Source organism: Triturus cristatus, chromosome 2_1 (assembly GCF_964204655.1).
Source record: "Triturus cristatus chromosome 2_1, aTriCri1.1, whole genome shotgun sequence".
Taxonomy (NCBI): Eukaryota; Metazoa; Chordata; class Amphibia; order Caudata; family Salamandridae; genus Triturus; species Triturus cristatus.
The window spans coordinates 423,059,866-423,303,658 of NC_140581.1; the positions used below are offsets into that span (position 1 = coordinate 423,059,866).

At 44.5% G+C, this 243,793-nt stretch overlaps 1 protein-coding gene across 1 annotated transcript; it reads right to left on the bottom strand.

The window, feature by feature from the left end:
• Window positions 1-80,118: 80,118 nt before the first annotated feature.
• SGTB (small glutamine rich tetratricopeptide repeat co-chaperone beta) lies at window positions 80,119-223,447 on the bottom strand. The gene is made up of 12 exons (XM_085631826.1): window positions 223,319-223,447; window positions 219,322-219,443; window positions 211,098-211,201; window positions 171,955-172,012; window positions 164,621-164,720; window positions 159,754-159,858; window positions 126,832-126,970; window positions 126,689-126,751; window positions 118,033-118,070; window positions 117,848-117,931; window positions 83,264-83,412; window positions 80,119-82,124 (listed from the first exon to the last, which is right to left on the bottom strand). The coding sequence occupies exons 2-11, from the start codon at window positions 219,419-219,421 to the stop codon at window positions 83,301-83,303; spliced, it is 903 nt and encodes a 300-aa protein (XP_085487952.1). The 5' UTR covers window positions 219,422-219,443; window positions 223,319-223,447; the 3' UTR covers window positions 80,119-82,124; window positions 83,264-83,300.
• Window positions 223,448-243,793: the final 20,346 nt, after the last annotated feature.

Consider the following 243,793-nt stretch of genomic DNA (forward strand, 5'->3'; position numbering starts at 1 on the left):
ATTTAGGGAGGTTAATTATGAGACTGGCTACCCACTCAAACAGAGTCAGCTCCTCTTGTACTGCAGACACTGAGCGCAGGGTGTCCGACAGTGTCAGCGAACGTCGTAGGTGAACAAAGATATCTCATGTTCATCAGAACCAAAGGGTACCCCTCTAATCTCCGGTGATTCCCTAATACTTACCGCCCAGTGGTCCAATACTGAGCGCAAAGAGGAGTGGGGACAATGGGCAACCTTGACTCGTTCCCCTCCCCAGCAAGACAGGGTCTGATGCCACCCTATTAACCAGGATCCTGGCACTCGGGCTGCGATGTTAGCTTGTATCATGTTAATGAAAGTGTCGCAGAAACCAAACCCCTGGAGGACCCGGAAGAGAAAGGACCAGTCCACCCGGTCGAACGATTTCTCGGCAGCTAACCCTAGGAGAACTGCGAGAATCTGTTTCTTATGTGTTTTCTCCATTAAGTGGATTACCCTGCGTGCATTGTCGCGTGTTTGTCTGCCACCAATAAAACCAGATTGGTCCGGGTGTATAAGATCCGGAATCAATTTGTCCAACCGTGAGGCCAGTATCTTAGAGTAGAGTTTAGCATCCAGATTAAGAAGCGCGATGGGGCGGTAAGAACCACACTGCTGGGGGTCCTTCCCGGCCTTAGGGATCACAGTGTGTAATGATTCGCTAATGGTGCGAGCCACCTGGGTAGCGGTCACTATGTGGTTAAAAAGAAGAGTCAATTGGGGTATGAGTTCCGCGCTAAAGCTTTTGTAAAATTGCGCAGTTAGACCATCCGGCCCAGGGGCTTTGTGCAACTTAAGAGTTTAAGGGCCTCCTGGACCTCCCCTTCCGAAATAGGTTCCCCAAGTTGTTCATTCTGGGAGCGTGTCACTTGAGGGAACAACACTGAGTTCAAGTAGTTTGCTTGAGCGTGTAAGTTGGCTGGGTCGAGAGTATAGAGGGTATCATAAAAGTCTTTGAACAGTCGCGCTTTCCCTGGTTCCTCCCAAATCTGGGCGCCTGTGGGATCCTTTATGCTTACGATATACTTCCTTTCCCTTTTTACTCTCAGTTGTCGCGCCAGGTGCGCCCCTATTTTGTTACCCTGAGCGTATGACGTCTGCTGAAGGCGAAGCTAGGTCAATTCCGCCCTATTCAAGTAAATTGCGTGCAGTTAAAAAAAATATGTTAAACAATATTGCCAATTTCTTTTCTCAAAGTTCTTTTTTTGTCCTAACCACTGTGCAAGGGAACAATTTCTGCATCCCAAGAGTACTGGATTTAAACCTTTTAGAAACTGCTGCAAACAGATGTCTGTGAGGGACCACCACAACATATGCCTGTGGTGTTTGGGTACAACTGCAAGCCATGCGAGGAGTGTGCCCTTATAAATTCAAAGGCAATCTAGAAACATAAAGCAAAGCTATATGTGCTGAACACACTAAAAAAAAGTCATGCAAGTCCCACTCCTGTTGAGGGTGTGGACCCATTTCCACTATCAGGCCATTCCCACATCAGGTCCCGATTGTGTTACAAATATTCCAGTAAGTTGTAGTGGAAGCACAGAAAAGCCAAACAGATGTCCTCCCCGACCAGCCAGTCTGCCTGAGAAATCACAATGAAATCAGGGTGCCTCTCTGTCTTTCTAGGTCCCCTGTCGCAAAGCTGATTCTGTAATTGGGGGGAGATGATGTAGCCTCTGGGCTAGAGAGGCCGACGTCGAAGCTGGGGAACCGGGTTCGAGTCTCGGCAATGTGCTCAACATGCTGTGATTCTGGGCAAATCACTTAATCCCCCGTGCCTAACAAAAATGATTGTGTCCTTGTGTGATGAAACTGGTGCTATGTAAAGCACTCTGATACCCGATATCTTCGGGTCTAGTTCGCGCTATATAAAACAAAGAAATACAACAAAAAAAACTGATCCTGATGCACCCAAGTTTCCTGGTCCATCGGCATCCTTGCAACAGATCAAGGCTTTTAAAGAAGAAATTTTGCGATTCTTTGGCACTCTTCTGGCTCCCAAGGGTCCACAGAGGCCTCCAGTCAGATTACCTCTGGTGGATCCATCTTCTGTGGCATCTGTGCCTCCTGAACCAGACTTGGATTCCGCTCTGGTTTTGGATCCAGCTTCCAGTCCGGGGCCTAAATCTATACGGTCCATTTGATATCAATGCCTGCCCCAACGTAGCCAGTACCAGAGGAGGACTTTGCCTCAACAGTCATGTCGGACTTTGAGCTGAACTTGCCTCAGCCTCAACCAAAGTTGTGTCCCGAATACACAACGATGCACCTGGTCCAAAGCTGTCCTTAAGCACTCCAACAACATTTTGGTTCTGCCTCTCACCAGAGTCAACAAGCTTTCGGAGATGACAGTGGAGATTATGGGGATGAATTGTCCCTCCACTATGATAATGACAATCTGTGCATGCATTACAGGATGCCAGTGAGTTGGACACTCCTGACATGTGGTTGGGTTTTCCAACTGGACCATTAACAGGAGATCATGCTTCCTTTGCTGTGGTCATAAAACATGCAATTGAGATTTGAGATTTAAAGTTAGCTTCTATGGAAGTTAAAACTAATGTTCTGACAAGTTTTACTACCTGGGAAGGCTTCCTCTGAGCATTTATTGTCATTGAATGGAGCCCTGACCAACATATTAATGGTCAACTGAGTTAAACCCCGTACTTAGGCAGCCAGGTAGCTAGGCGACCCTGACTTCTTGACGCATTACCCTACTCCAGAAAGTCAAGCTTCATCCAATAGGGGAAGCCCCTATTCATTTCCTATGACCTCTCCCCTCATTTCCTATGACCTCCCCTCCCCTCTCCTCCAGACAGAGAATAGAAGAGAATTGAGGCATTCAGGAAACAAATGTTTTTATCGGTCAATTTAGCCCTCTGGTCGGTCAGTGTCAGTTGTTTGCTGGGTAGATATGCCCACACTTTATGGCACCAGGTAAGCATGATGTTGCTGTCAATCCCAGAGGAATTTCGGCCCAACTTGACCTTAACCATCCACGATGGTCAAGATGTTGCTTAATATGTAATCCAGTCTGGACTGGACACTACCAATAGTTTGGGCACAGAGGGTGGCACTAGCATGGTGTCTCGCATCAATGATATCCACTTGCTTGTTTGACAATGTGCAGGTTTTACCTATAGATATGATTTTTGACAAATCTCACCTGTTTAGTGAGAAGGCAGATTCAGCAGTAAAGAACACTTAAAAGAAAGCCAGGCCACAGCCCGTTCTTTGGGACTCTCCACTCATGCACAAGAGTATGCTCAATGTTTCTCCTCTTTTGAGGCTACTTAAGGGATTTGGCATATCAGCTAAATCAAGGCCCTTTGCCACCCAACAGGCACCCTGGCCCTTTAGGGATTGGGGATAAAGCAGACAACATCTATGCCACCAGGGCCAGTGAACTTCCGAGTCCCACGGCCCTGCAGCATCAGCCTCCAAGCTGCATTATTTTGTCTTTAGTGACACACAACCACTCTGTGGGAGGCAGGATCAGACATTTCCTCCAAGGGTGGTGAAATATAACATCCGACAGGTGGGTCATTCAGATTGTTCAACAGGGCTGTGCCCGGCCATTCCTTTTTCAACACACTTTATCTTCCACTCACAACAGAACAGATACCGGAAGAGCACCTGTATAGCTTTAGGAGATGCAGGCTCTTTTGACCAAAGGAGTCATAGAGAGGGTGTCGCCATTGGAGATAGAGACTCGTCTTCACTCCTGCTATTTCCTCAGGCTGAAGAAGGTTGGAGGCCTTGGTCCTATTATCGATCTTTGTCCTCTGAATGCCTCCCTACAGAAGGACAAATTAAAAATGTTCACAAATTCTCACTGCCCTCGATCCAGGCAACTGATTGGTTACCCTGGCTTTGAAGGACTCGTACTATCATATGGGCAGTTCTGCAGTCCAACAGGAGTTATTATTCTGGCCTCATCAGTGCCCCTTAGGTTCTCACAAAAAGAATAGTAGTGGTTGCTGCCAATCTTTGGAGGTTGGGGATATCAGTTTTTTCCTAACTATACGACTGCCGATTAAATTTGGGCTTGCCACAGTCAGTCATGGACTACCTTCAGACATCTGTGAATCTCCTGACATTCAGTGTAGATTCTGGGCCTTCCCTCCATCCAGGACATTCGGGCTATGATCCAAATGTTCAGCCGCGGTTCTGGGTCTCAGTGAGAGCGGCTGTGAGTCCTCTGGGCTTTCTGCCATCCTGCTCATCAACTATACCCAGTGGAATATGCAGACTTTGCAGTGAAACCTGAAGCCTCACTGGGCCCAGCACCAAGGGAACCTGTCAAATTCCGTGCAAGTTTCAGAGGAGACTGCAAAAGATCTGGTGTGATGGCTGCTCTGCCACAACTGGACCAGCAACTGACCCCTTTGCTGGAAGCCTTCTTACCATCCATCAAGGGAAGACTGGTTCAAGCTCTCAAGTAACACACCATCTCCAGGTCTCCATCTACAAAGTCTATGTATGCCAGGGACTGGGTCAATTATGTGGCCTGGTGTGGCACCTGCAATACAGACCTGTTACAAGCCAAACTATCAAATGCCTTATTGTTTTATCTTTGGTCCAACACAAGGACTTGCAGTGGGCACTATTAAAGGTTATTCGTTTGCCCTTTTAACGTATTTGCATTCGCAGCCATCCTTGTTTAAATCACTAGTTGTGATGAGGTTTCTAAAAGACTTTACGCAGGATTCCCTTAAAACCCTTTGTAGTGCCACAGTGGGATATTAATTTGTTCCTCAGTTTCCTCATTTGAGCTGATGCACAGCTGCCCTCCACGTCTCCTGACTCTGAAGACTACAATCTTTGTCACATTAACTTCAGCGTGTTGTGTGAATGAGCTTCTCTCAGTGCAGCCACCGTACACCACCTATTTTCCAGACAAACTGGTATAAGTTGTGGCTCCTTTTCACGTCGGACAATCCACTTCCGACATTCTTTGTTCTGCTACACTCCCGAAAAAGGAATAGAGACATCCCATTGTCTAGATCCCAAGAGAGCCTTGAGTTTTTATACTGATTGCACTAAAAGCCATCAGGAGGATGATCAGCTCTTTGTGGTGTTTTTTGGGGGAAAGGAAGGCAAGGCAGTGCAGAAATGGACTTTGTCAACATGAATAGACCTTTGCATGAATATCTGCTATGCACTGGCCAAGAAACAGCCCACAATTGGACTGAGGGCCCATTCCACATTGGCCAAGGCTGCTACAACTGAGTTGGCACAGGGAGTGCCTTTATTTATTTTTTATATTTCAGGCACTTGAATGGGCTTAAGTGCCCATGTTCATGAAGCACTACTGCCATCACAGCCAGGGCCAACAGCAATGGCATTTTGGCTGTTTGGTCCTGGAAGACTTTTTATCTGAACCATTCCACGGGCCCACCATCTTGGAAAGTACTGTTTTGGTAGCTATTCTACTGGTGAGGAATCTGTGGTCTGACGTATTCATCAGAAAAACAAGCTACTTACTCTGGTAATACTCTTTCTGTTGGATACGCTATCTACACGCAGATTCCTCACTGCCTTCTCATTCTGTGGAATAATCTTTTTCATCTAAAAAAAAAAAAGAAGAAAATCTGAGCTACACAATGGCACATCTGACTATGGTTTGACTTTGTGTTTGAGGGCACGGACAAAGTCAAGAAAGAGACTGATGTTGATGTGTGGTGGTGACGCTTATATGCGGCTCCAGCATAACTTACGGGGCAGAACGAAGTTCATGCTGAGCTGCAAGGTGCAACCTTGCAGAGAACTAGAGCAAAACTGTTATAAATCTTGCGGATCACATCTGGCACGTGGAGGTATTCTAAAGGTGAGAAGTCTACAGTTGGATAGAGTATCTACCAGAAAGAACATTACCAAAGGTAAGAAACCTGTCAAGGGTTGTGCTGTTAAGAGGTTCAGAAGTAGCAAAATCCTCCTTTTCAAGTTCTCACTTACCGCAACTCTGATTTAAACTTGCGAGGATCCATTTAATCAGCTGAGAGGCTAAGAAAATTGAAATTGGTGCAATAAAAAGAGTAATTAGTTAACATGACTGGGATTTACATACGTCCTTAATATTTGCTCCACTATTAGTTTTACTCAAACAATATATGTGAATGCTTTTGAGTTATTAACAAGTGTTATCTTGCTTCGTGTTTTTAAATACTACTGTTGGTTTGTCATCAGGCATGCTGTTTCCTGCTTGTGTATCCTGATGTAGGGAAGTCACCAGGTACTCTCAGACCTGTAACTTAAACTAATTATTCCTATTCAAGTGCCTGTTCAATAGAAAGTCTGTATTTTTCTTTCATTTTCCATAACTGAGGTTGGGTTATTTCCCGTTGGATACTTCTAACCACAGATTCCTCACCTTGGAATATCCCCCAGATTGCATTCAAATAATTTTTGCAGCAGGGTTCCCATGTTCTGGTAGGTGGCTTCATGCAGCTTACTGCTTACTCCATGCCTCCTCAGAAGTGAGGTAGCAGATCTGCATACTAGTGCCACCCATGCACACCACCATCAGTTCCTATCTTTCTGCGCCTTTTGACATGGATCTGGAGCTTTGTTCTCAACTTTGTAGGTACTCCAACAACTGCAGAACATTTTGACATTGTGTTACGGAACGATATTCCCTATGTAAAGGGATGGATTCAAGCCTTGCTATCACTGCAGAAAGCAGATATCGGTCACAGACCTGTACAAGAAGTGCCTTTGGTTCCTGAGCTCTGGTCACAACTCTTAAATCGTGTGATAAATGTTACACACTAGAAGGCGATTCATAGACTGGGGCCCGGTGATCCTGATTTTCTCACCAAACACCCTACTCCAGAGAGTCACTCATTTCGAACCAATCTTCCAAAGAATCCAAAAGGATAGTCTGTTGGGCGATACACTTGTGCTCTTTGGGAGATGGCCAGCAAGACCCTGCCGGCAATTCTGGAAGTTATTACATAAAGCTCCCAGTTTTCTGTTTTACTGATTTTTACAGATAAATACATTTAGCAGAAAAAACCTGAAAATTGTGCTTCTTGTGAGTAACTCTCTATGTTGTCTTTCGTGTATTCCAGGACAACAGCTGAGCAGATAGACAGCATGGGGAGTTAAAAAACAGGTTGAGATTTCCCTAAATAAAGGCATATGTTAACATATATTTGTAGTATAATGCGGATATTTACTTGTGGGGGTGGTGTTTTGTTATATGTAGCTGCTTAATTTGCTAAAACGCAACAGGCATCGAAGTATGAGCGCATATTTTGCAGTTAAATAAATATGGAAATATACCATTTTACAACTCCATTTAGTCTCAAAACACAAAATAAAAATGGGTTGAATATTAATAAGATGGGCACAAGATAAATATGGATAAATACAGATGGAAATGTAAAAAAAAGAATAAGAGATACCAATGTACAAGAGGTCAAACGCTTAGACAAGGCATCCCAAAAATATTTTGAGGAAAACGAAACCTCAGTGAGTAGTCCCGTTGCACTGTGGGAGGCATGCGAGACCACAATCAGGGGAGCCATCATCACTGGGGAAAGAGGGGACAGAATGGAGAGACGTGCTGGATTGGCTGCCTTGGAGGGGGGAACTGGCTCTGATGCAGCGGGATCACACGAGGATCCCATCCCTCCCTGGGAAGGCTGCAAAGGATCTAAAGAGGGCCGAGTATAAGGCAGTGGCTGATCATGAGGCCAAAACGTCCTACTTGTCAAAACAAAAAAGGATATATGAAGGGGGAACAAGACAGGTAAATTGTTAACGTGGATTGGAGGCAAGACAAGGGAAAGCATGTTGGTTAGAGAATTAAAGATGGACGCAGGGACCACAGTGAGTGGCAGCGGGGTGATAGCGGAGGAATTTTCCAGACATTTTGAGACCTTTTACAGCACCCACTTGTGGGCCCCTGAACGGGAGGTGTTGGTCTTTATTAATGACTGCCCTATGAGGCGATTGGACAGGGAACACGTGACAGACCTAGAGGCAGACATTACGGTGCAGGAAGTATTTTTTGCCATGGCCAAATGGAATCTAGGAAAACCCTGGGTTCAAACGGTTCCCTGGTTGAAATGGTTCGGACATTGCAGAGGTGGACGGCGGCCTGCTGCATACGGCCTTTGTGAAGGCATTCCAGGTGGGAGAGACATGTGGTAGGCGATATTGGTACTTTTCCCAAAGGCAGGGAAGGCCAGAGATAGATATGAATCATACAGGCCCATATCACTGCTCAACACTGACATCAAGATACTGACAAAACTACTAGCAACCAGGCTTAGGGTGGGGGTGTCAGAGTTGGTGAACCTGGACCAGAATGGGTTTATGCTGGGTCGCTAAACTAGTCTGAATCATGGACGTCTGCATAACAACTTAGTGGTGGCAGGTGGGTAATAGCTTTATTAGATGCAAATAAGGTGTTCGACTCCGTGGAATGGCCATACCTCTTTGGTGTGCTTGATAAGATGGGGTTAGGCCCTAGTTATAGCGAGTGGGTCAAACTGCTCTATGATCGGCCAATGGCCGGAGTACGGGTTAATGGTCGTACTTCGCAGGAAATCCGAGTGCAAAGAGGCACGTATCAGGGATGTTTGCTCTCGCCGATGCTGTTCACTATTGCCATAGGAGCCTTGGCGGAATGGGTGCGAGTAGACGCGCAGATATGGGGCTGGCTGTGAGTACTGAATGGGATGAGTGCACATCACTCTATACTGACAATATCTTATTGTAATAATTTTGGGGCGAACACTACAAGTTACGGGATATCTTTTGCATATTTTAAGACCATTCGGGTTTTGACATTAACTGGGACACTATTTTGTTGTTCCCGCTGGGAGAATGGACCCAGAGGGGGGTCATTCGCTTTACCGCTGCAGATAGAGACAAAACAATTTAAATATTTGGAGATCTGAATTACTAACCGTCCGGATTTATTCTGAGGCAAATCTGGCCCATCTGCTCCAAAGACTGGAGCAAAATGTGAAATTCTGGCTCCGCTTTCGCTACTGGGAAAGGCATCGATGTTTGAAATGATGGCACTCCCCAGGTTTTTGTATGCACTCCAGAATAGCCCTTATATGCTTTCGGATGGGTTCTTTACTAAGGTGAACGCACTTGTGCGGCCACTACTGTGGGTGTGAGGACAGCCTCGTATAGCCCTGAGAGTCCTTCAGAGATCTAAATATGAGGGAGGCATTACCTTACCAAACGTGCAGAAATATTATGAAGCTACGCAAGTAAGTGTAGTAAATGATTGGGCATATGCAGATTGGGCTGATCCAGCCTTTTGACAAGACATGATAGGAATGGGAGACAGGAGTCACTTACACTCGTATGGGGTCAGGCTGTTGCCAGGAGCGAGTCCAGCGACGGGGGATATCTAAAGAAGACTGACCACAGAGATGTGATGGAGCCGCAGGCTGACCCCAAGGACGCCACTGTGGGAGGGCTCCAGGTTGCGACCCATCATGGCTTTGAGAGGATTTCAGGGATGGGATAATATTGGAATTTCCACACTGACAGATGTGTGGGATCCGAATGGGGTAGTTCCCTTTGCCTTCCTGAGAAAGGGGTATCAAATGTCAGAGATACAATGGCTGCACTATGGTCAGTTGAGGCATGCCTTGAGGGCAAGCATGTTGCTAGACGAGGAGATGCAATAAGACTCCCCATTGGAAGGGAGACTCGTAGATGGGAGGGTTGAAAAAAAGTTGATCTCTTTGACATATGGGGTGGTGATGAGAAACACGCAAAACTCCCTTTCGAAATTACAGGCTACATGGAAGCATGACTTATAGGGAATTAGACAAGGATGATTGGTGGGAGCCTCTGGAGTTCTCAGCATAGGTGACCATAAAGGTTTGTTTCTGCATGATCCAACAAAAGGTCTTACATCGGGTCTACTACATGCTATGTAGGATAGGAAGGGTGGGAGTAGCGGATTGCCTCTGGGGCTTCAGCCTGGAAGGCACTTTTCTACATACGCTTTGGAGCTATCCCTGTATTCGATCTTTTTGGGAAGCGGTTGGGAGGTCTCTGGAGGAGGCAACAGGGCTGCCCCTAGACAGTTCACTCCTGCTTTCAGAAACAGTTAGTACATTTGGGATGTATGGTGGCAAAAATGGACATTGCTCAGAAATGGGGCTCTGAAGTTTCCTGTAGACACAGGGACTAGTAGTGTGGAAGGGAATATTGTAGAATAATGGAAAAGGAAATCTACAAAGACGAGGGAGTCAGAGGAAATTTGATCAAATCTGGGGAAGATGGGACACGAATGTGGGCTCAGAGAGGGGAAAGGTGGGTGCACAAGTCCAGTACAGGCCTGTGGGAGTGGCGATTATTTGTCTTAGCAGCCCTTGCACATATGGTTCAAGACAATGAAAGGATCAAGTAGACAGTAGACTGAGGGTGACGACGTAGACTTTGATTCTGTGGTTCTGCAGTGGTCAGACTCTGGGGCAATTGGCCGTTTTAAGGATTTGTTGTGAAGTTTTTGTTAATGTACTTGTCATAATGCATAAAACAAACATATTTCCCAAAATAGATAAATACCATAAAACTGGGAGCCCTAGTTATTAGGGCTTCCCTGGTCCAGATGATCCATAACTGGCAAGATTCGGCCAAGTATGTTAACTTCACCAGTTTGGATACCAGAGACTGCATTGGCAGCGCAGTCAGTACCAGTGTTGTCCTACATATACATGCCTGTATGAGTTCCACTAGATTCTACAGCTGTGTACAAGCTTAACTAATGGATAGGTCCCTTGATGGGTCTCACTTCTTGGGAGAGAAGGTAGACTTAGTTTTGGAATGCTTTGAAGACAGTAGAGCTACAGCCCGTTCCTTGGGGCTGTTGACCCCTGCCAAACAATTTCAGTGCCCGTTCCTGATATGTAGGGCTATTCCCTAGGGCTGGCATATAGGTACAGACATCCCAGTCCTTTTGGGGTTTTGGACACAAAACCAGCAAACAGCAAGCAGGCCATCGGAGTGTCAGTCCTCTAACTCCTCTTCCCCTGCTTCAACAGGCAACAAACTGGTTTTGTTTGCCCTCTGCGGTGCATGCCTAACAAGTAAGAGGCAGGAGCCAGCATTTCCTCTAGTATTGGTGACCCATCACATCCAACAGATGGGTTTTGCAAATTGTTCAAAAGGCTATGCGTTGCCTTTTCTAGCCTTATACACACCACCTTTCCACATCTGAATGAATTTCAGAAGAGCATCTATCTAACCTGCTACAATAAATAGTTTTATAACTCTCCAACAGTGCCATAGAGAGTGTGCCACACTCTGAGAAGGGCAGGGTTCTTATGCTACATACTTGTCCTGAAAAAGGATAGGGGCCTCAGGTCTGTCTTGGATCATAGACCCCTGAATTCCTTTGAATGTCCTTCCTACAGAAGGACAATTCAAAATGCTCATATTGGTTCTGATTATTTCTGCTCAGATCTGTCTTGGATCATAGACCCCTGAATGTCTTTGAATGTCCTCCTACAGAAGGACAAATTCAAAAGGCTCATATTGGTTCAGAATATTTCTACTATGGACCCAGGAGAGTGGATGGTGTCCTTGGACTTTCAGGACATGTATTTTAATGTACCTGTCCTGCAGAGCCACAGGTGTTAAACTGTGATTCAGGCTGGGCCAGGAACATTTTCAGTCTGCTGTGTTCTTTTTCAGCCTCAGCAGCACCCCTTTGGTGTACGTGAAAGTGATGTTGGTAGTTGCTGCCCGTGATAAACAAAAAGGATCTAGACAAGGGAAACCTGGTGGATCTGGAGGATTGAGAGGGCCCTCCGAATACAAAGGGGGTGGAGGGATACGTTCTCCCAATATAACTCAATTCAACAAAAAGGTGACCCACCAGGGTTCATGGGAATTGTGATATATAATGCATGGAATACGGACTAGAGGGGTGGGTCACCCCGCATGGGAATGCTAGCTCCGCATGACTTGTGCGCAGACGGAAAACAATCCTTTTTTATATATAACCCTCACACACTCTAGTAGTGTCATGCTTCATCATCGGGTTCACCCTGACTCCTAAAGGTCAGGGTGGGCTCAACCATGTTTCAGGGAGCATTTAGAAAGAGGGTGACCATGGGGCTTAACTAGAGATTAAAAATCCCTCACCTTCTCCTAGGTTTCCCTTTATTCATGGAGACTGAGTGGAAACTAAAATAAGATTTGTGGGTAATGTGGACTATTATGGTCCTATGACCCTAGATTTTTAGACCAACATGTTTCAGCCCTACTCTAAGGCCTAACAAGGTCCAGGGCTTTCATCGGGGTATCAGATCAATACCTCTCTGGTGATTAGGTCAAAAATATAGCTGGCGGAGTAATGCTATTAGTGCATGGCATTACTCTGCCAGCTATATTTTTCCTGTCAATGGTCTTTGTGGCAAATCACCTGCAATAGAAATAATCCACAGCGGGTATTACATAGAGTTCACATCTGACTTTTGTACAGGGTGAAAGTTCATATTAAACTGTGAGATGTAACAAAGCATGCTGCCCATCTTTAAAGGTCAGAAGTTCCTATATTCCCGTACCTCGACGATTGGCTGCTGAAGGCGAGCTCGCCGTAGTTAGTAGTGGGCCACCTCCAGATTACGGCTGAACTCATAACATTGTTGCGGTTTGCAGTAAACAACCCAAAGTACCAACTGATTCCATCACAGTCACCCATTCAAAGGAGGGAAACTGGACACAATGAAGGTCACAACTTTTCCAACACTGCAATGAGTCTGGGACTTTCGGGCTATGATCCTGATGTTTAAGGCTCATTCTTGGTGTGATTGTCTCTGACTTTTTTTGGCTTCTTAAGCCATTTGCATCCCCCTAATCAACTATGTTCGGTGGTACATGCGAGCCCTGCAGAGGAACCTAAAGTCCTGGTGGGCTCAGCATCAAGGCCGCCTTTATGACACTATTCAGATCTTGGATGAGATAGTCCAATGACCTGTGATTTGCAGTGGCAGCCAACCAGACACAATTTGTTCTGTCCTCCCTTCCCCACCCAGAACTGACAGTGGTCACTGACAAATTGCGGCTGTATTCATGGGGCATGGGGTTCATCTAGAGAAGGTAGAGATAAGAGCATTCTGGCGTCCAGTGGATGGTCTGTTCGACATCAACCATCTGGAACTACAGGCCATTCTTCTGGCCCTGAAGGTCTTCCTGCCATCTATCCAGGAAAGGATGGTGCAGGTTCTCATGGTCCACCCTACAGCCATGTAGTACTCAACAAGCATGTTGGTGTGGTGTCCTGTGCCAAGAGGCTTTGGGTCTCTGGAAGTGGCTAGTGGTCCAAAACATCTTTCTGGTTGCCATCATGTGGCAGGGTCTTTGAATGCCAGAGCGGACAAACTGAGAAAATGTCTGGCAATCATTAGTGACAACTACATCCCGAGGTGACGCAGGGTGTCTACAATTAGTGGAAAGAACCCTGGCAAACACGGTACTTACCTTAGCACCAGACTGGATAGGGAAAACTCAAAAGTAGTGCTCCTGCGCGCTGGTAAGTGGCACTCTGTGACTCCACATCAATGCTACTCCACTCCGGAAAAGATTAACGGAATCACATATATGCACCACCAGTGTGCTCTGACATCAGTTTCTTTCATGAACTTGTCTGCACCCTCAGGTGCTAAGCCCAATGGCAAATTGAATGAACCAGTGTGCAGATTCTTAAATTGGGATCTTTTTAGATGGAAGAGCCCATACCACAGAATTGAGAGGCGGGAGGGCAGTGAGTAAACTGATATTTATCCAGGGTGTGCCAATGTAGTGGTAGCAGCCCTGAGCCCTTACACCTTCTGGATGCTGCGTCTTAGAAAACGTGCAGCAGATTTTTATGCAGAGGACTCTTCATTCTGCACCACTTTACCCTTCTTCACCTCAAAGAACCTCACAAGGAGCTGATAATCCACCCTGCTTCTTTATGTGATCCATGTAAAAGCTGAGTACTCTAAACAATCGAGTCTCTCTTCCTCTTTTGATGGATGAGATAGAGCAAAGTTGGACAGAAAGGTAATTGCTTTCCCAAAATGAAAGTTGTCACCACCTTCGGGAGGAATACAGCTAGAGACCTTAGCACCAGTTTATCCAAAAAAAATGGTGGTATAGAGGCTGGGCTGAAAGGGACTCAAGTTCAATCACACAGCATAGGGATGTTATGGCAACCAGGAAGTGAGTAGATACAATGGACAACTGTGCATTTGTTTCCAAGGTGTTTGTAGTAATCAAGCCAAGATCCAGGAAGTAGTTTCAAGTAGATTTATTGAGGTTGGTTACAAGATGTAGGTTAGAAGTAAATAAGCAGCCATTAGCCCCACCAGGAGCAACCTTCCAGGTGCTCAGCCCTTCTCCAACTGTCCATTCCCACTCCCAAAATTCCATCTATCATCATACTGTCAGCATTCCACTGGCACATCTGAAACCATACCAGACCAGGATACTACAGTGTTGTACATCAAAAAAGGAAGAACCAGATTTATGTCCCACTGTGGCATCAGAAATGATTTAGGTGGAAACATATTCTGTAAGCCTTTTAGGAAAACATCACAACCGGTCAATTGAACAAGATGTCCAAAAAACATGAAAAGGCTTAAAGGGCCAACAGGTAACCTTTAACTGTGCCCAGAGCAAGACCTTGCTGGGCCAAACACAAAGTAAACAATACCACATCCAACAGTTTTGCCTGTAACGGGTCCAACTGGCGGGTACCAGACCATGCCACAAACTTGTCCCAGCTCTCTGCATTCACAGATTTCATTGAACAGTGCCTGGCTGCCAAAATGACATCAATGACCTTGGAAGGAAGATCACAGGGATCAACTGTCATTTTGTTTAATCTCCAAGCATGGAGGGGCAGATTGTACAGGCTTGGGTGAAAGGCCTTGTCCTGCTGCTGCAGCAGAAGGTCTTTCCGAAGTGGCACCCTGATCAGAGGACGAATGCCCAATCCCAGAAGTTCTGGGTACCACACTCACTTGGCCCAATCCGGATCCAGTAGAATAACTTGGGCCCAGTCGTTCCTGATCTTCAGACATCGGGGAAAGTGAGGTAGTAGAATGTGTGTCAGAAAGAGAGTCTTCTTGGGAACCACAGAGTGCAAAAGTGCTGACATTGCGAGTTCTCAGCCATGGTGAAGAGATCTATCCAGGATTCTCCCTATTGTCGGAAGATACCCAATGCCATCTCCTGGTATAACTGGGCTAAGTTAGAGATCCCGCCAAGTAGTGTACCACCAGGGAAATTCCCTGGCTACTCAACCACCTCTAGAGGTGCAGGCCGTTTTAGGATAGGCCCAGGACCCCACCGTGTTCTGCTTGTTGCAGTACCACATGGCAGAGGTAGTATCCTTGAGAACCTGCATCAGCCAGCACAGGAAGGCCTTCAGTGCCAAGCAAACTGATCGTAACCATAACAAATTGATGTGGAGGTGAGTCTCCACCAGAGACCAGAGTCTTCTGATTGCCACCGTTCCCAGATGACCTTCACAATCCAGTAGCGACACATCTGCCACAACTGTCCACTCTGGGTGGGGAAGGAAGAGAGGTCTGCAGCTGGTCCAATTGCAGTAGAACAGCTCCACTACAGATCTTTTGCAGTCTCCATGGTCACCTGGATGGAATCTGACAGGTTCCCATGGTGCTGGGTCCACTTGAGACTTCAGATCTCGCAGCAAAGCTTGCATGTGCCATCTGTCATGGTCGGCAAACAGGAGGAAGGGGGCTAGTAGACCAAAAGGCTTCAAAGTCATCCTTACTGGGACCCAGGACAGAGGTTGAAAGATCAGGATCAAAGTCCTGAATGCCCTGGGCTAATTGGTATGAAGACAGACTCGAAAGCGCACTGTGTCCAGGATTGCTCTGATGAAGGTTAGCCTCTGCAATGGAGTCAGGTGTGACTTTGCCAGGTTTATTGAGAACCCCAATGATGTCAAGATGTTTTCTGTTGTCTGGAGGTAGACTGTGACTAACGGTGGTGAGCGTGCCTTCAACAGCCAGTTGGCATGGTAGGGAAAGATTATTAACCCTGACTTCCGAGGATGGGCAGTGAGTATCGCCATCATCTTTCTGAACACCCAAGGGGTGAGGCCGAAAGGGAGTACGGCAAACTGAAAGTGCTCATGGTCCACCTTGTACTGCAGTTATCATCTGTCAGCCTGCAGGATGGGGATGTGAAAACAAGCATCCTGCAGGTCCAGAACCACCATCCAGTCTCTGAGGTCAAGGGCAGAGTGAATCTAGGCCAGGGTAAGCATTTTGAATTTGAACCTAGGCCAGGGTACGCATTTTAAATGTGTCCTTGTGTAGGAAGGCATAGAGAAGGTGAAGATCTACAATAGAACAGAGATCTCTGCCCTTTAACCATGCAAGAAAGCAGGAATAGCAGTCAGTCACTACTTCTGAGGCTGGCACCCTCGCTATAGCAGACCTCTATTGCTATAAGATAGTTATTTTTTCAAACTATCAGTTTTTCACTTGCTTTTTTAATCTTGGCACTTTTGTTGACACCGAATAAAGTTGGGTGGTGTTATCAGGTAGCCATTTTTAATACACTTCTCTTCTGTTTTGCACTGCATCTCATATCTTTCTCAGTACCACTATGTTTTGAGACTTTTTCTCTGGAAGACTGCAAACTCATTGCATATACACAGTGATGGATCCCCTGAAATAGGGTGCACTGCAATGAGTTGATCCACCTTACTCCCAGATGATTATGTTCTGCCAAAACGGTGGGCTGATGGGATTTGTCTCAACTTAGTGGGCTGAATCTGTCTTCTTCTCTTTGGCTCCCAGTTTCTTTACATTTTGACCGGCTCTCTCCTCTTTTGTTGTTTGTGTAGTTGTTGGGGGTTTGGAGTTTGCCTGGTCGTTAAAGATTATTCCCCTTAGACCCTCCATGAGTGTTTTTTGTTGTTACCCTCTCTATAGCTCCTTTTGCCAACACAGCCTACGCTTCCTGGCGTAAAACAGGCATACGGTGCTCCGAGTCGTGGTCTGATGTCGGTGGCCGGTGGAGTAGGTTGAAAAGGAATAGAAGGGCATAGCCCAGTTAGACAATCTGCAGGACCCATCTATTGGATGTAATGTGTTGCCACTCCTGCAGGAAGTGGCAGATCCTGCCTCCTACAGGAAGGCCGTGTGCAATTAAGGGTGCACTAAAGGGGTTTTGAGGTTGTGGACAGAGGATTGGGATGAACCCTGGGAGGCCTGTTGTGCAGACAGTGGCATCTGACGTTGTTCATATGCCACGCCCATAGTATATCCCTGAAAAGAGTGAAATTGTTGGGGGGATTTCCTTACTGCACTGACTGACCCAAAGAGGATGCTGTGAGTCGGCTCTCCTTAAAAAGCTGTAGGGCTGAGTCCACCTTTTCATCAAACAAGTGGGAGCTGTCAAGAAGAATGTCCATTAACGTCCAGGGGAAGCAGTGGACTTTCTCCATGCATGGTGAGGAAGCACCACTCTGATTCCCATTTCCCTACCCAATTGGGCGGATGATGAATTTTGCTGCTTCCCGACCATCTTGAATGGTTTGGGCTAAGGAAGTCTGTAAGTCATCTGGGAATTGCAGGTAAGCTCTCATCCACCCAGTGCACATGGGTGTAGCAACCATGACCTCAAGGCAAGGTTGGCTGAAGAGAACATATGCTTACCAAATGTAGCCACCTGTTTTGAGTCCCTGTCAGTGGGAGTGGTTGGGAAGGTGTTAGGGTTCACTCTGCTGGTGGACACCTATACCACCAGACTTTCAGGGGTGTGATGCTGACATCTAGATCACCTGGAGCAGGTCTTTAGCAACGGGTAATTTGTTGATTGACATGGGGCGGGGGTGGCAGAACATGATTTAACCCAAATACCCAATAGGATGTCAGTGAGATCTTCATTGAAGGGCAAAAGTGGTTTGGTTGGTGCCTGGCCAGGCTGCATGACCTCTGTTAACACACGTATCTACTACATAGTGGAGAGGTGGAGGTCCAGGACCTCAGCAGCCTTCCTAATCAAAGTGGTGAAAGAAGTACTTTCTTCTGTTCCTGGCTCAGTGGACAACCAAACCAGTATTTTGTGGGATATCCAGTTCACTGGCATCCTTTAGGTCCATGTACCAGTTTTCATCTTCATTGGGTGAGGCGAACTCTTCCCCATGCCCTGCCACTCTTGTCTCCATATGACTGGCTGTGGTCAGTGTCTGAGCCAAAAGGTTGGTGTTATGTCTGTGCGAGACTGAACAGTGGAACAATTGGGCCAGAGTCTGATGCTTGCAGCATAGGCTGCAGCACATCAAGATCTAGATGTGACTTTGGTCGAGGTTGTGACAAAGCTGGCTCATAATCTGACACCACAATGGGTTGCGCTTTCCCTGCCGGCATCGGTGCCAGCGTAGATTTTCGAGGGGCCGGTACTGATTTTTGTCCATTTCCCAAAGCTGGTACAGAATCTAAAACAGGTTTAAGGAGAGTAGATGGTGCAGTGGGCGAACCTGCCAGCTGTATCGGACTGGGGATCCCTGTGGATCTTTGGGGTGCACTAAAGAGAGATGGAACTGTGCTAGGATGTGCAGCATAGTCAACCAAAAGACCGAGACCAGCTGCGACATTGCTGATGTACATGTGAACTCTGGGTGTCTCGAGACAAAGAATGGATTCAGCTCCTCGGTGGAACAAGATCGAAACCGAGAGGCACAATGACACCCTCACAACTTCTCTGGAGCAAAAACAATGGTGGGAAGGGGCCAAGTCCTGCTTGGACTTCTTCTGTTTTTTTTTCTTGTACTTATCTGAATATTTCGACCACAAGGAAGATCTGCCTCAGGAACGACTTTGAGATCAAGTAAGTGTTCTTGACATCGACTTGGGACATGATCGCCACAAAGCCTTCTAGTGCGTAACCATGTAGAGCTTTCCTTTGGGTTTTCGACTGGCCTTTGGAGTCATCTGGGCACTGTTGTTACAGGCCTTGGAGTTGTTCATTGGGATCCGAGCACCAGAGGCACACCTTTTGGGGAGCTGTCAGAGACATCTGCTTGTAACAGTGCCTACAATGTTTAAACCCTGTCATTTAAGGTATGAAATGTCCCTTCCAGGCTGGAAATTTTGAAATAAATCTGCTCCCACTCTTCCCAAAGTGGAGCTCCAGATCTGCGTCTAGAGGCATGAAAATAAAGGAACTGAAGTCGGTGTGCATGAGTGCCACTTATATGTAGTTCTGTTTGTCACTTCCAGAGCGTGACAGCATGTACACAGAGTCACATGGTGTCAGCTACTGGCATGCACGAGCACTGGTTTTGTCTGGAACCTGTCTTTTCCTGATCCACTCTGGCAGAAATTCACAAGCTGGAGAATCTGTGGTTAGATGTATCCCTCAGAATAGAACTTCCAACCACTCTTGAGCTTGTGTAGTGGCACCAATTTTACACATTGGAATTTCTACAAGAGCTTTATTTATGAAACTCATTCCGGCTGGAATAGTAAAAAGGATTCCTGTATGCCTTCCTGATATGTCCGGTACAGTAAACTGAACATATAATCCCATGTGACCCCCTCCAAGAATGTTATTTCCTGGGGTATCTGACTTTCTGTTGCATTAGGTCTAATAATAGGATGATTGTTGTGGTGTATTTTCATACTTCATGAGCCAGTCTAGTATTATGCTTGCCTTATTAACCTCTCATACATCTGTGCCAAATCCACATGATATTCAGTTTCACCCAATGGCTGGCAAGTCTCCTGGTGTGCTGGTTTAATTTATGAGATGTGCTGTAGTTTCACTCATTGCCAGATAGTTTTTACCAAATTTCCTCCTACATCTTAGAACTTCTGGCTTCAAATACTGCATGCATTATTGTTATGTCAATTACTTTAACTGTATTTGGAGTCTCATTATTGATTGAAACCTGCCCTCAGTCAAGTTGACACCTGATATAATCTTCCCATTTTTTCTATTTTTCAGGTTTCCCTCTTTTGAATTATATATGGTCATTTATTTAGGTCTGTGTTTTAAATCACAAACGCTAATGTTGTTATACAATTTGCCTCATTGCTGTGTGATAAATTAGCTTGCTTGAACTTATTCATGTTTTATTTTAGCGTGGCTTCAATTGTTTTTCTAGTTATTGTTTTAAATAATGAACAAAGTTTCATAAAAATTGATATGTTGATTTTTCGGTTATTTTAAACAAAAGCAATGGTTCACATTATATAAGTAGTTTAAAGTCTAGAGGTGCTTCATTATCAATTGTTTACTCTAAAGATGTTTAACAAAGTGCGGATCAAGTATATAAATTGGAATGAAGTATTCGATATAGAGCCACTCCCTCCCGAAACACCTCAGTCAACCTGAGCAGACTGGATTCTGTGTTGTACCACTCAGAGGTGCGATCCCTTACGCAGGCGGCTCTCTTATCGATTTACCTGGAAAAGGCTTTTGACACAACAGTTTGGGACTATTTATTTGAGACCACGGCACGTATGGGTCTTGGAGATGGTTGGGTGAAGTGCGTAAAAGTGTTATACCCATGTCCCACAGCGCGAGTTAGGATAGACAAAACAGTATCCACACAGTATGTTATCTCCCATGGCACTCGGAAGGGATGCCCTCTGTCGCCGCTTTTATTTGCACTGGAAATTGAGCCTTTAGCCGCATTGTTCCGACAGGGAGGTGAGGGGATGGGTCTGATAGTGGATGGCCGAGACCATACCATCTCCTTATACACAGATGATCTCCTAATTTGATGAAAGATGCTGTGGTGGGCTCTGACACAGCACTAGGCATTCTGAGATAGTTTGAGCTCCTGTCAGGATTACGGATCAACAAAAGCAAGATTTACCTATTTCTTGTGGCTGGCGTCCTGCCCAGACCCCCAAATCTCCCTGTGGATCTTAATTGGGCATCCTCTCCCTTCAAACATTTGGGTATTCATATCTTCCACTCTCTTGATGACCTGAGGGAGGGTAATCTAGACAGGGCGCTTCGGTCCCTTAGGTCCTGCGTTCCTTTTTGGTGCTCTGTGCGATTGCCTGCCATGGCCAGAATTTCTCTAGCTAAAATGGTCTTGCTGGAGGTTGGAAGACAAACACTCACAGTGGAACCTTCACTTGGCCAGCACCTAACCTTCTATTACTCTCCCTATCAGGGCCCTGTATATTAGGGAAAGACGTGTGCACACTCTGTGGCACCCACCGTAACAATGCCTATTCCCGTGGGAATCAGAGTATATAACAAAGAACCAAAGGTGCACCACATACACAATATGAGAATGAGAAAGTCCTATGTAATTAACAAATTTCTTCAAAGGTCATTTTTTATGAACATTTTTAATTTTCATTTAAATAGAAATTCCAAAATACATAATCAATCCATTAGTGTGATTTAGTGTACAGTCCAGCCGACGCGTTTCGTCCTGAAACAGGACTTCTTCAGGGCTGTCAAACAATGAACAAAGAGATATATACATATAAATAACATCTATACACAAATACATATACAATTATAAAAACACTGATACATAAATATAAACACCCTAAGAACATGAACAAGACAGAACGACATTTTTACTAAGATATATGGAAAGTAGTTCCAGATATGGAGTATATTCAAATCTATTGATCACTGTATTTTATTAGGACATTGAGCATTCGCTTGAGGTACCCCGAGCAGTGTGTTGGTTCAATTGATTGTCCAAACCAAATTGCACGGTCAATCCAGTGAAAACATTTAGTATTCAAATAATAAAAGAAAAAGAGCGAAAGATGTAGTAAACAAAGAATATATATACACAAAAGAAAGAGGTAAGACGTGAGGAACAAGGAGAGGGACAACGGAAGAGGGAGCCTCACCTACCATAGAGAAAAGACGTAATTCATAAATGGCAGGGTCCTGGTGGGTTATTTCAATCCTTGTGAAGAATAAACAAGGATCCGGTGTATGATTCTGTCAGCTGTGCAGTAAAAAATAAAAGAGAACGGGGCGGGGGGGGGGGGGGGGGGGGGGAAAGGGGAGGGGAAGAGGGAGGGAGGAATGACTAAAATCAGTCATGCACTTAGAATATTAACCAGATAGGGAACAAAAGACAGCTACTAACATTATGATAAATATATACCAATTAAGCTAGAAATGACTTACATATGGGCGTCAAGAGCAAATAAACAGTTCCTCATAGATATGTATCATTCCAAAGACGCTTATATTTGGTGGAAGTGTAGTAATGACGGAACTTGAAATTATAACTGAAATCGAAAAGAGAAGGAAACACCTATATACAATTGTGCAACAAGAAAATGCAACCAGAAAATCAGTCGGACTTGAAAACGTCATCAGAAAAGGTATATACAAGAAAAGAAGCTTAGTACTACTTACAAAAGAGCACCACGTCAAGGTAAGTAATGCAGCTGCCAAAATCTGGGGGATAATAATCCCAGGTGTTCCACAGTCAAAATGATCTCAGACGGACATGATGTTAAGATCAAACATCATCACAAGATTCTAGAATAGAAATGAATTATATATATGTGTAAGACAATAAGATAATGAAAACAATTCAGAGCATAAAATAAATATGTCTGACTGAAGACTGCTTCCTAAATGAAACGTGGAAGCAGAGAGCCGAAAAAATTGACAATACATGTCATGAATACAGAAATACCCAGAGATAATGAGACCCGAGTAAAGAAAAGGGGAAAGCAGACCCCGTGATTATGAAATTGGGAACCTACTTGCAAAATAGTACATGAAAGTAAGAAAACCGAAGCCACCAAACATGTATGTATAATAAATGTATACTAATACCCAAAGAAGGGGGGGGCCCGGGTCCAGGGAAAGGAAGAGCCCGAAGCAATGTACGCGGACGCATCGATAGAAATCTAATAATCTCACCGTATGTTAGCAAAAGCCGATAAGCATAGTTGCAAGCGTCAAACACCGGAAAGGAACAGCGTCCAATAGCGAGTGGGATAACCTTAGCCCTAGAGCCGTAAACTTTAAATAGTATGATGATTCGCGGGTTAAACGAGCCACGTGGATCGTTGCCATAGCAACCAAAGGCACTAAGCTTTGACTGTCAAATACGGCGGCCATTACGGGATAGCTTATACTTGATCTTAAAAGATGTACACAAACAAGAAATGTCAATATATAAGATCGAGATGAGATCAATTATAATAATAGAATATTTTAAAATAAAAGTATAAACCGATAATAGATATCTATGTGTGAACTCAGAAATAGAGAATATATCTCGTAATAATGTGCGAGTCTTCAATAATTAAAAAAGGGGCAATTGGTATATGAGCGTGAACTCAAAATGAGGGATAAATATGTCTCATAAAAATATGATTATGTGTAAAAGTGAAAGCAAGAACGCAACAAGTCACGTATGTGGTTGTCCTGGAAACCAGAAGTTACCAGGACCTGCTCGTTCATTGGTTGGAACGGCCATTTTGACAAAGTCATTGAGAGGATATACCGAGTGTACAATAGGAAAACGGTATGTTTATAGCTGACCAAATTCGAAAAAGTATAAAAAATCAATTCTATGCAGAAGGCACAGCGGGAAGGAGAGATAGTTTATTGTAATTCATGTTTCCACAACCTTCGAATAACGCGAGGGAAACTGGGAACCACATGGTTGGTTACCAAGGAAACATGAGATCTGCTTGTCAATGACAGCATACACAGTATTCATCCCTGCCCTTAAATAAGTAATGTGGGCATCGAAAATTTAACGTCCCAAATGGCGTACTCCAGCGTAATTAAACGAAATCTCAAGGGCAATCACTCACATATGGCAGTGGTCAGTATAGAAATAACTGAGTTCCTATAGATAACAGGAAATGCAAAGAATAATAGTTACAGGCGACAATCTGAAACCATGATCGCCATATAGTTTGTAAAGATCAAATTTGCAATCCAAAGTGTACCTTCACCCTAATTGAGATGTAATTGAAATACACTCAGAGTGCGTAAAGCGTACCTATTAGATAAAAAATTGAAAAAATAAAAAAAGGCTCCGTGTAGTAAGGAATATATATCACTTTATTTAAAGGGAATAAATTAGACCCACAGAAAAGAATATACTACAGTTAAACAATGATAGATGGAGCTCTGCACAAGACAAGGAGAAAGTGAAGGAAAAGAAAGGGTGTGTACATCAACCATGGATTTACGGGGTTTTATAGAGATTTTTTATGTAAAACCTGATCAAAGTTGTTTAATGTCGACGTAACAAACAGAGTGAAATAAAAGCCGTTTGATCTATTAGAAAACAGTAGGGTTAATGAGTGAAGTGAATACAAACATAGGTAAGGGAAAGTATAGAAAAAATAGCGTAAACAAAAAGCAAATGCAGGGTATTTATACATTTGTGCCTAGTAGTCCAGTTAAATTGTTCATTTTGGAGAAACAGAAGCAGATACCATTTAACAGTTTCGTTAATGATCACAGAGAATGATGCCATTGATTAATCAAGAAAGTAATGCATCTCATCATCACTGTTGAACCCAAATTCTAGACTACGCAGTTTACAGATCCATCCTGCCTCATTTCTTCTCAACGAGAGTTCCCGATTCCCACCCCTCGCATTAATAGGTATGTGATCTATTCCCATAAACCATAGTTCCTCTTCATTTGCATGATTTTCCTGCATGTGATATGTGAGTGGGTATTTTAGGTCACCATTTCGACGAGCCCGGACATGTTCCTGCATTCTAATTTTCAAAGCCCTTTTTGTGCTTCCCACATAAATCTTATTGCAGGGGCAACCTGAGGAAATATGAATTTTTATGATCAATTGTGTCCCCTATCTTAGACCCCAACGGCTCCATGTACATGCTACAAGTACATGTATGTTCCCTCCACTTCCAGCTATGAAGACGCAAATACATATGCGTCCAACGTTAACATGTCCCCTTTCAGATCCACCATGAATGGGTCGAATATTCCGTTCCTAAGTATGCCTTGCCACCGTCTTTATATAGAGTACCTTTCACGTTTTTCAGCTCTGGCAAGTTAGGCCCTGAATTCTGCCATCGAGCTTTTCCTGCTTTCTGCCTCTGAATGCTCCAGCCTGGACCTGCATCTGTATCCATGACCTTTGTCTTACTTCCTGTGCGGCTAACGGTGCCTGGCCCGGCCTGTTGCCTGCCAAGACTGTATTCAGCCTTCAAGTTATCTGCTCCGCTCCTCGAGAAATACATTCCTGTCTAGTAGTTTAGGTAAACATCCTCCCAGCTACAGAGCAAAGGGCCCGGCCTTACTGTCTCCGTGCAAGTAACTCATAGCTCCTGTTACCATGATAGGCCCATGCCCCCTCGCATCTCATGTAGACACGTAGACGCTTATACACGCACTAGAAGTCAGTATAGGATAGCCTCTGCCTGAGAGACCTTTCCTTCCAGATAATACAGTTCCTAAAACACAAGATATTAGATATGATTTGGGATTAGGTTGTTCTGACATCCCAGACTTCTGTCTCCTCATGTAGGGCTAAATGTCAAGTCCCCTTCACCCTCCAGTTACACGTCAATCACACGTCATGCTGCCGTGCGCGCACCTCTGCCATGTATTTCTGCTGACTTTACAGGATTCTCTTATGGATCCACCCACCTGTGACATCCTCATAATGACGTTTCTAAGTACACGCCTATTGTAACGCCTTTTTCATTACGTATGTGTATTCTTATCTCTCTTCTCAGCTGTTACGCCTCCTGCATTTGCCTTTACTGTAATGCATTGACTATATATATGACAACCTGTCAATAAAGTATTGCTCGATCCCTTCCCGAACCTTCGTGGTGACGGAATCCGATTGCCTGGTTCGAACCAATTCCTTTGTAAGGAATAAATCCCCTTTTAAGACCTCAAATACCATGGATTCTGCCTCTTATTTTTACTGAGTTATTCTTATTGAACTTTACCGCATAAATTAAGTCTAGGTAATTTAAATTTACCACATAATTGGCGCCCGAACAGGGACACCTCCCCCACCCCACGCGCCGGAGGTGCATTGCAGACCTGGTCTCCTGCCACAGCCGGACGGACAACTACGCGTACCTGCAGGATTTCCTGTACCTCCCTCAGGCCAACGGAGGTGACTGAGGCTGCGATCAACACCCAGACGAGGCGGTGAGGAGTGCGGAGGATCCCGACCAGAGCCTAGCTGAGAGAGCAAGATCCGCGGTATACAGAGGCCCACCAGATTCCGAAGTTCCGAAGTAACTAAGTCACGAGTCGAGTCCAGTCCAGTTTGGTCTAGTCCAGTCCAGACTTTCCGAGGCCTTCTGTTCCGTTCCGTGCTTCCCGGTGAGTACCGTTGCTGGGGACGCATCTAGACGTGCGCATTGGTTTGTGCCGGTCAAGACGGGTTTGGGTACACAGATCCGGTCTGCACTGTTTTAGCAGTGTATCTGTACTGTTTAGCAGTACATCTAGTATTATGCAGTTAGCTAGTTTTATTCTAATTAATTATTGTTCGTTTTAAAATGTTTTAATATGTTTTAAATGTCGTGGTATGAGTGATTGTTCGATCTTCATTACTGTGTTTATTGTATTAATTGTGTTCAAATCCGAGTAAGAATCAAGTAGCAAGGTTTAAGATGCCGTTATTCTCAAAATTAAGACAGATTAGAACTAGAAAAGGGATACTCGAGGAAGCCGTTCCCATTCCACCTAGGGACACTCCAGGGTACTTTATGTACCATAAACATGGCCTAGACGCCGTATTATATCTCGATTTGTGGGTGGACTACACCAAGGATTTAGCAGAGAATCAGAGATGGCCCGCCGCTGGGACATGGGATGCAGATTGCATCATGAGAGTAGAAGAAGCATTATGGAAAAAGAAAGCCAGACAGTCACAGAAAGATGCCATTGAATTATGGCGTAAAGAATCGCATAGACGCACAGAGAAAGCACTCAGAAAAGAAGAGAAAAGTAGGGAGGATTCAGACAAAGCCCGAGAAAACGTATTAATTGAGGAAGGTATCCGAGCAAAAGCAGAACAAGTAGACAGACAACGAAACACTCTTATGAATGGTATGTATCCTCTTCTGGCCGAGGGTTTACCTAAGGCCACCCTGGAAGTACCGAAAGATCTGCCACCTCCATTGCTTCCGACTAAATTGCTCCCCAAGACCGCAAAGGACATTTTCCTTTCTTCCTATTTAGACGATGTAGCCCCCGAATATGTTAATGCTCCGCCGCCACGCACACCACCGGCTAACGGCGCTCGACCCCGAGATAATCTGCCCCCACTTCCGCAGCAACATACTCCTCCTTCCGTTGCAAACCTTCCGCCCGTTCCTTCACTCCTTCCTGCATCTATTCTTCCTACTTTACACCCAACGAATCCTTTTGGACCTAGCACCTCAGGAGGTGCGACAGGAAGTTTTCATACGCCGCCATCAGTGCGTCGATTGACTTATAGGGATTTAGCACACCAACGTACACCTCAAACAGCGAATTATGACATATTCAAAGAGCCTCTTACAGATTGTAGATATGATCCAGTACCCGGTAAAGACGACAGAATGATGCTATCATCAGTACGTTTACGACGAGTTGCGAATTATTTAATGATATTACCAGGAATGATTGATCATCTAGACAAAATATATCACTTTGTCCAAACAGGGCAAGGTCCCGAAAGTATTGGCGAGGCCATGGCATACCAGAAAGTGGACACGCAAAAATTGTTGTTACGCTTCTTCATAAACTGCCTGATAAGACACAGAGATAGGCCAGGTGTAGACCCGGAAGAAATGAAAGCACTTAACAAATGGGGTCAGAATATAGCGGACGGAAAACATGATAAACAGAATAGTATAGAAAGTATGTACCGAAGGATCCGAAAAACAGTAGAACAAATATGTGAAAGAGAACGACCTGAACGAGAAACAGATGCAGATAAGACTGAGTCCTCGGGGGAGGAGGAACAACTAGAAATGACAACAGGACAATTACAATTACCAGCTAGAGAAATGATAGCTTATGTAGGTAAGGGAAGATCCTTTAATAATTCAATACGTCCGATACGTCCAGAAAGTAAGAGAATGTTTCAAGCAGCCATGTCAAATCCAAAGACCCCTGAACACTTATTTCAGGCTACTGATAAAATACTTCAAGAACGAATGGGGTACCATGTACTCGATTCTATGGATGAACAAGAATTAGCCAGGTCAGCAGTACAATGGGTTGACAGTTCTGATAAATATAGTGATGACGCGCTAGTACATACGTTTTTGAATCTTTCACCAGACGAACAGCGTTTAGCTGGTATATACATGATACAACATCTCCTTATATTGTATAAAGGTCAACATTCCGATCCTGGTCCCCTACCTGATATACTGATAGAACTACTCATGAATAAATGGAGAGGTCTAGGTACCGATCTAATTAAAGTAATTCTAGAACATCGGCACAGATACAGTGCCTTCCTGTGTCCACAGCTTGATCCAGCTCCCTCCATGGAAAGAGAAATGTATTACATAGACAGACAGAATCCCTTACGCGAAGTGCACCCAGTTAGAAATGATGATAATACTTTTAGACGCGTGTTTGTGTACACGCCCATAACTAAAATAGAACTATTGGAAATGAAAAAGTTAGTGCCTAGCCATGACAGAGATCCAGCAGGTTTTCACCGAGAAATAAAAGACATGTTACTCATGGGTGATTATACCTATCCTGACATTATGAAAATATTAAAAGTATTATTGCCTACCGGTGTTTACGAGAAACTCAAAGAAAAAGAATGGGAGATGGGAGAGCAAAAGATTGATTGGACAGCATTAGAAAACGAAGAAAATGCCCGAACTGCAGGCCTAGGGCTTGGGGACAAAACTAAAGCATTACCAGGATTATTAGTACAAGTATTGCCACGTTTATTAACCACGAAAAAGGAAGACTGGGGTGCAATCTCAGCTTGCAAACAGAAACCCGATGAAGACACTAGTGATTTTTATTCCCGATTTGAAAAATGTTTTGGTATTAATAGCGGCCTGAAAGCAAGTAGCGATTCATATCCACATCTTTTTGTAACAAAATTAGTCGAGAATTCCTTGCCCCAGGTTAAGAACAGAGTATTGAAAGTAGAGAGCTCTTGGCAAGCTAACACCCCGTCATAAATGTTACAAATGTTACAGTACCATCAGAATAGAATTAGAGAAGAACAAGAACACGAACAAAGACGTATGAAAGACATGAAAATGCTCGTTGCCCAGTCAGTTCCAGCTGACAGTCATAAAAAGGGTGCGACACAGTCCAGTAATTCAGCGGTTCCTGTTAAAGGGACATGTAACTATTGTAAACAGCCAGGTCATTATATAAACGATTGTGCAGTTCTGAAACATAATATCTCTACGGGTAAAAACCAAGGAGAGACCGCGTCCACCTAGACAGGATCAGATCCAACCACAAGTACCTCAGAATGTACAGCCTATGCAAGCTGCACAACAGACCGTAGCGGTACCACAACCACAGCCTAGTGTCGCCACACAAAACACGACACAACAGATGTACCAGTATGCACAAAATGACTATCCCGATTATCAGCGATACACATGAAACAGCCTAGAGAGGGAGGTTGGCTTACCCCTTATTGAGGTTCCTGTAGATCAAGAGGGTCCTTATGTACATAGTCAAGTATTAGGGAAGGACAGAAAGTTTTTAATTGATACAGGGGCAAGCAGAACAACTATAAGTCACGACGAGGTTCCAGGGGCACCCCTCTCAGGCTCACAGAATGTTTCCCTTGGATTTTCAGGAAAGCCTATTGTTAACGAAGTATCGCAACCTCTTCCTCTTGCAGTTGGTCCATTGATACGGACTACAGATTTATTGCTTACAAAATCATGCCCAGAAAACTTGTTAGGTATAAAGACATTGAAAGCTCTAGGAGCTGTAATATGTTGTTCCCCAGAAGGGGTACGATTGTTTTTGCGTGACTTTAAAGGTCACTACGTATTGAAAGACATAGATCACCGGTTACAGAATGTCCCTGCACATTTATGGGCACAAGGCCCCACTGATGTAGGTTGTATGCACATTACACCATATCGAGTCACACTCAAAGCAGGAGTGGTATTACCACGAATTCGACAATACAAGTTACCCCCAGATGCTGTAGTGGCTTTGCTGCAAATCATTGACGAGCTCATAGCACAAGGAGTGGTTGTGGAAACCGACTCCAATGTATGTAATTCTCCTATTATTCCAATTCTTAAACGAACTGATCCAGAAGCACCCCCCGTTTATCGATTAATTATTGATCTGCGCGAATTGAATAAATGCATTGTACCACAGTATCCCGTGGTTCCAGATATCTCTTCATTATTAACAGCTATTGATTCAGAAGCAACGTTCTTTACTGTGATTGACCTCAAGAACGCCTTCTTTAGCGTCCCAATCGATCCGGAAAGCCAATATTTGTTCGGATTCTGTTTAAATGGACGAAGCTTCAAATTTGCACGCGCACCTCAAGGATTCACAGAAAGCCCCAGCATTTACAGCCAAGCACTGAAAAGACAACTTGACAGTATCCACATGCCTGTTAACACTACCCTGCTTCAGTATGTCGATGATCTGCTGATCACCGCCCGAAGCGAGCCCGAATGTGAAAAAGCATCACTGACGGTTTTACATTTCCTGGCCGACAAGGGGCACAAGGTGTCCCCTTCGAAGCTGCAATTCTGTGTTCAGCAAGTTGTGTACCTTGGGCACTTGCTGTCCAAAGGGGGGAGACAGCTCACATCTGACCGCATCCAGTTAATTGTAAACATGCCACCACCCAAGACACAAAAGGAGGTGCGGGCCTTCATAGGTCTCACTTCATACTGTAGGCAATGGATTCCCCAATTTGCATTTCTAGTAAAGCCACTCATTCAGTTGACAACCCAGGAGGCAGCGACTTCGACTGTCCTCCCTTGGACTCAGGAACATACACAAGCTTTTGAAGACTTAAAGAAAGCCTTATGTCAAGCACCTGTTTTAGCGACACCATGTTACAGTAAGCCTTTTACACTTTTTGTTACAGAACGCGAAGGTACTGCCTTGTCAGTACTCACTCAGGAACAAGCAAGTTCACACAAGCCGTGTGCTTACTTTTCTAGCACATTAGATCCAGTAGCCCAGGCTCTGCCTACGTGCCTGAAATCAGTCGCAGCGACAGCTTTAGCGATCAGACAAAGCGATCCCATAGTATTAGGACATCAATTGATAGTGCAAGTTCCACACTCCGTGGAAGTTCTTTTAAACCGAACTCAGACTCAGCACTTGACTATAGCACGACTGACAGGTTATGAATTAACATTGTCCCAGCCACACATAGAAATCAGACGCTGTAGTACATTAAATCCTGCCACACTTTTGCCATTAAGTGGAACAGACCCATTGGCACATGATTGTATTGAAGTCATTATTATTACGACGAAACCCAGACAAGACTTGACAGACATTCCATTACCAGATCCAGACCTGACACTTTATGTGGATGGTTCATGCATGAGAACAAGTACAGGAGAGTTAGTGGCCGCTTACGCAGTCACGACAGACACCGAAATTATTGAAACGAATTGTATTGACACCTTGTCAGCTCAAGCAGCAGAGCTCATCGCTCTGACACAAGCCTGTATTCAAGCCAAAAATAAAAGAGTCAACATATACACAGATTCCCGTTATGCATTCGGAGTTGTACACGACTTCGGAGTCCTTTGGCGAGAGAGAGGTTATTTAACTTCTCACGGTGCCAACATTCAACACGGTCCCCTCATTCAAGCTCTGTTAGATGCAATACATCTGCCTACTTCAATATCCATCATGAAGTGCAAGGCCCATACAAAAATTACCGATATCATTTCCCAGGGTAACGACCTAGCAGACCGAACAGCTAAGCAAACAGCACAGAATCGGACTCATGCAACCGACTTGACAAAGACAATAGTTCCAACATCGACACACTGCATGACAGTAAGGGATCCCGCCCTTGATGTAATCGACATACAGACACATGCTACACCAGAGGAAATCAAGAAATGGACTGAACTAGGAGGGATCCAAACAGATCAGGGATGGATGACGAAGGGAAAATCTACATGGTTTCTCCCCGACTCCATGGTTCAAGTTATCATTAACACAATACATAGTCCAGCGCATCTAGGAGAGAAAGCTATGTTAGACAGTATTCAAAACATTTGGTTTAATAAACACTTACGAGCTGCAGCCAAACAGAAAGTGCGTACTTGCATGATTTGTTGTCAGTTCAACCCAGGTAAAGGCGTTCCTGTAGAACAAGGTGGATTTCAACCTCCCGATCACCCTTTTGAAGTCCTCCAGATGGATTATATCCAGATGGAACGTTGTCGAGGATTCAAATATGTCCTCGTAGTTGTATGCGCACTTTCCCGTTGGACAGAAGCATATCCAGTCCCAGATTACACTGCCCCGACCACTGCCAAGCAGCTGGTTCGTGAATTCTTCCCACGGTATGGTTTGCCCCGTATCGTGTACTCAGATAATGGTCAACCGTTCTCATCCGAGCTAATGAAACACATTTCACTCCTGTTAGGCTATCAATGGAAATTCCACTGTGTCCGGCATCCCGAGGCAGCAGGTCTCGTGGAGCGTCATAATCAGACTTTCTAAAATCTGCAGAGAGAAAGGCGTCGACTGGATAGTAGCTTTACCAGTTGCGCTCTTTTACATGAGAATGATAGCACATTCTCGAACAGGGCTATCCCCGTACGAGGTGGTCTTCGGTAGGCCACCAAATATGTGGGGGACGCCTATACCTCGTAAAATCACTGATGTTGATTGTAATATGCTGACAGATTACCTTGCTTCCTTGATGTCTGCACTACAATCTTGCCGTTCACAGGTAGCTGCAGCCTTTCCCGACAATACCGAGGTGAAGCCCCATGAAGTGGTTCCCGGAGACTTTGTTTTCATAAGAAATTTCGACAGGAGGAGCCCGCTGGAGCCTCGCTGGCAAACGCCGAAATTAGTACTCCTGACCACGAGGACAGTAGTGAAGATTGAGGGTCGCAAGGGTTGGCTACATTCGAGCCATATCAAGAAATTTCATGGACTGCCTTCTGATTTGAACTCTCAGCCCTACCCTCCTCCACAGACTGACTCAAAACTTCCCCTGGTCGAGAAAACTGCTGCCCAAGAATACAAACTGAAACTAAGGTCTAGCAAGTCAGACAATTTGATTGTTTAAGTCCTCTCCTAGGTGAATCGGTTAAATTAGTCTCTGACATGTATCCTCTAGACCGAAATAGAGAGAGAGATAGACAGCAACAGCTCAAGAAACGTGCATATTGTAAATTACTTCATAGTCACTGTATAGTGACATTATTGATTATGTTTTTTCTAAATCTTCTGATTATTGCTGCAAGTATACTGTTGCACATATACTACCCTATTTTCAAGCGTGCACATTCTGCTTCCGATGTTACTGCCGAACACTCTTTTAGCGAATTACCTCCACATGAGTTGCCCTACAGACTTGCGCTGCGCAATAACACATTCATTAGTATGTTACATCACTCCCATTAGGCCAACAACGCTACAAATTGTTGGATATGTGGCCGACTCCCTCCCTACCAGAAATACAAGGGAGTTCTGCCCCTCTTTCCATATCCATTCACACACAATGGTTCCTGTGGTGCATGGTTTAGTTTGATTAATTCTTTAGATTCAAATACCGTAGTTTACCAGAGCAGCTGGGTATGGGGAAACCTGAACTTAGTTTTGCTTAAAGCCTGCTACCCTAACAAGGAGGGACTTCCCAAAAGGACAGGAACTGATCTAGAAAATGAAGTATATGGATTAGGTAATTTTACACTTAACCTCATGATTCTGAATGTTGAATCCGAAGCTGCACCAGTCTTGCCTGCTATGTCCGTATTACCAGCCAAAGGTGAATTATGTGTAAGAAAGAATGGTTCAGTACACTTGGGCCATAGTAAATGTACTACTGTGATCGAATTCAGTGATCAAGGCAAGACTACATTTAGAGCTTCCCGTCATTCCTACTTCATTTGTGGTCATACCGCATATATACGTTTACCTCTAGATTGGGAGGGTACCTGTTACATTGCATTCCTTCTGCCACCTGTTTTCCTAGCCCCTCCGGATTATCATAGAAACACCCATCTAGTACACAATAGACCCCAGAGAGATCTCCCGATTGTCGACTACACTGAAACGGCATGGGAACAATATACAGACTTCAATAAAGGTCTCTTCCCCTACATAGGTGTTGTCTCTAATAGTAAACTGATACGCAGATTAACCAGAACCCTTGAAGCAGTAGTGAATGAAACTACCTCTGCCCTAGGCAACTTAACAGAGGAGCAGTCTGCGATGCGGATCGTCTTGTCCTTGACGTCATCCTGGCCGATAGGGGCGGAGCCTGTAGAGTCATCGGATCGAGTTGCTGTGTTTTCATTCCAGAAAACGCGCCATCAGTATATAAAGCCATAACTCGTCTTCATAAGATTGCAAGTCAGATACACCAGAATCCAGGCACCTGGACGTGGTCCGGTTGGTTCTGGAGCGTGTTGTCAGCCTGGGGATGGAAAGTCCTATCCTTCCTAGGTATTGCCCTTCTCATAGTATTCAGTTGCTGCCTGTGTCTACAATGTGGACCAGCGATTTGCGGCCTGTGTGCCACATCATGTATTCCACACTCAAGTTCTCATTCAAACTCCCGGAAGAAGAAAGAAGAACAAATGATGTTACATGAACAGATTGATGGATTCCTGAGGATCGATATCTCATGAAGGGTCCGTAGGGGACAAGGAGGGAATGAGGAAATATGAATTTTTATGATCAATTGTGTCCCCTATCTTAGACCCCAACGGCTCCATGTACATGCTACAAGTACATGTATGTTCCCTCCACTTCCAGCTATGAAGACGCAAATACATATGCGTCCAACGTTAACATGTCCCCTTTCAGATCCACCATGAATGGGTCGAATATTCCGTTCCTAAGTATGCCTTGCCACCGTCTTTATATAGAGTACCTTTCAAGTTTTTCAGCTCTGGCAAGTTAGGCCCTGAATTCTGCCATCGAGCTTTTCCTGCTTTCTGCCTCTGAATGCTCCAGCCTGGACCTGCATCTGTATCCATGACCTTTGTCTTACTTCCTGTGCGGCTAACGGTGCCTGGCCCGGCCTGTTGCCTGCCAAGACTGTATTCAGCCTTCAAGTTATCTGCTCCGCTCCTCGAGAAATACATTCCTGTCTAGTAGTTTAGGTAAACATCCTCCCAGCTACAGAGCAAAGGGCCCGGCCTTACTGTCTCCGTGCAAGTAACTCATAGCTCCTGTTACCATGATAGGCCCATGCCCCCTCGCATCTCATGTAGACACGTAGACGCTTATACACTCACTAGAAGTCAGTATAGGATAGCCTCTGCCTGAGAGACCTTTCCTTCCAGATAATACAGTTCCTAAAACACAAGATATTAGATATGATTTGGGATTAGGTTGTTCTGACATCCCAGACTTCTGTCTCCTCATGTAGGGCTAAATGTCAAGTCCCCTTCACCCTCCAGTTACACGTCAATCACACGTCATGCTGCCGTGCGCGCACCTCTGCCATGTATTTCTGCTGACTTTACAGGATTCTCTTATGGATCCACCCACCTGTGACATCCTCATAATGACGTTTCTAAGTACACGCCTATTGTAACGCCTTTTTCATTACGTATGTGTATTCTTATCTCTCTTCTCAGCTGTTACGCCTCCTGCATTTGCCTTTACTGTAATGCATTGACTATATATATGACAACCTGTCAATAAAGTATTGCTCGATCCCTTCCCGAACCTTCGTGGTGACGGAATCCGATTGCCTGGTTCGAACCAATTCCTTTGTAAGGAATAAATCCCCTTTTAAAACCTCAAATACCACGGATTCTGCCTCTTATTTTTACTGAGTTATTCTTATTGAACTTTACCGCATAAATTAAGTCTAGGTAATTTAAATTTACCACAAACCTAACACATATGTTACGTATTTGGAGTTACAGTTGATTAAATGGTTTATCGAATAACTTCGTTTGGTATTAAAGCTGAAAAGTTTAGTTTTATTTCTCCCTAGTTTGCACATATTACATTGGTTACATGTGTAAAAACCAACCATCTTAGATTGGAGCCAGGTTTGGGGTTTTTCAGTGGTGACGTAGCTAGGGCACAAGCTGTTACGCAAATTTTGCCCTCTTCTGTATGTTACTTTGGGTTTTGATGGTATAATGTCCTTAAGGTCTGGTATCTCAGTTAATAAGTGCCAGTGTTTCCTTAGGACATTATAAACCCTATTGCTGCGATCATCAAATTGGGTTCCAAAAGCAATAGGAGCTTTTTGGAGTTTCCTCAATGGTTTTGTTGTTAGGGTCTCTCGTCTTGGGATCTTCAATGCCTTAGTGTAAGCTTTCTTCAAAACTGCTTCTGGATATCCTTGACCCCGGAAGCGTTTCTTGGTTTCCTCTAAATTGCGGGCAAAGGTATCATCAGTGCTGCAATTACGGCGCATACGAATCATTTCCCCGTAGGGGATGTTGGAAATAACATGTTGGGGGTGTGAGCTTTGGTAGTGCAGTGTGCTATTGCACGCCGTACTCTTCCTGTGAGTGCGACTGTGTATATGATCATCCTGGATAAAGAAAGTGATGTCCAAAAAATCTATTTCCTGCTGATTGTAATCTATGGTTAATCCTACATTGTAGGGATTATTATTCAAGTAAGCATGGTATTCTGTGAGAGAGGCGATAGGTCCATCCCACAACATAATTACATCGTCGATGTACCTACCCCAAAAAATGACATGTTCCATCCATTTTGCCGCATGTCGGCCCCAGGCATGCTCCCGCTCAAACCAGCCCATTAAGAGCCCGGCATAGGCGGGAGCAAACCTTGAGCCCATGGCCGTACCCTGAACTTGATGAAACCATATCGAACCGTGCAGAAAGAAATTTTTGGAAAGAATGATATCAGTCATTTCCAGTAGTACCTTATTATGGGCATAATGGTCAGCTGTTCTTTGTCCCAAGAAGGATTGAAGTGCTCTCATCCCAAATTCTTTTTTAATACAGGTGTATAGGCTGGCGACGTCCATTGTCACAAAGACAAGGGACTCCGACCACTTGAAACCTTCAAATTTACCCAAAATGTCTTTGGAGTCCTTAATGTATGCGGGCAAGTTCTGCACTAATGGTTGAATAAAGCAATCCACATATTCGGAAAGTCTTTCCGTTGGTGAGTTGACTACAGAGATAATAGGGCGGCCGGGTGGAAACTGGCCGCCCTTATGTATTTTTGGGAGGATGTAAATGCAAGGGAAAGTAGGTTCTGAAACTGTTAAGTATCTGAGTTCTTCCTCACTAAGCAATCCAACTTCACCCCATTCATTGAGTCTCATATTTATATACGTATTAAGGGTGTTAATAGGATTTGTACGTAGTTTAGTATAGCAAGATGTATCAGCCAATTGACGATCTATTTCCTTCAGGTAATCTTGTTTTCCCATAATGACTACGTTTCCCCCTTTATCAGCCTCACGTATAATGATGCTAGTGTCTGATCTGAGATTTTTTAGCGCCACAGTTTCCATGGGGGTGAGATTGAAATTTCTTTGATTGGGAGGTATAGGATGCTCCAAAAGACGATAAAAGCCTTGGGTGACTCTTTGTCTAAAAATGTCTATGTTGGGGTGGGTGCCCGTGGGGATAAATTTGGACTTTGATTTTAAGCCACTGTTGACAGATACATCCTCCACAATTTCAAGCTCTTGTCTGACAAGTTCAATATTTATAGACGTTTCAAGCTCAACAGACATCATGCTTTGAATCGCATTTATTTCATGAACAGTGTGGATAGAGTGTACGGTTTCAACATTAGGCATGTTACAAGTGGACGGATTCCGTACAAAATGATCCTTCAGTTTTAACAAACGAATAAACTTGAACAAGTCAACAAAAATATCAACTTCCCTACACACCTGATTAGGGCAGAAACCAAGTCCCTTACTTAGTACAGAGATTTCATCATTGGATAAAGTCCTGGTTGACAAATTAACAATCATAAGTTCCTTGTCTGTGCTACTCGTTTCATTTTCCAAGTTTGTTAGTTCTCTGGTTTCCGTGATCTCGTTACTCTGTTTACTGTTTCTGGCCTCGTCTTTTTGTTGGTGTTTTTGTTTAGAGTCCTGCCATCTCCTCCCACCCCTTCTGGTTTTTGATCCTTTACTCCTGCTCTTGCACCCAATCTCAGTCTCTCCATCTCCAATAAAAAATTATTGGGCCTGTTTTCAGTTTCTGTTGCTTCCACGGGATCCTCAGTCGCCACTGAGCTAGCCACAGATGACAATGAGTTTATACTACTAGAGGAAGTCAATTCAGAGGTATCCTCCCTTGGTCTTTTACCCTCTCCTGAGATTTTGGCATTATCATACTTATGTGAGAAAGTATACACTCTTCCATCCCTGTAGTCCTTGTCATCTCTTCTGATCTTTTTTACCTTTTTGTCCCTCAAGTATGTTTGATATCCCTCCAAGATCTCATCCAATATTACATAATTTTTCTTTACTGTTTCTTTCAAGTCAGAGTTTGCTATTTCCTTCTCTAGAACTTCAATTTCTTGTTGTAATTTGAGTCCCTTTTTCTCTGCGTTCTTGATCAAGATACGCATCATATTGATCGAGGCATTACGGAGGTTTCCCTCCCAGTCCTCTAGTTGTTCCTTGTCTAAATCCTCAAACGTTGGAAAAATCAGAATTCGCAAACCTCGCGGTATTTTGTCATTTTCAATGTACTTCTCCAAAGTGGTTCCGTCCCACCACCTGGACATCTCATTTTTTTTAACTTTTCCAATCTTTGAAACTTTAATTTTAAGCCCTCTGTTTTAGGGGCATTGGTATCTGAACCTCTCGGTCTTGAACTTGTGGCAAACAGGTCCTGGGCCAATTCCTGTCGTCTGTCTTTAAAGCCAGGCATTGCTCAACTCTAACCGTAATAACAGTGAGTTAGTTTGTGTTGGAAAATTTAGTGAGAGTGGGTTAGTGCTATGGAAGGGTGAACAAACTTGGAAGACAAACACTCACAGTGGAACCTTCACTTGGCCAGCACCTAACCTTCTATTACTCTCCCTATCAGGGCCCTGTATATTAGGGAAAGACGTGTGCACACTCTGTGGCTCCCACCGTAACAATGCCTATTCCCGTGGGAATCAGAGTATATAACAAAGAACCAAAGGTGCACCACATACACAATATGAGAATGAGAAAGTCCTATGTAATTAACAAATTTCTTCAAAGGTCATTTTTTATGAACATTTTTAATTTTCATTTAAATAGAAATTCCAAAATACATAATCAATCCATTAGTGTGATTTAGTGTACAGTCCAGCCGACGTGTTTCGTCCTGAAACAGGACTTCTTCAGGGCTGTCAAACAATGAACAAAGAGATATATACATATAAATAACATCTATACACAAATACATATACAATTATAAAAACACTGATACATAAATATAAACACCCTAAGAACATGAACAAGACAGAACGACATTTTTACTAAGATATATGGAAAGTAGTTCCAGATATGGAGTATATTCAAATCTATTGATCACTGTATTTTATTAGGACATTGAGCATTCGCTTGAGGTACCCCGAGCAGCGTGTTGGTTCAATTGATTGTCCAAACCAAATTGCACGGTCAATCCAGTGAAAACATTTAGTATTCAAATAATAAAAGAAAAAGAGCGAAAGATGTAGTAAACAAAGAATATATATACACAAAAGAAAGAGGTAAGACGTGAGGAACAAGGAGAGGGACAACGGAAGAGGGAGCCTCACCTACCATAGAGAAAAGACGTAATTCATAAATGGCAGGGTCCTGGTGGGTTATTTCAATCCTTGTGAAGAATAAACAAGGATCCGGTGTATGATTCTGTCAGCTGTGCAGTAAAAAATAAAAGAGAACGGGGCGAGGGGGGGGGGAGAAAGGGGAGGGGAAGAGGGAGGGAGGAATGACTAAAATCAGTCATGCACTTAGAATATTAACCAGATAGGGAACAAAAGACAGCTACTAACATTATGATAAATATATACCAATTAAGCTAGAAATGACTTACATATGGGCGTCAAGAGCAAGTAAACAGTTCCTCATAGATATGTATCATTCCAAAGACGCTTATATTTGGTGGAAGTGTAGTAATGACGGAACTTGAAATTATAACTGAAATCGAAAAGAGAAGGAAACACCTATATACAATTGTGCAACAAGAAAATGCAACCAGAAAATCAGTCGGGCTTGAAAACGTCATCAGAAAAGGTATATACAAGAAAAGAAGCTTAGTACTACTTACAAAAGAGCACCACGTCAAGGTAAGTAATGCAGCTGCCAAAATCTGGGGGATAATAATCCCAGGTGTTCCACAGTCAAAATGATCTCAGACGGACATGATGTTAAGATTAAACATCATCACAAGATTCTAGAATAGAAATGAATTATATATATGTGTAAGACAATAAGATAATGAAAACAATTCAGAGCATAAAATAAATATGTCTGACTGAAGACTGCTTCCTAAATGAAACGTGGAAGCAGAGAGCCGAAAAAATTGACAATACATGTCATGAATACAGAAATACCCAGAGATAATGAGACCCGAGTAAAGAAAAGGGGAAAGCAGACCCCGTGATTATGAAATTGGGAACCTACTTGCAAAATAGTACATGAAAGTAAGAAAACCGAAGCCACCAAACATGTATGTATAATAAATGTATACTAATACCCAAAGAAGGGGGGGGCCGGGTCCAGGGAAAGGAAGAGCCCGAAGCAATGTACGCGGACGCATCGATAGAAATCTAATAATCTCACCGTATGTTAGCAAAAGCCGATAAGCATAGTTGCAAGCGTCAAACACCGGAAAGGAACAGCGTCCAATAGCGAGTGGGATAACCTTAGCCCTAGAGCCGTAAACTTTAAATAGTATGATGATTCGCGGGTTAAACGAGCCACGTGGATCGTTGCCATAGCAACCAAAGGCACTAAGCTTTGACTGTCAAATACGGCGGCCATTACGGGATAGCTTATACTTGATCTTAAAAGATGTACACAAGCAAGAAATGTCAATATATAAGATCGAGATGAGATCAATTATAATAATAGAATATTTTAAAATAAAAGTATAAACCGATAATAGATATCTATGTGTGAACTCAGAAATAGACAATATATCTCGTAATAATGTGCGAGTCTTCAATAATTAAAAAAGGGGCAATTGGTATATGAGCGTGAACTCAAAATGAGGGATAAATATGTCTCATAAAAATATGATTATGTGTAAAAGTGAAAGCAAGAACGCAACAAGTCACGTATGTGGTTGTCCTGGAAAACAGAAGTTACCAGGACCTGCTCGTTCATTGGTTGGAACGGCCATTTTGACAAAGTCATTGAGAGGATATACCGAGTGTACAATAGGAAAACGGTATGTTTATAGCTGACCAAATTCGAAAAAGTATAAAAAATCAATTCTATGCAGAAGGCACAGCGGGAAGGAGAGATAGTTTATTGTAATTCATGTTTCCACAACCTTCGAATAACGCGAGGGAAACTGGGAACCACATGGTTGGTTACCAAGCAAACATGAGATCTGCTTGTCAATGACAGCATACACAGTATTCAGCCCTGTCCTTAAATAAGTAATGTGGGCATCGAAAATTTAACGTCCCAAATGGCGTACTCCAGCGTAATTAAACGAAATCTCAAGGGCAATCACTCACATATGGCAGTGGTCAGTATAGAAATAACTGAGTTCCTATAGATAACAGGAAATGCAAAGGTTGCTGGAGGTTGCTACATTTTTTAATCAACCTCCCGATCTTAATGTCTATGGGATGGTTTCAACAGTTGGACTCCTTGTTGTGGGACCTTATACAGCGCCCCATGACAGAAAGGGGCCTTTGGTGCAGAGTTTCAAGCTTTATTTCCTGGCCTCTCAAATGCAATGGCTAGTGCAGTGGTTGGAGGGAGTGAACACAGAGGGAGCATTTTTAATGGAGCCTGGTACACGCCACAGCTTATTACTAGATAAACTGCTCAACCCAACAGTGATAGTCTCTTACCGATCGGTCCTGCAGACCACGGCCCTGCAGTGTTGGAAATGTTGCATGACCAAAATGGCTGGGATCCCTCAATAGGCGCTGGTGTTGTCCTTGGTTGGTTTGCCCCATGGCGACCCACGGTTGATATTTACACGCGAACAAATAATAGCTTGGACAGAGGCGGGGCTGGAGATGGTGGGTGACTGCTACCAGGAGAAAGTTTTAGTCCCCTTTGAGGAGATAGTTGAAGGCTGTGGCCTTCCGACTGCGGTATGAGGCCCTGGTCCGTACTTTTGGGACGCTGTGGGGGAGGGGCCGGGAGGAACCTGAGACACATGTGGTACTGCACTCTACTTACATTAGGATCAACTGGGCATCAGGTAAAATGATTCTATGCTTCACTGATTGGAGCATCCCATACCCAATTGCATACACTGCGGAGGCAATGGGAGACGGTCTGAGACAGAGATCTTACTGACTCAGAATGGGGCAAAATTTTAGCATTCCCCACAGAAGGTTTCTCGTAACACAAGGTTGAAATATATACAATTCAACTTTGTGCATATGACTCATATGATTCCCCACCGCTTTCAAGATGCGTACGGTGGGGGAATGCGTAAATGCCCGAGGTGTAACCACAGTGATGCAGACTTTATACATATGACTTGGGCCTGCACCGTGTTACTTCCATTTTGGGACAAGGTATTAGCAAGGATCAGTCCCACGTTGGGGCGCACGCTTGACTCCAAGATTGAGGTATGCTTGTTGGGGCTTTTTCCCCGACCGTCAAAGCGGGAGGTGGGAAACAGGTTAATTGATGTGGACTTGGCACTAGCCAAAAAGAGGATAGCAATGTCCTGGAGATCTACTAATGGGCCACCGATAGGGATCTCAAAACGGGTGTGAACTTCTGGGCTGGAGCAGAGGGTAGAGTCCTAATAAGGGAGGAATTGAAGGGATTAAGGCGCCGCGACATAACTGAATAGTGGTAGGAGTTATTTGATGCCTAGGAAAACCAGATATAGGCTCATAGCGAAGAAGAGAGGAGCGGGGATGTGAACGAGTCGGAGTAGGAAGATACTGGTATGGCCTAGGACCTTATAATACTTACGACCCTCATGGAGACATCCGGGCATTGGGGAGATTTCGGTGCTGGATACTATGAGATCTAATGGGGAAAGACTGAAGTGAGGTGGGGTACCCCCGCATACCTGTGTTGCTCCCATAGCCCCCTTATGCAAATGCCCACTGCATAGTATATAATATGATTGCCACAGATTTAGCCGGGAATGGCTAGAATCCCCCATCCTTCTCATGAACTGACACCCCCCTAGAATATACTCCTGAACAACAGTGTCTACACTGTTTTAGTTCATCACAAACAGACGGCATTTCATAATACCCTTTCCGAGCTGAGTCGGTTAATCTTGAAAACCGTGAGACTATCTGAAGCTCAAATTGTACGTTACATTGCTACGTCATCTACTGAAAGTATTGGGGAAACCAATTATCACTTTAGCACTGCATAACACGTTTTTAATGTGTTTATGGGTCCATGTTTAGATCGGATTGTACCACACAACGCTTTCCTAAACATTTTGCAATAACTAATGTACAATGCTGGTAACCTGTCTGTTCCCTTGCCTATATGATAAATGCCAATAAAAATGTTTAAAAAAAATAAGATATAGAGGCACTTCGATCTGGGGATTCAAGACGGAGAGCCATCCAGTAGCTGTAAACACCTTTCTTTGATGAAGGCTACAGAGAAGACACATTGAGTCCTCCACTCAGCTCACCTGCCGGCTGTAGAGACCGGAACAGAAGCTGCTGTTTCTTTACTGAACACTACTTCTCTTTTTCAGAGAAGGTATGCTGGCATGTACCATCTATGAAACTTGAGTAAGTACCTTTTGGTGCTATGTTTAGCTTGGTTAGCTGAGAATGGGAGTGGCTAAAGATATTGATGCAGAGAATCCCTAAATTACCGTCATAATGTTATATTTCCTGTTGTTCTGCCTACTGACAAATATAATTGCCACTATCATGATTTTTATAATATCTGCTATATATATTGTGTGAACTAGGATAGGATTTCTTTAAAATACATTTTGAAAATATATTGCTGGCTTCCTTGCATACTTGAGTGTCTAGTCATGATAAAGGAGGGTTTGGAATCCACTAGCCATTCTTGCGAGTCCCACAGGACTGACCCATACCAGAAATGCACAGTGGGTTACAGTCCTTCTCTGTCTCTTGGTGTTACTTGACTAAGTCTTTGGTGCCATAGGGTCTAGAGAACAGTCTCTCTGGTATCACACATTATATTCCAAAGTTCTTGGTTACTGTAAAAGAGCGGATTCATGACCCGGGATCAAGTCGGCCAATCGGAAAGTCCCCCTGTGTGGAAAGCACATTAGTTCCTTAGTGTCACGTTGCAAGCCTCTTGGACTCTTTCACAGTGCCCTCTCCAGTGCCTAGACTAAATGGTGATTGCAAAAGAATAAGATACTTTATAAGTATGTCAACACCCTTTTCAGAAAGCCTAAGTACACTCCAGTCATTGAATGGTGCTGACTGAAGATTTCCTCCAGATTCATTTGTAAATCTGATTAAGCAAAGATCGATCATGGAAGTGTTTCTAAAGCAAATTTCATGACCCTCACGTTGAAGACATGTTTTATGAACATACTGCCAAGGGCACTATAAATCTTTCTATGAAGCGATGCTATGTTCGCTTCCCCACCTCTTACCTGCTCATTTCCACAATACTAGACCTTGTTATCAGAATCCGGGGGCAAACCCCCTCTCACTTCTAACATCAGTGGGGGGAGTTCGTTCACTTATTGCACCAAACTCTTCAGCATTAATGACAGGGGTGCTTGCTGGCACACACAAAGGCCAATACGAAGGTGAGGATGCCCAGGCTTTATTCCACGTTATGCCCACTTTGCGTAATGGAACAAAAGGGAGCAGTTGTCAATGTCAAAATGCACCACAGAAAATGTCAGAAGCTAAAAATCTTTATATTTTCCCTAGTTTGCATAGCATTCAATGCTTGGTGGGGTGGGGGGTAAAACAAGCATTGCCCTCTTCCAGTCACCCAGGTACAGGCAGGTTTTCAATAGAAGAAAGAAGCAGAAGTATAATTTTCCTGTTGAGTTGAAGTGTATCCTCTGCATTAATGAAGGTGTCTTTCTGCTCTCTCCCTTTGATGCAACACAGAGCAGCAATTTCCCTTGCTGCTGGGCGTTGTATGCAAGTTTATCCAAACTGAGCCTAAATTAGTGGGATGAGGAATGCTTCTCTTCTTTTCTCTGGTGCATCCAATATTACCCAACCTACTCACATAAAAAGCCCAGAGAGGTCACATTGCTTCAAAGGTGTATAGGCTCTTAACCCCCCTCCCCCCATCCACATGGAAACTCACTCTAAAGAATCAGGAAAGATGGTATTCCACCATAGCCCTTCTTAAGCTAGCTCTGATATCCTAGGAAGCATGGAATAACATTTGGTGCTAATCGACAGCCACAAAGATCACCCCAGCTTTGTCCCAATGTAGATTTTGGTTTGTGCACAGAGCTTGCTGTAACCGAGACAGACTACATAAGTTATATGGAAGAGTCTGAATACCTTGACCCCCCATCAAGCAGGGTTCCGCCCAGCAGATTCTACAGAGACCGTAATACTGACGGTACTGGATACCCTCTGCAGGGAGGCCGATAGGGGATCCCTGCAGGCCCTGGTACTGCTTGATTTCTGCGCAGCTTTTGACACAGTCGACCATGGCATACTGGTCGATCGTGTCAGAGACGCGAGGATCCAGGGACTAGCCATGGGCTGGCTCAGCTCCTTCTTCGAAAACCGCTCCCAGTCGGTTTGCATTGCCCAATTTACAGCTCCCAAAATGAAAACCACATGTGGAGTCCTGCAAGGCTCTTCACTTTCCCCTCCCCTATTCAATCTCTATCTTCTCCCACTGATTTGGGCCCTGAAAGAGAGGAAAGTCTGTACTTTCAACTATGCTGATGACTTCCAACTAATATTCTCCATCAGCAATTCCCCCGACTCGGTCCGTGAGGTTCTGTCTACCATGCTATTCACCTGAAACTCAATCCAGACAAAACTGAGCTGTTCCTAACAGGGGGAACCCACAACCCTTGGGGCCCACACTTTTGGCTAAAGGAACTGGGCCAATCCCCCTCTCCATCTGCCTTAGGCAAAAGCCTTGGAGTAACGATAAACCGCGCCCTCACTATGAAGTCCCAAATTGGGTCAGTGATATCCACCTGCTTTTTCCAATTGAGGAAAAAAAGAAAGATCAACAGATTTCTCACCCAGGAAGCTTTGATCCAGGTGGTTCTTGCCATGGTTATGTCCCTTGTTGACTACGCAAATTCCCTATACTTTGTCATCCCACTATAACTAACCAAACGTCTGCAGCACCAGGATGCTCCTTGCGGAGTGACAGTTTGCGCTTAATAAATGCATATTTACATTACATTACATTACTTTACAGCGGGTACAGAACCAAGCAGCAAGACTGGTTTTTCAACAACGTAGGTGACATCATATCACCCCCCTCATGAGGAAGCTACACTGGCTCCCTATCACACAGTAATGCGCCTTCAAGGTATGCTGTCTCATCCTTTAATCTCTGAATGGAAAGATCCCTAAATTTGATTCATGGATAACCTCATTCAGAGGCGCCTACCTATGCGCAACCTGCGCTCGGCCCACAAGCACCTTCTATCTACTCCTTCCTTCAAACTTAAGTGCCATGGTGGTGCTAGGTTTTCCGTTCTAGCCCCCAGACTTTGGAGCTCCCTTCCCTCCGAGATCCGATCCTGCACCAACCTCCTTAGCTTTAGGAGGCTCCTCAAGACCTGGCTGTTGAGACAAGCTTAGGAGTAACTCCCTAGGGCTTCGGGACCTGTCAGAGTAGCGCCATGAAACCAATTAGGTGTACGTGCACTTTACTATTTTTTCTAACAAAACATAACCAAGACTATAAGATGCCAGTGGGTAGGAGACCTTGCACAAAATTGGGTTGGTCTACCCTTTGGACCAGCAATTGAGGAAAGTAAATCTTTCACAACTGATTCGAAGTGATGTTAAAGTCCTTGACCTCTACCATCCCACTATCAGTTCTGTCAACCTACAAAACTATTTCACTGTGTGAGAAGGCGTGACCTGGAAGGGGGTAGGGCTTCTTGCCGAGGCCTACCTAACAGGTGCTCTGCCCCCTCCCCCACCAACCTTACTTCTCAAACAAAATATAGAAAAACAAAAAGTTGCTGCGAAGTCCTGGGTTGTTTTTACATCCTTTAATGGACATCGGCAGCCCAGAGTCTCCCAAAATAAGCTGGAAAACCACTCTGTCTTCCCTGCCACCGTGTGATATTGGTTCCTCACCAGCTCACTGTGTGCAGAGAGACAATATCATGTGACACACGGTGGCACCATGAGTTGGCTAGTCTGCACTATAGACACACAAACGAATGTGCTTACAGAGGATCTTCAGCCAGGCCAGGAAAATTTGACCATTTAAATTGCTTTGTCGGGGCGTGGCCAAGATGACGGCATGATAGAACGTGCTTTCCCGTCTCTCCGCTCTCGCCCAGCTGTGCCTCAGTCTATAGCTGCTGATCGAGGGCCATCGGGGACAGACTCCCCCAGTAAAATGTCTCCCGAGTTCTGGTGAAGCCGGTGGAGTGGTTCCAGTTGCCCAGGCGCCCGGATCCGAGAGAGTGGGCTGCCGGAGACAACCGCAGGCACGTGCACCCTGCGGCTGGGAGAAGGTGGCTGCCCAGGTCTGGAGGGACGATAAAGACATCAGGGTAGAGGCACACTGAGAGATCCCTGGGCGGCCTTCAGCAGACGGTGTGGATTGGGCCCGGGGAGAAACTGTGGTCCCGGAGGAGAGCAGAGCGGATGCGGTGACCTGGGGTCGGACCGACGACTGCAGGAACGGAGCGCAGGAGTGCCCATGTGAAGATTCCATGCCGGCGTACACCCCACAGCTGTGCAGAGGTGGCCTGCGTATCCACAGCCGCGAGGCTAAGAAGCGAGGGAAGGTGCCAGGAGTGGAACAAGCGTGGCCTCATACCCCCGGCGTATGGCAGACCGGGCGAGGCCTGCAGCGAGAGGAGAGGGAGTGCGGCGCTCCAGGGCCTAACAACGCTCTAGAAGCAACGGCGAGTGGTAGGGGCCCCAGCCGACAGTCAACAGAACTGGAGCTGGCAGCTTAGACAGTGGGGACACTTGCTGGACGAGCCTGGCCTGCAGAAGATAGTGGGACTTCTTGAGGCCCTGATTTGATGCCTGGAATTATCGCCGAGGTCCCCCTGCTGCCTCTGACAAATGGTAATGACACAGAGAGGTGAGAAGCAGTAGCGGTGGGGGGGCTGAAGCTGGGCCTGGAGCACATGGCAAGGCTTTGAGGCTCAGGACTCACCTGCAGGGGCCCCTGTCCCCCTCTGAAAAGGCCTCCTCCAACACCCAGCAAAGTAAAGGGGTCAAGGGGCAGAGCGCTTTGGTGGTAGGGAGTGATGACGGCCCAAACAGCTGGACAGTGTTATCGGGGGGGTCGTGGGGGAGTTGCAGACTCGCCGAGAAGACAACTAGGGGGCAAGCTCCACGAGCAATCAACTGAAGAAGGGTTGGTCCCCTTGCTGCCCCCTCCTCCCTACCCTTGTCTCCCGATATATAGCCTCCCGCTCTACAGGGACTGCGGGTGCTGGAGGGGGAGAACAGAGATTCCTGGTAGGATTTGCCTGCATAGGCCTGGGGCCCACATCACAGAGACCGAGCCTATGGACTGGAGGCCAGCTTGGTGGACTGGAGAAAGTAACAAGTCAGAGACCCCACGGTGAAGAGCCTGCGGCCATAACGCAACTAGGACCAAGACCCGAGGACTGTACTCACGCCCCCACATGCCCCCGGTGAAGAAAAGCAACCCGCCATCCCGCCACTGCTGGAGACCTGGGGAGCAGCGGGGTAACCTACGGGGAAGACAACGCTGCCCCCTTGGCTCTGCCTGTAGCCGGCCATGGTGAACTGCTGCGAACAGCAAAGAGCAACAATCCAGACATGGCCTCCGGCAAGGGGAGGAAGGACAGATCGGTAAAAGACTTGCTCAAGATGCCTAACTCGCAGTCTGAGGGTCCCACCCCTTAGAAGTCCACAGAGGAGGTAGAGGGAGCGGACAGAGTGGAGGGCCCGGTCAGTCGCTCTTTCCTGGAATCACTCTTCTCCTCCCTCCGGGAGGATCTTTCATCCATGATGCGCGACCTGTCGGCTGACCTCAGGGAGGTCCGCCAAGACCTGGACTCCCTGGGGGACAGGATTAACACCTAGGAGGACCACGAGTCCAGAAGGGACGAGGAGATAGAAGCCCTCCAACAAGATGTAATCCAACTGCGCAAACAGAACCTCAACCTTCAAGCTCACACGGAAGATCTGGAAAAACCGGTCCCGGCGCAATAATATACGCATCCAAGGTATTGCGACTGAGACTGAGGACATGAACATTGAGGCCATGGTGGCCGACCTCTTCCGTGCAATACTGGGTGAGCCAGCAGACTTCCGCATTAAACTTCATCGCACACACAGAGTGGGGCCCCACAGAGTCCCTCTGGCCCCGCTGGCTGATATTCTAACCTCTGTGCATGACTTTCAGTTTAAAGAGCGCATACTCCGCGCTGCCAGAGACGATCCTGCATTCCAGTACAAGGGCAAGAAGCCCACACTATACCAAGACTTAGCGGCATCTATGCTACAAAAACGCAGAGCATTTCGGCCCATCACCAAGACTTAAGGGCAGCTGGCATCTCATATTCCTGGGGTCACCCATTCAGATACATTTTCCCTCTCAATGGGAAACTTTGGCAACTGCGCTCAGTGACCAAGGCCTGCAAGCTCTTGGGTATTGAGCTCCCCTCGGTGGAGGAACCACAAAAGAGCAAGACGAGCAGAAACTGCCGGAGTGGCCATGTATAGACAACAATCAAGCTTCCAACTCACAACTTACGTCCTGATCCGGACACCACGGCCAAAGAAAGACAAGCGGTCCTGGTGACCCTAACCGGGGACTCCCCTAGAGCATCGACGCCATGACAATCGGGGGAAGATAGAGGACGATCTGCTGGTCCCTTTCCTGGTTCTCTCTCTATGAACGCATGGGGCTGAGTATGGGCGGGAACGGGGAGATACTGGACACTGGTACCCATCTTCTAACTCTCTAGGAGCATATGGCTCCGGATTCCAGTCATTCATACGATGTTTGTTCACTGGTTCATAGTTTCACTTGTTGTGTTTTTTGTGTGTTTTTTTTGCTCTCCCTCCCGGGCTCCGCGAATGCTTGGCTTCAAATTCAGGTAGCTGTTTTCTGCCGGGTATACTTACTTGACTACTTGGAGATCCCTGCGGGTGAGGGTTTCCCGGTATGCACTGGCCCCTCATTTAGCTCTCAACCCATATGGTAGCGAACACTAAAATCCTCACATTAAATGTAAAGAGGATGAATAACCAGATTAAAAGAAGGGCTATTTTATCTTACCTAGAGCAGTCAGGCGCACACATATGCCTGTTACAGGAAACTCACCCCCTCGCCAGGGACACACTTAGACTCCGTTTGAGGGCTTTTCCCCACCAATACTTCCCCTCACACACAACCAAAACAACCGGAGTCGCCATTCTCATCTCCTGCACCTGTTGAGGAAAAGTGGGTGAAAAACTGGCTGAAATTAAGGGGCGGCTTTCAGCTATCTCAGTAACTATCAACACACTCACTTTTACTCTTGGCTCTATATATGCGCCCAATGAGGGGCAAGAGGCATTCCTTTGAGCAGTGATGGACTTAACTTCTCCAGATAGGTGAATCATTTTTTTTTTAAATATTTTTTTTTATTATTCGCCATTCACATCTCTACATCTTCTTCATCACATTAGTTGCCTTCCATACACAGATACAATTTGCTCTCTCCTTCCCCCGCACATAGGTGTCATATTGTGCAATCATAAGATTTACATTATTCCCTTTCTTTCGTTTCCGACCTTCCGCAAGCTCCAGCCCTTCAGCACCCCCTCATATCCCCGTCCCCTAAATTTCCCAACCCCAAAACTACTATCCCTTCCCTCCCCCAACTGTACCCTCCCCACCAATGTGCTCCCCCAGCAGTCGTCAATCTCAATGTATCTTGATCTTTAGGTGTATGCCCACTTTGCGCCTTCGCTGTTGCTCTGCCTCTCCCCTCTTGCTACCCCGTGGTCTCTCCTTCAGCTGTATTTGCAGTCCCTGCGTTTTCCCCTGTGCCTTCTATTACCCGTGATCTAGTGGTGGGACGGCTCATCTTCTTGGTCTTCGCCAGACCCGCGCATTGCCTCGACTAGCGCCTCCCAGGCTCGCGCCCCTTCCAACATCGTCTCTTTCTGTTGCCTATGCGCCAGTCGTAGCTTAATCACACTTTCACTCGCTGCCCACTTAAGGAATTCGTGTTTCCACCTCTGCACTCTAGGACCCTGACTATCCTTCCAGTGGCTGGTTATTTCTCGTTTGGCTAGTATCAGTCCCAGTTCTATGAATTTGCTGGTCAACTTGTTGCGCTTCGTGCGTGGGAACCAATGCAACAAGCTCACCGCCATTTATTTATTAAGTGTTCGCTCTGTTGCCAGTTCCAACGCCACAATCACGTTGTCCCAATATGCAGTCAGGTTCGGGCAGGACCACAGCATATGCTGGAAATTCGCCTCATCCGTTCCACATCTAGGGCAGCCAGCCTGTTCCCCCCCAAAGATCTGTTTAATATGCTTCGGGGTCATGTATGCCCTGTGCAGCACATAAAACTGTATTAGCTGGAACCTAGCATTTCTCGTGCTCTTCCACGCTCTTTCTACCAGCTTGGGCCAAGTAGTGTCCGGAATATCCCTTCCTAAATCTCCTTCCGACTTCCCCTTTAGATGATCCAGCGGCTGCCTTCCCTCCTGCTCCATTCTCCTATTAAGGCACGTGACAGCCTTGAAAGTACCAGCCGCCATTCCAGATAGGTGAATCATGCTGGGGGGAGGCACAAACATGGTCTTCCACAATTAATTAGACCGTTCCGCCCAGCGGTAGGGGCACTCGGGGGCCCTTTCTCGGACTGGGAGGGTATGGCTACACCACCTAGGACTGGTGGATATTTGTCGCTCCCTATACCCACAGGCTACAGACTATACGTTTTATTCACATGCGCACAAAACCTACGCAAGAATTGACTATTTCATCGGGTCCCAATCCGTACTCCTATTAACGCTAGAATTGGAGATTAAACCCTGCTTTCTCTCCGATCACACTGCACTGATAATTACACTGACGATCCCCCCGCAGAAAGGCCACCATACCCTTGCCGGCTGTGCAACACACTTTTACATCCCCGGCTGTAGTACAACACCTGGCTAAGACATTAGAGGATTTCCTGGATTTTAATGAAACCCCTGACACTTCAATTACCACCGTATGGGAAACACTTAAACTAGTCACGAGAGGAGAACTTATTGCCACTTTGTCAGCAGGTAATAAGCTCCAAAGGGACAAGAGGGAGAGCCTTACCAAACAAATGCAAGGTTAGAGCGTTTTCAAAAGCGGACGGTGCGCCCCGGGTATGGTGGTAATTAGAGGCGATACATCGCAGGTCGCCAGCCTGGATTTGGATAAAGCGGAATACGCCGCCTTCAGGCTGCAACACCCATTTTATGTAGGGGAGATAGATGTGGGTGCCTTTTGGCCAACAGATTGTACGCCCAACTTTAGGCAGCCACGGTCCACAAAGTCTTGGATGCGACCGGCCTTGAATGCTCAGGTGACGAAGACATAACACGTGCCTTTTTCTATATTTATGCTAAACTTTACACAGCTCAACATCTCTTAGAACAGGCCTCCCTCAATTATCTACAAATGGCAACCCACTCTAAACTGATCCCGGAACAGGCAGCCAGCCTAGACTGCCCAATCCGTATAGAGGAAGTGACTTTTTGCACTATCTCAGCACCCATCTTAACTAGGCTCTTTAATGTGATAGGCACCTCCTCTGACATCCCCCCCACAATGCTTCTAGCATCGGTTGTCGTACTCCCGAAACCAGGCAAAGATTGTCGATACTGTGCCTCTTATCGACCGATATCACTCTTAAATATTGACCTAAACTTTTTAAGGGGATCTTTGTGGCCAGGCTTGGACCGATAATGCCCGGACTGGTGGATCCGGAACAGTCTGGGTTTGTAGCCACTAGGCAATGCAGTGCTAATACGTGGAGACTATTACATCTCCTTGACAAGGTTCAACATCAGAGGGTGGAGCGAGTGGTGTTGTCGGTCAATGCTGAAAAAGCATTCGACCTGGTGCACTGGCCGTATATGGAGGCCACTCTCACGCAGTTCGGGATCAGAGACTGCTTCCTCAAATGGGTATTTAGCAGCTACAGTCACCCCACAGCCACGGTACGGGTGAACGGTCATTCTTCAGACCCCTTCCGATCGCCAAGGCATGAGACAGGGGTGCCCGCTCTCCCCGCTATTACGCGCTCTCCACATGAGCCTAAGGTCCGGAGAGTGGGGGAAAATCCACTGATCTCTGGGGTTCGATTGGGGGGGGAACGCCATCCCATAAGCCTTTACGCAGATGATGTTCGTTACGTGTGTGCTCTAGTTGTCCAAGGGGGCTCATTATAAAAATACGCGCTGCGTGGACGCCTGTGCCTTGTGGGGTTTGTGATTTTTAAACTTCGCATTTTATCGCTGCTCCCTTTTAGTGCAATTATTTTAATGTAGTCCTTAATTCTGCTGCTTATTTCATTGTGTTTGCCTACCTGTGTGAATTTGAATTTGCTCGTTTGCACATGCCTGCAGGGAAGAGTGTGAGCCTGGTCGGCTTCCTTTCTCCCTTCCGGCTTTCCTCCCTGTGGAGACGACTAGAGACGCCATTTGCGTTACGTGTGTGCTCTAGTCGTCCAAGGGGGCTCTTTATGAAAATGTGCGCTGCGCGGACGCCTGTGCCGTGTGGGGTTTGTGATTTTTAAACTCAGCATTTTCTTGCTGCTCTTTTTTAGTGCAATTATTTTAGCGTAATCCTTAATTCTGCTGCTTTCATTGTGTTTGCCTACCTGTGTGAATTTGAATTTGCACACACCAGTAGGGAAGAGTGTGAGCCCGGTTGGCTTCCTTTCTCCCTTCTGGCTTCCCTCCCTGTGGGGTCGACTAGAGACGCCATTTTCGTTATGTGCCTGCTCCAGTCATCCAAGAGGACTCCTTATAAAAATGCGCGCTGCGCCAGAGGTGTGCCTAAGGCAAGCCAGTCTGCGCCTGTCAATGTCCCGGAAGCGGCCAGCGCCAGCCATGCTGCCCGGGTTACCTCCACTTGTAAACCCCTGTTCACTTCCTACAGTAGAGAGTAGCCTTTTCTCTTGAGCTGCCTGAAGTGTGGGGATACTTGCAGGTGGGATGTTGCGGGAAATAGGGTTCCTGTCTGCAACATATGTAAATTTTGCTTTTCACTGGGGCCTCCCTTGTCCTAAACTGCCTAGAAACAGACACAGGGAATACATGGAAAATGCAGCCCTGATCAATGCTCGTTTGGTCTCTAAACATGCTCACAACATCTTTGACTGACTTACTTACCGACGAGCTGCTGGATTTGCTCTTTCTTACCCAAACCTGGCTCACGGAGTATTCCAGCCCAGTTATCGAGATGGTCGTCCCTGATGGCTTCAAAATCTTCAGAGTTGATCGAAAATCTGGACGTGGCGGTGGTGTAGTGGTAGTGAGGGAAGAATGGGAGTGTCAATGGAGCGTACTCACGTAGTTGTGGAGGTCGAAGCCCTTGACTTCTGCATAAAAGTCTCCCCGCAATATTCTCTGGGGGGCATACTGATGTATAGACCTCCCGGTCCTGATGACCTTTTCCTGAAAAAACGCCACAAGGTGATCACTCCTTGGGCACTTCGCTACTCTCACTTTGTGCATCTTGAAGATTTTAATATCCATGTGGATAATGTTGAGTTGGAGGATACATGTGACCTTCTTAATACTTTGCAGTCAGCCCAACTTCAATAATGTGTCACCTCCTCCACGCATCGGGAGGGCCACATTTTGGACCAGATTTGCTCTAGTACCACTCTCGTCATTGCTGCCCCCTTGCCAGTATCATGGTCGGACCACCTTTTGATTTTCTTCTCATGGCGAACCCCTAATAACTATATGCAGCTACGGCCACTCACTAAACAACAGGGTAAAGCTGTGCATAGAATCAATCCATAGGCCTTTAGTCGCGCGTTAGCTGATACTCTTCCGGTGGTTACCGATGGTTTGTATATAGCACTGGAAAATTCCATAACTGGATTGATAGGGTGGTGGTGCTCCTCGCCCTGGAGTCCCGGCCTAGGTGCTTTTAGATACCCCTCACTAAGCCTTGGTTTTCTATGTTATGTTATGTTATTGGTTATTTGTAACGCGCACGGCTACTCAGAAGAGTGTCCTGGCGCGATCCAGCAAAAGAGAACAGTGAATAAGAAGGAAAACAGGCTTAATTGAATAGGAAAGTTTTACGTTTTTTTCCTGAACTGAGAGGGGTTTTGAAGGCTACGGAGCTCCAGGGGGAGGGAGTTCCATGCCTTAGCCGCCAGATAAGACAAAGAGCTTCCACCCTTTCTTTTCAGACTAATTTTGGGTACAGAGGCCAGGCACGAGTTCGAGGAATGCAAGTGTCTGCCCGGGACATAAAACGAGAAAAGTTTCCTCAGATACACTAAAGCCTTGAACAAGACCCTAGCTTTTAACGGCAGTCAGTGCAAATTACGGAGATGTTGCCTCACGCTAGTATGTTTGGGTAGGTCCAGCAGCAACCACACAGCGGCATTCTGCACCACCTGCAATTTATCCATTAGGTAGCCAGGGAGACCTACATACAATGCATTGGCATAATCAAGACGGGAGGTGACCAAGGCCCTGATTACTGTTTCTTTGGTGGAAAGAGGCAACAGAGGCAGAAATTTTCTGAGCATCTTCAAAATGCCGAAACATGTACCTGTCAATTTGCTAATTTGATTACTAAAACTAAGTTTTTTGTCAAACCAGATCCCCAGGCTCTTCACAGGAAGACCCGAAGGGGATGGTCGAGGGGCATCAGCGGGCCAACAGTCATGAAAAAACAGAGAAGGGAAATCCCCCAAAAACATATCTCTGTTTTATCTTAATTGCATTTCAGCTGGGCCGAAGTAAACCAGTTGAACACCGAGAGACAGACAGGTTCTAACGTGGTCCGTACTGGACTCGTGCTTTTTCCAGATGACTAAAAGCTGGGTATCATCAGCATATGCTACTACTTTAGCGCCAAAGTCCTCAGCCTGCTGGTTCAGAGGGGTCATATAAAGATTAAATAACAGAGGACTCAGTATGGATCCCTGAGGGACCCCTGTTTGAACAGCTTGGGTGGTAGATGTGAAATGAGGGATCCACACTTGCTGGGTTCTACCGTCAAGGAAGCCATTCCCATGTGGCACCGATGATACCAAGCCTCTACAATCGGGCCAGGAGGAGAGTGTGGGGGACAGTATCAAAGGCAGCAGATAGGTCCAAAAGGACCAGAACTGCCCTGCCCCCAGCATCTAACGACTCCCGGATGGCCTCTGAGATTTCCACCAAAGCAGACTCAGTGCTGTAAGAAGCACGGAAACCCGATTGAGAAGGGTGCAACAAGCCACATTGTTCAATATAGGAGGTAAGTTGTTTGTTCACAAGTTTCTCACAGACTTTGGCCACGCCCGGCAGCAGAGAGATAGGCCGATAGCTGGAGGGAATATTCGAATCTAGCGTCGGATCTAGCGTCTAGCTCTTTGAGATTACAGAAACAACAAGTAAAACTGCTGGAACAGAAATGGAGACAGAGCTACTGAACCAGGGCTAAAACCGCTCTCAAAGAGGCACAAAAGATTTGCTATGCCACTATTGCTCAAGCTAAAAGCTCGAACTATGCGGAGCGCATTGCTCAATCTGGAAATAATGCCAAAGCTATTTTCAATATAGTTCAAAGCTTTGTAGCCCCCAAAGCAGAGACCAGCAGCCCGCCCGTCTCTTCCCTGTTGTGAAGAACTCTAGCTTCTTTATTAATAGGGTCCGTGCTTTGCAATCCTACTTTGACGACAGGGATAGACGTCCAGTAGCCTTGGTACCTGCCCGGTGGTTGTCTCCTCCCATCCTTGTTAAACTTTCTGCTTTTTAACCAGTTTCGGTTGGGGACTCCTTTGCTGGTCTTTTCACCCTTAAATCTGGCTCTCCCGCAGATCCCTGTCCAGCCAATCTGCAGTAATTAATCTAAGGATAAACTCGCTGATTAATGCATCCTTAGCATCTGCCACTGTTCTCTATCTGTGGAAGCAAGCGAGGATCGCCCCACTATTAAAAAGAATTGTCTCTTGACCCCTAGCTTCCCGCCAACAATCGTCCCAATTCTCTGCTTCCTGCAGTGGCCAAGGTTTGTGAGAAACTGGTCAATAAACAGATGTTTGCCTTTGTGGAAGGGAATGACCTCCTGCACCCATCACAATCGGTTTTCAGAGCCTCTCATAGTATGGAATCCACACTGGTGGAAATCTCTGAGTCGCTATGCAAAACTTTAGACTCAGGGGGCAGGGCAGCTTTGGTCCTCTTAGACCTGTCGGCAGCGTTTGACACCGTGCCTCATGCCCTTCTCTTGTCTCGTCCTCAGGATATTGGCATTAAAGGTTCTGCCTGGGAATGGTTGAAATCTTTCGTTGAAGGTAGAACTCAGCAAGCCTGGATCCCTCCCTTTACGGCCAACCCCCAGAATTTTCTGACTGGGCTTCCGCAGGGGTCGGTCCTGAGCCCTTTACTGTTTAACATCTATATGTCTTCCCTTATTGGAATGGCAGAAGACTTTGGTTCCAAAGTCGTCACTTATGCTGATGACACTTAGCTTCTTTTTACGTAGAAGAAAAATTAGACATCCTCTTCCCACAAGAAAGCTCTCTGACAGCAGTGTTTGACTGGCTCTCTGCGGCCTAGCTAAAATGCAATGAGGAAAAAAACGAGATCCTCCTTTTCGGCACTTTTCCTCCTCAATATTGGCATTCTTTCTGGCCAGATAACCCTCGGGGTTTACCTGTCAAGAACTTGGGGATCTGTTTTGATGGAAAGCTGAGTTTCAACTCGCAGATCAACAAGTTGACTGGAATGTGTTTCAGCATTCTGAAATCATGGAAAAAGTTCCTGTCTTTACTCCCTCTATTGGCAAGTGAAACAGTCATGCATGCTCTGATTACCTCACGTATTGACTATGCCAATGCACTGTACACTGGTCTGCCTGACTACCTTCTGGACAAACTTCAGGTAGTTTAAAATGCCCTCTACGGGCTAGGCCCGGTATATCTTAGGAAACATTTTCTGTTCTATGCGCCTACCAGGCAGCTTCGCTCTTCCTCAATGCTGATGGCCTGTACCCCCAGGTTCCGCCTCAAAAGAGTAGGTGGCAGTTCCCCTGCCTATAGGGCAGTGATGGCCTGGAACCAACTTCCTTTTAATCTACGCTGTCTGCAGGAGCCTAAAAACTTTAGGACGAGACTCAAGACTTTAATTAATAGTCCTTCCTCTTTCCTCACTCCTCACTGGGTTTGCGCCGGGACACTCTTTGAGTAGCTGTGCGCACTACAAATGCTTTAACATAACATTTAACATAACATTATGCCGTTTCAACGCTGGAGGATCCCCAGATCTCCATCTCTGCGTTCTTCGCTAAGCTCGAGAGCTTAGCAGAAGCCTCAGGTTTCCAGGTCAATGTTTCAAAATTGCAAGCCCTTGGGGTTTCCCTTCAGTTCTCCACTAAGGAGGCCTTCAAACAGCTATGCCTGATTCAATGGGCGATGGGATCGATTCCATACCTCGGCATTAGGTTGACAACATCACAGGTCACCGTCGCCTTGAATTAAAAGCACCTCCTTTCCCAAATCCGACGAGACCTGCGTCTCTGGGAGGCCATTCGGCCTCTCATGGCTCAGTCGCGTGGCGGCGCTCAAAATGAACATGTTAACCAAAAATACTATACATCTTTCAGACACCCCCCATCCCACCACCCCCCACGGTTTCATCAAATCGTTTCAGCAGGAATTCCTCTCATTTGTCAGGCAGACAAGAAACCTAGGATGTATAGGGAGCTAAGCTACAGACCCCCTGGGGAGGGTGGGTTGGGAATTCCTAATATAGGCCGTTACTATCAGACTGCTCAGCTTCAAATTTTACTGGAATATTTGTGTAGTGAATCAGAAAAACAATGGCTTTTTATGGAAAGAGCCATCGCTGGCCAGTCTCTGTGGAAGAACCCTTTCCTCCACAAAACCCAACGTCCTGCAGGTCTATATGGATCACCAGTCACTCACACAACATAAAAAACCTGGGATTCAACTGCGGTAAGGTGCGGTCTATCTTCCTTACTGTCACCCCTTATGCCTAAAGTTATATAGGATTGCACTCCGGGCCTCGACCTTGTAGCTTTCCAACACTGGGATAGTGAGCGGTGTAGATCGATAGGACATCTCTTTGATATGGAAGATCCACGGACCCTGGAAGATCTTGGCTCCGACCTCATGCTGCCAGTGACCGAACAATATCACTTCCAACAGGTACGACACTGGGTCATGCATCCCTTGGTACGGCCAGGGGCCCAGAGACCCCTTACCCCATATAAAAAATGGCTTCACACCAAAACAACTAGCACATGCCTCATCCCTGAGCTCTACCATTTATTGCACCTTCCAGAACCAGCGGTCAACTCCGCAGGACAGCGGCGCTGGGAAGCAGAACTGGGGCTTAGGCTTTCACAGAAGGAACGGGGCGACATCTTTTATCGGGCATGCCACACCGCACGGAATATCTCTAGCAGGGAAACGGCGACCAAGATCGCCACATATTGGTATTTCATGCCCTCCAGACTTCACAGAAGCAACCCCACCCGCAAATGAGACTGCTGGAGGAACTGCAGATCAGAAGGCGCGCTAATACACTTGCTATGGGGTAGCCGCATCCTTTCTCCATATTGGAAACAGATTCTAAATGATATAGATAAACACTTTGATACACAGGTACTGCGCTTTTCGGCATAAGTCATCCTAGGCCTGCCCAACACGCTCACATTTCCCCTCAAATCGCGCAAAGGCAGACAAATGGGAAAAGCTCAGGGTGCGGCACTGCAAAACATACTATATCACTGGGGCACAGACCAGATGGACACCCACACACCAGGGAGGGCTATAGAGATTGTGGCACGTTCTGGGTATGGAACGTATAACCCTCTCACTGCAGGGAGATAGTGCCTACTTCACAGATCTATGGCGCCCATTTCTCTCCCTACTTAGCACTGAAATGCGGGAACCCACCTGCCCCAAATACTTGCGTCTTTTACATCTCACGACGACCCCACAGGACACCACTTAATCTGCATGACCAGGCAGTTCAGTTAGAAAGCACTGATTCGCTTCTATTGACTCAGTTCCAAATTGGTCCAGGGAGGGACCGAGGCAGGGGCTGAGTTGAGAGGGCCCCGGGAGGGATGGGAGGGGGGAGGCAATTGCGTTGGGGTTTCTCGTTATGTGCCCTGCTGTACATGTATGATCCATTTGGCTCGTTATTAGCGGCACTGTTTGATGCATAAACTAAACTTATCAATAAAAAGATTTAAACCTAAATTGCTTTGTCAATGCTAGGTTTAAATAGTCATACTTCCTTAATATATTGTTAGGCTTTCTAAAACCCCAGTATTCCTACGTAGATTAGGATCTTTTTTTAGGGCTGTTTATGGAATCCTATGCCTTTCTCCCCTTACAGCTGCTTGGGATTTGAGAATCCACTCGCTGGGTGTTTTCATTAAGAAACAAATAAATATAGGAACAAGATTCAATACAGTCAAAGACACAAAAAGAACAACATCCTGCTTTCGCAGATAAACAAGCCAGTTAACTCGAGAGTGAAAACAGTGTTTATTGTACAGATGATATGAACATTAGATGTGTTCTGAAATGAATTCGATTGTCATTGACATGGCAAATGTAGGCTTCTGTGCAAACTATTTGTATAATTGTATTCATATGTACCTAATTAGCAAAGAGCTGTACATTATGGGATGCAGGTCGATAAATACATGTACATCATATTTAACACTACAAATATTAACAATGAAAGCACCATCTCTCATAATTTTATAGTGCTGGCTCCTAAACAAATACATAGACAAGATAAAAAGGATTCCGGTATTGAAAAAATATTACCAATGACCAACTTCTTCCCAACATGGCATGTCGTACAAACAATACTTTTCCTAACATCTTTGTTCTGATATTTCTCAGTACTTTTACACTGACAGACAATTTTGGGTGGCCCATCAGCCCATAGGTGTGGCCAAAGCTCCCACCGCCGCCAACTTGCCGGAGGTATTGGTGTAACATAGGCACCGGAAATCCGCAGCTCGGGGTGCCCTGAGCTTCAGGGGGCCCCCTCAGCACAGTATCCTGACCTGAGACCTCTTGACTGAGTATGGAGGGGGCCCCTGCCTGTACTTTGCTGGGGGGGGGAGCTGCTCAGGTTTTGTTACGCCACTGTCCGGAGGACCACACACCATAATTGGAGATCGCTGCTATCAATGGAAACAGTTTTGCAAAAGTGCTCCAGCGGGTACGGCGGAAGCACTTTGGTCAAATCAGTCATGCCGGATAATAAAACGTTATGCCAGAACATTGCCATTTTTTGTTTAGCAGAAACAAAGCCTCAGAGCTGGTGTTTATTTCTGGGAAAAAATCAATGGCCCTCACATGCCAGGAAATGTTCCCTTGATAGTGGGGACTAGTGATTGAACTTCCTGCTCAGGATCATTATGCCATGCATGGCAGTCCCTGGTAGGAACAATATACATGATGCCCACACTAAATATACAGGCCCTCTGACTCACTGACCCGGCATTCCTGTGATGGATGGACTCTGGAGTAATAGGTTTACAATGGAAAAGCCAGCTGAGGGACTATAGGAAACCCAGTGGTCCCAACACCATTAAATGATGTGGGGCAGCCTAGGTTTGTGTAGTAGGAGCCCTGCCGATTTGAAGCGGGGCTCCTACGCTTCCAAATCATAAATGAGGTCCTCTGACTTTAATCATTATTATAAATCTAAATGATTTGCTGATGATATTCTTTTTTACTGCTCTGATCCTGTTTCCTCTATTCCCTCTTTTCTCCAGCAGGTGTCTTCCTTCTCCGCGGTCTCTGGTTATCGCCTAAATGCTGATAAGTGCGAGATTCTACCTTTAAACCCTATTTGTCAAAAGCATCTTTTTTCCCAAACGAGTTTCTCCTGGCAACCATCTAGAATCAAATATCTGGGTGTTTGGTTCGCTCCTCTCTTGTCTGATACGCTCAAATTTAATTTTGATTATGTCTTCAAGAAAATGGGCACGGCTATTCAACGCTGGAACCCGCTCTTTCTGTCTTGGTGGGGTCGGCTCAATTCTATAAAAATGATGTTATCCCCTCTTCTTCTTTATACCATTTCCATGCTTCCAGTACACATTCCAGTTTCCTTCTTTAAACGGATTGATTCCTTGTTGCTGAAATTCTTATGGAATGGCAAGCGGTCTCGGATAGCTTTGGCTTCATTGCGCAAGGATAAGGCTCAGTCTGGTGTGCGCTTTCCGGATTTCAGAGAATATCATCGAGCTTTCTCTTTGAAACAATCGACCTGTTGGTTCTCTTCTGATCTTCCGCACTATCCGCCCATCTGGTTAAGTATGGAATCTTCCTTTCTATTCCCCTTTACCATTCGCGAGTTCTTATCCTTCACGTCTTCTTTAGTTCGCTTTCGTACGCCTGTTATTTCTCATTCCCGCACTCTCCTTCTCCCTTACATAATATCATCTTATCCCTCCCTCCTTTCCATTCATGAACAACCGATATGGCACAACTCTCTTTTCAAAATTCGTAATCGCACCATCTTTTGGAAGACATGGCATTCTCGAGGATTGTGTTGGATCTCTCAATTAATTTCCCAAGATACCCCTCTCTCATTCCAGGAACTTCAATCCTCTTTCTCACTGCCCTCTTCTGCTCGATCGCAATACAATGCCCTTCTCCCAGTCCTGATCTTATATCTTCGCTCTTTGGCGCCATCTACCGATATTCCTTTGGACCGCAAAGCTACTTCTTTATTATTGGAGACATCTCCCTCAGCCTCTGCTATTTATAACTCTTTCCGGTACTCCACTGACAGACTAAAATCTAAAATCGAGATTGCATGGGAATTGGATCTTTCTCAGGGTTGGCCAATACCTTTTTGGGACAAAATATGGGCTAAGCTTCATAAAGCCTCTAGAGCTGCTAATACTACCCAAACCTTATATTTCATTTATAACAGAACTTTATGTACTCCACATGCTTTATCCCGTTTTTCACCTGACACATCCCCTATTTGTTGGTCCTGTTCCTGTCCCGTTGCAGATCTCAAACACATGTTGTTTGAATGCCCTCCTATCTCCAAGTTCTGGCACCTAGTATGGACGCAAATACAAAAGATATTCCAACTTCAAATTCCCTTTTCCCCTTCGCAAGTTTTTCTAGGTTCCCTATCACCGACACTCCCGCAATCTCCTTCCCATTATCTACTACTTGACCTTCTAGTTGCTGTGGCTTTCCATACCATTACTTCTAATTGGAAACAGGCTGCAAATGTCTCCTACCAATCTTGGTGGAATGCAGTTTGCTTCCATCATCGCCTAGATACTAATTACGTATCTCCCGTTTCCCTAGCAATTAAACGCGACCTGATTTGGCTCCCTTTGGTATCCTATCTCTCCTCCTTTGCTCCAGTGCACGCCTCTCCAGATCCTAACACAGTTGAGGTGCATAAGCCACCATGATTTTCTTGTTTCTTTAATGCCTTTTTTGTTATGATATCACGTTCTACTATACTATATGGTATTTTTCATTCCTATACGTAGGCTCTGTTCATGTAAGCTTCATGCTTGTTATATTTGCTTTTAATGAGAGTTTCTATTGAATTGCTTATTTTTTGTATATGTTTATCATGATGATTATACCCCGTTCCCCTCCCTTCTCCTTCCCTTCTTTATTTCTTCAATAAACTCAAACTTAAAAAAAAAAAAATCTAAATGATTGATCCATTGTTTTACTAATCTTAAATCCAGCTGACTTCAGGTTCCAATTGTTATAGATCATCAGAATGACTGATTAACAAAACATTTTCAGATGTTTCAGACTTAGGTTGACAAAAAAGACTGAGTCAGAATAGCCAAATCCTGAATATTATTCTGACTACAAACACCACTGGTGACCACCGAAAATCAGTCATACTGGTGAAGTTTCAATTGCTGTATGTATGTTCTTACCGGAAACATGGGTGTTCCCAAGACGGAGGTAGAGGAGTGGCCATTGGGTATGTGGTGAACACCCACATTCTCTCAATTTGTGAACTGTAGTGCGGAAAAGGCTGGAATAAGTGCTGCCACTGGGTGTCAAAGTGCTGCAAACTCCCCCATACTTATAGAGGCAGTAGGTGAGAAATGTTCCAATGGGAAAAAATATATCCATGTGGAGAAAAAAATCGCGCAAGGTGCACTTAAACCCTACCCAAAGGTCATAGATTTACTGTTCTGTTGAAAATCAGAGATTTTAGAGTTAGGCTACCACATGATAATATACAATATGCATATTTTTTTCTTTTTCAAAAAAGCATTGGTAAAGCCTACAGGTCTCACCTTTGGGACATACTGGCTTTGCCAGTGGTTTTAGACATGCTGTACATCTAGTATGCAGTGAAGCATGGCTAAAATAGAGAATTAAAAGTGTAGAACGTGGCCTGCCACGTGATTGTGTTGGTGTGCACAACAACAATGCTAACACTTTTTTTGTCTTTTCCAATCTGGGTTGGATCAGTAAACAAAAAGAAAAAGAAATAGCCAAGCAGGTGGGAGAAGCAACAAGGTGAGTGGTTGGAACCAACATAGGGTTTCAGGTGGCGGGGGGCGGGGGGGGGAGTAAACTGAGATAGCAACAAGGAGAGGGCAGTGGAAGTAAGTGGATGAGACAGCAACATGGAGCTGGTGTTGAGAAGCACACAGGTGAGAACCTGGCCTCTGCTTTGCTCCTGCACCCTTACCTGTGCCTGGTCCTCCTATAGGGTACAACTTCAGTGCTGTCACAAGGCTCCCCCTCTACCTCCTCTCTCACTTCTCAACCTTCCGCTTCTCTCTCTTATTCTTCTGCATTTCACCACTTACTCTGCTCTTTTCCTTTGACCTCCTTTGACGTTTTACGGGATTTTTCTCTTTCCTTTCTTTTTTACTCTCTACCGCTTTCTTGAGCATTTCTCAACCCTTCCTTGCCATTTTCTGTGCAACTTTTATTAATTTCGTGCTCCTTTTTTGTACATTTCGCAGTTTTTCTTTACTTCTACTCCATGCATTCGTCATTGTTTCTTTGCCTTTCTCCCGTTTCACAACTTCCTCTGCCTCTTTGAACTCCTTTGTCCTTTCTTGACTTTTTCTTTTTTTCTCTTCCTTGAGGATTTCTCGCCCTTTCCTTATCGTTTTCTGTGAATCTTTCAATCCTTCTTATTCATTACTTTCCACTATTTGTGTATTTTTCAGTCTTTTTGTGCAGCTTGTCTGTGCATTCCTCATCCTTTCTCACTCATTCTTTGCCTCTCTCCTGTTTTACCACTTTCTCTGCCGTTTTGCCATATGATCTCCTTAGTCCCTTTCTGAGCTTATTCTCTTTTTCCCTTTTATTTTCTGCTTTCTTCAGCGTTTCTCAACATTTCCTTTCTGTGTTCTGTGTATTTCTCATTGTTTCTCATTCATTCTTTACCACTTTTTTGGGCATTTCTCATTTGGTCTTTGCCACTTTTCTGTGCTTCTCTCGTTCTTTCTCACTTACTCTTTGCTGCTTTTTCAGCATTTGTCACTCATTCTCTGTTGCTTTTCTGGGCATCTGTCACTCTTTCGCATTCATTCCTTGCCGCTCTTCTGCGCTGTCTAGTAGGTGAGACCTAAAAATGATAGTACATTTTATATTTAATACACATATTAAGCAATGGATGCTGGGCTACAAGAGCACTTAAATGCGTTCAATGCACTACTTTTGTTTCTACAATTCATATCGTTTTCATGTGTTAAAGCACATGATCTCCAGGGCTCTTTCTCTCAATTTCGCCTGTATAGTTCATAATAATTTTATTTATGGATAACTGTAAATCATATTACTAATGTATGTTTTTATAGCGCTTCATACCGGACTTCTGTCATTTCTAAGAGCTGACAATAACTGGTATTACTATTACACAATTTACCTGGTCTCAATTTACCAACCAGAAAGGTCGGGGACTGAGGTGGCTTGTGCAATTTAAATTTGTTACCTGCAGGTCACATCAGATGTCGGCTGCAAAGTGTTAACTAGCGGACCTATATTGTAAGCTCAATAAGTTAGTTAACCCCAGAATACTCTCTGGTCGACATCTTTCCGACTGATCAGATAAAAAAGATTCTTTGAAAATGTAGACACCCAAAAGAAGATGATCCTTTTCAGATAGTACTCTATGGGGCATATTCAAAAGGATCTATCGCCGAGTCAACGGCACTTCATCTCAGCCAAAGTTGCGATAAAGTTATCGCCCCATTCACAAGCTGGTGTCAACAGCCCACAGCACCAGTTTACCCACGATAGCAGCCGCAAAAAACATCGCCACAGAGGCCCACCACAACAATCGTTAATGAAATGCAGAGTTGGCGTTCCCGTGCCAAAAGCCGCGACAACATCACACCTCAACATTCTCAATGACGAGACAGAACTGCGATAAAAACACAACAGGCAATAAGGCACGTTAGCACCAGGAAATCTACACCTGCTCTGACCTGGTGTAACGTCGGACGGCAGCCTGCACAACAAAAGGGAGCACAGCCCAGGGCCACATCGGAAGGGCAACAGATGCCATGGAGCCTCCCATCATGCGGCCCGGACACCCAAGAGGGTCACAACACCCACCAACACCATCCCTGGACCACAACCCACACCTTGAACGCCCCTCCCCCCCGGACCACCACAGACACAGCGTAGACAAAGACAGCGTACCCCCAGGAAGCGTACCAGCTGCACAGACCCAACCTCTGACACTGTCACCGTCCACCACAGGCTGAAAGGGACAACCATCCCACGCATTCCGACCATCATCGCCCAACAGGCCTACGGCACCAACACAGCAGACAACCAACATCCCACCCCACCCCACACCAAGCTGCTGGCTTGGCTGCACCTCTCGGCCCCTGGCACCCCCCAAACAACACCCGCCAGAGTCGGATGAGTCTCACTGTCAGCCACATACAAGTCCCTCACACTTGTCCTGGACATCATCATCACCCTGGTACCCCAGTCCCCATACGTCCAACACAATGCGCAGGTCACGCTGGAGACCAAGCAAGGACCATACGCCATAGCAGGATGTACGCACGTGTTGGGGGCAATCCACAGCACACATGTCCCACCTGTGCCCCCTGGTGACACAGCACACAATCACCGCAACAGTAAGCACACGTCCCACCCCCAATGTGCAGGCAACAACAGAACACCGTGGAAGCTCCAACAATGTCGCCTTCAAATACACAGCCAGTGTGCATGATTCCTCCATCCTCCGACAGTCCATCGGCAACCAGCGTAGACAGGATGGCAACAAAGGAAATGCACAGCCCGTTGGCAAGTTCCAAACACCCCCCTCACCTCAACTCCACAACCATTTAAATCACAACTCCGGCAATGCACACCTCACAAAATCACAACCAACATGCACAAGAACATGCCCACCCACCAGACACAACAGAACAACTCACAATGGTTACCTGGCCAAGCTGTGAACATGAACCGTCAATGGCATTGGCACCTCAGCCACACAACAGCCGAATGTGGGGAGAGGTGGCAAACAGGCATGTATGAAGGATGCAGTAGTTACATGATTGGGAAAGTACACAATGTCAAGAGTGGTGGAGATGTGCTGGACAGACCACAGTATGCAGCACACACCCATATCCATGGCGACATACACCTCTGGTCTATGGAGTGTATTGGACAGTGGACACAACCATGTCACCACAGCCAGTGGGGGACCTCGCGGAAATCTTGCCTAAGCGTGACCAGAGTGGGATGGCCCGGTGTACGCCACGCCAGTGTATGGGTGTGAATAAGAAGCACGTAACCCAGGGCGTGGCCCTCTTCTGGAAAGCCCAACGTCTCTGCCAGGGCGGCCCCTTCTCACCCCACCACGAGGCCGACGCCATCCTCTAGAGCGGAGTTACCTGCGACGCTGTGCGTCTGCCGACCCGAAACCGTCAGGCCCGTCCCTGCGCAGGCAGGCCTCACTGATCACTTGCCGACACTGGCGTGCCCACCACGTTCCGGCGCAAGCTCCAGGCCCGAGTCCCGCGACCGTGGCAGCCTCCTCAGACCATCACGGCCTCCACAACATGGGCCCGCTTTAGTCCTTTTTCGTTGACGTACTCTACTGCCGCCTCAGGCCTACTCCTCGGCCCAGTAGGTCACATGTGTGAAACTGTGTCCTGAGTCATAAATGGCAGTGATCCCAAACCCGGGCCAGCGGCAACAGCACCCGGCCCCACCCGATCATTGAGGCATAGTTCCATATGGGCTTCTTGCGACACGTGGTGCCACTAACCCTGTTCAATGCCAGCCTGCGACACGTGGTGCCACTAACCCTGTTCAATGCCAGCCAGTGACACATGGTGCCACTAACCCTGTTCAACGCCAGACGGCGACACGTGGTGCCACTAACCCTGTTCAATGCCAGCCTGCGACACGTGGTGCCACTAACCCTGTTCAACGCCAGCTGGCGATACGTGGATGAGGGACCAGGACTCTCCTGCGGACCAGTAGGTCCCACATCCAGCACCTAGGCGCAAATCACTAATGGCAGAGCCCACACCAATGGTCGCACGGAGAAGAGTAAGAGGAAGATGCGCCTCAGTCCGGACGAAACCAGGGTCACATACACAGAGGTGTCCGAACACGTGGTGCCACTGAACCTGAACTACGGAGGCCGGTGGGGCCATCCAACCTATGCTGGCGACACTCGGTGATTGGAACGTGCTGACCGCTGCCTCAGAACTACACCCCGGTCAGGTAGGTCAGACATTTGGAACTGAGTCTTGATTACACCATGGCAGTGAGCACCATTTAAGGCATAGTACAAGTCACTATACTCACCTCGATGTGGTGCCAACAAGTCTGTGCATGGCATCACAATCACACGTGTCTATGGCCCTATGCGGACTACTGCCTTTGGCCTACGCTGCGCACGAGTGGGTCACAGATTTGGAACTGAACATCGGTTATTGAAAAGGCAGAATACATGTCATCGCACGCACAGAGAGGCGTAAGAGGATGATGCATTGCAGTCCGGAGAGAACAAGATCATCTGCCCTTGTGTCACTAACTCTGTGCCTCGCCAGACAACGACACGTGGCTGTGGGCCACTGCTGACCGCTGCCTCCGGCCTACACTGCGGTCCAATAGGTCACAGACTCTTCATTTTGCAATGGCTGAGTTCATATCAGCGTACCGGCATCATCGCAGACAGCATCCCCTCTCAGCCCCGGTGCCACTAAGTCTGTTCCCCGACAATTATGGACACTCTCTGGTCGAACTTTGGTGGCGTCTGAGTCTATGGACTAGGGGGCAGTTTTCATCCTCATGTAGCTGATAACGAATTGGTGGGGGCAACGAGGCTGTCGCATTCCACTCCTCCATTTGCTGCTTTCGGATAAAATCAACCCTTTCGGCGTCATGCCCTGGAGGACACTGTCCCCCAAAACCCTCCGCAACATACACCTCGCACATTGATGAGGACCCGCTCAGCTCGTGTGGCCCAACTGACTGCACCGCAAGTCACCACCCCGTGGCGGGGTGCCTGTGCCAGCCGCTGTGCATCTGGGGCCACTAACTCTGTACTTGTCAGGTCCGGGACCCCTTCCTCTGAGATATTGGATGGCCCCTGAAGCGTTGGCCTTGGGGTCATCGACACCATTTCTCTGTGGCCCTGCGCTATATGCAGCCTCCGGGTCCAACAGCGTCCCACCAGGGCTCACACACCAAATCGAGACCTGATCGGCCCGGACGTGGCATCACCGCAGGAGGCACACGTCACCACCGCAAGGACCACCTCCACCAGCCATCTGCCACAGTCGGCACGGTGGTCCTGACAGACTTACGGAGTTGCTCAGACCTGTCGTGGATGGCATCATCGGCTTGATACCCTGCTCAGCAATCCAGGTGCCAGTGACTCAGTGCACCGCAAGCCATTGTCCATTACTGATTGAGTTTTGAGCTGTGGAGAGGTTGCGCAGCTATGTTACCTCAAACAGTGTGGGGGCCCTGAGACATTGATGGGGAAGATGATGCAGGTATGACACACCCCACTGCATCTGCATCAGGTATCTGTCGGAGGGACACAATCCACAATCCAAGACTTTTTCTTCACATGGGCGCGCTCATCACTAGTGTACCATCCCCAGTGCACTGCAACTCACGGACACTTCTGTTTGCATGTTGGCTGTCCTATGCATGTGTTTTCCGTTTCCTTTGCACTGGTGTCTAATGTTCAAGTGGTTGCCAGCACCAGACATTCCGTGCGGAATGGCTTGCACTCACCCACACACATCCAGCACAGGCATCACTGTACATGTGGCCCTGCCAATAAAGGGGCTGGGCGCATGTGCCCGTAGCCATGTTCAACATGATATCTGCGTGTGTCCCTGTGGTCTTGTTGTATGCATGAGGGCCCTGGGCCCTAAGCCATTACATTGTGCTGTGTACATTGGATGCAGATGTGTCACCACAGGCAGCGGGTTGGAGCTTTGACATGTAGCTTTGTCGTCGCCCACTCAATTCGTAAGGGGAGTGGGCAGGGCCGTCGTACGCAGAGCCAACATGGGTGTGTGACTACTATTTGAGCGCCCCTGCCCGTGGTTCTGTACTGTGAATGTGCATCTGCATGTGTCTCTATGACGGTGTTGGTGGCCCCTGAAGGGTGAGAGACACCTTCGTATGTGTCCTGGTTCGCATTCCATGGGTTCGGCCCCCACCCACACCTGTTGGGCCACCTCCTTTTGGCATGCAGGAACATGGCATTGGGGTGCGATGTGTGGGTGGGTGAAGTGTCGTGAGCCAGCTGTGCTTGCTGGTGATTCCTGCTGTGTGGTCTGTTCTCCTCTGAGTAGCTTGGCTGTCCGGGTCCTGGTGGGGGGTTGCGTGGGATATCCACGTGCTGTTGTAGGGCGTCGGTGTCGACGGTGTGGTGGTCCTCTCCGGCATCACTGATGTGTTGTATTCTGTGCTCTGCTGAAGGTGTTCTGTGCCCCTCTGCGATGTGATGGGGAAGTGCGTATTGACTTTGTGTTACCATATATGCTGGCGCATTGTGCAGGTTTGCATGCAGACTGTATGGCAATGTACATTGTGACTGTTTGAAGGGTGCTGGATTCTTTTGCGGGACAGTGTGCATTTGGTCTCCATGACGTATGTGAGGTCGTACACGTACATTTCCATTTCAGTTTGCGGCTCCGTCAGATGTAGTAGGCATGTTTCTGTTCATGTGCGGAGCCAGTTGTGTCCTCTGTTCTGCAGTGTCGGCTATGCACGTTGTTCCTCATTGTCGTCAATGTGGGTGTGCTGCAGTGTGCCAAGGGGATGGGGCCTGGGTGATTGTGGGTGTGCAGTGTGCTACACCTCGTTGTGCATGTATGCCATTGTGCCCACTCCCGCCGTCCCCCCAGTCTCTGTTCATTGCACTCCCTGTTGATGTTGTGTCATGTCCTCTCGAGCTATGTCCGTACTCCCTACTCCTTGCACCGTCTCCACACTGATAACTGTGGCCTGGGTTTCCTTCAGCTCCTCCGGTGGCGCTGGACTGCCACCCCCTGTCGCCGTTGCTGCCTTCCTGTTGGCAGCGGGTTTGTGCCTGGTTTAGGTAGTCACGTCATGCCGGTGCGTATTGGCCTCCTGGATTGGCCTCCTCGGCACTCCGACTGCAATCCATGTGGTCTGCTAGTGAGTCAGTTGCTGGTAGTGTTCTGTCACCTCCGTGACGCTGGTCTTGTTTTCCTGCGGTCTGCACCCTGTCTTCCTCTCCCCCTTGGCCTTCCTCGACCCCGTTGTTCCTTGCTGGTAGTCTGTAGGAGTTGTGGGGTTCGAGTTGGCCCCTGCGCTGTGTCAGGGTGCATCCATGTTGCTACACACTTTGGATTGTTTTTGGTGTATTTTTGTGAGGTTTTTATGGTTCATTGTTCCGCCAGACTCGTGGGATTTGCAGGCCTGTGGCTGGTTTACGCTACTTTTTGTACCGCGCTTGGCCTCATTGCTTTTCTTTTTGCGTTCGCGGATCGCATTTATGCGGCGTGGCGTTGATTTTCAAGCAGAGATTTGGTGCGTTATCTGGTGACACTTGCATTCTACCACCTTGTTGTGAATGCTACGTTGACACAGGGTTATTTTCCCGCGATAGGCTGTGATATTGGAAGTTGCGTTACGCTACTTTTGTGGTAGTTATCACATGTTCTTGTGAATATACCCCTATGTTGACAGATGCTCCTGTACTGTGGTAGATTTCTCTGCTTTTAAAAAACATGAATCCTACTGCACTTTGACAAAGTCTGCCCCTGTGCTTTAATAAAGTCTCAACTCTCTCTAAAGCAGCGTTTCTAAAGGGGTCTCCTTTTAGTCTTCGAGTGATCATTGTAAGTTCATATTAAGAGTATCTCTTCACAGCCACTCGAATCACACTAGAATACAACACCCTTTTTGCACTTTCACTTTATACTCACTTGCTTTGAGATGGCATCGAAATTCTGGTTTCAGCTAGTGCCTTGAAAGGATTTCCACCACTCCAAGCAAAATACAAATTTGCCTGGTGGAATGTTCTCCCTTTTCTGGTCTCTTAGAGTAATTTGGCTCCTGCAGTACCTTATGGCTGCAGCACTACCTAGCCTAGTGGAATGGTGGCACTGCAACTCCTGAACAAAAAGAAAAAAGGTTCCCCCTAAAAAGTATTTGTTTTAGGTCTGGGAAAAGGGGAAAACAAAACATCTTGAAACTAAATTTCCCATATGACCTGTAATAATTCAACAATAGCTCTAAGTTCCCACTATCCCAACCACCTACTACTGGAGGAATACCAACATAGAATTGGTTTATGTATTTTTCATTTTTGTATTTCATTTTCTATTTGTTACTTATCTTACTGGTCATCTTATCACATTACTTAACTGACATATACAGTACATCTTTTGCAAACATATAGCCATATACATATGAATTATTGATAAAATATGTTTCTCAAAAACTTTTTTACATTTACATATATATATATAAAACCAAAACACATGACATCATACATTTATATATACATTTTGTTTTACTTTATTCATCTCATTTCGATCTGTACCAATAGATGTATGTGCACGCCCCCATATACCATATCATTCACTCCTTCTATCACCAAGCAAACACATTCTCACTCCAACCACTCATTCCTGCCCCAGCCTCCTACCACATACACTATAGATTACAACTAGGAGAAATCTCCAATTTCTTTTGTTGCTGTGTTATGGATTGGGGTTACCCAAACATACAGTCAACGCACATTTCGGTGGAAAAGGTATCAAACCACCTTCATCAGGACTACACAATCAACACCATATCCTATAGTGAATCAAAATGGGATAATCTGCAAAGTAGCATACAGGAACAATAACTTATATGGTCAGAAAATTAAAATTACATCATTTTTTACTGGATCTTAAAGCATAACTTGCTGTTTCCACAATTAATATCATCCAATCACATGCACATCTGTTCGCTATGTAAGACCATCTTTCTAGAAATGTTCGTATCTCTACAAATTGCGCCGCAACATTTCTTACTCTTAGTCCTGATGAGATCCCCCCTGCTTTAAGGTACTCTAACATTAACTGCATGCGATGCCGTTCTTTTTTTGTTTTTTGTTTTTAATTTAGCAATTTGGTCCATTCACTGTTATCTACATTGGACACTATCACATGAGAGGCCTGGCCTAACAATGTGTTGAACTCTTCATCTGTGAAACCAAATGTTTGTAGTGCTTCCATGGCTGTTACACCAGGCACCACCCTATCACCAAGTTTCGCGAAGATTTAACAGGGAAAAGATTTGATTACCTGAATGCCTCCGCACTACTATAGGACAAGCACAGGTGTAAGATATGTTTGCCACTTTCAACAGGACCATTTATATAAGGGACTGAATCATCCATTGGCAGACAGAGACCCTTTTATCCATGCGAGCCCTGTCATAGTACATGAGGAGAAGGTGCATTTTGGCAACCAAACAAAGACAACGTCTGGTATGCCCTATGGTGGTGACATTGGAGGCAATCTGTTGTACTCTTGCAAGCAACAGGGATTTGGCTTTAATTCTGTTTTCCTGCTGATCTCACTCTCACTATCACAATGCGCAAAATGAAACTCTGTCTTTTCACTGCAGTTTTGAACACGCACTGGACAGTGGTGTATCAGTAAAAGAGGAAGTATATGGTAAGCACCTTCACAAAGGTTACTTATTCACATCACCTTGAGCTTTCAAATATACCCCTAATATGGGGAGCGATTATAAAGAAAGGATCTACAATGGCTAACCTGGCAAGTTATAGTTTAAGATCCAGTAAAAATGATGTAATTTTAATGTCCTGACCACATAAATTATTGTTCCTGTATGCTACATTGCAGATTACACGATATGGATTCATCATAGGATATAGTGTGGATCGTGTAGTCCCGATGAAGGTGGTTAGATACCTGTTCCACAGAAATGTGCGTTGACTGTATCTTTGGAAAACCCCAGACCACAAAACAGCAAAAAAAGAAATTGCAGATTTCTCCTAGTTGTAATCTATAGTGTATGTGGTAGGAGGCTGTGGCATGAATAAACAGTTGGGAGTGAGAATGTGTTGGCTTGGTGATAAAGGAGTGAGTGAAATGGTATATGGGGGAGTACACATACATCTATTGATGCAGATCAAAAATGAGATGAATAAAGTAAAAAAAATGTATATGTTTATATAAATGTACGTCGTGTTTTGGTTTTGTATATATGTAAATCTAAAAAACGTATATGAGAAACATATTTTATCAAGAATTCATATGCATATGGCTATATGATTGCAAAAGATGTATCGTATATGCCAGTTAAGTAATGTGATAAGATGACCAATAAGATAAGTAACTAATAAAAAATTTAATTAAAAAAACATAAACCAATGCCATGTTGTTCCTGCAGTAGTAGGTGTTGGGACAGTGGCCACTTAGAGCTATTGTTGAAGTAATACAGGTCATGTGGGAACGTTTGTTTCAAGACTGCAACTTCTCAATCCTGGCTCATAGCCACATTGCTTAGGGTGGGAAAGCATCCATAAAATACAGTTCACAAATAAAACCCTTCCCATTTCAGGTTCAGCACACACTATGGTTCTGCCGGCCTTCTACGCTACCAATTAGTGTGACACTGTTTATTCTCCCTCTCCTTCATTCATAAGGTTCAAGGACTTACTTGCTTAGGACACAGCTTCCTTTACAAAACTGTCAAGATGTCTCTAGTTTAGAACCATCGGAATGCCTCAAGCATGCTGGTCTTCTTAACTCCCCAACTGTAGCCATCCAAACATCCGACCAACTCCAGCCCCACCAATACCCTAAAACTAGCACATTCATATCCAAATGTCATAAGCCGTTCACTCTCTCTCGTTTGTTTGCACTGGCTACTACATCACCCATGAAATCCTTCTAGAATATAGAAAAGCTGTTAACTTCGTAACCTCATCTAATAAACCTTTCCTAGTATCCTGCTTCACCTTGACAGTGTTCATGGCTGGACAATTGTTCTACATCTGCCCATCATTTATCTGCCCTGATATCGGTTACCACCCCTTCTCTCTGTCCTTCACTCTGAAAGAAGCTCAACTTTCAGCAGAAATCATCCACCAGCTTCTTTCGGGCGGTCAACAATGCACAGTAGCAGGTCTGTAAGTGTTGCAATGAATGTGCTATGCTAGGTTCCTTTAAGTAACAACAGACCAATCACGACCGAACTGTGAGAAATCTACAATTACAGGATGCCCAGGAGACAGGAAAATGGGCTGAGGATGCGTAGGAGCATTTTTCCTCCTAACACTCCTACATCTCCTGACTCTATTTTATCATCTCCTTGACGCCCCGTTGTAAATTATTACCTCTGGGTAGAGACCACATTATCTGCAGGCTGAAACTTTGCAACCCGCACCATCCCTGCACAAAGTACTCTCTGTAATCAGGGAGACAATTCGTCCCCATAATGATGAAGCATGGCACCTAGGGCTTGCCTTGAATTTTGTTTTTGTAATTCCTGGGTCCTCAGGCACACTTATACACAGGATTCTGGGTCTCCTTCCAATGAGGTTATCTGTGACACCTACAGTTTTGTTGCTACTTTAGGATATAACTGGCAGGGTGCATCCTGCAACATCCCCCTTCCCTCTTGTTCCCTTTAAATCTGAGGCAGGGCCAAAACCTAACGCCTACTGAAGAGGAGGTGTTGGAGTGGCGCAACAAGGAGAAATACTTTTTTTCTTCTTGTTTTTTGCTCTTTCTTTGTGTGCTGCAGAATGCAGCACAAATAGATGGAGCAAAATGGCCTTAATGATGGTTTTTGTGTCCCTTCCTGCACAACCACAATCATCCCTGCAACGCAGGCACCCTTGCACCATGGTGCAAGGGTGCCTGTGCTGGCACTAGGCAGCTTTTTTACGGCGGTGCAAGGGAAAACACAGGAGTGCACCGTAATGTTGTCACTATGGTGTATCCCTGCGTTTTTCAAAAGACGCAGCGTGGTGCTGCTAAATTGTTTGCAGCGCCGCACTGTGCCATTTAGTTGTAAACATGTCCCCGAATGAGGCTGTGACATCATGCAGCACAGCATACAAGGAGAAGAGAAAGCGGAATTTGGGGGCTTTGTGCCGCCGGTACGTCACACTTTCCCATTTTAAAATAATAAAATAATCCCTTTGGTGTTGTACCAGCATATTCTGGAGTGCCGAGGGAAAGCTCTGGGAGCCAGATCCAGATAGACACAGTCGATAACATCTGCACTGCCATGGGGATTTCTGTGAAGGTAAGACCCACTGAACGCATTGGGGACTTGGCAAAGGGCAGAAAGAGGACACAGAATCATTCAGATGTCCATTGTCAGCACACACGAATACTGAAGATTGCATACATGGCCTTAGGAAGTTGTGAACACTGAACGATTCAACAACCCTGTGGCAATTCTCTAACACCCCTTGAAGTGGATGCCCTCTGAGGAAGTATCTGCACTATCCCTGGATCAGAAATACAGGAAAGCCTCTTAGCACATGATATTGATTCGAGGAACTGTTGTCCTTCCTGCGTTTTGAGCTGTATTAGGTGCTTTCCTCTACACTTTGCATAGTCCTGAAGATGGCAAATGAGACGCTTACAGCAGATCTGAAATGTTGACTCTCATTTGACAGGCTTAGCATCAAAAGAATGTTTTTGTCAATCATTAAGAAAACGTTGTGCTTACAATAAACTATTTCCTGCATCTGTCTACCAAGTGTATGTGTCCGATTCATGAAAAGCAGACTAAGTCTGTGATTTGCACATCCTAGCTGTAAGCACAAATGTGTTTCTAGCCTACTATGTGAATCCACATATGACTGCAATGATATAAACATGCCATTGTTAACCGACATTTGACTGCAATGATACGAACATGCCAATGTGAACCGAGATATGACTGCAATGATACAAACATGCCAATGTGAACCGAGATATGACTGCAATGATACAAACATGCCAATGTGAACCAACATATGACTGCAATGATAGGAACATGCCAATGTGAACCGACATATGACTGCAATGATACAAACATTCCAATGTGAACCAACATATGACTGCAATGATACAAACATGCCAATGTGAACCGAGATATGACTGCAATGATACAAACATGCCAATGTGAACCGAGATATGACTGTAATGATACAAACATGCCAATGTGACCGACATATGACTGCAAAGATACGAACATGCCAATGTGAACCGACATATGACTGCAAAGATACGAACATGCCAATGTGAACCGACATATGACAGCAATGATACAAACATGCCAATGTGAACTGACATTTGACTGCAATGATACGAACATGCCAATGTGAACCGAGATATGACTGCAATGATCAAACATGCCGATGTGAACTGACATATGACTGCAAAGATATGAACATGCCAATGTGAACCGAGATATGACTGCAATGATACAAACATGCCAATGTGAACCGAGATATGACTTCAATGATACAAACATGCCAATGTGAACCGACATATGACGGCAACGATATAAACATGCCAATGTGAACCGACATTTGACTGCAATGATACGAACATGCCAATGTGAACCGAGATATGACTGCAATGATACAAACATGCCAATGTGAACCGACATATGACTGCAAAGATATGAACATGCCAATGTGAACCGGTATATGACTGAAATGATACAAACATGCCAATGTGAACCGAGATATGTCTGCAATGATACAAACATGCCAATGTGAACCGACATTTGACTGCAATGATACAAACATGCCAATGTGAACCGACATATGACTGCAAAGATATGAACATGCCAATGTGAACCGGTATATGACTGAAGTGATACAAACATGCCAATGTGAACCGAGATATGACTGCAATGATACAAACATGCCAATGTGAACCGGCATATGACTGCAATGATACAAACATGCATGCTTTTATATAATGCTTGTGTGCGAGTCTACAAATTCACGCTTTTATACATGAGATTAAAATGTGTGAATTGTTGGCAAAACAATATGTAGATGTATATTTGCCCCGACAAAATTATCTGCTCACCTTCAACTGACAGACAGGATTACCGAGGGGACTTCTGGTGTACAATTACTATAAAACGAAGATAGATACGAATAAGTACCTGTTGGGACCTAGCTCTTTGGCATTATCCGTGTACCCTGTTTCGCGTGTGGATATGAGATTCGTCCTATAGTTTGATTCACAAGAAACAACATGACTACCAGTAAAGCAGCAAGATGTTCTTTTGTGGGTTTAAGGACACTACACTTCATGTCCTCTGGGTTTGCCCGCATGTACACAGCTTCTGGAGTGAAGTATCCCGCAATGTAAACGTAAAGGTAAGGCTCTAATTCCTGATACACTAAAAAAGTATGACGTACTGTGGAAGTCACTCCCAGAACAATGTGGTCACTCAGCAAAGTTGTTAGTGAAAAGGCAGTGACATGGATGAGCCATAGACCTTAAGGTTTGGCAGGGTGTATGAGCATCTGTTCTGGAGTTGTTGATCATTGCAGAATTCTGTCACATCCTAAGCAAATAACAAAACACTGCAGGAGCGATTGTCATGAGCATCTAAGAATCCAGACTGTTATAATTGGGGATGATACCACTGTACCCTCCAACAGCAAAGAGGGATTTTTATGTTCCAGACAATTATTTGTGACATTTATCAGTGCAACAGCCACCCCCACCAAGGAGATCTCAAACAACAACCAACTGAACCACCTTACAGCTAAAGAGGGCAGGAAGAATGTAAGAACAATACCGTAGCAAGAGCCCTGCACACAGCCACATCTTTCTGATCGGGATAGTGTAGAAAGTTAACAAGTATATTTCACATTCGAGGCCTGGCTGAAACATACAACCATAGTTTGAAATTAAAAAAACATGTTTTGATAAACAGTGCACGAAAAAGGGAAATTATAACATTCACTCAAGTAAATGGAACAGTAATTCAGATCAACAAGAGAGGATAAGGTCCTTTTACTGATAGGATATAGTCACAGTCTCTTATTATAGGCTGAGAGACCCTTTCATTGTATCAGTTCACCACGTTGGGTGGTGCGTGTAAGATTTCTCTGTCCAATTTCACAGGCCTCGGGTAAACACCAGGAGTCAATGCATGAGCATCATCGGTCAGTTGTTTCGATTTGCGATCTCATCTTCAACACTTACCCCATGGCCCTTCCATAAAGCTGTGAGATGCAATCTGAGTGATTGACTGAGTTATTCACATGGACCATACTAGGGTATTATAAAGATGATTATTACAGTTGTTTTGGTCACTACTGGTCCATTAACCAAGAGGCAAAATTGTAATTCAAGCGATGATACTCTGTTTTGAAGGCTTCTTCACTTTTTCTAGATCTTTAATAAGTTACTCTACCCAGATTCTAATAAGACACACACTGTATTATTTTCCTATTCTGGGATGCTTAACCTACTAGCCAATTTTAGGTCGTGAGACCATATAAGACCATTGCTCACTTTATGTTTGAACCAGACAGACATTGATTCAACAGGGCATCCTTTGGTTCTCTCATCGTGATTTTGGATACAATTAGGAACACTAATTTATTTCCATAAACAACCATGGTGTGTTCTTTAATGCCTGAGATCAAAGCCTTGGATGTCTTAGATTTCATGATGCTGTCATCCGGTATTTCTAAGGTTAGATACTAAACTGAATACTCTTCATCTTGTGGCCTTGGCCTCGCATCCTAGCTAGGAACTGGGCTCCTTTGTTTCCCAGTTACCTGGCTTGGCTCTTACTGCATGGCATCACAGAGATCCCTATTGCCATATTGATTTAGTTTCAAAATTAGGTCTTTATTAGCTTGGCCAGAGCTGATAACTATCTTTATAAAGTCTGGATAGGTAACTTTTACCTGAGATTTAGTTTGGGTGCAGCATCTGGTTGCCCGTATATAGTGCTCTGCGCCTCTTCTTCCAGAATTCTTTCATTTTGTGAAACTCTAAAACTAGACACTGAAATCTCAGAGTGCAAATCCTACCTGTAGAACAGGGAGATGCTCCAGGTGGAACAATTGGATTTTCTAAAGATTGTTCCATCTGCCTGAATCACATAGCTTAAAAAGTCTCAAGGGAGTTCACACGGCCAAGTATGGTGACACCAACATAACGTTACAGTACTTTGAACCAGAATTCCAATGAGAATAAGGCATTTCAACAGAAATTAATAACCTCACATAAGAAGGAAGTCACTATATTCCATCAAATCAAATTTGAATTTTTTTAACAATGGTGGCTAGCGGAATAATATTTATGCAGTACATGTCACCAGTAACAACTTTAAATCCGAGTTAAGCTCCATGCATCTAGCATTTCTTAAATTCAAACACTGCTGCATGCTAGCAGTGAGGATGTAGACGTTCAGCATACAACAAATTACCACTGGCTATCTTCAGAAGTGCCATAAATTCCTTCTCGTAGACCAGATTTTACATACAGAAAGCTTATTTTAGTATAGACTTAGCTTAATGTTACTTTGCTAGGCACACTGTATGTCCGTTACTCTATAACAGGTAGTCAATAGATTCAACAGTTCATGTCTTCAGTTTATTTAAAGGTCTGTACGGGAGACAAACAAGTCTACTGAATGTAACTGACTTCTAAAGCAAGTTACTCAGTACCAACTAACATGGTTTCGGTGCAAAGTGAAGAGTGCCTAATGTGCAGCGTATTCCCCGAAACCAGATGGTTTACATGTAAGATGGGAAGACAAATGAGTTCAGTTCATTTTCACACTTTCATTCACATTCCAGGACTCTGAATATAGGATCAGACTTGAAATGTCTTCATAAGAATGTTGAAAGCGAAGTAAGTATGGCAAGCCCTGCCATGCTCAACTCTACCCTGTACGGTTGACTCAAAAGGAATCTTCTGCCAGAAGCAACCAAGCACTGTTCCTTGGACTGCCAATGTCCACTTCAACCTGCCCCTGAAAATGAAACAGAGACACATTTTCCATCGTAAAATAAACTGTACTCAAGGGTGAGTTTTGGTTTCCAAATATAGCAATGTTCAGTAAATTAACAGAATTGTTCTGTGTGAAATCTTCTGCTGCACATGGGATTTACGTCACTTAATGGAAGATAAAGAAATAAAGATGTTAAGGCTTATAAAGTGTTTTGCTTGAAAGACATGATAACCTTAAGGTTTAAATAGAAAGTCTTTGTATGCCTTAAATTAAAAAAATATTAGTTGCACCAAGAAAAGTGGTTTTGAGCTGACCAAATGGTAGGCACTGCTCTTAGATTTATAATGGTAAATAGGGTTCCTAAGCAGCTGGCTTGTTCCTCTCCATGTGACCAGCCTCCCAAGTTTTGAAAGTTGCCCTGGAAAGTTTGGCAACCAAGTGATCTATTATGAAGTGCATTGTGAGTTGTTTCCAAGTTAATGGCCCCATATTATAAAGAGGCTTGGGCTTATTGTGTGTTGAAATAATGTTTTATTGTGAACAGTCCCCCATTTTTAAATAAATGGGGTCAGCTGAAGTGTTTCACCCGGGAACACCCGGGTTGGGGGTGGTTTTGGGGGTTGGAGGTCGTGGTAGTTTTCAGGGCTGGGGTGGGGACAGGAAAGGGGCAGTTGGGCTGGGGTGGGGGTAGTTGGGGTTCGGTTTTAGGGGTAGGAGCTTGTTTTAGGACTCAGGGAGGGGGCTGGGGTCGGAGTAGTTTTAAGGGGGCTGCGTTGTAGGGCTCATGGTAGGAGACAGGTTAGGGGCAGTTTTCAGGTCGAGGGGGCAGTTGGGCTGGGGTAGGCGAGAAGTAGGTATTTTAAGTTTAGGGTATCTTTAGGGTTTAGGGCAGAAGGGCAGGAGTGTGATCTTCACCACACATGCCCATTTACCAAACATGTTTTTACCACAAAATTGCCTGGTAAAGGCATGCGTGGTAAAGACGTGGTCGGGGTTTAGACCATGTGGTTAAGGCATGAGCTATTAAGGAATGCGTTTTTCGATTACACAACCGTTTCACGCGGGTTGAGTAAGCTCATAAGCTTTCCCAAAGCAGTACGGAGTGGTGAACCTCTGCCCATGAAGCCTAGCACAAAAATGACACTAAATACAGTACTCACCTTGAAGAGTCGTATCATCACAACTTCCCTCTTCGTGTCAGGAATGCTCTTCGGCACTGCCGCTGAAAGATCGGCTCCGAACATGATTCCTCAACTGCTCCACGAGTTCTGGGTTCTGCTGCTGTATCTGCTGTGCAAACTGCTGCCCACTGCAAAGAAGATGTTCGCAGCAATCAGCAACTGCAAACAGAACCAGGCTGTGCACAGTTCATGAACATTACAACACAAGAATCAATGGAAAAAGTAGAACTTGTGAGAGCAAAACCAGAATTAACTTTTGTAAATGGAATCTTTTACTTTCGCAAACATTTACTAAACCAAGATTAGAAACTTACCTCTGTTTGACCCAACGCTTGCCTCATCAGTGATCTTTGAATCCTGTCTGTTTTACAAGTATTTCTTTGTATTTCATGATGCCAACTACCTTACTTTGTAGTGTTAAGGCAGCAAATATGATTTCAATGATTCAGGTCACATTTACCAATCAGCACTTTCCTATTTATCTGACCAGGAGCATTGGAGCAATGCACCTTGCACAACCTTCTTTTACTAAGAACAGGCAAGGGATACAGCCATAAAAAACACTCAACATTAACGTCGTGCCTCATGTAATACTCACCATGCATGCAAATGATCTAGTCCAGGGGTCTCCAACCGGTCGATCGCGAGCTACCGGTAGCTCGCCGACCCTCTGAGAGTAGCTCGCGCTGCTATTTAATTATTGAGACGTCATTAAGAATTTTATTTTGTATCCCGTCATTTTCTTTCACAAATATCAGCCCTGGCCCGCCCTCACACACACCAGCTGCTCTAATTGGCTGAAGTGAGCTTAGCTGGGGCTGGGCGGGCTGAAGAACGTAACGTTATTCCTCCTAGTCACGCGCCACCTGCCTTTTCCAGGCTGGCATCGCGCTTCGCATTTGTTTTCTATTTGGGCCTCCCGGAACAGCTGTGAGTTAAGTGGGCCCCTGACCGAGCAGTAGCAGAGTCGGTAACATCGAGCAGCTATAAGGTAAGTGGGACCCTGACCGAGCAGGCACTGGGCTGATATCGCGGTGGCAATCGATGTGAAAATGTAAGCTTCTTGCCTGCACTAATGCACTTTCACTGACTTTACTGCGCAATGGCAAAAGAAAGTGTGGTAGTCAGTGAAAGCAGATTAGTCCGTTAAAGTGCATGCAAGTACCTTTTATTTTAACAGCGGCTGCCACCACAGTAGAAAACTGTCCAGTTAATATAATTTTATTGAAGATAGCCATGAGATGGTTGGCAATAACCTCAGGGGCCAGGGGCATGATGGAAGCAGAGCAAGGTGAAAAGGTGAGCCTGACCTCGTGACTTTAATCAGGTTAATTACTTGCTCTTTGGTCAGTGGGTAAACTCCGAAACCGTGGGGTTAGAGTTATATAATGGCTCAAGTTGATTTCTTCAACTGAAAGCGTAGAGGATTAGGAGACCTTGGTAAAAATGTGTTCCACTTTGGTTTGAAAGCGAGAAGCAAAGGTTACAAAAAGAGGAACTGGCTTCGGATATATTATTTGAGGGAACATTAGAAAGCTTTTTCACCGTCAGGAATAATACTTTAAATGAATTTTTTGCTGGCTCTTTCCTGAATGAAACAACAAGATTTCTCTTACCTTATCAAAGCTTTATATGCTGTGATCTCCTTTTTGTATTTTACTTTACATATGCAGTAGGAATAAAGTGCAGTGGCAGCCAACGTTAACAGCAAATTTCCTTACAGGCACTGACCGTTACCACGGTGGCAGCCATCGTTAAGAGCTTGCCTGCACTGCACAGCTTTAAATTCATGCAAAGGCAAATATATAGCGCGGTGTTGTAATCAGTGAAAGCATTTCACTTATTACTACACCGCGCTATATATTTGGCTTTTTATGACTGTGCCAGCTGTTAGCAGGCCTGGTTTAGACTAGCAAGCATGGACCTTTGATTTAACAGGATTTCACTGATTTCTACACTCTGCTATATATTTGTCTTTGCATGACTGTGAAAGCAGTTCAGACTCGGAGCATGCACGGACCTTTGATTTTAGCATCGGCTGCCACCATGCTTTACATTTGCCTTAACAGTAATAAAGCACAGCGGCAGCTGACATTCAAATTAAAAGTCCATGCATGTACTGTGCTGCTAGGGTGGCGCGACCTATGCCACCGGGTGCTAACTTCATGTGGGGCGCCAAAATGATAGAAAAGCACCTACTACTGGTTTCCTGGCCTCCAACAAATTCCAGCCAATAATAAAAATGTCAAACTGGGTTATGAATGTACTTCCTGGAAACGGAGAGAGATCGTTTGTGTAATAATCTGTAAACTTGCAAAGGAAGTTTTTACTCAGCATAAGGTAGCACAGAGGGTTACTATGCCTGCTGCAAAGAAGGTGCAGATCACAAAGTGCATATATAAAATGTAAATAGGTCAGTGGGTTACTACTTTTGTTAGAGAGACCATATTGTTGCAAGCTCTTTAGGAGTTAAAATCCTAATGTAGAACAGTGAGCAAGTAATTTATCAAAGGGCTGAATGAAAACTGCAAGGTATAGGCTGGCTCCTGGGCCGTTATGATTTCCCCCAGCAGTTGCAAAATAGGTTCATTTGGGTGGAAATCAATTCCTATTAGAATCCCCCAACCATGGTGTTAGGTTTTAAATTCTGTGTTTCTGCCTCTCCTGACCAAGCACTCTTAAACGATCCTGTCTACCTGTATGGATGACCTGTGGCTCCTATACCTTCTTGTCCCCTGTCTTATGTAACATTTCACTGATTGATTGTCTCTGTGTAATTTGTGTGATGTACTGATGTTATGACACCTTACTCTGGTTGGTAGGAGTGGCGCTATAAAACTAATTAAAATAAATGCATCTGGGAGAGAGTGTTATGGAGGCTTGAGGGGGACTGTTAAAGTATGGTTATGAAGGAATCCGTAGCAGAGGTGGTCACTGGGGGGGGTCACAAGCATTGTTGCACTGGCCGCCACCAGCGCTAAAGGCGGCTCTTGCTACTGTGTTTTACATCTTCCTGCCTTTAATAAAGCACAGTGGCAGCCAGCATAAAAATCAAAGGTGCTTGCCTGCACTGAACTGGTGTCAGTCATGCAAAGGCAAATATATAGCCCAGTGTAGCAATCAGTGAAAGCCTTTCACTGATTACTACACTGCGCTATATATTTGCCTTTGTGTAGTAGAGTGAAAGCAGTTCAGAGCATGCAAGGATCTTGGATTCTAACGTCGCTGCCTGCCACCGCACTTTACATCCTCATTCAATAGTAAAGCGCGGTGGCAGCCGAGGTTGAAATCAAAGGGCCTCACATGCACTGAGCCGCATTTTTGTAATTAATATGAGGTGCACTTTGAAAATGAAGGTCAGACTGGGGCCAACTAGAACAGTACTCGCACCTTCAGCATTACTGAAAGTACATGTTTTTGAAAAAGATAGGTCTGTACCTCTTCCTTTGCAAATGTTTCTTCTGCTACACGTGTCAACAGGCAGAAGCAGGGCATTGTCACAATTCAAAGAATGAGTCCCTTTGATGGGTTTTGTCTTTTTCTTCTCTGCGTTTTCAATGCCAGACTGCAAAGTTGCAAAATTCAAGCCACAGAAAGGGAGAATGTCAGAAGGGAAAATACATTTATACTTCCCAATCTCCCACATTTGCAGTAAGGCACCAGCTCTCAGGAATGAGTTTATGTAGGTAGGAGACCCATCAAACATTTTGTTAGAGGTGGGCTAACCAAAAACTTAACAGGTAGAGCAGAAGGGTTTTTGAGTTGATGATAAGTAAAATACATTCAAATATGCACTGGCGCCCCTTGAAATTTTGAGCAGGTGCAGCACTATGACAAGGATTGTACACAGAGTCACAGACAGATTGATGCACACACATTCAAAAAAACTTTTTGGAAGAAGTTGAAACGTGTGTGCCTTAAGGGTATGTAGCGATTGCGCACAGTGGGCAGCTATAGTGTTAGTGAATGACTTTGGAGAAAATGGGTATGTGATTAGTGTAGGACAGGACGGCGCAGAGAGAATGCTGCCATCTGAAATCTGTGCAGTGCAGCACAAAGTGTGAGAACATAATTGAGTTAAACGAAAACTAGACTGCAAAGTGAACGATTGTAAAGTAGACTACATTTTGATGAGATAAAAAGCTGCCAAGAGAGTGAAGTTGGATTACTGGAAGTAGAAGGCTGGGCAGAGAGTGCAAGGCTTAGCAGACAGTGTGTTGCTGAACAGAGTGAAGAACTATGCATTTTCTGAAAATGGACTATGCAGAGTTGAAGCATGTGTTATAATTGAGTGAAGTGCATTATATATCAGGGGTCGGAAAAATGTGCGAGTTGCTTGGGGTTTAGTAGCTCACAACGATTTTCACTGACCAGAAGTAGCTCTCACTACACAAAAGGTTGGAGACCCCTGCCCTAAAGCTTTATGAAACATAACGCATAATTGTCCAATATAAGCCATTGCACCGAGCCACTATGATTATAGTGTACATGGGCTTCTCCTAAAAACTGCTGTATGGACTTCAATACATTCAGAACTAAGTGTCCCATCTAAAATCGAATCACAACCTCAGGGACCATACCTAAACAAACTTCATTTCACCAATGTCAAAAACTCTGTCAACAAATGTAGGGGCATATCATCAACAACCGGCGATAATTAACGCTAAACGCACTTAGCGCTAGGATGATTATCGCCGGCTAACGCCAAATTTTATCGCTGAGATAGCGTGCTATCAGCAACGCTTATCTCAACAGCGATAAAATTCCAGGCGCAAGCTGCCAAATGTGCGATTATTGCTGTAAATCCAGCGATAATCGCACAACATTTGGCGATAGCTTGTCGATAGGGCAGGGTGGACTTAGCCATTATATCCACCTTCCATTGGATATAATGGCTAAGTCAACCTGAAAGCAGGCGTAAGGAAAGTAGAGATAACCGCGGTTGGCGCTACTTTTCTCATCGCTTTGCTTGTTAGCGTGCCCATTGATAATTGGAGAAATGTCGGTTAGCGACATTTCTCCAGTTATTTTGGGACGGAACGCCCACTTTGCATCTCATTAGAGATGCAAAGCTGGGCGTTACGGAAAAGGGCGCTAAGGCAAGGATTCACGCGATAGTGTGACCTTGCTGATAAAGCGATAAAATTATCGCCGCTTTTCGGCCGAAAATGGCTGCAAAAGCGGCGATCATTTTATAGCGCCGCCTTGTTGATATGCCTCGTAGTCTGTGTATCTGGCTCCCACTACATGCACACTACGGTGGCATGTTATCTCGTGCAAGTTCGATAGAGTCAGTTTGATCTCACCACGATGAACCAAATTAACACAGGGTAGGAGGACAACCCGAGTATAGTGTCTGCTATTGTGCAGTCCTCCCATGACTTCTTAATATCACAGAAAACCATCTACAGTTCATGAAGAGAATGTGCACAAACACTTTCAGCAATGAACACAATGCGTTTTAGATACGAAGCAGTAGACACCTCCACATAATAATATCAGTTTTAAGATTTGCTTTTTATAGTATTTTGGCAACATATGTTCGAAAGATCCCTACAGTGGCATCCAAACTAATTAAATATAGCTACATAACTACAGATGTTTGTTTACTAAAGATCAGAACACAGATGTAGGAATATGAGTTTTAGGCTGCAGGTTTTACTTGCAAGACAGAAATATTATACATCCAGGTTTAGTCATATAATTCTCTTAAATATGAACATTTCTGAAATCTACTAGCATACTTCATAATATATTGTTATAAAAATTGTACAAAAGTACACATTCAAAATATACATTAAATAATAATTAATTTATAGTATATAGAATTTGTGATGTGAGGTGTTACTGACCTCCCACAAGGTCCAACCAATATGTTGCAAAAAGGTGAATTGGATTCTGGTGGGGAATCCTTGACTCAGCTTTGGTAACTTTGCACAAGCTGTGAGGCCTTCTTATGAGAAAATGTAATTGTTATATGGGCAACAACAAGCCATTACAACAACAGACTAGGCACACAGATTGGGTATAGACTCCTCTCACAGCTCGAGGCACCGGAACTCTAGGATTTCAGTGGCCAATTTGACATACTGAGCTATATGGGGTTTTGATGTCTGAGCTGATCCTGTTGCTCAGTTAGAAGGTCCGGCTTTAGCAACAGTTTCTCATATGGGGTGACTGACCTCTCCAGGTGCAAGGAATACCAGGGTTGAGTGACCCGGGTTGGAGCCACTAGGATCAGTATCATGGATACTTGCGTTATCTTCCTCACAATGTAAGCAATGCCCAGAACTGTCATGTGGTAGAGGTGGTTTTTGCCTCTCTGTGAGTGAGGTGTCTGTGGTAATGGTCACCTGCAGAAGGGGGGGGTCGAGGAAAGGCCTGCCGAGCAACAAGTTAGTGCTGTTCCTCAATAGGAGCTCGCACAGAGTTTTGACCTTTGCCATTGACCCCCTGCTTGAGGCCAACCTCCCATGGCACTCTTCAAGTGAATACATGTGCAGCCTGATTTGTGACATTATGGCAGTGTAAGAAGACATCATCCCCAACAGAATATCTGGCATTTCAAAGAAGGGCTTTACAACGCATGTTTTTACCTCATGTAGGAGGCAGCCAATGAGAGCGCTCGCTCCTACAGGAGCCATACTCCTGTTGGAACGAGTTGGCCCAAGTGGAAAAAAGCCCTCTGGGTCAATGTGAACACTCTATTTTGTTAAATTGGGTTTAGGGGCTCTCATGAGAGTCCCTCCAACAGATATCCAAATATTTTTTATCCCTAATTTCTCAAAAACTACTGACCTGATTTATACTAAATGACAAAAAACACTCTTTCTGGACCAAGATTTTGTTTCCTGACAAATTTGGTGTAATTCCGTTCAGCGGTTTTTGAGGTAGCACGTCTTAAATATGTCTATGGAAAAATGCATTGGGATTTTGTGTTTTGGGACTCCCCTTTTTCTTAGCCCCCACCTGACGGGCCACCCCGAAACCTTCCATGCACAAACCAGTCAAATAGTAGCACCATTTTGGAAAGAATTGTTGACATTTGTGAAATTGTACCAAGTTATTATCAACACCAAAAATAAGAGTCCTATGAAAAAGCAATCTTAACTATAACAACTTAGTGGTTAGTGACCGCCACTAGGTTATATATATATATATCTATATATCTATATACATATATATATATATCTCGCTCTCTCTCTCTATATATATATATATATATATATATATATATATATATATATATATATATATAGAGAGAGATATAGATATATATATACACGCCCGCCGGCTGTTCACCGCAAGGAGCAGGAGCTCTATATACAACTGAAGAGAATTCATGGAACAGGTAGGCGAGCGCCTAACTACGCTAAACGAAACAGTAAGCTGTCCATAAACTGCACGGATCGTAACTATCGAGGGTACGACCTAGGTCCCGGTCACGCCAAGGTACGCTGAGTAAACTCATTACACATGCCGGATGCCGGATGTAAGGGGAACTGATTGCCGGTTCGAAATTTACGGAGTTTGAGAAAAAATGGCAACGGAGTTCTTGAAGGGACAGAAGGCATTGGCGAGTCTCATTTTAAAAAAGAACCCAGAGACAGCGGGGACTGCTGGGAACCAACCTGCAGTACTACAGACAGCACTGAGTATCAAACAGAAAGGCAATGTGCCTGAGAGACTGCGCAGGAAAGAGATAAGCAGGTGGTGGGACCTTGAAGTAAACTGGGTCCCTAGAGGATTAAGGATCTTCATTATTCCCACTCTGAATAGCCCTAAACCACAGCTACTCAAAGAGTGGACTGACAACACAAATGCATGTTCCAAAACCATGCTGCATATTCTGATAAAGAACGCCTGGGATGAGCAACAGATTCAATCATGGACAATCTCGACAAAGACACAGATCAAAATGAAGTTAAGAAAGTACTTGCCACCGTGGATGAAGAAGTGAAAGCCTTTAAAAAAGAAGTCATTGAAAGAAAACAAAGAAAATTCCAACGAGATGAGAAGGATTACTGAATAGGGCGGATACTTACCTTAGCGGAGAATTTTGACAAAGCAAGGGCTGACATGACAAGAGATAAAGTACTTGGTATCGCAGACAAAGGAGCGAGTGGCTCCATAACGGATTTGAGCTCTGATAAAGAATCCCTCGACAGCAACTCATCAAACACAGGAGAAATGTTTTCTTTTTCCGAGGAACTTTGCCTCATGCAAAGAAACCAAGAACACTCATTCAGGGGAAAACCAGGAGGAAGAGGCGCCAAAACAAAAGCCAATAAAGACGCCGCCGCAGGGGAAAAGAGCAGCAGTACTGGTGTGGGAACAAGGGGTCAGAATGCGAAGAGGCAGTAATGGATGACGACACACAGCAACTAACGGTAATGAACTTATCAGACCGAGTAATAACTGACATTGAAGAACAAGTCCTTAAACTAGGCCTCTCATTTTGCCATGATGCACAAAAAGACTATGCACAAATATGCATTGATATGTATAAATTTGTACGCAATGTGAAACTGTTCAAATTGCATGCCACACGGAGAAAGGTTAGCAAGATTACTGCTCCCAGATTAGTAGAGAGTAACCCATCTATGCTAGCTATTGAAGACATTGAAACACTAGGGGTATTACATAATCTCCAAGACCAGACACAGGTTACCAATAGTAACATGATCTCTAACCCATTCGACCCAACACACGACGATGAATCATTACGTATACTAGGTATTGAAACAGGGGCACCCAGCCAAACTAACTTTAGAGTAACATCCAGATACATACCACAAACATGTGAAAGACAACATTGACATATTTCATGAAACAGTCAGCGATGATCTGCTGAAACTTGTACACACCAAGCCTAGAATGAAGAATATCTCGAGGGAAAAATGGAACACTATCACTACACTTCAGAAAGATGATAATATTATCAACCACAGCACCGAAACCGCCCTCATCGCCGCCACCGACGACATCAGGACCCTATTGTACAACGGCGAAACAGCGGCCCTCATACTCCTAGACCTCTCGGCCGCCTTCGACACCGTCTGCCACCACACCCTACGCACATGCCTCCACAACGCAGGAATCCGCGACAAAGCCCTGGACTGGATCACCTCCTTCCTCACCGACAGAACCCAGAGTCCGCCTCCTTACATTCCGATCCGAAGCCACCAAGATCACCTGCGGCGTACCCCAAGGATCATCCCTCAGCCCGACCCTTTTCAACGTCTACATGACACCGCTCGCCAACATCATCCGATCGCACGACCTCAACATCGTCTCATACGCTGATGACACCCAGCTGATCCTCTCCCTCACCAAGGCCACCGCCAAAACCAACTTTCACGAAGGAATGAAGGCCGTCACCGAATGGATGAAGAACAGTTGCCTGAAACTGAACTCGAACAAGACAGAGGTCCTCATCCTTGGCTCCACCCCCTCCGCCTGGGACGACTCCTGGTGGCCGGCCTCGCTAGGAGCTGCACCGACACCCACCGACCACGCATGCAACCTGGGGTTCATCCTGGACTCATCACTGTCAATGACTCAGCAAGTCAACGCCGTCTCCTCCTCCTGCTTCAACACCCTCCGTATGCTTCACAAGATCTACAGATGGATCCCTACCGAAACCAGGAGGACGGTCACCCAGGTCCTCGTCAGCAGCAGGCTGTACTACGGCAACGCCCTCTACGCGGGAACCACAGCCAAACTCCAGAAAAGATTTCAACGCATACAGAACACCTCCGCACACCTCGTCCTCGACATCCCCCGCCACAGCCACATCACTGCCTACCTGAGAGACCTGCACTGGCTCCCCGTCAACAAGAGGATCACCTTCAAGCTCCTCACACACACTCACAAAGCACTCCATGACGCCGGACCAACATACCTCAACAAACGACTCACCTTCTACACTCCCAACTGCCAGCTTTGCTCCGCTGACCTAGCCCTCGCCCCCATTCCACGCATCCAACGAATGACTACCGGCGGCAGATCTTTCTCCCACCTCGATGCCAAGACATGGAACACCCTCCCATCCACCTGTGACAGACCCAGGACCCGCTGACCTTCAGGAGACTTCTCAAGACTTGGCTGTTTGAGCAGTAGCAGCCCCCCCCTTAGCGCCTTGAGACCCTCGTGGGTGAGTAGTGCGCTCTACAAATGCTTGATTGATTGATCATCAAACCATCGGATAAGGGGGGCAACATTGTCATAATGGACAGAGACAAATACATACAAGAAGCGCTAAGACAGTTGGGTAACACAACATGTTATGAAAGGGCTGATAAGTCATACCTGGATAGTCTTCAGCATAAGTACCATGATCTCTTGAAGCGGTGGTTTGAGAAAGAGCTCTTGAGCTGGGATGAACGTCAGTTCTTACTTAACGAAACGCCAACGACACCGACCTTCTACATATTACCCAAGGTATAAAAGAACCCAACCAACCCCCCCGGCCATCCTATTGTCCCTCGAAGAATAGTCTACTTGAGAAAACCTCTGTCTTTGTAGACCATTTACTATTCCCCTATGTAAAAGATCTTAGTTTGTATCTAAGAGACACCAAGGATTTTCTACAGAGATTTCCAAAACTTGCACTGGGAAAAGGAATATTGGATGGTCTGCCTTGACGTGGAAAGTCTTTATACGAGCATCAGACACACTGGCGGCCTAAAAGCATGCCAAAACTTTCTCAAAGCCAGGAGTATACATCTTCTAGAACACACACAAATTATTCTTCAAATGATTGAAATTTGTCTCACAGAGAATGTCTTTATATTTAATGGAAGGTGGTATAAACGACTACAGGGCACTTCCATGGGCACCTGCTTTGCCCCCAGCTATGCCAACTTCATGGTGGGCTGGTGGGAGAAGCAGGTGGTATAGGGGAAGACATGGAACCATGGACCAGTAGGATCGGTATGTGCTGCGGTTTATTGACAATGTGTTTTTTGTTTGGGAAGGCAAAGAATGTGATCTGCTTGAGTTTGTCAACAAATTAAATTGCAACAGTATGAACCTGAGTTTTACTATGCAGCACAGCGAGGACACCATTGTTTTTCTTGACCTCAGACTAACCATAAGTGAAGGCAAGCTAGCTACAGATCTTTACAGAAAGGAGACTGCAGGTAACTCGATCCTCCATGTGGCTAGTTGTTATCCCCCCAATTTTAGGTGGAGTATCCCCTATGGAGAGTTTCTCAGAGCCAAACGTAATTGCAGCTCTGAAGCCTCTAATGAAAGAACCAAAAGTGACATGCATAAGAGATTCAGGAACAAATGCTATGCAAAAGTGCTATGAAAGCGGATACCATCAACCAAAATGAAGCATTGTTCCAACTACCTAAAATCCAATGCAGATTAGGTGAAGTGGAAACCCCTGTATGTTTTATAACTATGTACAACACACAGGCAGGTGACCTTAAAACTATGCTGAAGAAAAGGTGGCACATTCTAACCCAAGATCCGATGCTTGAAAAGAAACTAGGGAGGGTACCATCAGTCACTTACAGAAAAAACCTGTCCTTGAAAGTCATACTGGTCAACAGTCACCTACAAACCAGCAAGAAAACTTGGCTGGAACAAAGTGGGGGTTTCACAAATGCAATAAGTGCAAAGCTTGCAGTCACAGTGAGAATGTCAGAGAAGTTACACTTCAAAGGTCCAAGAAACAATGGAAGATTCCTAGACCTATTAACTGTGAGACTGAGTTCGTGGTGTATGCCATTACGTGCCCCTGTGGGAAGTGGTATGTCGGATCAACAACCGTCCCAGTAAAAAAGCAAACTCTTGAGCACAGGCGAGCCATAACAATTCGAGATTTTAGCTACAGCAGAGCTAAAGACTTTAATGAAGCTCACAACAGTGACTGGACGAAGGGCAAATATTTTGGTCTAGATTCAATACCGAAACATCCAAGAGGAGGTACGTGTTCAAGCTTTACGCAGACTCGAATCAGGATTCATTTTGCAGGCAGGCAGCATGTTCCCCAGATGGATGAATAATGATGAGGAGCTTCATGCACAACTATAATCCCTGATGTCCTCCCCAATGCCCGACACCATTAGTTCCACCTAGTGAGAAATTGAAAGTTTTTAAGTATATCACCTGTTTATATTTAATGGTTTCATGCTGTACCCCGCCCAATTTGTGATCGAAATTATTCACCCAATTTGATCCACAGAATGACCAGCAATCATTGATACCATGCATAAATGTCGTATTATATTAGTCTTTGAAATGTGAATTAATGTACAGAGTTCCAGTGAACATGTAATATTTACTGGCTGTTGTTTCTCCTGACAGAGCACTCGGGCATAACAGAAGGAGAGTAGCCACCGTGACACTGTTAAGAGCACCGGAGATTGTAGGACGTTCTCCCGAACTGTCATCTCTCCATTAGCACGAATAATGGGTAGAAGTAGTTTGCACTCACGACCAAATTAATCACCTGTTTGACAGTACTACTGAAATGTGGCACAGTAAATAGATTAGCACCGATATGCTACCATGAGCTCTTCATGCATGAATACAAGGCACAGTCAATTGGTCAAGAGACACACTGCAAGGACTATATAGGGGTACTAAACCAGTAGATTCTTTCCATCCGACTCCCTCTCTACACACCCAATTATCAATGTCAAACTGTATGTGGTAGCTGTAGTGAATAACAGCTCAATATATAGTCATCTAGTTGATACATGCACTCGAGTAATATATGGGTACTAGACCTAAATTAACCTACAACCCTTAAAGCTAACAACTCTACAGGTGAGCAGATCACCATAGTGTACCAAAATGCGACACTTGGGCTATAATCAACTTGCAACCATGGACAATGGATAAATGACACCAAGAAATGTATTACTGGGTGGAGAGGACAGCAAATGAAAACGTCACATTTATTATTTAAAATTCAATAACATTATTGAAGTCTTTTGTTTATGTTTTTTAGCACGCTGCGTCATGCCTGTCACTATCCCTTTAAATGTTTGCCAAACAAACACACCGATTTTCACCCCCACACCGGAGTGGCTTGTTTATTCCTGGTAGCACAAGCGGGCTTACCTTCTGCGTATATATATATATATATATATATATATATATATATATATATATATATATATATATATATATTCACTGAAAAAACCATAGCTTTCATACACGTTATAGTTAGGAATTAGCATTTAAAAAACCTTGCAAATTCACTTAAAAAACCATAGGTTTCACACATGTTATAGTTAGGTGGATATTTCACTCGTAAAAAACCAATGAAATTCCCCCGTTATAGTTAGTTCAGATAACTATAACTCGCGCGCCCGCAATGCACTGCTGATGATGTCACATATTACATCACTCATGACATGGTCAGTGACATCACTCATGACATCACTGATGACATCACTGATGACATCATCCTTGTGATAAGAGTGGCGGTCGCTAGGGGGTCAGGAACTCTCTACCCTGCCCCCTTTTCACGTTCGCCACCTTCCTTTTTCACTCTCGCACTGAAAACAAACCAAAATGGCGGCCGACACTTCCTGATTTCGACCGATTCGAACGTTGACTAACATGTAACCACCAATCAGAATTACGCTCGCGCACGTTAGGGTGCTCGCACGGTGCTCGCACGGTGCGCGCACGGTACGCGCTTGTAGATATTTATATGCTTTTAAATGCTATTTTCTCAGGAACTACTGAACAGATTGACACCAGACCTGCAAAAGGCACTTCCCTGACCTGAGGACTACCTCTCTGCCAAATTTCAAGTAATTCTGTTCAGCCGTTCGGGCTGTACCTTCGACTAAAGGTCCTATGGGAAAATGCATGGGGAAAACGCGTTTTGGGACCCCCCTTTTTTCTCGGCCCCCACTTGACGAATCGCCCCGAGACTTTCAGGGTAGGAGCTGAGCAGAGCGCCCCATTAGTTTTGAAAATTTCATGAGGATTCGTCAACCGGCGCCAAAGGTATTCAAAATAGAATTTTCAGATTTCCTATGGAAACACGTTCCTAACTATAACTATCTACTGGCGACCGCCAGTAGATAATATATATATATATATTACCTACTGGCGGTCGCCAGTAGGTAGATATAGTTAGGACCTATTTTCCATAGGAAATCCGCAACATTCTATTTGGAATAACGTTGGCGCCGATTGACGAATCTTCGTGAAATTTTCCAAACTTTTGGCCAGCTCTGGTTCGCTCCTATCCTGAAAATTTCACGGTGATTCGTCAAGCGGGGGCCGAGAAAAAAGGGGGGTCCCAAAACACGTTTTCCCCATGCATTTTCCCATAGGACCTGTTGATGCAGCTACAGCCCGAACTGCTGAACGGAATTACACCAAATTTGGCAAAGGGGTAGTCCTCAGTTCAGACTCGTGCCTTTTGCTTAAATGGTGTAAATCCGTTCAGTAGTTCCTGAGAAAATTATATATATATATATATTCATTATTATTCTTTTTATTAAGACTATTAAGGTTTTTTGACAAAATAGTGAACCTTAGGCACTAGCCATTTTTCATTTATGTGTACTGTATTATGATACTTGAAAATTCACTAATGAATTTAACATGAATTTCATTTAAAAACAGTTCCAATGTTAACTCAGGGACAACAGTGACTATATGAACTGTTTACTTGTTGTTACTTTTTTATTTCTATTTTTAGTAAAGTTGTTGGAGTCTATCTTCTAAAAAACTAGGATGCACAGCAGCACTAAGCACCAATGCATATACTTCTTTTATGTCTATTGTTATGTAACAGGAACTACTTGAAATAATGAAACAACTTCCTGGTTCTTTGTAATGACTCACTGACGAAGACCGTGGTGTCGAAACGCGTCTGAGTCACCAATTACTAAAAACTTCTCTAAGGAAAACTTGTGTGCGACTGTTTTTTCGCTTGGAAATTGTGCGAAAAATATCTTGTTTAATATATAGATATATATATATATTCAAAGCAGGCGCGCTTCTGCAAAAAGCGCGACACGGGCCACACCAGTAGTGCTCAATCAGGTTTTTAATTCGAAGAAACAACAGGCATAACGCGTTTTGAGTTCACCACTCTTAATCATATGCCAATAGCTATGGTCTCAGCGGGTTCGTTGGATTTTAAATATAACGTAACTTATAAAACATAGAGAAAGGACAACAGTCCATCTTTCCAGTTCTTAAAGGGGCAGTTATTCTTCCAAATAATATTCGTTTTTCAATGTCACCATATTCACAAGAGCAGCGAAAATAGTACAAATACTTAGTCTCAGGTTATCAATTAACCCCCAAGTGGTATTAATTCTCGTTATTTTCGTTGCAAAATTTCATCCAAGTGCAGCTCAAAAATGAAGGACTTCTAATCCCAGGATACATTGTAACTGCCCACAGGTTTCACTGGTTCTCCATGTCGATGTTGGCAAAACTGCACGATGTTACACCGTCGACTGAGTGCAAAGCTTGCTTCAAAGGAATAGTTCCATTACTCAGTCACAGTGCTGCAAGGTCAAGTCCCGCTACCACTGAGTTTAAAAATAGCTGTTGTTATTCTTTAAAAGTTTGTTACCTCTGGCACGGATGCAAATCCTGGCTGCTTATGTTCATTCCCCAAGTTTTGCGGCGGGCCTCACAGAGTGGCCCTTTCCATTCAAATCTTCGTTCCTGTTCATTGAAAACAGCCGGAGGGCATTCCACAATAAGCTCCTCGCTTCACCAACAGTCTGACCAAAGGAATGCCACCTCCTAGCGGATCGGGGCCCGTCTATATATATATATATAGATATATTATTTGTCTATCCCTGAACCCTAAAAACCCTTTACCTCTACCCATCCCTGAACCCTAAAATCCCCATACCGCCACTGCCCCAGAACCTTAAACAGCCCTTACCTCCCTTTACGTCTATCTGTCCCTGAACCCTAAAACACCCTTACTTCACTTTACCGCTACTCGCCCTGAACTCTTAAACAAATTGCCACCCTTTACCATTATCCTTACCATTACCCTAAAAATCCCTTATCTCTTTTTACCGTTACCAACCCCTAAAACCTAGAATTCCCTTACTTTCCTTTACCTCTACCTCCTCACTCATACCCACCCCTCAGCCCTTACCCAACCCTAAATGCATAAATCATTCTTTTAAAAAAAATCACATAATTATGCCATTTAAAAAATAAAATACTAACTAGTGTGGTAAACTAAAACAGGGTAATGTACCATAAAGGGACATGCACTGTACTTACCTGCATGGTAACATACTATGGGGTAAAGACTGCATACTTCTCCATCAATTTCATTACTTCCCTTACGGTCCTGTTTGAAAAAGAGGGAGCAAGTTTTGGAATGCTAGCACCCTCATTTGGTTGGGGTATGCCTTTCTGGTGACAGCGTTTAGAGTGGACCCTAGGATAGACTGGCTCTGTTGAGACTGGAGATGGGACTTTTGATTTTTATGGTGAATCCTAACGTGGGGTAAGGACACCACTTTTTAAGTGTGCTCTAGGCAATGTTGTCTACTGCTGCTCTTTATCAGTCAATCATCTAGATATGACAAGACGTGAATGGAGTTTCTGTGCAGACACGGAGTGGTAAGACTTTGCACTGGTAGTGCTGTCCACTTACTACAAAGTCGAGGTACAAGTGGTGAGCAGATGAATGGGGATGTGGAAGCAGATGTCTTTTGAGTGTAGCGTCTCCATGTCAGATCAGCGGCATGACGTCTTGCAGTGTAACCATGTGAAATTACTCTGGTAGAATGTATTTGTTCATTGGTCGAAGGTCCGGTATCGGCTAGTTCAGTATTAAGAAGTAGAGTGAGTAAACTCCTTCACCATGTTGTTGTGGGGGGCATCAGCTTAATGGTCTCTTTGGATAGGAGCACCAGCACCTCCTTCTTGAAAATGTGAAGATGCTCTGGGCAGAAGAAGTGGAGTTAAATTTAAATGTTTGGTAGCATAGCATGGAACTCTATGCAGTCCCCTTGCCATATTCCTGAAAGCACTACACCTGTCTGAGGTAATCACCTCCCAATGGGGGACAAAGAGCCTCATCCGTTCCGCAGCAGGTGTTGTATAACCAGAGAGGGTATGGAGAATGGAAGAGGAGTCAAAGCGTTGAAGCTGAGGTGTCCAGTTAGAACTGTATAGCCCCCTGCCTCAGCAGTTGTCTCTATATGCACCTCATTAGAAGGCTTTGAAGAGCTGTGTATCCTGAAGGGACTGCTAGTAGCTCTGCCTTTCAGTCGATGCTGGAGCCTTGCATCCACTTATGGTTTATAGTTTGCTAAAGGTGGAATTTGGGGTGGTGTCTGAAGGACACCCATGGACCTGGCTATGTTCATGTCATTTGTGATTTCCTTTACCATCTCTTTGACTTGAAGGCAGAAGAGATGCTCTCCATCAAAAGGCATGTTCAGAAAGTACTGTTGCAACTCACCTTGGAAACCTGAGATCTGCAATCAAGTGTGGCACCAAAGGATGATGCTGGTGTTGATGCCTTTAAAGGCAGGGGGTGCGGCATTGAGGGCACATCTAATGTTTGCATTAGATAAGATTATGCCCTCTGCCACCAGCTTCACTTCTTTTTCTGTGTGCCCCGGGAGATGTTTAATTAGGTCTTCCATGCCCCCTAGTGGTGTGTGTCACAGAAGAAGAGCGGGCCTACAGAGTTTGCAAAGTGCCACTGTTTAGTGGCTCCCACAACCACACACTTGCCAGCAGCATCTATTAGCTTTCTCTCTATGTTGGGTGGATGATCATTGCCCGTTACATGAACTGAGGTTTTTAGGTGCTGTGTGCACAACCAGTGAGTTGGCAATAGAAGATTTTAACTTCTTCTCCACCCTTGGAGGGACAACCTTGGCCGTCAATGGCTCTTGGAATTTATCAGCGGATTTCAACATGCCCTTGAGCATGGGGAGGTATTGTATTGATCCCACAGTCTTTGAGACAGCCTCTTTGAGGAAATGTTATGTTATTAAAAATTTCTAAAGCACAACAAAGACCCGGAGGTGACTTGGTGCTGGCTAATAAGGCATTAAAGAACAGAAGTGAAAACAAGAAAAAAAGGAAGCTAGAGAGTGTTGAACAGCATGTTTTCAATAGTTTCTGGAAGGCCAGAAAGTTGGGGGCATTCTTGATATGCAACGGAAGTGCTTTCCAGGCTTTCGAAGTGCCCAGCAGGAAGCTCCTGCCTCTCCAAGCTGTTCGTTTATGTTATGTTATTGGAGCTTATAGCGCACATGGATAGTCCAAGGAGTGTCCCGGTGTGAACCTTGAGAAGTGAAGGGTGACTGGTTACATAAAAAGGAACGTTTTCAGTCTTTTTTTTAAAAGAGTGGGGTCCTGGATGCTGCGAAGAGCTTATGGGAGCGAATTCCAGGCCGCAGCTGCCATGACAGCAAGAGAGATGCCCCCATCCTTTGCAAACAAAAACGAGGAATATGTGCTAGAAGCAGAGAAGCTGAGCGAAGCTGTCTAGCTAGAGTGTAGAACATAAAACGCTTCCTTAAATAGATTGGACCGGAATCAAGCAGGGCACGATGCGCCAGGACCAGTGCTCTGAACTTTACTCGTTCGGCTACAGACAGCCAGTGGAGAGTGCACAGATGCTGCCTTATGCTGCTTCTTACTGGGATGTTGAAAAGTAGCCTGGCCGCAGCATTCTGGACTACCAGTAGTTTGTTAAGCAAGTAGCCCAGTAGGCCAACATACAGGGCGTTGGCATAGTCGATACGTAAAAGTATCAAGGCCAGAGTGACCGTTTAATTGGCGGCCTTACGGAGGAGCGATAAAAAAGTTCTGAGGGATTTGAGTATCCCGAAACAGTTCCCAGCAAGTTTCTTAATCAGGTTAGAGAAAGACAAGTTTTCTTCGAACCAGACCATAAGATTCTTGGCGGGTTGCCCTGTTGAGGCCGGTAAGGGATAGTTATCCGGCCAGAGAGCTTCCCTAAACTGAGGTGGGAAACTACCATAAAGGAGGATTTCTGATTTGTCCTCATTACATTTAAGCTGTGAAGAGGAAAGCCAATCCGACAGACAGTTTTTTGCAGAGGAGGTGGAACACTCAGCTTTTTCCCAGGTAAACAGGAGCTGTGTGTCGTCGGCATAAGCTATAATTTTGGCGCCAAGATCCTCTGCCAACTGAACCAAGGGAGTCGCATAAATGTTAAAAAGAAGGGGGCTCAATGAGGACCCCTGCGGCACCCCGGTGGACCCCCTCTGCGGTGTCGAGGCGAATGGGGGGAGCGTTGCATGCGACCCTCAAGAATGATTTCAAACAGCCCCAAGCAGTGCCTGTAATTCCTATGTCCGCAAATCGAGCAAGCAGCAGGGAATGGAGAATAGGATCGAATGCTGCTGAAGGGTCCAGCAAAATCAGAGCTGCCCTTCCACCAGAATCCAAGCATTCCCGAATGGCTTCCAAGACTTCCATTAGAGCTGACTCTGTACTATAGGAGGCTCTGAATCCAGATTAGGCTGGATGAAGTAGGCCCGAGCTTTCGATGAAGTCAGTAACTTGTTTAACAACTTTTTCACAGACTTTAGCCATGCTGGGTAGAAGGGAGATGGGACTGTAGCTCGCTGGCTTCAGCGGGTCTAACAACGGCCTTTTTAAAAATGACAGAATTTTTCTCGCAGCCGGAACAAGGGCTTCCTGGAGGGACAGATTGATGAGCCTCTGTACTTCCAGGTTAATAGTCTCTGCGACCGAAGCCAGGAGTCGAGCTGCACATGGGTCAGATGGAGAGCCTGATTTCAGGGCCTTGAGGACCCTAAGTGAGTCCTCCAGATTGATAGCTGTAAAGGCCACCAGAGAAGGGGGTGGCACCGGTGGACCCGCCGGTGGTAGGGTCAAGGCCGATTGAGAAAGACGCCTGAATAGATCAGATTTTATCCATAAAAAAACTCGAAAGTATCTCACACCAGGTGTTTAAACCTGGGGACCACTATAAGTTTACCATTGGCTGAATGTAAAGTCCTTCGTGGAGAGTACCATCTGAGTCTGTGTAGTAGGACTTCCGGGCCGGAGCTCTGAAGAGCCTTATAGACAATGCAAAGTGATTTGAAAGTAATCCTTTGTTTAATGGGGAGCCAATGCAGTTTTCTGATAGAATTGCACATGGATTGGTAATTCAGAATTTTTAGAAGGAGCTGAGCTGCGGCATTTTGCAGCATCTGCAGTTTATTTAGAATGTATTGATGGGCATTAAGAAAGAGGCTATCGCAGTTGTCTACTTTCGCCAGCACCCATGACTTGATCAGAGTTTTTTGATGATGGAGAGGAATAAAGGGAAGTATCTTTTTTTTAGCATTCTGAGAGAGTGAGGAAGTTAGAGGAAGTCACCGCATTGACTTTATCGATAAAACATATCATTTGTTGTCAATAAAAAATACAAGATTGCAGACCTTCCTTACAGGAGAAGGTTGAGAGCCTATATCCTGTGGCCAGCAGGTTATGGTCCAAAAGGAAGTTTGGGCACTGAACAGAATCACTTCTGTTTTGTCAGAATTTATTTTTAAGCAGTTCCTGGCCATTCAGCTACTGACTGCCTGCATTCAGTTATGAAATGTAAATCCTAGGTCTACCTCATCGTTGGCTAAGGAGACAACAATTTGGGTGTTGTCTGCATAGTAGGCTAAAGAGAAACCAAAAGATTGTATTAGATCAACCAGCGGATTGACGTAGAAGGTCAAAAGTGTTGGACTAAGTGAAGACCACGCAAGGGACACCGCAAGGGAGAAAGGATGCGAGACAAACTTGCCGATCTGCACCGAATGTTCACGGTTTTAGTCGATCCCACCTAGGCTGATCCACTGAACCCTATGTTTGCTAATCGATTGAGCAACAACCGATGACTGACAGTGTCAAAGGCTGCCGAGAGATCAAGCAGGATGAGTGCGGCACCCCCACCCTGATCGAGCGCCTGCCTGATCTCCTCAGTGGCTTTTGATCAGGGCACTGCGGAATCCAAACTGAGTAGCATCCTAGCGGTTGTTGGATTGGATGTACTCAGTAAGTTGGATATTCATGATTTTCTCTACTATTTTTGCGGGCAGAGGTAGGCAGGAGACAGGGCAGTAGTTGTTTGGATCCTTAGGATCCAAGGAGGCCTTTTTTAGCAAGGGAAGCACATAGATTTTCTTCTATGCAGTAGGGAAGATGCTGAGCTTGAACATATTCCAAAAAATGGTTGTGAGCTGCAGGCGATGTTCTATGCCACTAGTTTGGCTATCCTCTGGGGACAAAAGGTCAAGAGGGGAGCCAGAAGATGTTTTTTTGTGTGTGGAGTTTTATATAGCGTGAACTAGACCCGAACTTTACGTGAGCACCAGTTACGTTACAGACGGACACATTCATTTTTGTTTAGCACAGAGAGATTAAGTGATTTGCCCAGAATCACAGAATGTTGAGCATCCCTGTCGAGACTCACACCCGGATCTCCAGCTCCCAGGCCGACCACCCTATCCTTAGGCCACATTCTCTCTTCAATGTGGATGTGGAAATAGCCATGTCCTGGACCTTGTGCATTTTTACCTTGTAGTTGTGCGCAGTCCTCTTAATTACCGCCTGATAAGCGGTGCTGTCATTAGGTGGGGAGGACTTATTAGGGTAAGGGCCTAGGTTGGGTTCATTAGTGGGATGTACATTGTACTCCACCCATGAGTTGTCCATATCCTGGATACTTAGGGGCTTATTTACAAACCCCTTGTGCCACTTTTGCATCATTTTAACGGGAAAAGTGACGTACGGGTGGCACAAGGGGCTTGTAAATCTGCCCCTCAGTGCGCAAGGACGGGTCCCGAGTGTGGCAGAAGCTGCTAGGATCTGAGTCTGTATAAGGAGACTCAAAAGGGGATTGTGGAGTGTGACGCTGAGCAGATGTGCAATGTCATTGGGGTGGCAGATGTGAAGGCAAAAGCGTCAGAGCAGGGTGGGCGGAGCTAGGCTTAAGGCACTGTCCCTAACACTTTTGGGTCCCGGAGGTGTGGAAGGCTTAAAGGTGCCTGTTTCTCAAAGGATACTAGCCCCTGTTTTTGGGAGAGGGAAGGGACTGTGAATAGGCGCAGGAGGCCTGGTGAGAAACTTCCCCAAAGAGGGGTGAATGAATATCTTATTCTGCCTCATGTTGGGGACGGGTGACAGCTGGAGCTGGACTGAAACCTTGGTGGTGTTGGGTCTAGCTGTCGAGAGTTCTGACAGCACCAGTCTAGGCTGTGCTTTTTCAGGTCCATTTTTCAGGCCCATTTCTGGAAAGGTGCCCTGCCTTGGTCTGGAGACAGTTAGTAGGTTGAGATGGCTGACCTTGTTTCATATGTGGCAGGATTGGGGCCCAAGACCTGGTCTTCGGTCCCAAGTGATTAAGGGCTGAGTGCTCAGCCTCCTCCTGCCTGACAACGGAGGCTCCAGAGGACACCAGCTCTGGGCCTTCAACACCCTTGGAGGCTGGAAGACCGAAGAGGACTGCTTCCTCTATTTTTTGGGAATATTGTTTTTTTTATTAGTTTCTCAATGCAATACATTTCACAGCCATTATTATCGCAGTATAGCATATACAGAAATACAGGATGATTTCCCAATAGGTTTGTACATACATTCCCCAACACCCCCCACTTCCTTAGCTGCCCATGTGATGATGTAGTTAAACACTCTAGAACTATTAATATAAAGCATGTGGCCTGTGTTGCAGCCCTCTTCCGTGCTGTGCACATGTGTTACTGGGTTATCTACCCCGGTGTCTGTAATATCGGTGATTCAATGGGATATAATGAACCAGTGTTTACTCTGTTGACAGTAATCCATTGCCCGACTCCATTGGTAAATTTTCATCCTATGTTTGTGCTATACTTCATCAATGTGCTCCCCCGCCCCCCGGCTCTACCCCATCATTCCGCAGGTCTAATAGAATCTGACTTCACGCTGCCAGGTTCATCCCATCTCAAGTGTTTCATCCTAACCTCTTTGGCCACTGCCCACTCAGACACATCCCGCAGCCATTCTGCATATCTGGGTGGGTGGGCATTCATCCATTCAATGGTGATCCGCCTTTTAGTCAGCACCAGCAACAAAAATGTGCAGTTATTTTCTTTTTTTTAAGGGGCTGGGATCAAGCCCAGCAGTATTTCACTTGGTGTGTCTGTGATCTCCCATCTCGTTGCCACTTTTAGATTTCGTAGCACATCCCTCCAAAAGGACATCATGACCGCACAGCTCCAAAATACATGCATAAAGACGGACTCTGGGGCACCACATCCCGGGCGCCTGTCTGACTGGAAAGTATAGATAGCGTGCAAGGTTTTAGGAGAGAGGTATGCTTGATGTACATAATTATATTGTATGAGCTTAAAGCGTGTGTTTGGGCTCACTGTGGCGACTCTGTGTGTATCTTGTGCCATTCCTGTGGCATCTGCTCATACCCGAGCACCTCTTCCCATCTACTGTGTGCCTTCGGGGCTATGTTTGGTAAGTCATCCCGTAACACCCTATAGATATGTGCTATGAGTCTTCATCCAACAGTCAGATCTATTAGCCTGTTCACTGTCTGTGAGGACAATGGTTCTTCAGGAAAACGGGGCCAGATCTTGCGCTCTGTGGTCAATATCTTGGTGTATTGTAAGTATTGTTCAGGACCTAACGCGAACAAGTAAATTGCGTCATTGTGCGTGATAAACTGGACCCCAGGATACGGGTCACCTAGGACAGCACAAACCCACTCCTACCATTTCTGTATCGACATAACTTTCGTTATGTCCGCAAACAGTTTAGAACCCAGATTGGCATGTCTCGTACATAAGGCACGTGACAAAGGACCCTCGTAACCCTTGTAACCACCCGTTCCCAGAGGTTTCCCACCTGTCGAATCAAGAATGGGTGTGTCTTTGCTCTGCGCATAAGCAGTTCCGTAAGGGTTTGTTTCCAACACAAGCCTCTCAGTAGCCTTTTCTCCCAGTTATCTTTCTCATCGAGCCAATGGAACGCGTATTGGAGGTGGGCCGCCATATAATAAAGCTCAATATTGGGAAGTTCGGGGGCGTGGCTAGCAGTCGTTGGTAATGGCCGCACTCTAACGCAGCTCCGGAGCCCTCACCGCCTATCCTGATCAAACCCGGCCAAAATCCTGTGCTCTACTCCGTGGTGGAGTGAGGTACCGGCCCCTGAGCCCAGGCGTAACGATTTTGGTGAAAATTCAGGTTGGAAGCTAATGAATCCAGCAGAGAATCACCGAGCGGCCGGAGCTCCGAGACACACCATGGCGGTGCATCCACCCTCCACTGTGCTATCATAGTCGGAGCATTAGTGGAGCCGGCGACAGACAACGACATACCTGGCTGGTGAGCGGCAAGCCGGAAAGCGCACCCAAGAACAGCATCAGTATATCCTGACGCACGTCTGGGTAAGGCAGGATTTAGCTGTCAGGCGCGAGAACGGCGGACCGGCTCTAACCGCAACGAAGGCCCCGGCTTCAAGGGCCTTGTGGGTCGCAGTGTCGGGTGGCCTGAAATAAAAGTGGTGGGGACATCACCTTCGCAGTGAATCCACAAACAGGCCCCTGCGCTCCATAAGACCCCCGAAGTGACGATAGTGACCAAAGGCGGCGGTGAGCTTTGATTCATAGTGTGTAGGGGGTGCAGGGACGGCAAGCAGCGCGAGGCTCTTTCATGTGGAGCCTGTCCGTAAAAACCCCATTGAGTTGAGGCTGGGTCTGGAGGAAAGCAGTCAATACGACAGCGACTAAACAGGGACAGTTTCCAGCACCACTTTCAATTTATTGGGAGTCAGGGAAGGTCTAGACACCAGCGCAGGCCCTCCATTGGCACAGACATAAGGAACATACCTATGACGCAGTCCTGTGGCGTCCGCTTCAACATGGCTCTGGAACTTTGAAAGGCGGAGTACAAAGTGGAATTAAGGGGCATTCTACTGCCCGATTGAGTTGGCAGGTGCAGAGTAAATCGTTTGGTGCAACTGGTGTGCAATCTTAGCCTACTCTTGCACCTACTCTTGCTTCAGTGTAACACGGGGGGAAGGACAGGTGAGGAGCTGCTATCACAAAAGTGCTCTACAGACCTTATCAGCAAGGGGATTATATTTGCTTGGCATCGCGATCGGCCCAAACCCTCCCCCCGAACGCAGTGGGGTCAGTAGACCAGGAAACACGACAGGGAGTCCCCCCCCCCCCTCGTGTAGGCGGCGGCGAGTACTGGGACTGACCTCTAGCGAATCAGCCATTTACCACGTGTTGCGCTCTAACAATGGCAAGTGGGAAAGGGACCAAGACACCTTCGCAAAATAAACTCGCCAAATTTGCATGGTCTAAAGCAGGTGAGGATAAGAACGCCGCCTCACGGGAGGGTGCAGACAGCAAACAGGGCCCACCATTGAAGCAGGAACTGATGCTCCAGGACATTAGGACGGCCTAGAGACTCGCATCAACACTATGAATATTGAGGTATCCCTCATTAGAGCTGACCTCAGGAAAATGGACTCCAGAGTAAAACAGATAGAGGATGTCACAACTGTGTTAAATAAAGACACTGCCCTGCTTCAGCAAAAAGTGAGTCAATTGTAAGAGCAGCAGATTAAAATGGAGGGGTTACTCGATGAGTATGAAGGTAGAGCGCGAAGAAATAACATATGTATCCTGGGCGTCCCGGAGCGGGTGGAAGGTCCTGCGGTAGATATGTTTGTTGAAGACCTCATTCTGAAGCAGTTGCAACCAAAACGACTCTCAAACTACTTTTCCATTGAACGCGCACACCTTGTCCCCAGGGGCAGGCCTTAGCCAGGGGCCCCTCCGCGGCCGATTATAGCGCGAGTCTTCAGTTTCAGAGATCATGACATCATACTCCAGACTTTACGCTCTAACCCACCGCTTAAGCTGGAAAATAGTGTAGTTTCCTTTTTTCCGGACTTCACCACAAAGGTCCAAGCTCAACGTCGCAGCTTCATCGCGGTCAAACGGGCCCTGCGCGACAAGGGGATAAAGTACGCCAAGCTTTTCCCGGTGAAACTCCGCATTGAATCAGAGGGCAAGGCATGGTTCTTCTCCTCCCCTGAAGACGCATGGGACTGGCTGGAGGGAAGTCGTCGGGTAGAGAATACGAAAAAAAAGAGCGCAATGGAGGACCCCGTGCTAGTGCATCTGACCACTGTACTGGACAACGAGGTGATCCTGTCAGGAAGGAAACGGATTCCACAGCACGCAGCTGAAAAACCCCCCAAAAAACAGCATTTGTGGTGTGGGTATGGACACATTTGCCACATATAGTGACTAATGAGGTAGGAAATTGGTTCCGATGGATTGTAATGGGGCTTCTCCCCTGGACCATAGTAAGTGATAGTGCCGTCAATATGTGAGTAAGGGTTTGGAGGATCTATTATGAGATATGTTAGTACTACGGCATGAGAGGGGGCCGGGAACTATCCCCATTATTCAGTCTAATGTGATGTCATCCTTCTAACACGGCAGGGGGGGGGTATGGCTGTAACCAAGCACATCTTAAATAGGGGGGGCTGGGACAGGCACTCTGGCTTGTTGGGGAGTGGGTAGTTTGAAATCCACAGGCAGGGGGGCGGAGAGTGGGGAGGTAGGAGAGGGGGGTAGAGTTTTAATATTATATGTTTGTTTTCCAATCACAAAGTGTTGAAAGTTAGATTCAATTACCTTTGTTCTCATTTCAACTGTAAGGTATGCAATCATGTGGTTCTTTAGCCAGTCTGTGCTTGACTGCCCTTTCATGTGTATTCACCAGGTTATGAAAGTGTTGAATGTGGCTGCTGCCCCTCACGAAGTGCCCACAGGTTTTCCCATGCTCTTTGCACATAATCTATTGCTGGGACTCAGATAAAAACGGCATTATCCATTCTAACGTGGTACGTAAACGGGTTGGGGGATAAAATAAAGCGCGGGGTTGTGTTGCAGTATCTTAAGAGACAGGCTCCCGATCTGGTCCTGATGCAAGAAACACATTTAGTGGGTAATAACTGTAAGGCCCTTACACGGTGGGGATACAAATTGCTGATCCATGCAGGGTTACCGGTATTCTTGTTAGGAAAAACCTCGCACTTACTCCCACCCGCACATGGGCGGATCCTCAGGGGAGGTTTGCAGTTCTGGAGGCCAGCTGGGAAGGGAAGCCGCTTAATGTGGTCTCGGCGTATCTTCCCCCTGCACTGGGTAGGGAGGCCCTTGGTGACCTAGGGAAAATTCTGGTAGATCTCCCCATCGGCACTCTAATTCTGGGAGGGTATTTTAATATGACTATGGACGACCAAAGAGACAAGCATCCCCGGCGTCCCCTGACGTGCCCCAATATGCAGATGGTGGATTTTACGCGGGTCATGGGCCTGGTGGATGTGTGGCGCGCCCTAAAACCAGACTGGACCCACTACACTTACTACTCTTACGCACACAAGAGCATGTCCCGTACTTCCTCACACATCTAGCAGATATCGGACATTTTAGATATTCACGTGGACTACCGAGAGGCCTCGTAATGCTATTGTCCTCAATCCCTGGTTGCTCAAAGTTCCCGACATAAAAGAGTCCCTGCTTTCGCAGACAGACCACTATTTTAATGAAAATGTCAGATCTGTTGATTCGGCATAGATAATATGGGAAGGCTATAAGGCGGTATTAAAAGGGCAAGCCCTAGCGCTAAAAGTGGGATATGTTAAGAAACAAAATCAGCAGCTGTCGCAACTGGAGAGTGAACTCCAGCGGCTGGAGGCACTTGGTGCCTCCTCACCCAGTGAGGAAACCATGCACCAATTAACTATCAAGCTGCTGGAATACAAAACCCTGGCGGGAGAGGGGAAACAGGCTCGACTACTACATACACAGCATAGGGTCTATGAAATGGGAGATAGGGCAAGGAAAATGCTAGCCTGGCTGGAGAAAAGGGAACAAGGAGAATGCTGGGTACCCAGACTGACCATCAAAGGGGCGGAACAAAACTCAGATCCGCAGGACATCGCGGAGGCATTTGCAGACCATCTAGAAAAGGTCTATACCTCCTCGACTACATATAAGGCCGAGGACTCCTGCCAATTGTTGGCAGACATGCGCCTACCTACCCTATCGGCGGCAGATAGGAATGTCATGGAGGATGATTTAACTGATGACGAAATTTGCAAAGTCATAAATAGCATCCAGTCAGGGAAGGCAATGGGGCCCAACGGGGTTACTATTGAATTTCTTAAGTCCATGCCCCAACGGGTCACGCCCCACCTTAAAAACATGTGTAACGAAAGCCTTGAGAAAGGCGTCCTGCCGGAAGACCAGCGTCTGGCTTCTATTGTTGTCATTCGAAAATTGGGTAAACCCGCTGACAGCTGCGGATCCTACCGACCGTTTTCGTTAATTAATGTTGAGGCAAAGGTGCTGGCAAAGCTCCTGGCTTCCCGCCTGGTGTCAATAATCGCTTGCTTGGTCCATGCTGACCAATCTGGCTTCATGCCAGAGAGGAATACGGCTCAAAACATTTCTTGCATTCATAATGTTCTGGGGCGCCAACCCTTCATAGAGGAAGATGCAGTAGTGCTCTCTTTAGATGCCTCCATGGCATTCGACTCTATAGAATGGCCTTATCTCTTCGAGGTATTGAGATGCCTGGGGTTTGGCCCGAACTTTCTAGGGTAGATTAGGCTCCTCTATATGGATCTGCGGGGTTAAGTAAAGGTCAACAACCGCACGTCCCGAGTATTCCCATTAGGCAGAGGCACCAGACAAGGCTGCCCCCTATTCCCCCTGCATTTTTTCCTTAATTCTGGAACCACTGGCATCCTGGGTGAGAGGGCCTCGCATTGCTTTGCACAAATTGACTAAAGGGTGGTATGATGGGGGGATTGCACTTCCGTATATACGACATTACTACTGGGCCTCACGATTAGTGGTTATAAATCACTGGCTTACCGTTCTCCGATGGACCCAGCATACATGCTAGACAGATACCAGATGAGGATAGAGGGGTGCTTAGGAGCTCTATATACTAAGGGCTGAAAGGGGAGATACTTGGGCCCTACGGCACAGACGGTCAGAATTTGGCATCAGGCAACTAAACGCCTGGGTTGGACCGAGGTGTTGACCCAGGCCACGCCCCTATGGTCCACTCAAAAACTCGGGCTCCTGTGTTATCAACTAGGCTTTGATAAATGGGACACAATTGGAATATCCACCATAGGCCATTTAGTCAAGAAGGGCAAAATCCTTTCATTTAGTGAACTACAACAAAAATATGAACTGGCCCAGGGGGAGATATTTCGCTATCTGCAGATCCGCCATGCACTCACAACAGCACTTGCGGAACTAGGTAACCTGTCGAAATCATCCCCCTTGAAAGACCGGCTGCTCTCTGAGCCCATTCCAAACAAAGCCATATCACTAACATATTGCAAACTCTGTAACAATTTGCCAGATCCCTTTCAGGCTCTGCGAGATAGGTGGCAAGCCAACATCGGACATATTGAGGACGATGACTGGCAGACAGCATTGATGTCTCTGAGGGAAGCAGCTATCACCCTTCGTTTTCGACTGATCCAATTAAAAATCCTTCACAGAACGTATCTCACTGGGGTAATTTTAGCAAAAATTGGAACTAGACAGAGTGCACTATGTATGTGCGGCTGTCAGCAAGAGGCAACCTTCTATCATACTATCTGGAACTGTCCGCTCCTACTCCACATATGGGATGGGGCAACGGCACACTTGCAGGATGCAACTGGGAAACAGATAACACTCACACCACCGCTTGGGCTTCTTAACATTTGGGAAGCTACTGAATTCACAGAAGTGGAACAGCAATTAGTCACATTAGGGTACACGCTAGTCAAGAGAGCGAAAGCTATGAAATGGTGGGCAGCGGAAAGACCATCGATCAAAATTTGGGCAGCTGAAATGGATAAATGCATGACTGAGGAGAAAGAAGTGTATAAATCAAGAGGATGCCCTAAGAAATGTGATAAGAAATGGGGAGGGTGGAATGCAGACAGAGGAGACCTATGTATATCCCCAACTGTTGAAATGGAAATGTTAAGGCGCAATAGACACTTGTCCGGATCGGTGGACTGATAGATTGTACAATGTTTTGTCATGGATACATGATGTAACATGTTTTAAAGGTATGCATACCAATGTTTTGTGATTCTTTGCAGATAGAAATCAATAAAAAAAAAATTTTTAAAGCCTGAAAGATTGGGAAGTTCATTGCCTCCCCGTTCCCATGTTTGTTTCAAATTAGTCAGTCCTATTCTCTTCTATTTTGTGGCCCTTAGGAGACCTATTATTAGGCAGTCTTTAAAGTAACATCTAGGGACCTCATAGACCGCACCCTGTAGGATATAGAGACACCGAGGCAGCACACCATTTTTACTAGGGCCACCATTCCCTTCAATGTGAGGAGGAGGTCCCTCCAGAACCGGATCGATGCCCGTAGACCCTCAACCATTCTGCCTATCTGAATGTCCAGGAAACGCTGTTTCCCCTAAGCTATCTTGCTTCCCTGATAACGAAACACCCACCGGACTCCATGGTAACCCAACTGAACGGAGCATCGCATGACTGCTTCCTCTATGTGGGCGCTGAACAGTTGGCCTGGCATTAAGATGTCGGAGCAGAGAAAATGCGGGACCCGGCAATGCGGTAAGTTTTAATTTTTTTAATTTCCGATCCCCTCTCGTCCCACATGACACCCAGCACCCCCTACCCCCGCCCCACCACCCGTGAGCCATGCTGGCCGCGACTGTATCACAATCAACATCTGGAATATGAACTGAATGTATCAAAGTCCCATTGGTGTCCATTGCTAGTGGGGGTGTTGGTTGCGATGCATTGAGAAGCTGTCAAACACGGTGCATCGAAAGTGGGCGCTCGAGCATTGGTGAAGAGTCCTACAATTAGGCACAGGATATACAGCAACTGTTTCCAAAGCTGGGAAGCCTGGTCCCAACGAATCAAGTGAAAAACACTCTGATCATGCAGCTGGCACAAGTACATCCGACGCCAATGGCGTAAGAAAACAATCTGAGGAGGAGTCTTTGTAGTGATGCATTGTGGACTAAGGGAGAAGTCAGAATAGGTCTTGTGACTTGAAACTCTACAGCAAAACAAGTTGCAAACGTCCAGGCTCAACACTAAATGCCAGGAGTATGATGAGTATGTGCATCTACAGCCACACATGTTATGTACATGACGTTACTTGAAATTCCAGTGATGTCTCACTTAATATGGGCCATTTAATACAAACGCATTTGTTATCTTGTAAATTGATGCAGAAAGATAGTTTTCAATTTAGATTTGCAGTGCTATGTGTTGTAGACTATTTATATTTTATGTTGTAATGAGGAAATTGTGACCACAACATAGTGTGTTATTTCAACTTTTTGTAATGCATGGAGATTAACAATCAGGAACTTCTGAAGTTCTGCATTACTAATCAGCTTTCCAGCAATCCTTAAACAGTTTGAAACTCTTGAATTATCTATTACTGCTCATATGGAATTCAATGGAGAAGTAACAAGGATATCAATGTTCTATACAGGCCAGACAATTCAATCTGAAGGGTTATCTGTTTTAGTGGAGCAGGACAAGGGGCTGTGGTACAATCCTTTCCTTTTTTGTGCACCCTGGTAGGATATTATAATAACACATTGTTGATACTCTTCAGTTGGCTAATTTTGAATGGAAGCAAAAAAAGTTACATTAAAAGTTTAAATCAGGACATACAGGTCAGGTCCATCAGCTACAAGCCGGCAGAAAACTGAAAAATGCTAGGTGTAGCTCTGAGCATCGACATATCACTTCACTACATTCCCACATATATGTTTTATTTCACAAAACACATGAGAAGCCTTGACTCACAATGACAAGGCTTTACGTTTGACCACAGTACTTCTGTTCTAATTGGATCAACCAAAACATTCAAAATTTAAAGTGGTCTCATAATTCAGCAGTAATCAACACAACAAAGAAAGACTGCATCGTCCCCACACTGAAAATAACACTGGTGCTCACTAGAGACACAAGTGGATTTTAAGATCTCAGCACGGACTAATGGGTCCATCTGTGGAATTCCCTATTGTATATCAAACTCAGGCTCCAATTCTGTATTCTTTGTAAGAGCCTAAATGAAAGCCAATAAATTACTCTGACTGTGTAAGAGAGCCAGATCTGCTGGTTCAAACTTTAAGCTGACATAATACAACTTGACAGGAAATGCTCGAATGAATACAAACAATTGAGGTTATTTATACATGTGGTGATGTAGTAAAGGTCTTTTTGCTTTTGGGAGGCAATATTAGATTGGCTGTGCTCACTCTCTACCCATTAATGATCAAACAGGCCAAGTGGACAAGAATCTCACCCAATAAACACCATTTTTGCTTAGCTGTTATTTCAGCAAGAAAAGCAGAGGACCATGCTTTTTCTGCTGACCCATCTTCCAAATCCTCGTTTTGAGTCTAGTGTTATAATTTGACAAGTGAGAAATGTCTGCCTGTTTATGTTCCAACATTTCATATAACCTTCGTGGACAGCAGATTTCACAAACGTACGGTCCAGAGTTCTTTCAAACCCCAGTTGTCTTGGTTTGTCACTAATGTCAGATGTTTGTATTTTAAGTTGTTAACAGTGCTATAGAAAAACAGTAGTTAGGTTTGTTATTAGATGTTTTAGAGAGTGGATAAACTCACTCACACTGTAAGGACAATTTATGCTAATGGTATAGTTTCGGAGGTCCTTATTCTGGATACATGCTGAACACAATCTGAACTATCATCTAGGCATTCTGCAAACAGTGCTATCCTGCAACGAACTTCAGGGTCAAATACCATTAAGAATGAACTGTAATACAAAAAAAGTTTACAAAGTTAGATGCTATCCATATCTTCTCTCCACTTTGGTATTGAACAAAATTCTGTAGGAGTGTGGATCTGCACAGAATACATCATGTTATTTACATCAAGGTATTTACTTAGTAATGACTGTAGGTATTGTCCATGGGCCAACAAAATCCACTGGTTCAAATTAATTAGGTAGGAAAAGCCTAAAACAAGGTGTGGTGCTACAGTTCAAGAAAGGACATGGGTATACATATTACCCCCCTTTGGTTCTTCCTTTCTTTTCAAATGATTCTGGTGCCCTACAGGTGTAGGACAATAGAGTTAACAGTGAAATTCCAAGAGAACTATTATAATGAAACTGCGCTAGGTTTTACAACGTAATATCTTAGTCAAGTCGTCAAAGATTTTCCCCATTGGTAAAATGAACCTTTGTTGGTTGACGTGAAGCATTGAAAGGGAGAAAACATCATCAATATATTTCTAACTTATAAAGCCAATGTGACTCCACAATAAGAACCAGGAGTTGCTAAATATGGTGAAAGGGTTTTATTTTTAATAACCAATCAATCCAGTATATATGCAAACCAATAATAAGTTCAATAAGGACAGCAATACAGCAGATAAGCTGAAGTATTTTAGTAATTTGGGCTGAAACAAAATGAGATACAGAGTAGCGATAGCCACAACAATAAAGTAACACATTAAAGTATAAAGATTTCCCATAAAGACACTTCCCTTCTCTCTTCTAAACAGAAGTCAAATATAGGATCATCTATCAAGGGTCTCTAATTAGGGAGCATAGAAGGTGTCCAGATGATCAGACTTAAGTAGAAGTCTTGGGAAAGGAAATAAGTGTTTAGCATAAATCTTTGGACTTGCAAGAATAAGGCAGGCAGAGAGATCTGTACCTGTTGAAGTGTAACATGAACCTCAGCATCTCGCAACTGTAAGAACACAAATTTAAAAGTAAATGGAGATTCCGAACCGGCCTTCTCTCTTTGATCACCACTAGGAGCCAACCAAATCGTTGCTTGAGTGCATCTACAACAGCCCTTCAGTTACCCATTGCATTGAAATGGGACAACAGTTCTCAAACTTGAAAATCGCTATGTACTGGTACATGATGAACAGAAGATCTCTTTCAACATTAATTCTCCACGTTCACTGCCAAGTTCTTACCTCCAGGCCTCTCTATCAGCAGTCTAATACAAACAATAAGCTCTTCTCTCGCTAACGAAGTTCATAATAATACATTTGCAAAGTAAAAGATAACATGGTGTCGAAGCAAAATGCATTTTTCTTGAGGCCTGTAGTCAGGCTAAGTTTCACTGAGCACTTAATATTCACTGCAAATATAAGTGTTAAAACGTGAATAAAGAATTCATGCTTACATGTTTAAACTGAACATTAGTGTATACATGTATACATTTCTATACCCTACAATGATTACCTTTCATTAGTATGTTTAAATGTTTCACACATGGTAATCAAGTTAAGGCACATAGTGAATATAATGCCTGTTACAAATATATAATTGCATTTCGGTGATGTGTAAGGGTGGAGCCTAAATTGCGCTGCTTCAATAGCTTGGCAATATATGCTTTTTTAGTACTATACACAAGTATTAGGTCAGAAGTTTGATAATTATTAACATGCTCATCTTGTTAACAAATCGAAACTTGATTTGAAGCACCGGTTTAAAAAAGCTGTCGTACTTACGCTTGAATAAGGCGTGAAAGATCTGTTAGGCCACCTACACCAGCAGCAGGGCCCCCAACAGCATCGGACATCATCCCTGACATTCTGGAACAATCGAGGAGGGTGTGAGCATGTTAGGTTCTAAAGATTCACTGGAATCCTTCAAACACCATCCTATTCCACCACTCTTTAATGTAAACACTTACAGCTGTTGCACGTGAGGATTCTGCATTAGACTCGCTGCCTACAAAACAAAGAATAAGTCTTAATTTACAGAAAGATTTTCTTTTGTTTATTAACACATCCCTTCATCGGGTGATGCATCTTAATGACAGTAGAACAGCAGCTATGCTGGTTTGGTAAAAACCAGGTCACCATCACGAGGTATCAAACTTGCAAGCTTTAGAGTGACCTTTTACGGTGATCTTTCAAAAGGAAGTACCTCAGTGTCACATAACAGAGGGGAACAAAATTGGGAGAAGAGAAATTAAAATTAAATATATTTTTACCAACTAAGCAAATTAAATTACACCCTTAACTCTTATCTCAATCAAATGGTATGATGCTTTCTTGAGTGAAATGAGCATATTGTTGGTCTACACAACACCTGCACTGCTTACCCAAAGGTTAACCAATGTTTAATGCACCCTCAGTTAACGCTCTGTAAATACACTGCAGCTCACAAGTGATTGTCTTGTGCCAGCATAACCAATTGAACACCTCACTGTGCCCAAATTCAGCACTAGAGAACACTCTTTTTCTTGCAATTAATAAAGTTATTATTATTATTATCAGTTAAATACTGTAGAGATAAGACATATGATATTTTATGTAATGCAATAGAGATCTTGCAGAAATGCGAGTGTATGTTGTTAAACGTAATCCTACTGCGCATGCCGGTATTTCCAAGCAATATTTTATACATTTTTCACAGTGCAAAAGACTGCTGAAGCGAGGCAGCATTGCATGGGTCTGTGAGACCCCGTTCTTGTGCAGCGCTCTAATCAATGAAGTTCCTATTTCTTATCTCTAGTTCTCATGAAGTTCTATTGGAGAAAGTGGTACTTGGTTGAAGTTTTGAGCCTACAACCCTTTAGTTCTATTCTAGCCCTGCCTCTCTTAACTTTAACAATATTTTGCTATTGGTATACATTGAAATGATATTTCCCTCATATTAATCACTTGTCCAGCATTCCAAAGTCCTGTTTTGGTAACGATCTTTCTGGTGGATACTCTACCTAACTGCAGATTCCTCTCCTTTAGAATACTGAAAGACGTGAGACTGGATCCAGCTTTTCAACAGCAGTTGCTCTTGCGCACCAAAAGGTGGCGCCATTTGGGCTCCAAAATGACCTTGTCCTGCCCTGGAATTGACTGCATGGATCCACAAATAAGTGCCTGCGGTGCGTGCCTGTGCGCTGACACCCATCTTGAACTTTTCTGCGCCCTCAGACACAGATCAATTATGAGAGATTGGAGGTGACAGTGTGCCAAAATACATCTTGTGACCTTTTTACAGACACCTAAGTACACTCACAGAAGAGGAGGGAAGGAGGCAGTGAGGAATCTGTGGCTAGAGTATCCACATGAAAGTGCATGATCATAGGTAGGTTATTTGTTCTTCTGATGGATACCTCTAACCACAGTTTCCTCACCTTTCGAATAGATACCCAAGCACTAACTCCCAAAAGGTAGAGGGTCTGAGGAATGAATTCATACCAAAAATTCTTGCAGAATCAAACAAGTTTAATGGCCCTCTCCATTGACTTGACTGTTGAGGCAGTAGTGTTTGGTGAATGTTTGTACAGGTGCCCATGTAGCAGCCTGGCAGACATCCAGCACACTATAAAAGCAGCTGTAGTTCTGGTGAAATGATCCCATGTCTTAATGTTTGTCAGGATGGCCATGCTTGGAAGTCCTTATTTGTACTGCCTCCCCTTTTTAGCACTGGCAAAGCCCCAAAATACCTGGCTATTGACTTAGTATTCTTTTGTGCGCCCAGTCAAAAAACAGAGGACGCTTTCAGATCAATCCTGTGAAACCTCTCACCCTCTTTTGAGGGATGTGGCTGTCAGAGGAAAAAGGAGGAAGGGTGATGGACTGATCCACACAGAAGTGTTATACAACATTTGGTAGAAAGGAAGCTTGAGTTCTCTGCACCAATTGTGAGGAAAGAAGGTGGTGAGGGTGTTCTGACAGTGCCTGCAGCTCACTGACACAGCATGCAGAAGAGTCAGTGATAAGAAAAACTGTCTTGATGGTGAGGAGTAGTAGAGAGCAAAAGTGCATGGGCTTTAACTGCAAGCACATCAGAAACATAAGGACCAAATTTAAGTTCCTTTGAGGCATAATGAAGGGCTTTGGTGGGAACAAATGCGTCTGTTCCTCCAAGAGCCTCATCACAACGGATGGCTTTAATAAAAAATGTTGGTCCGGCAAATATAAAAAGGCGGAAAGACCTGATGTAACTTTTAACTGTGCCTACCGCAAAGTCTTATTGGGTCAAAGATAAAACAAACACCAGAACATCAGATAATTTGGTCTGTAAAGGATCAAGCTGATAGTCCCAACATCAGGCCATAAATGTCTCCCAATGCCCTGAATAAATGGATTTAGCTGAAGAGCGCCTATCTGCAATAATCACATTGACTAAATCAGCTGGCAAGTCTAAATAGCTCAATTGTCGCCGCTCAATCACCACACATAGAGGTGTAGATTGTAGGGATTTGAGTGAAGAGCACTGCCCTGTTGCTTAGTCTGAAGGTCCTCCTAAAGAGATGAATGGATCGGAGGGCAAATACTCAGGCTCAACAGATTGGGATGCTATACCCCTCCTGGTCCAATCTGGGGCTATTAAAATAACTTGGAACTGGTCTGTCTTGATCTTCCTGAGACACAGGGGTAGGAGGGGTAGCAGTGGAAAGGTGTCCCAGAGCAGTGGTCCCACAACAGAGTGAAATACATCCATATAGATCCTCTTAATGGGGACTGGCAGGCCGGTGAACGCTTATGGAGTGGGCCATAAAGAAGCTATCTTTAAAACACTTTTGTGCCAAGTGTGCCTTTTTTCCAAAGAGTCTGGATCCGTCAAAGGGCATGTCCATCAAAGATGCCTGAACATCAATGGAAAACCCAGCAGCTTGCATCCAGATATGACACCTGCTCATGACACTGGTTCTAGTGGCACAGCCTACACAGTTCACTGTGACAAGGCCGGCCCACAAAACCTATTTCACAGCATCTTGTCCATCCTGAATCGCTTAGACAAGGACATTCCTGAACGCGTCAATGATGTCTGGCAAGTGTTTGCTGGCTTTGTCGCAATAAATATGTGTGAATCGGCCCACAGACAGACAGCATTTAAGGTTCAGACAGCCAGACTGGCAGAAGACTACTCATTTGTCAAAAGCGTCTACACACTTTGATGCCCTATCTGGCAGTGTAGAAGAAAAGACGAGTGAGTTGAACTTGCTAATGGATGCATAGACCACTACACTTTCCGGGTTTGGGCGCTTAATGAAATGGGCCAGGTCTTGAGGGGCCGGCCTAAATCGTCTAGACACGGGGAGACAACTGGGGCAGATGAGCACTGCTTCATCCAGGAGGACATCAAAGTGGATGTCAGGGCGTTCCTGAATGGTAGCAAAGACTCAGATGTGGTGGGGTAGGTGTAAGATATCTGTCAACAAATTTGCTCCTACTTCACCTGTAAGTTGCAGCAAGTCAAGTACTTCCGCTGCCCTGCAGAGAACAAATGCAGAAGCGCTTTCCTTCTTGGCTAAGCCTGGTGAAGATTTTAATTCAGTTGCAGGAGACGTGTCTAAACCACTAGCAGTTTGTTAAGTTAAGGCATAATCCAGCACCAGTGCAGGAAGAGGGGAGTTAAACTGTTAGCCTCATGTTCATTTAGTGACGTGGTACTGCAGTCAGATGAGAGGCTAGGGATCATCCAGTGTTGAAGGCTGCACTTTAGTAATTTCATAGCAGAACATAACTTGAGCATGGGCGACGTCTGCTCCGGGTCAGAGATTGGTGTTTGGACTGAATCTGAAATGTGTACGCTGGCGTCATGGTCATAAACAAAAGTGATACCTGATATCCCAATCAAGAACCATAGGTAAATAACTGAGGTACAAACAACAGTGGTTAACTGTGGTCTTGTTTTAGAGAAACAATAATAAATGTGGTGAATGTCTGACTCATCCACAAATTTGTGGACAAGTCAGAAATCCACCTAATTTATTAATGTTTCTCTAGAATAAGCTCACTGTGAACAACTCTTACTTGTACAACTCCGGTCGTGGTTGGCACTGCGCCTGTCTGGTAGTGTGGGCAGGTAGAAAACTAAAATGAGTCCCAGCGTGGTCAGCTGACCGAATTGCAACTAGTGACCCCTGCAGTTCCATGGGGACCGAATGGAGCTCCAGATGACCCGGCATTACCTTGAAAATCTGCAGCATGCCCTCTTTGAAAACCTCTCACTGCTGCAGGGTCGCAGATAGCCTGGTAAACTTGTGCATGCTAGCACCAATCCTGGAATGGACTCAGAGACAGAAGACACCAGAAGAGTCAGGCCCTGGAGTGCCGACTGCAGGTTTCTCAACTGCAAGAGAGTGGCATGTGGGGTATGCATTTCGTTTGGCCTTCTAGCGCTTACGGCATGACTTGGATTTAGACTAAACAGAAGATTTAGACTAGAGCAAGTTGGCCATGGGAGGGGACCCCTAATCTGGATCAGCTGAGAGATTGCTGTTTTTTTAGCATAATCTCTTCTTGTTCTGCAACATAGAGTTTTAATCTCGGTCCTTGTTGGCCTTTAGGTAAATCAGGGTGCAGTTATCACACAACTCTTAATCAAAAACCCGGCCCCAAAGGCAAATGTTGCACTGATCTGAGAGCAACATCTACCTCCTGCAGTTGCAGCACAGTTTAAGACTTGCTGTCTTGAGGGGAGACATTTTCCCATAGCACGCTGTCTTTCGAAATGTTGGCGTCGGTACAACATCAAGTTTGTGAGCATAACTACAGATCCATGTTTAAAGGCACAAGAAGAAAGTAAGTGACATAAGCATGCAGAGATGACTTCAATCCCATTTGTAGGCAAAGTCACTGAAAGTTGCATAGCGTCCCAACTCGCTTCACACATTCAAACAAACAACCTCCTAGACACTCTCCAATCAGGTTTCCACCAGGGCCACAGTACAGAAACTGCAAACCTTCAAATAGTCAGTGACTCCCTTAGAATCCTCGACTCCGTTAACCTTTGCCTTCTAGTCTAGCTGGACTTGTCTGCTGCATGCAACACTGTCAACCATCTGGGCCTCCTTTACACTCTTGAACAATGCATGGGATGTCGAGGCACAGTCCTAAACTGGTTCTCCTCATACCTAACCAACCATTCCCAAACTGTGAAAATGGGCAACTCAATCTCGAGACCAGTCAGTGTACATCAAAGAGTCCCTCAAGGCTTGATCCTCTCCCCAACCCTCTTTAACCTCTACCTAGAACCACTATGTGTGTTTCTCAGAAACGCTGCGATTCTCTTCCACCTCTACACCAAAGACACTGAAATACACTTGAAAATATCATCCTTTGAAGACATTGCCTTTCTTTCAATCATGCTCCTAAAGATTCAAAACTGGACGTCTAACCACCATCTAAAACTCAACCCAACTAAAACTGAATTTCTCTTGATTTCTTCTCTGAAAGCAAAAACCTCATTTTGGGAGTGGTTGGCTAACTTTCCTGCCCTGGATGGTTGCCCTGTCATTGTCCAGAGAGCAAAATTCACCTAGGACCACTGAGAGCAATATTACATGCAGCAGCTCGATTTGTTTTAGGTCTCAATAAATTTGACCATATTTACCTTGTCCTGCAAACCCTCCAATGGCTTCTCATTGAACCGTGGGCCCAAGTCAAAACCGCCTGCATGACCCACAGAGCGCTGCACTCCTCTTCACCCTTATATCTAAACAAGGAACTGGAAATCTCTGGAGCAAATAGGGGTTCCAGAAATGCCCAATCCATGCTCCTGGAACCCCCTATCTTCAGTCAAGAATGGTTCATGTACCAGTCATTTTCCGGTAGTGCCACAAGAATCTGGAACTCCTTACCTCCCGACCTTCCACCTGACCACCTGCCTTGTCACCTTCGAAAATGACCTTAAGTTCCTCCTATTTGACAGACACCTTGGTAAATCACCCTCAACCATACTTGGATACTCTCTCCACCAGGATACGTACTACCTTCGGTATGTGACCCCACCATCTTAATCGATGCTTGAACTGTGTATGACCTCTGACCAATCTGCTGCAATTGTCCTGGTCGCATCTACCGATGCAAATGTCTGAATGTAATTATTGTAAATGTAACTCGGTGTACACTTGTATCCTGCTACTGCTCCGAAGCACTCTGATACCTTCAGGCCACGTCCGCACTATATAAAATTGCAGAAATAAATAAATATATGTGCTACACGCGGTCGTAGCCAGGGCAGAGCCTGACAGCACAAGCTACTGGCATGCCGCTGCAATTGCTGAAAATCTGGATCCAGTCTGGGCCTGAGAATAATCTAAAGGTAAGGAATATGTGGTTAGAAGTATCCATCAAAAAATCAATATCCAGCAAACAAAATGTAATTAGGAGCATGAAGTGGAGCCTTCAGTTAGGCCACTGAAAACAACTGGCACCAAAATCTTGCTAGGACAGCTAATAGGCCAAAGGATACTTTAACCGTCAAGCACCATATATCTTGATTTTATGTGGTCAATAGAATGAAGATGGCCATTATAACAACAAGTATGCAATAAATGGACCAGAAAAGAAGACTACAGAGAAGAACGCAGGCATAATTGGGTTTCTTAACAGCTAAGAATTTAAGTATTCAACAAGAAGTCAGGTATTTATATAAATGTCCATTTTTGAGCAACCAAAGATGGGGATATTATGATTTGGTGTTGTTCTCAATGTGAACCTTATAAATAGAGGGAAGAGTAGACCACACAGCCAAGATATTTGACAAGAAATAAACTGAAAGTGATGTAATATTACTGGTATAGCTTTGAGGAGGCAAAATCAAGAAATCGAGAGGAATTAAGTATTTGTTGTGCTGAGTTTTTGGAAGTTGGTAGCCCTCAACATTGGAAGACACAGCATCAGGTGTTGGATGTCATTTGCTGAAAACACTCCAAAACACAGCTGTGTGCAATCAGCATAGCGATGAATGCATACTTCTAAACAGTCAGTATACTTTCCAGTATCTCCATGTATTAATGAAATAAATTGCAACTAAATTGATACATGAAGTGCTTCATACCACGTAGGGGTTGGGAAAGAGTTTGATTTTATTTGAAAAACTGGCTGCTGCCCGCTAGAATTAAACCAGTTAAGTATTTTGTCCAAAATGTCAATGGAACTGAAAAGAACGGAGATCATCATCTCAACTGGGTGAAAAGTCACTCAAGGTTAAGAAAGACAATGAAAACAAGTTGAACTGTCAACCAAGGTGTTCAGAGTACTACTTACCACCGGAAGCGTGCCTGACTCAGTGATGTACAAGTGATGGAAAAGTACCAGTAGTGCCATTAAAGGTTTACAGGTGACGCATGAGGTCGGGTAATCATATATTTTAAAACTTTCCATGGCTATGAATGCCTGAGACAAGGCCCAAGCTTGTTGGCCAACAATGGTATGATATCTTTATTCAGTAGAGGTGGGCGGTGCCTAGTACCATGGTGGATAAAATGATTAATGAGGTGGATATATGCCCTGAAATTATTTGGGTGAGCCAGAAGTGTGGCTGTCTGTTTCACAGAGGAGGTGTGGATGGATATATCAAAAGGAGTTCTGAACCATCTATACTGAGGCATGTCAATAAGCCGGCAAGAACGGCTACATTCCACTTGCAACTCTTAAAGAAAATCAAGAACTCCATCCCACCAAGACTTCAGATCATCTGTTTAATTCTAGTACTCTTCCAAAGAGACAGAGGCAATGCAATGTTAACAGGGCGATCCAACTCCTCAGTCTCACTCCTTAAAGCCCTTCTTAATGCTGCAGCACAACTGGTCTCAAACAGAAGAAAATGAGATCACATAACTCTAATCCTAACGCAACTACACTGGCTATCACTAAAAGCATGTATCAATTTCAAAATAACCTGTACAACACAAAAGGCGGTACACTCTTGGCTTCCATGCCAACCGCAAGAAAAACTCCACACCACAGGGAGACAGAGTCTAACAAGAGGAAAACCAAGCCTGACACAAAAGGTCGCAGAAATAAACAATACCAAGACTGCAATTCAGGATGTTTCCTGCCTAGCCATCAGACTATGGAGCGAGGTCCCAGATATCCAGAATAATAATTCCAAACTTCCAAACGTTTTGAAAGCACATTCCTGGCACTGTCTATGATGATTTATAACGAATGCACACTGGGTTTCTTTGCATGTCATGAGAAGCTTCTCATATCCATCAATTTCTATATCACTACCGTTGGGACCCATTCAATCATTGCTGACTTGAAGGAAGATCAATGTTCCTACATTGGGGAGTTCATAAATAATCACCCTGATCATGTGTACAGCATGCCTCAAATGATGGTTTGTCTCAGTATGGTTGGCTTATAGTGGCCCGTTCCATAACAGGCTACTTGGAAATAGAAACACCCGCCCCTTCCAGCTGCATGGGCTTTGTGAGACATTCCCTTAAAACCCTCACTCTCATAACATCTGGAACAATCTTATGCTTTTCCTCCTTTGTTGTTACATTTCGGTGGGTGCTATTCTGGATGCTCTACACTTTGTCCAGACAGGTATTTCATAGTCAGTCTTCCTCTCTCCCCATTCCATAACATACTCACCATGCTAACGAAGGCTGGGTTGCTGATGAGACTGGCCATGTCAAACCCATATGCAGACCCTGTCTGAAATAAAGAGCCATGTGAGGGTCAGAAAGTAATGATGAGAGCTTTAAAGTGCAAACAGATGCAATGGCAAGACTTACGGGGCTTGAAATCTCTCGTAATTTTTGTTGTGCAGTCTTTATATTTGACTTGTAGGTGTCATTTTCAGGTTCTAGGTCCAGTGCCTTTTGGTAGCTGGTTATTGCTTGCTCATATTTATTCAGTGCAGCCAAGGCAAGCCTACGAGTGAACACATTCTTTGAGAAGCAGGGATATGAATCAGTACAGCTTCATATGCAAGTGAGATCAGAGGGAATGTTTTAGTGCACTGCAATTAGTGAAATTCATTAGTGTTCGTCTACCCTGGAATCACTGGCTATTTCTAACATATGCCAACATAAGTTTTTAGATGCACTTGCTGGAGTAAATCCCTTCATTCAAAAAATAAAAACACAATCAAATGGAAAAGTGCAAACGTTTGTGCAAAATAATGTGTATAATAAATGCAAAATTTGCAGTGGGTATTCATACTTAGTTGGTGTAAGCATACAAGGGCAATAACATAAGGTGCTGATTTAAGTTAGCCTAACAACGGATGCCATACTAACAGTGATTTAAATATTAGCATTGAAAGACCTATTTTGCACTTTGAACTCTTGTTTTGAATGAGATGTATTTCTCTCTCACTGCAGATGCTGTAACCTTCCAGAAGTCTTCTGTTGGCTAGTGAACAGGCATTTGTGACGTAACAGACAAACCCAAGGTCTTCCATGTGAGACCAAAATTGTCTTGAATGGTTATCTGATTCCTACAGGTGAGTCACATCGCCTCACATTAAGATCAATTTATCTTATATCCGGAGAAGACCAAGAGGAGAGGGGATAACAGGAAATATGACTCATGAGAAGAACTGTTTAAGATGTGAATTAAGTATCTTTTCAAGGACTTGTTTCTGTGGTCTATTGTGAAGATGTGAGAAACTAAGCAGTTTACCTGCTCCCAGCGTTTTCTGAAATCCTATTGGACAAAGAGAACAGAGGAATGTAACAGATGTAACAATTTGTGTTTTTACACATTTATATTAACAAATGGGGTCAGGATAGAGGTATCCTGACCCCATGGGATTGATGGAGAGGTCTGTGAGGACCACCTCATGGAGAAGAAATTGTGAGAAAACCTTTTTTGGAGCGTGCACTATAGTCCGCAGATCCACCTTGGAGCTCAGCTCGGCCCCCTGTGTGAATCCGTAATGGGTCCAGACCCCAATTATAAAACACATACACCAACTCACAGACCCACTCACACTGCCCACACACCCTTTCACACATCCATACACCCACTCACACACCCATAGTCACTTATACAAACCCAAAGAACCACACAGCCACGTACACATCCATACAGCCACTTACACACCCACTCACACAGTCACTTACACATCAACTCACACACCTATACAGCAAAACCACTGACGTACCCACTCACACATCCACTTACAGACCCAGAGAACCAGTTACCCATTCACAGACCACACAAGCACTAGCACACCCACTCACAGTCCCACCACACATTCACACAACCAGTTATACCCACACAACTATACAGCCACGTATACAGCCACTTACAGACACATAGAGCCAGTCACACACCCACATAATCACTCACACACCGACTAATAAACTCATACAGCCACTTACATACCCACTCACAAATCCAGAAAACCACTCACACACCTACACAAGCACTAGACAGCTACTCACACACCCACACATTAGCTCTCACACCCAGTTACATACCCACACAGCTACAATACACCCACTCACACATCTATAGAACCCCTCACACACCCACACAATTACATACACAGCTACTCACAAATCCACACAGAGGAAGTGATACAGTTATATACATTTTAATAGGATATGTTTGTATTAAATGTGTTGTTGTTTTGTATTGAATGTGTGCTTTTGGTTGGGAACGGATCTGCGGATCCGTCACAGATCGGCCTGCAACATAGCCAGCAGAAGACCTATTTTGGTCTGTGTCTTTTCGATAAATTCTGTCCATGTCAAAGCGTAAGCTGTTATGGTATATACAGCCCATGTTGTGATCTCAAAGAAATGCAGAAACAGCTTTATTGTCATGTTTCCTGGTCTTCGCTGTCTGCTGACAAAATTTGGTTGACCACTGCCACTTCTGTCTTTGGCAAATGTTGGAGAACTCCAAGGCAGCATGTGGGAAAAGTAACATTAATTTACCAAAAGGAACCTTCACTAGGATTTCCAGTCCTACCCCAGTAATTGTGCCTAAATCATTGCCACCACAGTGCATAATCATGAGGTTTGGATGTTGGCAATACTCAGTGCTTTCAACAAAGGCTGCAATTTATTGCCACTCTCTGGCCAACCCAAGTAATGTCTATATTAGGTAAACCTAGGTCTTTGTCAATGCCACTCTTTTTAGCACTCTCTCTGGCCCAAAACACAAAACTATGGCCCACAATCCAGACTCCGAACGTTTTGGAGACACACAGAAGTAGCACACAGGAAGCGTCTGCAGCAGAATGAGGCAGTTTTGAAGATGAAAGGTAGTTACAATGGAGGACGGCAACTATATATAAAAGAACAAATTTTATTGGATGGCTGAGACGTGCAGGGAACCAAAACTAGGTAGTGACTTTAAGAAAAAAGTAACTAACCTTGTGATTGGCTTTGGAAAAAAAAAGTTATGTTGTTTGGGAAATGCTGTTGCGAGAAAGGCCTGTGAACTTTTGACGTACTGGTGGGCAGAGGCTATTGGAAACAAAGTTGCTATATTAACAGAGATAAAAGAGTGTGGGGGGAGAGACTGTAGTGTGAAACAGAAAAGCAGACTAGTGTACAAAAAGTGCTCAGTGAGGAGTGCATATCTCGTAGTTTGCAAAATTTTACAAATAAAATATAAATGAAAATTATTAACAGCAGATTGTTTAATGCTTTTAAGGACTTTCGTGTGGATCCATGGATCCACCGCGGACCGCACATGGGGGCCACTTTGAACCCTGTGGTGGATCCGCGGATCTGCGAAAAACCTACCAAATTGGGCTTCTTTATATGAAACATTGAAAGGGTTAAAAAAATGGTGACTATTTAGAAGTGGTATAACAAAAAGATGAAAGGAAGTCTGTGATTTGCTAAGTACAAGAGTATGAGTGAGAGCATAGTGGGAAGGGTAAGTACTGATAGTGGAGGAGGCTCGCCATGGTTCTGACTTAAGATTTGCAGTGGAAAACAGATATTAAAATAACATCTGGACAACAGAAAAGAGATTTTTCAGGTATGTTAATTGGGTTGTACTATAAAAAATTATATTTAATAAAAAACCTTGAGTTTATATAAGCTAAAAGAAAATATGTAGTTTCTAGACACTACAGTAAAAGGCAAAATAGAAGCCAGGTTATTTTTTTTAACTTTATTTATTACATTTTCATGAGTAATATAACATATTAAAATACATTGCTCATAGGTACAAAAGTTATCAATGTAAGACATAGCATTGATATTGAGGAGGAGAAACAAAAATACTTGGTGAATATATCTTCAAAGATCATGGCAGACAGGATTCGCAACAAGGGAAACATATGAGGGGATAGCAAGGAAGCCTAAGTGTGATATCAGCAGAAGCATGTGGAAATTACTAAGATTGTATAATTAATTGGAGTCGGCTAGTTCTATCAAGAGTAAATCATTTCGTAGAGGTTGCCACGTGTGGAGTTGTAGCTGTGCATACTCTTCGCTAATTCTATCACATCGATTCATGCTTTTGAGCCAGGCAGAGTCTGTGGGACAAATTCCACTACCCCACAGAAAGGAGGTTAGATGAGAACATTAACTAAAAATATAGTGAGCAGCAAAGGAGGAAGAGGAATTGCTATACTGAAAATATAGTTATTTTATTATGTCAGTATGAATGAATGTGTTTGAAATTAGATGTGGGTGATTGCGTATAGTATGTAATTTGCACCCACTCACACAGTCAAGCAGGGACTCACACACCCACTTTTACTCCCACAGAATCACTTATGTACCCACCACTCATATAGCTAGACACTGACTTGTATATTCAGTCACACACCTATAAAACCATTCACACACCTCTTTACTCAGCTATACAACCACTTACATAGTCATTCAAACACCCATTTACACACCGGTACAGCCAAACAGGTACCCAGAAAGCAGTCAGTTAAACACACCCATACACCCAGTTATACACCCAGTCATCCATCCCAACCTATTTACAAAACCATACAGCCACTCACATACCCAATCCGACAGAGGCACTTACACATCCGCTCACTCACCCGTACAGCACTTATGTATCCACCACTAACAGAGCCACTTGTACACATAGTTATGTACCCAAACATTCACTAACACAGCCAATTACCAATCCATAGAGCCACTTGAATATCCATTTAGACACCTATACAGACACTAACACACCCAGTCACACAACCACACAGCTACTTACATATCCAGTGGCACACCCACAGAGGCACTGAAACACTCGCTCACATATCTACTCACCCACTCACACACCCAGTCACCCACCCATACAGCCACTTATATACCCATGTATACACCTATACTCAGACACTTACATAGCCTCTTACACGCTGACATAACCACTTATGTAGCTACTCAGTTGCTTATAGTATGTAATGTAAAGTTAAATGTATTCTATATTTGCTTTTCAGATATCTGTTTTTAAAGAGGAATGGAAGGTGGAACGTGAGATAAAAATGTTTTTTTATTATGCTTGTTGACAGCATCCATAAACTGGGTAACAGATTATATTTTTAGCGGAACTTGCATATGGCATTTGCCAAAATGAGTCACCATGTCTTGCACTTTTGGTGAAACAGCGGGGATGAAAACCATTTGGTCAGATGGTGAGGTTCCCATTGTTGGTGCAGCTGCTGCTGATGATGCACCACCTTCCCTCTCTCTCATCATCCTGTGATCCGTACTTGTATGTATGGTTTTCAAGTTATTCCACATAGAAGATAAGCAATGTGAATACTTTTTCCCCTTACCTCTCAACAGCTTTTTGCTGCATTTATTGCATTGGACAATTTTTGGAACAACTTTCTTTTGTCCTGAAGGGATGGAGAAATATTTCCAAACGTCGAAGGACATCTTTGAAGGGGGTAAGTCTTCCTATTTTTCGCCCTGCTGATCCCCTTCACTTCTATTTACAGCAGAAGACATTCTGACTTTAAAACTGTACTTTTGAAGGAAAAATAAAAAACAGGACGGAGCTGTGGTTTTCAGTCTGTCTTCAGAGAGATGTGAAACCCAAATAACTGATTTAGAGTGTGGTTTGCAATGTGCATTAGTGGAGATTTACTGTATCCAATGAGAAGCTGAGGTTTGGGTGTGTTCCTAGAATGACAGCAGATCCGTGGATCCATAAAATGAATTAAAAAAAAGAGAAAGACTTGGTGTATTGAATTTATAGAAAGACTACATAAGTTACCTTACCTTAGTTTATTAATTGTTACTTTTAAAATGTATAATAAGACTAAAAATGTGAATAAAATGTTTATAAACTTGTCAAAAATATATAGTACTAAATTGAACTTACAGGTGTAATTGCAGTGCAGTTTATATTTAAAAAAAATTGAAATTCACTAAAAATCAAAGGTTATAGGGATGTTATAGTTAGGAAATAGCATGAAAAACATAGAAATTCACAGAAAAAACAAAGGTTACACGGACGTTATAGTTAGGAAATAAAATTTAAAAAACCTTCGAAATTCACTGAAAAAAACACAAAGGTTACAGGGACGTTATAGTTAGTCTCAGATTTTACATGCACAAAATCATAGAAATTCTGCACTTATAGTTATGTGAACTAACTATAACTTATGCCCCCGCAATGCACTGCTTATGACCTGACATTTACATCACTTTTGACATAGTCAATGACATCAATGATGACATCTTAAATGATATCACTGATGGCATCACTCATGACATCATCCAAAAAGTAAACTTCAATATACTTCATAAAATACTATTTAAATGTTTAAAAATAATAAAACACACGTGAGAGATGTACAACACAAAGAGCGCTTTAACCTAATCAACTACTACACTCACTTATCACCTAAGGAACAGTTCTCAGTTGATAGTCCTGTCTCTTCTGAACCGATACTCTGAACACAATGACCAAAGTAAAAGGTTTAACCGTATAGGCTAGTCTATTGCAAGCCACAACAACACCACTTGTTAACCTGGAAAGAGGTTTTAGTGCAAATGTCAAATTTACATAAATCACTACAACTTATAAACAGTAGAGAGGTCTTAGTGGACAAGTCACTGTGTTGTAAAGTACTAGGAAAATTATTCTTCATCTTGGAGAAAAATGTGAGCAGAGAGGTCAGTCTGTTGAAAACGTCAACTTCACTGAGCCATCACCCTACAGAAAGGTCTTAATGAACAGATGAATTTATTGCAATCTAATACTACAGTCCTTTATCACACAGGACAGAGGTCTAGGGAAACTGATCAGTATGTCATAAAACAGAATTATACTCAGCTATTACTGTGGAATGAAGTCTCAATGAACACCTTCGAATGTCGCACAGCACTACAATACATATACATCAGCAGGGGACATGTGTCAGTATAGAGGTTAGTGCAATGATAAATAGTACAACCGCTTTAAAAACGGGCTTACAGATTAGATGAAATGTTTGAAATAGTATCACTCATTAATAGTACAGAAAGAATAGTAATTTAACTTATGCAGTAGCTTGGAAACTTCTTTAAGTTCCAGAAATTGTTTACAGAACACACTCAATAGATGATGTCATCAGTGATGTCATTTGAGATTTCATCGGTGATGTCACTGACCATGTCATGAGTGATGTAATATGTGAAGTCATAAGCAGTACATTGCGGGGGGTAAGTTATAGTTGGCTCAGGTAACTATTACTGCTGGATTTCTATGGTGTGTGCAAAATCTGAACCTAACTATAACGTCCCTGTAACCTTTGTTTTTTTAGTGAATTTCTAAGGTTTTTTAAATTCTATTTCCTAACTATAACACCTCTGTGACCTTTGTTTTTTTCAGTGAGCATTTATCTGTATCCCAGTTCAGATACAAGGAGTGGATTGGGCCCAATCTCAGCTTATCTTTGGACTTTGAAAATAAATTCAAAGAAAATGTCTGAGAAGGTAACGGTCAGTGGGGCAGGGCAGCCACGGTGCTCGAGGAGGTGATGTTGGCGTCAAGGAGCCACTGGACTAAGTTACAGTGAAGATTTCTTAATTCGGACTTAGTCTCTGTTTGGAAGACAAAGTTCTCCAGCGGGACAAAGCTGCAGGCCGTATCCGATGAGGGCTCCAGGAGGCCTGATGCCCTTCCAGAGAGGAGCTGCTGAACAGGATTTGCTGCTGCGGAGAAGGACGTAGCAGAAGCTGCTAATGTGAAGTCAGGCAAACCGGCAATGTCCCATGATCCGATCCATGAGCAGGTAGGTCCCAGCCTCCTCTCGGTTCTCAGAAGTTTTTGGGGGCAGAAAATGTTATGTCTCAAGTTTTGGATTTTGGCTAGTTGAGCATCTTTAGCACCAGTTCCATGGGTCCAGGACTTGGGGGACATCCCTTGTAGGGTCAGGATTCACTTCAGGTTGGATCATGGTGTTCTCCCTGTAGCCCTGCACAGAAGGTCAGCAAACTAGCCCTTCAAGACACTCTGCAGGTCCTGATTTCAGCCAGAAAAGCAGGTCTCAAGCAGCAGGGCAGTTATCTGAAGACACAGGGCAGGCTTCAGGTAAGGCAGTTCTTTTGGAGCAACAGAGCAGCAGCTGCTCTGAGAGTCCTCCACAGGTCCATATGTGAACTGAAGAGTGGGTCTGAGGGTCCTATTTTTACACCTGGTGCTAGCTTTGAAGTGGAAGAAGCTTCTAGAGTTTCCCCCCTCACAGATAGTTCTGGGATTTCCTGCCTCTCAGACCAGGCTTCAAAGTGTATGGAATCACAAAATGCTAGTGCGAAGCTCTTTGTGTGTGTGTGTGCTGAGGCAGCTCCTTTGAAATGTAAGTGAGGATGTGCACAACTCCACCCTCCCATCTTGTCAGCATGGCCCATCCTGCCAACATCATCATCACAACAGGGTGCGGTAAGACCTTAAACGATGGAGGGGAGTAATTTACTCCTCTCTACCTGCCTGAGTGTTATCTATCCCAGGTGATTACCTAATATTACATTTTTTTAGATATTGCGTGAGGTCGTCTCACTCACGTAATGTGGCATGCTTCATCATCGGCCACCTCACCCTGGTAAGATGGTACTACCAGGGCAGACTCGTCTGCCCGATTGTTGAGGGAGATATATTAATCTTCTGGATAAGGCTCTGGGGATCCAGTTATAATCTAAACATACTTTAAGGTATGTTTGTTCCAACAATCAGACTCAGGTGAGTAAATAAACCATGAAGCCTTGAATCGAACGTGCTGACTGGGAGTGTGCCCCGCACCTTTGGGTAACTGTGAAACTTGATATATTCCGGCCGACCGGCCGGGGGGCAGCACCGCCGCAAACCATGCGGTTCCGCTGCTGGTTTGGAAATCAGCGAAGCGGACTCATCTGGCACAGACTTGAACGGGAGAGAACTCGGCAGATACACCGGTGATATATTTCCTTATTTTACTGGATGCCTGCCACCAACCCACTGGGGTATCATAAAAAAAGACTACCTGTCCCAAAATGCAATTGGTTTATTTACTCACCTGAGTCTGATTGTTGGAACAAATATAAATGGGAGAAACACTGGAGTCTTGTGGATGGCAGTCGCTCAGTATGCAGAGTAGCCTCAGATGAAGGGCGGAGTCCCGAAACGCGTCAGGCTCTGCTGGCGTTGGGTGATGTCTGCTTCTTGCCTTGAATCGAACGTGCTGACTGGGAGTGTGCCCCGCACCTTTGGGTAACTGTGAAACTTGATATATATATATATACACACACATATATATATATATATATATATATATATATATATATATATATATATATATATAGACTTTGTAGTTAAAGCTAGGTCAGAGCTTCCCTAGCAACAGCATTTTTTGTTTTCCCAATAACTTTGGCATAGTTTGACAAATCTTAATATAACTTTTTTTTAAAGGTGCATTGACCATAGCTCTTTCCTGGGACTTTTCAGGGTGGTCCACCAAGAAGGGGCAGAGAAAAGCAGGGGGGTCCCAAAACGTGATTTCCCTTGTTAATTCTCATAGGAAGTTTTGGGAAGCGATAGAGACAACATTTCTTAACAGAATTACAGCAAATTTGGTAGAAAATTCGATCTTTAATCCAAAAGCGTGCTTTTTATTAATTGGTTTAAGTCTTTTTCAAGAAACTATCTTAAATTATAGTGATAGCTGAGCGGTTAGTCCTCCGGCATCGCAGGACCACAAATTAAAAAAATACAGCATTACGATTGGCCATGAGAGCTTTTTTCCCTTTGATTGGGACAGAAAGTTCTGATTGGCTGGCCACAACATGAAGAGAAATATTGTGGCCTACATTTCTGGGTTTGAGGACTTTGTTCCTGTGTCTGTGTTTAAAAATAAAATTGAGATACAAGTGGGCAGGGCAGGGGTAACTAACCCCCTTGCCTTTATCGGGTATTGCAGGGGATTTCTGAGGAGTGAGCTCTGCACTACATACGCAGGACACATCACAGCCCCCTGTGTAGTATAGCGGGATTCCCGCGGGAGATGTGGTGCCGTCAGACCACGCAAGCTTCAACAAGTGAAAAATTCATGGTCTTGGGGTAGCACTGTTTGTGCTTTAGCTGCAGTAATTACAAGATATATATAAACAAGAAAAATGTGGGGTGGAGGTCTGCGGGCGGATGTCCTCCGGTATCGGTGGTTGCCCATGGGGGGCTGAGCACAGGTCCTGGCCACAGGCAAGGACCTGATGCCAACACCATACTGCACACTGCAAAGGCTGCACTCTGTGGGGGAGGGGGGGTTGGGCACAGGGTCTGGCCAATGGCCAAGCCCTGTGGTCAACCCCATGCCACAAATGGTCAAATGCTGTGCGTGGCAGGGGAGTTAACTGGCTGCCAGGGAGTTGGTCACAGGGCCTGACTAAAGGCCAAGCCCGGTGTCCAATGCCATGCTGTGCATGGTGAAAAGCTATGCTCAGTGGAGGAGTTAGGTGAATATGATAAAAAAAACTGAAACTCACTGAAAAAAAAGGCTAAAATGACATTATACTTAGGAATGGAAAAAATGATCTTACTTTACATTTTTTTTTAAACCTAGAAATTCATTGAAAACAACAAATGTTAAAGTGATGTTATAGTTAGGTAAGAAAAACCTAGAAATTCAAATAAAAGTTCAAAGGTTAAAATTACATTATAGTTAGGTCATAGTTAAAGACCCCCCCAAAAAATGAAATTCACCAGTTATGATAATTATACCTTACCCTCCTCCCATTCGCTGTTTATGACCTCACACAGTATATATCATTAATGACATAATTGATGACATAACTGATGTCTCAAATGACATCACTGATGACGTCATAGATTACATCACTGATTACATCATTCAACAGATATAACAGTTTTGGAAAGCACTCAAGGTACATATAGACTCAATTTGCCACAACATCTATAGTACTAAGGGGTGAATCTTTTCACAACAAACAAAATATGAAGCATATCTGTGAAAGCACCACCATTAAGTAGAAATTAGGATTGTTTTTCTTTTTAAACAAATTGTATTTGTCAAATAACACATATAAAGCAGAGCTCTGTACCCCAGAGACTTCTGCAGCATCAACAAACAACAATTTGACTTTGACTATTTTCATGTGTGTACAGGAAAAAATGAAAAGCAATACAAATGAAACATTAACAAAGTGGCTATAACCCCCCCCCAACCGTTTCTTACTGCTATTGCGGTGCGTAAGAAATGTAATGGCTCCGTAGACATTAATGAGATGAGCAATGTATTAAATCTTGAATACTATTAAAAACATTGCTTGGGTATTATTTAACTTAATGAGATGTGCCTGTTACATCACTCATCTAACAGAATTTTAAAGAGAACAATTTCACTTTGACACATTAGCCAGTTATTTTTATGGATCCGGTCCGTGCGGCTGTGGTATGCATGGTCCGCTTCCTTGTGGGAATAGTGTGAGGGAAACCTGCAGAGTTAGCGGTCCAGCTTCCCCTAAACAGGAAATAGACCTGGAGGTCACCACGAGGGCACTTCCGGGAGAGACCGCATAAGAACCAGCAGTGCTCAACCCGGCTTTGCTTCGGATACTGACATTGAACTCAGCAGGAGTCAGAGTCGTTCTACGGAGTTTACGGAGTCTAGGGAGCCTGCAGCGCCTCTGCTCTTTCCACTGTGGTGTTCACTGAGATTCTGGACCTCGAAGGACACACAGGTATTGCTCTGTTGGCAACAACGCAGGATCACTCATGCAAAGTTCTTTGTCGTGGTGCGCGCAGGAGTGCATTGCCACAAGACCAGCACACTTCATTTGCTAAAAGCGCAGGAGCGCTTAAGATATTTCGGTGTTGCGACAAGCGCAGGAGCACGTCGCCGTGAAACACACTTTTTGGCCATTAGCGCAGGAGCTCTTGTGGGCATATGTTTTGATCTGCGATACGCACAGGAGTTTGTGGTCGCAACACTAATCTTGGTACAGGTGCGGGAGAACTCATACTATTACTAAAAAGGACACACACAAGGGTGCGTTGTCTCACATCTTATTCTTGATTCCAGCGCAGGATCGCTTATTGTTTCATTTGGATTAGGTGGAATCCACACGCTTTGTCACTTCCTTTCTTATGCGCAGGAGCGCCGACAGTTTTTGTTCCGTATTCTTTTTGGTGTGTGAAGTCTCACACCAAAACTTATCGAAGTACCACATCCCAGGTGACTATAGATGTTCCCCTGGACTGTATTTGCTAATGGTATAAATGTCTGTGTGCTTGTGATTCGGAGCAGTATTGATTAACCTTATGGTTTGTCCTTACAGACAGTAATTCCTAGAGGGGTTCCCTCATCTTCATTGGGCATACCCAACCAGGTCTACAAACCAAAGGACAACACACCACACATTAGGATTCCTTCCCCCGGCCCCCATCATCACCCTGGTCAGATTATATGCTAGGACAAGGTAGAGGTGGGAGACGGTGGAGGTTGTCCATGTCATCCCTGCGAGAACACTCCGCAAGCAGAAGCTAAGACTTGTGGGGTCCTGACAGTTATAAGGCATTGGACAACCGGGAATACCAATCAAATCCCCCTGGGCAGAACAGGAACTGACATAAGTGCAAACTGTGCAAACATCTTTGCTCAACAAACAAATATACAAAAAAACGTTATTTGTTAAATATAATCACAAATAGTTCATAAATTATATATGCACAGAAATACAAAACATACACAAAAAACAAAAATACTCAGTTAAATACATCAAGTTAACAGCTATAAATGTATTTTCAAGTGACAGACTCTCTATATGAGTAAAGAAACAGATCAAGAGCAGGAGGGCCAGGCCAGATGATAATGTTATATTCCAACTCTGTGCTGAACAATCAGGAAAACAAATAAAATAAATTTAATACAACCATAGCACCAAATGTCAGCCACACCTCGGATAAAATACAACAAGGAACAATGTATCTTGTGAGACTCTTAGAAATCAAAGTAGTGTATAAAAGCAGTGACATCACATGCGGAAATAAAAAGGATCCTAACAGTGAGACAACATCTCTTCTTATTGTTTTGACCTCTCATTTAATGTACCGTGAATATGGAAACAGTCCATTGTGGATATCAGAGTAGGGCTGCTTACTGCCAGAGATCAGGGTCTCTCGTGTGCACTGACACTACTCAAACCCTCTGTGGCCATCGAAACAGTTGATCATTGCGTGCTTGAAGACTGCCTCAATGAAGATGGAATTCGAAAGCACCGTTATATAATGATTTCTCTCCTTCCTCTACTACTACTAGTTTTAAGCTGTACCCTCTTGTAAGAATATTCCTCTTTTTGCATGTTCACCCCCATTTCGGACTGATGTTGTTTGTTTTTGGACTCTGTACACTGGGATCCTGCTAACCAGGCCTCGGTGTATCTGCTCTGACCTATAAAAATCCCTGATTGGCACATTTAAGAGACCTATAAGTCCCTAATATATGGTACTCCGTGTGAACTCGGCTTGTAAGTCAAGTGGCACTAGTGGACTACAGCACTAATTGTGCCATCACTAAATTGACCATGCATGCCAAGGTACGCATTTTAAAACTACCATGCCCACCTGTCAAAATCACCCTTTTGCCAGTCCTAAACCTTTCTTTTAAATGGTAGAAAGTTACCCATAAGGTAGGGCTTAACATCCCTAAGGCAGGGTTCATAGTATTTAAAAGTAGGGCATATGTATTTAATAGTTTTACATGCAACCGTGAAAAAGGCCCCAAATCCATTTTTCACTGTAGCAAGGCTAGCTGTGCCATTGAAAACACTTAGTTCTTTTACTACACTTAAAACTAACTTCATTGGCACAAGCTAAACAAAATCCAACGTAATGCTATATTCCGTTTTTTCTATTTCAGAAATAATGACTTTAGAAAGTCACAATTTTTCTACCTAAACCCTCTAGTAGCCTTTTTAGATTTAATTCCCAACTGTCATTTGGCAGTCTGCTAGTTCCTTGCAAGGAGGTATGATCGGCTCCCAGGAAAGGAAACGAAAAGGGCCTTGGGAGTGGGGAAGGTGTGAACTCCGCCTGACAGGATGGCTTGGGGGATGTGCAGATCAATCTTTAATATCTACGTGAGACCCCTAGCTACCATCGTGGAAGACTCTGGTCTTTCCGTTTACTCATACGCCGATGACACTCAGATTCTCTTTTCCCTTTCATCGGCCGCTGCTAACTCCCCATCTGCTCTTAAACTAGGACTTAGCCGAGTTGCAGAGTGGATGCAGGCGAACCTCCTGAAACTGAACGGAGATAAAACAGAGGTGCTCATTCTGGGCAAGCAAAAGCACCTCTGGGGCCCTACACATTGGCCGGCAGAAATGGGCCCATTACCTCTCCCAGCGACCCAGGTTCGCAATCTTGGTTTTGTTATGGATGAATCACTCTCCATGCGACATCAGGTGGCTAAGGTAGCGGCCACCTGCTTCTCCATCCTGGGGTGGCTGCGCAAAATTTTGTGGATGCTCCCAGTAGGGACAAGACGCCAGGTGGTCCAGGCTTTAGTCACCTCTCGCCTGGACTACGGCAATGTGCTCTACCTTGGCATTACCCAGGAGCTCCAGCAGAGACTTCAGCTGGTACAGAATTCAGCTGCACGCCTCCTATGTAAGGTCCCGTGGAGATCTTCAATTTCTCCTTTTCTTAGAGACCTTCACTGGCTCCGTATTACTAACCGTATTAAATTCAAGGCCCTTTGTTTTTTGCATAAAATCAAGCAAGGGTCGGCCCCAGGTTATCTTAAGGCCCTGGTTCAACCATACTTTCCATCCCGCACCCTCAGATCATCAGCTCAGGGCAACTTTGTGATTCCCCGCTTTAAACTTTTGAGAATGGGCGGCTGCTCCTTTTCTTGCGCCGCCCCCAGACTGTGGAACTCTCTTCCGGTTACATTGAAACTCGAACCATCTCTACTGAAATTCCGCAAAGACCTCAAAACCTGGCTCTTTTCTCTTTAACAACTGCGATGGGTAATCACTGAATCTATTGGCGCCGGGAGACCCCTTGTGGGTAGCTGCGCGCCCTACAAATTCAACTACAAATACAAGCTTCAAAGGGGCATCCCCTGTCACAGGCAGATGAAACTCACACCTAGGCTGCCCCTTCCATTGTCTAGATAGCCGATCCTACTGGGGGAAAACCTGCTTCAGAACTGATTCAGAAGGGGAATATCCATTTCCTTAGACACATTGATAAGAGATTTGCCCAAGGGAAGAAAGGTTCTGTTATGTGGGATTCTGGTAGGACAGCGCACTGTGGGACTGTTTAGTGTTAAACCCCAGGGAATCATGTCAAAGAGCGTAGGGCTGCCCCTGGGAACTTTTTCCCCATTTATCACGGAGTATTCCCCAAACTCAAGCTAGTACAAGGCATAAATGTGGCAGCCACGATTACCTTTTTCAGAACAAATCTGAGCCTGTGGAAGACAGAAGAAGGACTGCGCATGCTGTTGAACCTCTGGAAAGGGATCCCAAGGGTTGGACCTGCTCCCACTTGAACCCAGGACAAAGAAGTGGACTCCATGGGTCAGTTGGCTGACCTCTTGTTAAGCTACAAGGCCACAAAGCTGCAAGATGTCTACTTTTTCTAAGAGCCCAGCTGCCCAGTTCCAACTGGACCTGCCCTGGACCGTGCTGTTGGCTTCTGGGAGAGTGAGTCCTAACCCCCAAGTGGTGCCCACAGTTCCTTGACCCTTGGCTGGTGTTAGAGTGTACTCCCCAGACCCATTTCAGAACTTTTTCTACAGAGAACCATCAAATAGTAGGTCCAACACTGAAACTACAGGCGCAGCCGATGAATCGCTGGCTGGATTCAACTTACTGGTTTACCCCGCTGATACAATTTCAACTTCCAGAAAAGTTTCTAATTCCAAACATAGAGCACCTCCATCAGACTTCGATTTTGATTGCTGGGCAAACATTATGTTGCTACGTACTCCAATTATAGTTCCGGGTAGGGATTGTGGTTAGAAGGGGACTAGAATGGAAGATGCGTAAGGTCAAACTTGACATACAGAGTAGGTATGTGCTACTTGCTGGTGACATCCTGGGATACCCACGATGCTATATATGGGCCTAACACCGATGATTTCCAATTCTTCACTGAGATTTGGTGACAGGCAGAGGCGCTGGGACAAGGTGCAACCCTGTTGGAGGATGCGGGTGGAGGTGGTGATTTCAATGTAAGTCTTAATCCTGAGCTGGACAAGGGCAGAAACGCTTGCCAATCACATCCTCGCGCAGTGGCTCTATTACGCCTTATTATGCAGGACTTTGATTTGATAGATATCTCGCGCACTGGACACGGAGTCCTGAAAGAAGGAACCTGTATAAATACAGCACAAGCAACATGGTTGTATCTGGATTATTGTCTTATTTTGTGAGACGCTGCGTTGTGGCTGGCACGCGCATCACACTTCCCACGCACACTTTCTGATCAAGCGCCGGTCCTGTTAAAAAGTCAGCTGCCAAATTCTCCCTCCCATGCTTTTTCATGGTTGCTCTCCCCAGGAGCCCACTGCGATCAGGTGTTCTGCAATGACATACAAGAGGCATTTGAGGGATACTTTGAACATAGCGATAAGGAGAACATCTCCAGGGCCATTGGTGCATTGCTTAGCAGGCAGGTGTACTTTGCATGCTACATGGGGACTTGTCAGGTCTGGAGTGTGATATTCGACACCTGAAGATTCGCTTTTATGCAGGGCATGATCCGCAGCTGCTTGCGGACATACGTGATAGATTAACAGAATATGAGGACGCTGCTCATCGGGAACTGCATTATTTAGGGCAGAAGATAGTGGTCCATCACAGAGGCAAGGCAGCGATCCATGGGATATGGACAACTTTTTTTCCGGCTCTTTATTGTACCAGACAAGACTCTGCCCCAATGCACCTCACGGATTACTTTGACTCTGTCCAACTTTTGTGGCTCGAAGAAGGGTATAGGCGTTATCTCAATGAGCTCTTCACAACTGAGGAAATTATCACGTTGATTCACTCTATGCCTGCTGACAGGGCTCTGGGTCTTGATGGCCTTACGGCAGCATTCTTTAAAGAATTTTCTCCCCTACTTTCCCTGCATCTACTGGATGTATACGTCGGGGGTATTGCCGTCCTCGTTGCGCAAAGCACTTATTGTTTCTGTCCTTAAGCCGGACAAGGATCCCTCCAGCTGTGATACCTATAGACCACTGACATTAATCAATACGGATAATAAAATACTTGTGAAGCTGCTTGCCTTGGGACTCCTTCCACTACTTCAAACTACTATGAGGCCCGATCAGGCAAGGTTCGTTTCGGGCAGGTCCACTTCCTATAACCTTTGTATGTTCCTCGCTATACTCAACACTATTGACCCCTCCTTGCACACTGTAGCCATATTTTTAGACTCCACTAAGGCACTCTGCTCCCTCGCATCGCCATAGTTATTTGCTCTCCTTGAGCACCTTGGTCTAGGAGCTTCCTTCTTTAAATCAGTAGGACTGCTCTAATCTCATCTGCGCATTAATGGCTGCGTATCCGACCCCATTCCGATATCCCGTGGCGCACAGCAGGGGTCTCCCTTCTCACCTATACTTTTTGTAATTTCGATGGAGTCGCTCGCAGCCGGTCTGCGACAACACCACACGCGGCATGGCCTGCTGTTCTTTTCTCGTAGAATTTTGGTGTCACTATATGCAGACGATGCCACTCTGTACCTTGTTGGTCTTGACCCGCTCATCAGGGAATTTATCAGGTTTGCTGGAGTGTCCAGCATTGACATCAATTGGACTAAGTCCATTATTTTCCAGTTGACAGAGGCTACCCTTAAAACTGTCTCAGAATTCCCCCTCGTTAGGGCAGAGGGTGCAATCAAATATCTGGGGATATGGCTTAGTAGAAATATTGATGAGCTGTGGAAGACTAACTACGGGCGACTTATGAACTGGCTGGATGAAAGAGAGGTTAAGTGGAAACATCTCCCGTTATCCCTTGCGGGATACCTGGCCATAGCGAAAATTATTATCCTGCCTAAGTTTCTTCACCTATTTATAAATCTACCGCTCCTACTGCCTTTATATTTTCGCCTCCAGCTCCGGTCTCGTCTTATTTCACTGGATTGGGCAGGCTCTCAAACATGTATTACCTGAGAGATTCTGACACTCCCCTTTGAACAGAGTGGCCTTGGAGCCCCAGATCTAGACATTTATTACTTTCGTGCTGAGGCCTAATTCGCTCATCACTGGCTGTTTCTGATGTCATTTATAGCACACATGGCTACTGAATATGACCACCTAGCCCACTGCCCTTTGCAGATGGCATTGTCCTGGACCGATATGCGCCCGGGTACACAAGTAGACATGGTAGCCTGCAAGGTCTGGGCGTGGGATAAAATGTGACGTTGGGCTAAAGTAGACCGTCTCTTTGCACCCTTGGTGCCACTTATAGGACACCCCTTGCTGCCTTCTATACACAATCCAGGTACCTGTTCCAGGTTGTGTAGGCTTGGTCTCACCTCTATGGGCAAAGCCTATTAAAATTATATATTTAGAGCACCACAGGACGTGTTGCAAGACGACACTCCCACAGTGCTCAAAATATTTACATATTACCAATTACGCGCCGCTAATCATGCATTACATACAACATTTCCTGATGTCACACTGATATTTCAGGTGCTGTAAGAGTTTCTTGCTTCTCCCTCATCACGTAGGCTTGTCACAAAATTATACACAAGCATGCAAACATCGTTAGCAACATGCATCCCCAACAGCAGGCCAGTCTGGGCTACCGACATCACACCACCACTCACTGATGCCCAGTGGTGAAAATGGGACTTAGTGTGAACTCCAGTTGTAATAGGTACCATCTCCCAGATGACGACTGCTTCCATCTGGCTTGGTCATGCCTGGGCATCTCTGGAAACTGGGAGGAGATTTTCTCCACACTTGATAACATTTTGGGGTGCCCCCTTGATCGCTCCCCCCGGGTGGTGCAATTGGGATTCATGCAAGAGGTACCACCGGACAGGCGTGGGATGACTGCGCTTCTCCTACTCTTGTCTAAGTGCAGAGTGGCAATGAGGTGGGGACAAAGTGCTTTGCGGCGGGTAACTGATTGGCTTGCAGATGCAGTTTATTGCCAGGACCAGCTCCCCCTGTACTGGTAATTAATGCCCATGCAATCAGGACCAAAAGATATTTGGCTCCCACGGACGCAGTTTCTGTGCACTCAGGCAAATGCTGCGAGGCTATATGATGATGCACCTGGTCCATGACAATAGAACTTCTAGCGCTGCACTGCTTGTAGACCACCAATACAACTCTATCACACAATCGCAATGTCCCTTTGCTATCATGTTCGCTGTCCTCCTCTGATGGGATGAACTGAATCATACACATGTCTGTTACACTAATATGCCGAAGTTATCAGTTATTCTGTTGCTTATTTGTTTTATTGCTCCTTCTTATTTTTCATTATTAATATAACTTTCAGGATCAACGCGTTAAATAATATTGATACACGGAAAAAAAATTGCATGCCATGCGTTCAGTATACTGTAATGAAAACCCTCACAATGTTTCATGGCTGTTATGGCCACTGTACTATGTCTAAATCTTTAATAAAGAGAAGGAAAAAAAACAACAAAAAAAACAATCTCCCCAGCAATAAAGAACATGCACTGGATACTACCAATACATGAATGCATGAATTCTGGACATTTTGACTGCCACTCAAAGCATTTTTCAATCTTACACCTTAACACCTAGCCTGTACGTAGCAGTTCCCTAAATGCCAGACATCTACATTGACCACCCCAAACAAATTCCCAATTTTGAGCCAGACAAAGGCAAATTGTTGGGAGGTACATCTCTACATTTTGAAGGTTCCACCCTCTGGATTGGTCTCTTGTGGCAACTCAAACTCGAACTCTGAAGGTCAACCTGTTGCAGTCTGCCCATGGAATTTGGACATCATGAGCTCGCTAACGAGCTGCCCAGCTGTCTATTTTTCCTTCCTCCTACCCTTTCCACTCCTCAACAACACAACACAAATTAATACATTTGTAATAATCACATTTATAAGTTTAAGAGTTTCTCCACCACAATCAAGAAATGTAGCAATTCACAGTCAGAGATTTGTACCACAAATGCAAAGCTGAAACTTTTATCATGTTCTTCTCCAAAGAAGGAACAGTTGATTTTAGTTGTCCTATCTGGTTTAGTCTTGGTGAAAAAAATGCATCTTGTCTGCAAATGTCTTGGCAAGAGGTAGTGCACTTCCTAGAAGAACTGAAAATTAGATTGCAGTTTTGCTAGGGGCAAGGAGGAGAAAACTAGGGAAAGAAGAAGTGAAAGAATGGGAGAGTAAGTAATAGAAAGCAAAGGAGAACAGATAAGGGAGAGAAACTGTCTGAGAGGGAGATGAACTACAAGGATCGAGTTTCTTCATGGGCAAATTTAAAGATGGAATTTTATCATCCTGTATGTATATTGACCACGCTATATAAAACTTTCAAATAAATAAATACATATTCTTTTTACCTCTGTCAAGATCTATGGATGGAAGATCGTGGAGGGAAAACCAGGAAAGGTGTCTGGCTACCATGGCCTACTTGGGAAGATGCTGTCAGGCCCATTCTGGGGAGGATTGGGAGGGGCTCACAGAGCAGACTGAGGCTAAGAGGCCACAACCCTGGTGGTTAAGGTCTATTGCCACTGGTGTCCATCCTACTATGGCTCTGCAAACTGGGCCATGTATATTCTCTTCGCATTTGATTCTCGAGGAAGTAAAATAAGGCTCATTCAGTGAGGTAGCGTGGGAGGACAGAGCTCAGAACGCAACAGTAAACCAACAGACACAGTAACGTATAGTCCAGTCTAATGCTTATCTTGCAAAAAAGAAAGTTCTTTATCCTTAAAGCAGAACAAAATACTACACAATTCAATTGGGATCGAGTTACAAGGCTGAATACTCCTCTGATGTTCTCAGTGAAGCACTACTCCCTCTACTGTGCACTCTCCCCATTTTAGGAGTCCTCTTAATGTCTACAATGACTCATATGAAATATCGGCATACGCATTGATTAGGTACAGGTGTAGTTCACTCTGGATTACCCCACCGGCTAATGCATGAAACAGGGCAGCAGTTCTAGCCACAAAGAAGTCACACTAGTAAATGTAATGTAAATGTAAATGTATGTGTCTTGTAAAGCGCACTGCTGCCCTGAGGCGTCCTGGCGCTGTAGACTGCTGGGGAACCCGTCCTGGCTATCCCTGTGAGATGGTCCCTCCTGGGTATCTCCAAGGTGAAACCAGGCATCCCCGGCGAATGTGGGGGGCCATTGTGGAGATGAGGCAAGCTAATGCCCAGAGTTGCCGAGTGTGATCCCTGGTTAGAGTAGGCACTGAGGCGAGAATTATCAAGTCCGCTGGCCCTGGTCCACGACCCTGCCGCGTTGGGAATTGAACCCTGGTCCCGGGCCGTCTTCTGCTTCCAGGTCTGCTGCCTCTAACCAGTGAGCCACACCAGTCCAGTGTTCTTGCAGCAAATATATTTCTGTGCATTCAGTCTTGCAGCCTTCTCATGGCTAAGTCCCGTTTTGCCTGCTTGGTGGAGATGCAGTTCTTGGAGCTCTGGCATTGCGTTCTGCAAACCATTTCTGCAGTAGCATCTTCGATAAGGCAGGGCTGCAGCTGCGGTGTCTGTCTCTTGGGACTCAAACTGCAGGGCACAGATCAGCTCAGCAAGCCTGCACAGGGGGCGCTCATCTTCAGCCGTTATGGCCTTCCCAGACAGATGCAGGGGGGTGTGCAGGTTCAACAGCTGCAGCTTCTAGGCTGGATTTTAGTAATATATGTATTGTGCATTATTCAATGTTGTGAAGGTTTCACAGAGACAAAAGATTCAAGGATAGTATCCCACTCTAATGAAATCGGATTCTTTCTCAGACCTCTATTCTCCTCTCTCCTAATTTCTATAGTTTCAGCCCTGCCCCATCGAACGACCTCATCGTGCCAGGTCGTTGCTGACAGAGGCTTTGCTGACTTCCATTTCATCGTGACTGAGCGTTTTGTCAATATTAGTGCCAGATTGGCAAATCTAGTGTGTGTGTCGTGTGTTTTGCGCTTCTTGCCCAGGCCCAGAATACAGTGTTCCACTGTGTCGCTGCCCCCCTTCAGGAGATGATTAGTTAAATAGTTTGTGTACAATCTCCCAGAATGGAATTAGACGTGGGCATGCCCAAATCATGTGCAGCAGGTCAGCTGATTGCGCATGGCATCTGGGACACGTATTTGCTGCATCAGGGAACATTTTGCTCAATTTGTAAGGTGTCAGGTATTCTCTGTGTACCAGCATGAATTGTATCATCTTAAATTTAGAGTTCCTGGACATTTTCTTGGGGTGTTTGAGTACTCTGTCCCATTCTTTGTCCGATAATTCGTGTCCGATGTCCCTGACCCATTTTTCCCTCAGCTCTAATAGTGGTATAGCCGCATGGGTACGGATACCTTTATATATCCACCTGGTAAGATGTCCCACATTATCCATTAAATACAGCATGGTGTTAGTGCATGCGACTAGGGCTCCATACCATCAGGCGACTAGGTACTTTTTATAAATCTGATGATACTGGCATGGAGGATGTATAGCGTATTGGGCACTCCTTGCTCTCTCACAAACGTGTCTTGGTCCATGAGCATGTGATCTGCAAACAGCATCCTCACTGTGTTCACTCCCTCATCAGCCCACTTACTCAGACATCTCGCTGTCACTACTCTAGTTCGCGTAGGGGTGCCCATCAACCGAATATTAGCGGCATACGGAACCAGTTCCCCAGTGTACCTTATAGCTCTTTTCCAGTATGTGACAGCTACTTTTAGAAGCGGTGGTGCTATCGGGTTTGGTTTCCTCCCTGGTAATAGTAGGGTGTGAAGCATCCCCTTTGCCCAGTCCTTCTTAGATATTCCAATCTCCTGCAAATTACGGCCCACAGTCCAGTAGGAGAGCAACTGGAGTTGGCTAGCATAGCAGTATGCCTGGAAGTCGGGAACTCCCAGTCCCACACGGTCTGTATCAAGCTGTAATTTCTGAAGTCCCACCCTTCTCCTCTCTTTGCTCCAGATTAATTCAGAAAGCTTTGTATTTAACAATTTTAATATATGTGCTGGAATCAATATCGGCAAGTTGGCAAAATAGTACAACAGTTGGGCAACATGACCATTTTGGAGATGGTTACTCTGGCTGCTACAGAGAATGGCAGTGAAGTCCAGAACGCTAGCTGGTATTTAAGTGCCTTGATCGTGCGTCCTACATTTCCATCTAACATATCCTTTGATTCCCTATATATTTGAATACCGAGGTATTTAAATGTCGTAGGTGCCACGGGAAACGTCCACCTTCCAAAATGAACAGGGTCAGTGCGGGCTGAGTCCCTGAAGTAATAAGCGTATGATTTGGATTTATTAATCAACAGGCCTGAGAGTGTCTGTGTAGGAGAGTAGGATCTGCTTCTTATAGTTACCCCTACTTTTTTGCTGCTGTTTCACTGTTTTCGACTTAGTCTGGCTGCAATCCTGCTATCCTGGATCCAAGCCTAGCTGCTTTCTCTCTAAATTGATTGCATGTACTTTAGGTACACCACAGATTGGATTCTGGGGTACCCTTATAAGTCCCTAGTATATGGTATTCTATATACCCAGGGTATAGGTACCCCAGAGGCCTCTCAGGGGCTGCAGTGTATTAAGCCACCCCTGGGAGACCATTCAAAATTACACCACAGGTCTGCTACAGCAGCCTGTGTAAGGTGGTGCATGTACACCTTACTTAGATATAGGTTCACTATATCTATCCTAATCACTGCCCATATAAACTTATCAGTCATCCCTATGGCAGGCCTTATCAATTCTGAAGGCAGTGTGCTGAGTTTTATGTGACAGGGTGCCCATGCATGAGCAGAGCCCCTCTGCAGCTTTCTGAACCTTTATTCCGGGGTTGTTTGTGATGCAGCCAACCATATACTCTTAAGTGCATTATAACCTTGCAGTAAAAGCTAACTTTAAAACAGCTGCATGGAAACATGTCGTGTTTGGTGTCAAACACCTTGTAATCATACCTCCACACCAGTGACTGGTGTGGGAGGTATGATTCCACCCTACAAGATGGAGAAATATTACAACACCGATACACCCGGTACCAGCTTTACCAACCCTGGCATCACAAAATGGATGCTGCCAGCCACAGACACGAGACTGTCCTCCTGCAGCTGGACGAAACTCCGGCAGGGGATGGCTGGACAATAGGTTTCCTGTCACAGGGAGGTGTGACCACCTCCCAGACAGGCTTTAGTGTATTGGGGCTGGGTGGGTGCACTCTGAGAGTGCTTTGATGTCTGCACTGGGGGCACATTTGGTGTCCCTGTGCATAGTCCAGCTCACACCGGTTGCAGGGGCTATCAGCCCCTGCTCTGGCACGAAACTGGACAAAGGACATGGGTGAGCCACCCCTCTGTCCTGACCCTCTCATAGGTGGGTCCGCAGAGTTTGTCCCACCCCTTCCTTGGGTATAAAGCAGAAACCCCTGGCTACAGGACTTTAGATTTACCTGGATGAAACTCTGCTACAGAAACCAAGTACTTCAACTATATACACTACGTTGAATGACTGACGAATCTCCCTTGGAGTAAAGGAGTTACTCCCCTGCAAGGCAGGCACCAAAGACGCATCTGACCAGTTTGCATCTACACAGCTCCTGAAGGACTCCGAAGATTTTGCAACACAGGTGGTGGGTTCCTAAGCTTCCCCGAGGCCGACCAGTGCTCTCAGCAAACCCGAGACCTGCAGCCTTCGTGGGCACCGTGCAACCCGAACCCCTGAACACCGTGCACATTTGTAGAAGCATATGCTTTTTGGCGATCCCTGAGGCTGTGCTTTGGGCTGCTTGTAGTCCAGACCCCGAGCAGGTATTCCACCGAAAATTACTGGCCTACACTCCACGAGTGTTCTGTGGGCTGGTATTTTGTGATTCCTTTCGAGGTCACTTCGCGATCCCTGGTCCGTCGACCTGTGGGTCCCTGAGAAGGGTACTTTAACTTTCAGTGGGCTTTCCTGGTTGCTCCAGACGTGCCCTGATTCTCCATTGCTTGGGGAGTTCACAGGACCTTGCTGGTCCACACCGAAGCATCTTTTCTCTGACTGCATGGGTTGCAGTTGCCAAGGCTTGTTGGTCTCCAATCCGGACACTGACCCCCCAGCACTTGACATCCTTAGTGGGACAGTTCGCCTGCGGACTTTGGTCATCGTTGACGTCTCCTGGTCGCCGTGGCTGCAGACTCAAGCTTCACTTCATCTCACCTGAAACACCCGACATCGGTGGGCTTTCGCCTACCGAGCCCCTGGTCACTGACAAGTGACCCAGACTCTGTCCCCTCTGCGTTCAGATTCTTCTCAGCTCCAATCCAGGCTTGGATCACACCAAACACTTCTCCTCTTCCCGGCAACAGCACTTTGCCGCATCACGCCATTGAAAACTACGAAGATTCCCGACACTATTTGACACCTATGCACCCGGCTTCCCTGGGTTAGGTAACACGAGTACTCTGGTGCTCACATGGGTGCTGGCCTTAGAACCTTCTAACTTTGAAAGGGTTTGCTCAAAGTCCTCTCCTAAGTGTCCTTAAGCTTTACAAATCCAACCATGGCTTTCCCATAGGACAGTACGGAGCTTGTGGCTGTGTTCTCACACTGCACGAGTCCCCCGCGGGTCCCCTGTGTCACTACCTTGGGTGGTTCCTTGGGGTCCCAGCGATTCTACGTGCTCTAGGCACTGTGTCTAGTCAAGTCGTGGTTGTTATATCACTTTCTTAATATATAATTTGGTCTCCCCCTGGGGCCCACTGTGTACTGTCGGTCTAGTGTATTAATATTGTATGCCTTGTTCTCTAATCTCATAAAGAGGTTAGTAGAGAGTGTTTAGAAATAAATACATATAGTTTATATATATACCTTGTGTGGTTCTCCTTTCATTTGGTCATTCAGGAGGTTATAATTTGGTAAACCAAGCTGCTTTAAATTCCTTCGAGACTTAGCCTGAAGGCTGCTCTCCATAGCTACCACTAGGATAGCTTTCAATAAAGGTTGCATTTAACCTAATCATCAATAAGGGTCGTTTGGACTGGTGCAAGGTGCCCACTATAACTAGTGGACAGCATATGCCAGGCCAACTTCTCACAGTCTGGAACTGTGCAAACACCGTGGGAGAGGCTCGTTAGGACCCTGGAGATTTGTGAGATAAAGTATAATATCATCCATGTATGCGGAGATAGTATGAGTCATGGTTAAATGTAAATGTAAATCCAGTACTTGTATAGCGCACGAATCACCCCCGAAGGGGTATCTCGGCTGGGGGCCGTTGGGAAGATTAAGCAAGCTATTGCCCAGAGTCGCATGGTGCTGGGCAGACCCCTGACGCCGGAGCTAGGGATCGAACCGTGATCCCCAGCGTCCAGCATCAGTCGCCTGGTCGCGGTGCCACACCTCTCTCCATGGTTGATAACTGGATGCTCCTGCCTGTCGCCACCGCATGTATCTTAACAGCCAAGGGCTCGAGAGCCAACACAAATAGCAGGGAGAGAGAGGGCATCCCTGTCTTGTGCCCCTAGCTATTGAATAAGGCGATGAAATATGGGTTCCTGTTCTGGCCCGGGCCGTTGGGTCGGAATATAACTGCTTGACCCAATTTACATATTCCCACAGTATCCCAAATAATGGTAAAGATCTCAACATATAGCCCCAGTGTAGCGTATAGAATGCCTGTCTCATATCCAGCGAGATACAGGCAGCTTTGGTATCGTCCGCTGGGGTCAAGGATAGTATCTGGTGTAGTTGCCTTATATTTAGTGATGTACTCCTACCCGGTACAAAGCTGCACTGGTTTACATGTATCAGTTGTGTGAGATATGATTGTAACCTGCGGGCTAGAATTTTACTAAGGATTTTATCATCCATATTCAGGAGAGAAAGGGGGCGGTAGCTCGACATATCACTGGGGTCCCTGTCTGGCTTTAAGAGGGATGCAACTAAAGCTTGTATCGAAGTGGGGGGCAGTGATCCCGACTCCAGCGCCACGCTATATACTTTTTCTAGGTGAGGGACTAATTGTGCCGAGTATGTCTCGTAGAACTCCACAGGTAGGCCGTCAAGGCCTGGGGTCTTGTTACGCGGTAGATCTTTTATTGCCGAACGGATTTCAGATCTAGTAATGGGCTTTGCTAGCTCCTTTGTCTGGGCATCCGAGAAATGGGGACAGTCAGACCCTCCAAAAATTCCAGCAGTGCCTCCCCTGTCATGTCCACCGGAGCGGAGTACAGCTCCTCCTAATATTGACGAAACGCCATGTTAATTCCCAGCTGTGAAGTCGCCAAGCCACCCCCAGTATGGTAATCTTTTGCACCAGGGTGCTTATCGGTATATCTCGTATTATCCTAGCTGGGAGCGGGCCAGCCCTATCTGCTTCGGCTTGCTGTTTCTGCGTGTATGTTCTATAATCTATTGTGCGCAATTGTTCTAAGAGTTCTGCATATTTTATATACACCTCTTGTAATGCCGCCTTTTTTGTGTCATCTTGTAATGCTTCTCGTTCCAGCCCACCTAATTTTCCCTCCACGTCCTGCAACTCTCTGTGCACCATGGCCCGGGCTCCCACTTTAGGGCTTCTTGCTATTGCCCGGATAACCGTTTTAAAAGCCTCCCATTCTACCTGTGGAGATCCTGTGGTATCAGTATTTTCTGTAAAATAGTCGGTTATGGCCGTAGAGAGGGTGTCACGAAACACTTGATCTTCAAGGGTTACCGACTGCAGCCGCCATGTTCGCACTGGGTAAGGGATTCTCCCCCACCCTAGCTCCACTTCCAGGGGGTTGTGTTTTGACAGCGTTTTTCCCAGGTAAGTAGTATGGGTGATTTCGGCAATAAACGGCATAGTAAAGAATAGCCGATCGATGCGTGTATGAAGCATATGTGGGGGAGAGTAAAACGAATACTTCCACTTTGTCGGATTGCATATGCGCTAGGCGTCTCCCAGTGACCACCCAGCTGCCCAACTCTCCAAGGCTTCTGCTTGTTTCCTTCTGCTAGTCCCTAATAGCGGAGGATGGGAGCGATCTAGCTCTCTATTCAATACTGCATTGTAATCCCCACCGACTATCCAGGGATACCCCTCCTAATCAGCCAAGACAGTATTTAATGCCTCCCAGAACTTCTCCTGCTCCGTATTGGGGCATATATGCTGCCAAGTACCACATGTTCCCCATCTAAGGTTCCACGAAGCAATACATATCTGCTATTTATATCTATTCTCTTCTCCAGGACCACTAGGGGGTTTCGTTCCTCACCCGTATGGCCGCTCCCTTCGCAAATGCCGAGTATGAGGAACAGCATAGTTGCACCCTCCATTTTTTTCTTATCAGCTTCACGGTGAGTGAAGTGCGTTTCCTGTAACATCACGATGTGAGCCTTTCTCCTTGTTAGTTGAGCGTATATCCTGTGCATCTTCTGTATAGACCCCATCCCCATTACATTCCAGGTCAGAGTCTTGCACCTTCCAGTGTGCGCCATGAGGAGTCATAAGGTGCTAGAGGTACATTAATCACGTGTGTCAATGTGTAACTAAGATTGCATCTGCATGAAGTGAGCTTACTCCCCTCTATATCTAATCCTAATACAAGGTTCTTCCTCTGAACAGTAGAGGACCAAACAATAACACTGAGAACAATTAGGAAGTCCAACATTGAGTGCAATACAGCAGTTGCATTGAGGGGGGTGGGTATCACCAACATAGGTAGATAATTGTAGAAAATATCACAATTATCGTCATAACCAAACAAGCCCGGGCCCGTGCATAACAAGTATATAAGTATTACTGGTACAATATATGCAGTTTGGCACGGTCCAACTACAGTGTCCCATACGCATCAATTCCAATCAATGCGAGTTTCTTCTGAACATTATACAAACCAACTATTTCAACCCAAAAAGTCATTCACAGTCTGCGGAGTGATCGACGGGAAGAGGGCCAGGCTATTGTCGGAGTCCGAGTCCGAGTGTACCGTAGAGTCCTCTGAAGAGTCAAGCGCCTCTGCCAAAGTTCGTATTTCCTGGTCCTCGAATGCAGCCACTGCAATTACCGCCGATCTCTGAACCTCTAGTATTTGCTCCGGAGAGGGACTCAGCGTTGTTTCCTGTCTGGTCTGCTCCTATTGGTCTAGTTTGCTTCGTCCCGTCTTCAGCGATTTGCGCTATTTCAGTCTTGCAGGTCTTGCAGGTTGTGACGTGCCCGGTGACAGTGTGACTTAATTCAATTCTTCCACCTCCTCAGGCCTGTCAAAGAAAGTGATTTTTCCCAAATATTACCTTTAATTTGGCTGGGAAGAGGAGAGCATATTTTAAGTTAGAGTCCCTGAGGCGTTTTTTAACACCCTGAAACAATGTTCTCATATTTTGCATATTCAATGTGAAGTCTGGATACAGAGATATGCGTTTGTTTTCAAACTGGATCGGGGCCCTCTCTCGGGCTGCACGGAGCACGTGGTCTCGGTCTTTAAAATTGAGGATACAAGCTATTATCGGCCTTGGAGCTCCAGGGGGTGGGAGCCTTGATGGTATCCTATGTGCTCTTTCCACGCTAAAGTATTCAGTAAGGCCTTCGAGCGCAATCGTGTCCTTTAGCCATTGTTCTATGTATTGGGTGGGGTGGGGCCCCTCACTGCGCTCGGGTAGCCCCACTATCCAGACGTTGTTGCATCGAGCCCTCCGCTCCGCATCATCCACCCTGTCCTGCAGTCTCGTGAGCTGACGGCGGAGTTGTTCAATTTGCTCCGAGTTTGTTTTGTGTTGTGGCAAGATTTCGGCTATGTGCATTTTGTTGGCGCATTCGGTTGCTTCTACCTTGGTATGATCAGCCTTGGGCAAAGTAAAACCGGTGGTAAGGGGACTCACTTGTTGTTCGATGGCCTTCCTAGATTCTCGCACCTCCTGCAGTATTAGGTCCAGCTTGACTACATTGCCTCCCTCTCCTGTCGGCGGAATACAGCTCAGGTCCTGGGTACTGAGGGTATCCCCCTGCTCGTGTTGATCAGCTCCCCCTGTGGGTTGGGCCTCCGATTGCTTCCCTCTAGGGAGGCCCATTTTACCCCCCAAGCAGTGTGTCGCAGGGGCTATTGGGCACAGAGTCACAAACCCCGTTACACCCTCACGCAGTGTGAACACCAGCTCCAGTGAGGAACAGAAACTTCGGGCTCCCATAGCCTCTTCCCAACTATGGGCGCAGTCTCCAGGCCTTCGTGCAGCGTATGCAAGCCACTGCACACCCAATGAAGTATTTTTAAAACTGGACAGGTCTACAGCCCACAGTTGGGTGATGTGGGCAAAGTAGTATTTAGCTTGGGCCCAGTTGGGCCTTTTACTGACAGTTTGTCTTGCGGCAGACTACGACAGTCCTCTCTCAAGCAGGGGGTAAGGATACACTGTGTGTTTGGGGCCTGTTCCAACAGTGCAATTAACTTCCTCGAAGCCGGTAAAAGCCCTCAGTGTTGCCCCGTGTCCTCGACGTAGCTCTATTTGCTTCTGTGGAAAGGCGCAGACCTGTAAAGGAGGCCGCCGATATCACAGCTCCCGCATTGTCATAAGTGTATGAACGTCCGCAGAGGGTCGCGGACACTGCAACCAGGCGAATCAAGCCACACAGCAAGTCTTCAGGCAATGCTCCTCAGCGCACTGTCCATGCCCCGTATCCGCCGCAGAGTTTGTCCGGCACTTCCACTCCAAATACGCCCTCTAGCTTGGACTCGTTAGGGGGCAACGAGGACGCGCATCTCAGCCCTGCCACCCTCACTTGTGGGGCCATTGCCCCGGTGCCATGCCGATTACTGGGACTGTAGGAGATGTGGCCGTGTACTCGATCAGGCCTCACAGGGGGTGCCGCCACCAGCGCTCCTCAGTGCATTCTTTTTCCTCCTTTTGGGCCCAGTGACCGCCACGGAATCTCACCTGGTTTTCCCGCCGCGAGCGCTCCAGTACAGCCGGGTCATGTAGCAGCGCAGATCTCTCTGCCGTCCAATGTCATGCGTAGGTGTTGCTGCCTCGTTTTTCAGTGGGGTCGCGCGCAGCAGCATTGGCTCTCTTGCGAATGGGGCTACCGCCCCAGCCCCATCACCATCGATCTCGGGTTCTGTGGGAGGCTCACACTTCGTATCCCTGCTCAGTACCTCGCTGGGGTGTCCGGTGTCTCACCATGCCACTGGACGGGTCAGATGGCCAGCAACTGCTCGATAACTTACAGGATTCCGGGCCAGGCTTGGAGCTCAGTTAGAACATGTCAGCCATGCTTGGCGGTTAGCCACGCCGCCCCATGCTTCACGTACTCTGTATGCCTTCAAGAGGTTTCTATTGTTGTTGCTATCAAACAATAAAAACTAATTGAAAACAAAGTTGCTTATTGTTGAATGTCTTGACAGTTCGCAATATGAACCAGGTCAGCTAATGGCTTTGCTGCCACAGGTAGTTAGCTTCTTATGGCTGTTCATCATGCTGGGAACATGCTCGGCTTCTGCTTCTGGACAGTATATTCTCCTGTAGAGTCAGACACTCTCATTCATTCTCTGAGCAGGCAGGGTTCTAAACTCTAGATAGACACTCAGCTTCTCCAGCAAGTTGAAGACGTCTGGTAACTTTCCCTCCCCTCTGGGAGACTGGCTGCTATGGTAGACACCATTCAAGATCAAACAGGCAGAACTTTGCGCACTCTACTGAGTGCTCCCTTCCTTAGTCAACAACTTGGACCTAGAACCAAGAGGGGAGTCTTGGAAACCACTTTTATTAACGTTTGCCAGACAGAGGCTGTGGATCCCCTGTCTAAGGCTTTGGAACTAGTTAGAGAAGTTCTTTCAAATGTAGTTTTTCTGCCAGTCCTCCAGACATAGCTTTTGTGCATGGTCATGGCTCTCACAGCAGGCTGTAACGATGATGGCTCCAAGCAGGAGTACCGATAACAAAGGCACATTGAAGTATGAGATCGCTGCACCTGGTTGTTATCAGTCTTCCTGTATCAGTAATTAGAGACATACAAAAGTGCCGATAGAAACCTCACCTTTAGGAACAGAAACTGCTAACTGACCCCTCACGCCTACCATCTACCAAATAGCAATGATCAGGAAGAACTAATCAGCAGCCCTTAATTATATCAAAAAAAGACGACATTGAATTTCTAAGGGTCACCCTATCATCGTCCTCTCTTACTTCTGCAGCTGGATCTCTACCCTTGAGCCACCCGAATGCAGTCAGCAAACTTCTACAGTCAGGGGAAGGTGTACCCTCTATTCATCTGTGCCACACTAAACTAGGGCGCATCCAAAATGAATCTCACTAGTCTCAGTACTTAGACTCTTACCAAACAGTTTTTCTTCCACAAATGTTCAACACATTCACCGCACACACGCACACTCAACACACACATCGGAAGTCAGTGCTAGGGGCTAGAAGTTCCACTAAAGAGGAACTTCACAAGAGTGGGGTCAGTAAACCACACTCTCCTTTGCCACCGAAAACCACTTGTTTTAGACCAATGATTCACAAAACACGGTACACTACCACGACCGCTTTATGTAACACATCTCATGTCAGCTGTGAGGGTATGCGTAGTGTGTCCTTCTAGGTCATAGAATAGATTCTTGACCTCCCTTTACCATGGACAGGAATAGACCTCTGCTCAGAAGTTACATTCGCGTAGTTGCAGGGCCAAATAAAAATGTAGGATACAAGTGTAACATGTAGTCAGGCACTCAGGGCAAGGGTAAATGCATGAATAGCATGAAGAGTACTCTCCCGTCCCAACAGATGATTTGGTCAAAACTTCAGAATCCCCTCATATATACATGGGTCTTGTCACAAACACCAAACCCATATCCTTTCCCAGGGAGGAAAATCCCATTCCCTGTCACAGGAAACCATGGGCAAAATAGTCCTTGTAAAGCATTGAATAAAAAAACGAGATAGTGTACTCACACACATTACCAACACCGTATAAGAAAAGCAAAAGTACACATCTATCGTAGGCTGTCTCCACCCACAGTACAAGCAAACGGTGCTAATGCATTCAGCTTTTCCAGGTAAAGTTTGAGTAATGGCATACCTGATCCAGCCCATGTAAATACAAGAAGGAAATCTTCCATAAAGCAGGGTCATGCTTAGGAGCATCCATTTTGCTTACCCCATTCTTCCATGGGCTTTGCTGTAGCTAGGTTCAATTGCTATTGCTGCCTCACAGTCTTTTATTGCTTCACTGAACTTGCCAAGTTTGCTATAAGCAGCAGCCCTGAAAAATAACAATCAATATTCAAAATGCATTTTACTCTCCAGCATACATATTTATACTGTTCCGCAGCAGAATTGTATGATATCCCCAAAGGATCATCTCCTTCATGTTTCTTAATGGCAGGAACGGCAAAGCATGGTTTAGTGCAGTGACTGTTTTCTCTGAGGTTGCATGCTTGCACCTCTACCCTGATCCCTTCCTGCTGCCTCCCATGGGTCTTTTGATATCTGCTGCTGCCAATTAACACCCACATCTGTTTTTTTAATGAAAGTGGAAAAAGCTTGCAACAAATATAACACCATTTGATTAATAAGTAAAATAAAAGAAACATTAATTCATCATTATTTGTCAACATTTGAATAAAGTATATTATAAAATTATGAATTCATAGACATCTATTTCTCTAGAGAACCCCATATATGCTGAAAGTTTTTCTTGTTTTTCCTTTAGATTGAAATTAGAGATTTTAGAAGGATATTCTACTATCCTCCAGTACTTTTGTTTCTAACACTATTAATGCACTCATTGGGATAATTTGTTTATTGTCTTATATCAGACATCCTAAAATATACTTGTCCAATAATCTGCAAGATGTGGACATGTGACAAACATGTTTATCAAGTCTACAATTTCATTCTGACATCTGGCTCAATTACGAGTGTCTCTGCAGCCCCATTTAAGCAGTCTCTTTAGGGTACAGTAGAAGTGTTATACAGTCCTGTTTTGTTGTATTTTCAGATGTGCTGTCAAGAGGAGTTCATTACCAAATGCTAGTGACTGCAAGAATAAACCTTTAACTGCGACAATATCCATATTCAATCTGTCACTCCCATGTTTGACTTGTGTTTCTATATCATCATTGCTATGAGCTTTGAAAATATGATAGTTTGCAGCTGTGGTATTATAGCTACTGTGAAATATTGCTTTAAGTAATGGGTTTTCCTCTATACATATATTGTCTCTGTCTATTCTACAAAGTCCCTAATTTGCAAATATTTAAAAACATTTATAGCTTGAGTTTCCATCGACAGGTTCTGGTCAAGCCACATCCCCAGATTCTTTATGGATGGCTTTGGAACAGGAGGGGTGTCCAAGTCCTCTGGCCTGTTGCTTTTAGGTCAAGGCCCTGGGCAGTTGCCCATATTTCAGTATACAATCTCTCTGTTCCATCATCAGGGCCACACTGCAAAAGAGGAGCATGTATTTATTGATTGCTTGTTCCCCCGATACACCCAGCATCACTACTTTTGCATTCAGTACCAGTGTTGCCTCTAAGTTTGGAATATCTTGTTACAAACAGCCTCCCAGAATATGCAGATTTTTAGACAGTCCAGTAGTGTGTGAATGAGGGTGGAGGCATCTGTCAGACGTTTTGCCCATTGCAAATAATCTAGTTCTAGTACAGTATGTGAGGTGAAAGATCATTAACTGGATCAGCCTAAAACCAGCTCTAATCGCCACTTCGCCTGGTTAGTGGCACGCCTTTTCCCTCTCATCGTCTTTCATCCTACGCCAGACGTGTGCTGTAGATGGCAGAAATCCTATGGGGGTGAAGTGGGGCGCCCACTACTCATTTCAGTGGGCTTTCCTCAGGTATCTCCTCCCCCAGGCTTAGAGAGCTCGGAGGTGGTGCCTCATCAGGAGGTACCTTAAGTATTGTTCCCCAGCCAGCTCATATTGGGTCTGGAGTCCTTCAAAAGTCTGCATATCCTGACTCGCCTAGACATCTCCCAGTTTTAATATACCTATCATATCCCACTTCCTGTGGCCTTCAATTTGCTGCAGTGGGGCCAGCCTGGCTGCCTCATACAATGGTGGTACTTGGGTTAGTACTCCCTGCCATCCCATCCAGTTGGTAGCTTTCTTGCAAGAGTCTATGAAATTGCAGTAGGTGTTGGTAGCTTTTTTGGCCTCTTGTTCTCATTTTATATATCCCTGCTCTTCTGTCCACCCCTAGGAAGGGTTCTGTCTGATCAGCAAAGCACCATTCATTAAGCACCACCAGTTGCGTTGCCCAATAGTACAGGCGGAGCTTCAGCAATGTGATCCCCTCGGTCATCACTTTTCTTGTGATTGTCTCCAGTGCTATGCATGTTACGCCTCCGTCCCAGAGTAGAAGCCTGGTTTCGGAGTCCATCGACTTGTAGCATTGTTCAGGAATCTCAAACAGGGAATTTTGTAGTACATACAGGAATTTCGGAAAATAGATCATTTTATAAAGGGATGACCTGCCCATCAAGGACAGCGTAGATGGCTCCACTGGCTCACATCCCTTTTGTATTCCTCCAGCAGCCTACGGTAGACATCTACTCATTGCAGCTTGTACCATAAAAAAGTATACATTTGGTACAGTAATTGAAGGATGTTTAAAAGACTCTCCTCAGAACTTATGTTTTCTTTTACCAATTATGGGATGGGAATCAAGGACGAAAGATCATCTGCAGATAAAAATTCAATTTTTATAAAACCATTTATTCACTGAAATTAATTAAAAAATGATGATCTGACTATGGTGGTCATGATGAAAATGTTTCAGAATGTGTTACTGAAGCTTCATATTTCAAACTCACAGAGGATGAGTCCTGGAAATTAAGTTTGTGTACTAGCCACCTGTACACATACACGTTTTTACTAAATGCTATTTTTCTGTGAGATAGTTGCATGGGGTAAATGGGTCCCTACTGAGTGAAGGGACTGACTCTTAGGTAGACAGTGCTCCTACTGGCAAATAAATACATTCTGGGCTTTTCTATCTGTGAGTTCTTGCCTTCAGGATTAGATGTGGGTAGTTGATCCTGGGTTTTTGTCCTGTTGTTTTGCCTTTGGATTTTGGGCTGCTGCCTTGGGAGCCTGTTGGGCTGGCGACTTCCACCTTTAGAGGATTGGAGCCTGGGGCTGCTAAATGAAAGAGCAAGTGATCTACTGACTAGAGGACAACAGAACACATGGAACTGCATTTCAGAATCTAAGCTAGGTAAATGAAAGAACAACGTTATGGTGGGCGGGGGGTTGGGGGGTGTTTGGAGTTGTTAGCGTTTTGTTAAAGTTGTAAAGTTGCCAGTCAATATATTGCCAGCTATTAATAAAGAGATAGAAACTTCAAGTGTTACTGATTTCTCAAAAGAGAGAACATTCATTTCTTCCACATAATATATGTATGCAAATTACCCTAAATGTTCCATTGGAAACTTTCAATTGTTAAGAGGCTGAGGCAAATATATCTCATGAATACTTTGTAGGTAATTCATTCTATTTTTAAACAAATTATATACACATTTCATCCACCACAAATCCAACATTCCTTGAGGACGGATTAAAATATTCTGCACAAGAGGTTCCTGTATTCAGTGCTTGAAAGCGAACAGTTTACGTTTTTAAAGTAGTGAATGTGGGAAGGAATATGTCAGAACGAGGAATAGGGCTTAAGAAAAATGGCTAACTTCAGCAGTCGAACAGACACAAAACTGAAGAACAAATCTAAACAGGTCTGTTTTTATGTTTTAGATTATTGATTAAAAGGTGCACACTGGCCTACTGGAATATTGGCATGATTTAATCTGAATTGTATTCGAATGCCACTGTGTTATGTTTTAAAGGCACCTACTGTTTAACTGCAATACATACTCTTGCTTACAAAATGTTAACATGTGAGGGAATAATCAGTAGAAGTACAGCCAATGAATTTCTGGTTGTTTTACATTTTGAATACAACTATCTAGTCTTTAACTCATAAGGAAAATTCACATGATTTTGTATTGCCAATTGCTTACATTTGAGGAAATAAATGCATTTTCATTTTCTTTAATCTATTGTATTGCATTTATATAGCTTACTACCCCAAACGAGGCGTCGAAGCGCTTTTTCGGCTAGTAGCACGCTACTCCGGAACCCACATATGCGCTTGAGAGGAAACGATTGATGTGGGAGAGGGATGTGAGAGGAAGGTTTGCATTCCATTGCGCTAAATGGTGTAACTGTAAATGAGATATGTCATATTTCAGATGCATGCAGCCTGCATTGTGATAACAATGCCACTGTAAAAAATAATTGTCGTGTTTACGTTGGTGAAGCTGCTTATCCTTGGAGATTGGTTGTGCCTGTTTCCTTGGTTACTTGACTATGTGTGCCTCTGAAAACACTGAGGGAATTATGAACAGTGAAAATATATTTTAAATGAAATGTGCAATGTTCTTGTAAAATCAGGTTGAAGCAGAAGGAGGGATTCCCTAAAGAAACCGTGGCAATTTAAGGAGTGCGTGCAAGCATTCTAAGAAGGCTGAGAAAAGCTTTGGCAATACATATTTTACTTTTCCAAACCATTGCCTAGGGCAGCAGTTCCCCTCCCTTCATATGAAGCATTCCGAGCATAAACAGGAGCACCAAGTTCTGCTTTCATACTGTTTTCTCAGAAGTGTTTGAGATCCTGCTAAGAGGGCAGTTTAAAACAGCAGGGACCATCGGACACAAATTCCAGTGGGACAATTATCTAAGTGCAATGAAGGATCATTAAAGACTCAGCTATTTGCATTGAATGGCCCTTTCATAGCAGATCATTCGTCGAGTTTGTATAGCTGTTTAATAATGAAACACTTCACAAAAATAGCCCTCGATCCCTAATATTATGGAAACCACATTTGTGGCATGCAGAGAAGGTATGCCCAACTCCAAAACTAACCCCCAACTCACAAATGATTGTCTTTTCTGGATTCAGATGCTGGCCACCGTTTGATCAGCCCAAATGGCCATGGGTTTGTCATTTTACCTGTTACAGTAGCACACTGCATTATTGGGGTCCAGTTGCACTGCCTGGTTGTAACAGTCCACCGCTGCTCTGTAGTTCTCTTCTTTCATGTGATTGTTACCTACAAATGTAACATAAAGGCAAAAAGGTTTGATGTGGGTTAATTCTGAATATGTTCTTTAGTAAACCACAACTCAGATCCACCAGCACCTATGTCCCCAAATCAAAGAGCCTGATTCACAAAGGTAAATGTACACATTTGTGTAAGTTCACGCCTTTTCAGTATTCACAAAACTGCATTTTAAAGGTATCTGATGCATGTCCAATGTTTTTATGTACTGAGGCTCCACATGCGTAAACTTACTATTAATATGCAGCTTTGTGAATACTGAACAAGCGTAAACTTACACAGACGTCTAGGTTTACCTTTGTGAATCAGGCACCAAAAGTGGTAAAACATGAATTGCATTTATATTGGCTGAGGGTATATCACAAATCAACATTTCTGTTGCTTATACGAACTTACACAATCTTGCAGCAGTAACCCAGTCTCGTCCGAAATATCCAACCGAAAGGAAAGTGTACACGAATGAGTCAATGACAGAGGTGTGGCTGGATATGTAGGGTACACAGCAGCCTAACCCTTTGTCTCACACTAATATCCTATACATAATCTGGGGTTAGATTTGGAAATCTAAAACCCAGCTTTACAATACCCAAAAGTCATGGTTTACAGGGAGCTGCCAGACCTTCCAGATATGTCCTAGGCTGCCCAAGTAGCCAGACAGCATTTACAGAGATGCACCTGCAGGGTTCAAGGAGAGGATGCTGAGCTTGAGAGACCTTCGGTCTTGGAATAACGGGTTCCTCTGCAGCTGGGCCTGCTGAAGGTGAGGAGGGGTATCAGTGAACACTGCTATTCAGCCAAGGCCAGAACATGAACAATGCAGCCTTGGTTGAAGGAAACTCTGTGGTTGTTCATCCTGTGGTGCTGAGGTGCCGTGGGGCTACCTAAACATGCATGGAGGACTGGCACTGCGGTGTGGCAGATCCTTCCTGCATACAGTGGAACGCTCTATGGTTGACTGTGTGGAGAGGACCAGCCGATGTTCGAGATGTTGGGTTGATATGCTAATCTGTGATATGTGGGCAGTGCAGCGGGGCAAGTCTGGGGAACAGACTGCAGGGTTGACGGTAGGAACCAGAAGGGCAGAGAGAAAAATCCCAGGGGTACCAGGTGTAAACATTTGGGCTCAGGGCATCAGAGAAAGGCAGAACACAAGAAGGAGTCATTAAAAAGGTCTACAAGGTGTAGGTCGATGAAACTGAAAGCTCAACGAATCCATTATGAATACAACAGCAAGAGAACCAAAATAAATCGACTGAAGGGGGTATTAAAACACAGAGTGTGGTCAAAGTACTTGTTAGGACTTATTGCTGGGAGTAAGAATCACAGTAAGGCTTGAACCAACAGTGATCTGTCCAGAGTTATTGCTTTGCCATGAGAAATGGTTATGCAAAGGTGTGTAATACAAAAGGGGAGGGCAGCCTAAGAGAGGAGTGTGTGTTCATTCCACATTGGGAGGTTTAGGACCACTGTGCTTTTGGGAACTGGTTCTGAAATCATACCAGAAAATGCCTTCATTTTGTGGGGAGATGAGAGCATGCACCAGTTGCTGTGTTTTGCCACTGTCAGGACACACTACTGCGGAGACTACATGGGAATGAAGTAAAAGCATACAGCTGGCAGTAAGGAGGTGATGAAGAAAGGTGCAACTATAAAAAAGGGAAGGAGGGCAATGCTGAGGACAAATATGTGACACCGCCGATTAACTGCAAGATTCAGTCTGGAAACCATGCATATACTGCCTTTTTGGAATGGGCTTTTATACTGAGATGTATGTTAGAGTAAGGGCTCCCTCCACTGATTGGAAGAATAATTTTTTGTCTGGAGGCAGCGTTCACAGGGGGAACCTTAGTTTGTGGACACAGACATACGTTGCGGCCCCTTGAAATATTTAAAGGCAGAAGTATCTGTTGCAAATTTGAAGTATTCCGGTACAGAACTGGATAGTAATGGTGCCCAGGCTTCTCCAGAAAAACTGCTGACCTTTGGAAATCCATAGAGCAGGCTAAGGACATGAAGAATTTGGAAATGAGAAGCGTGTAGCAGTCATTGGGAACACTTTACCTTTGTACGTTAAGTGATATGATCAGAAAGCTCTTTTTGATAAAATAATAACTTCATCACATGAAAAGGACCACAGAGAGCGCCTGAATACCTGTTGATAGGGAGGGACTTGATGCAATGTCTGTTTGATTCCCAGATTCGGACATGGCGCCGAGATGACACTTCAACTGATGCAGCATAAGTAGGTTTTAGACTTTTCTGGGCACAGAGGATAAACAGTTCACAGAACAATGAACAACCAATGGCTGGCCAGCAGACACATTGAACTGTCTTTCTGAAACTCTTTCCTGTGCTAGTAGAAGTGTGCGGGTGGCATGGGAGTGTTGCACACAAGAGGGTGTTTGATCCAGGAGGACAATGACATTGGTGATTGTTGTTAATTTGCATATGAGCCTAACAATCTGCACTGGGATGAGACTCTTCATCATGTGTTGACTATTTCAAGAGGTTAGGTGTCAAGTAAGAAAATGACTTTTCCTTGGCAATGCAAATTAATTCAATATTATCTGCTTACTTTCACTGTTTATATCTCCTAACTAGAATGTTTTTCCTCCTTCAATATATCCCCTTGGTAAATACTTTTGAACTGGCAAAAATAGAGCATGGCAATGCCCGTGATGTAGTGCCCTCAGTATGCTACACAGAATAGAAAATATTATGCTGTTATTATACAGCCTGAAGAAATATTATCATGTCACAGCAGCTTGACAGAGGCTTCAGGGCTGCAGCCTATCAGCTTATCTGTTTTTTAAAGTCCTATGTACTACTCAAAGGAGAATCTCTCTTGAAGGCTCTTTCTCTATTGGGAAACGCAGAGCCTATTCTCCATCTCTCCTCGAAATTCGACCTTCTTATTGTGGGTTCCTATATTTAAATGCTGTCCTGTGGGCGGAAAAGGCTTTTCTGTACAGTATGAACTATCTTCAGCTGTAAATATGACAACTGTCCAACCTTCAGGTTTTCAGACAAGCAAGTAAAATATTGATTTTTCTTCTTATGCCTTCCTTGTTATTGACTTACCTGTCACATTCATCTTCCAAGTCTCAGCATCATGAAGCCTGTTGATGAACATGTGCTTCATAAATATACAGGGCATGATTTGAACAAGTTACTTACCTTCGGTAACGCTCTTTCTTGTGGATACTTTGTCTAACCGCAGACTCTTCACTTAAGAATACTTTAGACTGATTCTGCGAATTTTGTAGCAGTTATCCTGTGAGCCAGCAGGTAGTGTTGTGCGACTTTGAATTGGCTCCATACCACCCCGCAAGAGACAGAGCAGAGCCGCATATTAACACCACACCTCATTGCTGACATCAGTCTCTTATATTTCCCTTCCTGCAAACTCAGACGCAGAGCATGAACAATTGTTGGGTACAATGTGCATAGTACTAACTTGGGACCTTTAAGATGGTAAAAACAGACACCCCCACAGGGAGAGCAGTAAAGGATCCGCAGTTAGAGATTATCCACCAGAAGGAGCATTACAGAAGGTAACTTATTGTTCTGAATAAATACACCTAAATACAGATTTATCACCATAGAATAAATATCAACACAGCACCTTCCCAAGGTAGTGAGTATGAGGAGTAGGCTCATACCAAAATGTCTTGCAGAACCGAGTGAGCTTGGTGTTATTCCTACCTGACCTGGCTTACAAGACAGTAATACTTTGTGAGCAAATGCCCCAACGCCCATGTCACAGCTTGGCAGATATCAAGGACAGGTCCTCCTTGAGTCAACACATTTGTAACAGTCTTAGCCCTGGGAGGAATGGGATCTCAGACCTTCTGGGGGCTACTTCTAGGCCAATATGTAGAAGATCTTAATGCAGATGACTATCACCCTCAACAAGGTCCTCTTCTGCATAGCCTCCAAGCAACTTCAGAAAAAGCTGATTATCCACTTGATGATCGTTGGTACAATCAGTGTAAAAAGTTAAAACCCTTTTGAGATTCGAGCCAGTGGAGTCTCTCCTCCTCTATTGAACGTTGAGAGGTAACAAAGAATGCTGGCAGATTGATTGAGAGGTTGTTCATGGCAGTTTTCATCCAAACATTCATTCATGATGGCTGAACTAGTTTGGAGAGAAATAGAGGGAACTTCCATATAAGACATTGTGGGTTGTAATGGTGCAAGCCAATGCATGCCATTTGGTATGTGATGCCAAAGCTCCCCAAAGAGCATGACTATTTGGATTACCCTTGGGAGCCTTGGGAGATGGGGTTGCGCCGGAGGGTGATTATACAGATATTTAAACAAGCACATCATAGATCAGAGGTTATTCCTGCACTATAAATGCACTTGAAAGACCAGTTATTATGTACAGGATTTGATACAATGTGGAAGGAGCGAGAGGAATAGGGGGACATCCCCTTAGAATAGGCACAGTCACAGAGAGCTATAGTGGGATGCCTATCAGGCACATCAGGAGCTTGAGGAGGTGGAGATAGGGTTGCCTGGTGCTGGTGGGGGAGGTTTTGAAAAGAGCAATAAATAATTCAATGCATCTCGTAGAGTGGATAGAAGAGTAAAGATTTGGATTCCCAGCTATTCCAAAGGTAGGTAGGCCTGTAAGCACGCAGAGAGAAGGATAATTAGGAAACAGCAAGGTTAGAGTTTTAGTGTTTCTGTAGTAGTTTTCTTAGTATCGGAATGCTGTAAGGGTAATCACTGCCAATCCACAAACTGCTGATTATTCACTCTGAGAAGAGTAACACGGTTGAGGACACTGACGAGTCACGGATAAATAGCATTGGTAGGGATTGAGCGAGATAACAAAATTGGCCAGGTATTCTCCTGGAATGGCCCAACCTATTGCAGAGTCCAATATAGATGGTGCTAGGAAACAGGGTATAGTGAATTGTAAAAGGATGAAAGTGTCTAGGAAGATGGAAAGGGACTGAAGGAGTTGGGTATATCTTTGTTTGGTTATAAGGATTTTGTAAGACGCAGCCCAGAGTTGTTTAGGTAGGATGGTGATGAATCTATCATTCTTAGAAACATACATTAATATATCACAGCAATTCAAGAAGCAATAGATATTTTAATGAGAGGTGAAAGTGTCAACAGAGGGAGGAACAGAAAATTACAGCATTTGAAACGAGGTCTTTCTGCTACTGAAATGATTAATACAAAAAAGGAATTGGTTGTATGGGAAATTAAAGGAAAAAAGGCTGGGGAGATTGAGCCCTCTTGTTGACGGGCAAGGTGGCCAATGCAACAGGGCATGACCATAAGGTTGAAAACTAAAAGCTGGTAGTGAAATTGAGTAGTGGTTAAAATAGTGACTGTGGGGTTAGAGGGTTGACTTGGGTGGGGCAGAGAGCAAGTTTGGCTTGAAAGCTAGGGACAGCAGTTAAAGTGTTTGGGGGTGGTAATTGTATTTATGTATCAGACCAGTGTTTTAGAAACGTTTTGGAACCACGACCCAACTTTTAGAATGACAAACGTTCCAGATCCACCTAGCAGTAATGGACATTAGGCGGTCGATTTTTTAATGTAACTAAAGCATCATGTGGTAGCACACTGTCGTTTACAGATATCACATTTTCCATTGAAATGGCCACTAAATTTGCACAGACATACTGTTTTAACGATCAAACTACAAAGCACGCAAATGAAAATGTGTGAAATCAGGTTTTAGTAAATATTCATAATTTGTGCATTATCGATTAACCCCTTCGCCGCGGCAGGAATTCCGCCGCGGCGCTGGGGGAGGGGTTTGGGGGCAGGTGCGGTGGCGCTGTGCTTGTGACGGAACCACTCCGTCACGAGCCACGGTTGAGCTGTGCTCATGACGGAGTGGTTCCGTCACGTCTCTGCCCACTGCGCTAATCGCCCGCACAGGCGGGGAATTAGCGCCGCGTGGGCGGAGCGGCCGCCAACGGCCGCAGCATGACGGAACCACTCCGTCATGAGCACAGCGCAACCGTGGCTCATGACGGAGTGGTTCCGTCATGAGCGGGGAAGGGGTTAAAGTGCTTTGATTTGTTTTGATACTATTGAATCTGTTTCCATCACACTTACAAAAAATATACTTCATTTTTGCTTTCCTAATTGCTGAATGTGTACAATTAATTTAAAGATATTTACATTTTATTGTGTATTACAAACTTATAACCGACAGCTTTTCCATTCACACTCCCTGTATCACAGCAAGATTGTCACACAATTCAGTTTACTTTTCTATCTCTGACAGCAAAGTGAGAGGAGTTTGTAAATGCCAAACCATATGTTAAAAAAATGATCAGCAATTTGTTAGAAGACATAGTCTGACATTTACCCTCTGTCTTTGAAGCGCACCAACTGTGACAAGATAAATACAGAATTTAAAGGCATCGTTATTTATTGCTTGGACATTCGCGACCCACGGAAAATCAGCTTGCGACTCGACCACAGTTTGGGAAACACTATTAGACTGCTCAATGGGCATCTTAGTTTATCACAATGACTTAGTTTGTTTTTGAAAGCATAGTATGTTTCTCCAATCAAGGAAATATTTTACACAAAGCATGCATCTATGTTTTACACACCATTCAAACCAGGGAAGAATAGCTTGGGAGTGATGCAGGTTCCATCTGTGAAAGCCTATGGGAATTTCCTTAAAGTACACCCCACCCCATCCTAAATGTTTGTAAACTTCTTCAGGTTTAGTGCTGCCATCAAGTTTAAAGACCACCCTTTTGAAATGTGCAGATGAAATATACTAGCCTCTTCAATATCCCTGACTAGTCAAGCATAATACTGAGCAGAGCACTGGAAGGTATACTATGGAGAGGCAGCACTGGAGGAAAAGACTGTTGGTTTACAAGGTTTATTGCTGATCATGGTAGAACAAACACATTACAATACAACGGATCCAGGATTGGAAAGGATGCTGCTAATACATACCAGAGGGATCTAAGCAGTCCTTAATCCTACATCCACCACAGTTGTACGTAGAAAGACACAAACTGAAACACATGCACACTAAGAAACATTGACAATTTAGAGATACACCAAATCAACAAAACTAATCAGTGACTAATAAAAAATGAAATAGGTAATCAAGCAAAGCGGGTATACAACAGTTACAATAAAATATGAAGTTTTGTTCATTTCCAAAATCCACATGAATACAGTGTTGCGCTTTTCCCTAAATACAGTCACCAGATAGTGTTACCTTCATCCTTTAGCTGGATGGCTTTTTCTGGATCTTCATGCAAGGAAAGCTTGTTGTTCTGAAAAATAAATATTTATAAGCTGGGCACAAATTCTATCAAGTGTACAAAAAACAATTTGATATGTGGCCAGATTTTCTAAAGAATTCCAAACATACAAGCTGACTTGTTCCAACACAATTGTGCACAGCCCAAAATATAGTCAATTGTTCATGTATTTTTCCTTGTCTGAAAGAGGAAACGCTTTAAAAAACCACCATATTTTGATACAAAACTCAGTCATGCAGTTTAGGTGGCTAAAAAAACAAAAGAGTTGAGGTTTGCAAATGACAGATGACAAATAAGAGGTGAAAAATACAATAGAATACAGCTATTAAAACATTTTAAGGGATGATAATTAAGCGATAACATAGGAAAAGTTGGCAGCTGCATAACTATTGACCCTTAGTGAGACTTCAATTTAGAAAGGTTTGGATTTTAAACTGGTCTTGAAAATTGTATGGATGGAAAGGCCCTGATATCAACTGTGTATGCAGGTGACAGGCACGTAATGAGTGAATAACTGTAAACAGGATGCCAGGATAGGCAGAGATGGTCACTTAAGGTTAGTAGAGCACAAGGATACAGCAAAGTAATTAGAGAGTGTAGGTGAGGCAGAGTTGAAATGGGTGGTGGATTACCTCTATACCACCATGAGAAGCTATAGATGTGCACAAAATGCACATATACAAATTCACAATTCGCTGAACAAAGAGTTAGGATGAGATTTAGTACTTCTCTAGAGGAACAAGAGGATTACCCATTTTTTTTTTTTTTTTTTTAAATATATTTTTATTGCAGGAATCAGTAAATCGTTACATAATTAACCAGCATAATATAACAAGCAAGATCAATGAGACACACCCCTCCGTCCCCCCGCCGTAAGTTTCTTACACAGCCATTCAGCCCACAACCCTAGGGTCGGGCGGCGAAATTCAATGGGGGCTCAGAAGGATGTCGAGGCCGGTCCGGATGATCCACTGTCCTTCATCTGCTTTTCCAAACAAGCCTATAAACCCAGAAAGAAAAACCCCACCCTCAAAACGCTACGAACCAAAGAGAACCCACCCAACCCCGCCATCAGCGCACGGCAACAACCTCAACAGGATCTGCTAAAGGACCCATGGGGAAAGCAACAGAGCTGAAAAGTGCCATCGTCTATCGGGACTTGGGGCGAGCTGCTTCCTCACTTTCAGAGTCGCTGGGGGCGCAATAATCCCTAAGGGCCTGCACTAACGTCTCCCACTCCAGCGCTGCCTCCTGTGCCTTCTCATTACGCTGCCTCCAAGCTAGCTGGTATCTTAGCGTGCTCTCCCCCGTCGCCCACTTCAAAAGTTCGCTGCGCCACCGGCCTCCTGTCGGACCAGCTTGTGCCTTCCAGTTCCTGGTCACCTCTCGCTTAGCAAGGAGCAGCCCTAAATCAATGAACTTGCTAGATATTTTGTTCTTGGGGGTATGAGGGAACCAGTGCAGGAGTCCCACCGCCGCGTCAAACGATAAGGATCTCCCCGTCGTCTCCTCCAGGGTCTTCCCCACTTCTACCCAATAGGATGACAATCCCGGGCAGGCCCACAGCATGTGGAGAAGGTCCGCCTCCTGGGCCGGGCACCTGGGGCATTCCGCCGAATTCATAGCAAAATATCGCCTGATTTTCACCGGGGTCAGATATGCTCTATGGAGCACGTAGTAGTGGACCAATTGAAAGCGGGCGTGGCGTGTGCCCTTCCAGGCTCGCCGCACCAGCTGGGACCAAACAAGAGGATTACCCATTACCACCAAACTCCAATAAGATGCTCATGGTCCTTAGCCTAAGCAGATAATAATCTATTATTTGTTGGGAAACATTCCAGAAGGCTTTGTGACCAGACTGCCATTTCGCCTTACCCAGAGAGTCTCCTTGCCTACTTTGGCTTGATATCTAGCAGTACTAGGTAAAGAACAAAACCTTGACGTCTTCCTGGTTAACATGCAGTTGCTAAAAAATAACTCTAAATACTCCTTCACACTTCACACATAATGTCAGAAATATTTTTTATTAGTATCAAACATGCAAAGTTCTCTATGCAGACACAGAAGTGTCCTGGAAAATAAACTGATTAGATCACATGAAACCCCAATGTAACCTCCTGCATCACCTTTCTGTGATCCTCATTTAGCATTTGAAGTAAACTGAAAATCCTCTTTTTCTGGAGAAAACTCTAAATATGAAGTACAATAGCCAGACAGAATTTCCTCCTCTAAAGGGATATAATTGACTTGTTCATAATCTTGTGCATCTTCTGAAGTGTTGTATGAGATTATTTGAAACCCCCCGACTGACTTCTCAGCAGATGCTATATTATGTGAATTTGTAAAGTGCACTATCGCCCATAAAGGGTATCCTGGCACTGAGCAGGTGTGTGTTCTTAGCCCTTCCTATAGTGGGTTTGTTAATTGAAAAGCCAGGTCCTCAGCTTCTTGCAGAATTCAAGAAGAGAGGAGGAGGCCCTGATGTGCAGTGGGAGGCCATTCCACGCTGTAGGAGTGATGTAAGAGAACGCCAATCCTGATCTTGATCCGTTCATGTGTGGGTTGAGTGTGAGTAGGAGTCCTACGGAGCGGAAGTGTATGAGTGGTTGGTGGAAGGAGATGCGACTGTTCAAGTAGGTGAGACCTAAGTTGTGTAGTCCATTGAATGTGTGTGTGAGGAGCATGTAATGAGCCAGTGGAGCTCCTGGAAATGTGGTGTGATGTGAATTGTGTGTGGGAGTTTGAGGATGAGTCTGCCTGCCGAATTCTAGATGGTGTGTAATCTTATAGTGAGTTGCTTGGTGATCCTGGCGAGGTGGGTGTTCATGTAGTCCAACTTTCTGGTGACTAGGATGTGAGTGACAACTTTCTGGTATTGCCTGGGTGCCATTTAACGATTTTCCTCTGCATTTTCAGGGTGTTGAAGCAGGATGCAGTGACGGTGTTGACTTGTGCGATCATTTGTAGTTTGCTGTCACTGATTATTGCGAGGCTCATGACATGGGTGCTGGGTGCGGCTCCAAGTTCGGCCGGCCACCAGTTGAAGACCCACGGTGAGGTGCTTATTTATTTTCAGTTGTATAGAGCACGGGCCAGGCCCAATGGGTAGCAGAGCTCTTTACAGAGACCCAGTTTCATGACCAATAAATGTGTAAAAGAAACACAAATACATTGTGGGGATATATTTAACTCCATATTAAATAAGATGGTGCTTTATTTAACGCTTGAGCTAAGCACCCACTCTAATATGGAACATATTTCCTTTCAAGGTAGAGGCAAAGGTAGTCTTAATGACTTTATCCCACTCTGCCGGTCTTATAGACCAAAGACTATCAATTTTGCTACAATCACAAAAAAGGTTTGAAGCCGGGGGGTCCTAGGGAAAACTTTAAAGACCGCACAGGGTTTATTCCCCAACGTTCAGATCAAGAAACAGTACGAAACCCTAAGTTCAGTTATGCACTAGGCAGTTTAGACACCTATTATGATTTCATTATCTCAGCATCGAGATCGATGTGGCGCTATTGCCTGATTTTCATTTACACTTATTGAGAGTTTTATTTCCTCTGTTCAACAAAGGATTCCCTTCGTGGATATTCCCTCTTCTTTTGTTATATTTTTACAGTTTTCATAGGATCGTGTGTAGTTCACTGTAAGCTTGTGTGAGCACACGGTTCTGACCCCTTTTACTCTCTGTGCTGAGCAAAATATGCTCGTTGACTTTCTGTATCTTCATGGTGAAGTTAGTTGTTAGTCTCCCCCTCAGATTTAGTTGGTCTTTAACCTGCTTTGGAAGGAGTGTTCAGCAGAGTTGTTATGCTAAGCTCCTTTGCATTATGCAGTTTTTATGTTTGTCTTCATCAGCGTTTTTCACCGTACTTTTGTAGAGCGGTGTTCCTTCCCTGAGCGGTTGCCAGGCGGAGGTTGGTGACTCACCCAGTCTTGACGGGTGAGTTTTTTGCATTTACTTGAGCACATGTGTGTGGTTTAAGATTCTGGTTTTATGCATCATTATCTTTGCTGTAGGAATACCTAGTAATCTTCATATATTTTTTGTTTAGGTGAAGGTGTAACACACCAGTGACGGACACATGCCATGTGATTTCATGTGTCTTCTGTATCCTTTATGTGTGTGGTTTCCACACGTATGTTTCGGCAGTAGCTTGAATGGTCCTGAAGAAAGCCTAGCCTCCTGGTAGGCGTTGTGGCTGAAACATGTCGACCAATATTTGTTAGTAATTCACCACAGTCTATGACCTTTGGACTGGTGGCGTACACTATTTTAATCCTGGTCATGTACGGCTGTTAATGACTACCTTGTTTCTGTGTTTGCCGTCCATGAACTAGTTTTATTACACCCTTTTCACTTAAATGTTTTCTGATCAGCACTGCACTCCTCACTCACACTATTAGCTCATCATTTGTGGATTTAGTCTATCCTCCTTCAAAACATCCCTGAGCTCCTCCCTTTCAGAGAGGGGGTTGTAGCCCCCAGAGGAACTAGGTTTTTCCTCTGGGAGGAGAATCCCAAATGATGAAGCATGTCACCTTCTGGTGAGTGAGGGATTATGTCCTAAAAAGGGATTGCCCCAGGAAGTATCCTTCGGGCTTAGTCTGTGTCTACACTTCACAGTTCTTTTTGAATAGTTTTTTGTATTATTAGACCTCAGGGTTTCGTACTGTTTCTTTATCAATTTTGCTATCCTAAAAAATGGCCTGAGTGACCGCTATCACTTATGTTTGTTCTTTGATACAGGCAAAGTTAACCATCATCAGGTGATTGCCCCTAGTATTTCACTAACTTAATATCCAAATAAGGAGATATTATGTAGGTGGGCTATGATAGACTCTCACTATATTCTAGAGTAACGGTTAAAAAAAATGATTCTAGACTATTTAGTTGACAAGCTCAACCCCAAAATGATGCTAAATGCTTTTGAGGAATTTTGCCCGACAACCATTAACCTCTTCACCATTCAAAGTAGGAAGGGGGCTGTCAAGCCACAAAGGTGGTTTGAACTAAATTGCTCTACGGCACATAAAAACCTTATGCTTGCATTAAAACACGCTCCTTGAGACCAGGGGCTGGTGAGACCATGTAGATATAACTACAAGCAGATTATTGCCCAGAGGAAAAAACATCTTAGAGCAGAAACGTGGGACAAACTTCATGCAGCCAGTTTAAATAAGGATTCCAATTTGTTTTGGATTTTGTAAATGACCCCTTTCTCAAAGATTATCATAAATCACACATGGATGTCATTATCTCTCCAAAGGACTGAGTTGAGCTTTTCACAAAGGTCTACAGCTGTACTGATGAGATTGATAGTCAGTTTGATTGCGGTTTTTCCATAATGACAGGCGAGAGCATGGAGGTAGATCCCACATGTCTTGGGGAGGTGGTCCATGCTCTGTATTGCACACAGAGAAATAAAGCTGCTGGCCTGATGGTCTTCCAGCTGACTTCTTCCTAGATAACCCTGAACTGTGGGCTCCACTGCTGACACATATTTTGATGTGCGTAGCTACAGAGGGACCCCCCAAATCATGGTTAGAGTCATGCATAATACCCATTTTTTAAAAAGGTAATAGATCTGACCTCTGATGTAATTGTCCAATTTATTTAATTGACATTATTTGTAAACGTTTGGGCAGAATTCTACTTGAACATTTGGAAGAGTGGGTTAACGAAAAGGGGTGATTTTCTGTAATACAATATGGGTTTAGACAGAACCGAGGCACCGTGAAGCAGTGTCTCAATCTTCACTTGGTTATCACCAAGTATACCATTACCAACAGTGGTTCTATCCACCTTGGCTTTATGGATTTAACATCAGCATTTGACTGGGTGAACACAGGGAAGCTGTGGATCAAGTTATTGAATATGGGGATTGATTCCGCTTCGGTCCACTTTTTGCCATGCATGCGCAATGCAGTGATGGGCCGTGATAGGTATGGGAAGAAATGGGGAACTCAGTGACCCAATCAATCTGAGATGAGATGTAAGGTAAGGGTATGTTTTGGCCCCTTATATATTTATTCTGGCTTTACTTTAATGATCTGGAGGAGTTTCTTAATGTAGATCAGGCTGATGTACCAAAAGTTGGTGCTAGGAAAGAACCCGCTCTGTAGATGCGGATGATTGATTCCCAATTGCAAGAATGGGAACGAGTCTGCAAAAATTATTGAATAGGTTAAATAGTTTGAGTTAAGGACTAATACTACTAAATTCCATGCTATGGTCATTGGGAGCACATGTACTACCCTAAAGACACAATACATCAACGGTCAAAAACTCTCATACGTCCCCACCTTCTCATATTTAGGTGTTCCTTTCGACTATAAATGTTCATGTTCATATTCAACTAAGGTTAGGAAGCTAATGTTTGAACAATCCACTGAAGCCATTTTTATATGTGCAGGGAAGTTGGGCAATAAATCCCTAGATGCCATGATTACCAGCTACTCCACACGTTGTCTTTCTATGGTAACGCACTGAGCAGGGGTCTGGGGTAATTGTGATGTGGACCAATTACAGGTTGCTGAAAATAACTTTTTAAGAAGGCTTTTGGCTATCCCAAGTAGTATCCCTATATCTCTCTGTCATGCTGATTTGGGACTTGTTCCGTTAGAGAACCATGTCAAATTAGCACCGGAGAGCAAAATGGGTCAAACAAGAGACCTCACTTATCTGGACTCTAATTAATTTCAAGTGCTCACATGGTTACGTTTTGTAACAGAGCATCGTGCCTTGATGGGTAGAGTGGATTGTTATGACAATCCACACTTAATGGCCACCATTTAAAAAACAACAACAACATGACTTCTTTGCCCTATGCACCCGGTAGAGGCATGAGAAAGAACTAAGAAAGAAGCAGGTCCAAGATTATCTCCCTCTAGTTCTTCCAAAAATATGGCCCCATATTTGTTGTTTCCCCTTTCACAGTCACAAAGATGTCTCCTAATTACATTTAGGTTTGGCATTGCCCGCTATTTGGTATCATATACTAGTACTGCTTCTCATGATTAATCTTTGGAGGCTTGCCCGTGAAATTCATCAACAGTTCAGTCTCTTTTGCATTTTTTATTTTTCTGTAAGTTATATTCTGCTCCTCGGAAGCAGTTTTTTAATTCCTTTATTGAAGCACTTAAATATCAGAAGCTGTAGACCTGCCTTGTGTTACCTGTAACAAAGCATATATTTTTGATGGTATATGCATTTTTATCTACTGCAGTTTGACTGAGAAAGCTAGGGGGGAAATAAACATCTGCCCTCGCTCTCCTTGTGGCAAGTGCTGACCAATCAGGGAAGGGCATTTTTCTGTCTTTTGCCCACAGCTTATCTGTGTTTTTACATACACAAAGCCCTTTTTAGTATATGTTCCCTTTTTACTGTTGATAACTCTGGAATATGACTTTGGATGCACTTTCTTGCATATATGTATTCTTACCCGCACCTAGCAATTTTATTATTTAATCTCTTTTGTATTATAGATATCTTTAGTATATGTTTTTGTATGGTGTGAGGACCGGGCATTGTCCTAACTATTTTTGTAGCATTTTTGTTGTTTATATTTTCAATGCTGTGTTCTGTCATGAGAACTAATAATTAGCTGTTTTAATCTTTTTTAGGAACTTTATTTGTTTTTAAAATGGGTATGAATGTTGTCTTTTATGGTGCATATTTGATACACCAAATAAAGATTACAAACTACAAGATAATGGTACAGCATACCAATTGCAAGTTATTAGAGACCGAGATTATACTATCAAAAATATATACATAAGTCATGTACAGTAGTTATATCCATTATTCAACAGAGCTGGAGACAATCAAATAGTCATTTTCTACGTATACATCACAAAAGGATGTGGCTTTGGAACAAAGGTTTTCGGGGATGGGTTTCACCTGGCAGCTGTTGAGTGGAGAGCTCCAAACCATAGGGGCACTCTCTCAGAAGGACTGACATAGTGTCTATCTATAGGATGAAATTTGAAGAAGAAGGGTTGTGCTGACAGCCAGAGATGGCCTGTTTATGGGATACATCAGGGATATCAAACCATATTAAAAAAGGGCCAAGCTATATAATTTTTGTTAGCCAGTAGGCCATAATAGCGAGTGAGCCCTACTCTCGCTAGGAGGGCTTGGGGAGACAGGTTTTTACCTGGACAAAATATGATTTCCAGTCACATGTGCCAGTGAATGATCAAAAATAAAAAAGTTACTTACCTTCAGTAATGTTCTTTCTAGTGCATCTACTCTATCTAAAAGCTGACATCAGTTTCCTATCTTCTCCCTTTCCAAACCCTCAGACTTGCAACTCTAACAATTTGTTGGTTACAGTGTGCTGGATACTAACTTGTCATCTTTTCAGATATTAAAACAAGACAACTCCACAGAGGTGGATGTGGAGAGCAGTAAGGAGTCTGCGGTTGGGAAGAGTATCTACCAGAAAAGACTTTACCGAAGGTGACTAACTTGTTCTTCTAATGGATACTTCTAACTGCAGATTCCTCACCTTCTAAATTATACAAAGCAGCACCCCCCCAGGTGGAGGACCCATGGAGTGGCCCAGACCATTGGACCTGCTGTCAATGGAGTAGTATTTCTTGAACGTGTGCCACAACGCTCATATCACAGCCGGCAGATGTTACGGACAAGAACTTTGAGTGCCAATGCACTGATAGCAACCTTAGCCCTGGTGGCGTGGGCTTACAGACCTTCAGGAGGCTGCTTCTAGACGAGTACTTAGCAAAACGTAATGGAGATGTACATTCACCTTGACAAGGGACTCTTCTGCACCGCCTTCCCTTTCTTCACTCCAGAGAACCCTACAAAAAGATGATCATCCACTCTATGGTCCTAGGTGCGATCAACGTAAAAGCTTAAAGCTCTTTTCGGATTCAACTGATGGAGTCTCTCCTACTCTTTTTAGTGGTGAGTAGCCACAAGAATGTGGGTAGAGTGGTCGGTTGTCAAACGTGAAAGTGAGTCACAACTTTCGGTATACAGGCTGCCCTAGTCCTCAGTACCAACTTGTCCAGGAAAAAGACGGTGTAAGGCAGGTGAACTGAAAGTTCTGAAAGTTAACTTGTGATGAGATGGCATAACCACTATGAAAAAGACTGTCTTCAAGGGCAGGAGAAGCAGCAAGCAGCTATTCATCACCTCGAAGGGTGTTCGCATAAGAAATGTCAAGACCAAGTTACGGCCCTGCTGTAGCATCACAAATGTTTTGTTAGAAACATGTGTCATTCCTTAAATAAACCTCATCACAACATATAACTTGAACAAGAATGGTTGGTCTGGTAAATGTAGAAAGGCCTGACAAAACCTTTTATAGTGCCTACTGCAAGGCCTTTGCTGGGCTAAAGACAAGACCAACAAAAGGACATATGAAAGCTTCACCCAAAAGGGGTGGTGTTAGAAACACCACATTAGGTTACAAATTTCTCACAGCACCTGGCATAAATATGTTTTGTGGAAGGGTGCCTGGCGGTAAGGACGACATCTACCACCACAGGTGGCAAATTAAATGAAGTTAATTGGCGCTGCTCTATCTCTATGTGTGTAGGTGTAGATTGTATAAATGCGGGTGAAAGAACCTCCCTTGTTGGTGAGACAGGTGATCCTCGCTATGTGGCAGTCTGATCGAAGGACAGATGGCCATGCCCGGAAGTTCCAGGTACCAAATTCTTCCGGCCAAATCCAGAAACACTAAGATGACTAGGGTCGTGGCGTTCTTGATCTTCTTCAGAACTCTGGGCATGGGATACAGCGGCAGGCAGGTGTACACAAGTCCCTTGTTCCATTTTCAGCTGAAACATAACTCCTAACGAGTGTTCTTGTGGAAATTCCAACATTACATTTTTTGGCACAGTGTATGTTATCAGGGTTCTGCCCACTGTTGGAAGACAACGTAGGACACCTGGGGATGTCAAAGGCATTTGTTAGCTGCCAGACAACATCAGCTTAGTTTGTGCGCTCTGGCATGCAGGGATCCTGCCAAGTGGTTCACGGTCAGGATTTGCCTTGGTGCTCCAACCACCTTTAGAGATGCAAAGTCTCCTGGCATAGAACTCAGGACGCCACATCGCCCGACACTCGCAGTGGTGTTGCCCTTAAGACCCTGCATCAGCCTCTCCTTGATGAGCAGCAGGAAGGCCTTTAGAGCCAGACAAATCACCTGCAGGAGACTGATGTAGAGCCGTGCCTCTGCCAGAGACCAGAGTCCCGTGATCTCCCCCTCCACCAGATGTTCTCTCCAGCCCAGCAGTAACACGTCTGTCTTCACTTTCAGCAGTGGGAGGGGAACTGGGAGGGGCCTGCCGTTGGACCAATTGTGTTCAAGCAATCCATCACTGCAAATCTTGAGTCATCTCCTCCGAGACCCGAGTGGTGTTGGCTAGTTTGTCTTGATGCTGGGTACACTGGAACTTCAAGTCCCATTGCACAGCATCAATTTGCATAATTGACAAGGAGGATGCACAAGGCTAAGAGGACCAGAGGCATCACAACAGTACACATGTCCTGGACTCATTGAGGCAGAGAAAAAGCCCTGAAGTCCAGGATTGCCCGAATGATTGGAAGCATCTGTGAAGGAACCCAGTAGGACCCTGGCTCATTTACAATGAACGCCAACAATGTCAAGAGGTCTGCCGTCCTCTGTAAGTGGTCCACAGCAGATTGCAGTAAGCCTGCCTTCAGCAGTCAGTCATTGAGTTACTGAAATACAGGTATCTCTGACCTCTAAGGATAAGTTGCAACCACCGCCATCACTTTCATGAACACCCTAGGGGCGTTGGTGAGACTTAAAATACTCCTGGCCAACCCTGAACCGCAGAAAATACCTGTAGGACTTCAGAATGGGTATGTGAAAATGCACATCCTGCAATTCCAAGGACACCATCCTGTCACTGTGTCCAGAGCAGACAGGATTTGAGCTAGCCTGAGTATTCAGGGGTCAAAGGTGCAGGAGAGGCCTGAAGCTCCCATCTGGATTATCCTCTGTAAGCATTAGCCCCGGTGTCGGGGTGGCAAGAAGCAAACTGGAGTAGAAGTCTGTTCAGGAAACCAATGCAGGCCTGGTAATAGGACCCAAGAGAACAGCCAGCACCGGGGAGGGATCTGTCAGCGTTAACCGACTAGAGGCACATGCAGTTTCGTGGTTCGTAAAGGCCCACCAAAGGGAGCCGGATGTGCACTAATGATTTGCAGTATAGCCTCTTTGAAGGCCCTGATTAGCTATGGCATTAAAAATAGCCTGGAAAATAATGGGCACATTGCGACTAACTCAGGAATTGGTTCCATGGCCAGAGACCTCAAAGGAGTGTGCCCTTCCTTGCGCCTTCTCTTTAGAGTCAAAGAGGCGGGAAGGAGTCAAGTCCCACTTTGCTTTCTTAAGTTTGCATTTAGATTCGAACTTCAGCTTATCAAAGGACTTCAAGTACTAAGTTGAATGGTCACTACGGTCACTGCAGAGGCCTTGGGATTGGGGGACCAAGTCTGAGCCCGCGACTAGGAGCAGGAGTTCAACCTAGACAAAGCCTGTGAATTCTTCTGTTTGTTTGTCCACATGCAACTTCACCTCCAGGCCTTGGATCACCTTGAGGTTCAAGTGGGCCCACTTATTACACAACTTGCGGAGTTATGTCATTAACAGGTTTTCTGTGGTCCATGAACAAAATCTGTTTTCTGCAGTGCTGCATGGCTTTAAACCTATCGTTTTTGGTGGGGACATCGATCTCTAGCACACTGTGAAATCATTTAGAATAGGGGTCTCCAACCATTTCTGTAATAAGAGTTATTCATGTTAAATGAAAAGCAGCTCAAGCTACTAATATTATTAATGATGAAATAGTGGACGCATCAGACAAGATTACATTAGTGGCCACCATATACAAGATTACCAGCAGTGATCACCTCAGTGCATCAGTCGCTGTAACGTAGAAAACACTTTGTCAATGTGGGATGCCTCTAAGTTGGTAATACATAACAGCCATGGTTGCAATGCCTCTGGCACCAAGTTAATAATATTGGTAATAAATCTCCACAACTCTGCATGATGTGTCACTCAAATATAAGTTTTAACTATATTTTGAAATTCAACAATTGTTTCCCAAACATCAGCTTATGAGTTCATCACGAATAGACAAGTTTCAAGTTTGGTGTACATATACTTAACTCAAACAAGCAAAAGCTTCTAATTTAGTAGGCTTGACTGCTCACAGGCGAGCCACTTACAGGTAGTTGGACAGCTACTAGTAGCTCATGAGCTACTCGTTGGAGAAGCCTGGTTTGAAAGTTATTAGAAAACTGACAATAAAGAGAGGAGAGTTCTGCATCCACACCGGAAGGCACTGAAAGAAAAGAAAAGAACTGACGTCAGCACGCAGTGGTGGTGCTTATATGTGGCTCCACTCTGTCTCTTCAGTGGCAATAAGGAGCCAGATCAGAGCTACACGATGACACCTAGTAGCGTGTGGGAATACTTGGCGCGTGGGAATCTTCTTCTGTTCCAGTCTGGCAAGTGGGGAATATTCTAACTTGTGTAATATGCAGTTAGAAGTATCCATCAGTAGTCATAGGTCTTATTTCGAAGCATTTTTTTGGGGAAACTCTATAATCGAGTATAGAGCGGAGTTCGAAACCATGAAGGCTTCATCATTTGAATGTAGGTAAAATGATGCCATTGGGGTGGGTTGTACTAATGTTATTCAGTGCCAAAAGACACAGAAGCCTGAATAAAATTCATGTTGCTGTCTGGCATTCCTTCCAAATCCTCATTTTTTGGATAATGAAGTAAACTTTCCCAAGCATAGCACAACTAACATACTTCCTAATTGCTTGTAAGGATTTTCCTGATATTTTACACAGGGAAGGACGACTTAAAAAACAGAAAGGGCAGAATAGAGAGAGACCTATGTGGAGGAATGGGTAGTATCTTGTTTTTAGGTCTCGCCCCTAGCGTTGCTCTGCGCAGCAGGGCTCGCGCAGTGCGAGACATTTAGTAGGTGAAAATCGGGGTTTGAGCACTGACCTAGGAAACGCACACGCTCGTGCGTGTGCTTTTACTTTTGTGCTACCCCATTGGCCTTTGCGTGCGTCTTTTTATAAAAGACTGCACACAATTGGCCACAGGCGGGGCATTGCTCCACCCATGGCCTATTGATGTCTATTACGCGCTTGGTGCGCGTAATAGACACCAATAGGCCATGTGGTTTCAATTATCGTGCCCAGATACAGGCGCGATAAGTGAAACCACACGGCTCGCTGTGGCGCGCGCGCACCACTCGCAAGCTTCTGTTTTTGTTTGGATCCATTTCACTGTGAAGGAAACCGCAGAAGCCGGCTCCCGAAGCAGCCTTTAGCGAGGCGCAGAAATGGATCGAGGTGAGTGTCGGGGTGAGCGGACCTGCCCTGGCAGCCCCCACGTGGTCAGGTTCAGTGTCCCCTTTGCATGGCAGAGTGAGTCTGGTTTTACTTGAACTTGTGGTTCACTTTCTCTTTATCTCTTTGACTTCTCAATCTTTTAATCCGCGCTTCTGCTGATATGACCTCCCTGTCCGTACCAGCGAGTGGTTGCTTTCTGTAATCGGAGCCAAATGTGACTGAGCGCCGCGAGGTTTCTAATCTTGCAGGCGAGCCCCTGACAGTCTGTGAATGCCATTGAAATGGATGAGATGCAAAGCACAGCCTTCATTGCATGCAGCGCCGTGAGGGTTTGTTGTGCAGCGCTACCACTGCAGACCTTTTGTGGAACTCCTTCCTGCCTATGTAGCTCGACATAGGGTTTGTAGCGCAGCAGCCGGAAAAATGGGACTTAAAAGTTGTCTATTTTGACTTCGAATGAATTTGAAATGTTCTCTGCCATTTGTTACCTCGTGCCTTAGTTACTGTTGAAGCGTGACTGCGTGACGTGAATGCTGCGGGTATTAATACCTGGGATGCACTATTCGTTATTTGCCGTGTAACAGCACTTCATGTTGCCCTGATCTATGTCTGTGCAATTCACTGTGTTGCATTTAAATCCAACTTGCAGTAATGCGGTGCTGTGCCACCTATCTCCCCAGTGGCTGTCCCTGCTCCCCAGTGTCTGTCCCTGCTCCCCGGTGTCTGTCCCTGCTCCCCGGTGTCTGTCCCTGCTCCCCGGTGTCTGTCCCTGCTCCCTGGTGTCTGTCCCTGCTCACTGGTGTCTGTCCCTGCTCCCTGGTGTCTGTCCCTGGGGTCTGTCCCTGCTCCCTGGTGTCTGTCCCAGCTCCCTGGTGTCTGTCCCTGGTTTTAGTTCTGGTGTTAACCGAGGCCTTTCCATTTTTACTAAAATTATATATATACTATTTTTATAAGGACTTTCAACCTGCTCTCTTCACACATTGGCCTGTTATTTTGTCATTCGCATTTTATTCCGCACACTACAGTATACAACATGGATCAATGTGGGTCAGCCCGTTTTAACCATTTCAAAAATATTTTTAAAGGCCCAGGTGCTTCTCCAGCAATAACTTTTTGCAAAATCTTGAAAAACTAAATAAGCACTGAAAAGCCAAAAGGGTGCCTGACAACCCCCAAGCTATTGGCTTAGCCAAAGATTGTTTATAGTTCTTACTGGTCTGGGGTGACACAGTTTAAGGGGAATACGTGGTGGTTTTTTATTACTAAGCAGTAGAATAAAATGGCTTCTTTGATAAGGGGCTTCGCGAAAGTCTGCACATTTCTGTTGAGTGTGGACATGTGCAGTCCAAAAGGGACATGTGCAAGTCCAATAGCACATTGCTTTGCAGTCTGATAGAGGACTGGGGACTGTGTCTCATTCTGATGCAAGTGGCAAAACTCAAGTGGCACTGCAGGATTAGGGAGTTACATCCATCGACTGAGCACATGCGTGAGAAGTATGGTAGATAGAGAACGCTGTGATATGACACCTGGCTCAGTGTATGCTGACATGTACATGTTCACCGAGAGGGATTGAGAGCAATGATGTACATGGAGCCCTGTGTAGTTACACTAGATACACTATGTTCATGTAAAATGAGACAGAGAAAAAAGGTTGTGGTCTGAAATATGAACCGGGCATGGGGAAGATGGCTACAGTGAGGCAAATGGCATCCTGTGCTGCTGGACGATAGAATACATGCTTGTAAACAAACTATAGACCATGTGATACACTTGAGAGTAATTTGCACATGTAACTTTACTCTTAAACCTTTGAATTATTTTATTTCTTTTGGCTATTCACAAAATTATATTGTACAATTATTAAAAATTGTGGACATGTTTCTGAGCCTAACTTACAAGTGTTAATTGATACTAAGATTAAGCATTTTAAATGCAATTGGTCTCGAATTACTAAAAGCTTGAGCTATTTGCATTGCATTGTTATTTGCAATACCAATAGCTCAAACTCTCAGTAATGCGAGACCTATTGCATTGCAAATGCTTGTTCTTAGTTGCATGCTGAGTGCATTCAGTGGGTAGCACTCTAACAACTAATCAGGCTCCAGTTAATAAGTGAGGAGGGGGCTCTATAGTTGCTATAGTTGCTTGATGTTGTATGTTGGACAATAAAGTCATAGATAGTTTAGTCTTACAGTATGGCATGTTTCATGTACAATGCAAGGCAGTTTAAATATACACCTGACCTCGATTGGAATACATTTAAGTGTGACTAAGATTGGAGAGATGAGGTCGTACCTGCTGTTACCAATTAGTAGCTTCACTTCTGCCTGGGGATCGGCCTTTAGGGGCAAAGTTAATCTTGGAAATTCCTGCAAGTGGAGAACTGCCACAGTCTAACCTAGAGTAGACTAGCGATTTTACAAGTATTTTTAAATCATCTTAAAGGTGGAGATTTTTATCCCATGCCTATTTAAAAAAAAAACTTTATTTAAAGGTTTTCAGGGTAACAATACAAAGGAGAGAAAGTAACTATTGACGAGGTACGGACATCACAGTGTACATTGAAATGTTGCATAACAAACTATATAGGCAAGATCAAGACCTCTGATCTCCTGGTCAGAGACCTGCCCTCTTCCCCAGCAGCTCCGCTTGTGTACCTCAGTCGGATCCACACACCTTGTGGTTGGTAGGTGTTCAAGGCCTGCCCTGTGTGGTGCCCGTTTTTTCTGATCTGTCTCTTGTTTAAATTGTCTGTAAATTGCCATCTGTCTCATGTTTTCTGTATTTGTTTCAAATGTCCGTAAATTGTCTTCTGTCTCTTGTATTCTGTATTTTTAATTCCTGTATTGTGCCCGTTCTCTAACATGTCTCTTGTTTCAATTATGCCTGTATATTGTCCTTCGGTCTCTTGTATTCTGTATTTTGGTACTGTTCTCCTCGACCTTCCGCTGTTGTTGTGCCCGTTTTCGCCGCCCTTACTGCCGCTGCTGCCCCTGCGGCCCCTTCTCCCTGTCGGTTCCCGCTCCCGCCTCCCAGCTGTGCTTCCCTCCCCCTTCCCTATTTAATGGCGGCCGCTGCGAGGGAACACGAGCAAGACCTCTGACCGCCTGGTCAGAGACCTGCCCCCTCCCCCAGAAGCTCCGCTTGTGTGCCTCCACCGCTGACCCCGTGCACCATGTGGTTGGTAGGTGTTCAAGGCCTATCCTGTGTTGTGCCTATTTTTTCTGATGTGTCTCTTGTTTCAATTGTGCCTGTATATTGTCCTTCTGTCTCTTTTATTCTGTATTTTGGTACTGTTCTCCTCGACCTTCTGCCATTGTTGTGGCCGTTTTCGCAGCCCTTACCGCCGCTGATGCACCCGCAGCCCCTCCCCCCTGCCGGCTCCCGCTGCCGCCTCCCCCTGCCCGTTCTCTATATAATGGTGGCCGCTGTGCGGCCGCACTGCTAGCGCGCTGCTGGCATGCCAAAGGCAAGCCCGTCTGCGCCCGTCCACGACCAGCACCAGGGACCCTGGAACTCCAACCACCCACCGCTACAACTCAGCTACCCTTGTGGCACTCAACCCAGGAAGGAACAACAAATGCCTGCTGTCCACACCGAGCACTACCCACAGCCAGTTCTCCTGCCGCCACTGCCACTGAACCTTCACCACCCTCCGCACCTCCACGGCCGCCGCCCCCACACCAGACTCCAACACCACTGAAGCCCTGAAGTGCATCCTTCTTAACGTGCGCTCCCTGCACAGACATGCCGTAGAGATCTGGGCCTCCTCGACACCCACTGCGTTCACTTCCATGTCAACAAACCCACTGCCCCCAAACCTACACCCCGCCCACCACGAAGGAACTGGAGCAAGGTCACCAAGGAGCACCTCTACTCCACCTTCAACCACGATCCCCCCACCCCGAACAACGCCAACCTCGTTGATAAAGAACTACACAGATGGATCACCAACTGCGCAAACGAACTTGCACCCCTTTGCATCCCCAACAGACAACAACCCAGGAAGGCCACCGGGCTCACCACCAACCTCCAAGAATCCAGACGTACCTGCAGACGTCTCGAAAAGAATTGGGATGCGCTTCAGGGAGCATTTCATTCGCTGTGAGGGGAACGGCTTGACAGCACCTTCCACGCCGTGAGGGGAACGGCTTTGAACTCGCTCTCCCAGCAACCCCCTGGTTGGCGCAGGAGCGTCACCTCTGCGCCGCCTGCAGCTTCTAAAGCGCCGCAGCACACCCGCGGCGCGGGATGCGCTTCAGGGAGCATTTCATTCGCCGTGAGGGGAACGGCTTGACAGCACCTTCCACGCCGTGAGGGGAACGGCTTTGAACTCGCTCTCCCAGCAACCCCCTGCTTGGCGCCGGACAGGAGCGTCACCTCTGCACCGCCTGCAGCTTCTAAAGCGTCGCAGCACACCCGCGGCGCAGGACGCGCACGGGCGGCGCCCGGGCAAAGCACGGGCCAAGTGCGGGCCCGTCCTTGCCCGTCAGCGCCCAGAAGAGACTGGGCTGGGCAAACTATCTGACATCTTGTCTCCTCCATCAGTCGATCATCCGCCCTCAAGGTGAGTGAACGTACACCCCTTGTGGCGCACCAGATAATATGGGGAAGCGAGGGGGAGCACCCCCACTACGACCTGTCACTTCCAGCATAGACAGCATGCTGGAAAGGGCTGAAAGCATTGTAGCCAATGAGATTGAACTAACCGAGAGGAGGCTCTCACTAGGCATTGGAGTCCCTTTGTTGACAGGCCCATCGCCAGGAAATCATGTTATCACCCCATCCCCTTGCAATCCTTGTATTTCCAGCGCCGGTTCGCATAACAGCTGCATTATCGATTCTCCTATTGATATTGACACAGAGACTATTGAAGGTTTAGATACAGCAGCTCACCCCGAAAAGTTGGGGGCAAATCCCATCCTATTACTGGCAGGGACTGAAGTAGCAACAGGGGCAAAACGAAAGAGAAAGCCAGCGAAAGTGGTTACTGCAAAGATGAAACAGCCAACCCATGTAAGCTCATCCCGCGCCACTCTGAGCTCCTGGATACACACCTCAAATTCGACCAAGCCTTTTGAAGCACCTACCCAAACCTTAATTAAAGAGCAGGGCAAATCCATCAGAAACACAGACTGATGTAGACCACTCTTGTTTTGATGGCTATAAAAATCAAGATGATCAGTTCTCCACCTTTGCTATAGACACTGTGTATGGACGTATCAGAGACTTACTGGACAGTAAATTTGATATTTTGTGTAAAGGATTGGAACGCTTGAACCTGCTTAGTGCTAATGTAAACACAGTGTAGTGAGCTGGTTGATTCCACGATGGCGCCACTGACTAACGTACCCAATCCTAATTGTGACATCGCGATTATCGCACCAATAACTGCCCCAACGACTGGTACTTGCGCAACCTGTAACAAAGTAAAAGATTGCTTTGTACCAGAGCGAAGCAGGGCAATAAATAATACCATCAACACTGGTTGTGCTGCTAGCCGTGGCCACAATCGATCAGAGAAAAATGTCCAACCAACTTCTGATCCCCTTAATAACAGCCTTATTGGCGCCCTAGCTCTTGACACTCGCAAAGGCATCAGATTAGGAGAGGGTGGTTTAGCCCCAAAGCCCATTCCAAACCCAAAGTGCAGCCAGGAGATTTTGGACCTAGCACCTGCGGCTTGTCCGTATGTAGTGGTCCTGGCAGGAGTTCCTCCACTTAAAGAAAATCAGGTTGAAACATGGGACCAATTACGCAACAAAAGTGTCGACTGGCTGTCAAAACATAAGGGTTTCAGGGCATCACTTACCAATAACATTATCCTAACGCGCAGAGTGGGATGGGTGGGTCAGTCCCCAAAAAACATCCAGTGGGACTGCGTAGTTCTTAACTTCCGAAACCCATCCTTGGTGAAATTTATAGTAATGGCCCAGGAGTCCCACCCCAACGTCCCAACCCAGATCTGGGCTCTGTCTCTGGGCTATTTTTATAAACCGCATACGGGCACCCCCAACACCGCAGCCCCTGTCCCCACTTTTAATAGGTTCTCGTCACTGTCTGACTTGGACAACCAGGATTGACTACCTCCCATTGCTGTGTCCTCTAATACATCTCTTTTATCCTATGAACCCCCTGACAGAGGCTTTTGCATCCCTATTGGGCCTACCCTCGACCTTGATTCCGAACCCTTAGCTCAGGGCACTTGCCTTCCATCTGTACCCACGCTTGCACGTGATCTTGACTTAAAAATACTAAGTTGGAATGTCGCGGGCCTTGCTTCCAAAATCAATTTGCCAGACTGGATAGAATTTGTTCAAAGATATGACATCCTAATGCTTCAGGAGACATGGTCAACCAGAGATTTATTTCTGGAGGGGTTTGAGTGTTTTAATTCTCTCACTTCCATTCCAAACCTGGGTCGCCCTTCAGGAGGCCTGTCAATCTAGATAAACATCCTTGCAGGTGGAAGTGTAAAGGCCTTGGACACTGATAATGATAAATTCCAGGCAATTATATATAAAAGAGGGGTTTCCACATGTTTTATTAATTTTTATAATAACGACTTTCAGAATCTACCAAATATTAACTTTGTTAATCTATTCATATTTATAAGCACTATACAGAACTCAAATAACTTCCCCAATTTGGCAGGAATCTGCTTAGGGGGAGATTTTAATGTTAATATTCACAACGGAAGCCATACTGCCACTCACCAACCTAGTAACATGCTTACCTGTAATAGGGAGACCAAATTGGTTAATTATCTATGTGCACACAACCTTGTGGATGTAATGGAGATTGTTACGGACCCCGAATGTGTCAAACATACCATACCCACATACAGAGGAAGGGGTAGCGCCTCTACCATTGACTATGTTTTCATATCACCCTTATTGGAAGACTGCCTCCTTAAAGCTGAGGTGGTCGTTACCACTCACGGAGATCATATCCCGATAAATGTAACCTTGAGACTCGCCCCTAGACCAACTTTTAGTAAAGAGTGTGGTGCAAGAGATTTGTCAGCCTCTACCGATAATCTTAGACTAGTCTGCGGGGTATCGATAACACAGCTTTACTGGGCAAGGTGGTTAAAGCGCATTCGAATCTTGTAGATACCTGTCTGACTTTTAAAGAACACAACACAGATGTAGTCGGTGCCTTTGCGCAACTATGCGAGGGCATTAAACATATGCTCTCAAGGCCCGTTAAGGAAACATTCTTAGGTCCCAGATGGTTTGATAGCGTTTGTTCTGCTGCAATCAAAGATCTTAGAAGGACAATCGCAAAAATCCCCAGGGACCAGATGGCAATTAAACTGTGCAGACAGCGATATAGGGCCACCATCAAACAAAGAAAACTTGATCTAGTTAAAGAACATTGGGATAAATTAGCATGTGCTTCTACATTAAAAGACGGGAAAGGCTTCTGGCAGGCTGTTAAAGCCATGAGATCTATAGGTCACCCGCTGTCTCCGATCAGCTGTAACATCAGTAGCGAGTCATGGGAGAATCATTTCTCATAGATTTATTTAGCTCCAGCCCAACATACGGCTCTGAACGAGAATCCGGTCGCTACCAGGGTCCAGATAACCCTCACAGAAGTAGAGGAAGCAATACATCAGAGTGTGGGCAATAAGGCGCCAGGCCCAGATGGCTTGCCAATCGATCTAATTAAACATCAGCCTGAATTTTGGGCGCCTCTTCTATTGAATGTTTTTAACAATTTGTCAGTTTCACTAATCCCAGATTTTTAAAAAGGGTGACTGTTCTAATCCAAGTTGTTATAGGCCGATCTCCCTGATCGACAATACACTGAAAATCTTAGGGAGGATCCTGTTTAACAAGATCAGGGTATGGGCTGAGGAGGGTCACATCCTCCATAAATGCCAGCTGGGGTTCAGGAGCAAAGTTGGCACCGTTGAACAGTGCCTTAACCTCAACCTTTATCATAGGAAAATATATAATAGCTTCTTGGCATTTATAGATCTGACCTCGGCCTTTGACTTTGTTAACAGGTCTCGGCTTTGGTCCATCCTCTTAAAATATGGCCTGGATGAGGATTTAGTATACTTTTTAGCTTATTTGCATAAGGACCTGCATGCCAGGGTGCAGATCAGGAAGGGTGGTGAGGTATCAAAGGCTATCAGGGTTGGGCGAGGGGTCAGGCAGGGCTGCGTCCTGGCCCCTCTGCTATTCATTCTTTACATCAATGATCTGAGCGGATCATTGGCCTCACTCACCCCTGATGTTCCCATCATTAATGGTAACACGCTCTCGGCCCTTCTCTATGCCGATGATGCGGTTTTAATGGCACGCACCCCAAACGCCCTACGCTTATTGGTGTGGGGCTTTGTAGATTTTATGGCAAGCTTGGACATTTGCACTAATTTTAAGAAATTGTTTTTAATGGCGTGCGGATCGAAAAAGTACCTAAATAATACCATTGCTTTGGGTTCAGATTGTTTATAGAGCACCAGCACTTTTCCTTATTTGAGACTGGTTTTTGCAGGGAAAGGCCTATGGGTGGAGCATGTAGCACACTGCGGCAAAAGGTTTTCTAGAGCGATTAAAAGCATACTCAGCTTGGCCCAGCCTGGAAAGACACAGGTCGTTTCTGCCATCTCTAAAAATGTTAAATTACAATGTACCCCCACTGCCACTTATGGAGCAGAAGTTTGGGGTTTTAGGCAGTGTGACAGTATACAAAGGGAAGAAAACAGATTTTGTCGTAAAAAATTGGGCGCCCCTATTTCCACATCACAATACGCTTGCCATAACGAATTGAAAATCCCTTACATAGAAGATTATATCAAAGCTCGATCCGCTTTATTCTGGCTCGCGGTTTGGAAGAACCCCGCGGCGCAGCTAACTAGGGAAATAATTAAAGATTGTCTCAGCTGCGATAATGGAAAAGATATACACTGGCTCGTCGCTGTTAGGAAGAGCCTGGCCAGCGTAAATCATGAGCGGTTATTTTTAAACCCACCCGACTCGGATGGCATAAGTAAAAAAAGCCTAATGAAGGCAGTTTACGCGGCTTACAGTAAAACCAGACATGAAATAGAGGCACAAAAACCCTTAGTAGCCCGATACATGACGATTGAGAATAGAACCCACCTACCCTGTAGTTATCTCTCAAGACCAATTGGTAGATGGGAGAGGAGCCTACTCTTTAGACTAAGGGTCGATACTGTGAAATTTCTGCTTTGCTTTGCTCTGGGGTTCAACCCCAATCTTGACCAACTCCCCTGCCCTTGTAATGCTCAATGTAAACAAACAATGACGCATTTTTTATTCTTCTGTAGTTTTTATTTATAATACACAAAAAAGTTGTTAACGCCATTTTTTAAGACTATTCCGATGATTACTCCATGTGTACCCATTGAGCCTTACCTTTTGTAAAATTCATTTGTATATACTATTGACAGCTCTTGTCGAGTTCTTTTTACTGTATTTGTACATATGATGAAATTGCCTTATTTTGTTTTATTTAAAATGTGATAGCTGAGATTCTTTATTTGTGCTTTTATGGAGATTTATTGTATCCGAATAAAGATTTTGAATTGAATTGAATTGAAAAGAATTGAAGGAACAGCAAATCTTCGGAAGACCGAACCACATACAAGAATGCCATGACAGAGCACCACTAACTCATTAGATCAACCAAAAAGACCTTCATCCAGAACAAGACAGCCGCCAACTCCAGCAACTCGAAGGAACTCTTCAGCATCATCCAAGAAATCACTAAACCTCCCAGCGAAGCCACGGACATCACCTCCTCCTAGGACTCCTGCAACAAGCTCAGCACCTACTTCCATCTAAAAATCAAGTCCCTCTATGACACCTTTGAAGAACTGACACCGGATGGCGAAACCATGCACTCCCCCAGCACCGCCAGCCAAGCCATCATCTCCGCCTGGACCCCAGCCACCACAGAAGATACCGAATCAACCATGAAAGGCATCCATACAGGAGCACCCACGGACCCCTGCCCTCCTCACATCTTCCACAGAGCCACCGCCATCGCACCGGAACTACGACGCATCAACACCTCCTTCAAAACCGTCATTTAACCCGATGACTGGAAACGCGCAGAAGTCAAGCCCCCTCTCAAGAAACCCTCGACAGATCCTTCTGACCTCAAGAACTACCATCCCATCTCCCTCCTCCCCTTCGCAGCCAAAGTCACAGAGAAGACAGTTAACACCCAACTAACGAAATTCATCGAAGAGAACTCCATCCTCGACCCCTCCCAATCCAGATTCCACAGCAACCATAGCACCGAGACCACCCTACTTGCCGCCACAGACGACATCCGCACCCTCCTCGACCATGGCCACATGACGGCCCTGATCCTACTTGACCTCTCCACAGCTTTTGACACCGTCTCCCACTGCACTCTCACCGCCAGACTCCATGACGCCAGCATACAGGGAACCTCCCTCGAATGGCTCTGCTCCTTCCTCACCGGCAGATCCCAAAGAATCAGACTGCCACCCTTCCTCTCCGAACACACAGAGATCAACTGTGGAGTATCTGAGAGATCATCTCTCAGCCCGACACTCTTCAACATCTACATGGCCCCACTAGCCGCCATCGACAGACAGCACAGCCTCAACATAGTCTCCTACACCGACGACACCTAGCTCATCCTCTCCCTCACCCAGGACCCCGTCACAACCCGACTCAACTTCCAGGAAGGAATGAAGGACGTCGCATCCAGGATGAGCAGCAGCTGCCTGAAGCTCAACTCGGAGAAGACAGAGGGCCTCGTCTTCGGACCCTCTCCCACCGCATGGGACAACACCTGGTGGCCCACGGCCCTTGGCAGCCCGCTCACACCCACGGACGACGCACGGAACCTCGGCATCGTACTCGACTCCTCCCTCTCCATGACCCGACAGGGCAACGCCGTCGCCTCCACCTGCTTCAACCCCCTCTGCATCCTTTGCAAGACCTTCAAATGGATCCCCCCAAATCAAAAAAGACCGTCACCCACGCACTCATAACCAGCAGACTGGACTACGGAAATGCCCTCTACGCCGGGATGAACAAGTCTCTGCTCCACAGACTCCAGGCCATACAGAACACCGTAGTCAGACTCGTCCTCGGCATCCCCCAACAAGAACACATCTCCCAACACCTGCAACACCTCCACTGGCTCCCCGTCGAGAAGAGAGTAACCTTCAAGATACTCACCCACCCCTACAAATGCCTCCTCAACACTGGACCGCAATACTTCAACGAAAGAATAGACTTCCACGTACCCAAGAGAAACCTCCGATCCGCCGACCTCGCCAAAACCCAGCGAATCTGCAGAGCCAGAACAGGTGGAAGAACCTTCTCCTACATCGTGGCCAAGTCCTGCAATGAGCTCCCGGTCTACATCAGATGCGCCTCCTGTCTGCACATCTTCAGGAAGACCCTCAAGACCTGGCTCTTTGACTGACCGGAGTTGCTTATCCTCTCCCTCCCCCGCTCCCCAAGCGGGGAAACAACCTTTACAACACAGTCATTACATCGCACTACCTTTACAACGCAGTCATTACAACGCAACATCCTTTACTTCGCATGCCATTACAACGCAGCCATTACATCGCATGTCACTACAACGCATGTCATTACAACGCATGTCACTACAACGCATACCATTACAACGCATATCATTACAACGCATAGTTTTCACCCTTACACTATCCAACACTTACCCTACTGTTGCACACACTGGAGTGGGAATAGTAATTTTTACCCCTACACTATCCAACACTTACCCTACTGTTGCACACACTGGAGTGGGAATAGTAATTTTTACCCCTACACTATCCAACACTTTCCTTAAATGCAATGTAATGGTATGCGTTGTAATGGTATAATGCGATGTAATGGAATGGGTTGTAAGTGTAGTTTCTAAAAATGCGTTGTGATGGCATGCGATGTAAAATCATGCATTGTAATGGATGTTGCGATGTAAAAACTGCATTGTAAAGGCATGCGTTGTAAATGTTTGCGTTGTAACATCATACATTCCCCCAGCGCCTAGAGACGGTTGAGTAGTGCGCTTAACAAATCCCTGATCGATTGATTGATTGATTGATTAAATGGTATACATTCCAGTTTGTGAGGTTAGAAACGGATGAAAGAGCAGACATTGTCCAAAAAGGGCAAAGGAAGAACCTTAGCACAAGGATGTCATGGGGGATGCGTAAAGGATCACGCATCTGTGTCCTGTCTGAGAACAGACACAGGAAAGCATAGCTGCAGGCACCTGAGGGGTGGAAGATTGGGAGCCAAGTCCAGAGTGAGGAGATACAGTCTTAGAGGCTGCCAAATATCACAGTCTTAGAGGCTGCCAAATATCTTTAGGACAGGCAGTGGGAGGTTGTAGAGAAGAGTATACCTCGCTTGTTATGTCACAGTAAGTTAGACAGTGGAGTCAGGCCTTAGTGGTGGGACTTACATTGTTGCCCCAGTGAAGCGCAGCCTCCCTTTTGGCCAAAAGAAGAGCAATGGCTGTGAATCCACAATATGTTAGGGGAGATGCCCAGAAGGGCCATGAGCAGAGATGGATCTACTGACGAGGAGATCATCTGGGAGACGATGCGGAATACTTCCATCCAGAAGGTGGCTACCAATGGGCAAGTCCAGGTCAAATGTGGAACACCTGCATCAGGATCTTGGCATTTAGGGCATAGGGTAGATCAAGAGAGGTCAACACGGGCAAGCCCATTAGGGGTCACATTAGGTCTATGTAAAAAACAGAAATGAAGTATCTTGTGTCAGTGATAGGGGGAGACAAGTTTTATTTGTGTGCAGCAGAAGGCACAATCTTTGTCAGAGATGGGGTGTCCTAGGTCTTTTTCCCACTGTTTCAGAACCCTGTCTATGTTGGCATATTTAAGAGCAGAACAGGCACGATAAAGCTTGGCCGTTAGGTGTGACCGGTCCGGGTCCTGTATCAATAGGGTGAGTGGGGTAAATTTGTCAGGGGCAAGCAGGTATGACGGGATGCGGGATCGTAATGCACCATGAAGTCTGTTTAGGATAAACCTGTTCATGAAGGGGGTGTCAGAGTGTGTGGTGTCTATATTGTGGGATAATGCATGCCCATCGGGGAATACATCTCCAAAGAATTGAAGAACATGCTTATGTAGGGTGCGCTGCACTAACTTTTCCATAGTGCAGGGGTGTGAAATTTAATAAAATATCTACTTGTCCATGGTGCAGGTTGCTTCATAAATCTACTTGTCCTGTAAAACAATCCACTTGTCCCTTTGGTGCCACGTAGTGCAGCAACAAATTATGGCAACAATCTCATTATGTAAGAACTCTGATAATAGCTTCTTTGATTATGCCAGGGCTAATAGTGTAGGTGGGGTAGAATTCTAGCAATTCCCTTATTTTGGCATCTTTCCAAGGATCTACATACCAGGGCTGAAGGAGTGTTAAGCAATAGATTTGGAATGGGCTTTTGAGTCTGTGCAAACGCACTAACTTGCATGTTTTAGGGGATTTTAGCAGCTTTTCTCTAATCTTTCCACATACTGAGAAAGTTTGGAAATTTACTCCTGACAGGGGCACAAGTAAAACTTCTTCCAGGGTTGAGAACAAAGTGATTGGAGGGAAAGTGAACTTGTAAACGCTCAACAGTTTTTCGCATGAGCAAATCTACATGTGCATGTTTGCTCATGCTAAAATGCAGTTTGCAAATATTTTCTAGGAGTTCGATTTCCTGGCCTGCTTCTGTGAATTATTGTGAATTCATCAAAGCCATAAGCCTCCCCTATTGAAAGCATATACACCATGGGTGCAGTTTTTTGACTTAATTTAAGAAGTGGGCCCCTTTATTAGGTTTTGAGTTAACCAAGACCTTTTATTCGAATTAAAATTACGTCTCTCTCTCTCTCTCTCTCTCTCTCTCTCTCTCTCTCTCTCTCTCTCTCTCTCTCTGTAGGCTGGCTATACTGTAAGTAACAGCGTTCTGTTTATTACCAAGGAGCATATTGGCATACAAAAAAAGTTTTGTTCAGTGCCAGGGACTACTGAGGCAATAAAATGTGTTCTTTTTGAGACCATAAAATTATATATTTTTGGGTCAATGTTTATTATAATGGTGAAGGCCTGACAGTTCCCCCATCAATAAAGTTTTGAAAAAACCATGTCAAAACAAGACATGCATTGACAAAAAAAAGCTGACCACCAATTTGCGACCTGTTGGCTTTGCCAGTGATTGATTATTTTCATGTTTCTATAATCTTCTTCAAACCGTTTGCACTGATTTTCCATTCTGAATACAACTTTCCCCCATGTCCAGCAGGTGGTAGATAGAGTTTGAAGATCTGTAAGGTCTAGCTTAATGCCCTGTGGTAATAGTACATTAAAGGGTGTAGGGTGTGCCAGGTCTTGTTCCTGTCTAGCGTAGGGCAGACGAGCTTTGGGTGGACCAATGATAAGCAAATTGGGCCTGGGCTACCAGGAAACATAGGCAAAAATCGGGGACTGCGAAGTCGCTGCAGTCATATGGGATAGTTAGAGTATCCCAAGCGACCTGGGGTCTACGGCCCACCCAAACCAACTTCAGAAGCAGGCTACGGAGAGTGGAAAAAAAGGAGTCAGTTAAGGGTATGGGTATATTTATAAAGAAGTGCAAAAATCGGGGAAGAATTGTCATTTTTATAATGGTTATATGGCCAGCTACAGAAAGGGGGAGATGTATCGAGCGATCGTTTTGGATGGAGAGTTTGTCTATCGCAGGGCCGTAATTTAGATGTATGACTTGGTCCTTATTCCTGTGCAGAACCACACCCAGCTATTTAGGGGTGTCAGCAGACCATTTAAAGGGATACTTGCAAATAGGGGGTGTAGTGATAACAGTGAGGGGAAACAGCTCAGATTTCACCCAATTAATGCATAGGTCAGAAAGTTCGCCAAACCGGACCACCTCATGCACTATTGGGGTTAGATTAATAGAGGGGTATCTAATGAAAAAGAGTATATTGTCGGCATACATTGACATAAGGAGAGCCCCGAAGTGAACTGTAAACCGCAATGCATATGCTGCTCCTGAAGCTGACTTCACCAATGAGTCCATTGCTATAATAAATAACAAAGACGAGAGTGGACAGCCCTGCCTAGTGCCATGGGTGATGTTAAAGGGATCAGAGATGGAACTGTTGATTCAAATGCGAGCTGTCGGGTTTGAGTATAATAAGGAGAAGAGAGCTGTAAATCTTCCTGGGATGCCCAGCTTCCACAGGGTATCATAAAGAAAAGACCACTCCAAAGAGTCAAATGCCTTCTCTGTGTCAAGAAGGGTGACCACTGCAGGGGTGTCTGTAGATATCCTGTTCAGGACTGAGAAGACGGCATGCAGATTAAGGGAAGGGGAACTAGTGAGGTATAAATCCTGTCTGCTCAGATGACAATATTGTATCTAGCAATTACATCAGCCTATTAGTTATTGCCGTTGCTAGTATTTTATTGTCGAAGTTAATTTAGGATCCTTCCCAGGTTTAAGTAAGAGGGAGATAGATGCTTCTCGCATGGAGGGGGGGGAGAGTACATTTGGTGAGGGTTTCGACATACACCTCTAGTAGATGGGGGATCAAAGTGCTGTCCTAAGCTTTAGGAAAAGCACCCGTCACGCCATCCAACCCAGGGGCTTTTGAACTGTGTAAAGAGTCAATCGCCTGAGCGATTTCCTCTGCTGTAAATGGCCTACTCAGGAGCTGAGACTTGCCGCTGGCAAGACAGACCATGGCTATTTCCTCTAGATAGGATCAACACGCCGCTGACTCAGGCGGGGAGGCAAGATATATACAATGAGGTGCCATCATGCAGCTCCAGAGCAGCGACATGACCGGCTCCCCAAGAATGGAGCAGGAGGCAGGCGAGCGTTTGACCAGGGTGCTTCCCTTCCCTTTTTTTTCGCGCTGCATCATATTTACCAAGTAGGGTGACTTCCCTTTCGGCTAAGTATTGAAATTCCTCTAACAAAACTGAATGTTTATGTAAAGCTGATGGGGAAGGTAAAGGAGCGTTCTCCTTGTCTATGTGATTGAGTGCACTTTCTACCAGTGCCAAACTGGTATGGCTATCGCGCAGCACTCCGCCTGTTTAGAAATGCAAATTTCACTGATGCAGGCCATGAATGCATCCCAGAGGGTGGCATAGAATTATCCTCGGGGCGGGAAACGCGGCGGAGCCAAATGCCCATTCTAAGCCAGGATACTTATGAGCAATTTGTAAGAGTCGAGGCAGTCACTATGCATAGCGGGGCTGTGCATGCAATGTTAAAAAAATGGCCGTATGAGATGTTAAATAGTCTGGTGGTTCAGCAATAGCTGCAATATGATCAGGACAGGGCCAGTCAGCCTAGATTGAAAAGATCGACACTTGCAGAAATGTTATCGTCCGGAGGTGAGCGTTCCTGGGTGGTGCGGTTAGAGGAGCCCAGTCGTTTACAGAATGCAAGTACCTCAGCCGGGTTGTTGAAGAAACATGGCTTGCCATCCAACACCACCCAGAGTCTGGCAGGGTAGAGCATGCCGTACTTTATCCCGTGTTTTCTAAGCTGAGCCTTCGCCTCTGCAAATTTCTGCCTCACCTCCTGCACTGCCAATGTGAAGCCCAGGTAAATGGAAATGGTGGTGCCTTGGTAGAGTAGAGGAGATTTCTCCCTGGCCAGACGGAGTATGGTATCTCGATCCCTGTAGTTCAGAAGGCGCACAATGTAATGATAGGCCTCAGTGTTGCTCCAGGAGGAGATCGGAGGCTCAGGGATGTGTGCGCCCTCTCCACGATGAATGTAGGAGATCAGGAATAGACTACATAATTACACTGGCCAACTTAGTGGGGAAGTTTAGGGAAATACATCACATGGCAAGGGGAATATCGGACCATTCGCCGCTTTGGGCGGTCTATTCAGAGGGGGGACCCATGTTGGCTCAAAATCCCCAAGAAAAAAAAAGGCTATTTCAAGCAATGAAAAACTATTTTGAAGAAAACATGGGGTCGGTCCAATCCGCACGAACACTATGAGAGGCATATAAGCCTGTGATAAGAGGACAAGCCATCTCCTTGCTAGCGGGACACAGAAAAGAGAAAAAAGTATCAATGGAAAAATTCAAGGGCGACTCCTGCAGATCTAGGGAGCCCTAACTGATAGTAACGCAGAGGAGACCAGACATATTCTAAATATTTTTTTTAAAGAATACCGTGAACTGGCCTCAGACACAGCTAGGACCCAGAATGCGGCAACCAGACACAAAATTTATGAACTGGGAGACAAGACAGGGAAATTGCTCGCCTCAGTAACTTCGAGAGGAGAGAAGCTTAGAGACCCACAACAAATTTCAGATGTATTCGCTACATACTATAGTGAGGTATATTGACCCTCTGGGGAATCAACAACAGAGGAGGCCAGGGAACTGCTCACAGACATTCCCCTCCCCGCTCTCAATGCAGAGGCCTTGACACTAACAGAGGGAGAAATAACAGCGGAAAAGATAGCGCTAGCGATCCGAAACATACGATCGGGGAAAGCATCGGGCCCAAATGCCTTCCAATCGAACTATATAAACTTGCAACAACCACGATAGCACCCCACCTGAAAACCATGTCCCTGGAAAGCCCGGACCAGGGGAAAATGCCCGCAGACCAACGCCTCACCTCCATAGTGGTGATTCATAAAGAAGGAAGGCTAAAAGATAATTGTGCCTCCTATCGCCCTATCTCGTTAATTAATGCTAAAGCCAAAATCCTCGCCAAACTACTTGCTGATCGTCTTGTCCAGGTCATTCCGCAATTGGTCCACTCCGACCAATCAGGCTTTATGCCAGGAAGGAATACAGTGCTCAAACTCCGTAGACTCAGCGGAGTGCTAGGAAGGGTAAATACACAAAGAGAGGACACTGTGGTTAGGTCACGCGACGCTCATATGGCCTTCGACACCTGGCAATACGTTTGTACAGTTGGAAAAATTGGGGTTTGGTCCCAACTTCATGGCATGGATTAAACTGCTCTATTCTGACCCCATAGCACAAGTTGTGGTTAATAATACAACGTCTTACAGATTTCCCTTGAAGAGGAGAACAAGGCAGAGATGCCCCTAGTCGCCTCAGGTTTTTGCTTTAATGTTAGAACAGCTGGCTTCCTGGGTCCGGGGAGATCCATTGATTAGGGGACTGTGATGGACTGATGAATGGGAAGACAGAATATCCTTATATGCAGATGATATCCTCCTATTCTTAGCATCCCCCAAAAACTAAATTCAGAGGGTGTAGTATATATTCACCAACTTTGGGAGATATTCGGGCTATAACATAAACTGGACCAAATCCACCATTTATGTACTTTATGGACAGTCCCCCACACATCCCAGGGGATGTAAGGTGGAGGTGGGGACAGAGGGTTTCCACTACCTAGGAGTGTTCATAACGGCAGACCTAGATCTCTTATATGACCGTAATCCCTTGCCCTCCCTACATCGCTTACAAGGAGATGTACGTCACTGGAGGACGTTGCCTCTCTCCCTGCTAGGGAGAGCGACCATCTTCAAAATGATGGTGCTTCCCCGATTCCTTTATATCCTACAGAACACACCATATATTGTGCCCCCAAGTAGTTCAAAATATTAGAAATTGAACTAAGACTGCCATTGTGGGAGGAAAAGCCAGCGAGAATCGCACACTAAAAATTAGTTTGGGGATGGTATGATGGGGTATCACATTGCCCGACATACATAGATACTACTGGGCGTCGCAATTGGTAGCCATTAATCAATCAATGTATATATCAACCACCGGAGGAGCCCGCGTATCGCATGGATAGATATGTTTTAGGAAAGAAGGGATATACAAAAGCACTCTGTACTTCACCCTGTCGCCTACCCCTGACAGGCCCAACCAAAATTGCGATCCATCTCTGGCATATGGTTCAGAAGCAGATGGGATGGGAAAACAAGATTACACAACACACCCCACTGTGGGATGCGGAAACTTTAGGGGCCATGGGCAAGTATTAGGGCTTTGATAAATGGGACCTAATAGGTATATCCCAGGTGGGAGATCTGTGGGCAAGGGGAGACGTAAGATCGTTTGACATGCTCCAACAAAATACAATCAGTCCAATACCGAAGTGTTCCCTTATCTACAGATTAAGCACGCACTGCAAGAAGCAATCCCTAAGGGTACGGAACTCCCGGAGTCCTCTCCACTAGAAGACAGAATTCTAATAGATCACATGAATAAGAAAGCCATATCTCTAACATACCAGAAATTGGTAAATAATTCCCCGGGCCCCCTCACTAAGCTTAGAGGATGGTGGCATGCAGACATAGGGGATCTTGAAGATGACGAATGGCAAGACGCTCTTTCATCCCCGAAAGTAGTGGCCATATTGATTAAATTTAGATCAATACAATTAAAAATACTTCATAGAATATACTACTCATGCTACCTGTAGTAGGGGGTGTGGAAAGGAGGGAACATACTATCACATATTATGGGACTGCTCTCATATACAACAATATTGAGCCACCATAGTACGGAAAATGTCTGAGGTCACAGGGATAGAAATGACCCATGATCCGAGTTGGTGCCTCCTTAATGTATGGAAACCCACAGACCTTAGAGAGAAAGGGAGGATCTGGGTAACATTGGGACTGATAATTGCAAAGCTCATAATTGCTCAACACTGGGGGGTGCCAGAAACACCAAACTGGCGAGAGTGGGTGAGGGACCTTGACTGGGGCATGGTAGCGGAAAAAACAGTGTATGAAAGCAGGGGATGCCCTGGGAAGTGGAAGCAGATCTGGAACATGTGGAATATTTACCGAGGGAACTTGTGTGTGAACCTGGGTAGAGAAACAGCGGAGGACAAACCAGATGGATGATTCCCCGTAACACTAAGGGCCATATGTAGGTGGCCTAACATTTACCACTTCATAAATACCGAATTTTACCGATTCGGTATTTGTGAAGTGGTAAATGCTATGTAGGTAATCCATTGGTAATATTTACCGATTCGGAATGGGTCGGTATTTTAGAATCGGTATTTACCGATTCGGTAATGGTAACTGGCTTCCCATTGATTCCTATGGGCCAGGAGGCCCATAGGAATCAATGGGAAGCCAGTTACCATTACCGAATCGGTAAATACCGATTCGGTAATGGGGGGAGCACAATCAAAGGTGGCAGGGTGTCACAGTGACACCCTGTTGCACCCCTGATTCCTGCATGTGTGCACAAGTGGCACACATACATGCCCTAAGGGCATGTATGTCTGCCACATTGCACACTTCTAAGTGCAAAAAAATGCTTTTTCAAAGCCATTCGTCATTTACCACCAACTTTTAGTTGGTGGTAAATAACGAATCCACACAACACCCACACACTCCCCTTACATCTCATTTCAGGATTCGGTATTTACCGAATCGGTAAAATTACCGATTCGGTAATTTTACCGATTCGGTAAATTACCGAATCCTGAAATGTGCCCCCTACATACCAAAAGCCTGAATACCGGTCGGTAACGGGATTTTTACCGAAAATCGGCCGTTACCGACCGGTATTGGGCTTCCTACATATGGCCCTAAGACACAAAAGCAAAGTGGCAGGAGGCTGGTGGTGGAAGAGGGATTCACCCATGAAAGTACAGTATGTATAAGGTATTGTAAAAGGTTTTGAGTAAATAGCATTATGTTCTGTCAAAATCCATGAACAGATATTATTTAAAGAAAAAGATTGTGAAGGAGCAGTGCACTAGAGATAGAAATCAGTAGGAACTATGTTTTTTTAGCGTGAATGACTGGGACATCATACAAAACTGAATGTCTTCAAAAACATAAGCGAGAATGCTTATGTCTTCTGGGGCAGAGATATATACAATTTTGTGCGATCCTTGTAATACTGAAGAAAATGGATAGGAGAATAGGACATTGAAGTACTCCTTGCTGGAAAGGCATGAGATTTGAGAAAGAATGGAGCTTGATTAAACAATTACATTGATCAACTAGGTAGAAGGAGAACAAATTGTACTATTCAAACCCAACCTATCCTGAAGGATTTGAAGCACTGCATGCCCAACCTGAAATCTGACGGAAATATTCCAGTAGGTTGTTTTAAGATACTAATTATTTGAGCTGAGACCCCACGCAGCGTTCAATGATGTTAGTAAGGAAGAGTCATTTTGGAGAAGGGTAGGGGTTATTCAGATCCTCAGAATCGGCATCTAGGGCCTTATCACAAAGGTAAATATACACTTTTGGTGTAAGTCTACTATTTTTTGCCATTCACAAACAATGAGTGTAGTTTCAACTGTAGTATCTTTACGAATGCATAGACCTCAACCCATAAAAAGATAGGATAGTCTCTGCAGTCATAAAGAAACTGCACGTAAACGTACACTGGGAGTTTGTGAATAGCAAATAATTTGTAAACTTACCCCTAATTCTTTCAGCAAAGGAGTGACCGAATCTATTTATACATCAAGTATAATGGGGTGACCCAGTGTCCCTCAGAACCTGGGCGTCTATATTATGTACTACAATTGGTTCTCTCTGGGAAGTAATTGCTTTACAGTTCCATCAATACATGTACAGAAAGAAAGGGAAACACACCTGGGTTGAATCAATCAAATTCAATATATTGTCATCTTATTCGCTTTTTTTGTTTTTATAGTTTTGTCACAACATAAAAAGGCTGTGACAAGCAAACACAGATAATTGAAAATGACGAAGGGAAGACTTGTGAGTGATTAGGTGATCTAGAAATGACAAGGTGCTGAAAGTGAAAGAAATATGTACAGTGCTATACAAAAAGTATCTAAAATGTTCAGTTCAATAGACATCTGTCCCTAAACACATGAATCTCCAATACGCCTATTACATATTCTGTTTTTTTTGCGTGAGGTGGATAGCGTAGGGTATGGAGTGTCGGGACATGCTGACGTTTTGACCAAGAGACGTGCGTGATTGCGTCACATGGAGTCTTCTTCAGGACAAGGGGAAGACAGCCAGTAGAGGTGGTATGGGATACCACTTGCAGTCTTATTTAATGAAGCAGAATCCACCAACTGGTTGGACTCTTTAGGAAGGGCGGGAATGAGTCACGTTACTCAGAAGGGAATCCTATTCCATGAGTCAAAGCTTAGGCTGGGCAGCTCACTGAATGAACGGGAAGCTTCCCGTTCATTTAGTGAGCTGCCCAGCTCAACTCTGTCGCGATCACGCACGTCTCTGTCGAAACGTCGCCGTGTCCCGACACTCCAAACCCTACTCTCGCCACCTCACGCAAAAAAAACGGAATATTGATAAAATAACTAGGAAAGTGAAAGCGTGCCATGCGAGTTGTGCGTGCCTGCAGTGAAAACAAGCGATGAACTAATTAGAAACAGATGGCCGCCTAAAGCTCGCTCTGCAGAATGAAACAAGCGATGAACTAATTAGAAACAGATGGCCCCCTATAAAGATAAGGAATTGCTTCACGACAGCCATGAAGCAGACGACCCAGTCCGGATGGGCCGTCCAAAAGGGAGAAAGGGCAGTGGCCCAAAAGCATCCTTTTCAATGGGAAGCCAGCGTTTAGCATAAACGCTGAGGCAACCCAATGAAAATGATGGGTGGGGCTTCAAGTCCCCTTCTGAAATCTCCTCTCTCACTTTAGGTCTCGCCGAGCGAGCAGCGCATGCGCTGCAACGCTAGGAGAGACCTATAAAAAGGAATGGGACTGGTGGGCATCTGGAGAAAGGTGTACCTGAGGAAGTGGAATACTCTTATCTGTGTGTGGAGTATTGCTCGAATTCTCAAATGGACTATATATTCATTCCTGAGATTGATGAGCCAAGGATAATGGGGGCAGACTATAAGAGATGGGGAATGTCAGACCATTTAGCAATAACATACATCATACAATGAAGAAATTCAGCAGTGGTAGCTACTTACAAGAGGGTATAATATGGCTTAAACTATTGACGTGTCCATGCGTAAAAATATATGGAAAGTGTACTGTATGCCTAATTACACCCACGTACTGCTGCAACATAGATATCCTAAGTCAAATAATGTACAGTGCCATCTGGTAAAATGTATGTAAAAACTATCACGTTTGATGGTTGTATATAGTATTTAAAATATAAAAGATTAGTAAACATATATTAAAAAAATGCACAATATAGAGAAAAGTTATAAGAGGAAGCAGGGTATGGATACTTAGTGCATGATATCATCAGTACGAGAAAGTGGCAGGGACGTTACGGAAAACCGCGAACAAGTGTTTTTCAAGAAAACATGAGGACGGTCAAGAAATCAGAGAAACTTTGGGAAGGGTACAAATCAGTAATTAGAGGGCAGCCAACAGTGCAAATATGTCACAAATAGAAACTGAAGTTGGGTACAGTTAAAGCTTAAGAAGAGAAACTAAAGATAACAGGAGAGCCTGAGCCCTAATGTAGATCCAGATGTCCAGAGACATTTGGATTGTAAGTAGTAAGAATGCATAATTACAATGCCAAGGATCAATACATGGCCACCTAGCGAACAATATAAGGCTGGAAAGCTACTGGCCTGGATGAGTACAAAACAAAAAGGGTCTAAGATGGGTAGAAGAAGTGAGGAATGAAGAGGGAAATGAGGCACATGACAAAGAGATCATTGCCAAGACGTTTGTCAATTATTATGCTGAAATGTATTGCAACATGAAGCGGAGTTGGAGGCCTCAACACTGACCTTCCTCCACAATATGACAAGACCAAAACTGATGGATAATTTCATGGCAGAACTAGACATTCCTGTAACTCTAGAAGAGTGAGAGGAAGCCATTAAATAGTTGAGGGCATGAAAGGCCAAAGGCCTGAAATGCCTACCGGGGGAGTTGTTCAAGAGATTTTCCTCCGTACTAAGTAGGCATATTCAAAATATGTTTAGAGAAGTGAAGGAAAAAGGCATGCTCTCTACAGATCTTTAAAGAGCAACAATCGTAGTGAGATGACAAACTTGGGGAATGAATGTTCCTCCTATTGCCTAAACTCCCTGCTTGATACGGAGGTAAATATGTTAGCCAAAACCTTTAAAACAAGCTCACTGGGGTAATCTCAGAACTAATACACTCAGACCGACCAAGCAGGAATTACCCTGAACAGATCCACAAGAATGAACACATGGACACAGTACAAAACCGAATATATAGATCGGAACAGGGAAGGAAACCACAGCAATCCTGTCTCTCGATGTTAAAAAGGCATTTGAATCTGTTAGGGTGACTTACTGTTTTCGATTGCTGGAAACATTTGGCATAGGCCCGAAATTCCAGGCATGGTTCACACTGTTATATACAGACTCGGTTGCGGAAGTGAGGTTGAATGGTAGGACATCAAATGTATTGAAGAGTGGTATTAGACAGAGCTGCCGCCTTTTGCCCCTACTCCTTGTCCTTGCTGTAGAGCCACGTGTCTGCTGTATTGGGGAAATTCAGGAATTGGTGGATTTGGGTAGCAGTTTGTCAGAAAAGACAGAGCATCCCTTTACGCAGATAACACCCTCCTGCATGTGACACAACTGGATGTAACAATACCTACTACGATTTTTGTAAGATTCAGAGTAACTTTGGAAAATTAAATTAAGTGGCAAAAATCCCTAATGCTTCAGACCTAGAACTGGCAAATGAAGAGATGATCACAACCTGACAAGAGGGTCAGAGAGGAAGGCTTTCAGTAACTAGGAATTGAACTTACGAGAAGCAAAGACTTATTCCTAACAAGAAACATATAACCAGCCTTAGTTAAATTAAGGAGGAGGCAAGACCGTGGAGGACATTACCACTGCCAATGCTGGGGAGAGCTGTGCTCTATAAAATTATTCTGCTGCTGCATTTCTTATATATAATGAAACCCATACCCCTTACATCTCCTTATCCATTTTTAGAGAACTACAGGAAGAGATGGGGGTGTTGTTATGGGGTTGAGGGAGTCCAGAGAATAGCATTGTGCACATTGTCCATGACAGTCCATATGGAGGGTATAGAACTCCCCAACATTTGGGACTATTATTGGGCCTTGCAAATGGTGGTGGTTAATGACTGGGCCTTTAAAGTCCTGGAAGACCTAGCAGTTAACATAGACAGACAGGAAAGCGGGGTTACATCATTTCTAATTTGCTTTTATAATGGAACTGGGATTGGATACCTGCTGCAACCCACGAGAGAAGAAATAAAAGTATGGAAAACAGCCAACGCTGCCTTGAGATGAGCTAAGGTAAGAACCCAGTAACGAAATATGAACCACATTTATTGGGCTAGTTGTGCAAATTAAAGTATTTTTCATTCTCTCCATTTTAAGAATGTTTTCTTTCTCGGAGATTACTAAAACATATCAACAATAAGTACTCCTAGACTAAAACCTCTCTCTCTATGCACCTAAATCCTCCTCTGCCATAAAAACAGAAATTCTCAATAACATATACAAAAAGATTTAATTACTGAAGAGAACTTACACTTGAAAATGTATTTTTAGAGACTGCAGCACCCGACCTCAAGTTCCTCTATCAAACCTGTTTTCCGAATGCATGTGAGCCTTTCATCTCAAGCACTTTTACATGGGGATATTTTGGGTGACCTGCTATTGTTGGGTCAATAAACATATCAAAGTAAAATGCCTGCATGCACAAGGATACAATATTCTTTGATGAAGAAAATAATCAAATACATACCGTGCAAATATTATTTGTGAACATTTCTTCCAGGGGTAGTGGTGTTGCAAGGTGAGTGTCATCTAAAGTAATCTGGAAAACTGTCTCCAGGCACTGAATTGCAACTATAAGAAAAAATACATTTAAAAATAATTTCAGAACGAAGTCATGTATATTGCTTTACAACAATAGGTAATTCAGTGTACTGAGCAAAGCAATGTGACTGCAATAGTAGTATATTCACCAATGGAAGTAATAGCAACCTTAATCTTAATAGAGAGACCTATAAGTCAAGCATAGCTGATGACAAGTTTCTGGGCAGAGACGTGTTTCCTTAAGGTTTGTACCGTTAACTCAGCTGCTGAACAACACATTAACAATGATCCAAAATTCAGAAGCACCTATTATAGTACCAAGCGGGCTCTTCATTTTCAACATAGATTTGGCAAATTGATAAACCCACAGTCAACAGGAGGCTGCGATATGGATGTTATATTTATTGTTATTTAACTCAGAATGGCCTCCATTGCAGAGCTCGTCTGAGAACCATTGCCAATGAAGTTTAACATGTTATGATCAACAGTGTGAAAAGCCAATAACACACTAAAGACTGGTAGAACCATACATTTATCTTTATCTAGGGCTTGCAGCATGATTTCCTGATCACAAGAACTGAAAGATTCATTACTTTAACCAGGCTACCCATCGAGGACAACTCCAAAATGTAGACATCCACTTGCATCTATCATAGCCATGTTGTAAAAGGAAAGCCAGATATAAGTACATATACATAACGTGGATGGAGGAATGTGTTTGGACTACTTTAAAAACGGGATACAGCAATTTAGTTTGCTAAAGATGTAACTGATTATTTCAGCAATGATACTTATCGCAGTTATCAACTTTCCATTCATCCACATAGGGGGGTAAGCTTTTAATATTTGGAGTTTATGTAAGAAGCTGGGAAACAGCTACTGGAGAAGATGGTATTTTCAAGGACTGCTAACCTTTATTAGGTATGAGAGAAAGAACATACTCCAAACAAAGGATCATATTGGCCATAACAAATCAGGCTACTGACTGAGAACCGCAAGTGCGACAAAAAACAAAAACTAGAAACCTTGACTTAGGTTATGTAGGCAAGCTGAATTGGTGGTGATGTTCCATCATTAAATACTGATGTACATGCAGAGGTCAGCTTTGTTACTTCTCTTTAGGCATCACTGACGTTTTAGGAGTTATGAATCTCTGCTGTGTAGCGCTGACATCATTAAAGGAGAAAAGTGCCAACGTCAAATGTTGCTGCTGTGCAACCAGAGGCAGGATATCACTCAGAAATAACTACAAATGCACTATGTATTGATTCACTAGCTTCAATTATTCATCCTTTGTATAAAATTGCTGTCTGGTGCAAAAGATGCTTACGTGACAATACTCTATCTGCACAAAAGAGGAATATTGACAGATTGTAACAACGAACAAGAAATAGAACTACACAACCTAAAGAAATCTGAAGTACAAAAAAAGAATTTGCTCACATGACCAAATACCACAAGAGCAAATTTTACACTTAATAATCTCTCTGCTATTATGGTATTAGTTGTTCTTCTGTGTGTTTTTTTTTATTTTATTGTTTTAACAAATGTAGCTTCATATTTGATATGGCACAGGTGGTAAACACAATCGACCATATAAGGTATATCTAACCAAACAAGTTCATAACTCTGTTTCTGTGTAGATTTACAATTTTTTTAAACTTTCAAACATTTCCAGGAGCTCCAAAAGCCACTGCTTTCCAGGAACACTCACATGAGTAAGCCTTTATACATGGTCTCCCAAAGTGTAGACTTTTACCAAAATTGCATTTACATGTGCTACATTTTTTCCTTTTGCCTTCAGGGAAAATATTTTTCAGGAGGGAATACTGCCTCCCAAAAACCTCAATAGTTTTGTGGCAGCTCCTCTTCCATTCCCAATCTGGATAGTGAAGTAGTCTTGCTGTTGACAGGAGTTAATATTATTGCGTACAATATTAACTTTGGGTAAATTGATTAACTGGTGCAAATTCAATAATTGTGAATTGCTAATTGAACTGCACTCGTAAATCAAGTCATTTACGCAAATAAGCGTAACTTATTCTAGTCATTACGCAAATAAGCTGAATTTAGTTGTGCAAATGGCTCTGGGAATAAAGCCAAGTTTAATCGGGGGAAAACCCAAATCTTGAACTATTTATGGAAACCAAAGTGACGATCTGTGCCTCTAAGAGACAACTAAGGAATTCCTACGTTTGACTATTCATCACTCCTCCTGGACTTGGAATCCAGGTAAATGCTTTCAGACATGTTACCTAGTCCACATTATCTTGATTTTGTTAAGAACTGTTGGGGTAAACTAAAAAGATAAGCATAAATAACATCACACAGAAACAACAGCAGACAAAAAACTAGATTCTTTGACAATGAAACAACAAGCCTTGTTATGTGAAGAAATTAAATCAGTTCCCTAAGGTATACTGAATGCCATGCAGACTTCAGTTGCCATATGATTATGGCAATGGAAATGACGCTTCCAGATGGGCATGAAAAGACTGTTTCATGTCTTTTAGATTCGAAAGCTACAGGAATCTGTGTGAACATGAAGTTTGCTCAACCTCTACAAATACCTGTGATTAATGAAAAAGATTCCTGATGAGGTTAATGCAGTAGATGGTTCCAGTTTGTGTTCAAGTCCAGTGGGTTTTCACTCACACCATTTGTTTTGTTTTGGAAACCATCATGAAAAGATTAGCTTTGATTTAATAGCTGCATCTCAGTTTAAAGTGATTCTTGGCTTATCATAGGTGACAATCCATAACCCAGCAGTCACTGGGCACCCAGAATGCTACAATTAAATTCTAACTGGTATTAGAACAGCTGAGTGATACCACGTGAACCATCTAAGAGTCGTTCTTCTCAGGCTCTAGCGAGGACTCTGGGTATTGCAGCCACAAAAAGTGTTTCTGGAGATGGGTGGTTTGATTTTCCAAAGTATGTAAGGTTGGCCTAATTCTGTATTGATGAAATTGGCAATGTGGGCTTCAGTACAAAGTCCAATTACTTGGCAGAAACTTCAAGGGCCATAGTTGACAACGTCAAAAACATTGACTTTTTGGCTTTGTCAATTTTGTTTCCCATTTGAAGGGAGTGGGTTAGAGCAACAGCATGGAGAGGGACTAGGGGCATAGCGTCTGACACGTTCAATCAACGGGTCCAATCTTCCTTGGATAAGTCAATTCGGCTAAAATGGAGTCCAAATAGGCCTAAGGAAAAACGTCACCGTGGTTCTCTCCTAAGTTACAGGAACTTAAGCAAAAATGTAAAAAACCAGAGAGAGCCTGGAGGAAAGAGTATAGCCTTGATATAAAACAGAACTCCAGAGCAGCTATAAAAATCTATCAGGCAGAAATTAAGAGAGCACAATTACATTACTATGAGGAGAAAATTGCAGGGGCAGCAAACGCTCCTAGGGAAATCTTCCTGATAGCGAAAAATCTGATAAAGTGCGCGACACCTAAGTTATCTGCAGAATCCTCCCAGCAACGTTGTTCGGAACTTGCAGAATTTTTTAAGAAAGACATTCTAGATATCTACAATACCTTTCCCAATGCCTCCGACCTCGATAACCTGGACCAGGAGGTAGAATCTCTGGGGGGTAGTTCCCCACGGCTAGAAGATATTCCTGCTTTGAACTTAGATACATTATACCAACTGTTCTCCAAAGTTAAATCAGGTTCCCCCCTGGACGCGGCCCCCATGCACATGTTGCGCAAGGTGGGGGATATCATTCTACCGGTGCTATTAGAAGTATTCAATTCTTCTTTAGCAACGGGCCAAGTGCCCAGGTCATGGCAACATGCTATGATACGAGCACTTCTAAAAAAAAAAAAAACTAGCCTTAACCCAGACGCATGGGGCAACTATCGGCCGGTCTCGCTCCTCCCCATGACTAGTAAAATCCTAGAGAAACATGTAAATAGAACTCTCTTTGTGTACTTAGAAACCCACTCGATTCTGCACTCTTCCCAGACGGGATTCCGGCCAAATCATGGAACAGAAACGGCCCTGTTAGCAGTAGTGGAGGAATCACGAAAAATCCTAGACCAGGGAGGCACGGTGGCAATCATCCTGCTTGACCTAAGCTCCGATTTCGATACGGTTAACTATAGCATTCTTTTCCACAGATTAAGAATAATCGGAGTATCAGGAAAAGCTCTCACCTGGATCAAATCCTTTCTGAAAGACAGGTCATACCAGGTATTTGAGGGCAAGAGTGCCACTTACATGCGGAGTCCCACAGGGCTCCTCACTGAGTCCCACCCTATTTAATATATATCTAAGGCCGCTTGCAGAATTAGTCCTGCCATATGGAATCCATTTTATAACTTACGCAGATGACACTCAATTAGTGGTGGCATTAAGCCACCCAAAGAAGGTGCCAGCTAATCTAGAATCTTGCTTGGGAACGGTGGCCACGTGGATGGACCAGTCGTGTCTCAAGCTTAATGGAGATAAAACGGAGCTAATGATCCTGGGTAACTGCTATAGCGCCACGTCAGGCCTGAGTTGGCCAAATAGTCTTGGCCTGGCGCCAAAGCCCAAAGGAAAGATTAAAAGTTTGGGTGTTTGGCTGGACTGGTCACTCAATTTTGACCACCAAGCAGTACAATTAGCAGCTTCATGTACCGGCATCATTAGGCAGATACCAGAAATTCTTCCACTTCTCCCTGAATCTGCACGTGGGATCATGGTTCAGGCACTGGTGTTATCACGGCTGAATTATGGAAATTCCCTCTACTTGGGTACTCCAAAGTCCACAACAAAGAAACTACAGGTGGTCCAGAATTGCGCAGCCAGTTTGCTGCGCAACATCCCTAAAGCACACTCGGAAAAGCCGGCATTAAAAGAGCTACACTGGCTACCAATCAAGGAACGCATAATGTTTAAGTCATTATGCATTGTACACAAAACACTCTGGGGTATGGGCCCTCAAATCAATCTCTCACTTATAGCTTTCCATCGCCCCCCGAGAAGTCTGCGTTCAGCGAATTTGTTCCTGGTGACAGTACCGAAAATCAAAAGAGCACGTTCTGGAGGCCGAATGTTCGCCTATAACACTGCAAAACTATAGAATATGCTTCCCATCGATCCCCGTTCAACGATTCACCATTTATCGTTTCGGAAACAACTAAAAACATGGCTGTTCCAGACATGAGCGTGAACTGTATCTGACTGCCTGCTGTCGTAAGCGCTGGGATGCTTAAGGGTAGCCATGCGCTCTATCAAATGTTAATTAATAATAATAATAATAATAATAAGGGGAAGAATGACCTAGAAACACATGCACTCTTAGAGAGTGCTGCAACTAGAAAAATAAAATAGTTCGGGCCAGAACGTGTGAGCAGAACAAGGTACTAACAAACAAAGGAAGCAGTAATTTGGCTTTGATCCAGGAGAGGGAGAAACACATAAAGAGGTAGTCAAGCCGGCACACGCTGACCAAACAGGAGCCAGCAAATCAGAGTGATGTTAAAAGAACAAAGCTGATATGGGAATAGTGCAAATTACAATTACAAAAGTTTTAAGGTGCTTGCAAAAGGTTATTTATATACATTAACAGACGTGTTTCATCAAGTTAACTTTGCTAATTAAGAACAGTAAACCATTTTCCGAAACAAAGGAAAATCTTTTAATTCACTGGTGCTTTCTACTTCATCCAAAGCGTTTTCTCGTATTGACAGTTTCCTTTTGTTAATAGCGATTTTGCACTGAGCTCTACAGAAGATCGCCTTATTTCTGACACAAGTGGATCTCGTCAAGGCAGAGCAAAAACGGCAATTGGTCACTGGACACGATAAATCAAACTATCTATTGGGGTTATTTTGCTGCCCTTTCAAGTGTTTTAGGAGTAAATTGATAACAATCACAGTAATAGCATTAAACGTGGTGAGTACCGAATCCTGGCTGGCAGTGAAATAAAGAAAAAGACAAACATCACCAGGTCTAACATTTATTAGATTACGCGATAGATCACAGGTATCAACATGGTGCCATTTGGGTCTCAGACCCTATCCTTTAATGTTTCTAGCAGAGGAATTATAGCATGGTTATCTAGATGGCTAGTAGTAAGCTGAACAGTGACAGGCAAGTCACTGAAGTTGGTTTTACATCTAGTGCGCTCAATTAAAGTTATACCTAAATCGCTTCTAGTGAAACACATTCAATGATAGAAAAGCAACCTCTGCTACAGTATGTTGGCTTAATGTCCTCATCCAGGTGGGAGATTCATGAACATTAACTATATTATATATTATAAGTTTATATAAAATGACCCCACCACGGTCATTTTTCAAGTTCGGATTGGTGCATTCACTGCTAGTAGAAAGAAAGTTACTCTGAGTATAAATGTACCAGGTTTTGCATTAAAGTCACCCCGCAATAATAATGCAAGTTTGGTGGGACCATCTGGCATTTCTAAGGGCTGTGTTTACCTTATTAAATAGTTACAAGAAAATAGTAAGATCACATGAAGATAAATTATTATTGTTATAGGTATTACTGATTAATAAGGAGAAGGCCCTTGTCCAAGTTACATGAAACAACTGCAGATACTGGAGACTAGTAGAAAGCATCACAACATGACAATTTAGTGGCAGGTCACACCAGATACATAAATCACCTATAGCCCCACTTGAGGGTGAAGGCATTGCATAGGTAGCAAACCAAGTATAGCCATCATGAAACACACCTGTTGTTGCCCATGTTTCTTGGAAAAGGATACAATTCTTGATTGGGGTGATCCAACTGATGTCTGTAACTTTTGAAGCTAAACCTGCTCTTTTCCAACTAAGTAAGCTGAGTGTATATGTCTCCTGAAAACAGACAGGAGCTGGGGTGCGGTTTTAAGTCTTGTAGGGCTAAAAAGAAGCACCTCAGGTGAGACTCACCTATCCTAGTGTTCTTGATGAGTGTGTGAAGGAGGATTCTATGGTTGATAGTGTCAAATGTGGCCGAAATATCAACAAAAACTCTGCCAATTCCAGTGGTTTTCAGATTTCTGGAAATGGCTGTGGAAACGTACACGGTTATAACAGCTGAATGCCTGCTAACAATAGTTTTCAACTCTTTAGCAACAAGAATCGCATAATGTATTTGTTCCAGAACACTCCTCTAAATGGTTAGAATAATTAGTCAACCTGGCCTTTAACTCAACTCACTACACAAAAGGAGATTGCAGTTGAAGGATTTCACTCATTGATCTTAATGGATTCCATCCTCCCCTTATACCAACAAGCTGTATTCTCTTTCTGTAAAGTGCTCTGAGGTAACAAAAATATGATGCCTGTGCATGATAAAACATCTTTAAAAATAAATAGATTAATAAATGTTCTGTTCTAAATGTTTCTTGTGAAGAATGATCAAGAAGTATTTAGAGCTAATATTACAAGTAGTAACCATGGTAATAGTAACAATGATGTAACTAAATTTGTTGGAGAACCTTACTGTAGTATGAGTAAAAGACTAAAAGTATGGTCATCTAAGATAATTTGTATTAGAAGAACTCCTATTTAACACAACTCTATATTATTGTGTTACTTATTCCCCTTCCTTCCTCTTCTACCTTGAACACAAGATAAACACTTAGGACCTCACAAATGTAACCAATCATTTCACTGCCAATTTTGTGGCTACCAATTTCTAGAACAAACTCACTTTTACACTGGTTACGGAAATTTCCTGCAAAACAGATGGCATTTTCACCCATGCCAACAGCTCAACCTTTTTTTACCTGACGAAAGGTGCAGAGTTACCATAAATACTGACATTTGAAAATAGTCACCGAAATCACTGAACATCAACATTTCTGAAACAGTAAACATACAGTATTTCACAGTGGCTTCAACCTGCTAGAATTAAACCTTGGCTCCACTTTCAAAGACCTATACACTTAATGGACGACTCAAGAAATAACCTATCTAATGCTGAAGCTGGCTTTCACCATCAAGGGAGTATTGTCTGCAGGCAGATTTAAGATTGTCAAAGTAATTAAAAGAAAAAAGTATATTCATCATATATGTGCAAGCCTGCTGAAGATATAAAACTGCCTTCCTTGAAGGAAACTTAAGAAACTCACTTCAAAAAACCATTTACTTCTTACTTTGTGCAGAGGAAGATCTGATTTACTAGATTGTTAGTTTGCAGATTACCTTCCAGGCTTTCCTGTTCATCTGAAGTGTAGGTATCCACTCGACTCTGTTCTCGCAGAAATTGGATAACTGCATACACCAGATGCTTGACTGAGGACATTTTACTAATCTGCAGGCTTAACCTAAATAAACAGATTGAAAAACAAGTTAGATGTGCTAACTATTTTTCAGCAACAGAGTTTCACAGATGAATCATTTGTTAAACCATGTTAGAAAGTTTCTTATACAGTGTACCTATACATTTACGGTTGGGAAACAGTTGGAACACAGTGGGCTAAACCACAAGTGTTCCGACTCTGCGAGCTAAACCACTCTTGCCTTAACCACGCATATGCCTTAACCAAGCATATGTGTGGTTAAGGCACTGCGCGGTCTAGCTGCAGCAGACGGAAGCAGGAAGATGTCGCAGTAAGCGTTGATGTAAGTGGGGCTGGGTGTAGTTCTGGGGTGGGTTGGGGTTGTTTTGTAGTAGTTTCGTAGGATGGGAGGGTCGGGGTAGTTTTATGGGCTGGGGGGTTGGGTTTGTTTGGTTGACGGGGTGGGTTGGGGTTATTTTGTGGGCTGGGGGGTGGGGCGGGTGTTGTATTGTGGGCTGGGGGTGGGTCGGCGATAGTTTTCTGTGTTGGGGTCGGGGTTGTTTTGTGGGCTGAGGGGTGAGTCAGGGGTTGTTTTGTGGGCTGGGGGTGGGTTGGGGTAGGTTTGTGGGTTGAAGGTGGGTCGGGGTAGTCTTGTCTGCTGGAGGTGGGTCAGGGGTAGTTTTCAGGACTGAGGGGGGTTGGAGATAGTTTTCAGGGTCGGGGTTGGAGGTAGTTTGTTTTTAGGGCTTGGGGGTTTGGGGCTAGTTTTCAGGGCTGGGGGGGTTCAGGCTAGTTTTCAGGGCTAGGGTGGTCGTGTAGTTGTTTTAAATTAGGGGTTAGGGTATTATGCCTCAGGGGAGGGGGAAAGGGGGAAGTTTGTAGCTTAGGTTGGGGGAGGGGGGTCGTGACCTTAGCCACTCATACCCCTTTACCATTCATACCTTTACCACGAAATTATGTGGTAAAGGCATGCGTGGTAAAGGAATGCGTGGTTAAGACGCAGTCGTTGTTTAGGTTGTGTGGAAGAGGCACGCGTGGTTTTTCCACTTGTGGTTCTTTCATGCAACCTTAAGATTTCATGGCACCAGAAGGAAGAGCAGCAGCCAGGCATTTAGCAACTATAGTTTCAGAACATCTAGAGGAGCAAAGTTTTCAAGCCCTTGGGACATTACATTAAGTCAGTTGAAGACTGCAGATGGATAATAATTATTTTCCAAGGGGAAGGGGCCCGAAACACTTCTACCCCTCATTTCTGTCTCTTGTAATAGGGTCCCTGAGAAGACAGTGATGAAGACACCAGGAATGTAGAGTAAGAGTAATGTAGACGGTGTCAGGAAACACAATCCAAGCAACTTTGTCCCTGTGGTGAACAGAAATTGTAAAATAGTTCCAGGGATTGCTCCCTGACTCCCCTTGTCCTGGAGTAGTTATTTGTGACACAAAATAGCCATTGGATAATAAAGAAATCTTTAAAGAATACTGCTGGACATTGTATATTATGTAAATGCAATATTTCCGAGACCAGGGATCTGTAGAGGGTGAAGATAACACCACGTCCCAGAGTTCTGAAGGTGATTTTGGGCTCTAAGGCGTTATGTTCCGGCAGATCAGTTAGTGTGGCTTGGTGTGCCATCATGGCATGATGTATTTTTAGATATCTGTTGAAATGAGATTTGTATAATGTTAATTCTGCCTGGAGGTCTGTGGAGGATTTCATGTGCGAACCTACTCACACATCACCCAGTTTGGAAATGCCGATTAAGTTCTAACAAATGAAGTCTTGTAGTAGGGCAGGATGTGCAAGCCACGTACCATGCACCATGGAGATTTCCTGCATTGATTTGTGATCCCATCAGATCCAGCGGAGAGGTGTTCCCCAGCATAGGAGAGGGACTTGTGTTATCTCTTGGAGCAATCTGAGGAGTGGGTACCCATACAGTAGCCCCTCTATATGCTGACGGGTCGATAATGTACCCCTCAAGCCAGAATACCGGATTCTCATGGCCTCCAAAGATCCAGTCATTAATTACTTTGATCTGGGATGCCCAGTAATAGAGATACAAGTCGGCCATGGCCATCCCACCCACGTATGTAGACGGTATGCATTTATGCTAGGCAAGTTTAAGTGTAGCCCAGAGGCCCTGCCAAAAAGGAGCAGTATCTGGAGCAGCCGGGGGCCTGAAATATCTGGGCGACACTTAAAGAGCAGCACATTTTCTGCATATAGCCCTATGCGACCCTCATAACCAATGGAAGCACCACAATTAATCCATATTGCTAGAGGTTCCTTTGCCAGAGTGTGGGAGAGGGGGCAGCCCCGCCGGGTTCTGCGACCAATGGGAAATGTAGGGGAGAGAACACCGTTGACTCTTACCTGCTCTCGAGGTAAGACATAAAAAACTTTGACAATGGAGAGGAGGCATGGCCAAAAGCCCATCCTTGTAAGTACCTGAAAGGACCAGTCAAAGGAGTCAAAGACTATTTCGCAGTCCAGTAACAGAAGCGCTGTGGGGCCTTAGATTATGTGGTGGTACGTGCAACGATGCGGCATAAAGCTGCATTTGTCCTAGTGAACCTGTGTCGTAATCACCGACACTAAAGTATTTTGGTGTAAATTTTGAACTCTGGGTTGATCAGCAAAATAGGGTGGTTGGAGGAACAGTCCTCCGGAGGTTTCCCAGCCTTATAGATGACAACATTGGTGGATTTTTCCAGCATATCCTTAATTCATTCTTTAAAAGTTATTTTCTTCCAAACTTCCATGTAAGCATGCAGCAGTAAATGACTGACTTTGTTTGGAAACTAGGAGACTGTGCTATCTACACCTGTGGGATTTCGCCCAACAACTTTGTGTGAGCCCTTTCCTCAACAGCATCTCTCCCTGAGCAGCCTCTCCTCGTCACTATCTTTACACAGGTTTTTATCAGCGCCTTCCCTGTAGGACTCTCATGGGCACATTACTCTAGAGCAATTCCTCGCTAGTCTCTGACAAGCCCTTCATAACCAGCCTCGTTTCTGCTACTCATCAAGATCTATCTCACTAGCATCAACACCACGTTCTCGCCTCTTTGAAGCACAAGACTTATTAGCAGCTTGTAAGGACCTGGCTTACTACTCTCTATCACCAACACCTCTTACCAGGCTCTCATGAGCACCTCGGCCTTAGCCGCAGCTCATTAACACCCCTCACAAGCTCCCCATCATTCCACTAACGAGCAAAATTAGTATCACTCTTTAGCCTCTCATCAGCTCTTCGCATATCATCTTTGCCGCACTTTAGTCTTTCATTAGTAGGGCATACTCTAGCATCTCATGTGTTCTCCTCAGCACCCTTACGCACATCACAATCATAAGACTCAGCTACATTACGCATTTTTCATCAGCCTTACATAATCTCCTTCCTTACCAGCAGCTGCTTCCTTGACACTCATTTCATCACCTCACACGCTTTACGTTCCCCAGCTCGTGTCCCCAGCCCCTCAGCTGCAACTCCCGCTTGTCATCCATCGCCTTCTTACTCATCACTATCCTATGACAAACTCTAGCACGCCCTATACGTCCCTCCCTATAGCCACGCGTCCATTCCACGCTCGTTCTACTTTGCTCAGCTCTGAACAGCGTCTTCATTACAATATCACCTACCTCTTTCCCTGGGCTCTCATTAGCCCTCACACTGCATCTCTTCTCGACAGCCGCTCATCAAAATCAGCCTGTCCCTCCCCAGTCTGTCTCGACTTAGCTTCTCTTGGTCTTTAAACCTCCCTTCTAAGGGTTTTTATTAACCCTTCCTTATTCAAGGAGTCTTATGCCGTTCATTTGTTTTCTGGAGGTCGGACCTTCCGACTGTTATTTTCGTTTAATAATAATGTCGGTAACGGAGAAGCCGCCTCTGCATGCAACAAGGCCGGCAGCTTTCTTACCTGGCACAGAGGATCGCGCAGGGAGACTGATGCAGTCCACCAGCATCGCAGCATGTCCAGGGCTGGGAGGCGCCCTCTGCAGCTGTTCGCTCTGCGTTGCTGCTGCTCGAGATGGGCTGGTCCAACACAACCAGTGACATAAAGGAAGGACAATGCGACTTCCTGAAGAGACCACCTATGAATTTGATCGCTTGCAACTATTCACGTTTACGTAGTCAAATCTCGGATCGCAAAATCAACCTTTTTCCAAACGGTTTTTATAAAATGCTTCCGTTCCACCGATGAGGGGGCACCACAGGCAGCGGAGGAGTTAATGATCTGGGCACAACAGCAACTGCTTGAGAAATTCAACGAGGAGGATGGAGACTTGAGCACTGATGATTGTAATTGCATTTAGTATCGCCATTGGCACCCCTCAGTCCCCCCGCCAACAAAATACATTACCCAATAATAACACACACTCAGACTGTTTGATTGGGTACAAAATGCTGCAGGTTTATTACATACACGTTATGTAATAGGTGGGTTATCTTACGGGCGATCCAAGGGCAGGCAACCAACTGGGCCGCCTGTCCGCCTGATGAGCCGGGCAGCACTGGGGCGAACCCCGCCTTTGCTGCCGTCCAAGTGATTCTCTTCCAGGATCACGTGACCGTTGGTAACTTCTACTCACGCCCCTTCCCGGGGCGGAGCGTAGCATAGCAAACCCCCGGTTGTTCAGGCCCACAACCACCCGAAGGACTAGCGGGGCGCCGACACGGCTTCCGGGACCCTCCCCTGAGGCTCCTCGGATTTGGCTCTGGCACCCCCTATGGTGCTGCGCAGAGGTACCCTTGGTACCGGCCTGCTTCCAGATCGCCCTGTAACTCCGCCTGCAACGAAAAAAGGAAATATTAGAATAGTCTCACCCCCACCTGCCAACCACGCCGGGTAAGCTGTAGGGAGGGATTAGGCGTGCGAGGCGACAAGAGGACGCCGGCATGGTGGGGGAGGGCTATATAGCCTCCCCCCACGCCCAGAGGAGCCCCGGAAGTGACGCCCCTCGCGTCACTTCCGGGCAGGAAAGAGGAGGAGGACACAGGCCGGAGTCCCTGCCCCCCAGGAGGGGGGGCTTGGAGGGGTGACCGGTGCCCAGGCGACACTAGGGCGCCGACCGCTCTAGTGGCCCCCTGTGGGGGCCGCGGTCAGCGGCAGATACAGCGCTTACTACCCTAGACTAGGGGTCGAAGCGCTTTTCGGGGAGTAGCACGCTATTCTGGAACATAAAAAGGATAAGCGGTAAATTAGTGTAGCATACATGCCAACATTTTGGAAAAGGCTAGGGGGAGATAAAAAAATAATAATCAGGAGAATGTATTTCTTCCATTGACTTCTGTTGCGGCCTGCATCAGGTTTATTGGCATGTATGGGACTTGCAAGTGTGCTGATGCAGGATCAGATATCTGAAATTCAAATATACGTTTTTTCCATACCTGTCAGGAACACAGAGGAATCGCTATGGCAGTCAGAGAGAATGTGACAAAAATGTTGTGTACTTGCTTGCAGTGCATAATCCGAGTCACACAAGACCAGCCCCTGCAATCTGAAGCCCGCTGAGGAATCGGGTTTTTGCATGCAGGAACTGGGAGGCAGGGAGACTAGCTTTGAAATCAGTAGTCTCCCGCCTGAATCGGGAGGGTTGGCGTGGGCATGGCGGAGGGAAATATTCAATAATTTGAGCGGTGAACATGTCAGTCTGTGACAAGATTGTCACTATCCAACAGTTTTTCTCTAGGGATACAGGGGTGGACCCGTACCTACATCAGACTTGGGTCAAAAATTCTGAACCCCTACAACCCCCAGCATTATTACAACTCCTGGCTATATAACTGGACAAATCGCTTACATACCTAAAGGGCCTTAAAGGGAGCTAAAGTGTTTTTCCGGTGTTTATGGAATGTTTTGCTTTTATTATTACATGCTTTATGCACTGATAGCGCATGGTATATAGACAGTGTACGTATAGTGTATATGAAGTCCAAATACATTTTTGCAAATGTAACTTATTGTAGTACACCATACAATACTTTTTCAGTGAGTCTTTAGTCATGTGCGCTCACTCTTTCCTTCCCATGTAAACCTTTTTCTGTGAAAAGGCCCTCTCAACATTGGCACTTGAGACTGGAAATGCCAAAACAGCCAGTACACAATTTGTTAACTCTGGCCATTGACATAGCTTTCCATGCCAATACTGGTGCACTTGAAGATTGAGAAAGACTCATTTTGCAGAGCATTCAATTTGACACTGCATTCCATGTTTTCCAAAAATCTGGTATAATGTTTTCACCACTATCCCAGATGCTTGGTAATAGCACTCTTTTCACATATACTTGTCACTATACCTTGCATTGACTGTTTAAAGCCTGAGGTGTTTGCAATTTGCCTACTATCAATACTGACTCACTAGAAACTGGGGGCTGATGTATCAAGAGTGTTTACCCATTCTCTGTGGGTAAATGTGATGACATGAATTTGGAAAGATTCCCAGCCATTTTACCTATCAGTGAAAGAATCAAACACAGCCAAAATATCAAATATGATTTTGATATTTCTGGATTCTCTACAGTTTACAAAATAATTAAACAAGATCTAAAACATGCTTCTAAGCCCTGTATCTTTAGACCAAAGACCACAAAACTGAAAAAAGCAAAAGGAAGAAGAAACAATATTTTAGTGGCATCCCTAAACAACAAAACTCAAGCAGAATAATGTTAGCCTAGTTTTTATTGCTGCTAGCTTGTATAACAAAGTTTCATTCTATTGGCCCCTTCAGAAATAAAAAAAAATACTCTTTCACTCTCCTTTTTCTCTCTTTGAATGGCATTTAGTTTGTGGTTGTGCAGGTGTTTTTTCAGTGTTTATATGTTTTCACTGGTGAGGGCTATTTCTCTTTCAGCGGTGTTTTATCAGTTATTATAGGTTTAAACCTAAAACTGGACAGCCTACCCATAGTGCATAAAGTGCTAAATTCATCTCTTTTCACTGGCACAGTCCGTCCATTTGGAAGCCGGCAAAGATTCTACCGCTCCTTAAAAAACCGACCGCCGACCCAAATGATCCTGCGAACTATAGTCCTATCTCCCTCCTCCCGGCTCTCTCTAAGGTACTAGTGAAACATGTCAACAGACTGATCTCTGATCACGTAGAAAGTCACAATCTGCTGCACATGACTCAATCTGGCTTTAGGGCCAATTACAGCATGGAGACTGCACTGTTGGAAGTGACAGAGCATTTAAAGGAAAAGCTTGACCTGAGGGGTAGAGCTGTCCTCATACTACTTGACCTGTCGGCAGCGTTCAATACAGTCCCACATGAGTGACTTCTCGATAGATTAAGGAACATAGGTTTTGGGTTGCAGCACTAGCATGGATAACTTTTTTTCTGAAGGATAGAAAGCAGGAAATAAGAATGCCCTCTTTTTCATCCCCCATGCCCAGCATGAAAGTAGGAGTAACTCAGGGCTCCATCCTTAGCCTGACTCTTTTTAATTTATACATGCCCCCCCTTGCACCCTTGGCAGAGACCAATAGTGCTAAGATTATATCATATGCTGATAATACACAGCTGATCTTTACCTGTGACAAAGGTGCAGACTTTGATGGGGACAAAATCAGAGGCTGCCTCTTGAAGGTGTTTAACTGGCTTAAGTCTAACCAGCTGAAATGCAACCCTGACAAATCAGAGATTGTCTTTTTTGGCTTGCCTTCTGTGAGCAATTAGAGTAAATGTTGGCCTGAGGAGGTGCCCCCCTCCCTTCTCAGCCCAAACCACAGTAAAAAACCTTGGCATCTTCATAGACAGTGCTCTTCCTATGAGATCCCAAGTCCAGGCACTGGTGGGTATTTGCTTTGGCATGCTTCGCATGCTAAAAAAGTTCCTCCTGCTTCCCCCAACAGATACCAGGAAGACAGTGGTCCAGGTTCTGGTGACTTCTAGACTAGACTACGCTAATATCCTGTACCTGGGTTTGCCGGGGTTACCTCCTCCAGCGCCTACAAGTGGTTCAAAATTCCGCGGCCACGGCGATTCTTAGCCCTAAGCCCAGGACGCACATGGCCCCTCACCTTAAGGCTCTTCACTGGCTTCCAATGAAAGAAAGGATCAGGTTTAAGGCCCTGGTGATATTCTTCAAAGCCCTCCATGGCAAGGAGGCTAGCTATCTCAAAAAGTGTGCTAGCCGCTATATACCAGCAAGACTCTTAAGATCTTCCTCCACTGACCTCGCCTGCATCCCCAAAGTACGCTTGACCCGTACGGGGGGGAGATATTTCGGGCTCAAACACGGAACCAACTACCTGTCACCCTGAGAGCAACAACCGATCTGGCAGCTTTTTAGAAATACCTCAAAACCTGGCTTTTTAAGACCTAGACGTGCCTCTGAGTCCTGTCATGCGTGAACCTCTATCGCCGGAACACTCTTGCTGAGTAGCCGGGCGCTTTATAAGATCCTTTCATTCAATCATTCATTTGGGTTGATAAGGATAGTGGAGGGATAGAAGAGTGAGGGATTTGCATTTACATAGCTCTTAGTACACCCGATTAAGTGTCAAAGTGCTTTATGGCAAGTAGCAAGCTACTCCAAAACCCAAACAAGATTAGTGGTGAATTAGTATAGGGAAATATGAAATTAATTTGAGCGGTGGACATGTGAGTCTGGGAATAGAAGAGGGAAGGGTCTGGTAAATGTTTATTTGAAGATCATAGCAGCAAGGAGGAGGTTTGGAATTAGTAGAGGGGAGGGGGTAAGAGCCAGGAAAGGGCTTAGAAAGCCTTGTTTGGGATATCTGAATAGTAAAAGAGGTTTTAGATGATGCAAGGAGGGACAGACAATCGAAAGCCGCGTTCCATCAACCCCAATCTCACAAATCCCTTCTGAACCTCTGCTTTAGATTTAATATTCAGGACGCCTGGAGACAACAACGCCCAGACACTAGGGATTACATCTCTTACTCCCCCCATAACTCATACTCCAGAATTGATTACCTCCTGATCTCTGGATCTTTTACCCACCTCATCGACCAAACTAGTATTCTCCCATGACTAATTTCAGATCATTCTGCCATCACCTTATCCCTATTAGTCACAAACACAAAACGGTTCTCCAAAACCTGGCGTTTCAGTGATGAAACCATCCGCACTGCAGTGTCTAAAAGTAGCATAGAGAATGCTATTCTAAACTACATCGAAGATAATTCAAAGGCAGATGTGTCCCTGACTACCTTCTGGGATGCGCTCAAAGCCACAGTGAGAGATTCATTAATAGAAATACAATCAAAACCTAAATAAACCTCACAATAGCAATTTCCTGAGGAGAGAAATCAAAACACTAGAAGCCTCACACGTTGCTACCTCTGATGCGCACACACCCTCTCCACCCTTGCAAACAAAAAATATGAATATAATAGAATTTTAAATGAAAAGGCAGGGGTATGGGTTAATAAATACAAAAGCTTACATTTATGCGAAGCAAACAAGGCTGGTAAAATGTTAGCCTCATACCTGAAGCACAAGCAGACCAGCACAAGTATCACTTCCCTTAAGCACAAGAAGAATACGCCCTACACAAACCCTCAGAAAATTGTGGACATATTCAAAGACTTTTCCTCAACTCTATAAGGATGACCTTAAACCCTCCTCTGAGAATTGTAAAGTTTACCTACATGGTTTACAGTTACATTTCATCGCCGAACAAGAGAAATGTATTATTAATTCTCCAACAATACTAGAAGAGGTCATTGTAGCGGTCAAATCACTTAAACTACACAAGGTGCCAGGACCGGATGGCTTTACTTCCAATTTTTACAAAACATTTGCTTCCACCCTAGGCCCCACACTTTTTTTTTTTTTTTTAACTCTTTTTATTAGATACATAATCATGACCTGGCAGTGCTGCAATCAACTAACATTTACCACATTCGCATTGTTATCGTCTTTACATCAATATTTCTTGTTGTAAATTGTACAGATCGTTTCATTAAATTCAGCCTTGAGAACATTGCAATTCGGTACAGTATATATTTTCCCCCTTTTTTCCTCTACCCTTGTTTCTAATCGATGACTCAAAGTCCTCTATATTGAGTCCATCTCCCCCATATTTTGTTCCATTTCTTTGGGCAACCCCTACCCTGGAACACCACCTTTTCGGCATTGCAACACTAGTCTAAGTCTTCTTAGTCCCCACCCCACACTTCTTAATCTTTTTCTCTACTTCATGAAGTCAGGGACTTTGGGGGCACAGCAACTGAAGCAACCATAGTTGTCCTGCCAAAAGATGGTAAGAATTCAATGCTTGGCAAACATTATAGGCCCATATTTTTAATTAATCAGGACGCCAACATTTATGGTAAAATCCTATGCAAAAGATTAGAACCCCTACTATCACACCTGATTAGCCACGCGCAGGTGGGCTTCATAAAGAACAGACTATCTAACAACAACACACGTCTTTTATGCCACATCCTCGAGAGAGCAAAATACTCACTACTGTAGCGATAACTTTGGAGGCAGAAAGAAAAAAAGTTTAAGGCGTTCAATAGGGTCTCATGGACATTCTTATGCAAAGGTTTCCTCAAATTTAACCTGGGGGAAACATTCACGAGAATGGTCATGGCACTCTAAAGTGGCCCATCTGCCAGTGTATACCAGTGGATTATTGTCCTCCTCACTAAAGTTAGAAAGGGGGACCAGACAAGGCTGTCCTCTTTCCCCCTCCCTTTTCATCTTATCTCTGGAACCCTTAATTCATAATATTCAGAATAATATTTGGATATCCAGGGTCACCTTTGGCAGCACCTCGGTTAAACTGGCGGCTTACACTGACGACATGTTAATCACCACTGAGAATATCAAAGAATCAATTCCGGTTTTACTTAAAATGATTGTTAGTTTTGCCCAGATTTCAGGGTACAAACTAAAAAAAGATAACTCTGAAGTCAAAGCCCTAAATAACCTATGTACTAACAACATCATATGAGATACTGGCCTTACATGGTAACCTCATTTTATGAAATATTTGGGCCTAGATTTTGGATTGAACCTGCTAGACACCCTCCATCAAAATGAAAAGGTGACCTTAAAGAAAATCAAAAACTTGCTTGATAGCTGGCATCCCAAATTCCTATCATAGTGGGGTCGCATAAAAACTATTAAAATTATGGTGACTCCGATAGTTAATTACCTCATAATTATGCTGTCCTTCGTTCTTTCCGAAGAATTCCATCAAAAACGTGACAAATTAATAACAAAATTTGTATGGCACAACAAAAGAGGCAGAATTTCAATCAAAACACTAGGCCTCCCTACAAATCTAGGCGGGGTCAATCTAGCTAATTTCAGGAACTACCAAATCACATTTCTGGCCACGCAAGGCATGTGGTTACTCCAAGACATGATTTACACTACCACGTGGCTTTCTGTTGATAGAGAACTCCTTGGAGCCTTGCACCCCATAATGTTACTATCTACTAAACTTAACTCTTCTTTTCCAGCTAAGTACATCTTTAATAACATGAAAAGGGCCCTCCTGAAAATACACAGCCTTTGAGAGACATGAATTGCTCACTCTAATATGGACTCACTCTGGAACAATCCTAAAATCAAAGTTCATGGCTCCCCTATATATTGGCGGTCAAGGACATCTAGGGGCATACATTTCCTGAAACAACTAGGTTCATATAACTCCCCCATCTCCTTCAGAAAATTGCAACAGCAATACGCCCTGGCAGATATCGACTTTTATGACTTTTTAAAGCTCAAAATCAGCCTCTCAAAGTCGAAAAATTTTAATGTGGACCCTTTGCTCCCTACAATCATTTCCTCTTTCAACAAACTCGGGCACCCAGACTCGAAACTATATCATCTACTACAACCAAAATCCACATGCTTAACATCTAACACATTAAAAAGTGGAATACAAGTGACAACAACACACTAGACCCCTAGCGCCTAATCTGGAAATTGGTATTCTCACACAAAAATACTCCATCACTGTCCCAAATAAAATAATAGCTCCTTCACAGGACATTTTGGACCCCTTCGCGTCTTTATAAATTAGCGCTGAGAGAGAACCCATATGCTGGAACTGCAATAAATCGACCAGAGATCTTCCACGCATCTTATTCCAATGAGACTCCATCTCCCATTTTTGGAAACAAGTATTTGATTTCACTGGGTCCTTACTGGGGATTCAGCTAAAGTTTGACTTCACTGCACTCATTCAAGGATTCCTAGACCCACAACGCATATCACACAGTGACAGGCTCCTGGTAGATATTTTACTGACTGCGGCCTGTAAATCTGTTCTAGCTAATTGGAAAAATACTGAGGCTACTACTTTCAAGTCCTTGTTAAATTGGATATTTTATCTGAGAGTGGCCAACAACATTTCTCTGCAAAACTCCTGCTGGAAACCTCAGTCTAGACCTGTTTGGAAAACACTAGATGACTATTTTGCCCACACTAAACCCCCATGACCTCCATATAGAAACACTCCACAACGTCACAACTAGTCATTATTCTAATACTCATACTTTCTATCACCTGTTTGCACCGCCCCCAGATGGATATTGTCCCATTCTATCCTCAAAAATGTCATGCCTTCTGTTATAGCTTTCTTATAACTTCATTTTAGTTGCTTGTGTTGATGTGATATGTTATATTATATCATGCTATGGCTTGTTATTCAGGACCTGATGTAAATCAAGACCATATTTGTTTGCTTTGTTTTTTCATTATTTCTCATAAGGTGCCATGTTTATCCATAAAAATGTATAGTACACTCGACGTGCTCCCCCCCACATACGCTCTGTACTACTGTGTCATACAACCTTCTGTTTGTTTCTTTTTTGTTATAAAACGAATAAAGTCTTTGAAATCAGAATTTTGAGGAAGGAAGATAGCGCATCATTTTATATACATTAGACCACCTTGGTACAGAAAGAAAAGGACATCAATGCTTGGACCGAATCCCATGAGTATGTTCGGAAATTGGTTGGTCGCTTAGTGAAGAGACTAGAAACGATTGTGCCCGCAAAAAGATCTATTGGCATAGCCTTATAGCATGCAAACAGGAGACGGAAGAGAAGGTGTCAGTGTATTTTTCTAGAATGCAAAAGACTTTCACTACACATGCGGGGATACCGATGAACATGGAAAGTGCACAGTTCACCTTGAGTAGAAGTTTTGTGAATGGCTTGAGGGACCGATACAGAGTGCCCATACAGACTTATGAACCTACATGGGGACATAAGACTTTGGCAGAGGTGCTGACCCTGACTCAGCATTATGAGAAATTAGAGCAGGAGGAGTAGAAAATGAAGGAGAAGAAACATAGGAAGTTAAAACATAAAGTACTAATACAACAGACACAAAATCTCAAAAAAGGGAAAGAGGAAGCGGGAGGAGGCTCAGACGAGGACCAGTTCATCCTCCCCCCCACACTTTTCCTTCAAATACATGCCATAACTAGGGCAGCCTTCACCATTGGGTTTGAGAATGTCCGAACCACCGTTTTCCGGTCATAGGCATCAAGAGGAAAATGGCCCTACGCAGAATAATAATTACTTTGACACCATGCAACAACCACAAGCCCAAATGACTGCAGTAATAATGCATGAAATACCACGCTACGACAATTACTATGGGGAAGATGAGGACTAGGGAGGCCCGAGAGGGTTGATGAATAGAAGTGTGTTGCAACTTCAATAGAAATAAGTTCACGAAAGTGTGTTGCCCCTTCTATTCATCAACCCTCTCGGGCCTCCCTAGTCCTCATCTCCCCCATCTTCTTCAAGTGTGTTGCCCCTTGATTTAAGTGGCCCATATTTGATGAAGACAGTAGAGAACACCCCCGTTAAGTTTCTACTAGACACAGGGGCCACCAACTCTTCACTGACTAAACAGACCTTGCCCAAGGTCCCACTTTCTGGGAAAGTAAATGTGTCTGTGGGGTTTACCAATGCGCCAGTTACCAGTCCCATCTCCCAGCCCTTGCACTATACTATCTGGCCTATAACAGACAAACATGAATTTGTAATCTCAGGCAAGTCTGCCTTTAACCTTTTAGGACTAGGCTGGTTGATAAAACTGAATGCCCACCACACAGCCGCAGGTGCATGCCTTTTGGGCATGGCTGGCTATTCTTAACACTGGATACCTAATTACTCGCTAATTGCAAAACTGTGGTGATTTGTACTTTGATTTGTACTTTGTATGTTTGATATATTTCAAAGATTAGTTCATTTAGTTTAAGTCATGTGTTAATTGTTTTTATATGAGTTCAGCCGTGTGCCATGATATATGCAGTACCCACGAGACTGAACTCCTGCGAGTAGAAATGTTTGGCTTCAAGCTTGCATGTACAGCAGTTGTTTAGCTGACCCCTGCCAATTCTCTCTGGTGGTTCTCGTATTGCTTTTGGGGACACTATATATATTAATTAAATATATTACTTAACCTCAGCAACTTCTTTACTTTGGTGATGAGCTTTGCTATTGTGTCCCCATTGGTACTTTCTGAAATAAGAGAAAAAATATAAATATATATATGTGTAATATTCAACAACGACTCCCCTATCTGTGGTGAATGTCCCTCCTCCTGCATCCTTGCCAGTAACTGTGAGCTTGTGTTGGTGTTGCAGGAGTCTTCCAACGTGTTCATGGAGGCATAGGCATTTCAGGACGAAAGAGTATACATCAGAGCTGAAGGCATTGGGGTGGAATACTCATGATTGAAGCTTTAGTCATCAGTAGTGCTTAGCTCTCTGGAGGACCGAGAGCCTCCCGGCACATGCGCTGCTTGCGTGCCGCCATTTTTTGGGAATTACTATCGACAGCATTCAATGCTTTTGTTTGAGAGTGAACCACATGGCACTTATTTGTATTGTGCTGCCATTTTGGAAAGTTATCAGACCATCACAACAGCGCTGCACCAGCATTGTTTAACACAGTGAGAGCTTTGTTGTGGCAGTTATGGCGATGTTTCTAATTCAAGGGACTTTGCCATTTTAATTATCTGCAATTAGTTTTCATCTCGTGTGGCACTTAATTTTATGACTTATTGACTTCCAGTCTGATTTCCTGATTCCCTGTTACAGTATGGCTGCCGGTGAGATTATTATAAAAAAACAACCATTCAGGAAAAACTTGTTTCCCCCCAAAGTTATATGTGTAATATTAGTTTATTACATTCAATATGCAGCAGTGTAGTAATCCAACACCACCACTGTTACAGAAGTGAGGCGATCAACCCATGGAATGGACAAAATGGTTGGGTCTGTTTAATAATTTCATGGTAGCAATTGACGCAAGTTCATTCACATTAAATGCCATTGGTAACAAGACCCAGGAGACTTTTGAGAATTTACCTAAGCTTACTCCTTCTCAAGGCATTGACGATTACGATGAGTTTACTGATGCGCTGGACAGACTGAAGTTACATTTTAGTATTGAACCCAACATTGTGATGGAACTTTTCAATTTTTATTCCAGGCACCTACGGTCCTCTGAACCTATAAAGAACTATGTAGCGGCACTACGTATTTTGGCGGCTACATGCAAAAGTTGGTAACATTGATTACATTCGAGATCAAATTATTTTGCAATGTTACAACATGAAAATTCAAAGAACAATTATTAAGACATAAGAATCTATCACTTATGGAAGTAATTGAAATTGACAAAGGGATTGAAAGATCACTCTGATCATTCAAAATGTTGAATTAGGATAAAGAGAATCAACTTGAAGTCCCAAATGTATGCAAATTCAATAGAAATAAGTTCACGAAAGGCAAGAACACTAATTACCTCAACAAAGTAAAATATTCAAGATGTGGATCAGGATAACATTTTAATGAAACAGCGTATCCTGCGATATTTCTGGAATGTTTTAAATGTGGGAAAGTTGGGCATTTTTCCAGTGTATGTAAATCTCCCAAAAATATTAATCGTATCCAGGAGAATAAGAATATACAACATGAGGTAACTGAGAAGGATAACTTAGTCCTGGTGGTAGAGAGTCAGACACCTGACATTGATTCTGAACAATGTGAACCACCTAATTATGAAGCAGTTATTGATGGTATTAAGACCATGATGTTAGCTGATTCAAGATCATCATTTACTTTAGTTTCAGAGGTGTTTTTAAAAGAGCAATGGATGAATAGATCTTTAGAGCTCAATGATATTAAGACAGGAGGATATGGAAAGTCCACCATTAATATCCTTGGTTATTTTGTAGCCTCTATCTCTTTTTTGTATCGCACTATTTTAGGCACAATTTATGTGGCTAAACATGGGCAAAATGTCCTAGGTTGGAGACAACAAAAAACTTGGGAATGGCTTTGGATCCTACAGCTGACTTACCTGTGTATTGCCTGTCCATAAAAATAAGGTATTGAAGGTATTATTTCACAATTTAAAAGTGTGTTTCCTGAGGAGTTGGGGCTGTCAAAGGTTTCATACATAAAATTATACTCAACAAAGGTGCATGTCCTGTTAGGCATGGATTGCTGGATGTACCCTTCAGTGCACTGAAGGACCTTACTGAACTGTTAGGTCAATTACAGGATGATGGAGTTATTGAACCTCTGATGCATTTGACTGGATTTGACACATTGCATTAGTTTTAAAAAAAACCTTGTTCATTAAGATTATGTGCAGACTTGAGATCTTTGAACAAACAGATAATAGTTAACTGCCATCCGCTTCCTAAAATACACGAGCTATTAGCACGCTTGAACGGAGCCAAATAATTTACTTCCCTTGGCCTAAAATCAGCATACCACCAAGTTGAACTAGAGGAAAGCTGTAAACATCTAACTGCTTCAATAACACTTGATGGGACTTTCAGATTCATCAGAATGCTATTTGTGCTGGCATCAGCAGCTTCTGTTTTTCAGAAGCTGGTGTTTAATTTATTTCAGGGAGTAAGGTGTTATGAGTTTATGCTGACACAGTAGAATCACATAATCAAAAATTGTCTAAAGTTGTGGACATACTTAATGAAAAAGGTATGACATTACAAATAGAAACATGCACATTTTTAACATAAGTAGTTGAATACCTAGAACATGTAATTTCAGGATTTCTCCCTAATAGAACTTACTACAGGCAATTTAATTACTACAGGCTCCATCTTTTAAGGATTAATTAAGGTTGTACCTATGTTTGTGTGAGCTTTACACCAGATTTATTAACAGGTTTTCTCAAAAAGCATTGTCTCTCTTAGGAAGGGTGACATTTTTTATTGACAGCAAGAACACAAACGTGCTAGGGTGATAGAGAGCCCGACCGCAAGAAGGCCGCAAGTCTAAGAGGCACTGCCAGCTGGAGTGCCTTATCCGCTATCTATCCTGTATATATCGATATATAAATCTATGGACTGCATGCAGGAGGCTGGCTTTTTAAATGATATACCAAAAATTAGGTGTATCGTGTAAAAAGTACAGGTGTTCCCTCCTGAGTGGATAGGGGCTTGCTCTAAAAATTCCAAGGTGGCAGAGTGGTCGAGCAGCCTTAGGCTTATCAGACATACGAGAGCGATGATGCCATAAGGAGAGGAAGGCACGGTACAACACCTTCCCCTTTCCAAAAAAACCCAAAACAAAGTTCTAAAGTTAAAAGGTGCTTGTGCTGGAGCGAGGTTTTTCCTAAGAAACGTATACCTCCTCCATTTCATCAATTTGAACTAACATGAATAATTGAATTAACATTAATAGTATTAATTGTTTGCTGTGTTTAATTAATCAACATTACTAATTAGAAAATACACGTGGGAAACGCATTTGCATGGCTTGATTGATACGTAAACTAATTTTGTACGCATACTAATGTCAGATATTTCGAAACGGCATGTCACATGTTGCTTTTGTGATGTGATTTGTGAATCGTGCTTTAAATTGTGAGTATAAACTGCAATGCGTGTTGCTTTTGCTAGATAAATACACACACATAGAGGGGTTAGTGAGGGAATAACATTTGATAGTCATTTCCATATATTAATTACGTTTTATGTTCCTTTGCTTAAGTTGACCTTTTTGGAATGGCCACAAAATGGCTGCCATCCCAATTCTGACGCCCCGACATGACACAGAAGTCACTGAGTGAAGTGCGCCTGCGCTAAAAGATGAGCAATAATAACCTCGTCCTGACCCCAGGCAGACTGTACCCGTGAAGGACATCCTGGGAGGAGCGCCAAGCATCAAACAAAGGACTTTTTTGAACTATGAACTGTTATAATTGATGACACTAAGGACACAACCCCGCATGGGAATCAACATGCCCTGAATGGACTAGAAACTGTTGCTAATCTATTTACAAATTGAGAAGCTGCATCTAATGCAACATTTAATGTATGAGAAGCAGGAAGAGTGATCCTGGTTAACCAATTAAATTTGTTCTGAAATATGTATTGAAACATTTTGCTGATAAAATTTACTATAAAAATAGACTAGAGAGGGTAGGAGCTTACTTCTTTTGCACCCCATCACTTTATCAGATTACCTGACGTAGAGGACGGTGACACTGCTGGACAGCTGCTACCAGAGACTCTGATGGACTGATCTAATGCCCAATTAACTTACGAACTATTTCTTTGATTTATGAGCATAGAGACGAAAGATCTGAATTTGACATAGAGGACGCCATTTAGCCAGATTAGGTAAATATGCGAACTAAAATATTGAATGCTATATGATTTCCTTATGCTTTAATTAGATAAACATATTATTGCATTTAAAGAACTGTGTTGGGTTATTATTTGAAGTATTTCAATGTATATTGTTTAGAAGAATTAAGGGTTGCTATTCCCAGCAACTGGCTGATCCATGGCCAATAGTATGGGAGGAACTGTTAGGTTATCATGTATTGAGATCCTGGTGAGGTAGGGAGGTATAGGCAAACTTGTCAATATTCATCAGGTGATTGGTGCACTCTTCCTCCCATTTCCTGTGCATGGAATAAAGAAAAGAAACTCCCCTCTCTCTCTTTCTCGAGGACCATTGATATTGAAAGTAGAATGAATGATTGGTGTTATGGGCCCCACCAGTGAATGAGTGAATGAAATGTGGTCCGGTCTGTAGCGAGGGGATTTGTGGTATTCAGCGCTGGAGCAGTTTTCTTGGTAGCAGAATGATGGTTAGCTATTGTTTTGGGTTTAGCGACGATTGCTTGTAAATAGCTTATTGATTATTGATTGGTATTGGTTTATGTACTAACACTCTATGTTGAGTCGCGTCGAGTTATATGTTGTCTGCACGGCTTCTGGGATGTAGGAAGTCGGAAGTTTAACAGTTCCGTAGTAGAGCAGAGGCAGATGCTGCTCTCGGGAAAGACGGGATTGTTGTAGCCCTGTAGGTACACAGGGGAAACGTGTGACAAGTGAAGTTGCACAGCGCATTGTCTGGGTTTGATTCGGTGACATCGTCGTGGGTTGCGTTTAGAGACATTTTCTGTGTGAGAGAAGTGTGTTTGATAGTGAAGGTTTCCTGTGAAATTTTGGTCTTTAAGTACCAGGAAACCAATTGGCATACCGATAACGCTTATCACTGAAAAGGTAGCAGGTGTTCTCTGAGCTTGGTAGAAGGACAAAGCTGAGGGAAGCGCTGCTTTGTTAACAAGTGTCATAATTCTGTAGTAGGACAGACTGTTCACTGTTCTCGGGAAAGACAGGATTCTGTGTGTATGTACTACATTTTCTTGAATGAACGAGTGTGAATGTAAAGGCATTCGGGTTGATTGCGAAACTCTAGGTTATTTCTAAAATACCAGAGAAACAATGAGCTAATGCTTGCTAGAAGGGTGAAGTAGAGGGATGTGCTACTTTATCAACGGAAGTAACGATTCCGTAGTAGGGCAGAGGTAAGCGCTGCTCTCGGGACAGAGGGAATTCTTGTGAGAAAGGTCCTTTGCTGTTTTTGGTTAGCGAAGCAGACAATGGAGATGTTACTAATCGAATCGTAAAAAGTTACAGTAAGAGTTCACGGAGCGGTCTTGTAAAGGAGGGGTAGACGAGAGCAGAGCAGAGTGAGCTGCCGCAGCGGCTGCTGACGTCAGAATGACCGCGCTGGGATTGGACAGTAGGTTAGAGGCGTAGAACACTCCGGATTAGTGTAAAGCCGCGCTAGGAGTGGAAGAAATACAGTGTGACGTAAACGCTCCCTGATTGGTGCATTAGTGTGAGTCGCACTGAGACTGGAGGATTGGGATAGTGACGTAGATACTCCTGATTGGTGCGTTAGTAAGAGTCGCGCTGTGAGTGGACAGAATAGCGGTACTATTGTAAAAGGACTAAACAGGACACGGAAAACGAGAACATTTTTACCAACCACCAGAAAAGAAGAAATCGTGGTTTGGGAAAATTAGAAGGTGGTTCAAGAAAGATAAAGTAGTTGAGACTAGCGAAGGACAGTTTCTTCCTCCACCGAAAACCCCTGCATCTGCAATGATTGCGAAATATGGGTACCATACTTGTATTTGGTTAGACAATTGGGTAAAATACACCAAGGACGATGGAGTCCTGGCGTTTCCAGAATATGGTTCCTTTAATTTGGCTGTTTTGAGAAACCTCTGAGACAAAATGATGGACTTAGAACCGAGACCTAGACCGACGCAGTTTGAGGCATTGACGGAATGGGAAGACGAAATGCATGAACGAGAGAAACAGAGAAGTGGTAGAGGTTACAGATATATGTTCGGTAGATCATACGGACATGAGACACATGACGACAGGATGAAAAGGTGGCGGAATGCAAGTATGACTGATGGTATGTATCCCGTGAGAATGATAGGAGAGAATGAAGGGAGAAAATGCACTGAGAAAAGGCGGAATACGGATTCGAGGGGTATGAAGTGAATGAATCAGAAGATGATGTTCTTGATGAAGTGTTTTACAAAAACCCACCACCGTATCGACCAGAACCAGAGGCATTGACACCAAGTGCCCCAATGAGAGAAACATTACGAATAATTAAGACAGAGACCATGTCACCAGAATTAGGGAAAAGTAACTCTGCAAGGGAGATAGAAAAACAGACAGGAAGTAGGGTAAATGATGAGAATTCAGTAGAACTAGCCAAAACTACCCTAGAATTAACTGAGAAAATAAGAGAATTGACCAAGAATCTAGAAGCTGTAACCGTTCCAGCAACAATAGGTCCAGTAATGCCTATATTTGAGAAACAAAAAGATACCGAACATTGTTTGACAGTGCCATACAGAGGCCAAAATACAATTGAGAATACTGAACGGAGTCAAATTGACAATCCGTGGGGACCGACAATGAATATGTTTGAACTGAATGTTTCAACAAATCCATTTGTAAATCAGATTTACGCTGAAAAGAGCAGAATGACAATGGAAACATTATTACAACCACAAAAGGCCCCAGAACAAAATAATGTAAATAATTCAGTGGGACCTTCCGTAGATGAGTTAAATGAATGGATCAGAGAGTTGCAGAAAAAGGATCAAGAATGCCAGTCAATAGATGTGGCAAATTTACGAATGGTATTGGAAGAATTAATAATAGGAACCCATCCCTAATGAAAAATTGAAAAATTACCAGGATGAGGAATTGTTGTTTCTTTGCAAAAGTGCAACCTGGAGAGCGAAAAACCTGCATGAAAGATTAGAGGAAATTGCAAATGAGATGGCAATAGATTTTGACAAAGTAAAAGCACTGCAAAAATCCGATCGAGTTGATTTCACTGAGAAGGATATAGAGAACATGAATACCGCAGGTAGGATAGGTCAAATTAAGGACATAATTGGTTTGTTGAGAAAATGGGGAGATGTTGACAGATGGAGAAGCAAGTGGTGTAAAAGACGTGATAATATCACAGAAAAGACATTTCCAGCATTTCCTGTTAGAGAGAAAGAAAAGGTGACGACAGAATACCCTATGAGAGAGATTCCAGGGGGAGGGTATGTCCATGTTCCATGGACAAGACAGGACATTTTGTCTTTCACAAATGATTTCCCTCGACTACGTGAAAAGCCCGTCGAGTGGTACCAGCAGGTAGACAGATTTGTAAAATTGGCAAAGGTATTATGGATAGATTTGAATAGTCTATTTGATATAATAGTACCAGCAGATTTGTGGACAGAGTACAAGCTGATGATAAATTGGCCCACTCAAGAGTATCCTAGGGACCCTAAGACAGGAGCTCCAGACCCAGAGGTAACGAACAAATATGAGCAGGTTATGGCATTTCTGAAAAATAAGGTACCCCCTAAAGAGACTGATTGGGTAAAAATTGACAGAACCCAACAGGAAAGCAAGGAGTCAGTACATGCATATTATGAGAGACTAATTCAGGCTTTTAAACAGTTCAGTGGAGATGAGAACCTGAGTGATAAAGACTTGAGCCATTTCGTATACAGGTTTGTATATGGTTTATGCCCAGAAATTGGTGATATGATAAAGCAGCATACAGTTGATTGGCAAAATAAGAAAATAGATGACGTTTTGAGACATACAAAATATTTCAGTGATGAGATTGAGGCAAAACACCGAAAGCTGAAAGAAAAGGCAATGTGGGCACAGGTAAAGGTAGCCGAACGACAGGAAGCTCAATTGGTAGAACAAGCGAACAATCCAGGAGTGAGACCCCGATTTGGTACAGGGAAAGGGAAAAGTAATATAGAGGAAGCCAAAAAGAAATTCCCATGTCACAATTGCGGTGAGTTAGGGCATTGGAAATCCGAGTGTAAGAACCCTCCAAATACTAATATTGAAAATCGATCGTTGAATCCACAGGTGCGGAAAGAGGTGGGTGGTCAACTGCAGCAACAGCAGCAGGTGGTTACTTCCCAGAACCAGGTGCCAAAACCACCTTTTCCACAGAACAGAAACTCACAGAAGTATAGTAAAGAATCGGGATTCTACAATGAAGAACAGGTAAATAAACCATCATGCGCTCGCACTGTTTCGCAGTATTGGCTGCAACATGATGAGAGTGATTAAGAAATGGATTATTGACGGTGCCGAAGGGAGGAAGAAGAGTGCATACTTGGCGCAACTCTAGAAGTAGACCAGACAGGACCATTTGTAGATGGGAAGATTAATGATGATAACATTATTTTCCTAGTGGACACTGGCGCTACTCGATCTACTGTTAGATCAGCAGATGTTAAGAACCTTCCTCTTTCAGATGAAACAATCCAAGTAGTTGGTGTATCCAACCAACAGTTAAAAACGTACCTTACAGAACCCATAAAGGTTAGTATAGGGAAATTTTCTGACATGCACCGATTTGTAGTGTGTGACACCAGTCCTGTAAATTTGCTAGGTAGGGATCTGCTGTGCAAGATGAACTGCACTATATTTTGTACTCCAGATGGAATAGCTTTTGAAACACCACATGAGGATGTATTGTACAAGATGACCATAGCTAATAGAGAATGTGAAACTATTGGAACATATGCAATATTTAATCCAGATAAACTGCCCAGAGAATTGACACTGTCTGTAAAAGCAGAGGTTTGGGATTTTACCGGAGAAGATGTAGTGCTAATGAGAAATGTGGACCCAGTAAAAATTACTGTCAAAAATGGAGTTAGTTATCCAAACATTCCTCAGTACAGATTGACACCTGAAATAATTGAAGGAGTAACTCCAATAATTGAGAAAATGATCAAGCAAGGAATTCTGAGAGAATTATTGAGCAGTCCATGTAATTCACCCATAATGGGCCTGAAAAAGCCAAATGGGAAATTCAGAATAGTGCAAGACCTGAGAAAAGTAAACAAAATCGTTGTACCATGCTGTCCCATTGTGCCAAATCCATCAGTGATTTTGTATTAGATTCCCCATGATGCAGAATGGTACACAGTAATTGATTTGTGCCATGCATTCTTTTCTATTCCATTGCATCACGACAGTCAGCCAATTTTTGCATTTCGGTTTGGAGACCGTAATTTGGCATGGTGCCGAATCCCACAGGGGTATACAGAAAGCCCCTCAATATATATATATATATTTTTTTAATTTCTTTTTATTAACAATAGGAATCGTCAACACCAGGCACAGTACTTCATTACAATATAGTCTTATCGTTACATGGCTCTCAAACAATTGAAAGTGTACAGTGTGTTGTCCAGGGGCGATTCGTGTCATGTCTGCAACTGTTCATTTTGAGCTGGGGTCAATGGTGGGGTGCAGATATCCCCCCTATATGTATTCCACTCGCTCCATATGCGGGACCACTTTTTGGGACACCCCCTGGCCACATATACAAACTTCTCCCGAAACATGCACCAATCCATGTCTTTCTCCCAGGCTCTCACACGCGGCGCAAGCGATGCCCCCCACTTCTGGGTGATGTTTCGTTTGGCTATCATTAGCCCCAGTGTGACCCATGCTATGCGCGCAGCAGTTAAGTCCGTTGGCTCCCACACATTGAGGAGACATCGCTTAGCCTCCAGCGGGAGTGCAAGGCCG

Excerpts from the sequence above, each read along its gene's own strand:
- SGTB (XM_085631826.1), bottom strand. The coding sequence starts at position 219,421 with ATGTCCTCAGTCAAGCATCTGGTGTATGCAGTTATCCAATTTCTGCGA. Across the intron at positions 159,859-164,620 it reads GCAGTGTGCTACTGTAACAG|GGCTGCTGCTTATAGCAAAC; the intron begins GTAAAATGACAA and ends GTTATTTTTCAG. Across the intron at positions 83,413-117,847 it reads CTTTCACGCCTTATTCAAGC|TGGGCAGCAGTTTGCACAGC; the intron begins GTAAGTACGACA and ends TCTTCTTTGCAG.